The 243,793-nt window shown below is 39.2% G+C and overlaps 2 protein-coding genes across 16 annotated transcripts; one reads left to right on the forward strand and one right to left on the reverse strand.

The window, feature by feature from the left end:
- Positions 1-41,905: 41,905 nt before the first annotated feature.
- PDCD6IP (programmed cell death 6 interacting protein) lies at positions 41,906-74,569 on the reverse strand. Of its 2 annotated transcripts, none has more exons than XM_080385886.1 (18): positions 74,220-74,569; positions 68,072-68,126; positions 66,241-66,310; positions 62,859-62,986; positions 62,146-62,299; positions 58,878-58,978; positions 56,256-56,372; positions 53,673-53,895; positions 52,831-52,954; positions 51,958-52,135; positions 51,485-51,596; positions 50,488-50,657; positions 49,483-49,731; positions 48,002-48,136; positions 47,019-47,113; positions 43,923-44,055; positions 43,339-43,550; positions 41,906-42,566 (listed from the first exon to the last, which is right to left on the reverse strand). In XM_080385886.1, the coding sequence occupies exons 1-18, from the start codon at positions 74,423-74,425 to the stop codon at positions 42,398-42,400; spliced, it is 2,631 nt and encodes an 876-aa protein (XP_080242012.1). In that variant the 5' UTR covers positions 74,426-74,569; the 3' UTR covers positions 41,906-42,397. The 2 variants fall into 2 exon arrangements, with proteins under 2 accessions (XP_080242012.1, XP_080242011.1); XM_080385885.1 differs by having other exon boundaries at positions 56,256-56,387.
- A 23,164-nt stretch (positions 74,570-97,733) lies between these two features.
- Positions 97,734-242,699, forward strand: CLASP2 (cytoplasmic linker associated protein 2). 14 transcript variants are annotated; one of them, XM_080385871.1, is made up of 40 exons: positions 97,734-98,714; positions 109,663-109,741; positions 121,385-121,488; positions 124,988-125,079; positions 125,403-125,478; positions 126,977-127,074; positions 134,673-134,743; positions 153,661-153,807; positions 170,873-170,952; positions 176,325-176,417; positions 177,055-177,200; positions 178,615-178,750; positions 182,522-182,592; positions 184,610-184,669; positions 185,846-185,923; positions 186,501-186,668; positions 189,267-189,322; positions 190,458-190,628; positions 193,838-193,861; positions 196,550-196,567; positions 198,497-198,598; positions 203,761-203,931; positions 204,780-204,887; positions 208,967-209,029; positions 209,703-209,809; positions 212,977-213,218; positions 213,834-213,897; positions 219,071-219,234; positions 220,204-220,282; positions 220,433-220,483; positions 225,246-225,389; positions 229,392-229,535; positions 229,979-230,085; positions 231,473-231,626; positions 232,340-232,568; positions 236,897-237,090; positions 237,905-238,033; positions 239,756-239,962; positions 241,081-241,197; positions 241,945-242,699. In XM_080385871.1, exons 1-40 carry the CDS (start codon positions 98,520-98,522, stop codon positions 242,029-242,031), a joined length of 4,626 nt encoding a protein of 1,541 aa, XP_080241997.1. In that variant the 5' UTR covers positions 97,734-98,519; the 3' UTR covers positions 242,032-242,699. The 14 variants fall into 14 exon arrangements, with proteins under 14 accessions (XP_080241997.1, XP_080241991.1, XP_080242002.1 ...); XM_080385865.1 differs by having other exon boundaries at positions 97,735-98,714; positions 212,974-213,218; XM_080385876.1 differs by lacking the exon at positions 208,967-209,029 and having other exon boundaries at positions 97,735-98,714.
- The last annotated feature ends 1,094 nt before the right edge of the window (positions 242,700-243,793 follow it).

Consider the following 243,793-nt stretch of genomic DNA (forward strand, 5'->3'; position numbering starts at 1 on the left):
AAGCAAAGGAATAATTGACTTACTGAAATCTAAAAAACAACCGCCCCGTTTCTAATGTTGTGAAGGACAAGTGAACAGAAATAGAAGTGTGATTCTTTTTCTTTTATCCCCTCATCCTAGGATCAGATCTAAGAGGCTTCTCACTCTTTGTTATACAGTTTCAGATGAGACAACTGTGTGGCGAAGGCTCCACTCTTTGAACAAGCCTTCGATCCTCACATTTTCCTCACGGCAGGGAATATAGGCTGAGGAACAAGCTTACCATAACACTGCATCCCTCCTGTGTGGCCTCCAGCTAGAATCAGATCTTGGTCCCTTTCTCATCCTTTAGGACTACTGTATTTAGCTTTACTAAGGATGTAATTTCAGAAAGCTTCCCCTACCACCAACTTTCCCCCCTCTTTTAATGACCATCCTCACTTCTTTGGAAGTGTTTAAAGATTGATGATATCCCTGTGAGAAAGCTATAAAAAGGGAAACAATATCATTTCCACAGGCAGGTTATAGACTGAACAAGTCAGGGCTGGATTACAAGTACCCCTGACTTCTTAAATCTGTTTCACAGCCCACACCAAACATCCTGCTGCTCTGAGCTGGCCAACAAAAACATAAATTGAGGAGGGAAAAAAATAAAAATAGGACAACAACAATACAGTGTAATCACCTAACAGAAGAAAACTGTAAATACAGCCATGGAGTGCCTCTCCAACAATGTAGTTTCATGCAGATAAATTCATTTCCTTTGCACAATAGAGATCAATAACAATACTTCGAGATAAATACTGTAAACGATATGCCACTGTGGGAATAAACCAGTAGATTAGAAACAGAAAGGATTATTTATGTAAAAGAGATACATTGTTTATTATTATTTAGTTTGCACAACAAGCTCCTGAAGGCCTCTGAGGAATAATAAACCCTGCATGTGTAAGGACTGCTCATTCCTTATACCGCTGAAATGCAGCCACCCTGTGACTGCTCCATTGCCTCCCCTGGCCATTTCTTTAGGCGTTTTTACAGTATGTGGCTTTTTCCTTAAGGTTATGGCTGCAGTTTCATATTACATGAAGAAGAGTTTTTGTCCTTCACAAAGTAACAAAAAAACCTTGAAAACAAGTGCTTTTAGAAGAAAAAAACCAAACAACCCAAAAGACCCACCACATCACACACTTATGCCAGCTGCAGGAGTGTGAGGACACAGTGACACCAGCAACCTCCTCTTCATCTGTCCCACCAAGGCCCACACAGTTATCCAGTACTGGTTCATAGTCTTAGTACAGGCAGGTACGTCCAGAACAGGCTCATGTAGTATCAAGTATTTCCACAGAACATAAGATATGTTCAAACGTCAGCCACTTCATCAGGGTCCCTAAAGCAGTTTCCCAGCGATGGAAAATCAGGTCTTTTCTTTATTGAAAACCACCCCACACCACCACCAAACAAACAAAACTACACACACAAAATGCCAATGTTTCTTATTAATGGGGAAAAGGATTTTCAGCACTGTAAGGAACAGTTCAATAGGATCCTGTCTTTATTTCAGACTCTGTTGGACATTACAGAAATGCTATTTTGACACAAACCCTCTAGCTTCACGCACTACACAAGACTAGAGATGGCAACACTGGGCCTTTAGAAAGCTTCCACTAAAGTTGCAGAATTCAATGAAAAATAGTGCAGATCTTCCTTTTTGATAGGCACAAGGATTATCTTCCATCTCTAGAAAAAGCTATAAAGTAATAGTCTGTAAGACTACCTTGAATTGATATTTCAAAGGGCTTCTTTTGAAAGAATGATTTATAGATCACAAAGACCAATGGGTCTTTTATCAAAGAAAATGGATTCCTTTTCTGAACCACAAAGGAAAGATTGATGATATCCTAGACCACATCTCCATTTTTGGGAGTTCTGTAGTGCCAAAAGACAACAGTTACAGTTGGTTAGTGCTTTACAAAACCGCAAATAACTCACATACTAATTACAGATGAAGTTCTCATGATGTTTTATGGAAGCTAGTAAGCAAAATTATAGCACAAGGAAATTCATAATGTAATTTATCTTATGCCCTCAGAATATATTAAGGATGACAAGGAGGGTTTTAAATAGTAAGTGTACATGACAAAATAGCACAATGGATACAAATGTGTCAGTGTGTTATTTTATTTTCTTACCAGGACTAATATTAATATGCGCCATGTATGAATGTTTAGATATTTCCAGCTTGATCATATCCTTTCCTTAGCTCAGTAATGTAATTTCTATCAATGCTTTATTTGTAGCACAGCCTGTATGTATGGACAGCCTTTCCAAAATTATTATCCAGTCAAGAGAAAAACATGCAAATTGTATTACCTTCCAGGGGAGGGGAGGTTGGATGGGTTTTGGTTGGTTGTTGGTTTGTTTTGGTTTGGTTTTGGTTTTTTTTGAGGGGGAGGGAGAAGAACAATACCTTTCTGTTTTAAATTGGCTCCATTATTACTGGTTTTTCAAAGCAACGCTTTTCCCACAGAGCCAGCGTCTAATTCGTTACATGCCATTTATTCTGCCTCAACAAAATATGGAATACATGTTTTTACACATATAGAGGAGAAGCAAATGCAAAAGGGTATGGAAGACAGTGGGCAACCCACACTGGCATTTACTATTTTGTTGGCATACGCTGTCCTCAGAAGACACAACAGATCTGTGGAGATCAGAAGCAAATGCCTTCCCAGCTGGGTGGGACTTGCTGAGAGCTGCATCTTTTGGTCCTCCACACAGTCATTAAAATGGATCTAGTTTCATCATTTCATGCCCATCTGCTAAAGCCATACACAGCACCAGAGGTGGGAGATTCCACCATCGGTTGCTTGTAGACATTTCCTTCAACCCTCAATCTCCAAACTTTTTCTTCAGCTTGTGAGCTCATAACTGAGGCTCAGCCATAACCCGTGGTACCAAACAACTGAAGAAGGTTAGACTTAGCAAGCAAGAAGCAATACGATACTATAATAAAATACTGTGATGCTACAACACACATTTTTTTGTTAGCTTAATCAGCTAGACAATGTAATAAAGATGATAAAATTAAGAGTAAATATTTTTCCAAAGTCCCTTAGATTCCCAGAAGATTCAAGGACAATGTTATTTATCAATTGTTTTACCAGTGCCTGTTCCTCTAGTGCTGTGCCATTCTCATTGTGTGAGGGGCAGAGCCACAGGTGGTAAAAATCCTGCTACTCTGTGGTTTCCTTTTTTCTTTTTACTGTTGCTCTTGTTGTTGTTGTCATCTCTATGCTTTGTTCTTTTGGGTTAATGTGGCATGTCTCCAACAGAGCCTTGGAAAATAACTAATTTGATTTGGGTTTAGTGTCATTAAACCTGATTAGCAAGGAGTTCCCACAAAAATCCAACCTCAAAAAAAGAAAAAAAAAAAGACATTTTTTGCCAGGGAACTACAAAGAACTTTACTTCCATTTAACTGTTTGGGCTACATGAGAAAAGTTACTGTCATGTTGTTTTCCCTCTGCACTTTTCTGTGCCTACTATATATCTTAAAATATCAAGATCTGCTGAAAACATCAATCTTCTTCCAAAGCTGATTTCTAATATGAAACCAAATATAGCCTTTATTTGAAGAAAATAAAATAAAAAGCCATAGAGATCATAATGCATTTTGATAGATGTGCTAGCGCTTTGGGTACGAGGCTGGACTTCATGCCTAAATCTATAATGATAAAAAAATTTCCAGCTGGACAGTTGCACAGTATAGTGAACATCCACATAGCCAAACTAATTAACCTCCCAAACTAAGAATGTTGCAGAGGGTATTGCCCAGTAGTTTGAGGATTCCCCGCCAGACCACTTCACCTTGTCTTTTTCCTTGCATTTATTGTTTTTGGGGAAAGGGGGAGATACTGCTTTAAATTTTGTGAGTAGAGGCATCATAAACTTTAGTCCAAGATGTACACCCATATGAATTCTTCCAAACCCTCATTTTCATTTAATAGTTAGTAAAGGACAGTGTCTGTCTGTAGGTTTTTTGGTCTGTCTTCAGCTGCAGATTAAGCCGAGAGCAATATTTGCATCAACTGCTGCTTGAAAACCTCAGTAAGAAGCAGGGAGAAAAAGAGCCTCTCCCCCCTACAGCATCAGGAAAAGGTTCTGGGGTAGCTCAGCTGCTGCACTCCATGGGCAGTAATTCCCTCAAACCTGTCACCTGAGCTTTGCCAAGTCCAACAGCATTCTTGTTTGATATTTTCCAGTAATACCATCCTCAGAGAATGAGCTTACCTACAGCTGACACAAGCAAAACCCAGCTTTCCTTTGCGCTATTATTTTAAGAAGTTTCCAGTCTCTGTAGTGGTGTTAAATTAGAGGCTTGTGTGGCCACAACTCTGGTTTCAAGCTAGTGGGTTTTCTTGATCTACAAATACCAGACTTCCTCCCATACAACTCTCCTACCAGTATCCAGACCTGCTTGCCACAGCATAAATATGTCCCCATCTTCTACACAGGGACAAACCAGCAGCGCCTGTGCAACAGCTGCATGTTGTGCACATGCTGAACCTCATTCAGAGGCTTAATTAAGTGTCCTCTGTACCTGAATGACAATTGGGTCTGCAGCCTAGAAAGCTGCCCTTGAAGTGCTCTAACATGCAAATTTAGAGATGTGGGTGGAAACACGTGCTGTAAAATAATGTTTGAGGAACTCTCCAGCCCTAGGCAGTGAAGGTAAAAAATACTGACAATCTCAATAGCAGAATGAGAAATGTAGGAACTGGACCAAAGTCACCTTCATGGGACAAGTAAGAAGTAAACTCGGTGTTGCTTGTATTAGGAGCAGGTAAAATTCCACTCACACATTTGCCCTCTACATGCAGTATGATCATTACATCTAAATTACATGAAAAATAACAAGCTTACTTCAGAAGATCTCAGGCTTGCCTCTCCTGCATAGGTTTATAGGTACACACAAGTACAACTGATTAAAATACCCAGTTAAAACCCTGTGCTCTTTCCCTCCATTTCAGTTTTGATTAAGCCAGTTATTAGATCTGCATATTACCACTCCGACCAGTTTGGGGTTTGCCCCACCAGAGATCAAAAACTGGGAAACAGGTTACAGCATGGAACCATAGAATAGCCTGAGTTAGAAGGGACCCATGGGCATTGAGTCCAACTCCCAACTCCATGCAAGGCAACCTAGAAGTTAAACCATGTATCTGAGAGCATCGTCCAAATGCTCCTTGAACACCAACAGGCTTGAGGCCATGACCACCTCCCCAGGAAGCCTGTGCCAGTGCTTGACCACCCTCTTAGTGAAGAACTTTCTCGTAACATCCAACCTGAACTTCCCCTGACACAGCTTTAAACCATTTGCTCTCATCCTATCACTGGACACCAGAAAGAAGATATCAGCACCTCCCTCTCTGCCCCCCTCCCAAAGAAGTTGCAGACAGCAAGTGAGGTCACCCCTCAGCCTCCTCTTTCCTAAGCTGAATAGACTTGGTATCATCAGACACTCCTTACAAGTCATGCCCTCTAGCCCTCTCACCATTTTTTTTTTGCCTGTCTTTGGAGACGTTCTAATATATTTATACCTTTCTTATACTGTGAAGCCTAAAACTGTGCACAGTACTTGGGGTGAGGCTGTACCGGTACTGAGTATAGTGGGACAATCACTTATTTCAACCAGTTAGCTGTACTGTGCTTCATGCACTCCAGGACAGGGTTGGTCCTTTGGGCACATTGTTGACTCCTATTGAGTCTGCCATCAACCAAGACCCCCAGATCCCTTTCTGAAGGGGCTCATTCCAGCCTCTTGTCCCCCCGTCTATACATGCATCCAGAATTACTCTGTTCCACGTGCAGAATCCAGCATTTGTCCTTGTTAAATTTCATACAGTTGGTGATTGCCCAGCACTCTCTCAAGATCTCTCTGTAAGGCCTCTCTACCCTCGAGGGAATCAACAGCTCCTCCTAATTTAGTATACTAAGCAAACTTACTTACTGTGCACTCAACTCCTGTGCCCAAGTCACTGATAAAAACATTACAGAGAAATGACCCTAAAACGAAGCCCTGAGGAACACCACCAGTGACTGGCTGCCAGCCAGATGCTACCCCATTTACTAAAACCCCGAGTACAACTCTTCAGCCAATTGTTCACCCATCATAAGGTGTACGTGCCTAGCTGTATGCTGGGCATTTCTGTCCAGAAGGATATTGTAAAAGAAACAGTAAAAGTAACAAATACTTTGCTAAAAATAGGAGAGAAAAAAAAAAAAAAAAAAAAGAAAACACACAAACGACATCCACTGCCTTCCTTCTATCCACTAGGAGGATAACCTTGTCATATAAAAGGATATTAAGTTAGTAAGGCATGACTTTCCCTTCATGAACCCGTGTTGGCTTTGACCGATGATTGCATTGTCTTTCAAGCAGTGTTTTCAATAACTCCCAGAATAATCTTCTCCATAATTTCACCAGGCACCAAAGGAAGACTGACAAGCCTATAATTACCAGGGTATTCTTTCTTGCCCTTCTTGAAAATTGGAATAACCTTTATTACTTTCCAGTCAACTAGGACCTCTCCAGAGTGCGAAGACCATTGGTAAATAACAGAAAGGTCTCACAATAACATTGGTCAACTCTTGCAGTACCCTGGGATGAATCCTGTTGGGTCCGATAGACTTACACGCAATTCACTTACAGCAGCAAACCCTGTACCACTTCAAAATCAGCCAGGAGCTTATCACTCCCCCAGCTGCAGTTCTCCAACTAAGGGCTCTAGGGGTCCCAGGGTCCATCATTGGTGTTAAAAAAAAATGATGAGGCAAAGGTGGCATTAAACGTCTTTGCTTTATTTTCATCCCTATTTGTGAGGTGATCAACCTCATCAAGTAATGGACTTGATGTTTTCTTTAGTGCTCCTTTTGCTGTTAACATACTTTAAAAAGAGTTGGTTGTTATCTACCACAGTACTGGCAAGCTTCAACACCAATTGAGCTTTGGTTGTATATGCTTTCCCCCTGCAGTGGTAAACAGCATCTCTGTAGTCCTCCTGTGTAGCTCATACTTGCTTCCAAAGTCCATGTACTTTCATTTTCTGCCTAAGCTCCAGAATGAGATCCCCATTCAGCCAACCTGGCCTTCTTCCCTGCTTGCTTGATTTCTGACACACTGGAATTGCTTGCACCTGCATTCTTAAGAGATGGCTCTTAAACAACGACCAGCATTTATGGACCCAACTACAAGCACTGTACGGTCCAACCTCTCCTTTACAAACAATGTTATCCCTCTGCCTGACCTGCCTACCACTCCTGAAGAGCCTGTAACTGTCCATCCCAGCACTCCAGTCACAGGACTAGTCTCACCTACACCAAATACTCTGGGACTGAGCCAACACTTCTAACCCCCATCTTGTTTATTCCTCATACTGTGCATATTAGTGAACAAACTTCTCAAACGTGCTCCAGCATACTCAGTACATCATGGAGCAGAGTGAAAGCCCTCACTAACACACCATCCCTCACCCACCTGATTTTAGCCCTTGTCCCCTTGGAACCCAGTTTAATGTTCTTTCACTCTGCCCCACCAACTTTTCCCCCTTTGAGAAAGGTGAATCCCCTCAGTCCCCAGCAGGTCTAGTGTTTCCTCATGGTCAAAACCCCTCAAATTCTGCCAGTAACACCAGCCTCAGAGGCAGATATTGATAAACTGGGTCCACCTGTTTCTTTCTATGTCATTCCCTACCACTAGGAGGATAAAAGAGAGTACCAGCTGTGCTCCTGATCCCTTTACCAATCTCCCCAAGGCCCTGACGTTGCTTCTGATCCCCTTGGACTTCTTATCGCAGCTTCATTGGTACCCCCATGAAAAAGCAATAACATAACAATCCAAGGGACATACCAGGCTGGAAAGTTTCCTGGCAATTTGTTTAACCTGAGCCCCAAGGGGGAAGCAAGCTTCCCTAAAAGGTGGGTCTGGTTGGCAGGCTGGGCCCTCTGTTCCCCTCAAAGGAGCAACCTATGACAATAACCCACCATATTTTTTTTCACAGAGGTGGTCTTGAAGTGGGGCATAGGCTGACCTGATCTCAGTCACATCTCTAGTATAGAAGTATCATCATCCATCTTATGACATCCTTATCCTTCCAATTCCAGAGCCTGTTATCTGTTGTATAAGGGCACCTGGGAAGGCAAGTTAGACAAGGAGGAGCTTCTCCCACTGCCCCAAGCAGACACTTGTATCCATTCACCTCAAGTCACTATGTTCTGCCTGGTGGGGAGTGGGTGCAGGATCCCTCTTGCCATGTATTCTGCATAGTCGAGACAATCTTTCCAGAGAGGGCAGAGTGAAGTTCCAGCAGTTCATCTCCTTCTCAGACTTCCAGATGCTCTTCAGTCTGTCCACTTCCTCCTGAAGCTCAGCCACCAATCTGAGCAGTTCTTCTACCTGGGTGCACCTCCCACAGGCATTCTCGCTACTGCCCTCAGACACCAGCAGAAACCCCTGGCATAACCCACAAGCCGAAGACCTGGAAGGCTACATGTTCCCTTGGGAGCTCTGTCTCAGTAGCTGCATCAATCCCAGTGGGTGCTAGTGCCACAGGAGACACGGAGGACAGCTTTTTGTTGGGCTGTTACCCTTGCTTGAACTCCCTGTAGGTAGATTCTGACCGGTGGCAGAGGCCTGGGGGCAAGCAGTCTGGCTGGTGAAGCTGCAGTCACCCAGCATCTTGGTCTCCTCCAGCAGCTGGTAGCCCTTGCTGCCACCTGGTCCCCCCACAAAGAAGCCCAAGGGCTTTGGGCACCCAGAAACCTCCTCAGACACCCCTTGGGTACCTTACAAGCCTTGCACCCTCTCAGTACGCAGCTGCTGGCATCAGCTTCACAGAGCTGAAAACTCCACCATCAACTAACTCTGAAATTGAACAAGCTACGCAAAGAGTGTTTGTGTGTTTAATAACTACGGAACAGCTACAGGGCCAGGACAGAAGACATTAAATTCACCTAGGAAGATGGATGGAGGGCTATGCGTTAAAGCACCTAATACTTGAGAGCCTCCATCTACTTTCCAGTGAAACCAGCAGAAAGATTGCAAAGGACAAGCTGAATCAGGCACTACTTTGCAGTATTAAGGTGAATATTACAAACTTACAGAGCTTTATCACACAAACTGCATTGATGGAAACATCCTTTACACTTGCCACTTTCCTGTCATCTAATGGTATTAAAAACAAATGAAAAACCCACATATTGAATTAATGATGAACACAGACAAGGGACAGTCTCTTAATTTAGTAGCAATGGAAAGTTTAAAACAACCTTCAAGTGTCATCAGCAAAGGCAATGCAGAAATTCTCCCTTTTTCACGACACAATTCTGTCAATTAGCTGAAAACAGCAATTACCAGTCTTTCTTTATTATTTGTAAAGAATCAAAACTTTCCAAGAATGATAAATGGCTCCTCGGGAAATGCAATGCTCAGTTCTGCTAAATTTGCACTTTTACGCTGGTTTTTGGTTTGTTTCTGACTTTTTTTTTTTTAACTGTTTTTTCACACAGCCTATGAAAAGAAAGGCATAGGGGCTACCGGGGGGAGGAGGAGAGACAGGACACATGTCACAGAAGGAAAATGCCAAGGAATGGTTTAAAGGAGAATACAGACCTTTTCTCATTTAACTGACCAAGGCAAAGACACGTTCCACACCTTCATTAATTAAACAGGAAAGTTAACATTGTTAGCAACATTAGGAACAAAACCTCATTTAAATAATTCTGAAACAGAACAGAAAAAAACCCCGATGCATTCAGAGGATGACCTTTGAGAATTCTGGCTTCATTAACATTTCAAACAGCACAGCACAAAATTAAGACAAGAAATAGACTTGCAATGCTATTTGACTGCAGCAATATATATCATTAACATGCCCATAATTAACAAGATACCAATGTTTGTCCCGTTGTCTCTGCTAATAATGGTATAATATGCAAATGGGATTCCTCCTAACAAAATTGAAGTGGGCATTTAAGTTTATTCCACCTCTTAAGCATACTGAGCCCAAACGAGCCCCATTTTGCTCTTTGAAAGGGACGCCCTCTATGTCTGCCCTCCCAGGTTCAATAAAACAATTGCAGAAGATAGATACAAGCTGCACTTAGACCACAAGACCCAGTCTTCCTTTCCCATCTCACAGCAGCAAGCTCACTGGGGAGCTGCCAGTGACCCTCTCACAGGCGTTACAGAAGGTTCAGATGCCAACATCAGCCCCTCCACACAACGCCGTAGTGTTAGTGGATCCCATTCCTCTGAAGGGGATCATTTTCCCCAAAACACAACAGCAAACCTCTATCCATTCCTAGCTGTTCAAAACGCGAAACTCCCATGCCATTTCTCAGCGCCTGCTGCGTGCCAGCCAGGGACGGCCACACTGAGCACGATCACATGCCTCTGACATTGCCCTGCTCCCATGGGACAGGTAACTGAGCCTGCTGTTTTACGTGATTCGCATTTGGGATTTGGATTGTGGTGAAAATCTATAAATTAATTACTGTTTATGATAAAGTCTTTGTCTTTAATTAGGTATCACAAGCTCAGGGAGCTCAAGGACAACTTTAATGGGCAGGTGGTGTTTGTCCTGAGCCCCCTGAACAAGCAAGATACGAGCAGGAGCATCCAGACAATAAATACCGTGTGCAGCTGTGTCATGAGGGTAACTCCACGCTCAGGCATCTGGCCAGCGTCCCCAGCGCATGTGCACCCTACAAATCATGAGATGGCGCATGTCTGCGCTTAGACTAAACTTAAAAGTTTATGTACACCAGGTGTGTGAACCGTTTTTGTTTTTCACTGGGTATAAAGGCAGGCAAGCTCCAGGACTGGGCCAGAAGCCTCACCTATGAGTGGACACTCCACGTAGGAATTTACCGTCCCCGAGACTCCTGGTGCCAGCTGCAATGGGGCTTCCCAGCAGTAGTGTGGGCCTGGGTGATGTTAAGCTGGTAAATGGTGATGTAAGTTTTTCTTAGTCTTTGTAATACTTTGCAGTAATGATGTGATGCTTCGCTCCTATTGCTCTTCTATCATATTGTGCATAATAACTAGGACTGTTTTCTTTTATCATATTGCATGCTATTTTCCTTTATTATATTGTAATAGAATAAACGGCATTTATTCTTATATTTTATTTGGAATTCATTTTTGCTTGGTATCCAGTCAATCAGCTAAACAGGGTAGAAGTTTGAATAAACCATCTAAAACAAGGCTTAATAGGCAAAGGCAATAGGTCCCCTCTGTCAGGGCAGACCACCACCCTGGACTTGGTGGGCTTGGTTGACTATGAGAGAGCTTCAGCACAACATGCTGAAACCAGGCTGAACTGAGTTGTCACCAGCGATGCCACAGATGGATCAGGGTCAGCATGCCTGAAGGTCAGAGCAAGGTCTGGGAGATGGACAGGTTAACAAGATACTTTTTGAGTTCCCATGAACTTCAGCCTCCTCTTGGATAAACTAGTGATAATATCCACCTTTGTGAAACAGGTTTAGGCCCTTCCTTAGACTGCAATCAATTAACTAACATGTAATTTGCTGCCCAGATAGGGAAGCAAGATGCTCCTAAAGCAAGTGGCTCCCATCACAGCCAGCCTAGCCTGGGTCTGGCCAGCGCTTGTTGCCAAAGCAATGCCGGTTCATTCGTAATGGCACAGTACAACCCTTTATGGGGCCATATGCAAGTTTTTGTCTTTTGAACACTTAAAGAGAAACCATACGTTACAGCATTTCTGCTACTGTTTTCCCAGGAGTATTCTGCAGCCTGTTAGACCTCACTGCTGGGAAATCTTGGCCTGATATTCAGTCTAGACTCAATTTCATTCTGTGTTCCTATGTTAGATCTCCTTAAACAACATCTATCCAAGTATCACCATGCCGTGGCACCTGTAGGCTGCTTGGTCATCAGCTGACAGGTTGCAGGACTTTTAATCTCTTGTATGTCAGATCAGCTTGAAAGTCTGGTTAAGAGTCAGCCCTGCCTTGTGATAGACAGGCAAGGCACAGTAAGAAGTTCTCATCAGGGTCCTGCCTCTTCCTAGGGCAGAACGAAGGGCCAGGTGTGACAAACTCTTAAAGTGTCACTGCCAGTCATACAGTTCTGTGATTAAGTCACATTACGTATTCTCAGTCCATTCCCCTATTATCCCTTTTCTATACAGTCAAAGAGGCTGTAGTAACAGGGAATGCATCTTACTCTCTTGTAAGGGACTAGGGGGATTATCTAACCTCCCTTTGCATTAAGACATCATTTAGATTATGAGTTTGCTTACAAAGTCACAGAAGAATCAAACATTTAGCTGGCTTATTGTTTTGGTCACATAATAAGCATGGACAAAAAAGTCCCATTATCAAGCTGTTACAGTTACTGCTGTGCCACAGATGTCACCAACTTACTAAGGGTTAAGGGAATAATTATTGTGGGGTTGAGAGACTTAGTAAACAGCAGAAGTTCAAGGATAAATCAGATTTGTTGATCCCAACAGAGAACTGCAATTAAGATGTAATATTTCCTTAAGTTTTTTTCCCCTTTCCCTTACTATTAATCAGTATTAAAAAGGCAATTTATACTTTGCAGTTCTCTAGATCAGCCAGTGTATTTTACCAGCAGGCAGGTAAGATTAAACTGTCCATCACAACAAGCTGTCCTTTCCCTGTTCTCATATCATCAAAGCCTATTGAGATTAAAGCCACAGGAAACGAGAGAAGATTCATTTGTTTGCTTTAAGTTCATGGGCTTATGAAGTTAGATTCCTCCACACCTGTAGTCATCTTTAATAGAAAAAGCAAAATACCCAAAGTTCCCTCAATGGTAGTGAAAGGCTTTGAGAAACATAATATGCATTTGCTGAACTCACTTATTGACATCGTAAAATACCTTCTCATGATGCCCTAAACCAGCAGACAGTCAAGAAAGAAACATTTCTAGGGCTGATCTGTTTAGAGAGGAAAACTACTTAACCCATTTGGCAAGATCAAGAGAAAGTGGCTTGGAGCAGCTTTCCTTCCACAGGACTCTTAACCAACCTCTCCCTCACATAGCAGTCAGTAGAGTGGTTTGAAGGTGAGGGACATTTCAAAGTGCTTCACTTCTCCACACATCATCACCCAAAAACCCACATTTTTGACTAAGAGTCAACATATCAATTTACTACACCTTTACTATATCAATTACACATGTCATGTCTGCAAGTTTCGACATTCATTATTGGTGGGCTCCTTCCTAGGTCTGAAAACCAGGAAAAGTTGCTGTTGTTATTTTTGTCCTCCAGTCTAATATTCCTATTCTCCATTTACTTCATTAACACTCTTCAAACTGCGCCTATCATGCCAGCTGTAAATCCACTAGGACCAGAACATCTACTCCTCCTGTGACATTAGCACTCCTTGTCAATCGGTTTAGCTGACTTATTTGGAAAAAAGTCTTTGTGCTTTCCTTGGGGTGGAACAGAGACTATAAAGCCAGGTATGACCACACTAGAATTTAAAAAAGAAATACATCAGTGCATGAGCTAATTGAAGTTGCAAAACTTCCTGGGGCATCCTGACACCATGATACTGGGAACAACCTAAGGGAAAAAGTAAAGGCTAAATGGCTGCATGGGGAAAACCACTGCTAGAAGCTCTCCATGGAGCTCTGTGTCAGAGTCCAGGTATACCCCAGTTTTATTTGTAGTATAAATACAATCCATCTATCTCTTTCTGGAACTGTGCTCAAAAGCAGAGAGGTGACCCTTCCAAGCTCAGAGCAATACAGGGGCAGAAGGCCCTCTAGGATGCCCACAGCTTTTTGTGCTGCCTCCACAGACCAAACTACCTTTGGATGCCCACTGACACAAAGTCCCATTAACACACAATTGAAGGAATTTAGGGGAGCATTTTTCTTAGAAGCCTTTACTAGATACCCTTTATCATTCCCAGTCAAAAACACCTTTCTTCTACTCACTAAAGCCCCCTGCTACTTAAAAAGTAGAACTGCCTCAGGAAAGATGTGTCCCTACAAAGAAATCGCAGAACACAAACTTTGTGTCCATCCCTTTGCTGATGAGTCATGTCCTCAGGGGCGGCAGTCAAATGCAGAGAAATTAAAAGCTTTCACAGCTCAGAGAACAGAGTGAAAAGGCAGAAAAGTGAAAGAGTGAAGGGCTGAAAATTTTTGCTCCTCAAAAGGGTTGATTTTTAAATTCTCTTCTTCACTCACATTAAGTAGCAGCATGAAAACTTGTATATTCAGATGTATGTTTCAGTCAAGAGGAATAGGCTCAATAAATCCAGCAACCAGGAAACTGCTGAGGACAGGTAGGCATAATTCTTTTTCCAGCTCCAATCTACTAATTGATCAAGTATATGACTTCTTGTAGTTCATTTTTCTCCCCCTTAACAGGGATAACACTAGCTACCCATCCTTATGAAACTCTTCAGCAGCTTTAGACTGCGGGAGCTGGGGACAGAGGAAAGCCAAACCTCCCAGTTTCATAAGCAAACTGGAGCTGGGTGATGATCTAAACCCTGTACTGTTGTGGATCTTATTTTTGCAGGATAAGGCCTCTAGAGAGAATCTAAATCCAGATGCTTCTGTTTCAGAAATAGAAAAAAATAATCACATCCTTTTCCTTTGCCCATCTCCCCTCATCAACTCCTCTCCCACCCTTAGGTCTGGCAGTCCACACTGTTTGAGAAGATCTGGTGGGAAAAAGCACATTTTGTAGTAATCATATTCAAGTTGATTGCTGCTGCTGCGCTTAAGCTCAGCATTGACTTAGGTGCCCTGATACGGTCCCACTCCACACAACAAGCATTCGCTACCTTTCATGTGATACCCAGCTCTAGATGTCATTGTGTGTGTAGCAGCAGCTTTCCTTTGAAGCTGTGCCTGCTTAAACCTCAAACAAGAGCACGTCCCATTGATGACTCATTAGTGGCAATGCAGAAGACCAGAGGTACCAAAATGGATTCCTCAGTCCTAGTCACATTTTCTAAAGGGAGCACGTGTACCCTTGTCAAGATGAGACTAGCTTTCAATACTGGTACAGCAAGATGTATTGCTGTACATTTTCATGCAGAAGGTTCTCTTCCCAGAACAGACAGGGACTGAAATTATGGAAGCCAACTTACAAAAACAAACAAAGGAAAAAAACCACCAGAACTATGAAAATGCTTCTTTTCTTGGCAGGATCCATCAAATGATATGTTACTCATTACAGTATATGTAATTGCTTACACCAAGCACAGACAGAAATAAGGAGACAAAGCCAAGACACTCTAGTGTAAGTTTGTGGGGAGCTTTTACACAGCAGGAAGACATGCGTGAGTGTAACAGAGAAGATGATAAACAGTAAACCACCTCTCAATTTCACAGCAATGTCTAATCTAATGAGCAGAGGCAATGCCATAGCAGCAGTCCACATCAAGTCACAACAGCCAGAGCACAGGAACCCAGAAAAGCCCTCAGACCTCAAGGGACTTATGCTAAGGGTGCACAGAAACTTATCTTCCCATCCAACACTTTTCGACATCAATCACCACAGTAGTCAGCCTACCTGTTAAAATACACAGGAGAACAACAAATCAAACCAAACAACAACAACAACAGGAAGATATATTCCTAAAAGAAACCCAGCAGTAAGAAAAATAATTAAATAAAACATCAATCTCCATCCAGCCCTGTTGAGAACCAGTCTCCCTGCATAGATGTTAATGGGCAATAATCAAGAATTTTAATTCCCACAGACTTCAGGTGTTCAACCTTAATCAAATATTTACAGCAACATAAGGAATGAGAAAGAAAAGCAAACCCTACATTATGACAGACTTCCATAGCACTTTCCCGGTCAGATTAACAGCTGGACGACCAGCAAAGAAACCAGCTGGGAGGTAGCCAGGCTTGTTAACCAGCAGCAAAGCTGCAGTAATTTAGCAGGCAAGAGAAATCAGCAAGATTTGAGGCACCTGAGAGACCACAGATATTTTGTAACAAAGAAGGAGAAAAATTCTCATTTCTCAGGTGATGAATGGAAGGAGGAGAATGGTACAAACACCTGCGGACACCAACAGTTCTGTGGTCACCAGTCCTTTGTACCTGTTGTGGGCGCCACAAATTAATCCACAAGGAACCCATATGCAGGAGCAGTGAATCCAGCCTTAGCTCTCTAGCTCTGAAATGAACTGTAAATGACTAATTAAAGGGCAAATAGGATTGACATTACTCACATTTCCCGGTAGCTTCCAACATGAGTGGTCCCTTTGGCTTCAATTAGTTGCTATCCTGATGGGTGCTGACTAAATAGCAGACAAATGCCCAGCCTTGGCAAATTCTGAAATAATTGCTTTACTGAATGGTTTTCCTACCGGATGCCTGGTTGCTTTGCAGCTAGTGACCTCACTTGAGGTGAGCAACCCAGAGCTCTGAAAGCTCTCAACACCACCCTTCTTGACTGAGAAGTATGCTTTTTCCTGGAGGTGAACACTATGAGCTGTACCTGCACGGGTCTTAGCAGGACCCGGAGGAGCAGCTGGCTCGGGTGCAGACTCAACGGAGAGGCTGCAAAGTTCATGGAGTGCCTTTCCTCATCTCCTGACAAGGTGCCTTTTCTAAAAGCCCACACTGATAACCAACAGCAGCATTTGGACTATGACCTGGGGAAGTGCACTGGAGAAATCTTTTTTTTTTTTTATGTTTCAAATTTAACTTTTAAGATATGTAGGATAGATGCCATACTGTCAATTATGCCTCAGTGCAGAGCTTGCTCAGAAGCCTCTGAAATGTTCCGAAAGAGGCATTTTAGAGCTACTCATCTTACATGTGCCTTCTGCTTTGGGCTGTGTGAATGTCAAACACAGTCCAAAACAAAAATACCTGAGATATTTATAAACCCCCAGGAAGGAAAAATCATAAGAATCAGCTGTTATTTTCAATTTCATAGCTTTTTGAGTAACTTCAGTAAAAGGGGAAAGGAATCTTATTTTTTATGGCCTCTTATAGCACGTTAAACACAGACTGGATGCTCTGTAATTACTGCACAGCAATAAAACATTGGTTTGCATTAAACTTTTTCCCCTAATATTTGTATTTGCTCCATAGCAAGACCAGATTAACATGACATTCTAGAAAACAAAGTCTTTCAATTTCAGGAGAAGAAAAAAAAAAACAAAAAAAAAAAACACTAGACTGATTTCTTTTTTGTTTCTCCTTCTCCACCCCCTCCTCAATAAAGCATTTTTTCTGTGACCCCTGTGAGCACAGGCCAACAGAGGGCCATCAGGAGAGCAAGCCTGGGGGCAACAGCATTACAGGAAAGCTTGAATTATTTGATGAGAAGTTTGCGTTTTCATCTGTAACTTCAAACTGTATCAATTGCTCAAACCACTTTTGCCACCTCTGATGACTTTGCTGAGGGAAGTGGACTTCTTCAGTGTCAGAGTGCCCACGAAGGTCCAAGCAACGTCTCTAAGACAGGAGAGGGACAAGCGTGCTCTCACAGAGACCAGGCGGTCACACACAGCTTGCTACCAGCTTTGCTGCTGAGCTTATTTGACAGTTGGGTAAGAGGATTTGTCTCCCCTGTGGTAAGTAGGGAAGCTACACGGGAGCTCAAATTACTGAAGTTTTAAATACCTCATGAGCCTTTTTTCCAGCTTGAGCCTAAGCTAGCTGTCAGACAAACAGTATGTGCCTTTGCTAGCAAGATACAGGGGAAAGAAGGAAAGCACCTAAATGAAATAAAACAGGCTTACCTTACCTTCTCATACCCCTTCCTCAGACCTTCCATCCTTGCAGGCTCACCGTTAAAGGCCAGACTGGCTAGAAACTGGGGACAGCAGCCCTGCTAACAAGCCCCACCTTGAAGCTAGCATTTTTTTTTTCTCTTTTTAATGACTGAGCCAACAGCCAAGTAATCTGCCAGTGAAAATCTACAGGTCACATTAGTGATGGCACCTGGGGTAAGGGAACACAGCTGATCAAAATGTAAAGTATGTGTAGGTACATCTGCAAAAGATCATCAGAAGTTGGGGGGCATGAAGGAGGGGAAAACACAAGTTATTCAAAGCATGAACCAGACACTTCCTAAGCAACCAGTCATGGAAATAAACAGACCCATTTTGACTCTCAGCCATTGATAATCATGGAGAAGAATGAAAGTCTTGTTACTTTTAAAGTCTGTAGTCATTTAATCATGCTGAACCTCATCATTCTTAAAAAACAAAAAAACCCCAAAAACAAACAGGAAAACCCCCACAACAACTAACTGGCCCCTTTCCTCAGTTGATGTCCCCCAAACACCAAAGCCTTCATCTGTACATGCATAGCTCAGTTCAGAGCAGTAAGACCTGAACAGCCTCAGCAATGACAAAGCATCCTCCTTATTCACAGAGGACTTTGGATGACCCAGGAAAGCTCATAAAACTAGACAAACATAGCAAGGATTTTACTAATTAAATGGAGACCATCAAAAGTAATTTAAGTTTTTAAAGAAGTGTTACGGTGTTTATAAAGGGAAGATGATGCTGTTCAAATGGCTCCTGAGAGGACCATACGAACAGTGAGTCTGCAGCATCTAGAGTATGTTTGTCTACCAGATACTTAGTAATATATCTATGTACACTTATTAAAAGTGAAAACATACACAAACCTTGGCAGTCTAGACACCCACCATGGATTTAACACATACTGTTCCTAAGTCTATTTATTCTCTCACATGCCTAAAGCAAGCCCAGAAGGCTTCAAGCAAAACCTTCTAGGGTGCAATACCACTGCCACAGGCAGAGGTAGAAAATAAATGACTTCAGGTGCTTTGGGAACATTAGTGGTGCTGCAGGCAGAGAGGCAGGCAGTGGAAAATAAATACAGCTAAACAGTAGGAAATAGATTACTTTTGCTCCTTCAGGCTTCCTATTGGGGAAGTGGATGGCAAATATGAGGCTTGAAAGGGCTCCCAGAGTTACCAGCGCCCCTAAATGAAGAAATTGTCCCCTTTCCTTTCAAACTCTTCAACTTGCTCTGTTAATGTTGTGAAACAAACAACAAGCTGTGGTGAAACCCTGCGCTGCTGCCATAGCCAGGACCTGAGCTGCCCAAGAACAACCAGCTGCAGGGCCGAGAGAGCTTGATCAACAGGGAAAAGTAAGGCAGCAGGTTTCCTTGAGTTACAAAGCAAATGCAAAGGGGACTGGGGGCTTACAGACCCTTTGTAAGCAGCTGGACTTGCAGGCACTGTCATTCTGTAGGTGGGAGAAAGACAGCACCCGTTCCCACCTCTCCTGCAGGGATCTCTAGACCTTTCTCAGAGAGTGATCCCATTTACCCTGTTAGAGTCATCCACAGAGACGTCCTTGAGAGACCATGTGAACTCAGCTGGTCTCGACTGCTGGCAGCACAACACTTGCTATTTCAGCCCAAGTTTTTCTGGGGGACAGGCAGCTCCCATGCAGGCATTTACTGACAGGTTTGCACCAGCCAGGTAGTCAGAGCAGTGCAAATGCCAGCAACAGCCTCCAATTACCACGTGCTTGGTCAGGTTTCTCCCCCCATCTTAGAATTAGCTCTAGCACAGACCCAGGCACCCAGTGAGCCAGCATGCCCACACATACCTCTTGTGGGACACAGGAGCTGCTGGTGCTGATCACCAAAGGTACCATGAATCATCAGGAGGTTGACTGGAGCAGCATGCCTGTCTCACAAAATAGATAGCAGGTGCATCTAACAAGCAAACTGATTGAATGATGACTGGGCGGAAGCGGGGGCCTCACAGCCTGGTGTTGCTTCATTAAGAGCCAGGAAGACCCCTGTAAATCTGTACCATAAATTTGGACCATAAATCTGTACTGAATCCCCCTTCTGCTCTTGCTCCGCTTTAAACCATAGGGTCCCACTGACCTTCCAGAATTGATAATCCCTGTTAAGGGCCCATCGGCACACTATCTTGACTTAGTCCCACCTCACCATGAGTATAAATCTGGCATTTTAGAATCCTCTGTTTTGAGGATGAGAACTCCAACTACAGGACAGGTTGACAGGCCTGGACCTCTCTCCTCCCCAAGCAGGGATGCCTCTTTGGTAAGACCTGTGCCTCTGACTACACTGGCTATTACCCTGGGACAGTATTGTTAACAAAGCACTGAACATAAGGTCAATTTTTTTGCAGTAAGTACATCTATCAATGGCAATTCCAAACTTGTTATGTCTGTAGCCTTAATAAATCATCTGTTTTCTTTCAACCTTGTGAAACTGTTTCAGTGAAAGTCCTTAAAGTGAGCTCTGACAGGCAAACATTGACTCTGATGACTATATATATTCCATTTAGATCTAAAACTGTTGATCAGGTCTAAGATTCAGGTTGGATCCAGCCACACCTAGACTCCTCTCTGAGAAGGAGTATAGAAAGCAAAGGGATCCCCTTTCTGAAGCATGTGACTCAACAGGAGGGCTTTTCCCCACCAGCCACACATCAGACTTACAATCTGCTTGACTCACAGCAGCAAAAAACAGCTACAACCAGAAGGCAATCTGTGGTGAGCTGAAATGGGGCTCCTGTGGCATGGTCAGGGGTAGGGAAAGACCCCAGGTGAGGCCAGTTGGGCCCACTAAGGGGCTAAGAGGCTGGTGTAGTCCTGGGGAGAGGCATTGCTTCCACCTGGTGCTTCTTGTTTGCTGCCCATGGTCGCCAGCCAGAAGGTTCCCGAACAAAGCAGAATCCATTGCTTTTCAGAGTTGGGCATCAAGAAAAAGACCATCTTCCTGATCTGGCCATGTGAGCCACTGGCCATGGGCTTCCCTTGCAGACATGGCTGCAGGAGGTCCTGCATTTGCCATGAGTGCTGATTGGGAACCACCTTATTTGGCTGGCTGCAGCTGCATCCCTCCAACCTGCTTTATTCAAGGACTGAAATTCACCTCCCCGAAACTGGCCTGGTACTTCTATCTGTTCTGGTGTTTAGAAGCAGCAAATTCTGTTTGCCAAGCCTTTTCTCCTTCTTTTTAATCAAATGTACCTTAATGATATTAACAATGTTTTCCTTTCTTCCATATACACTTTACCAGCTAAGTATTTCCAGCTCAGTGAACGTACCTAAGAACTGTTAAACTGCTCTAAGTCAATGTTAATCTGCCAAATCGCCTCATATCAAAGGCTCTATGAGTCCACTAAGTACCACTAAATGAAGAACAGCTTTTGAGCAGTGCTAGCAGTATGAAAACTCATTAAGAGAAATCTTTGTGTGCCAATAGCCTTCATACCTACCTATCTGAGCATCCAACATCATGCCAGGGCTTAACTGTTCCCAAATATTCAGAGACTTCTGTCTCTTCAGGTTTTTTACGTCAGGTAATTCCATGGGAAATTTAACAACCTTTTAAAAAGAAAGAGAGAAAATACCCAGCCTTCCAGGCCTTAGAAAATATTCATGCATAAACCTCAAAACTCAAAGCAGAGGGTGAGAAGAAAACTGGTTCTTCTCTTTTAAACCTGATGCTAGGACAGCATTTGGAGCTGGCAACACACTCACAAGCCATGAGCAGAGAAACCTCACTGAGTGTTGCAGTGTGTTGTAGTGGTGTTGCAAGCAACCAAATGATAAAAGGAATTACGTGACCCTCCTTTTTTTCCCATGCTCCTAAGGTCTCTGCACAAATAATTGAACCAATGGACACCAGCAGCTTCACCACTAAAATCATAAGCAACTTTAAAAGTTACAAGTTGTATTTGATTTTTAGCCTACTTTATCAAGAGATTTCTGAAATAGCACTGTAAAAAACATAGCAAGGAATTTTAAAAAGCAGCGGTTTGCATTATTAACATGAATGAATTTTAAACCTCCAGATTTACTTTTAACTTCTTTGCTTTTCCATTATTAACTTTCCTGTATGCTGTACTTGGCATAGCCCCGTGTAGAATTATGCTGAAGTAATTTAATATGAAGATGGAAAAGGATAGTTAGGGCAAGCTCACATCCATCTGCAGAAAAAATGGCCTTGCAATCTTTTTGACAACTAGAAATGAAAGAACTTCCCTGCATCTATAGTTATCTGGAGATTTTGGAGCAACTGAGGATCTAGCAAGGTTCAGGACGGGTGTCAGTGTGACCCTAAGTCAGAGGAGTGCAGAGCAGTACAGTCCATCCTCGCAGGAGCAGCCAGACCCACTTTTACTTAGCATAAGGTACGTTACCCTGTGCAGCAGGATGGGCTTCAAAAATGGGTACCTGCAAAGGAAAAATGTTAGATGTGGAAAGCACTGTGTTTGGGGTCACCTGTCCTTGCTCCCAAACTGGCTCTGACTCCAGCTGCCCCCTGTCAGTGGGAGGTGTTGGGCTGGCACCCTCCAAAGCCTGGAGGGTCATGTCACCATAATGGTACAAGCCCTGGGGTGAATCAGCTCAGGCATCATGCTGTCGGTGCCCACCGCTTCCAGTTCGAAAGCTGTCCCCAGCTCTGCAGCAAGGTCAGCTGCTGGAAGGTCGAGGCTTCCCACAAGCAGCATCACAGCACAGCGCAGGCAGGAGGGGAGAGTGAGCGGGTGGACATCCAGCAGGGTGCAAGTGGAGAAGACCACTTGTAACTCAGAAAAATAAGGTTTCATTGCACCACTTCATTGCTGGAAGAAGCTGTATGTGTTTTATTTTGTTATGAAAAAGGGAGTAAATACTCAATTTATTAAAATTTTACTTTTTAAAATGCCTCACATCTAGCAATGGAATGTTTAGCAAGCCAAGAGATAGCTGTATTGAAACAACATGGCTGAGATCAGGCTGAATTACTCTGCAGCAGCCAGAAATTGTTTGTTTTCTGGGTAAGAGAAGGTTAAAAAAAACCTTCATGTGGAAGCAGGAAGACTTTATGGCATTTACAAAATTAGCACAGAGCAGAAATCTATAGTTCAGGATATTTCCAGGACAGACCACAGCAGAACTACAGGGAAAAAGAAAAAGGAAAAAAACAAAAGCATTAAAAATATATATATTTAAGCTACCTGAACAGTTAAAAAGCAAAACACTTAGAAGGTGTAAAACTCTCCACATTGCAATGGTTTAAATAAAAAAAATAAAAACCTCACAACACTTAAAAAGAGATTTTATACTGGGTACTAAGCCAAAATAGAGCAAACATTAATTAGTAGCTATTCAATAAGGATAGTCCAAAAATATTAATTAAAAAGGGCTTTCAATTAACAGAACACAATTTGTAGGGAGATGCCTAGAAAAAAGATTAAGCCTTTGCTTTTGGGTTTATCAAAACAGACATGAGGTCTAGTCTGGAAGCTGTAGTCAGACCATATTGCTCACTCCTGATCTGCTGGAGCTCTTTTGGGGTTGTCCTGGTTTCAGCTGGGATGGACTTAATTTTCTTCTCAGTAGCTGGTACAGTGCTGTGTTTTGGATATGGTATGAGAATAACGGTGAGAATACACTGGTGGTTTAATTGTTGCTAAGTAGTGCTTACCCTAAATCAAGGACTTTTCAGTCTCCCGAGATCTGCCAGCGAGCAGGTGCGCAAGAAGCCGGGAGGGAGCAGAGCCAGGACAGCTGACCCGAACTAGCCAAAGGGATATTCCATATAGGACATCATGCCCAGTATATAAAGCTGGGAGAAGAAGAAGGAAGGGAGGGATGTTCAGAGTTATGGAATTTGTCTTCCCAAGTAACTGTTACATACGATGGAGCCCTGCTTTCCTGGAGGTGGCTGAACACCATGAATTCCTTGTTTTACTTTGTTTGCAGGTGCACAGATTTTGCTCTACCTATTAAACTGCCTTTATCTCAGCCCAAGAGTTTTCTCATTTTTACTCTTCCAATTCTTTTCCCAATCCGACTGGAGGGGAGTAAGGGAGTGGCTGGGTGGTGCTTAGTTGCCAGCTGGGGTTAAACTTAAACCATGACAGGGCTAAAAGGTGATCCAAGCCTTCTTGGAGACCTTCTGAAGATCCCTGTTAGCAGGAATAAGATGCTATTAGGCTGAACCTGCAGCCCCAGGTGAGTCACAGAAGAGAGAGATCAGCATTTTCTAGTCTGAGCACTTGATCTGAGGCAGAAGCGTTATTTGCTTCACAAGTGGCTGACTCCAGTCCGAAATAAACCCTGTTGATCTATAAACCACGTTCCTCACTTCAGTCCTGACATGGCTATGGCATGGTCATATTCGATGCCATGAGACTTTATTCAGAAGCAAGTCTATTTGCAGATGGATGTCATTTGAGAAGCTGCATTCTGCTGTATGCAACACGTTAGCGAAAAATACATTGCAGACCTAAGTTCAGGCACTGTGAACATGTTGTAGCACTAATATGAGGGAAAACAGAGCAGAGAAAGAGCATCTCCTCTCGGGGGAAAAGCGGTCTCACTGATTAATGAGATAAGATGATTAATAAGCTAAAGGAGGGTAGATCAAAGGCTGCAAACTAAAATCAAAGTATTAACACAAGCTGCCCAGGCAGGTGCCAAAAGCACAGGGCATGGTACGCAGACCAGGGCAGGCAGGAAAGAAAGCAGCAAGCTAGCTTGCTTTTGACCTCCTCTCTTTAAGATGGGAGAAAAATAAAACCTGAACATCAGGCTGCCACACAGAGGGGTGCAGGAAGAATCACAAGCTGCAAAGTCCAACCCGAGCATGCTGCATGCAGGTAGCCATAAGGGTCCTGTCTTTGCCATCTCACAGCCAACACAAGCAAGGGCCCTGGCTTCATTAGCAAAAGGTGCTTCATGACCTTTCCTCAGGACAAAGAGCATTTGAGCCTCAGGACACTGGTACACACACGGATGCCCAGTCTTGTGTCTGAGAGCTGATCACCTCCTGGGAGAGACTTCAGAAAGATTCAAGACTTACTGGGGAAGGGCAGAAAGTTTCATTTCAAAGCTGTCAACAGAACTTGACCCAGAGGGCTTAAAGCACAAATATCCTCTAAACAATAATGCTGACATGCACTGGACTGTTAATAACAAATATATACCAGAGATAGAAAACATGTCTGCTCAATGCTTCTGGGGCAAAAGACACTATGAATGTCACCAGATGCAACGATGCAGGTTACAATGAAGTGTGTACCTCAGCAAAGACAAAGTATCGGCGGTATCCTCAAAGGAGAAAAAAACACACATGTGAAACATAAAACTCACATAGGTCTTGGTACTGAAGTTTAACAGTGCTGTTTGAGCCAGACACAGCTGCTCATTGGCCTTGAGTTTTGTATACAATAGGCACAAAAGCTCGAGAATTGTCTTGCCAGGTAAGCACCCCTGCTAAGTAACCCTGATTAATCCATCAAATTATGACAGTGTTCCGAAAGGATGAGCAATGCTGTGAACTTCACGGTTCAAGGCTTCACAGTTGAAAGAAATCATCTCTTGTCAGCTTTCTGCAGGCTCAGTCAACTCCACAGATACCGTATCACAGAAGTTGCAATCCTGTTTCGTTTAAAAAATGCCCTTGTTACAGGCTGGGTCTAGAAAAGTGCCTGGGAAAATCTGTGAATGAGGTATTGCACACTGAATGGTGCCCTCGTGCAAAGTAGTGCCTTTGAGGGATGCACAAGGAAAAAAATTCTAACTTGGAGAAACAGGAGGTGAAGCTGAAAGGTCTTAAACGTGGTCTAAGTCAGAAGTGTATGACACAGGAATCAAAATGCCTGCTGAAGGGAATTAGAAAACAGAGCGACATGGTACGTGGGGTGTGCTTGCAGAGGAAGCACCGAGTGTCGCTGCAGTCTTTCCAGGGTGCTGGATTTCCTCAGCACCACCAGTACAGCTCCAAGCAGCAGAACTGCCACATGCATTGGTAACTTGAGCTGGGACTAGACACCCAGTGTTGAATACCCAGAGCAGATTTAGAAAAAGAAGAAAGCCAACAGGGAAAGGTATGAACAGAGACCAGCTGGGCTATACAAACTACAGAGTTTTGAACACACTGACACAGTCAGAAAAACAGTCTCTGTTGCTTCTCACCTCCCCTGTAGCCTACACACAAATGTTTTTTTTAAGGTCTTACGTATAGCTCGTCATAATGGTGTCAGGCTGTTTGATTCAGCAACACTGTTTACAGCACAGGAAGAGCACTATCAGGAAAACTGGAGGTTCTTTTTCAAAAACATGGTGACTAACAAATTGTTGAAACCTATACTCTGAAAAAAAACTTTCTTTCTTATAGAGGGAACAACATGACCCCATTGTGACAATATGGATGTTTCTCCATTTTGGCCGGACCACAGACACCAAAACAGTTTTCAGTGCAACAGCGTTTATCTGGGTATCTTTTAGTCCACTGAAGCAAAAGCATCCCAGATTTGTCAGACTCACTGAAGTTCAGGCTGAACAACCAACAAACCTTGTAGAAAAAAACCTTTTGCTTCTGGAAAAGCAATGGGGCAAATTCTTGAGTAACGTCTTGGAAGTAAAGCCACAGAAGAAAAGCATGACTTGCATAAAGGCAAACTTGACCTGTCCTTGAAATCTAATTTTCTGCCAAGGAATTATTTAAGGTTTTTCCAAGACACCTTTTAGGAAAGATACTATGGATGCTAGAGGTTTCCGATGCATCAAGATACAATTAGCTGTACCTTTCAGACATCCCTGAAGTGCAACAGGTAAGTATTGGCCCGCCTGAACAGAGCTGTCTGCTAAAGGAGACCCTGTTTTAGGCTCTCCCTCGCAACGGGTGACACCTGCGGCTTATCAAGGTGACACGATGAAGCTTCAAAGCAGATCCTGGATCCCCAGTTTTCCTCCTTTATTGCTAGTCAGTTTACAGAGGCTGATTGCATTTACAGCTTTGATGAGCTCTGTGCGTTTGTGAGAGTTCAAATCAAATACTGCTTCAGCCCACATGGGGACATAAGAAGCCATTCTGGTACTTTGGTGTTCGACACCCACTGCAGCTAGAGGATCACCTTTCCACCTCTCAGCTACATTCTTTCCCAGATCATGCATATTGCATTAGGAACTCGCTCCTGGATCTGCAGTAACTTGTAACTTGCACATAATGAGAGATACCTGCTCTGGTATTGATTGAACGTGCTTAGCCCCTGTCCCCCACAGTGAACCATGCCACAGTGATCATAGGACAAAGTGGTACCAGTCCTACGCCAGCCCACGTGCCCCCTCGAGAGAGCAAAACTGATGCTCCTTTCCCTCCCATCCTATTCTGGTGCCATAACCCATACCCCTCCCTCTAGAGCCTCACCCACCCAGCCCCTGCCTCCTTAGCCACATGCAGACACCTGCCTGCACCAAAACCTCACACATCTGGGCCTTGGGAGCAACATTCCCACCCCAGCTGCTCCCTGGGAAGCACTTGCTCATGCGGAGAGCCTTCTCCTGCAGCCTGACTGCTACAGATGGCTGGGAAGTGCCTCTTCTTGTGCTGTGAAGACCTTCTTAAGAAAGATGAGGTCTAATTGTTGCTCTTGTGCTGCTGAAGTAGTAAAACCCTCAGCAGGGTGACTGGCAAATGAACACTGAACCACCGGACAGGACATCTCCAGCCTCGCAGAGGTCTATTACGTGAGATACCTGAGGCATTGTCTGAAAAGAGGCCCATCAGCTGAGGAGGATCTCTTACTGAATAAAATAAAAAGCTACATTAAAAAAACTATTAAAAATATTACAGAAAAAGGTGATGGAACTGAAGACTACAGAAAAGGAGGTATAACGAGGGGTCCGTGAAAGCTCAGTGGAGCCTGGTTTTCTTACCGCACGTGAGCTTCACTTTTTGACAGTAGAGCCTGTACTGCATCCAAGCACAAAGAAAACGCCCACAATCCCTTTGTATTGCCACTAGGTAATTTGAGCTTGGGTTAGAAGATGTTTTGTGTCAAGAAAAATAAGCGAGAAATAGATTTTTGGCACAGCACACCAATACACTTGCATGTCTTGCCTGAAGACAAAATGTCAAGCAAGACTGACAGGCAACCTCTTAGATTACTTTGGTTTGAAATTTGGTTTCCTGAAAAGGTTCCGTGGTGCTCTGGAAGGGGCAGAATTTACAAGCAACTTCATCGGAAAGTTTCTAACTGACATCTCGCATAACTGTTTACAGCCCACAGACCAAAAGGGTGAGCAGCCAACTCAGCTGGCTATGCTGAGGACATTACTGACTTCTGCATGACTTTGTCCAACAGGAAGTAGGGCTCTGCTTATATTTGGAAGAGGTGAAGGGTTTGCTGTGCTTCTGTGTTTCATGTGGAACAGCCTGAAGCGTATGCGGTGACGCTGCATTTCGTTTACCTTTAAACTCTGAATCTACCTCTGGGGACCACGAAGTTCATGCTGAGAAATAAAAACAGCAGAAGAAGCAAGCTTCTGAAGCCACATCAAAATATTTGAAAAATCTGTTGAGGAGGAAGAGAGCACAGGAGCTCATAGTGCAGCCCTCTTGTCAGGAGTCTTTCAGAGAGGTGGATCTGGCAAATTAATGTTACTGAGATGATCAAATTTGTATCACGCTGGGAAGGGAAAGGGAAATAGCCCAGTAGCAAAAACAGAGATGGGAAAAGATGTTAAGAGTTCTTCACTGCAGCACTTTACCTTCTTATAATGCTTTCCCCACATCTCTATGTACTGGTATCTTTTGATCTGTGTGTCCTCCTTTATGTGAGGTCACAGCAGGCTGTAAGGAGACACACGGTGCAGAGCAAACCAACTAGCTCACATGCAGCCTGGAAGGAGGTGGGGATTCAGATTCCAGGGGCCAACACAGCAAGAGTTAAAGGTGCCTTTGCCTTTATCTTCTTGCATCCTGATGCTGTCCATAGCACAAAAACTTTGAACCAAAAAGCATTTTTATCTGTATTTCAGGACTGTCCGTGCTATTGATTTGCCCAACTTGGAAAGCACCAAATAGGCTGATCAGGTATTCATGCCAGCTATTAAAAGGCACGTTTTCCAAAACAATAAGGCAGAATCTAAAACTGCTGATGCTTCAGAGGAGAGGGAACAGCAACAATCCACTGACACTAAAAGGCCATCTGGAGAGAGGGAGAGGTGCTCCAAACCCACCAACACTCAGCCATCACATGGTACTTATACAATGTATACACTCAGTGACTGCATCAGGCTCAGAAACATCTTTTTTTCTCCATTTTGTATTTTTCTCTTTTTTTCTGTTCTTTTTTTCCCCCCTCTTCCCCCCCCCCCCCCCCATTTATTTATTTTTTTAAATCAAGGACAGTAACAAGCATATATAAAAGTAATTTCCAAGTATGCTACACAGCCTCACTTCACCCACCTAACCTTTGCCAATCTGTCAACCCCACCAGGCTGCACAGGCAGTGGTAAGCAAACCATCTTTCTCCACCCTCCACCAGCAACCTGTTTCCTGGACTTCTGCGCACCAGGGCAGTGTCCTGGGAGAAAAATTGCTTGGGAGCTATAACCAACAAACCACACAACCACCTCTGTCTTGAATCCGAACTCCTGCCTGAGAAGTGAGCCAACACCCTGCTGGCTAAAATATTTAGTACTAGTTAACACAGATGGCAACCCTTATCATGTATTTGGGAAGGATGAAAAAAATCAGAAATTAAGATTCTTGTACAGGAGGATCATTTCACATCTAACCCTGGGAGGTAAGACCTTAGAAATTATGCAGGTGGCTGAAAAAAATCCCATTATCTCCTCATGCAAGCAAGTTGCCCTACTGGTGATGTGACAGGTAACCTGGCAGCAGACCAGCTCGGTTGAGGAGCAAGTTTCAGCTGCTTGCCTGCACATTAATTTTTCCTTCAGCTTTCCACAAAATGGGGCTTTAAAATGGTGTAAAGCTGCTATAACTAAGTGAAGAATAAACTTTGGATTTTTGCTCAATCCCTAACTCTCCAAACTGGCCACAGAAGAAATATTGCGGTTTTAGTCCAAGAGGAGCCATGCTAGCTGCAGTAATCACGGGGCAGCTCCCGCCACCCAAGCCCTATCAGTATCCCCACAAGCCTCATCCCTTTGTTTAAGTCTCTTAAAACAGTGCAATAGAAGAAAGACCGACCTTGTCCAAAATGAGCTTTTTTTTTCTTTTTTTAGGAATAAGTTAGCCACTTCCACTGAGAAATATTGAATTCCTTTGATAGTCAATAACAAAGGCGTTTGAAATCTCATTGCAGCTTCAAGTGTTTCAGCATCTTGAAGGTTAGCTCAGTGCATTCCTCCAAAGGTTTGCTGGTTTAGAATTAACCAGAACATACATCATCTCTTTTACAGGCAGCATCATTTCTGATATCTTCAGAGATAACCTCACAGATCAGGAGGATTATTGTGGCATTAACTGCTCTGATTACATTCCCTACAGTTTAATAACAAGAGCAATGAGACTGTAGGTGTATCAACAAAGGTTTGGATTTGTGAGCAAAGAAAGTTGGGGGTTAGTAGCAGAATGTGAGAAAAGAAAAGGTCACACACTCAAATGTGCCTCTCGGGATACGGCTGACATATTCTTTGGGGCAAGAAAAGTGATTTCTCAATGTAGCATCATGAATTTTCTAGTAAGAAGCAATAGCGAGTTTGTTAGGAAAGCTGTAGATCCATCTTGTCGCATCCAGAATGCTTTGTCTGTGAAATTAACCCATTAGAAATTCTGTAAAAAAAACAACAACAAAGCCACACTTCGTAATATCTGCCTTTAAAAGATATTAGTTACGGTACGTGCATGCTGTATGTTGCTATTTATCTGCCAGTCTACAGTGCTGGTTTTGGCTGGGGCAGATGTAAGTTTCTTTATAGTAGCTAGTATGAGGGCATGTTTTGCATTTGTTCTGGAAACAGTGTTAGTAAAACAGGGACGTTTTAGTTACTGCTGAGCAGTGCTCACACGGAGTCAAGGCCTCTTCTGGCCCTCACACTGCCCCACCTGTAAGTAAGCCTGTCTGGGTTTGGCATGGGGGACAGCCGGGACAGCTGGCCCCAACTGACCAAAAGGGTATTCCATACCGTATGAGGTCACGCTCAGCACAGAAAGCTGGGAGAAGGAGGAGGGAGGGAGATTCAGAGTTATGGTACTTCTCTTTCTAAGTAACCGTTATGCATGATGGAGCCCAGCTTTCCTAGAGGTGGCTGAACACCTCCCTGCCGATGGGAAGTGGCGAGTTAATTCCTTGTTTTGCTTTGCTTGCGTGCACAGCTTTTGCTCTATTTATTAAACTGTCTTTATCTCAACCCCTGAGTCTTCTCACTTTTACTCTTCCAATCCTCTCCCCTATCCCACCTGCAGGGGAGTGAGCGAGCTTTGTTGCTGGCCAGGGTTAAACTGCAACATAACTGCACTAGCTCCTAGATTTCTGTAATCAATAAGAAGAAACTTACTTTCATTTGAAATAAAAAGCTGGAAAATGGGGTTTCAGCAAAATGGTGGCTGTTAACTGCACTGTCATTCCCCCCATCTAATGTTTTTCCCAAGGAAGTATCCTCCCCTCTCCCTGTAAAGTTTGTGGTTGGTATTTCATGGAGGAAAGCAGAGAGGTGACTGAAGAACCTTACAGCTAAAATTACAAGCTACCAATGAGATTAAACATATTTTTCCCAGGCACATTTACTGACGATAATACAGAAGTTTACAATTCTATTGTTCCAGCTCCCAGTGCTTGTTAAAGTGCAGAAGACTATCTGTAGTTGCTTATTTTGTATCTAAGCAACTGTCAGACTCCATATCTACTAATAAGAAAGGGTATAATTATATGCTGCTACTTTAATTAGCAGCAGATGCCTATGTTTATGAAATAAAATGTAAGATTTTCTGAAGTGCAGTGTCTCACTTACGTGCAAATTGCAAGAGCACTTTTATAGGCTCCTAAAGGCTTTGTTTGGCTGTGGCAGCTTGCTTGGGGTAGGGCATGGGGCACACAGAGCCAGTTGCTGGTGTTCATTAGACCATGGGCTCAGATCCCAGCTGTCCTGAGCCCCCTTTGGGAAGAGCTGCAGGGCAAGGATAAAGAGCATCTATTGTGCCTTTTCGACTCTCCCATTGCTGGCATGAAGCAGGTGCTTGCCCTGATTCAAAGACCGAGAACTACCAGCCTGCTTTGGGCTACCTATTTCACTGCCCCAGGGGCTGCATTCTGTGGGATGCGGTCACAGAGCAACCAGCACAGGGGAAGAATCCTTAACATGAATTTCTGATCTTATTGAGGTACTTCAGCAGCACATAGTGATGCAGTGCAGCATTTTTCTTCAGAAGGAATAACAACAGAGGCTACTGCTGAGGGTCCTTCTCTGCCTGTAAGAGGAAGAGAGCACCAACAAAACAAAATCCACAGTCTTTCAGAAACCCACAAAGACACATGCTGACAGAGAATATAGATGAGAATAACCTTGTCCAGGATAGGAAACACTTGATAGATGAGTTTCTAATTTCCATTATTCAGTATTTTTAGCCTTGTTTCCATGGAAACAGCACTAGTGTGATGTTGCCATCCTGCACAGGAGTGAGTGGATGTACACATGTGTATGTACCTCTGTATTCTTCTCCTGGCCTCCACCAACTTTGAACAAATTTGCCAGCAAAGCTGAGGTTCCAATGATAATTAGATGCAGTTATGTGAAAGCATGAGTGATCTTGTAAGTTCTCTGGCCAAAGAAATCTCATTAAACAGTAGAGAATCCATGAGAGGAGAATGAGGCCACCCCTGCAACTGCTGCATCTCCAGAAGGTGCTTCAGTATGAAAGCTCGTACTTTCTTGGACACCAAACACCTTGACACACTGCCTGCCATAAAGCATAGATCTGTGGGAATTGGGTTCTTGGGTTTGGAAATCAAGGCTCCCGTTTAGAAACTGTCAAAATACAAGACACCCTGCCTGAAGGTTTGGGATGCCAACAGAATAACTAACATCTGTCTTTTCTGTTTGTCCATCTTTTGGAATGCCTTGCCCTGCCACCTGCACCCTTCAGAGAAAGAAAATGAAGCAGTCAGCCAAGCTTGGCCCATCTCTTTATTCCTTCAAAACAAGCTACAGTGCTGCCTCTCACAGCCATGTATGTAAGGAAAAGGACCAGTCAGATCATCAAGCTAAATTAGGGAGAAAGGCTAAGCATTCATCACTACATTCCTCATTTTGGGCAGCTATAAAATCCTTTAACATACCTTCATATTCATAGCTTTTATGCCCCTTTGCCACCGTTTGTAATCCAATTACAAGAAGTTACACAAGACTGCACCCTAGTAGGCCGCAGGAGCATGCAAGTGTATAACCCATACTTTTCTCTTCTTTTACTACATTTTCTAAACTCTAATATGCTCTCTGCAAGAACTGCCAGCCATTTCTCTGCTTGCTGCAGTGCAGGCTGTCAGCAGAGACACACACCGGATGCTTTCCCACAGAGCCCAATTTTCTCTCACCCTTAATCTGTGGCTCTCAACCAGAATTCAAGGTCATCCCATTCGCAAATTTCCATTTGTATTTGGTCTACCCTGTCCACAGTGTTAATGCACAATATACAAAGCAAAGTTTCCACAACAGGTATCACTCAGAGCACGTATGGAAGAACTGGTTGAGTAAGACACCTGCTAAGCTGGAGAACTTGCATTTATTCAAAAAGCTTTAGGGGCTAGTTTATGTGTAGGATATTTGTACAAAGCCCTGTCAGCCTCCTCTTGAATATGCTTTAAGAAGTCATCCATGGTTAAGGTTAGCTGCGTAGAACAACAGTGACCTGTATTAACCAATTCTTTAGAAGAAGAAAATTACCATAGGTGTAAATAAAGTGACCTGTATGGCTGTTGAGCAGTATTTCAATTATCCTCTTCACAACAGGGGCTTTGTACCTCCTGTTACACAAGCAGACAGTTTTAATAACCTGTGCGCAGGTAACATTCAGTAACAGGTAGAAATGTATTGCGTGTTCTCCAAATGCCAGCATATCTTCTGTGCCGTGTGATACTAATATTATTGTAGCTGTGCAGGGAACAGATCTCCTCACACGACTCCAAAAGACAGCGAACGCAGCCCAAGGGAATGGTATATATACCAAGGCACAAGAAGTTACTAATTACTACTTGTATTACCCTGAGTTTTCATCTCACCTCCTCACGCTTCCTCTCCATGGTGGATGGGCTGCCACCTGAAACACAGCCACCATGAAGCCACAGTGGGTAAGAAATTAGTCCAGGTAAATTCACCCTGGACACACACTCTACCTCTGCCATAACCAGCCTGTTACAGCATGTATAATATTCAAGGTCCTACTGCCAGCTCCACACGGCGGCAGAAACCAGTAATTCTCCAACAGCGTGGTCACCTTCAGGACACTTTGCTTTTGCTGAACAGTTATCCAAAGTGGTGGCCCTTGTCCAGAGAGGAGGAAGGGCAAGAATTCCATGTCTGCCATAAGCTCCTCTTCAGATACTAGGAGAAATATTTTATGCTAGTACAGTTATTAACTGATAATGTAGGTCATTGCTATTAGTATTTCACACAACCTACTGCCTTTGCGCCCCTTAAATTAAGAATAATGGGCATGGAGTATTATTTCACAGAAAATTGGGATGGAGTGGAGAGACTCCCTTGTTAAGCCCCACTGACAACCCTGCGGTGAAACACCACATGCTTAACATCGCCAAAGGTGGTGGGAGGATGGGAGGGAGGAAATAATCTCTAAATCCAGAAAACTGTCTCCTAGAGACTTACAGGTAGCGTTCTGACTTCGCTAACGTTTTCACAGCAATCTCTTTCTGTAGCACAGCAAAACTTTTTCTTCCATCAGCTTGCATCATCTCATCTTGACCCTTAACAATGCTGTTGAAAATTTTCCACGCAAAGCTGATGATGCCGTCGGGATGCAGGGATTTAACAGCAGTGCAGTGCGCATTGGATGGTTGGGGTTTCTCTTATGTCTTTCCGTATAATGACACCTAGCGCTAGGAGACGGCCAGGCACTCGGTTAGTCCTTGACATTTGGAGATTGGAAGTGCACTGCGAAGTTTTGTTTACTTCAAAGCAAGAAGAAAAAGTGTTTCAACGTGGCCATATGACAACTCTGGAAAACAGCAACACGCCAGACAGTTTTTTTTCCCCTGGATCTACATCTGTTTCTGCACTAGAACACATACTGCTTTCCTACTTATGGAAATTAATACTTGCTGGAAACCACTGACCAATGAAAAATTTACTAATAGAATATGAAACGCTCCTTTGCTAGTGAAACATAACTAGTGGCAGCAAGAGGCTGAATAAAGAAGAAAGCCAGTTTTCTTTCTTAAGTAAGAAACTCCATTTGCTTTCAGATATCCCTGTCTACCTCCAGTTCTCGGGCTCTTGCACCTTGACCTGCTGTCTCTCCTTTTCTTTAGAGGCTGTGGGGTTCACATCACCCCTTTTTGTCTCCAGCACTGGAGACTGGCATGTAAGCACCTACCTTGATTCCTCAGCTCAGCTTGGTCACTCCATGGATGATCCTACTCATTTCTAAGACCTAACCTAACTCCCCATTGCAGGCCAACATTGTCAAATCCACCTGACCTGCTCTGTCTTCCCTCCTCCCTTCTGAAGACCCTCTCTGCCCATCACTAGTCCCCTAGCTCTCATCCAGCTCCCCAAATCACCTTATGGATTAACTCCTTTCCTTACCATTACTTCTTCCCTCACACCCAGGGAGGAGGGAAAGAAGTTAGTCTCCTTCATCTTCAAATGCCTCTTCTGAACTCTCTCTCCTGCCTGTATAGCTAAAACTCCTATTCCCTCTCCCTTTACTACCATCGTTCTTCCTTCTGTTTCAGTTAATTCTTAAGCCCTTTCAACTTGAATTCAGCTTTCCTTGCACCACCCAAAATTTTATGATTTATGACTTCGTGCTGTCCAAGTCCTAGGGCCTTTCTTCCATGCTTTCTCCTCTTACTAAACTCATTTGATAAGCCCCGTTTCCTCAACTGTCTGCTGTCCCTGAGGGTTCCTTCCACTTACTCCTAGCTCTTTCTCCTCTCCGCCCACTTCGACAACTTCCCTCTCTAAGCGTTTTCCATCCCCCGGTACAACATCTGCTGTTGGTGTTGCAGCTGCCCCACAGCGACAGAGCTGTTACTGCAGACACTGTTTTCTCCTGCTGGTAACACGTGCTCCTTTTTTCCACTCCCACTCTCAGAACAGGTCATAACACCACCCATCATCCGCTTCGCTTCAACATCACTTCATTGCAGCTGCTGTTGAAGCCCAACCAGGTAACGTTGCACTGCACCAGGTAAGGAGCCATCTTACCACATCAGCCAAGGCAGATGAGTTTAAGCCACGCTGGATAGATGGAGAAAGAGTCCGTCCAGGTCTGTAAACTAAAGGTAGAAAATACCCCAAAGCCACATAGCTCCTGCAGAGCAATAAAGCAGTTTAGGATGACTACAAAATCTTACCTATCCCTTCACCTTCGCAGCACAGCGCTCCAAGGCCAGTGTGCAGCTGGCCAGAATGGCGGACACGGGCAGCTGTCGTCGTTGTCCCTGTTCTCAGCTGGTCCTACAGCTCAGGCTCCAGGTCACCAACCAGGGAGCGTTCAGGATATCTACGTGGACTTAAAATTGGCAACGCTTAATTAAAAGCAATTTGTCTGTCCTTCCGCCAACGTGAACTCGAAATGTCTTTTTGCATGCAGTCGCACCAGAAAGATCTGTTGGCAACGTGGAGCATCTCTCGGTTCCACGATTTCAGCCTGCCCTCTGCTGCAGGATCCGCACACCGCACCGCGCCGCCGCACGCCCCCGCGCCGCTTACAGCCCGAGAACATCAACAGCGCGGGCCGGCCCCATCTCACGTGAGCGTATAACTCGGAAAAGTTAAGTTTAAACCGGCAAAAATTAAGAGGTCCAACAAGGCGTGACAACGAGGAGACTTAAAAATCCTTAGCAGGAACTATAAAGCGGAGAAACAAGAGCCATGCAGGCTCTTCAGGCAGTTCCCTCTTCAGCTGCAAGGCAGCCCGCCATGACCCCAGCTGCACCCACACGCCACGTACGCACCCACCGGCACAGGCCACGAGCAGGCGGACCGAAGGCGAACGTCAGCACTAAGGTGTGACCACCATCCCAGCCCGAACACAGGGCGCCCCACCACCCCAGGCCAGCGGCCGCCCCAGGCAGGCAGCCTGTGGAAGTCTGTGAGGCCTGGACAACCTAACTCACACTCGGCAAGTGACAGCCCTCCCGCCTCGCTGGGCCCCGGGGGTGCAGCCCTGCGGAGCGACCACCAAAGCCGGAGGGCGGCCCCACTGCCTGTGGGTGGCCGAGGGGCCCGAGCTCGGCCGTGGCACAGAGCTGGTGGCCCCGGGGTCCCCCACAGCCCCGCTGCTCCCCAGCACTCTGAGGGGCTCCCAGCGCCAGCCCGGGCCTGACACACAGAGCATGCGACACTTGCTTGAGGTTAGAGGTCAAAGGTTACTTTTAAGGCAACTTCCCAGAACCAGGCTCATCTGGCCTCTGTCACAGGACAGTGGTGACTTGAGGTCAGAGGTTACTCCAGGTCAATGGTCACTCAAGGTCAGAGGTCATGCATTACTCTAGGTCAACAGTCACTTGAGGTCAGAGGGCATGAGTTGCTCTAGGTAAAAGGTCACAAGTTACTCAAAGTTAAAGGTTCCTTGAGGTCACAGGATCAAGGTTAATCTGTATCGAATGTTACTCAAGGTCAGTGGACAGAAGTTACCTGAGGCGAAAGGTTACTCCAGGTCAAAGGTTGAGGTCAGAGGACAGGGGTTGCTTGAGGTCAGATGTTAATTGAGGTCACAGGACAGAGGATCCTCAAGGTCAAAAGTTAGTTGAGGTCAATGGACAGAGGATCCTCAAGGTCAGGGGATAAAGGTTACTTCAGGCCACAGAACAAGAGGTGTTACAGACGAAAGGTCATTCTAATTCAAAGGTTACTTGAGGTCAAATCTGGTTCCAGCATGACTCTCAGCATACCCACACTGAAGCCAGAACCAAGACTCTAGCACACGAACACGCTGGTGCCACCAGCTGTGGAGGTGCACAACAGGCACCCACCAGTGCAAGGCCAGCTGGGTGTCAGGGCCCGCACGCACACGGCTCCTCCTCACGCCAGCCTCCCCGCAGCGGGGGCACAGCTCACAGGCACAGCCCCCCAGCGCCCGGCCGGCCCTGCCACGCGCCACTCCCGGCTGGCAAACGGGGCCTGGACCCACACCCCCGTGAGCAGGAGGTGTCAACACAAGCGGGCACTGCCACAGAGGGTGGCCGAGTGGGTGTAAGGCAAAAGAGCCAAAGGAACCAGCAGCTGTAATTTGTGCTGAAGACCCAGCGCTGCTTTTGCAATGGCAGTCATCTCTTTCACACTTGATAGTAGAAGTTTTTCTTTACATCCTAGTTAATAAAATTGGTGCCCAGCTTCTTGCAAGGATTTAGAAATATCACTCCATTTCATTAAAAAACAACAAACACGTACCATACAACAACCAAAATAGTTGTTACCATCGGGGACTTATTACACTCAATTAGGGAATTCGATGCAAGACTAAAGTCATCACTCAGGATTAACAGTAGCTGCATGCATGCCAGTGAAGTTACTATAGTTCTAAATCTGAGTCCAAACCAGAAACATCTCAGCATGAGTATAAAGTTTTTGGCTATTTGTCAGAACATCAAAGTATAAGGGAAAGTACTTAGAACAGCTGAAAAAAGAAAAAAAAAAAAGCCTTTTTTTTTTTAAGCTAGCAGTATTTAACTATCATGACAAACAGGATGTCAACTTTCTAAAAAAATAATGAACACTGATCATTTTAAATGTATCTTTCAAAAGTTGTAATCAATCTAAAAAGCTAGCAGGTGGCTAATGCTAGTCAAAAGCGACAACAAAAAGCAGCCCCAAATCCTCCCCATAAATAATACAAAAGAGCACTTTGGAGTGTTGCTCTGCTCTAGTAGTTCATCTTTTCAAAAGCTAGAACTTGCAGAATAGTTTCTTTTAAACTAAACATAATGAAGTCTTCAAAATTGAGGAAGCTTCATCCATCATCTATTTTTATGTTCTGTCAGGATAAACACGTACCACAAAACACGTTCTGAGATGCAAGTCACTTCAGAACCCAACACATTTTAGTAAGAAACGAGTACATCTCTCAGCTAACACAAAGGAAAAACTTGCTTTCTAAAGAATTTTCTTGCCATTTTAAGCTACATGGCAATGGGTGACAGTTTCAGAACATCAAGGTCCAAATACCACCTCAAGGTAATTTGAAATAGCAAAGAGCTACATTCAGTGTAATTCAGACTAGACCCCACAGATCAGCACTGAAAGCACCGAAAATAATCGTACATCCTATTTGGCACAACAGCGAAAGAACCATTGCTAGCTGGCAATACCAAATTAGTGGTCAGGAAAAAAGACACTTTCTCACATGGGCTGAAACCACACTAAAAAAGGAAAAAAATAAAATGAGGAAAGACCTACTACCCCACAATAGTTTGGTAGTTCAGTGATGACTAATTAGTCTGCTTCATCAAGACTTGTTTTTCTCATTAATTGCATTGAAAGCTTTTATGCAAGATAAATGCTTGAATTCAAAGTCTCTGAAAAGGACATGACTGCAAATTTTTCTTTCCACACAGCAATTGCAATAAGCACAGTATTATACAGTCTTTTTTAAAAAAAAAAACAACTGCCTATGGGGGCCATTTATCTGCTGGTAAATGTTCACCACCCTTACAAGCCTCTAATCACTGTGCCCAGCACACTCGTGCTTGCTGCGAGTCATACGAAACCCAGCCTAATGTGAGTTTGTGAAAAAAAAAAAAAAAAAACCAAAAACATTTTGAATCAAAGTTTCTGAAGGCAGAAGGACCTTACAGTTTCCTCCTCCTATAATCAAAGGGAAATACACCAGCTTTAGAAATAAAACACAACTACCAGGATTTGAACACAACTGTTATTACAGAGCAGCAGCTGTATCATAAAGCACCCCCATACGCACAGGCCACCATTTCACACGGCAGCAGATAGGCCGAGTGCCTTCACCACACCACAAACTTACCTGGGGGCCCATAATTCATGTCCATCCTTTCCAAAATAACACTTGTCTGAAACCAAAAGACTCAAGAGAAAAACCAGGAAATCAGGTTTTCTAACTGATTTTTTTTTAATAAACTATAGAAGAACAAGATAACATTTCAACCAAAGTCATAACAGCTGCATGCTTAGAAGCAGACACATACATGTCTCTGGATTTTTCTGTTCTCTTTAAAAACAAGGGGGGGGGGCAGGGAGGGGAGACAAAAAAAAAAATCTTGAAAGCTGAACATAATGCATAGAATTCTATACATAATCAAATAACAGCAGACTAAAGCAAGCAGTAACACAACTGGAAAAAATGTTCTAACAGCGACTCCATAAGAAATTTCAGTTCTAGGAATCTTTATGCCGAACCAAGTTACATTTTTTATACAGCATTAAAGTAAGTTTTATAAATTGAGGCACTAGAAACAAACTTACACTCAAATTATAGCTCAAATGTGTCTAATGTGCAAACTGAAAACAGGCCCTTATCGTACTAGAAATTTAGAACCTAAAAGGTTGTATTAGGCTTGCACTTGCTCACATTGACACAGTGAAAACTACTGGTTTTGCAGTTAGGAGTAAAAGCAGGTTCTGACTGTTGGTTCCAGTCACCTTCCTAGCTTTTTCTCAGTGTCCTCACTTGCTTCATGTATTCTCATCCAGGGAAAAAAATTGGAGAGGTTCCTGTGCCACCCCATTCAGCAATTTTTATATAGAAATGCGAAGCACCTGTCCTTGGGCACAGTTTTATCTACAGTGCTGTATTCCCTTACCTCATCCTGCTCCCCCACATCACCAAGCTTCTACAGGGTTAATACATTTCTTTAGAATTAAGATACTCATGTTCTACGAGGGATGCTTATTTTTACCTTGTGATTCGCATTTTCCATGGGGTCAGGGAGTACTAAAGACAAGTAGTCTTCACAAAATAAACAGAGTGATCACACAGCAAGAACAACTTGAGAAAGGAAGGAGCTCATATGGATACGCATGCTGCTTTCTTTACGAAGAAAAGTATTTCAAGTTCCAGTGAGGTTTCCACCCAGATGCTATAGCTGGCACCCTCTAAACCCCTACATTAAAATATACCTCGATATTTTAATCAGGCACTTAAATAGAAAAACAAAGCAGTAACATTAAACATAGCTATTGTGACAACTTTTCTGTAAGGCCAGAACATTTTGTATGAAGTACTCAGGAAACTTAATGGTCCCACAGAAACAAGTAACTCATGTCGAGGGCTAAAGGAATGGACAGTCTCTGCCTAGACAAGTGTGGGGGTGGCGGGGGGAGGGAAGAAAAAAAAGACTGAAATATGGTTAGCAAATATTTGGTAGAAGCCATTAACTACAAACTTATGTACTTCCTGATCTATTGCAAAATGCAGTGTAAGGTTACTAAACCCTTGAGAAGATGGATCCAAAAATAAACATTCAATGTCCTTTAATTTACAAGATAATATTTCCTCCCCCCAAAAAAAAAATTTCTCCACTGATAACAAGCTCCCTGAGGGAATACATTGTTTTTAAATCAATCTGAAGAGTTCCAGCTATCAATAGTTGCCTTATTTTGAGCTGTAACACAATTCTGATCAACATTTCTTTGGAAAACATGGGTTAAACCAACCAGCCACTGGTCCTGTAAGAGGGACCCTGATCTCCCTTCTTTTAAGTAGTATTCTGGAGATGTAACTATTCTTTTAGAACTGTAATGTATATATTTTAGTCCAATACGCTTCAAAGTTATAGGAAAATTATACCTAAAAGATCTCATCTACCAGCATTTAAATGGTTGAGGTGGAAATTCAATTGTAAGGCTAAACACTTGAGAAGGTATCTTTATGTTATGCAAGTCAAGAGACAAATGAAAGAATCTACAAACACACAAAATATTTTTATGGTAAGGAGAATACCAAGTGTTTAAACCATTCTTAAGTAATTTATTTTTTACTGACGATTTACAAGGCCTTGATTATTAGACAAAATAGCGTATTTTAACTAAACTCAAAAAATACAAACCAATACAGTATAGAAGGAAATGCTATATGGTTCCGTAGAATATATCACACCCAGTGCACGCACTGCTTCATTTTTCCCATCTGAACCTATCTGTTACTTAAAGGATTTTTGCAAAGAATGTTTTGGTCTAGCCAACATGTAGTGTACAGTTTCAGACCACTGAATTAGACTAATTCTGGCATTAGTCTACAGTCTAAATCACTGCAGCAGATCTTTCAAAGTGTTTAGTGTAATCAAAAAACTCATCTAGACATTTCTGAGCAGCTAACAATAAACAGGAGTTATAGACTGCATACAGTTCAGTATGGTACATTAACTGAAGCTAAAAGTTTTAGTATGCTTATTGCCAATTTCTCCCAAATTTTAACAAGCAGAGCTTCTTTGCAGATACATTATTGCTGAGAGTAGTAAGGCTGTTGAGGAAAAGGATATCCAGGTTGTTGAGGTGCCGGATATGGTGCTTGTCCAGGGTTTTGATACATAGGTGCAGGTGCATACGGCAGACTATACTGACCATACATGTATGAATTATAGCCCATTGGCATCGGCATAGGGCAATACCTGTGTGGGGTGGGGGGGAAAAAAAGCATATTTAGCTGCAAAACACTGATGATGTTACTTTGCAAATAACTCATTAATAGATACAAAAAGACATGCAATCACCACAAATGCTTTGCTTTCCTTTTCCTTTTTTTGCAGCAAAAAGTGTGGTAACTTTCAAGCATCAAACATGAAAAAACCTTATAATGCATGGAACAAAAACGCAGACAGAAGGTGAAGTAAAAGCAACATGCTGGAAGTAGAACTAATCTAAATGGATTCTCTTATGTTTAACATCATTGCATGTATTTTAACATTTGCCGAGCCTGCTACTGGAGGAGAGAGCAACTGCCTTCAGCTCCTCGTGATGACTCCAGAAAGATGGAAAAAAGCATCAGAAGAAAGCACACTACTCAACTGGAATTTTCTTCTGATTTTTCATCATCTTTAGCAAGATACCAAGATTTGAGAAGTGAGATATGCCAACACTTTTGAGATAAACAACACCAACTGATTATGCAAGGGCTGGCAAATCACAGTCAAGGAACTGCAGTTCTATCTTCCTTCTTCAAAAAAAAGCCGAAGTACAAAAACTTAAAATGAACCCTCCCACAAATGGTATCCAGCAAATTATTCCAATTAGAATTACATAATTTAAAAACAAAATCATCTTGCTTCAAATACTAAACACATCCTCAATTGCAACAATAACTGATTTTAAAGTGTCACATGCAAACAAGTGCTTTTACCTAACAGGATAACAAACAACTGCTTCAGTACTCCCATAGCTTACCCTGGGAAACCTGGATAAGTTGGGTAAGGAGGCCCCTGTGCCTGTGTAGGTGCAGCACCTGCTGCAGGTGCACTGGCTCCTGGAGTAGGAGTAGGACCAGGAGCAGCAGCAGGAGCTGCAGCTGTTCCAGAGGGTGCTGATGCAGAAGAGGAACTGCTTGCTGCAGAAATCACTGGTGGCGGTGGCCGTGCTGGTGGCTGTGGTTTAGTCCCCTAACAAGAGAAAGTGAATTAAGCTGCAGAGCTTCTTTGTGGAAGTCTTGGAATCAAAAGCTGTGGTTATATGATTAGTTGATTTTTATTTGCATTTCAAACAGATATTCTATATTTAGTCTATATAGATAATAGTGTGAACCATCTAAAAAAGCAGTAAGCTTTCCATTCCAAATCTATAAATTACGAACACCAATAGTACCTAATACACCTCTCCGCGAAGTCTCTAGACTTTGCCCTTTATTTCACTTCAACACATTTCCAAATACACTAATATATTAAGGAACGATATACACAAATTACATATCAGTTTGGAGTTCCAAAGTATGGACCTGCTATTTTCAACCCATCAAATCCATAGCTTATATTTACCACCATGGTTCTGGGTGCTGGAGTAGGAGTTGACGATGCAGCAGGCTTACTTCCTCCAGCTGATGTGGTCTGATACGCAGGCAGAGGAATAGAGGGAGCACTGGGTTCCCTAGCAATGCTTTGCTGTAAATCTCTATAAAAAACAAACAAGCAAACACACAGCTTTAAGAATTTTTGTTACACACTTCAGCAAGCTAAGCTAAAAAGATAAAACAGAGTAAATCTAGTATTTAAAGCACAATCACTGAGCTAGCTCAAACTAAATTTGGAGTCCAAATCACTTCCACAGAAACAATCCTCTAGCCAACCCTCTGATTAACTGCTTACATTTATTGTCTAGTAATGTCTTCATGTTCCAACTCAATACTGTGTACAGATCACTGAATTAGCCAAAAGCTTTGGGATCAGAAATTATAGAATAGTCAGAACATTTAGCAATTCGAAAGCTCTCCTGAGAACCTAAGGAAACCTCAAGGCTATGGAAAAGGATAAAAGTAAATTTCAGTAATTTTCAGTGAACTTTGACATGTAAAGAGATGCTCAATAATAGAAGAAAAGCAATGTTGAATTGCTTGTAGATTGCCCTAAATTAGATAATACTGTTTAAAAAAAAAGTCTGCTAGATAGTCTGCAATATTTATATCACAGTCAACATAAATATCAACAAAAACCCTGGCAAAAAATCTGAATAGCTTAGCCATTCATAAGCTTTCAAGTTCTCTACTCAGTTACCTCTAGCGTTGGAATTGCTCTTGGTAAGGTATTTCGGTATCTTACTTTGATAAGATACAAGGAGGCTTTGGTGTCATGTTGCACTAGAAGCTGCCATTAAATAACAATTTTACAGTCAGCTTGTCATGAAAACTCCAAGGAAGCAGTTCTAAGTTACATATTGAGAGGAATGTAGCGCAGTTCTCAATGCAAAGATTCAGTATTTGAGACTGGGCAGATTTTTCAGAGAGACTTCAGGAAGCATTTAAAATTTCAGACAGTTCTGCATAAAAATGATACGTAAACAGCATGTAACAGTTAGAACTCGATACCTGGCTTTCTAAAACAGAATACAGGAGAGACTGACAGAGGTACACAGTCAACTAACTAACTATAGCAACAAGCTACAGGCTCCTATTACATAGCACACAAAAGGTGAGCTCCAAAGGATCACAAAATTAGCAACCTCTGCAGAAACTTCGCAGAAACAAGACTGAAACAAAAACTCTAAGAAAACTGCACAGTCACCCCTGCAGTAAAAAGGAACGATGGAGAAAAAGATGAAAATACTGCCTTCATGCTCTGTTACATATGCATATGTGTATCTCAACCTATTTCCTGCAGAAAGCAGAGTAACTATTCAACACTGTATTATACTGAAACTAACAAAACCAAAACTTAACATCTTAGGAGATTACTTAAGGCAGGGGTCCTCAAACTATGGCCCAAGGGCTGGATACGGCCCCCCAGGGTCCTCAATCCGGCCCCCCCAGTATTTACAGAACCCCCCCACCCGGGGTTGGGGGGGGAAACCAAGCAGCCGCAGATGACTGCCTGCCACTGCATCCGCGCGCCAGCCCCCTGGTTAAAAAGTTTGAGGACCCCTGACTTAAGGGACGGAAATAAAAATTTTCTTAAAAATCATACTGCAAAGACTCTAAAATCTGACTGCAAAGACTTACAGAGCAGTGGTGCCATTCGGAGTGAAGTATATTTTGACCACGAAGTGACCAAACACTTTAAATGTGAAGCCTTAAACACTGTTACAACTGATCCTCTCCAATGGGCATTTACTGGGGGGGGGGGGGGGGGGGGGGGGGGGGGGGGGGGCAGGGTTTTATCTCTAATTCTAAGTGAGACACCACCTAAACAAATTTATTTTCACTAAGTGAAGATGCAGCCCACAGGCAGTATTTTTATTGTAGCTGGGAGCAGGAGTGAATGGGCAAAACACACATTTTACTTACTCAAACTGTGGGTTGGGCACACAGAAATACATTTTGCCAATATCCCAAATCTGATCATTGCCCCTAACCTTGACAGGGTTTCACGGGAGTGAACAGTTAACACATGAGGCAGTAAAAGCAAGCATGGCAGGTTATATCAACACTAAACCTACAGCTTCAACAGGGAACATCAACATACTGGAGATGTGAGAGAGTCAGGCCTATGCCTTGGTTAGGCAGCCTACAGCTTCCAAATTGCATGAAGTGGAAGAAAGGTAAAAGGGGTTGTATATAGTCACTAAGAATTAATTTACAAGTACAATGCCCAACTGAAAAAGAACAGTTCTACAAAGGATGAAGTTCGAAAAAATTAAGTCTGGGGGAGGGCTGAGCATCCTATTCACAGCATGGTACATACACAGAACAACTGCAGTTTCACCAACTGAAAATTCAGTAACTAGCCCGTTTCATAACAGGCTATGTGCTTTGCTAAAAGGCAAATCTTTTCAGTTATGCTTACTTCTTGAAAGGAGAGCCTAAAAATCAGGGCTGAAGCACACTGTACTAGCCTTATCACATGTGGAGGTCAACAACATCATTAGGCACTTTCCTTCACATGCAGACAAAATCTGCCTCTCCCCTGCAATGCAGGCAGCCCACGTATCTAAACAGTGATAAAATATCAGACCAGATCAGACTACAGAAAAGAGGTGGAACACCAGTGTTTTTCCCACCACCACACAACGCACATGGAAGGCAATCATATGCTCAAGTATTTGTCTCATTTCTCAAACTGAAATGACAGCAGGAGCAAGGTGAAGAAATCATAAGTTACTCAAATAATAAAATAATTATCAAATACATGCCAAAAAGAGAGAGTGAAATCATGGTAAGATGAAACAAATTAATGCTGAAATATACATAGGAACAGCAGACTTCAAAGTAGATGTCTCCATTTATTTCTCCTACCACTTTCCTAGTTTTTCAGGGGAGGGGAAAGTGGGGTTAGCATTAAGGCAAAGAAGAGGTGACAGTCTTTACATACCTATCCTCCCTTTCTCATTTCATCAAGTACCATAATAAACATGTCCCCAAAGATGATTTTCTGATAAATACTTCACCCTTCCCACAATGCTTAAATAAAAAATCAAAATCTTACTTGAGTAGTTCATCTCTTTCAGTCTTGCGAGCAAAAACAATGTCACTGCATTTGTTTTGGAATTTCAGCAGGATTTCTGTCAGCTCATTGTAAAACTAGTTAAGGAAAAAAAAAATACATAATACGTTCAGTCAATACTTTCAGACTCTATGCTAGCATATTTCTATGTATTATTCCAGTTATAGGCATTGTATTACAACAGTGCCCAGAACACGCCATTGCAGTTAAATTTGCTAGTGCTTTTCAAAAATAAGTATTAGTCAGCTGTTGTCAATCCTTGTAATACCATACAATTTTGTGGGGTTTTATTAATATATTTGTATGTGTCTAAATGTAAGACTAGTTTAAGACAGCTAGAACATATTAAAACCAGAACAAAACTAGATTACTTCTGGTGATAACTATCTTCTTTGAAGGGTATTTTTTCCTTTTGATTTTACTGCCTTCAGTCACTTCCACATATTCCATTTGTATAGACATTTCAGAGTTTTATTTTCTTTCTTCCTCTAGTGAGCTATCAATAAACCACCACAAAGCACTTAGTACAGAAGCAGAAAGGCACTTTCCAGAAGCCCAGATCAAACCAAGCAAGGTGAATAAAGCCCTCTTCATGTTTCCTCATGTATGCAAGAGCAGTATATAAAACACAAATTTGATAAGATGATTAAATATCATGGGAGAACAGACCAAAGAATTCCTCTGATAAACTGGCTCATCTGGATACTTCAGCACCAGTCACTCAGCTGTAATTAATAACTTTTCCTATTTTATATCAAGCAATGCTCAGAAAAACTTACTTTTCAGGTAAGAACAAAGAAGCATTTCACAGCTGTCAAAACCTTCAAAACTCAAGCAACCTCACTTCAGCAGTAAAATCCTCAAAAATGCGCCTCTCATCTAGCATGTCTGCAAATTTCATTACGATTTTATTCACATCTCATTGTGTAAATACTGTCATTCCAAACCCTTAAGCATTACCGTACCTTTGTGCCTTCTTTCAAATTGGCTACAAGTTCCACGAAGTTATCATTTGCTACAGCTAAGCTCTTCAAAACTTCTTCCCTTAAGTTGGATTCATTGTTTGATTGTTTCATCTTTGAAAAATCCTGATGTGCATTCTTAAAAGAAGGGAAAAAATAAGCAGTGAAAATAACACAAGCTAGTCCTATATGTTTGGGGTTTTTTTCCTCTTATTGCTTCTACCCCCTTTTCCCAATACCTGCCTTTCCCCACCTTCCATTGACACACTCTACTACCCAACACTTGCCATCTGCCAAGTGCAGTGGCTATTTCAGAACTATACTTACATTAACGCCCTGGCAGTAGGTATCAGCTAATTACCTATTCTGTTGCTGCCTTCAGCTAATTCTCAAGCTCATACTGCAGACTCTCCTCCAGACACTATACTAATTAGGCTCTCTCCTGTACTACTCTCCATTGATATTCGTAAAACCACACTGAAAGTTAGTATTTTTAAGAAGTACTACATCAAATTTGGTTGACATTGTCAAGCTATTAAGAGAACAGGGAAGTGGAAAATTTACAGAAGGATCATCTCATTTCTTTGGGGAAAAAAGAAAACAAGCAATCTTAAAAAAAAAATTAGACTACTCCATTTGCAGAAGCAGCCAAACTTGAACTCCGGGACATTCAAATATCAAAGGAATATCCATCAAGATTTTGAAGTATACTATTGTCAAAAAACAACTGAATACAAAATCCTTGATAAACACTGACAACATGGTCATTTAGAAACAATTTTTTCCCTTTTGGAAAAGCCCCTCATTCTTGCAAGCCAAGATGTAGTCATCAGTTGCTAGTGATCTCATGCACAAATAGGCACAACCATACTCGCGTCACTACTGTCACTTGTCCAAGCACTAAGACTTTTTGCCAGATGTTTCAGGTACCTGTCTTTAGTGTTACTGACAAGGCTGAATTTATAAATAGATTTATAAAATGGGAAATTATCATAAATTTTTACTTTGATGAGCTTTGCACATGCTAGAAGTCAAGCATGTTATTAACAGAAATTAAGATAAACTGAAATGGACTTCAGAGACCCAAAATGTCTTCTAGTAGACTGTAACGATGGGTCTCCTGTTTTACCAGAATACTAAGATAGGATGAGAGGAAAAATCAAAATAAACCCAAAAGCTTTTTAACACACCAGTTCAGCCTCCTTCAAGGGCAAAGCCATCTGCAGAATTGGGCCAAGAAAAGGTCCAAGAGAATTTACACTGGAGCTCTGGGAGGGTCTTCTGACAAGTCACATTTTCTTTCCAGTGAACACAAAAAACACCTCTATTTTTCAGTGATCAGAGGAGTAAAGGTGTATCAACTGGCCTACAACAGATTATCAAGCAAAACAGAGTAGAAAGCAAAGTGACATTTTGAAAGCACTGGAGAAGTAATCATTGCCCCTTAGTTTACGAGGAAGGAAGAAGGCATAAGGGTATTGTACCTGAATGTTTTTCAGAAGTTCTTCCTGCTTTTTTAGAGACTCTTGAACTTTCTGTGTGTAACTTCCATAGATTCTCTCCAGCTCAGCCAAAGAGATGGACTCCTCATTTATAGCACCATCCTGTGCAAGTGCAGTCAGGAATTTGCTTGTCATGTCAAAGTTTACAGATTTCAGGTCATTTTCCAGTTGTTCTCTATCCTTCTTAACTTCATCCAGATTGGCCAGCAAAGTTTTTAAGACATTAACAACCTAGGCAATAAAAATAGTCAGAAGTGAGCATGTTTAGAGGAATTACTGCAAAAGTATACCCTATTACTTTTTTCATCACTCCTCACTGATGCTGGGAACACTACTGTATGAGTATTTATTTATAAATGTGTTTAAAAAGACAAAGCATAACAAAATGCAACAAAACAAAGATCTTCAAGAATTTCTCAAACTATGTTCTCCTCTAAAGATTTCCTTCCGCTAACAACACTGAATTACTACAAAGATTTTTAAATCTACTTTTTTTAAGAAAAACCTGATCAGATACCTTCCAATAGTATATTCTAAAAATAGTCAAAAACACTACCTTCAAATCACTCCTATGAAAAAAATAATTACATGGCTGTAGATAAGCCATGACCTTCTCAGAAAGGAAGTGGAAATATTTAAAATACTGGGCCACGTTCTTTTACATTACCTGATCGCCCCAAGACCTGAGCACTACACCCCAGCACCCTACATAACAAAAATACTCATCAAGGATTACTCCTTTTATAAAGTCAACCAGCCTTGCTGTCCATGGCAATAGATCTTGCTCACACTAAGTGTAATAAAATACACTTAAGTTGCCTTTTTGTTTAAAATACGCTTCTTTTCCAAATGTTAGTTACTACCTGTATCAGTTGTGACAGATACAAGAGCAGCCAGCAATTAGCTTCCACACCAATTCATGTAAGTTCACCTCGTTAAGATGAACAGCACTTCTATTCAAAACAGAAAAATATTTCAATGCTTTACCTCACTTCCTTGTAATGTTTTTGCTGGGTTGGCAGAAGGAATGGCTGCATTGAGTTCTGATTCTGACTTACACAGAAGTGCAATCGTATCCCGGTGAGACTGGTAGCGCTCTTTAACTTGCCCATCTGCTTGCACAGCTTTATTCAAAATATTATGGTAATTGGTTCCCTCTGGTGGTGGGAGGAAAAAAAGCTTGTTTACATTATTTCAAAACTTGTCTTATCCAAGTCTTGCACCAAAGCAGTTTTGATATTTTTCAGCAAGTCTTCACACATTACAAGCCTGCACATTACAAAGTTATTAACACATAAATAAAACTTACTTCTAAGTTACATTTTAAATCGTGCATAAACTAGGAAGCTATGATAATTCTCCAGAGAGGCATACAAAACTATGAATGAACACTGGTTTCAGCTACCCCCCAGATTTAAACCCCTGTAACTTTGCCAAACTAAGGCAGTGGTATCAGTCCCTTGTTAGCTTCAAAACAGTACATATTAAGTGCTCAGAAAACATGCTATAGCGATGACACGGAGCGATTTGACTAATTACTGGGGGAAAAAAACCCGAAACATTAAAGAGAAAAAGAACACCTTGATGGGAAATAACAAAAAAAAAAAAAAAAAAAAAAAACACAAAAACCACACAACAACCACCAACCCCAAGGAAAAATACACTAAATTATTTTAAAAGTTAACTGCAACCAGATTCTTCTGAGGGCAACCATTTTTCATTACATATGCTTCCTGAAAATTTAGGATGCACATGCACTCCAGGGGTGCAAAAGCAGCAACAAACTCTCTGCTATCACATCATCACTCAACTCCAAATAATGGTGCAGACTGCAATAAGGATATTTCAGCATAACATCTCCTATATGAAATTTCTATATATTTAAAGATAATATCAGAGCACTGAAAATTATTTTAAGCTGGACGATGAGAATGGACATTTTTAGAGCATTCACAGAATCAAAACCATGAAACATGACATTTACCTGCCCTTAGAGGCTTATAGAGTTCATTGGATGGTGTTCTCTGCCAGCGTTCTTTGAATTTTGTTCGCAGGTCATTGTCTGTAGTTTCTTCTTCGTCTAATAATCTTAGTGACTACAAAAGTAAAATGATACATACATTAAACCGTCCTAAACATGAAAGTTACAAAATAAACAGCTAGTGTAGAAAATATAATGAATGCTTATACATCCCATTGTTAATTTAATTTGGCAAATAAGAAAACAGGCACAAATCACCCAAATTTCTGTAGAATACTTCCCCTCCTCCAAACAGTTTTAAAAACGAAGTATTGTAAGGAAACATCTACATACATTTGTACGGACTAAACACTTTTTGAAGTGCTGTTGAAGTTATAGATGTTTTGGATAATTGCACACATTTTCTATTGCCATTTTAAAAGTTCAGCGGTGGTGCTTTTTAAGAATGTTTTATTGTCAACAGTTGCTAAGCTTACTTCATCTAAAATTTCTTTGTTCCTTTGTAGCAGTTCAGGCAGATCTTTGATCAGCTGATCAACAGTCTGAATTCCTCCCTGTTCAATCACAGACTTAGACTTGTTCAAAATAGACTGAGGAACAGTATCACCAGACACATCTTCAATAGCAGCAGGAAGATTGAGGGAAGCCAAAACACTGAAAAAGTCAACATGTTAAATAGCAACTTGTTTGTGGTTTTATCTCATAGCTTTATCCTGTAAATAACACTGCTATCCAAACAATCACACTGTCAATTACAATGGAAACAAAACTGAGAACTGTAAACTTATTCCTAGCTTATACCTCTCCAAAAATATGCTTCAATGCTCTTTAAAAGGCTAAAAGAAATCCTAGTCTTCCCGCTCTTACAATTATGGGAAACATTTTCAGAATTAAGTATCTGGTAGATAAAGAACTAACTGCCTTGAGATCCCTGTCTTTCAGCTTGATAAAATTTTGTTTATTACTATTTATTTTAAAGCACAAAATTTTGGAGGAAAAAAACATCATGTATTGAGTCACTGGTACAATCAAGCTGACCATTGGAATGTGAAAATCCTTCTAGATTAACCGTGCTGGAACTTTTTTGGAACAAGTGTCAGACTCCCAAGAAAAAAAAAGAGGGAAGACTGAAGAAAATTAAACACTATTTGTTCTTAATAAGCTTTCAATCTTACCATCCGCAGAAAAGTAGTTCTAAATAACCCTGCTATGGCTGAAGTTTTCCAGCCTACCATACAGTAACAAAAATCCACTGCTGTAATCTGGATGTCTGCAGGATGCAAGGTAACCAGTGTTTATAGGCTGTTCTGTAACTCCCCTCGAGAAATTTAACAAGAAGCCATACTTACCCATTCGCCAGATTTGTGGCTTCTCTCATCTGGGCTATGTGCCTGTTTACTAGATCTGCCTTTCTCTGGTTGTAAATGCTCACAGACTGCTGAACTTGCAATGGAACCATCTTCTCAAACAGGTCTGCAATTAAAGTAGCATAAGTTACTCAAATTGCACTGTGACTTTAAAAAGGAAACAAACATCTTCGCAGCTCTTTTGTACAGAGACTAAACAGTTTAAGCTATGCTCCCTTACTCCGAGATGTCTTAAAAATATACACAATTTAAAGGTTTTTAGATTTCAGTTTTTAAGACTGAAAATGAGTTAGAAATAATTTAAAGGCATTACATTTAAAACAATTGTAGGATTACAAATCAGATTTTCCTTAAGGCTTCATTTCTAGTTTTGCTTCTTTAAAGGAAGAAAATGAGAAAAAGAGGATCATTTTTCACAACTCCCCTGTACAGCCAACAAACTGAAATTTTTCAACTTTATGGATGGGCAGCAACCAGGTTAGTTAAGATTGCACAAACTGATACCTTTCCCTTATATTACTGTTCCTCCTGAAATTAAAAAGGTTGCTTTAATATAGGAAATAGAGTTGCAGAGAAAATCTGAGAAAAATCTGTTAAGAGACGGGCACATGGCAGATAATTATCTTTAACCTGTGGTTTATTCTTCCAGTACTTTTATCATCAAGTAGTAGCACAAAGTGGAAGAGACAAAAGTCACTTTCAAAAACACTGCTGTATGCTTAACAATTCATAAGTAAACACCTACTTTTTCATCGTACAAACTTTGGTGGCCATGGATTTCACAAGTTAACAACTACCCTGTTCGCTCCACACTCTTCGCTTACCAGTGAATTTCTGACTGAGGGGAACTACAACTGGAGTAGACTTCACAAGACTGGCTTTTCCAATAGACTCCAAGTCTTTCAGGTCAGGAACCCGGTCATGGTAAATGAAGTCATTGTCTTTTTTGGCAGCTGTAAGTGCACGGTTGATTTTGTCAACCAGATCTTTAACATTTATATATTCATCATAACGAGATGCCACTGTTTTCACCAAATCTGCCGCATGCTAAAAAAAAATTAGAAAGAAAAAACCATTAAAAAAAAACTTTTCTTTCTCCCTTTCACATATACTTAGGAAAATATATGAGCTTCCCAGTCAGCCAAATAACTACTGCCTACATATAAGATCAATTTATTATTTCCTTAAGAAAATATGCTCCCCTCTTACCTATTAAAAAGGACAAAGGAGACTTTACTCGTTGAAATAGTTCACTGGGGTAAAAAAAAAAAAAACAACACAACAACAAAAAACAGAACAGTCACCAAGTAATATCTCACAATAGCCTTACTATGTCTCCCCAAAAATCCAAAAGAAGTAATCATGAGTTAGAGGCAATAACATTTCAAACACTCATTCACAACAAGATTTTTTTAAAAAAGGCAGTGTGCCATCTTCATGTTGTTCCATGAAACACACAGCTTGCTTTTGCAGGTACTGTAAGTTGTTTCTCAACCTTGCTCACATTCAGAAAGTAAGAGGCCAGAGTCATGCTTTTCACATCTGCCACTAAATCCATCTAACCTTCAGCTCAGAAGTTACAGAAAGTATGCTTTACTCCTACTGCAAATTAAAATAAAATATAAGGTCTGCTCTCTCTGTCGGCTCAGCCTATCTGATTTTCCTACATCCAGTTTACTGCAGGATGGATGCAAGACAAAACATTGTCCTCTGATCACAACTGTTCAATCCTGATCACATTTGTATTGTGGATGCGTAAAAACAAAACAGTAAGCAGCAATGTCAGTTGAGGTTTACATAAACTCGCCACAATTCAGATTCAAACTTCTTGGGATTTTGAAGTGAAACTTGAGCTACTTTAGAAGTGAAGTAAAGTTTGAAGTTTGCTGAGATTTTTTTGCCACTTTCCATTGTGCCATAAATCACACAACAGTGGTTTTGGTTTGATACAATACTACAGTCTAACTAGCACTTGCCAGAAACAGAAAATGAGATAAGAAACAGGGGTGTGCATAGATACTTTATTTTGGAAGAATTTCTGGGGTGGGGAGTGGGGGAAGATTAACAATTTAATCCATCTTTATTCTAGCTTTTAAAAAGAAATAAAAAGAAAGTATTATTTTATAGCAACTTAATTTTTCAAAGCCTCAACAAAAAGGGTACTAAACCTCTAATTTGCACTAGTTATGGAAGCACTATTTTAGTAATTGTAGAGAACACGAATTACGTTTCATCTTACTAAGTGCATTAAACAAGACACAGGATTTTAACTTCTGACTACATGCTGTTCATGAAGCAGTGCTAAAATAAGTAATAGTGGAGTAGAGAAGCTCTTCAGGCTTCACAAAAAAAAAAAAAAAAACACACAACCCAAGCTTTAACTGTTCAGCTTGAAGGGATACTCCCTCTAACACAACATGGAAAAATCATGGACACAAACTGATTTACTATGTAACTTAATGATAATAACTTTGGTATAGCCAGACCTGTCACAGGTGAGCACTAATAAAAAAATAATCAATATCCTATTACAGTAGAGTCCCAGAAAATAAGGTCTGCTAGGCAGATTTGAAACTCAAGAACAGATACACCTTCATCTACCACCTAATAATTCATAATACAACAGCTTGCTATTAAAAGTTCATATAGGCACTTCACTGTCATGCAAGCATACAAAAAAGTTTCAAGCTCCACCCTCCACCAAGTCAATAAATGCATAATGGTAACTTCAGAGACTTAGATGTTGACATTTTGAAACTCTCCTGCATTATCAGTAAACAGATATTGCACACAGATCCTATAAAGTCAGTTGAAGCAGCACTTCATTATTTTTTTTTCTAAGGATGAAGGGATTTGAAGTAGTTCCTTTTTAGCCATTTTCTTTCATACTGTACTAAAAACATGAGAGGACCTTACTCATTACAACATCTGAGTCCCTCTAGAAACCAGATATAGAGACAAAAAAATTATAAAGACTAAAAACACAATTGTTTGTACGTTTTTCAAAAATTATTCAGATTTAAATGAGGATTGCAGGAAAGGAGCTGGGTATAGACCAGGCAGAACTTTAACGTTCTGAGGATTTTGTAATAACTTAACTTAGGAAAATTTATTAAGAATCTGTTTTATTAGCTATACTAAGATATGAAGCCTATGCAAACAAAGATACAGACTTAACATGTCAAGCAGTATCAAATCGTCCAAAAATCATTAAGCACACACCTTTATAAAAGCTAGAGATACCACTCATCGCTGCAACTGCTAATAATTTGATTCACATGATAAACATGCTCTACAATTTTTTAATACATTTCACTCTTAGTTACTTGAATTTTAGAACTCTGAACTAGCTTTTCAAGATTTAAAGTTTTCCCCTTATTTTTCAGAGAAGAAGGAAAATTACCCACCTGTAACCTCCCAATTTCTTCACCAAATTTCTTCTGCTGTTTTGCCAGGATAGATTGATGATATTCTGCATTGGCCTGCATAATGCAGTGCTTTGCAGCCAGAACAGGAAACACCTCCTGGAAATAAAAATACTGACCAGGGGAAAGTCCAACCACATTAACCACCACAGACAACATGGGATGCAGGAAGAAAAAGGAAGAAGAAAAGGAAATTAGAATCACCCAATTAATGGTTTAGATCGGTTAAAACATTAGAAGTAAATGTCTGATACCACATGACTTTGCACTGATTAATCCAGTTTTGGCATTTGGTTTTTTTATCTGTTGCTGCAAAATTCTTAGTGTCCATTATTTTAGATAAACTACAAATTACATTCAAGCCATGAAGTCCCAACATTTACTTCAAAGATTAGAAATGCATGCATGTATTAGAAAGGATAGTTGCAAGAACACACCCAAATACCCCCAAGAAAAAGCCAAGACAAGGGCAGGGGGAAGACGACAGGCCTTTTGGGTGGGATGGGTTTTTTTGTTTTCTCTGTGTTTTCTTAACAAAGTACACTTAGAACAGCAGCAGGCTTATCAAGAAAGTAACTACAATTATGAAAGCAAAGAATAAAGAGGACCAGTAACTACTGAAACAGAAAGCAATTTAAAAGTCATTTTCATGCTTTTATATAAATGAACTTATCTCTGCAGGAGTACCAAGACATGAAGAAGACATTATGCTGCAGCCCACAGTATAGGCATGGTCTTTGATCAAGGATTTGGCCTTACGGTTCTATTTCTTAAATCAAAAACTGGAAAACCAGAGTGGTGTTTTAAAGACCTCAGTATATAAAGACCTGCTTCACATTTGTGCAAACCCACTGCGCCACCCAGAGATGAGGGGGGAGAAAAAAAAAAAACCAAAACCAGTAAAAAAGGGTGTAAATTTGGAAGACAAAGCTGTCTGGGAGGCCTTACAGCTGGACTGACATCCCAAGTCAGCCTCTATTTCACAGTCCTACACATGTAGCTTTTCTCAGACCTGGTGTTAACTCACGGAACCAGCAAACCTCATTATGTTCCTTCAAATAATCAACTGGCAGATTACTTGGCAACTGGAACAGGGAGCAGATCTATGGCTTAGAAAGGTCCACAACAACAAAAGACAGAGCAACGGCTTTGTTATATCTCATTGCCTCTCAGAATCAATCAAACATAATACCTAAGTGAGAAATAGCCCCAATCTGTAAAATGCTACAGAAAGCATGAGAGGAAATACGTGCATACATAGAAGAATCTATCAAGCTGCAGCCAAGCAAGATACCAATTTAACTTTAAAAAAACAATATTGTTTTCAAACACACATATAAAAGGCCACTGACTAGCCTACAAAGTAATTTGTGTTAATTAATTGCTTAAGAATAAAAATGCACACTTTTACTTTAGTTCAGTAGCCCTTACCCATACAGTTTCTACCATTATCATTCTACTCTGCATTAGAAACCTGGGGGGAGGGAGGGCAGCAGGGGGGAATGAACATTACCTGGTTTTTTTTCCCCCCACAGGGAATAAAAGTGCCTTAGTCAAATAATTGCCCAAGTATTTGCTGATGACTGCATATTAAGTTACAGGACCAAACATCAAAAACTTCCATTTATCAATGGTAAAAATATTTTTAGTACTTTTCTAATGTATTTTTAGTAAATCTAGTATATTCCACAGTTTTTTTCTAACAAGACAGACACTGAAAGCTATTAGTGAATGAAAAATAACTGCAAATTAGCAACAAGGGATGCTTCCCATGGATGTTCAGAAAGAAGCACTACAGAAGACAATCTCCAACTTAGCTAGATACAGATTTCAAGAGTCCCACAATATCGAAGTAAATCTTATCCACCTGTTACACTTGTAACACCGTACAACAGGTTCTCTACTGTTTTATGATATGAACATAACTGATACACTTGATACTTCAGAATTATCTCAGTTTAGCCTTGACTGTTCATTTGAGTGTTGTTGGTTTTGGGAAGATGCAGAAGGTGGTTTTTTCATGCTCTTTGAACATATACTGTATAACAAATACATTGAAAACTTGCTTATTTTTGAAGTATCAAGATTGTTTTGGGGCACAGGAAGAGGAGAAGGCAGGCAGAAGGACAGAGGACACACAGGGACTTCCAAACATATTTTTCATTAACAGGTAAGTGAACAGTACCACTGTATTCATGCTGTCAACAAGACAGCATATTTCACATGAAAACATTGAAACTAGAAGCCAATTAAGCCCCATTAGAAAGTTGTTAGTTTGAAAAACAGATGTAGTAAGGCATTAAGTACTAAGAAAGCATCCCTAAATGCTATCACAAACATTTCAAGTTGACTTCAAAAGAAACGCATCGCAAGTGAACACACTTCATGTAGTAAGATTTTACTTATTTAAAAAAGCCACACTATCTTTTGCCTCCTAGATTCTTCGCTGTTTTTCAAATTACAGGTTTAATTCCCTTAAATGTAGCAATAGGTCAGCTTTTCTTGAGGATACATTTTAGGTGTATTTTATCGAGTACATTGTAAACAATAACAGTTATTCACAATAACAGAAGATCGCAAATGGTTTCCATGAGAGTTACTAACCTTGGGCAGAGTATCTTTATATTGACATTGTTTGTAAGCATCACCATAGTAATCTGCAGCTTGATTAGCTAGTTTAGCTATGATACCATCTTTCATTTTATCTGGCAGGAGGGCGAGAGAAAACAAACAACAGTTATGATTATCATCAGTTTCTACAAGCGAACAGGTAAATTACTTCATCTTCAAACAGAAAGAACTGCATTCTAAGGGTATAGCTTTACATTATAGCTCAAAGGAGCAATCCCATTCTTCTCTCCTGACATTCAGCAGCAGTTTCCAGATTCTCTACTTCAGCCATGAAGCTCAAGATTTGGTCAGGTGTACAACAGATCTTCTGGCAGCTGCTGGCATTTATGCAGGATAAAGAGTGATGCTTAATCTCACACCAACGGCAAGCTGCCGACAAAAGCTGCAGTCCCACTCTAACTCTGGCAGCTTGTTCCCAGCCCTTCCCCTGCGCCACACAAGCGTTTGTGCAGCCATAGTCAAAAAATCTAGCTGAAATCTAGTTAGGAAAAAAAACCTTAATTTTCAGCAGGATCTGTTCTCTAAGCCAACTCAAAATATGCTGAAGTGCAAGAGAAGAGAAGGGACTGGTCCTTTCCGCGGCAGTCCATACCAACGTTGGCTTACAGCAAGCATAGAAATGCCATTCCTAGACATAAAAAAACCCCACAGTTCCTCCAAGTGGCATCCACTACTTCATATCAAAGCCTCATGAGCCTAGCAGCAATAGTATTCCCTGCCTCACATGTTTACCCTGCTCCTGAAGCCAAAACTGTTAAAACAGGAACATGCTCATCTATCTCCTTTTATAATAATCTCTGGCCTGCAATAGTAATACAGCCTTTCAAGAGAAGGCAGGCAATCAAACTTTGCACTTTGGCCATCCACTCTAAACAACTGCCCTTACAAACAAATATCCTCCGATTCGGGTGATTTATATGCACTGCCAGAATGATAAACATGAGTGCAGGGTATGCAGAGAAGTCTGCAGAGTATGCTTAATCGCCCAAATTAAATAAAAAGAATTTCCAAGTGGTCTTCTCATTCCAGCATATTCACACACGGTATCTACAACGCTGCAGGCACAAGCTACGATGCAATACATTTACCTTCTATGAGGTAAATGCATTTAAAGTATGCCAGAAAGATCTTTTCACTGTGGAACAGAATCCAGATGACAAATGGAGAGAAAGGAGCTTGTGAGATCCAATAACTTACTCCTTTGCTAGAATGTTTTTGTCCAGTGCACTAAATATTTAATAAACCCCAAACAAGTAAAATCTAACTAGACTGTCCTTGTAGCCCCACCTAGTGTATGGTAGTTGCATCTTCCCTTCACAGAGCTTGAGCTCTAAGCCAAAAAAAAAAAAAAGGGAGGGGGGGCGGGGGCCACGGACGACGAGAACAACCCTGGCATATTAACTAATATTAACTAAATTTCCATTAACAAAGGACACATTAGAGGAGACTCATTTGTCAATGCAGACGGCTCAGGATAAATCTTTCACCATCCAAAAGCATTAGGTTTTAGCCACGTATCTTTAAAATACTGCAACTACAACAGAAGCCTTGAGATGGACTACTGAACATATGGAGATTTAAGGAAACTTAAAACTTTAAGCAAGGCTCAGAAATTGAAGAAATGATGTGTGGTTATGCAGTGGAGTCAGATTTGACTGACCAGTTTGGTTTCTGCCAAACACTTCTGCTTCCTTTCAACTTGTGAATAAACTCAGTGCTATCAGAAATACCATTGTCAGCTGGTAAACTACTAAATGGACTGTCTCACATAAAAGAAAAAAACAAAGTTGCAGGTAAGGTAAATAGCCAATGCAGCAAGAAGCTAAATTTGAGTTGTGAGATCAAACTTTGAAGCATTTCCACTTTCAAAATGGGTTTCTGAAGCTAATCACGTTGTCAAACATTACTTCACAAAATGTCTTTCCAGCCAGGGAAAATCTCTACATCTGGCAAAATCTACAGCCTCTATAGTCAGATGATTATTAACTTTAATGTCCTCCTAACACTGGCAGACTTCTGGTCTTGGGAGTAGTCACAAAAACCTTGAGTTCACTGAGCACACATGGGTTTTGGATCAGCCTTGCTTTGTCTTTTTCATGTTTTGGATAAGAAGAAATCAAAAAGGTGACATAAGACCTCATTTTGTATGACAAATATGTAAGTGCCTGCTCCATCTCTGAAGGACATTTCAAGCATTTGTTACCCAAACGTATTTCAAAGCAATACATACTAAAGTAACTGCTACCAGTAAACATAACTTATCAGTTGGCTGAAGGACAATAGTTTCTCACTGAGATTCTCCTAAAAAGCAGTAGGCTACAAGAATGTTCATGTCTTCCCTGTGAAGGGAAGAAACATCCCAGTTATGATAACCACTATCTTCCTCCACTGTATTCCCAACAACATGGGGAGAGAGAGCAGTTGGTGGGCAATCACGTGTGACCTCTATGTCCTTAGTTCTACTTTTAGGTATCTGTAATTCCTAGATGCACAACTTTTTGTAAATACAGAGAGCAAAACAGAATAGCAAAGACTAAGAGATCTTGCACTAAGGATAGTACTGTTCCACAGGAAAATTCTTTGAAGCATATGCTTTGTAATAGTTGTATTAAAATATGCAGCCTCTGAACCAGTATTTCACAATTAGTCTTTAACAGTTAAGGACAATTTTTTGTTCAACCTGCAGAATTTCACTTTCTGAAATAAACTGAGCATTGTCAGAGTCAGACTCTGTCAAACAGTTCCTCTGTTGAAATTAAGAGCAATCAAAACAAAATTTGTTTCCCCTAAACTCTTAAGAAACCTCCTTTGTCTCCTAGCACAGTCATTTCTTTCTAAACTCTCATTAAATCACTCCCCTGACAGAGTAGAGGAGTAGTGGCAACCCCTCTATGCACCATTTCTAATACTCTCAGTTCATTTAAAGAAGGTTTTTTGTTCTAAACGGGGAAAATTAAAAAATATAAACCAGCAAAATCATTTGTAAAGATGAAAACTAATGGGTTTAGGCATTAAAAGAAAGGAAAGGCAAACTGCATTGTCAGGTGAACCTTAGACAAATCCTTAAGTAGCATCCATAGTCTGTGTTTAACAACCTGCAAAGGGAGGAGGGGGGGAGAATCAGTAAAGGAAAAACAAGAACTTCTGAAAGGCCCTTTGCAAGCTCTTAATAACATAAAATTGTTTTTAAGTTTTTGAGGAAGTTTTAATGAACACAAATATACAAGCAAAAAACATATACCTCTTGTAGCTTTCAAAAAAAACACTTCCTGGGCTTGAGCCAACATAATAAGACTGAGAGTTCCAGCCGTGTCTGGAGAGATGTCCACTGTGGGTTCACGATTCAAGGCTGACAAAACCGTGTCTTTAATGTGTTGGAAAGCACCACTCGCAAACTAAGTAAAACAAAATAGTATATTGCCATTCATGTTTCCAAACATATTTTTTCCTCTTACAAATATAATATGTACAACAATTTACACAAAATATCTTTTTCACTCTGTGGTTTCCCATTTGTTGTATAGCCACTAAAAACAATCCCTGTTCTTGAAGCCACTTACACAGAGACATTTATCAAAACAGGCTGAGTAAATGTATATTGACTACACCTAATGGCATAAGAACATGGAAGCCTTAATGCATTCCACAAAAGAAGATTATTACTGTATACTTTGTTGAAACTAAAATTTATACTAGCTAAAATTATTAAATCTCAAGCTGAAGGTTATTAGTTACCAACACACTTGGGGAAAGGAGTATGGAGAACTGTATGGAATTCCATCCTTCAAAGCTGGTAAATAAGTATTTCACCGATCCACCTTTGTACTTAAGAGGGGAAAATTATGTATATATATTTATGTATGTGCATATATAGCTTTAAAAATGAGACATACTTATTAGCTGTTCTAAGATTAATAAATCTGTATTTTAGGCATAAGCAGGGAGCCTCTGTACCTGATAGTGCTTAGCTGCAGCTTTTAGGCCTTCATCATTATCCAGATTCTGTTCTGCTGCAATCTGGCTTGCCAATGCTCCGCAGTTGAACAAAACACAGGTCTTCTCATATCCCAAGCTTGCCAGAGCTGCAATCAAGACACACAGTTACCCATACTGGTAAGAAAAACTTCAGTAGTCTAGCATCCTAGGTGAGGCCAATACTACTCACATCTGTACTTAAAGATACCAACAGTTTCAAAAAAAAAACAAAAACAAAAAACAAACCGGACTTATAAAATCAAAGTCATCTCCCTTCTGAAGGCTTTACGTAGTCTAATCTAGTACTTCCACAAAATTTTTCAACATGATGAACTACAGAAAGCGGCATAAAAGTGGTATGAAAATCTATACAATACACAAAATAATCTGAAAGTCTTTAACTAGAGTACAGCTTTTTGGCTCCTGAAGATACAGAAATACATTCATTACTGAAGGATAATCTGAAATATGAACTTCCATGCATTAATCACTTTGCAGTAACTGCCCAATTACATGTTCATACCATATCTTGAATGCAAGATGAACGACCTTTCTCTCATTGAGACCAAAGATTTGTACAAGCTCTGTACATTCTATCTTTTGAAATGCAGGGAATTTTTCATCTCTCAAAGCTATTGCTTCAGACTGAAAATGTTGACAAATATCTTGGTTTTATGTGTACTGAAGCAGTTAAGCATTTACTTAAATCTTGTGCTCACGACACAACAGTGTAGCCTGTCCAGACTCAACTCCTGTAGTACTTCACAGTCCCAGAGGATGGAGCCCACACTTCTAGAAACAGTAATACCTGAACAGGAACCATTTTGTATCTATTAATTGCTTTCAAAAGGTTATTGGCTACATGCAAGCACTGGAAAAATCTAACTGCAGACAGTAGTTTCTCATTACTGTTAAAGTGTCTAGACACTCCTTTTGGAGAACACAGAAAACTCAACTAGTGAATTTTTAATTTCACAAACACAAATAAAACTTTTAAGCTATCCTTAAAACATTGACAGTACTAAAGAGGCACGTGTGTTTCATTTCACTAACATCCAGCCTTCTTACACAGCTACACATTTATCTAACATCTCTGAAGCTTCTGTTAACATTCCCTGACCTGCACGAAATTGTCAGACAAGCAGCCATGAATCTGACATGCCATGTTTCCATTTTGTTTCCATAATTTACCTAGATCATCCCTCTTCTGTACTTTACTTGCCAGAATTTTTCTAAAAATATCTTGTACAACTTACACATCGTTCAAAAGACTAAAACACAAGGCAAGAAAATACAGCTTTAAAGTTTCTGAATTACAAAATTATATACAGAATAACTTTATACTGTGGACGGCATCTCAAGTGTGATTTACTACAGTAAGAACAGCTGCTTCGCAATATAGATTTTCCTCAGACTTATCTGTTTATAGCTCTACCTATTAACTTAAGCCAACATATTTCAGATGGCACGCCATGCTGTGTACTGGGTCACTTTTCAAGCAGCCACAGTATGTCAGCTACCCCTGCAACACAGACTTGGGATTTGGGGGAAGATGGGAAGAAAACAGTTTGCCACCACAGTGAGAGCCAGAACTCTTAAGTTATACCACTGCATCTTGGCCCCACTGAAGTCAAAGGAGTTTTACATTGACTTTCCATCTGGAGAGAAGATCACCTCCTCTTAGAAGTCAACAGAAATTTTGCTCTCTCAGTAACTGAAAGCTTTGCTTTACACTGAGAAACCTCACTGCTAATTCTGATCTGAAATACAGACACACACACACAGTTGATGTGGAAAGCAGCGTCTGGATAATCCACAATACAGCACTCTAAGATACACACTAAAGACTGGTTTTGTTAATTTCTTTCACCTAAGATCTACTTTAAAGTTTCAAAATAGAACTTATTCCATTGCTTGTTAACTGAGCATTATGCACATCTCAGTAAGAATTTCTTTGATATTTCACACTGATTGTTGCATAAATCTCTGGCCATCTGACTCACAGTTTACTTAGATGAGTATATAATTAGCGCACAGACAAGTAAGCTTTCTCAAGCTGCTGTAACATCACCTTTACTCAAATTCTCAGGGTAATCATCAACATTATGATTACCAATTCTTTTTCTCACAGTTATTATAAATCTCTGGCAATTTGCAGACTATGTTTAAGTCATAATATTCTGAACTTTACTACGAAACAAGATTCAATCATCATGAAATGCAAGCCCCAAAGACGACAGAACCAACCAAATTCTGAGGAAAAACACAGCATCTTCAGGAAGGTCTCAAATTATCCAGAAGGATGACTTAGAACAGTTAGAAAATAAAACAAGGAAAGGTGTGTACTATCTACTTACACATAAGAATTCAGTGCATTCTTACACACACAGTTCACACAAGCACAACTTTAGCAAATGTATTCAGAACATGGAAAACTACAAGGATTCCCAGTAGTTGCTAAGGAAGAACTATATAAAGGAAACAAACTTTAAAAAAAACTAAGAAGAGAATATGTAACATTTTTTTCAGGCTTTGTCTGGAGCTTCAAAATTGCAATGACCATCTTGCAATGCTAGTCAAGAACACTTAGGTATAAATAGAAGCAGTAAGGAATGATGACACTGAACTGAATAGCTCCTCACTGAGAAGTATTTAGTCTTAGTTTCTCTATTGGCAAGTGTTCCAAATCCATTTAATAATCCTCAATTTGCTGTGCAGAATTGTCCCTATAAGACTAAAACAAAACATAGATTCAAACTCCTTATGTTTGCAGGAAACAAACGCAGGTGGGGTTTTTTTTGTTCTACATGTTCAAATCTGTATGAAAATGTTTTAAAAATAAGTGATAGGAGAATAATTTCAGGGCACAGGCAGATCCTTCTGTTCTCTTGAAGAACATGTGATAGCAGACTAGGTTACTGAAGCCAGCTCCCTTCTTTGTGGAAGGGACCCACTCACTCACAAGCACATCTCATGAGGATCTTACTAATTTAGAACAGGAAGAGCTGTATAACAAAAACCTACTACTGGAACTTAATGTTAACTTGAACAATTTTGATTAATGTCAGTTGGGGTTGCTCCCAGAAAAAGTCAGAGGAGCAGACAGCACACCTATTATCAGACTGCACATCTATTAGTTCCTCCAGAAAACTAATATTAAATCTCAATTTTATAGAAATTGTTTGCATGTTGCCCATTTATTCATTACCCACGTCAAAGTGAGTTATTTGTTACCAATATAGTTGAACTCATTTGAAAGCTATGTTGAGAATACTAGAAAGACTATTAACAACTCAGCTATATAAAAATATACTCAAAATTTTGTATCTTTAATACTTGCACTTTCTGTACATTCACATACCCAATTTGGCAGATCCTCCAAAAAGTGATCCTTTATCAAAAGCATCTTTCCATGTAAATGTTACACAGACCTGAAAGTTGTGAAAAAGAAAGATCTTTATATTTCCAGAATTAAATAGGAAATTTTCAGAAAACATCCCAAATCCACATATTTATCATTTTATTTTCTAATTGCATAACACATTTAATTTCCTTGTAACATCACAAACATTGTGGAAATTTCAGGGAATTGTCAAGAGTTACTTAAAACTTTATTATACCTTTATTCCTTCCTGCTGGTTTGCTCAAAACATTTCAAGCAGACAAGACAGAAGTTCTCAAAATAACGTCTCATCTTCGCTCATATTCTGACTGACAAATAGATTTATTTCCAAACCAAGATACTACCCTTGCAAGAAGTCTAACAGTCTGGTATAGTCACAGTTAAAGGGAACCACTCAACCAGGCAGTTTCCACTGTTCCAAATTACTAGCATATTTGGAACTATTTTGTAATACCAAAATTCACTCATCTTTATAAGTTAATTCTATAGCAGCATTATCAGGAAATACAGTCAGGAAAGAGAATGCAAGTAAAACCAGTGTCATTTTTATTACATTTTCATCATCTATTTCATAGACAATGCAAATGCTTCACAGAATCGGTTCTGAAGTTCCACAATCTGATTCCTTATTCAGCTGGTCAAACTAGCTGAAGGCAACTGGCATCACACCAGAAAAAACAAAATTCTTCATTTTAAAGTGGCTGGGGAGAGAAGAAGTAACTTCAGAAAGAGCACTGTACTGTTTCATAATGTATTTTCCTCTAGCAGGAACGCTAGCACAGGAAGCTCTGGTCAACAGCTGCTCATTGCCACTTCCACTGACTACTACTTCCCTTTCATGAAACAGTTTACAGATTTGCAGAACTTGCTCTTAAAGCTTTCCAGTTTTCCATGTCTCAAGGTCTTCCGATTACCGTATCAAAACATTTACACGATAAAAAACACAGTGCAGTTCTTGGCTCTGGCTACAAGTGAATGCAGCTACATGTAAAACTCAAATCAGTTTGAACTGCATTAAAATTAATCCCTTACTTGTAACCTGTGAGTCTGAAAGACACTTTTTCTTTTAATCATAACACTACCATTCAAATGACTTTGTCATTAATGTAAATTCTGTCCTATTTGTAAACACATCCAAAGAAAACCTGCATCTTTTTCCACCAAAACAGCGGAGCCTAAAATTCTATTCCAGTCTCCACTGAGGAAAATTTCAATAGGCAGGAGTTACAATGAATTTCTCCTTAAAGACAGGATTCTAAAGAAATATGGTAGGGGGAAAAAATTAATTAACACCATATCTAAACAAAAATTACATCATTTGTAGAAGCAAAGGCAGGAATAAAGTGGTCAGCTCTTAAGTGGCATATTCTGTTACCTGTTGTGAATGCAACATCCATTCTACTTCCAAAACCAAAGATCATACTCCACCCATTACTAAAGGTTTTCCCATAGAAATTATGTTTTAAGATGCCTTTAGAACATAGTATGACATAAACTTCTTGGAAAAACGAGAGCTGAGGAGGAATCAGCACAGCACAGCCCTTTCTGACCTAAACTGCAACGACCACTAGCCAAAGTCAAAATAAAGACAATTATGGTAACTAGAGGTGAAGTTTCAGTATAGACTATGTGTGAGCACTGACCAGAAAACAGAGATTAGGAAAACAAGGCTCAAAGAGATTAAATGCCTTGCCCAAGACAAGTACTGTTTAGCAGGTTCGGTACAGGCTTGGAAATCATCTCTCATTGCTGCCATGATTCAGTTTAATAGTTTGGTAAGTTTTCTTACCTGATTTTCAGAGAATGGAAACTTCGGTTCAATTGAACACAGCTGATCATAGTATCTAAAAAAGGGAATTAACAGCCATTAGATAAAAAAAAAATTAATAGTCTTGTTTCTGGCACATGAGGAAAATTGCAAAAATAAGTTGTGAAGCACATTTGTAACTACGGAGGACTTGCAGGACAGACAGAAATTTTGCCTAAAGGGACTTTTTTCAGCAGAGAAACAACAAGTCCAGTAGCATGTACACTGCCACTGATAACATGGAAACCTTGTCTCAGAAGTAGAAGAGTAGCACAGACAAAGCTGACCCATTCCACTTTCTGACAGAGGGTGGATTAGAAAATAATTTCATGCAAAGAAGTCCCTGCATACATGCAGGGAGACAAAGAGTGCATCAGACATGAAGTCATGCTGCAAAAGTAAATTAAGTACAGCATTTAACATAACATTAACAAGCTACACTGCAGTCTCTTGATCTGAACATCATATTCCACTCCCCTACAATTCCTGACTCATCTGTTTAAACTTCAACATATTTAAAATAGATGCCATTCGCCTTGCACAGTACCAACTGGAGAACCTAATCCTTGATCAAATTCTTTAGTTGCAAGCTTAGTTTTCATTAGAGTATATTGTAGTCACAGTGAACTAAAACCAGAAGTTTGTCTGTGCCAATATTTTGTCTACTCACAGTGGAAGATGTTTAGGGAAGAATGCCAGAAAGATAATACAACAAGTATAGCACAGTCCCTTCACACAATCTTTCCAGGCAACAGTGAGCAATTCAAAGTTTTCTTGAGTTGTACCCTACACCTGCAACACTTGTTAAACATGACAGGCTGGATGCAGAACAGAAAATGTTTAAAAAACATTTAAAACGTCTGCCAACTGCTGAGAACACATAACATGTGAAGCCTGTTTCCTACATTCTCCTTGGAGCACTTGCCATATGGGCATACACCCAAAATTATGTCGGTCAAATTCTTTTTTTAAGAATTTATATTTCCAATATACAAAACACCTTGTAATAATGAGTTTCACAGTCTGTGAAACAGGGCTAACATTGTTCCTGTTTCTTTACATTACGTTATTAAATACTCATCACTACTGATGTAGACATGAAGCAGATGTACAAGGCCTACATTCTGCAGGCAATACATATTTTTTTAGAAGTCATACACAACAATTAAAATAGTGTTAGCATATTTTTCAGTGAATTTTATCTGCCAACATATGTAATACTACAGGTTTCTGACTTCAGCTGAGCCACCACTGCAGTTTAAGACACAATATAATAAACCGTATCAAAAACTACAATAATCTGCCACAGTAACCCAGCAGGACTTTCACTAATAGTTGAGTTGAAAGAAATTGTTCCCAAGATTAAAAAAAAAATCTGCAGTTTATCTGTGACAGCAATTTAATCAAGAATAGTTTTTACTTTTAACAACTTAGAAAGTCTGTGAAAGGTATAGTTAAAAAAAAAAAAAAAAAAAAAAAACCAGAACAAAAAAAAACAGCCAACCACAAACAGAAAACAACTTGCACTGAAGATCACTGCAACCGATACATTTACAATTCACTGCCTTCATTGCCTTGGCCTGGTTTCAACATAAGTAACTTGCACGCAGCATCACAAAGAAATGGAGATTTTTCATGCTGCCTCCTCCTGCCTCAATTTAGTTTGTTAACCAAAAGACAACAATAAAGCAGAGCTGTCCTCCTACATTTCATCATCACCTAGTCCTTATCTGCCATGAGGAGTCAAGAAGCAAAGCTTGTTAAACGTCCTTGTGAAGTCAGGTGCGCCTAAGCAGCGTCTGTTTGCAAACAGACTATTCTTTGTATGTCAATAGAACCACAAAGAAAAGGAAAATAAGCCAAGGAGGTATGTTCCTCCCAAATATGCACATTGCTACATTTAACATCAATGAATACCAGCAACACAGGGCTTTTTGTTTGGTTCAGAACTTATGTTACTGTTTTGATTACTATTTCAAGCATACGATGTCATTTCATCTAATTAAAGAACTTGAAATCCTACTCAAGATTTAAGAAGTCTTTAAAACTCTGCAGACCAAAAAAAGAAACCACAACCAAATACATGTAAAATCATTTAGGGTTTTTTTTAGCAGTAGCTAAACATACATAAAAATAATGGTATACATAAACTAAACATTAAAAAAAAGTGGTAAATAAAGGCATTAACCACAAAACAGCATAAAACTAGCAGTACAAAGAAAAGTATCTAAGAAAAGGCCACATCTGATGTGCATGTCAGTTACACACTGAAGGATGCGAGTAAACATAACAGTGTTAGGAAAACAAAGTTTACAGTAATCTAACTACCAAGACACAAACAGAAGTTGCCACACCACACAGATGAGCATTGCATGTTTCAAGTGATGAACTACAGAAAACCACGCAAATACATCAACTGCCTGAGCTCCTACTACAGCAATGAAAGGGAGGGCAGATAGCAGCAGCACAGATCTAATCCCTGAAGTACTGCAATCTTCCACCAAAACCAGCATTACACACTCCTAAACACTAGTAAAAATGAGTTACAGCAGCCAAATGAGTTGGAAATCAAGGTTTAGATTAGAATTTAATTAAAATACATATTGCATTAAGAACCTCAAATCCTGTTCCCCCTTCAAAGAATCAAAGAAAAATCTCCTTCAAAAGAACATAAAAGAGTCCATGATCTGTCTTCACTCTTCTAGGTAAGAACTGGCATCCCGAACTCACAGCTGGAAACCAGAACTGCAACTTTCAGCCCTCAGAAAATTTGACCATTCAAAATAAAAATGAGACATCTCCCCTTTCTTTTCCCCCTTTTCATGTTTTTAAAAGAACTGCAAGAGTTGTTAGCAAAATTAGATCAATTTAACCTGCACCACCATCCCATCCCTCCAGAAAAAGAAAATGAAGCCGAGGCAATCCTCAATATTAAGAGAGGAAGCAAGGCACCCCTTCAAGCTGTAATTATACTCGGGGAGGGGGGTTGGAGAAAAAAAAACCAAAACCACACTAAATCAGATCTGCTATGACAGAATTTAAGGGGAAACACCTGTACCAAGCTCACCTATGTCACCTTCAGAGCACTCAGATTCTCACAAAACAAAGCAAGCTTGGAAGCAGGCTGAAGTCTTTACCAGCTACCCAGTGAAAAGGAGCACAGTGTCTATCAAATACTTCTCCATGAGCATTTGTGTTCATAAGTTGAACAACAGCACACCATGCACTTCACTGGTCAGTGTTTGCTTAGGAAATGGGGCTGCTACTAAGTTCATTTCTTTATTAAAAGGAAAATTCTGCAGTAAACTACTCAGCAAAACAAGGCTTCTAAAGGTTACAAAACCATGGGCAAATCCTAGATTAATTAGCAGAAGATTAAGCCCTCATTTCTTAACAGTTAAATGGTCTTCACTGCTCTACTACGTATTATGGTCTATAAACAGCTACAAAGAAGTAAATGTATGCAAAGGGTATCCACATTGTAATTAAAACCTTACTTCACTAACAAACCAGTTTTAAACTCCAGCAAAAATCTTCCTGTAGTTAACTTTAATGTAAGACTGAATACAACTCTTAAAGAGCAACAGGAAAATACTGGAAGCTGGAGGGGTAAGGGAATTTTCAGAGGAAATGCAAGGCACTCGGATGCTTGTGCTCTTTCTATCATAAGCTCAGCTGGATACTTCAAACTTCTGGGTGTGCAAACAGTCTGACTTTTTAAAGTAACTGCATCTTACCGAATATTAACAGAATATATGTCAGAATATTCTTACAGAATAAGAACAAACTTCTTTTCCAGCAATTGTCATGAATATAAATGGTCATACATGGGGCAAACCACTGATAACTTTAGGGATAAAACATTCAGTTGGATGTCTTCTGTTATTTTCTCTAATTTACAGTTAGTTCAGACATTCATCTTAACTCACTTCCACTGTAAAGGGAACAGATATTCTCAAACGATACAATTAAAAATGCAGGTGTTTTATGAGAGAAGCTCCTGTGCAGCAGGAATATCACTTTGTGTTCACATGTAAGATGTCACCAGTGCAGTGCCCACACTCAACACCTCCCGACTACTTCAACAGCAGTAAGCAACAGCACCCGGGCCCCTGAAGTCACCTGCCGATCACTGATTCAACAGCAAAGAAAACGTATTGCTGCATATGAATTGACTCAAAAGGAAAACTGTTGTTACACAGTTGCAAGTGGTTTCCCTTCATTATTCAGAGAGAAAACCTGAGATGAAGTTGCATACTATGGCTTGAATTAATTTAATGACCTGCCGGCACTGAAAGAGGGAGCTCCCTCTCAGCCCCTTAGCTTTCAGCAACACTACTTTTATCCTCTTTCTAACGGCTCTGATGTTCACCTGACCTTCCACTGAACTCATTCAAGTTGCTCACCTTCAGAAAGCCACATACACCCTTTGCCTTCCAGAAATGGTGCAAGAGAAAGGCCAGAACTGAAGTGAGGGCAGCCTGCTCTTCGCAGTGTAGAGCTGTTAGATAGGGTGAAGTCCTATCACATGGCTGGGCCAAGCAGGGATTCCAGACAGTAACTAATGACAAACTGGATTGGCACCATCAGAAAAGGAAGCTCAATTCCAGCATCCAAGGGAAGATAAAAATATGCCTTTCAGTGTGGCTAGCAGAGTCCTTCTTTCAGCTCATAGAAGCTTCTTACGCACCTGACCTTCAAAAGCATACACAGTCATAAACAGGAATAGACCAGGAAACTACAAAGATACTGTAAAACACCATGAGTACAGTCATAGCTTTTACAGCCTTAACACCCAGCAAAGGGTTGATAAACTCAAAAAACATCACTAATTAATTTTACAAATAAGTCACTTCTTTCCTATTCCTCTTCATTTTTTTAAGTTTATAAGTTAATTCTAGTGAACATCAGATGTATTTCTGTTTGTTCATGACACTACAGAAATGTGTCACGTCTACAAGTACTTCTTATCCTAGAAAGGACCTCTATTTTTATTTTTTCTTTAAAAGAGGGATAAAAGTTCCTACCACTAGGTAAAAAACCCCATATTCTGGTACTGCGAATCTCTGACCCCAGCTTTGCAAATAGCAACGTGTACTCCAATATTAAATCTAGTGAATGAATCACAGTGACCTCAGCGAGTAGATGAGCTACAAAGAAACGGGCTCAAAATAATTCTAATCTAGAGAAAGGGAACAGGATTACCACAGTAAATCAATAACTGCAATCCATGAACGTTCTAGAGACAAGGAAGGCAGAGTGCTTTTGCAGATGTCAGAGCAGTTGCTCCTGAAGCAGGCTTTATGCAGTTTACTGGGCAGAAGGCACAGATCAATCTTTTGCTCACGTAACTTGCAATAATCCTGGCACAAGAGATACACCAGCAAATTTTCTGATAGTAAATGAAGCACGTTCGGTAGAAAGTGAGGATGTAACTTTGGAAATACATTAGTAAGTCGCTAAACACAGAAAAACAAGGAAGAAAAACACTACAATAAAAAAAACTACACACAACACAAAAACAAGCACACACCAAAACAAGAATCCCAGCAAAACCTACAAGAAAGCAGTAAGGTAGTATAAAAATGACATTACAAAACAAAAAACATTACAGACATTACAAAAGTAATGTAAAAAACAGCAAAACGTAACACAAAACACAGGCGCGATCAGTTCTGAGAAGCATAACAGTCGGTCCCTTGTGCCCTAACCCAGCCGGCACCGGCACGCCGCAAACACGGGGAAGCGGCCCGGGTCAGGACCTCCCCCCGCCGCCACCCCAGGACCGCGGAGCCAGGCGGCGCGGCGAGGGCGAAGGCCCCGGGCCGCCTCCAGCCACCCCAGCGCGGGAGGGGGCGCCCGGACAGGCCCGCGGCGGCGAGGCGGGCACGCAGCCCACAGGCCGCCGGAGCCGGCCCGGCAGCCCCGACCTCCCCGCCCCGCCCACGCCCGGACCCGCTCCGCCGCGCCCAGGGCCCAGGGCTGCCGCTGGGGCCGCACAGCGCACCTGGGGCGGGGGGGGGCGCGCCCGTCCCACCGGAAGCGGCGGAGGGGGGTGAGCGCGGCGGGGGGTGAGCGCGGCGCGGCGCGGCGGGGGGGCTGCACCGGCCCGGCGCTCGCCCGCCCCTACCTGAGGAGGGTCTCGAGCGCGCTCTCGTGCTTGTCGAGCGGGCGGCCGAGCGCGCTCTTGCGGAGCTTGCTGAGCTCCTCGGCGGCGCGGCAGTGCTCGGCCTGGGCGTCGCCGCCCGGGTAGCTCTGCTGAATGAACTTGCACAGCGGCTTGGCCAAATCCACCTCCGAGGCCTTTTTCAGCTGCACCGAGATGAAGTTCGTCATGGCGCCGCGCAGGGTACCGGGGGGGAGGGGAGAAGGAGAAGGCGGGCAGCCGCCGCCGTCGACCGCCGCTCGGGCGCTGCCTTTCCGCTCCACACGGCCCCGTCCCGACACCCGCCCGCGCCGCGGCCGTACCCCGTGCTTCCGGGATCGTCACGCGGGATCGTCACGTGCGCCCGCCCCGCGCCGTGTCCCCGCCCCCCGCGCAGGCGCCTGAGGAGACGCGCCCGGGCTCGTCCCGCTGCTCGGGGCCGCTGCTTGGGAGGGCGGCGGGTACCGCCGGCGGGAACTGCGCGGTTTTACCGAGGGGAGCGGGCCTGGCGGCGCGGGTGGGCGCTGGAGGAGCTTGGTGTGGGGCGGGGAGGGCGTCTGGAGCCCGGGGAGGGCGGAGAGCTCGAGTGCTGCCCCTGCGGCAGCGCTGTCTAGTGAGAGACGCGGGCGCGGAGCCCAGCTGTGGTGAAGGACGCTTGGCTGGCCGGTAACGCGGGCCGTGGCGCGCCCGTAGGAGTAGTGGCGACTGGAACGTTGGTGAGATGTCGAACTTGTAGCGCGTTAGAGGGGAGCAAAGAGTCCCATGCGCAACCTGCCCCAAGAACAGCTATTTTAAATGAAGTAAAACGCTTCTCTGTCGCAGATGTCGAAGTGTCGCTCTTGGCAGTATAAGGCACAGGTTGGCCTGTTGCTGTAATTACATATCGGTCACCTGCGTCCCGCTGGCTTTCTGCTGACTCGGCCCTCCGTAGCTCCAATCCGCAAGGCCTGCTTGTCTGGAGACCTGAGAGTGATGTTCACCCCACGTTCTCATTTCCCCCTTTCTTCCGCCACTTGCTGCAGACAACTAAAGCTGTAAGCCTGCTTTTTTCTTCTCACATAAGCCCCGAGGTGATGATACCATGAAAAGAAGTGGTAAAAGTGCTTTTTAAATGATGTGAAAGGGGTTCGTTGTAGCAGGCCATGAGTTTTGCTGTAAAGTGAAGCCGGTGATTCCTTTGTACTGAAAGCCTACTATACTAAACAGAGCTATCTTCATCATCTGGTGAATGTCTGAAGTGGTGGCGTAAGAGGAAGGGGGTAGAGCCTGGGAAATCGGGCTTTACTGCTCCTGTCACCGCTGGGAGGGGCAGCTCCGCCAGGATTAACTGTGCCTATGTACAATCCAGAGATGCTGTGACAACAGCGGCTGGGCTTCCCGGGCACAGGCATAGGGAGTTGTCCTCGTTCTGCTGCTTCCAGTCACCTTTGGTGGGGCCCAAGTGGTTATCCTTCCAGGCCTTGCCATGTTGCTCCTTTTACAAACCTTCGCCATATTCACAAAAAGTTAATATATATGTTAACAGTTCCTTAGTGTGCACCTGTTTCCCTGTGCTGAGTAAACACTCGGCACAATTACTCATAGGTCAATCAAAACCAAGCAGTAATTGACTTAATTTCACATTAAAAAAAAAAAAAAAAAAAAAAAGGAGAGGGGGGGATTTGTATCATACAATGAATACAGAAAGCTGCCCTGCCTTACTCATATGTGAGTATGAGTTCCACTCTGCTTTTTTTTCCTCCAGGTTTTATTGCCCATGTACATTTGTAAGCATTTGGCCTCTAGCTTGAGTCAGCCTTGCACTGACTGCACTCTGTCCCAGGGAAAACCTCACCCTCGCAGGCTTAGATTCTGACCAGTCTTAAGATACAGTCAGCTGGGCAGTTGGCTCCCTTTGTTTCCAACATCAAGACCCTATGGGGTATAGTTAGCCTACACATCATTACAAGATACATGGCTATCTATATATGGAAGATGGAAGCCATCAATACCTCCCAGCATAACAGTCATAAACACGGAAAGGGTGTGAACAGGGAAGGGCAAAAACTGCAGCTATGAGATCATGGTTCCCCTTTAGAGCCATGATGACCTTTAGATGGCTGTTGCTTAACAAATGCAAGGACTGATACTTTGTATTCCTGAACCTTCCACCAGCACAGCACAGAAATTTCACTTTGTCTTAGAACAAGTTACCAGAACTTCAAATTACAGGTGATTTGCTTCTTTCCCACAAACTTCTTAATAAACAGTACTCCTCTGAAGGCTTTGTGCTGATTATTGCAATTACAAGCAGTAATGACTTGTCTCCTTGTTACCTCTGACTAATTAAGTACTATTTCCCAATTTAGTGATGAAGGAGCCACAGAGTCAGTAGTTATCAGTGCAGGGGGCATAATGTGCATCTTCTGACTCAGAGTCTTGTGCTTTACACAACAGGCCATATATACTTCCTTCTTCAACGAATTTGTGATAGTGTCTAAGGGAACCGCTTTAAAACAGTTTTCCCCTAAAATGTTTGAAGTAATGCAGCATAAACAAGTTATAGACATATTTAATCTTTACCAAGGTCATTGATACGTGTAATTTTGCTGTAGACAGATCATTAGATGTCCCCAGTTTTCCTCTTTTTATGAAACAATTATGTATATGTAGAGCACTGCAGTTTTGCAAAAGCATTGCTAAAAGTCAGATTTGCTTACAGTATACAAACTGGCTTTTCTGCATGCTTCATGGGTTTTGTCTACGATTTTAGACAGAAAATCTTTCACTGAGCTCTGATGTTCTCTTTTATGTTTGCTTTCTGTTCGTAAATTCTGTGTACATACATATTTCATTGAAGCAAAATTTTACTCTGCATTTGCTGTATTTTATTCTGTAGATTTTGATCATGCTGCTTCACCCATAGTGTAAGAGTTGTCCTGTAGTAATTCCACTATTTAGCAATCAGATGCTATACTAAAGAAATAAAACATCAGCAAGAAGAAGTGATAAGGCAGCTAGATGTTCATTTAATTAAATCTGATGGTCCTCTTGCCTAAAGTTTCATTTAATCACTCAGATTCAACCTCATTTTGATACTCCTAACATAGTCTTTTGGTGACACAGGGTAAGGACCAAGTCTTTCATCACCATTACCTTTTGACCATGAGTTTCAGGAGTGACTGTCATCAGTTGCCAAAATGAGGGAATGCAGAAAACAAGTTGTATGTCGAAAGAAGCTCTCAGTGTATCTAAATAACCCTCCTAGTCCTACTGGCCATTTAGAAGAAAATGTAAAATTCTTATGATCTATGAATGAAATTTCTCCCTAACAGCCCATAAACCATTTACTCCAAATTTGACACTCCTTTACCTTTGTTTCAAAATTTAGAGGAACTATTAATCCTATTTTCCTCAATTTCATTTGTATTTATTAGGATTTTATATTTTTTGTAGGTGAGGAGGGACCTGAACCAGAAAGTACGTTGATAGCTAACTCCGCTGGGCAGGGGCTGTCCTTATCTTGGTGTTTCTGGGGCCACGTTCACCAGAATGCTCAGCATACCAGCAGACTCATCTTGGCAGGAGCTATGCTCATCTTTGTGCTTGTAGAGCCACATTCACCAGCATGCTCAATGTACCATCCTACCACCGTTCCAATGCTATAAGAAAAACACATCTTCAGTCCAAATTCCAGATGTGATACAGGTCAGGATGAAGAAATGAGAGGCTGGAGAAGGGGCAAAACAGGTCTAAATCAATGCTGTTGGTACACTTAGGGTAGACACTTGTGTACAGTAGTAGAACAGTTGCCTTTCAACCATAAGCTAAATAAGGATAGTGACCGGGCCTTTTTTTTGCTTGAGGAGAGGGTGCTGCAGAATGATCTAGAATAAGGGCATCACATGCATAGCTAGTGGCCGAGAAAAGCACCTTGTAGATTAAATAAATGGCAAGCAGGAGCAGAAGTGGGCATAAGAGTAGAGGTGAAAAAATACAAACTTAAATGAGTTAAGAAAGAGAGAGAGGTTATGCAAAGCCTGGAATTTGTTGACCTAGGTAAATAATTTTGCCTGCTGCATTGTAGATGGATGACAGCAGAGCAAACAGGGAATCCAACCACCAATATTTTCTGTAAAAATGTTACAAGAATATTAGCTATTAGGCCAATTAGACTGTGGCCTAGAATTTCTCTCAAGTCTCAGCAGGCTTCAGAAATATGCTGTATTACTGATCACATGATAGTGCCTGTGCTTCTTACTGAAATACACTGCATAAGCAGGGAGAAACACCTCCTCGCTGTCCCACATTGTGGTTGGTAGTAGTGGGTCTTCATAATAAGCACCAAAAGCATTTGCTAACATGTTTTCATATAGGCTATTAAAAATCTGTAGTAAAACTGTGTCCCACTCAAAAATATTTGTAAGATCTTTTAAATGTTATTATTTTTACTGCTTATACTATTCGTATCACTGTGGTTCTAGAAGATTTACAAAGTGAAACAGTTTATAGAAAACAGCAGCAACTTTAAGTTCCGTAAGAAATACCTGAGAGGCTATTAAAATGCTTCCCAAAACCTGAAGGTGCAAGAGGTATAAATACAAATATGAAAAAAAGGGGGGTTTATAACACATTGAATAAAACTGCTGTCTTTTTAGCTATATTACCATAGTCCTGTATACCATGTATTAGGGTGCAGTCATATACTGCTGCCAGATATACACTCTCTACTTAAAAAGAGGCAATGTTTACACAGGTAATTACCCTGATGAAGAGCAAAGCACAAATGTGCGGTGCTATAGATATACTGATACAAGTCAGGTGACTAGTAGCCCCCAAAATGGCCACTCTACTCTGAATGAGAGTGTTTGTGAGGGTATAGATTTACACCCTCTTTCCCATCTATTGGTTATGGCACAACTATGCATAAGAAGAGGTGGATGTAATGGAGAATATCATTGTCATTTAATCGTGGGCAGGCTGCATAGCTGTTCTCTGAATCCAACCTTGTGTGTAAGTTTCTGGAAAATCCAAAGTCACGCATGAATATTTGACTTAGATTTTGGCGTGAAAACTCTGTAATCAACATGTTTTGGTGCAATGTTTGTGGTGTGCAGTTTGAAAAAAGTTCAGAGCCTTCTTCCAAAAGTTTGTTGAAAGAAGGAAGAGGTTTGGTTTAGCTTTGTTCAGTGTGAACCGTTGATGTTACTTGGTAAATCATTAATTCTACTTTACATATATAAATGAGGGAGTTTTAAATAATTTTTACCCTTAGGAATGGAAAACAAAGTACCTGTCATATTGCATTAAAAGCACATGAAAAATCAAGTGTCTGCTTTTTGTAATAATGGAGTAAATTTTGCCTTACACTGCACTTATTCTTGCTATGAATATTTTCTTGAACTGTCATAGGATTTCAGAAGCCCCAACAGTAGCTGGGTAGTGTTTAATGTTATCACAGCTTTAATTAAAAGTTAAAAGAAGAAAGGATTAATGACCTTGAAACCCAAGTGTTTTGCAAGATATCCTTCCCCTAACTATGCTGGATTTTTACTGCTTCTAATTTTAAAGTAATAAACAAGTGAAACTCAAGTATGTTATTGTTTATTCATTCCAGAAGAGAGAAGTTTTGTATTTTACAAATTGCTCTTACAAGCTTGGTCATTAAGCTACCCCTTAAGATTTGAAAGTCAGAAAGTTTTCACGTAAATCCTGTATTACTAAATAATGCAAATATATAAAAAATGGAAAGTAACAGAATAGATGAAAGATAACTTGGTAACTTTGACTCTCTTAATTATTGCAATATGGGGTATACCTAAAGCAACGGCTTAATTTTTTCACTTTAAAACATTGCTTTCTTTATTTAAAGCATCGTATTTCACATTTTATAAAAAATTTTGTCCAAATATATCATCAAGTCAATCCAAATACCTTTTAAACCAAAGGATAGAGTAGACTTCAAAGAAGCATAAATTAATATTTGTCCTTTGTTGGTATTCTACAATATGCAATTAAATTTTATATTGGTTTTACCTGTATATTAAACGCAGGAAAAATACCCTTTCCTGTTTATTACATTACAATTACAAAGCTTGACTAGAAAACTCCGTGTATAATTTGAAGACTACTAGGTTTATTACAGTGAAGATATGAAAGAAATGAGATCTGGTTAATTGGTGAAGATCACTTTATAAGTCATCATGGACTTAGCATTTATTTCAATAGTGTTTGCTATTTGGAGTGTTTCTTATCCTAAAATACCTTATAAAATATTCAAGTAGAAATCATTTTACATCACTTGAAATAGGTCTGGATGGAAGTAGGGAATTAGGTAGCCAGTCATTATAGAGCATAATGCTTGCTAGGATAGAGACATCACTTCTTGCTACATTGAACAAGCAGAATGGTAAATAAGATCCCAACAGAAATACCTTCACTTGGCAAATTTCACTAAAAAACACTGCTGAAATTCAGCTCTTTCATTCAATGGACTCTTTTTATAGCAAGTGAGAGGTTTACACCATAAGCAATCCTCTCTATTGTCAGTGAACTGTTTTATTTTCAGCATTTCAGGTGGAGAACAGCCTGTAGTAAGTTACGGTTCAAATATCTAGAACTCCTTTACTGCACAAAGCAGCCTTGTTTTTTGAGAAGACAGTAATCAGCTTTGTCCTTTTCTTGTGGGCTGCGTACACGTGCCCCAACAGAGACAAGCTTGTGGCTCGTGTGAGGCGGGAAGCATCTGTGCCTTGGCGGGGGGCATGCGTCTCTACTCGTGTGCCTGCAGCACTGGCTGCCGAAGTGCGCAGCTCAGCTCTTCGCTCCTTGCTCAGTTATTTGCTACCTAGTCGTTCATTCAGATAAGCAACAAGGCACTGTGCTCTGCCTACTCAGTGAAGTGACGTTGAGGGGGTTTGAACCAAGGTGAATCAAATGCCAGGCGTACACTGGAGCATGCTCATATGGGCTGATCCTTCGTATCCCCATCTATGCACACTGCCGTTGTCACTGTGTGGATGGAATATATTATGTAAAAGCGTCGTACAGTCAAGGGAAAAAAAATTGCCACTATGTGCTGGACAGAGCAGAGTCATACTGCTGGAGCAGGATTAGGAGACAACAGCAGGGGCCAAGGCCTAATTTTAGGTCCAAGGGGGATGACAAACATGTAAGGAGGAAAGCAAGGACCTGATTTAATAGCTGTAAATTCAAGGTTTCTCCTTATAATGTGGAAATTGAAAGAATCACTCCCCAGGAGCGCAGTCCAGGAAGAACAGCTGTGGTCCTTCTCTGGGAACCACACACCCCGATGCACAACAGTCTGAGACCTTACCGAAAAATGGAACTATCAAACAAAAGATAGAAGACCATGAGATAAGGGTTGTTCTGTGGTCCATGCAGGGAGGGATTTATGACTTTTCCCTGTTCAAAACATCTCCTTAACACACATACTGACAGGCTTACAAAGAGCCACCTCTAATAACAATGTGGGGGATTCACCTCTGAAAGCAGTGAAGATCCTCATGTTCTGCTGTTAAACTAGTCCATAAGATAAGGTTTTTATCTTACACATTCCAAACATCATGAATCAGAGCAAAGTTTCTCTGTTACATAATGTAACAAACATCAGTACAGGCAGCTCTTTTGCAAAGTTTGGTCCAACCACAAAAATCTGGGAATAAAGAAATGGTGAGAGCATTTGCCGACAATGCTGCTAGAGGATTCCTCCTAGAAATGCTTACTCTGCAATGTTCAAAGGAGAAATGATAGACAAACTTGCACTGGCGCAGTCTGCAAAAAGTAAGATGCAAAAAATGTGGTTTAATCTTCTATTTCATCATTCTCCTGGCTGTATATGAACGTACGTGGTGCAAGCAGGCAAGAAACCCCAGGATTACCAGCATGCTTTTGCACAAAGAAGGGAAGAGGAAGATGATTTGATCAAGAGCATTTTTACAAAACGTGCCTTTTTCTAATTTTTTTTTTTTTTTTAATCAAAGGAGAGAACTGTGGCTCAAGTTTTCCTTCTAATTGTGGTAGGACATCCACAGGACATCACAGAGTCTGACTCAGACATTAAAGGGGAGAGTCTGAGAGACACTGGATGAGCCAGTTTGTGTTATGAGGCTGCACTTTAGTCGGCACCTTTGCGAAAGCTATATAAATTAGGGCAGATTTCAGAGCACTATTTGTCATAAATGATTCATCCTGGCATGAAGTATCTGGACATGGCTTGACTAATGCCAGTACTTAAAATGTTACTGTAAGCAATTTAGTGTGCAAATTATGTTCTTCAAGATCAAGAAATTATCCCTAATACTTCATGAATTCTCAGGTTCCTCTGTCTGGTGTTCCCTCTGAAGGTCCACAAAATTCTTAACTGTCAAATACACAGACTGAAATTTTTGTAATGAGTCACTTTTAGGGGGAAAATAACCATTTTCTTAATGGGTATTTTCTTCTGTGGAATCAGACATTCAGCTGATTTGTATATGCAATGTTTTTTCCATTCACACTGACTGGTATAAAATGTAACGTTGCGTTCCATTCAAAGTAGTGTGCCCAGCAACTTAATACTGTTTCCTCCCCTTTCAGATACTGAGATGCTGACATACACAAATAAGATATTTCAAGGAACACGAGATAGTATATTCCTGCTTTGAATATTATGCTTAAATGAATGCTTAGCTGCTATCCATTCTCCTTCCAGGCATTGACAGGCTTATCAGTGGTCACTTTTGCAGTCAGCTGGCACTGCCTACAAACTGCTTAGCTAGGAGTTTGACAATGACTAGGCGTAACTGACATTAAATTGTCCTTGGAATCACTTTAGGACAGCAAGTGAATTTCACAAAGTAAAAGCAAAGACTAACCGCTTCTTTAGTGGTACAATCCTTCATCCTTCTGTAACTCTGGTAACACCAGATGTGCATGTGTCTGTCTGCTCTCAGGCTTGTGGGTTTCCCTTTCTGTTCCTCTACCTCTGCGTTTGCTTCCAGCATCTGCTTTCTCCAGTCTTCACAGGGCTCAAAGAATGTGCTTCGGATTCGTTAGCTAGATGTGAGTCATCACAGCAGGTCAATTCATTTTCCCATGGCATGTTTTGTTCCACCTCATGACTGTCATTTTTTCCAATTTGATCTTACCAGTATTACCTGCTTGGCATGGCAGTTTATCAGTGACTAATGAGGTACCTATTTTCAGGGATGAAGCAGCTAAAGAATTTTTTCTTTACTATGTAGATGATTCAGTATGACTTTTCATTTAATGTACCTAGTGTTTATATGCTAATTATTTAAATGTTCTGTTTTACTGGCCAGAAATGTATGCAGGGATTCAACGGTAACCATCTCCAGTTGTATAAAACTCAGGTAAGGTCTAAATACGTGCACATCAAAACACATGCCCAAAAAACACTCAGTGAGAGATGGGAAATTTTACTTGTGATGTATTATTTGTTAAGAGCAAAGATAAAAATTAAAGAGGAAAACTTAAGATCTCACTAGAAATTTTTTTCAGAAGTGCTATAGTTGTACCCGGTCATTTGCACTCCTGGGCTGTGACAGCATGCTGACACCGTATCTCATCGCTGACAAACAAAACGTTTGCTCCAACTCATTTCCCCTCCTGTTTTCTCATATGCTCACATGGAATAATAAACCGTGTTTGAGAATGGCATATTAGCCATATTATATGGAGGGAAACGGGAATTAAGAATTGTGACTCTTCGGGAAATGGGAAAGGGAATGCTCTAAAGAACGGAGGACTGTGAGCAATTATTGCGAGCTGAGGTGATGATTCAGAATACTTGTGAAAAAGCATCACGCTCAGGGGGTTCTGATTAAGTTGAGTGCAAAATTTTTAGGGCTTTTACATGTCCAATGAGAAACATAGGGAGTGTGGTTTTATTTGCCATAAACAGTAAATAACTATAGATGCATGCAAGTGTCTTTGCAAAGATTTAGGAACACTTTGTAAACGTTAAGTAAGTTAGACAATAATTGAAGCAATTATATATTAATAGACCTGTCTTAAATATAGCAGAGAAGTAATTTGCCAGAAGAACTCTCATGCCAGGCCCCGGAGAAGAACCAGGGATTTCTGATTTAGTAGAATTCATTAACGTGTAGTGGCCAGTAGTTTGCCCCTGTCTCTCCCCTTCTACTTCTCTTCACATTCCTAAGAACACCTGTACCAGAAGAGGTCTTCCCAAAAAATGAAGACATTACTAGACTGGTAGTATTTGCTAAAGATCTTCCCATGTGTGAGGCAATATGGATGCAGTCTGAGGTGTGGCTGAGATGTTCTTTAGTACTTGTCATGCACAGTGCTGAAAAGACGTACGGGAAACAGCAATTATGGTACAAGTCAGGGCAACTCTTAGGGTAGCTGGAATTTTTCCAGGGACCAAACTGGCCTGTGGCAACTTCAGAACGGAGGTAAATGCAGATTTCGTGCATGTGCTTTCTGCTCCATATTACACCTGAAAGGAACTAAGCTGTCCGACATTGTCTCGATTTCCTAGTCTTGTCAGTATTACTGTGCTGCAGAGGAAGAACGTAACTGCGTGAATTACTGTACAAGCAAATAAAAAAATGCTGTCTGAAGCAACATACAATTGTAAAGAGCTAACAGATGGAGACAGACGGAAATGTACAATGTTACTTATCTAATGCACGGTTCTGAGATTCCTGGTGTAGCCCCAGCAGAGCTACTTCTCAGAGCAGAAGCCTCTAGAAGCACTGCCCCAAGTCAATTAGCTCTTTATTACAGCACAGAGGTAGCTGTCATGCCATACTGCACAACCCACAACGCTGTTACCATCAAGGGACAATATGCACTTTTCCCCTTCTATCTTACAGAACAGAATGAAAAAACTTAAAAACAATCACCATGTAAATCGCATTTCCACCCTTACCCTCAGCACTGCCTAAATAAATAGGGGATACTGATAGAAGAGGTAGGGGGCTCATTTTTTTTAGCCACGAGATAAAGCTAAAAGTAATAATATTCATGCCATGCTTTTGACTTATTTCCTGAGAGGAGTAGTGTTATCTCTTTAATCTGCTACCAGCTGCAAACACCATGCTGACAAAATTCATCTCTCAGTGTCAAAGATTACACTGTACAAAGCTGTTATGTATTAATTTAATATTGGATTTTCTCCTCGCTGCCGGATCAGCTTTCTACTTTATGACTACTGACACATGAAATAAAACACAGTGACCAGAATACATTCGAAATTAAGTCACATTATATTGTATAATGGACTTTTATCAGAGTGGGAGAAAAACAGGGCTTGTAAAACCAATGGCTAGTTAGTGGTTATGGAAAGAAAGTCAATTAGCAATTAATCTGTAATGGTGGTACATTAAACAGGAATAAGTAATGGTAGGTAAACTTAATTAGAGCTGGAAATATTTAAAATATCAGTAAGAGTTTCATACTGAAACCATATGCTGAGTTATGGCTTGATTACTCTCAGAAGGCCCATTGCTGTACAACCCTCCAGGCGAAACACCTGCTGAGATCTATATGCTTATAAAGAGAGATTACAGGCACATTTTAAAGCTGATAAAGACTGTCTGGATTCAAGCAATGATTACATAGCCATTGCCCAGTTCTGTGAGATACAGTTTCCATTACCTTTTGGTGGGGTGTGCCTCTGTGGGAAAACATTGTTTGGATTAAATATTTGTTTACATGGACTACTGGTCACAATTATGGCTCAGGAAAACTTTTTGTGATAATTGTGTTCATGGATTTTCATGTAATGATCAAGTCTTGGCATGGAAGGTACAGAGTATACTTAAAGCAGTGTTCTGGGGTGCAGGTTCTGTGATCTCAGCTGCATCGCCGTATTAGACTGTGCACTGCCTGAGGCCAGAAACCCTGACTGCCCACTGTCAAGTATTTATGTGCGCTCAGAGGCACTGAGAGAGTAACCTAGTTAGGCTAGCAGAGGATCCTGCTCACGTGTCCACCAGCATGTGCAGTGGGGAGGTCTGGGCTGATCCACTGCTGCTAGGACAACCGCAGGGACACACCGCAGCCTGCACCTCCACCACTCACCTTCACCTGTGATGTGCTTCTTCAGATATTCTGCCACACAGGTGGGATATCCAGCTGTCTTGTTTGCTAGGCGGACTTTGCCATCACACCGGCAAAGCACAAGAGAGGACATCACCCCACACCCCAGCTCCAGAAGGCTGGGCACTTGGTGACTGTTGGAGCCAGTCTGCCTTGCATGGACAATGACAAGCAAAAAGCAATTCCTCATTCTAACGGAGCGTGAGTCCAACACTGAAAACGTCCAGTCACTGCTCCCACAGAAGGAGGTGCCAGAAAGGAATTCTGTTGCTGGCCCTTGCCTTCCCTTTGCAGCCTTAGAATTGCGGCAACACTTGGGGTACCTGCTTTCTGAGCCAAAAAAATGGTCCCCTCACTTTGTCACTGAAACAGAGCATGACTCCAACATTGAAAACATCCAGCCACTGCTCTCCCACAGAAGGTGTCAGGAAGGAATTCTATTGCTGGCCCTCACCTTCCCTTTGCTGGTAGCGGACAAACACAGCCACTGCAGCTGTACCTATGTTTTCACGTTTGCTTTCACCTGCAGCTGCAACCTTCCTCCAGCAACACCAGCTGAACACCAGACCCTGGGACCCCAAGCACTGCCTAGCGGGATTCCTTGGAGCTGGCTGTGACAGACTCTGGCTACAACTTACGCTAGTAAGAACAGCAGAAGTATTTTGTATTGAATAACACTGCTTGAATAAAATTCCAGGCCTGGCCAGGAATATGGTCTCATGACATACAAATACCATGCTTCCTGAAATGGTGCCTTGGAGGCAGCTTTTGGTTTGCACAAACCTGCATCTTTAAACCACATAAGGTTGCACAAATATGTACTCAAAAATGCTTTCAAAGCCAAAAGGTCTGATTTCTTTTTCTGACAAACTATAGTGAATCCCTATGTATGGACATCCCAGTAATAGCCTGGAAGCACCCTGCAGTCTGCAATTGAACATGGATAGAGTAACCTCACATGCAGCACAGACATAGCCAGCATATCTGCTTCGTTCTCTAGGCTCAAGTTAGCATTTCTTGAAGCAGCATCGAGATATCGATTACATTGCATCAAAGAAGGAAAATGTTGCTGATCTAATCTGTCCCAGTAAACCCAGAGAGCACAGTCTTCGTGCAACTTCCCGGATCCCAGGGAAAAGATAGTAGTGCTACAAAATGCTGGGAATGGTGCAACCGCTCTAAAAGTCTTCTCGGTTAGCAAAATCTGATTGACTGACGTGTTTGCTTGAAGAAATAAAATGGATGATGAGGAAGCACTTTCCCGTCATCATACGTATTTCAGAAAAATGAGATGGAGAGAATAATACATTCTCATTCTCTGTTGAAGTATGTCCCAATTTTTTTTTTCCAAAAATACATATAACTGGATGCTAGTTTTAAAAATGTCATCATGTCCCAGGATTGCTTTCATAAATTTGAGGAATTGTAGCCATTGCCAAGATGTGCTTCATTCCTATTTTTGGGCATATTTTGGAAGTTCATACTTAAGCAACACTCACTGCACTCCAGGGAAGTTGTGCTTAGGTAAGGACTCACACTAAGCTTCATCATAACAGGATTTTCTGGATTTCTGAATCTCAGCCCAAGTCTACAGCTGAAGTTTTGAAACAAGTCCTTAGACTTATAATGGTCCACAGCAAAACCACAGATATAAATAAAAGTGAACTGTGGGTGGAAAATCAAACTCTATGTTGAAATGTTAGATGTTGTCATTCAGGTCCATCTCAAATTTAAATCTGTAGTTCAGATGGACTGGTTCTACTGCTCTTGCTCCTCCTTTACCAAGTAGCTTAGTGAGAAGTGGGATACAAGTTCTCTTACATTCAGTAGCAGACATTTAAAGCATTCAAGACAAAAGAACACTGCGGTTCTCATACGTATAAAGAAACATGTATTTTTACCTTTCAGAGAATGAGAGAAGGTAAGAAACGGAGGTAAGAAACTAGTTTATTTTAATTGCAACCAACAAATCAGAGACCACAAATACACCATTAAATCCACAGTACGAGGACCCTGGATGCAGTCCCCCAGCAGAGGTCTGCCTGCCTGTGCTGGAGGCCCGCACTGACGTGGCGTGGCTGTGTAACCTTGGATCAGATGTCTGCCAAAAGCTGGAGGGTGAGGAAGAGCCGTGCGAAGCCCTGCTGGAGCCTCCCCGCTTCACGGGGGAGCTGCATTCAAGCTCCAGCTCTTGCCCTGGGCCCCTGCCTGTTTGCGGCTGTGCCCGCGCCCAAGTGATGTACCTCCTGAGTCAGGCACCTGGCTTGACCTGGGACCTGCCCTGTGGCCGCAGCCCTGTCTGGCAGACGCCGGGCACTGCCAGGGGACCGCTCTGCTCACCCTGCTGTGGCGTGGGGCACAGTGGGACCCCTGCCCGGCCTGTCTTGTTGCCAGCCTCGCCTGTGGTTTGCCCACGCTGTGGAGCAGCCCGCTCCTCGCCGCAGGGATCCCTGTGCGAGTCACAGGATCCGATGTGAACCTAGAAGAACATCTGCTGGATATCAGGATCCTTGAATAAAAGTTACATTGTTGAGACCCAAGAATGATGTTTTATTAAACAAAACAAGCTACTCGTCACTAAACTGATATTATTTTAGCTGCGGTTGCACAGTCTTTTCCTTCCAAAAGGGTCAGGTTATAGACTGGCATTTAAACTAGTTTAAAATCAGCCAACACGTGTAACATAAGCAGGTATCTAAACTGAATGAACGAGAAGTCTGGTTATAGATGACGTTTAGCTAGTCACTCACTTCCATACCTTCTGGATTTCCTAGGCATGCCTGGTGTGACATCCATTAGCGTGAATGTAGGGGGAGGTTTAGACATGCAGGTACCATGCTGGGGGCAGGGCTTTGTGGCTGTCCTTGCTTTGAGCACTGACATGCTTCCTCACACACCAGGTGTATGTTCTGGAAAATCCACAGCACAGGATACATTTGCATGCAGAAATACCCGTACACAGAAATTTTTATTTCAATAGGAATTTACTTCTAAATAGGCTGGTCCTTGTCTTTAAATGCTGGCAACAAATACAAGAATGCCTCTGCTGTGAGTCATACACATTAAAAAAAAAAAGGGGGAATTCATGACAGGCATCACAGACACTATGGCTACTCAGTTAAAAGCAGATTAAAGAGAGTCCACTTCTGCTGCCACAAATTTGCATGATACTACTTGGGATTGTAGGAAAAAAGTTATATTGCTGCCTATACTAGGACATATGTTTCTTGATTTGTCTATAGTGAAAGAGCCCCCTAGACCTGCACTGTGGGTAAGAGAGCTGTCTCAGTGGGAAGACGGAGACTCCAAATGGGGAACAAAACCCCTATTCATAATTTCACTCGAAGAAATTTTGTCTGTTCAAAGTGCCTGTGTATCAAATCTGTACATTCAGTTCTGTAACCATTTCCATTCTAGAATACAGAAATGGTGAAATACCTTTATTTTTTTAAAATTATTATTAAAATACTGCTAAATTGGCACCTAAATGTTTTATGAAAGTCCTAACTGCAACTTTATGGATTAGGGTAAATGAATATAAAATTCCTTATATAGATGTGTCAAAAGGCAAACATCAAATAAATTAGTAACTACAGAATTTGTTGGGAAGTAATCTGAAGTTCTACATGGGTTCAGTGAATATCACAGAGCAGTTAGAAGTTGTTCTGGATAATTCTTTGAAACATTTTTTGTTTTTTTAAATTAAATTTGTTCATAGATGTTTATATAACAATTTATAATTTAAGTTTAATTATATTACATTTTAATTACAATAAACTTTCACTCATTTTTATTACTTCAATTAATTATTACTTCCACATGCTTTCTTTCAAAGATTCCATCAGTACACGTCACATCAGTACCTCAACCTCTTCCTGCAAAGGAAAAAAAGCAAAATAGCAAGCCAAGTCCCTGGTACTGGTCAGAGTCACAGGATCTGAACCCAACCTTAGTTTTCAAAAATTGCCTGAATTTGAGTTGCTTGGATTCATGCGGTTTTGTTACTTGCTTCCCAGTTAGCTAACTATATATGACTAAATGTTTATTTTCCTGACAGAGCAAGCTATCTGTTGACCATTAAAACACTATCCATTCAAATACATTTAAACAGTCTGCCTCAGAACCCACTAGATACACATACACAAACCCAAACTTACTGTCTTCCCCCACCATCTACCTTACTTCTCCCACTATTTTACTTGACTGTTGTTTTCACAGCTGTATTTATGGCTATTTTCTCATTTCAGTTTTCATTCTAAAAGGATATAATTCAATCTAGCATGGAAGATCTGCACAGGCCATCACTTTAACCGCAGGAAAATGGGGAGAATTGGTACACCCTCTGTATTCTTAGAAGCAGCCTTCACACTCCCTTGTATTGGCTGGTGCAGAGGTACCAAAAAGCGTGACTCAGCCTCCCTCACAGGAGACACAAAGAGCTATTGCAGTGACTCTACCACGTTGCACAAGAGGTTTGCAGGATTTGTGGCCTCTGCTTTAGTCTCTGATGCTGCAGATGCACATCTTTTCCCAGGCGACGATCGGGAGGTCAAGTCTTGGGGCGGAGGGGCAGGGGGGGGAGAATGTCTGAAGCTCTTTTTCCAGACCCTTGGTACTTCTCCTGCATGGAGTGGGCAACAGATCTGAACTGCAAGGCAATTTTTTAAAAGCACATCCCTGCTCAGCATAGACCTGCAATAGTGGGTATTTGGTCAAAGCTGCTGATGGCTGCAGTAAGTAGTCTGCTTTAAACTGCACGTTCAGCAGCACCAACCCAGGTACAAGAGATTCTAAACTATTCTAGACGACGACAATCGTTTATTCTTTTCGGGGTAAAAAATAAAACCAGCCACGACTTGGGGCTCTTTTTTCCTAGAACAAAGAACACTTACATTTTTTTCATACGCATACTCATTTACAGAAATTCCCCCCAAATAACAACGAGTATTTGCGTCTATACCAAACCAGCAGGTTTCTGTGTGAGAAGGGGTGGGCAGCCAAGCAAAAAATATGATCTGCAACAACTGCTAGCTCGGCTTCTTTCTTTTGCTGCACAAGCGTTATCAGGAATAGATAGGGTAGGTAAAGTTTCAACTACGTGTCTCTGGGCTGGAGTACGTGCGCAGACCTTCCGGGAGAGTTTTCCACGAGAGGGAGCTCTCAAGCAGCCGGACAAGTTTGGTTGGTTGGTTTGGATTTTTTTTCCAAATTGCAAAGGAAAGGCATGTCAAAATTAGGCAACAGCCAAAAACTTCAGTCAGCTTAAACCCCAATTGTATATGCATAAAATTATTTAGGAAAAAAAAGCATTTTAAACGATATGCCTGTAATTCTCCGTATGCATTAAGCTATATATGTATGTAAAGATAACTTTCTCTCTTTTTAGGGAAGAAGCCTGCAGCTCCTTCTTCCCTGAGAAAACCTTTCTGGATCTATATTGGTAATGTAGGAGTTACACAAGTAATAAATGACTGCTGAATCTAGGCCTATGTATAGCAGGGTTTATATTAACAGGGGAAAAAAAAACCCAAACAAAAAAAAAAAGCAAGCCAAACCACAGACCAACAAATCAGCTCATACATGTTTCATGCTTTTCCCCTTCCCTCCTAACTGGTGTGCAGTGAGAAGTGGGTTGCTGTGGGTAAATGTGGGCAGAGTCTGCCACTTCCCCGGTGTTACTAGGATGTGTATCAACACACTGCCTGGTGAGGAAAGTTGTTCCTGTGTAACGAGAAGGATACCATTCCACATGTTTTTTCCACATACTTCAGTGCATTCACTGTCATGCAAGTGTCACGCAGATAATGAAAATGCCATTACTTGTTTTGCAAGAACAGAGATTTTGCCAGCCCAAAGCCAAAATACACTCAGCTACACGTCCCTTGATACTGCTGGGTAGTACACTGTGTGCTCGCTAGTTTCTACTTTTCAGGTCAGATGAATCAAGTATTTTGGATCTTTTTCTAGTTCTTTCCTACTGCTGTTACAAACAGCCTGACAATGCAAAGGTAACTGAATCTATATTGGAATAGTTCTCACAGGTATTGTAACTAAAAAGTTTAATTCACTTCTTAACAATTTAGAAAATCTTGTGTTGATGGACTACTATGTCAAGCTATTTCATCCCAGAATTTTTCCAACATGACACAAAATTATTATGCAGCAACATTATACAAAGGTTTTACACAGAACACTGGCATATCATATTCCACTGCAGAAATTTAAAGATGGAACAGTACAATTGATCATGGTCTAGCAAACTAACCTCCTGCACAAAACAGATGCAATCACTTGCTTGACAAACCACTGTTAAAATACTTCTGCCACTACAAACACCTCTGCTACTGTTCAGAAATGACATAAAGGATACTAAGTCATATAGCAGTGCTTTGAGTAATTACAGAAGACATGATGGACTAACGTGATAAAAGAGAAGTGGCCGCTTACATATTAATTCTGACACTACTTTCCTGATCTGTTATTACTGCTTTTCATTACCCGCAGTTTTTCAAATGTTCTTTCTTCTCTGTATCAGACGTATCAAGAAAAGTAACAAATTAATCCTAAAATATTTATCACAACAAATTATTTAATTGCAGTATCTACATGTTAAAACATATTTGACAATAAAGAACAAATTAATGTCTTGGAGTAATCCAATAATCAGGCATCGGTCTGATCCCTCCTCACTCCCCATTTCTGTAATCAAATTGATTTAGTATGTACAAGAAAAATATCGGACTATTAGTTTCAGCTTCTGTTTTATAAGTAAGCATATGAAATCAATCTGTACTAAAAATGCAGTTTCAAGAACATCCATGGCACAAGCCAATAGGTAGCAGAGTTCACCAAGTAAATTTTTAATATAGTTACATCTAATTTAATCTTTAAGGCCTTGTGAGGAAAATGGGCAATACTTCAATTAGCTTGGTACATGTATTGCAATATCATCAGAAGAACTTTCTTTCATGAATTAATTGATTTATATTCAGAAGATATTTATTACTTCATTACTCTGATATCAATCTGAGTGGGAGGAATTAAAATGATTCTTAAGTTACCAAGAGTGATAAATTCAGTTTGAAAAGTTACACATCACCCTTTTACTATTAATGTAAGAAAAGATGTAAAATAAATACTTATACAACATGGATAACAAAAAAAAAATAATGCCACATTTCTGCTTAAAATAGCACAATACGACAGTACTTTATATCCTGACAGTATTAAGAAAAACCTCGATGTACCGATCTCCATCCTATAAACAAATAAAAGCCTATGGTTATTCAAGAATACATTAAAAGGAGGTGGTGTATGACTGAAGGACACCACATCCAAGGCACAATCTGGACATCTGCTTCAAGGCATCCAGAGTGGAACATGATGCAGAAGTGCCGTCCCGGCTGCTGAGGAATCCGACAGGAATGTAAGGACAACTTTCTCATAGATTTCTTCAGTGTCAACTTAGGCTACATCAAGTGTAATTTATGGGAAATTTCTGAATGACTCATGTTTAAATTTACTGTTTTTATTATTATGGTCTGTGCTTGCTATTTGTGATAGAGACCTTTAAACCAAAGGGTTTTAAAGGGATTTTTATGGTTCTTTCAGTGATGGGATTACATCTTCTGTGTAGGAAGGATTTTTCAGAAGGGGAAGTCCAGTCTGTGGATGCAGCTTTTCTGCTGGAATGACAGACAGGCCTGCTACAGAAGATCGATAAATGGTTGCATGATGTCTTAGCCTGTTAAAGCTACTGCTAGGAAAGGAAAGAGGGCTGAAACAGGGCCTGAAACACAGTAGGCACTTTCTTATCAGCCAGAGGAATGAAGAGCATGGCATTCTCCCTCCCCAGACTGTTTCTCTGCACAATTCTTGCCTTTTTCAAAACAGGACTTTACATGCGGTAATTGTGCAGCACACTTGTATGGGATGGGGGCGTAGAAACAGGTTTGGTGTGCAATTCAGGTTGGAAATGCGCTTCACTGGATTAGTGTCGTTTACCTCAGCTCCTGCTGTAATTGCTGTTGTTACTAGCAAGTCATATTGAGAAGACTGAAGGAAATTTCGATTCCGCATTCAATTATGGGGCTTAATTGTTCTACAAAACATTATGCACTGTACAAATACACAAGAGTAGTGGATTTAGGCTCACATGCTTGCATATCAAAAAGAAGATTGCATTCCAACGGAAGCAATCTCCTTAACTGAGAATAAGAGGCTTTAAGAGATCTTTGGATTGAATGAAAATGCCTTCTTTTTGGAGCCTAGCCCACATCCCTAGGTATAAAGTCCACTAGGACTTTGTGAGAACATCTAATAACAAAACCGTGCCCTTTGTCCAAGCTAAGAGACTGCTTTAGATTCATTGTTAAAGTGCTAGTCCTGCCTTGCTAAACCCCCCCCAGAAATTAGTATCCAGAACTCTATTCAATGCCAAGATTTCAAAGGAAATTGTCTTGATCTTACGAGAATTCCTATTTTCTAGTGTTATATCAATGTCCAGGCAGTATAAAGGCACTAGTTATGGCAGGTAGTAACAGGATGAAATACAGAAGTCTGATTTTCTCCAATTATTTCCTCCTGCATTTTCTAAGAAAACACTTACTACATGGAATCTGGGGGGTGGGGGGGGGGGGGTGGGGGGGGTGCGGAAAGCCACATATCCCAGCATGGCTTTTTGCCCTTTAGCATAGCTTTGTGATGTCGTCTTTGGGTTGACAAAATAGTTTCAACATTTCAAGTGTGTATCTTATTATACTTTACCCTTCTCCTACCTTAAATACTATTCACAGCAATTAGATTACCTAATCAGTATATTTGCTTTCAATCAAAAGAAGTTTAGAAAAGCTATTGCTGTGAGCTTTAGCTCCTCTTTTTGCTTAGGATTTTCTGTCTGAAGAGATTAGCATTAATTTAGACTACAATGAAAGGTGAATATTAAATTACTCGGGTTTTTTTCAGAAATTTTGGTGGACTGAAGCTGTTTAGTTTTTGATACTCCAAGAGTCCAGTACCATCTTCTCAGTACTTTTCTATTTAGCAAATCTTATCAGATAAACAGTTAATTTTAAAACTTTCACAGCAAGAAATTTACTTTTTAAACTTTAAACACCAGTGAATAAGACTCTAGTGCACTACAAAAATATAACAGTGCAGTTTTATTTTTCTGATATTTATTTTTCCATTTCAGCAGTTTCTTGAGTTCCATTTGCAATAAAAGCAATTAGTAATTCCATACCAAGTTTTCACAACCTATCTTCATAAACGGCACTGCACGCACAGGACAAGAACTATCCGAAATTATGGTTCCTTATATATGCACAGGGAAATCCATTGTGAAAACACGAGCAGTTCATAATCTTTTTGTAAAATAGTAATAAGCTCAAAGTACAATACATAACATTTCTGTTTTAAAGGCATCTATAATTTTTTTAACCATCTTCATTATTGTAATGCCTAGGAAACAATCAAGCACGGGATCCTGAATTTGCCACATCACACCAAAATCAACAAAAGGCTGCTTGTGGTCTTGCCTTCGGCTGTGCCTGTGGACAGAGATCTCTTTTTTTTTGCCAGATCGATTCCCTGAACTAGCCCTCTGCAAGGTCACACAAATGTCAGTGCATAGGGCAGAAAGGAAGTCCAGAATTCCTGAAAGTAGAATCTGTGAGAAGCAGGAAAGTAGGACCACTGTAGCACCAATTTAGTTTGGGTTACACTGCTGTGAAACTACAAGTTGCAGGCGTGGTTCCTCACTCAGTTTATACCTGTCTAAATCCCGCAGCCTCACTGGTTGAGGACAGTACCTCACTGTCCTGCAGACTCACCCTTGCCCAGTGTTAGGGCTCATGAGGCTAGACAGCCAGACTGTGCTGTCTTGAAACTAAGCCGAGCTTTCACGACACAATGGCTGTCATTGAAAGAGGTCTCCACCCCTCTAGCTTCTGGCTGTCCATTCTTACTTTCCCTTCTCCAGCTTGGTACTTGCTTAATCCCAGAGTGAGGCGATTTAGGAACCTGAATCAGCAAAAAGCTAATTCTGGGGTGAAAAAAATAAAGAAATTATCTGCTGGAATTGTTTACATAAAGTCAAGTAAACATCAGCTCTGGTGTAAGAAGCAGTGACAGCAGGGGAAGGAAAGGACCACCTGTGTCAACAGCAGCTTGGGGTTCAGCATAAGGTGAATCCTCCCAGTATCAGAGGGACTACAGGACACTGCCATTGGCAGGGGACGTCACACTTGCCATCTCCCCAGCCCCATGCTTTGGCTCTGAGGACCTATGAGCCAGCCCAACTCTCCCATACCAACTCCGCCATTTAGCCCATTAAATCAACCCAAAAAGGTCAGTGGGCGCAAGACCCAGCGCAGGGGACCAGGCTGGGTCCGAGCAGAGCAGCCTGGGTGCGAGGAGGGGAAAGCGGCCTCCTCTCCTTCCCTTTCCCTGCGTGTGAGAACCACAGCGGCACTTTCAGAGGCCCGGGAGGCCACACGGACGCGCTGCCAGGGCAAGGAGCAGCAAGGGAGCAGGGCAGGGCGGCTTCTAACTTCATTCTAACTTCATGGGGATTTGGACCTGCCTAAAGTGTCCCTGAAACACCACCCCAAAGTCACGGCCCCTGCACTGAAGGGCCTGTTTTAAATGTGAGCAGCTCCGGGGTAGCCCGCACGTTAGCGGTGCCGCAGTTTGCCGCGTACCGGGCTGGCTGCCCGGGGTCTCTCCGCCCTGTGGCCAGGCAGGCGGCCCGCGGGCGGCTGCAGGCACCGCTTCACATCGGGGCCGCGCTGGAAAGGCGGCGGCTTCGTTCCCCGCTCCGCAGCGGGGCACCGACTGTCACCGTCCCGCAGCGCCTGCCCCCCTCACCGCTCGGTCGCTGTAAAGAGCGGCAGGCAGGCAGCAGCCACCCGGCGGCCACCCCCACCCCGCGTGTGGCAGGGATGGCACGGCAGGGCCCGGCGCCGCAGCGGCTCCTCGCCCGCTTCCCCTCAGCCCAGCGGCCCGGGCCGCCCGCCTCGGGCTGGGGCGGCCCCCAACTGCAGGGCAGCCACCTCAGTGCCACCGCTGCGAGCCCGCGCTCCCGTCGGGCCGCCGGGGGGGGGGGGGGGGGCCGGCCCGACCCCGGCCCCGACCGGCCGGCCCCGACCGGCCGGCCCCGACCGCAGCTCCAGCCCCAGCTCCCCGCACCCCTCCCTCCGCCTCAGCGCTCTCTCCCCTGCGCGGAGGGCGCATGCGCAAAGCACGGCCCGCACGAGGCCCCACGGCGCGCCCGCGTGAGCGCGCGCCGCCCGCTGGCTCTCCCGCCGCAGCGAGGGGTGGGCCGCCTGGGCGCGCGCTCGGCGCTGGTAGGGGCGGGGGGGGCGGGGCCGGGCGGTCGCGCGCCACGCCCAGTCTCGCTGGCGCCGGTCGGGGCGGCCCGCGGCGCGAGGACGCAACTTCCACGGGACGGAGGCGGCGGCGCCGCGGGGCGGGCGGGCGCGGAGCGTCTCGCCCGGTCCGGCGCGGCAGGGAGAACCGGGCTGCGCCGGGTCGAAGTTTCGCAGCCGCCCCGCGGGCGGGCAGGAGGGGCCGGAGGCCGCGGCGTCGGGAGCATGAGAGTTCCGCCCCGGCCTGGCCGCTGCCGCGTACCCCGGAGGACGGGCCGGTGCTGCGGGCGGTGAGGGGTCGCCCGGGGACTGCTCCTGGGCGCCTGCGGGCCGGAGGGGAGAGTGAGAGGCGGCGGCTGCTGCTCCCGCGGGGACCCCATTAGCCCGCGGCGGTGCCTGCGCGTCCCCCGCGCCCCGCTGTAGCGCTTGTGCTCGCTTTCATTCCCCTTCCCCGGCGGGGGAGGAGGCGCGGCAGCGCGGAGCCTGCCCGGGCTCCCCTAGGGCGGCGCGGAGGCGCCCGGAAAGCCCCGGCCCGAGGAGGCGCCTCCTGCCGCCGCCTGCGAGCGGCCCGGCTCCCCTCCCTGCGCGGGGCTCACCTTGCGGGCGGTGCGCGGAGGAGGCCGGCGGCGGCCCCTGCCCCTGGCGGCGGCCTGCGCGCATGGAGGCGCCGGGCGCGGGGCCGAGGCGGAGGAGGCGAGGAGCGGCTCCATGAGGGCAGCGGCCCTGCCGGGGACCGCCGCCTCGCCGGGCGTCTGCCAGCCTCTGCCGCCCGCCCTGCCCGGGCCGCGCTCCCCGCCCTGAGGCCGCTCGGCTCGGCTCCGAAAAAACTTTTCCGCATCGGCCGAAGATGGAGCTTGCCGGGATGGATTATTTCTGCGACCAGGTGCAGCAGAAGGACGTGGGCCGCAGGCTGCAGGTCGGCCAGGAGCTGCTGGAATACCTGTGCGACCCGGCCAGGTCGCCCGACCTGGAGCAGGACCAGCAGCGCCTTGACAAAGTGATCGACGAGCTAACAGCGTGGGTCAACTCCAGCAATTTCAAGGTAGGGCTGGGCGGCGAGGCTCAGCACAGGGACACCATGATTCATCACGGTTTGCTTTTAAATTAAATGGGAGCAGAAATAAAACTGCATTTATGACAGCTTGTATCCCCCCACCCCCCTGAGGGAAATGCAGAAATTTTGGGAGGATTGGTTAAAACTTTGTTTCTAGTCCTTTGCCCTAAAAGAAGCAGTAATTGGTTTTTTGCTTTTGCTTTTGTGGTTATTTAAACGTTTTTGCACATAACATGGAAAAAACGCCACCAAACCACACAGCTATTTTACATACTCGGATTGTGTTTCTTATTCTGAAACAAGATAGGTGGTGATTTTTTCTTTTTTCTTTTCTTTTTTTTTTTTTTTTTTTTTTGCGCTACCACTCCCATGGTCCCTGCACTTGGGTGTAATGTTTCATGAGATTGCCATTATTTTCTGTAGGCCGTGAAGAGTGCTGTTTCACCGGGTTTGTATTACACTGCCTGCGTCTTATACCATTTAATGCATAATTTGCTTCTTGGGGTTTCCATTGTAAGTTTGAAGTTGTTTATATCGTCTTTAGGTGACTTCCCTGTGCGTGGGAAGTTACATAGTAAATTTACAGCAGCCCAATGATGACTCACGTTTCACTTTTTTTTGCTGACTTTTAGACTGAGCTACACGGAAACCGGTGATTACTCCCGTACCACGTCTCTTGTAGTATTTATATATTTTTCTGACGTTTCTCACCCGATAACGCGATTGACAACGGAGTTTATTACCAAGGACAATCGTATTCGCAGTAGCGATTTTTTTATATATTTTTTTCCCTCCCCCGCCTGGGTGCGTGGCTGTGTCGGGCGCCGCCGCCGGCAGGGGGCGGTGTTGCGCCGCCGCCGCGGGGCCGCTGCCCGCCGGGCCCGCCCGTCTCTCGCCCTCCGGCCTTGTAACGCCGCTGACTTGCACTATGGGCCCTTCAACTTCGTGTAGCGAGGTTATTGTAATTTTTTTTTCTATTTGCTTAGACTCAGGAGGCTGGTAGGAGTAACTTGTAAGGGCAGTATGTTCGTGGAATGCAGGGGTTTCTTAATTTTTCTCCATTCGCTTTACAGTGCTGTGTTACTTAGTGTTTAGCATGTAGCATTTCTAAGTTTGAGGTGTGAAATTAATAAGGCTTAACTCTATTTGTGCGTAAGCTTATTTTTTTTCAGTATATTTGTCATTAAAGGTCTGATTAGCTTGAGGAAGTAACCGTATGTTGTACAAGTGTAATTTATTTGCCTTTAAATTCCTCATCTGAGGGCAGTTGTCAGTGATAATTGATTACTGTGAAACCTGGACAGGTCTTGAAAAATACCCTTTTGTTTAAAGAGGACTTATCTCAACAGGGTAATGTGAAGGCTTCTTTTTGCACTTTTAAATTGCCTAAGTTGGGCACCAATACTGGAAATCAGCTTTTCAAGATGTATTTTTTGTAATGTGAGATATTTCTGCTTGCTGTTGATGCTTACTCCTTGGCTGTTAGGACGAATAAGGAATGTGCAGCACTCCAGATTATGAGCCTCAGTCATGTAAGATGAGGTTAAGATGATAACAAATTCCAAGAATTTTAAAAATAGCTTGCATAACTAAAATCGTTTTGTTGCCTCTTCACTTATGTCCACTTACTTATGGCTCTCTATACATTCAATATTCCGGTTAAAAACGTGTTTAATATACAATATATTAACTGCAATGGACAAGACTTTGGATGCTTTTGCTCATAATAGGTTCTAGTGTTCCTGGCTATGGTGGCAACTACCAGCATCTGCTGCTTCAAAACGAAAATGAAAAGTGTTCTGAAAAGCTTTGGTTTGCATTTTACTGCTGTATTTTACCTTGTGCAAGCATCGGTGGTTACACGTTTAAATGTTAGATCTGAATTTGTTATTCAGCTCAGGGCCTGAGCGATACCATAAAGTAATGAGTACCACAGGTTTATGTCCGGTCTCAAGAAAAACTGAAGTAATCTTTGGTTTTGATTATTTTTAATAAATTGTTGGTTACCTTTCCTCTGCTGAGGAGTGGATTTGTAGAGCACTTAGGCAATTAAGCTTATCACTTCTTTCTTCCTGTATCTTGCTAAAAGTCTTGCAGGTCTTCAAAGTCCCAGAGTCATTAATTCCTCCCTGTTGACATGGCTGTCTAATAGAGCAGTGATAGTGGCTGGCGACCGGCTTATTTATGGGAACTGCTGAGCTATATGAATTGAAGTAGGGAATCCTGGAGGAAGTTTTGAGGGGGAGCATTGTTTCCACTGTAGGTGACTGGTACGGATAATGAGGGAATCACTAATGTAACTTGCCCTGGATGTGCTGTATCTTTTCTCTTATGTGAAAGCTCAGTGCACTCTGCTGACCATACTGAGAGAGAAGATGCGCGATCTGGGAGCTCTAGGCTGGACTCGGTGCTGTGCATGAGAGAACTTGCTGTGAAATGCCACCCTGGAGGGTTTCTGCTTCACCTAACCAGAAGGGAAAGGATCTGGAGGGAACAGGAGGGTTGATTTGACAGACTTGATAACGAGTGGGGGAGAAGAGAATAGGTGTTCAGTAAACAAGTATGGGCTTGCTAGCAGCAAGGTTCAATTAACTTGTCTCAAAAAGATTTTTGGCCATGGAAATAGTGCTTTTGTTTTTCTGAAGTTTGCAGCCGTATGTAGTAGTTTAATAAACAATCTGGCAGTTCTAAACTAAGAAAGCAGATAGGAAAATTTCTGAGTTTATCTAGCTCATTGAAGTGGAAAATGCAATTACCAGCTTGAGTTACTGATAAATCAAAAAAGTGGGATTAAGAATGCACTGACTCATCAGCAAATGGTATAGAGTTCTAGTGAAAGTTGGTTGGAGAATGCGGGGAGGGTGTGTGAGAGAGAGAGATGAGTCATCTTTAAAGGCTGACCTTAACAGTGTAGTTTGGGGACTTCAGTATGTCTGTGCAGTTATTGATAAAGTAGCTTCCAAAGACTATTGAAAACTTCGCAACACCAGGTAGTACCCAGATGATGTGCAAAAAAAACCCCCCAAACCAACAACAAAACAAACAAACAAAAAAAAAAAGGCAGTGAATTCTGGATTTTTTTTTAAAGGAGCAGATCGTTGGATGCAAAGTATTATAAAAGAATTGGGTGATGGTATTATTCTGCTGGTATTTGTTCACAAACTCTGAGATTTGGCAATCTCAGAAAATTGGAACAGTGCTACTGTTTGTGTTCAGACTCTTGGGTGAACTTCAAGCAGTAAATTAATGCCTTATTCTGAGGGTATCACTACTGTTAGATATTTGCCGGCTTTCCTGGGTTAACCGGTCTGTGTATACATGAGTTGTTATTGACACATCTCTTACCTCTCTCTTTTACCCAATGGTCACTTGAACTAATTATAAGATTATCTAACTTTGTACAGTCTGGTGGCTCAAACCATTCTTCAGGTAATCTGGAAATCTGCTTTGAGCTTTTGCTAAAGAGGTGTGGGATGGAGAAATAGTATGTTTCAAGTAGAACTTTGCAAGTCTACTCATGTAGATAACTTGCTAACCTCTGTTAGCATGTTGTGGTTTTTTTTTTAAGCCCATCAAAATTGATAGTTACGGCCATAATTTTTTTTTCTTTGAGTGATAAAGCCACCTTTTGGTTCTTTATGCAAATCACACCTGATTAAGAAGTGTAAACCTGTGACTAAAATTCTGGTAGCTTTTCAGGGTAATTTTACCTGAGAAGAGTAATCAGTAATGTTTGTGACTGAATCATTTTTGAATTTCTTACCAAATGTTACTTAGTTGATATTTTTGCTTGCTTTATTCCTCAACTGCAGTAGGAAAATAATTGCTGGTTTTGTCAGAGCAGCAGATTGTTTGCTGTGCTAAGAAAAAAATGGGATTTCACAGTAACTATTTCTGATAGTGTGGATAATCTGTTTCTTTTAGGCAAATCCTTAGGATTATTTTTTATTCTGTGCTTCCTGTAGAGTGAGATTTTTTTCTTAGCTTTGTTTGTCTCAACGCTAAATACTGAAATATACGAAAATACCAGTAGTATGTTATTGTTGCATTTTAGTACTTCCTTGGTTTGGTGAGTATTTATTTTGGTTCGTTTTGGTTCAACAAAAGGCCAGCAGGAGGAGCTTTCAGCTTCCAGAATAAAAGTATTTGCAAATAGTCAAGACAAATGGTTAGTAATTTTGTCTGAGTCCTTTGCAAAGAGATAGCATTTATAACGTTGACTACATGTGTGTGAGGTGGAAGCTAGAATTAAAAGTTATTTAAACAAGATGCAGATATTGACATTGGGGGGGGGGAAGGCAAGTTCAGGAATAAAAATACCATACGATCACAGAATGGTCAGGGCTGGAAATGTGAAGGCTGACATTTCAGTAAGAATAATTGCATGCGCAAGTGCAGGATGTGGGGCATGTGATAAAGTAGCAGTCTTTAGGAAGAAAATGTGTGGGTTATTTTGGGTCTGAAGTTGAACAAAGGCCAACATATGATACACAAGGCAAATGCTCTAGTGAGTTGTAGAACTGACTTGCAGGACAGAAAAATGGAATAGAAGAGGACCCACCTCAACATTAATTTTTCAGTTACGGTACAGATCCTGTTATTTCCTTAGTCTTTGTTAGGAAATAGTGGTAATTTAAATGTGTGTGTTTGGAGGAAGAATGTTCGATTGTGAGTGAATTTCATTATTCTTTTCTTCAATTGTTTTTCATCTCTGCTATGTGGGAGCTACTTCCCTTATTTCTATGTAATGAGAATGTGGTTTAACCTGTCCATGTATGAATCCAGTTTTAGTTTTCAAGCTCAAGGATTTGATTCTTCTTTGAGTGATAATTACTATTTTTTCATGTATTAATTGAATGTCGGCCAACTAATCAAGCAGATCTCCAGAAGGCAAGGGATGCTTGTAACAAATTTTCAGTTTAATTAAATGCAGATTTATCCAGCTTTTAATTAGGTACGTGGAATATCACACAGTCATATCAGAATATCACACAAAGTCACAAAGTCTCAGGCATCTCCTTCAGAGGTGGAATTGTTAGTTCTCAGTTGTTCTGCAGCTTCAGTTTGTGTAATCCAGCCTAACTGTAGTTAGTCCCTGTTGAAGGAGCTTCAGCTCAGCTGCTTCTGTGGCCAGGCATTCTCACTGTTGTTCTTGAAGCAGTTAACTTTTGTTGATATTGAATGCATCTTGCAGTGTTTCAACAAGTTGATTTGACTGATGCAATAGGAGATTGAAGTGCATCGGGTCAAACATGCCTGCAAGTCAAGAGGGAGAACAGGGCTATCCTTTTAGCCTGCAATTTGATTGATTAGGGTGTGAACAGAGAACCTTTCCAGGCTCTGTGCAGCGTGCAAGAGGAGAGGTGTATCCTTCAGAGTAGAATTTACGTATTTGTGAGCCATACCTGCATTTTTATTGACATTGCTGATTTAAGCAGTTTCTTTCCCTGGCTGCTGAGTTGTATGGTGTGTTGTGCCTTCATTGCACTGATGCGAGTGCTTGTGAGGCTGCCCAGTGAACAGGCTTGGGGACGAGATGTGGCTGAGAAGATGCTTTCTCTTGTTCATTTGTTGGTCTGGTTCCCTAAAGCGGGTTACTATGCAGCTGCATGAGTACTTGTCTCCTCATAGTATAGGAGCTGGTGCAGAGGTAGGAGTAAGTAGCAGAGAATGGGAAATACTCGACATTTAATATAATTAAAATAAGAGAAAGTGGGAAAGGAGGTAAGAGACTTGGGCACAAAAGGAATGATAGTCTTTTGGATGAACTAGGTCCTGAAATGAAGTGTTACTTTGTTTTGCTCCATTAACAAGCTTAGAAAGACTTTAAAGTGCAATTTTCTTTAGGGGAAAAAAGCCTTTTTAAAAGAAATTATTCTGAAGAGAAATATCATGCATCTAATTGTCTTTACATTGAGCTCTGCTTTTAAAGAGTCTCTGTCTTCAAACTTTTTCCATTGCAGCACATTAATTTTAAGCCATGCAATCCCAAAAAGAAAATGGCTTAAAATGTCAGGTGCCTCTGTGTCATATGCTCCTGTTTTACGCTTACTATCCTTGGAACATGTCTATGAAAAATTTATGACAGTAGTCAAGGGAGGCGTGTTTAATGTATGTATGAAGCAAACTGTAGGTATTGTTGTAACATATCAAGCTGGAGGTAATACCCGACATGTTTTAGAACACTGGTCGCTGTTGTCCACAGAACACAGAACAATTTGGAGATTGCGCTTTCAGTCTGAACTCAAATTGGTTTGAAGATCATGAGAGATTTTGAAATAACAAAAGCTTGTAAACATTTTCTGATAACCGTTTTGAGTGTTACACTATGTGGTGTTCAAAATTGGGTAAATGTTTCTTAGTTAAGGGGTGTGTGTGTCTAATGTTACACTTCCCAACTCAGGGAAAAGCCAGTAAAATATATTTTTTTTAATAAGCTTTAAAATTTTTATGATGGCATCATATTAGCTTGTTTTGGCTGCTAGACAAGAGAGGTCAAAGTAACAAGGACCTCCCAGACATGCCTGTTGAGAAGGACCTCTGAAGAAACCAGGCCTTTTCAGTGCTGAATTGCATTCATCAGTCTCTGGATAAGTATGGGTGAGTCATCCAGTAATCTTCTGATAGTGTGGTTACTTGCACTGCGATGCTGAAATGATTTGTAGTTGGCTATCCAAAAGGATTATGACAGGAAGATTATCGTAAGAAGTTTGATAGTGTATACCCCTTTTGGGACAGTTGAGGGTTGCAGCTGATGTGGCGTTTTAATAATATGAAAGATTTGATACTCTCAGGAGAATCTTAGCTTGTAGTCCAAATTATAGTGGCAAAACATTCCTTTGAAGTCACTGAACTTGCATTTTTAGATAGAGGAGGCTCTGCATTTGCTAAAGAACTTGCAACTCAAATTGCTGGGTTTGAAGACTTCTAAGTTAGATTGCCCGCACCCCTCTCTCCCTCCTTGCAATGTGAAGTGGTATGATATACGCTAAAAAAACTAAACAAAACAGTTCTACACATCTTTGGAAGTGTGTCATTTGTAACCTTGAAGATGAAAGAAGCAAGACAATGGAAATAATGCTTTCTTGTCAGCTAAAACGTCTCAAGTGTAGATGATGTGTTGTAGCTTCAGCAGCTGGGACTGTAGTTTTGGCTGCTGTCAGCAGGGGCAGCTGCCCAACTGATGCTGAGTGGGAGGATTGCAGCGATGCGTTTTCTTGTACAAGGGAGGAGTCTGAAGATGGCCTGGCAGGGACTGAAGAACCACCCGGGTTGAAGAAACAGCCCAGGAAATTGGAAGCTTCCTTCTGCCTGTGGATCCCAGGGGCAGTTTTTGGTATCTGTGCAAGCTTTTGGATCAAGGGAGGGAATGGAATATGGGTAGATATCAGCAAAGTTAGCAATATGGAAAGAATTAGAATGGGAAGCACTAAAAACAGGAAAAAAGTGATTGAGCATCCTGTGAAACAGGAGAGAAGTGTATTCAGGGAGATGAGTCAAGAGAACTAGGAATAAGAAACTCGAAGTGAAGCAGAAGAGACTGCACATATGTACATGTTTTTGTTTCATGTTTAGCTACTTGCAAGGTGCTTGAGCTTATTTGAGAACTGAGAAAGTACACCTTTGGCCTTGGCTGTGACAGTACTTAGGGAAGAACATAATAGGATTTTTTTCTTATGTCTTGTTCCAGCATTGCAGTTCTGGAACAATGCTTATTCTTGCAGGGTGTAGTTTTGGCATGCTGTTTCGTGTTTGTCAGTTGATTGTTAGTGATACCACAGCTGTCCCATGGTGACAGGAAGTCCAGTGCCTTTAACTTCATTCTTTTGGAGTTTCAGATAGTGACCTCCATAATTCCCCGCATTAGATTCTTACGACTAGTTCATAGATTGTGATCTACAAAATCTGTTTTTCCATATACAGTTCAGAGATCCTGTGGCCAAATCCAGGGCTGTTTGTATTAAGGTCATTTGGGAACTTGTGTAACTAGAGGTGGTTTCCTGACAGTGTCCTGCCCCTACATGTTCCCCCCACGGGTGGGAAATTACAGAATCAAGTGAGAGTAATAGTAAGCATGCGTGGTTAACCAGGTATGGTTTGAAGAACAGTGTTTGGGTTTTTTTCTTAGCAAAGGCTTGAATGCCTGAAAGTTGCTGACAGAAAAGCAGTGGCAGCACTGAAAGGAGTATGTAGGAGAGCTGGAAAAGGAACAAGCTGCAGAGCAAGGAATAGCCTCAATTACTAATCACTGGCTCAATTCAAAATTGTGTTTTGGTTGGAACATCTTGATTTCACTTAAGAGTCTCGTCCTTTCCCGAACAGATGAAATATTTCTCATTTGGGTTGGCAGTTTTTTTGTGATCTGAGAAGTCAAGGGCAGTCCGGAACATTGGCTTGTTGAAGAGTATCTCAACAATTAACCGTCTCCAGTTCAAATAAGCTAAAATTTCTTTTCTACTGTGAACCTCAAAAGCAGCGTTTAAATGCATCAAACAATAGTGAGCTGATGAATCAATCCCAGCGTACAAAGGCTCTTTCTAGGCAGCAGGCAAATGACTTGATGCAGAGTAAGAAACAGATCCAATGATTTTAATCCCAGAAGAAATACATCCCTCATTGAAGCTGATGGGGAAAGAGCCATGATGCTGGTGAGAGATTTTTCTGTTGATAGGGGAGAGCCTGTGTGGTTACATGGTCCTGCACAGTGTCTGAGAGCTTGGAGCCTTTTTCTTGCATGTCAGTTCTGCCTCAACTTGTGATTTTCTTTTTTTCTTTTATGCTCATGTAACCTCATATCAGTTTATCAGTTGCTAAGGTCTCTTTCCAAAGGGCTGCTTGAATACTGCATGGATGATACCTGCTGGGACATGCTGAAACTCAGAACACTGTGTATCAAAACAGTGAGATGTTAAGACTGATTTACAGAACCAGTAAGGGGTAGTTTATCTGGCATACTCTGTAGGGGTACGCTTAAGAATTTTTAAACGTGGAATGAAAGCAAATTTTTAGCTAGACCGGTTTCCCATTACTTCCAGCCTGAGCTCACATCATACTTTCCCACTCTGCAGATGTTGTGACATTTCACACTGTTACCTTTCCAAAGTTGGAGACCATGGAGGACTTTATATGAGCTAAAGAGTGACTGTCACATTGTGGGTAGAGGATTGCTCCTTTAAGACCATAGTAACCTGTTCCCTTACCTCTTATCTGTAAAGGTCCTTGGTTAGTAGCTGTTAAAGAGATGAGAATCTCATAGTAGTGTGTGTTACTTCTGCGTTTCTTAAAGCCGGGGTTAGCCTCATGCCTTACTCTGACTTAGAAAGGTAACTTTTAAAAGCTTTATTTCACCCTGTGTGATCTGAACTATGTGTTTTCATACATCACAAGACAAAACTACTTGTCAGGATATTTAAATTTATAGTATTTACTGAAGTGGCTTTTGTACATTAATTAGTGAAGTAGAACCCCTACTGCATTCGTTAAGCAAATCTTTGGTAGACAGTTAAGAGCCATCACCACATTGACAACTGCTTGAATGGCTGATAAAGATAAACGTGACTTGCATCACGAGATGATTAAACTTTACCCATTCACCGGGAGGGATACAAAAATGTGGAATATGCAGGCATTATTGCAGCAGGTGCTCTCGATTCAAATAAAATACTCTTACACAATTGAGTGGCTGAGGGAACTGCAGTTCTTTAGCGTGGAAAAAAGGAGGCTCAGAAGAGACCTGATAGCTCTCTACAGCTACCTGAAAGGAGGCTGTAGCAAGGTGGGCGTCCATGTCTCTCACAAGTAACAAGTGATAGGACAAGAGGAAACATCCTCAGGTTGCGCCAGGGGAGGTTTAGACTGGATATTAGGAAAAATTTCTTCCCTGAAAGGGTTGTTGACTGTTAGAACAGGCTGCCCAGGGAGGTGGTTGAGTCACCATCCCTTGGAGGCATTTGAAATACATGTAGATGCGGGCTTCGGGAGGTGGCTTAGTGGTGGGCTTGGCACAGCTGCATTGGACTCGGTGATCTCAAAGGTATTTTCCAACCTAAACAATTCTATGATTCTATGAAACACAAGTGATAAGATTCTTTGTTGGCAATAACAGTAATGGTAGAATGAATAGCCATTTTTGTTGTAGTTAAAGCGCCTGACCCTTAGATGTATGGAGGTTTAAATATTCCATATAGCTACTATTTTTACCAAGGTGAGACTTCAAAACCAAAAACCACCTCACCCCCCTCAAACCACATTTGGTTTTTTTCCCCAGTCTGTATTCCTGTTTATATTTGGAGCTTAGTTAGTTTTGCATTTTAAGTTGTTTACTTCTTCTGAGTCTGGTAATGCTCCCCTACTTTTTTTTATTGTTGTTGTTAAGACATTCTAATCTGTTTCTTTCAACAGCTTAGTAACATGATAGAGGAGGAAAGGCCTAAAGCTTTACTGGTACCTGTTCAAAAGGAATTTTGATTTTCAGTTAGTACTGAGTTAGACCTCTGGAGTAATCTTTTAAAGAACATGAGGGACAGAGCTATCTGCAGTCCTAATATATGATCCAGGAGGGGCGGGGTGGGGTAGAGCATCTTCCAACTCCTTAGTCCTCATCATTATTAATTTTAATTTTGGTAATTTTGTAGTTGAAAATACTAAAACAATGGCTTTCTAATATTTTCTTTCTGTTTTAAGACAAGTACTGAAACATCCAAGTTGTTCTGGTATATGTTAATATACTTGATCCATTCCAAACACATTCTGATAACTTTGTCTTAATGAAAGCTTTCAAGGAATTACCAGCTTTCTAATTGGAACTTTAATTTATGTTTATGTTAAGATACAGTCTTCCAGTATGCTTGCATTTATATGTCTGATTTCTTTAAAATATGTTCTAAAGAATTCTTTAGTAATCTGTTTTGTATGTCTCATCTTTTTGTTTCAACAGGTAGCATTACTGGGACTAGATGTTTTAGGTGCCTTTGTCAACAGACTATCAGGACGCTTTAAATCCTATATAGGAACTGGTAAGTGAAATGTAACTTTTTCTTAAGACCAAAAAATAAAAAACACTTCAACACCCCACCAGCTGAAGTGGAACCAGTTTTCTGAGCTAATAATAAGGTATTGGTAGGTGTTTTATTGCTGGTGTTAAAATTCGAATAATTTTTTACTAACTTGTAAATATTAATGTTTTTAATGCAACCACTGATTTCTAGGTGGTGGTTGGGATTTTATAAAGGTTCCAGAAATATCTTTTCAGCAATTAGTTGTATGCTGTGTAGTTTCTTACCACTCCTGTTATGTACTTGCTTACCATTCCCCACAACAGTTGTCTAAAAATTACATTGGACCAACATTGGACCATAAGTGTTATCTTTATCTTGTGTTAAAGTTTGAAGGTTTTATTTGCAGATCACTTTAGAGCCTTATGTCTGCTGAAGCCTGTGGTCTCAGAGACCTATGTGGTCTACCTTCGGTTAGGTAACTGGACTGTGGCTTTTAGTATCCTGAGCTTTTTAAGGGATGAAAAAATAACTGTCTTGTGTGAAATGTTTCTTTGAATGGAGTTAAGATTAATGGATCTACACATGTGGGTATCAAGTGGTTGTTCTGGGCGGTATGAGCAAACTATGACTCACTTTGCTGCTGCCCTTGAAAGGATAGTAATACTAGGGCATTAACATCGATTGGGTTACATCACTGGTCATTTTTAACAGAAGTTTCTAGCTTAATGTTGTTTTCCAAAGTTTATGTGAAATAACACATATGCTGTTCCCCCATCCACAGCTATTTCACATTGTCAAAATGTTAAGCTTCCTTGTCTTTGTGCATCTACTTCTTTGAGTTAAGAAATCAGAATTTGAAAGATTAGGAATACGAGGTACAGTTTGAGACACTACAAACTAAATTTGTTAGAAGTATATTTCAGGATGCTGTAGAACTACTGCAGTAGAGCGCTACAGAATTTAAAATGTGTTGCAAAGGGGTTTTTTTGGCTGGTTAGTTTTGTGTTGGAACAGTGTAAGGAAACTGGAGGCATGTTGTGTTATGCAGAATACTGAATTCTGAGGAGTCTCCATTTGTAGCTACAAACAGTGCTAGACTTCAGAGTTTTATTCTGTTTTGATGTAGACTTTAGTGGTGTGTAGAACTTAAAATCACAGCAACTTTATTGAAGGTCAGAAAGCTCTTTTCATTTGTTCTGTCCTTTTTTCTTTAAAGTGTGAACTGTTTGAGAATAGTTTGAAAACACTTCCTTTTCTTGGTCCCAGTAGTTGAGAAGTTTGAGATTATGAGCAAATTAAAGATTTAAATTCCAGGACTCGGTAGCATTTATATCCTAAAAAAAAAAAAAAAAAAGAAAAAAATGAGGACTGGCACTGGATGGCCATCAAACCTGTGGAACGTCAATGGACGTCTGAAGCTCTGTATTCCAGAAGTACGTTTTAGAAAAGCTGAGTAGTAGTGCTTTCAAGTGAAGTGGGTCCTCTGAGCATCTGCAGAATCAAGACCTGTGGAGTACATGATGCTGAATATGCAAGTCGCTGTTGTGTGTGATCAGCTTTTTTTATATGATTAACAGACACTGAAATGTTAGTCTCAGTGAAGGCAGAAAACAGTCTTTATTTTAGATGACTTTTCAGAAGAGTGATTTATAGTATGCATTCTTTTCAGTTGGTAACTGTCCCTCGAAGTCTCATAACAAGACGGATAATTTTCAGTTTTGTCAGTGAAGCAATAATACAAAAACTTCATTGTAAATGTCTGGGAGTGTGGACAGTCCAGGTTTTATGAGAGTAATTAAAAGGACATTGGTGAGCAAGAAAACTGCTTCCCTCAACAAAATGTAAAGAACCAGCAATTTCCCAAATTATGTTTAACTCCACAGATTTGGCTTCTAATGTAATCTGAGAATGACTCCAGTAAGTCAGACCAAAGGCTGTCTGACAGTGATCTGTGCAGTGGTAACTCCTTCAGCATGACTCCTTAGTTGTCAGCAGTCTTGCAGTTTAGGGCCAGCTAAGGAAGATGGTATCTTCAGTGTCTCCCCCATCACCTTGTTTTCCTACAGCTTTACCTGGTTAGTTTTTGAACTCACATAGACCTTTGGTTTCTGCAATGTTCTGTAGTAATGCTTAATTATGCAAAGCTTTTGTTTTGGACTGGCTGCCAGATGACTCGATGCTTGTTAGGTCTTCTGTCAGAGGAGAGCCATAATTTTTTATCTTCTTGACTGTGATTCTTCATTTTACAGACCTCTTCTGTGTTCCCCAGGGCTTAGTATTGGAGCCAGTTCTGTTTAATGACTCTATCGATGATGCGGGTGAGGGCATCAAGTGCACCCTCAGTAAGTTTGCATATAACATCGAGTTGCAGGGGACTGTTGATCTGCCAGAGGGCAGGAGGCTCTGCAGAGGGATCTGGACAGGCCGGACTGGTAGGCCCAGGCCAGCTGTACGAGGTTCAACAAGGCTCAGTGCTGGGTCCTGCACTTGGGTCACACCAGCCTCAGGCAGCGCTACAGGCTGGGGGCAGAGCGGTTGGGAAGCTGCCTGGTGGGAAGGGACCTGGGGGTGCTGGTTGACGGCCAGCTGAACATGAGCCAGCAGTGTGCCCAGGTGGCCAAGAAGGCCAACAGCGTCCTGGCTTGTGCCTGAAATAGTGTGGCCAGCAGGATGAGGGCAGTGATTGTCCCCCTGCACAGAGCACTGGTGAGGCCACACCTGGAATCCTGTGTTCAGGTTTGGGCCCCTCACTACAAGAGGGATGTTGAAGTGCTGGAGCGTGTCCAGAGATGGGCAATGAAGCTGGTGAAGGGTCTGGAGCGCAGGTCTTGTTGAGGAGCAGCTGAGGGAGCTGGGGTTGTTTAGCTTGGAGAAATGAAGGCTCAGGGGGGACCTAGTTGCTCTTTACAACTACCTGGAAGGAGCCTGTAGGCAGAGAAGGGTCAGTCTCTTCTCCCAGATAACAAGCAATGGGACAAGAGGAAATGGCCTCAGGTTGCGCTAGGGGAGGTTTAGATTGAATATTAGGAAACATTAGTGCACCAGAAGGGCTGTCAAGCATTGGAACAGGCTGCCCAAGGAGGTGGTGGAATCACCATGCCTGGAGGTATTTGAAATACATGTAGATGTGGTGTTTAGGGACGTGGTTTAGCGGTGGGTTTGGCAGCGCTGGGTTAACGATCTTGGAAGTCTTTTCCAAGCTAAACAATTCCATGACTCTATGAAAATACAGTTAACTTCTCACTTACTGGAGTAAGTTATTGTAGGCACTTGCATTCTCACTGGAGATCAGGATTCCATCATGAATACAGTGAAGGAAGATGTATATATGAAATATCTAATCTGGTTTCTGCCTTTAAAATAAAAGGAATCGTATTTTCTAGGTGAAGTTTCACTCTTACAGCTCTGCTTTGTCAAAAAATACCTTGAACCTTGAATGTATTTTTGTCTAAATAAAGAATATTATATTTTTGTGACCCTGAGATGTTTTTATTCATGATTCAGAACTCAATAAATGATGGAAGTATAACATATTACCCAAGTATAACATGGCAAAACATTCCATACCGCCCCCCCCTTAAATTTCCTTTTCAGTTATGATGGGGATAGACTTCTTTAAGTACAGCAAAAAATAATGTGACTGAATATTCACCCCCAAAAGCATTACAGGCTTTTTTTGTTAAGAAGTAAAAATATTTTTATACCTAGGCTGTAAAGATAGAAATATGCCATAAATTAGATTTGGGCAAAATCAATACTGTAGTTGTAGGACAGATGCTTTTCAATATTCCGAAGAGCTTGTTAGTGATCTTTATATAGAAGTATAATGCCTGATAAGAGACGTAATTCAGTTCCCTAGGCAACAATCTAATGTTGCAGTGACTTTCTTCCAAGGTGTTATCCTTTTATCATTAACCACATTACACGCTCTCTGCAGCTGGCATCAGTGTTCTGGGCACTTGGACTCACAAATTTGGGATCTTTTTTTTAGTACTTCCAGTGAAGATGCTTGAAAACACTTTGCAAGCAATAAATATCTGGGTATGTGTTAGTTCATAAGACTATGTAGCTATATTCTAGAAAAAATAAAGCAGATGGAGTGCTTGAGTGTTACATATTTCAGTATTTAATACTATTGCTTGTTCTGTGATTAAAAGAGATTACATAAGAGGTACATAATTACCCTGTCAGAATATTTTCCCAGGTGATGTTATTAATTATTAAAATACTATATATCAGGAATAAAACAGAATATCAGAATTACGGGCAGATGTGACTGGATGATAGTTTCTGGGAAAAGTATCTACTCGTACTTTGAATTTTGTTTTCCAAGAGGAGTGAATGTTACTTTGCCCTCTTGTTATTGTCAAAGGAGTGGGAAAAGAAAAAGTATACTGAAGGTATATGGAATCTATTTTAGTTTTAATGTGGCGTTATATCATGACACTTTTTCTGCATATATTGAACTGTCCATTAGTGTAGGGTATAATCGTATTGTCATCCACTTTCACATACAATCTCACAAGATGTTGCAAAATACATTTTATTTATCTGCAAATTAAAGGAAAGATACTGGTCACTTTAAAAAGACCAAACAGATCCACATGTTAAATTCAGATATGTACATATATGTGTAAGTCTGAATATAGATTCACATTTTACACGCAACCCTCCATATGTAAGTGTGTGGGTGTATGTATAATAGCAGTTTCAAATTCTTCCTACTGTAAAAAGAAACTAGTAGGCAAAAATAATTTTGGAAGATAATTGTAGTGCTATGTACGAAGATGTGAAAACAATTTGAAGTGTTTAAATTCTTTCCCAGGTGGCTTCTAGAAGTGATAGAAGGACTTTTAAATTAGATTCTTCAGAATAATTTAAATGCTTTTTCAAATTTATTGTTATAATTAAGCATGCAAGTATGTTGCCTGATGTATTTTACATCATTTGTAAGGACTTGGTGTGTGCATTCATTTTTTGAGTGAATTTGCATTAAAAACATATGGTACAAAAATTTGGAAATACTTGAGTAAGACTGCATTTAGATAAGTGACACCCTTAATTTTTGCTTTTTTTCCTGCTTAATGATTAAAATATTTGGATGGAAAAGGTTTAAACATGCAGTTTCATCAAGATGTGACTCTTTAGTAAGTGGCTTTAGTGATGTATGAAGACATGCTTTCCTCAACCCCATGAAAACCAAGAACTCTTTCAGAATGAGCTACCGTGGGTATATGGCATGTAGAAAAATACTGCATTTTCAGGTTTTAGGAACTGACTGATTTTTATTCTTATTTTTCATTTTTACTAATTTCATCTAAATGTTGAGACTAATGGCATGATATACTGTGGCGTCTGCAGATGACAAATGCTTGCAGAACACAGAAATGTAAAACCTGGAATAATTTAGGTTGAAGGAACCTTCAAGATCATCTGGCCCATGTTTGCTTAAAGTACGGCCAATCTCAAATGCTAGATAAAACTTTGGAATTAAATAATTGAAGAAATTGAATTGCTCAGATAAATAGAAAAGCTTGCTTTACGTTATGGGAGAGAGTCTTGTCTCAAAGATACTTCGTTGTATCTAAATGCAGGTTGTGTTTTGTCTGATACTGTCTTTTTCCTTTTATTGCTTATTGACCTCATGAAAAGCTGTGTTGGATATCTGTTGTAGCCAGAATTTTACTGTTTAAGAAAATCCTATTTAAGACTTTTTAGGAAGGGCTTTTAGAAGACACTCCATTATTTGTATTTTTTTTCTCTAGAAGTTTTTAATGGCTTTTATGTTTTCAAATTTAACAAAAAGATTAACTTCCCACATCTCAGAGCATCCTTAAACTTTCTTTGTTTCCCTGTGTAGTTAATGATCATAGCTGATTTAAGCTGTGACTTTTATCTTGGTGACAGGTTCTTTAAAGCTTTCATGTAAAAAAACCCAAACAAACCACCTTTGTGCAGCCTTTTAAAGCTTTTTATGTCCTGTTTGGCTAGTGCTGGAACTTATTAGTAGTGGGAATGAATTTTATCTGGAGTGATCCGTGCCTGAGTGATAGGCTGTGATTTAGAATACCATCTGTATGCTGTCTGTGGACACTTCACTGTATGACACCTAGAAATGCAGTGCCATTAAATAAAAGTAGAGAAATCCTAGCCTTCCTTGGTTTCTGTTTGGGTCTAATTCATACTAGTTGTGTAAAAACCTAGCCTAGAGCTAAAAAAAATCAGATGATGACGTGAACATTTATTCTCTACCTTGCTAGTTTTCTTGCTGATCTAATATACCTCTTGAAATTCTTTGAACTTGAAGGCTCTCTTACGTTCCTGAGACCCTGATAGATTCATGGATGTATTGTAAAAGTGTTTGTGTTTTCCCTTCCACTACTAGTGTTGAAGAGCAGATCTCACTAATCCTGTCAGAGCTTTTCTTAGTTGGCTCCTGGAGAGACCCAAATAAGCACATTAATGTCTGAGATGGCTTTTGATGAAACTTATTGTGGAGTGGGCTTTATCTCGAGGAGGGGAGCAGTGAGGCCTTCTCTGAGACCCTGCTAATGATTCTTTGCTTAGAAGTAGCCCTTAGCCATGTGGGTCTGTCAGACCAGCCCTATTGCTGGCCCCGTAGGAGCCTCTGTGGGGTTCCTTGCTCTCCTGTGCATTTTATCCAGAAGAGCAGAGACTGCCCTAATTGCAGAGGCAGCTGTTTCCCGCCCTGTGTTCTAATGGCAGCTGTTTAATGCTGTTGCCTGAGCTGGCAAGGTTTCTGAGAAAACTAGGAAGATACCGCTGCCTAGGTTTAATCTGTTTCTGTCCTGAAAGCCTTTTCTTTTAATGTCTTAAGACAAGAAGTTGAGTTTTTCAGTAATAACATTTTTGCCAACACTGATGTTGTTTCCTTGGTAAGGGTTCTTATTTGCTTAATGCTTTTTCATAAGACTTTGCAGTAGAGCAGACATGGACTATCTGAAGTTGGTTTTGAGAAATGGGTAGGTGTGAGAGGGTGTACATAACATAGGCACTTAGAAAAAGAAAGTGTAAGTGGTCAAGAGAGAAAGAATAGAGAGGGAGCTGTGTGTGATAATACAAACTGGAAAGCTCCATACTTGTGTTGTAAGAGAAGGAACTCTTGTTAAAGTTTAACAAAAAGAAATTGTTCGTGCTACCTGTGGCATTCTTTGCTGCGGGGCATCGTGCAGTTAAGCTGCTCAGGATTTTTAAAAATACATTGGGTGCCATTCGAGGCGCTGACTTCTGTGATTTGCTTGTTTATCATCTGTCCTGGTAGAGGAAATAAATATTTAATCTTTCAGGGCCGTACTGTTGGACCTTAACACTTACATCTGCTGTTCAGCTAGTGGTGATAAAATCATCATGTGAATTTGTGTAAATGAAAATTTATTTAGGTTTATTGAGCCAAGAGAAGGAAGGTAAACGATGGAAAAGAAACTGATGGGATAATAAACTCTGTTAGGGATTTAATAGCTCAGGTGTAAACAGCCAGCCAGTTTGAGGTATATCTGGTAGAACTAATGTGTGCTATAGAGTATTTTTACTAACATTTCTGAGTTTTCTTTAGTAATCAAAACCTGTAAAATTATGGCATAACAATGTAGAAAACTTAGCAGGAAAAACTTAGGATTGGCTAATAGTGAAAGGAAACTGGCAATATCCTAAAATTGGCATAAAGGCAAACTGAATGGCATATAGTGCAACTTGGCTCTGCAAAGAATACCTAGGAACTGCAAAGGGAATCAGTGTCTCCTAAATTTAGTGCAATGTTTCTCTGCATATCAGCAGAACTAAATAAAAGGAAGTAATCTGTCATAGGTTATTAGGTTTTCCAGAATCCCGTAGAAATAATTAAAGGAACTAGGCAATAGAAGACGTAAGATGGATAAGGTTAATATAAAACAGTAGGAATGTATGAATCTGTACAGAATGTGACAAATTATATACTTCACTGGTTGTTAGGAGGCTACCAGTTTGAATACTGACTTTGTGCATGGTCCTACTTCTCCTTACTCACCTTTCTTTTAACTCCAACATCCATTTGAGATCTAGTTTGCAGACTGATGCCAGAAACAACCCAATGCATATATTTGCACTGCAGCATAAAAAAGGTTGCTAATTTGATAATGCTGATGAGAAAGCATATAAAACTTCAAAGGAAAAGTATCAGCCAGAATGATTGTTCGGTTGTATTTGGAATGAAGTTGGAGAAATAAAAAAGCATTGTCCTTAGTGATGTATTTTCTGGTCATCCATTCTTTGGGATATATTAGTGCTGTAATCTTCTAAAGCAGAAACCTGATTTTGGTAAAGGGTGCCTTTGTATTGCAAGTATGACTTATGCTGTTCCTGGTAGGGATAGAAACCTTCCTAAAGCTGGCCAAGGTAAAAATTTTTTGTAGAATCTTAGTGTGCAAACACTCAGTAGACGATTCCTAAGGTGCAAAAACCTGCACAGGCAGTTCCTGATGGCTCAGTTCCAACATATCTCTTTGCTCATGCTTTTGATTGACATGTGTATCATCTCGGATGCCTGAATTCTGTCCTGAGTTCACCTTGTACACAGACAAATATTGATACAAGGGGTGGTATGGGCTGTGAGGGGGAACGAGGATGTGGTGTAGTGAGCAGGCAAAGCTGCTGCTTTCTAGAGACAGCACTGGCTTATCTTGATGCAGAAAGCCTGTATTGTACTGTCATTTTTGATGCTAAGTTGTAATTGCTTGCTTTGAGCTTAGATGAGGTTTCTTATGATAACTCTTTAAGTTTTTTGTGCTCTGATGTTGGCGGGGAAGACTAGAGAGTAAGGAGACGCCAGGAGGCTTGGAGAAGGTTGATCAGCAAAACAGGATGCTGGGATGGCCCTGAGTGTCCCAAATGTCAGAATTGTTATCTGGAAAGATGTTTCCCACTCATTCATACAAAGGACAGCTAATGCAGTTAAGCTGTTTTTCACTATAGCTCTCCCTAGATGTATCTTTAATATTTGGGGGAAAAGTGACAAAGGCATTAGGAATTCAGATTTAAATACGTTTGGTGAAGATCCCCTCTGGTTGGGCATTCTGAAACTTCATCAATAGGCAACCAACTTCAAATAATTTCTTGTTGGACCTTATTTTGTCAGAAAAGATGACCTACCAAACTGAAAACCAGCTGGAGGCTGCCAACATTCAACAGCCTAATTTCATTTGCCTTATGCAAACAAAATGTGTCATGCCGCCTTATGGGGTCTTAAAGAAACTTGAGATTTAGGGGAAAAACAAGTCAAGGCTGCAGACATCTGGGTCCTTTAACAGCTCCCACAGCAGGTTCTCTCTCTGTCAGAGCTCCACAAGTGACAGAGGCTGGCGGCGTGTTCAGTAGCTGTGTGCGCTGAAGTCTGCAGGTTGCGTCATAGCATAGTTTAACTCGGTGACCTCATCTTTGTTCAGCAGCCTCTAGTAGCTGTTCTCTGTGCTTGCCTTGGTGATACCAGTCGAGTCGAGCCCTGTTATCTGCAGCTCTGTCAACTGACTCAGTGTGCTAATTAGTCACAAAGGAGCCGTGTTCCTGCAGGACTGGCACTCGCTGTGTTTCCCTCCACTGGAACCAGCTTCTCAGTGGCTGTGTTGTTTCCCTCTCTGCAAAGCCGGAGTTGCCTTCAGCTGCCCAGCAGTCAGGTTAATGTAGCAGACCTCACCAGTAACATATGGTATGGGTAAAAGGTCAGTTTAGAAGTGCTGAAAACAGTAATGAAAAGTACTGTTGGCAAGAAAAACGTAATCAGTGAGTGTATGAGTGATGGGATGTTTACGAGAGGTCAGCTGTGTACTCCCAAAAATCACTTCTTGAATTCTGGATGTTTCCTCTGTGTTCATAAAATGGAAGGAAAGCCAAACCAAACAAAAACATCCCTCAAAAAAAAAAAAGAAAAAAACTAACACCCACACCAACAAAGCAACAACAAAAACCCCAACCCAAAACAAAAAAACCACAAATCCTTCTCTTGAAACTGTAAAATGAAAGTAGCTGTAATAATTTATTCAGCAGGGAATGGGAAAAGAAGATGGATGAAAAATGCAAAAATTTGATAGCTAAAGATGCCAGTGGCATATCCAGAGCTGGTAGAACTAAATGTATAATTAGAGCAATTAGAAAGTGTTCAGATGCAGCAGGAGGGGAGGTTGAAACTTCAGCTGTGTATTTGTCCAGCAATAAAGATGGTACAGAAATGGCGGCTGGATTTAATGTAGCAACAGAGGACTGAGGAGATCTCCTGAGTTACTGGTTCTGTTCCCTTACTTCTGCTGGCAGCTCAATTGTTTAGTTATTGCTGTAAAATGATTAAGTACTGTTAAAATTCTTTCAGATCTCCCTTTCAAAAAAAAGGCGATACAGTTACTTGTTCTGTTAGAGTAGGGAAATTAATTTTATAGCAGCCAGCAGCTGAGAGAGGTCAGGCAGCAACTGGAAAATACTCTCAGGTGTTCTGACATGTAACACCAAGTGCAGACAAATGTGATTTTAGCTGTTACTGTATCTTTTTTGTTGTTGTTGGAATATGAGCAAGTCTCAAAGAGACTCAAGGTAAATACTATGTCAGCTTTAGACGTTTGGAATAAGTGGTATGGCAATTGCAGGCTTAGCCCCAGCTTAACTGAAGTGCAGGAACAGAAGGGTGGGCTGGGTGGGTGTGGTGGACTGTGTTGAGTAAGTTCCACCTAGGTTACCTGACTGATACTTGCAGCTGTTAGAAAACCATGGATCAGATCAGAAACAAAAGCAAACACAGAAGGTTGAGCTGTTGGCAGATAAATGTTACTGGTAGCATGTGAGACTGCTTTTTCTAGCTGGTGTTTCATGTGCTTACAGTAACTTCAAAAGCACTGACCCATGCGAGATGACATCTGTGCAGATCCCGTGTCAGTTGTACTTCCTGAGGGAAGGCGGCACACTTGGTGTGCATCACCCCTCATTTTGAAGGGCTTGTACCAAAAGCTCTGGGGGGAAGAACCTCACCGAGCACATGTGTAGGCCCAGATGGAGGACTGGGAACCAGTATGGCAAGGTGCCTTGCATAATGCTGATCTAGGCATTCATTCAGATAATTTTCCTAAATAGCATAACATTAATTTGTGTATCTGATGTAGTTATAAACTTCTCTCTGGGTAAGTGAGAAGAATTAGCAAGTCCCTTCATTTTGAGTGGGTTCTGATTTTTAGCATGTGAAATCGTCAGATATCATGCAATAGTAACTGTTATGATACTGCAGTATCAGTACTTACTGAAGTAAGGCCAAGTTTATAGAAAATACACTGTGTGAATAGGAGGATTTTAAAAAAATATTTGTAATTAAACAGCAAAATCCCGCTGATTTTTAAACTCACCAGGCCTAGCGTTATTTTACAGAAAAAACAGACATTCAGAAGCTACTAGAGTACTTTTTGAAGATAAAATTGAAGTAATTCATACAGTTTTTAAGGCAAGAAGCTTGCTTTCTTTTTAGCCTGTTGAAAGGTACTATTTTCTTCAATTTCAATCCAGTGCATTTGTTGTTAGTCTCGTAACGTACTCAGAAGTGTATCTTAAATCTGTTTCAGAATATATCCTTAAGTATTAGAAAAACTTAATTGGGTGTTTAATCATTTTTCTTTTTCTTCTTCCCCTCTCATGTAGTTCTCCTGCCTTTGATAGATCGTATGGGAGATGCCAAAGACCAAGTTCGAGAGCAAGCACAGAACCTTATATTGAAATTGATGGATGAAGCAGCACCGCCCATGGTATGATTACTTAATATAGATTTAGATGGAGGCCTCCAGTGAGCTTGTGGCTTATGTACAATCTTGACTTTGAATATGTTACAAAGTAATGGTGACTGTTAATGGTGTAAATGTTAAGGATATTCTTAATGGATTGATGCTCATGCATTGTTCAGCTAGAGATAAAAATCTGGCACAGTACAATCTGCAGTTTTTGCATATCATAGGTAAATTCTGAGTAGATGTTTTCATGTCATGTGGCAGGACTTTGTTAATTAAATCATGTTTGAAGCATCCTCCTGGGCTTGAGTTTGCATAATGGGAATAACTAAATTTATTTAACTCTGAATTTATTTTAAAACTAGTTTTGTACTTCAACATGTAGGAATAGTCCTGCAGTTGAGATGGTGCTTTCTAACTTAAATCTGACTTTCTAGATGTATGACAAACATGCTGTGTGAACCTTGGACAAACTTAGGTGGGGACAAGTTGCCCTCTGACTTGTCTTAGGTTGAAGTTTAAGTTAAGCAAATCTTTTTAGAGTTCTGTTATGTGGCTTCCAAGTGCTAAATCTTATATCTCTGCTCTGTGAGTCTGAAAAATGTAGGGTTGTTTAACAGGATTATATTGTTTGATCAATGATGTTATTTGAAACTCTAAGGAACCTGGTTGTCAGTATGAACTTATTATTCGAGTTTTTAATTTCTGAAGAAAATCTGTTTCAGGGTATTAAGTGCAGAAGTTAATAGTGAACGTCCTAGTTTTTGTGAACAAAAAAGAGGTTCTTTTGCATGCTAATTCCTGGCTTTCTTTATTCATAGATACGGGTTTGAATGTTTGTAAGCAGGGAATAAGATTTTGCAGACTCGATCTGCAGTGAGAAAATGGTTTTGTGTTGCTTTGTATGCCTGAGAGGGAAAGCAGGTAGCATGTTAGGCCACTACAGGAACACACTAATCTCCTTTCCGACATGAGGCATTCTGTCACATGATTTGGTCACAGATCTGACTGGGATTTAGGCATCTAAGTCTAGTAGTGTCGTTCACAAAGATGTGCCTTTACCTTTTCGCGACATTAAGTTTTGATTGTGTGCATTGATAAAGAGGCTTTGCAGTTTTTTTTCATGCCTAAGTGCAAGTAGTTAGTGAGTGACTTGTTCCTGTGCCCAGGATGCTCCCAAGTACCTGGCGTGCTGATCTCATGGTACACCTGCCTTTATGGTAACATTTGGATGAATGTGCAGCAAAGCATCTTGGAGACACTTTCATTTCAACAATTGCTGATAAAGAATATGGCGACTGTTGCTTCGTGCTAGATGCTCATCATGAAAGAGTTGTAGATTACTGGTCCATCTTTCAGTTTCTGAGGAGCTGTACACTGAGGTGATGGAAAGAAGCTTCCATCCCGTTTGAAGCTTACTCACAGTGTCAGAAAGAATACAAGGTCCATGGGGTTCAAGGAATAGTGTGTTTAAGAGAAGGTATGGCTTTTCTGGTAACTCTCCTAGGGCAGGAGAAACCTGGCTTCAGTTGTCTGCTCTCAGGATCACTTATGTGTCACTAAAAATCTGGATGAAAAGCATCAATCATCCTCACAACAGGGACCAAAACAGAGAAGTCTTTCCTGTGCCTCCAACACTGAAATACAGAGGTTTAGGCTCCCTTTGCTGCAGAGAAACATGAAGAGTTGGGTGGAATAATTTTTCTGGGATAACTCCTGTAAGTTCCTTTCCAATCAGTTCATTTTGTCTGTTCTAGTATGTTGTTGAATAATAGTTTGTCTTGTTGCCAGGTCCCTTTTCTTTTTTCAGACGTGTTTGGCTTTTTGTTTGGTTGGTGTGGTTTTTTTTTTTGTAAAGGGTTAGATGTAGGTGGTTATGGGTTGGAAAGCTTAAAAATAAGAATATAGGTGGTATAAATGCATGAATGGGACATAAGGAGGTTGACACCAACTGTTGCTAGCAAGTCATGAGAGTTGAAATTTCTAAGCAGCCATTTGAATTTCTTTGTTTAGAAGAATTCAATTCTTTAGAGTAGGGTTAATTTAGTGAAAGACTAAATTTTCTTTTGTGTCTACTTTGTTTCAGTGCTTGACAGTTCCCTCTCTATCTGTATTTTTGTATACTTCACAGTGAGATTTTCCTTTTCCTGTATTTGTCTGGAATAGTAGGTTAATTGGAAGGATGTTTTCTTCTGTAAAATCCTGGGTTTTGTTGTTAAGCTGTGCAGTTTTGGTAAGCCATATCCTGCTTGTCTAAGGTTTGCTTTCTATAAATGTGATGAGGTATAAACCAACCAAACAAGTAACCACAGACAGGTGATCATGATCAAGCAGGTCTCTAACTGGAAAATGTTGTGCCTGTTACCAAGTGTGCTATCGCATTAATACAGAGGATGCATTATTCCAGCTCTTACACTGTCTGGTTTTGTTGATCGATAACTGAGGTGGTGTGTTGTGGGTTTGTTAATTTTTCTTTTTTTGAAAGCCAAATATTATATGCACATTTTTGCAATCCTGATTTTGGGAGATTTGTATGGAATCATGATAGGTTGCAATTGCAGCAGTCGGGGGTAGGCATGAGGGTGGTGTCTGGGCTGCAAAATGTGCTGTTGCCAGTGTGCAGCCATTGCTAGGCAACGCTCCCCGCGGATGCTGGATGCTGGATGCTGGCGGGCTGCGGCTGTAATGGCAGCGCTGCAGCTGGGCGAGTTGCAGTTTGAGTCTGTGCATCTGCTCTGAAACACCACTGAGAATCCCTGCTCTCGTAAGCTTTGTGTTTACGCTTCTTGCACTCTTAAGGTACAGCTAGAGAACAGGAAGGAGATGGAAAGGTAAAAAAAAAAACAGAGGAGGGAAAGGCTGAAGGCAGGCAATGAAAAACGAGTGCGCAAGAAGGTAAATGAGGGTTTAGTGTTTAGCAAGCCAGAGTGTCGTAGTACAGGAAGTGGCACCCGCACAAAAGGAGAAACGAAAGCAGAACAAAAATGGAAGCAAAGGATTTAAAATGAATGGGCAAGAAATAACTAAAAAATGAAGAAATAAATTTAAAGCAAAAGTAGGGGAGAAGCGGGCAACAGGAGTATGGATAAGGATGAGCTAAAATGGGTGAGAGGAAATTTTCTCTGGGAAACAACATGAAGGACAAAGAATATAGCAACTTCAGTTTGAGTCAGTAGTTTGTAATGTTAATGTTTGTTTTGTGTGTGTTAACTGTAAGAATTCTGCATGTTTTTAAGAGATTTTTGCAAACAATAAAAATACTCAACTAGATTTCTGATGGATGTTTTTTAGAAATTGTTTTTGGCATAAGAATAATCTGTGTTTTGTTCCATACTGTGCTTTTTAGTAGTTAATTTCATCTGAAAAGTGCTTTTACTTTTCCAGTGGACCTGTTTTCTGGTTTGTGTTTGGGTTTTTTTTTTTTATTTTTCAACTGTTATGAATGTAATTATGAAGTATGAGTAGAATTACATTGTGTTGTGCTGCTGCTAATCAAAGACAATTATTTCTGTTTTCATAGTACATTTGGGAACGCCTTGTCATTGGTTTTAAACACAAGAATTACCGATCCCGAGAAGGAGTGTGTTTGTGTCTTATTGCTACCTTAAACATGTAAGCTTTTTGTTTCTATGGAGACATAAAGATTCTATCCTTCTGAATGCAATTTTTCTCTGAAATTAATACTTTAGGAAGTCTGATTCAATTAAATTAATAAATGGGGGAAAATCAAGCAATTTGTGAGCTTTCTGAAAGAAAACCTAAAGGTACAGTATTTTTGTCTTATTTAAAAGTAGACAAAGGACTAGTAAGAGAGAGAGGGAGCTTGATTGATGTCAGTTTGTATTTTATCTATGCTAAGCTAAAAGTTCACTTCTGCATAAAGCATTTCCTGTTTTTCTGTAAAAAAAAATAAACATTTAACTTTTTTCTTTTAGTTATGGTGCACAGCCGTTAATCCTCAGCAAGTTGGTACCGCATCTGTGTACAGTGTTCGGTGACTCAAATAGTCAGGTAAGGCTTTCATTACTTGCTAGTACTTCAACAACTATACTTTGACAGAGGAATGAAAGCAAAATAAATGTAGACATTTAAGAAAAGCCGATGGGCTTGTTGGTATACAAAAGATCATTATTTTCTGCCATGAGAAACAATAAACCCATTTTCTTCTGAATTGTTCCCTCCATTAGAAGATGGGAGTTGCAAAGCCAGCCGTGTGGTGATATACTGGCCCCTTTAGTTTTGTCTTCAGAGGCTGAAACTAGTCATTACTGAAAATAGTTGTTTCTTACAGAGCTTGTTGAAAGAAAGGAAAAAAATTCTTATTGACAAGAAATGCCTCCAGAAGGGGCCCCCCTGCATGAGACCTGTACTAGTCTGACAAATTTACTGAAGCTAACATTATCATGTGTAATAATTTCCTAAATGGAATCCAAATGGGATTTGAACACATGCAAGAACTGTAGTTAAAATCAGTTAATTAAGCAAAAACCTCTGCACTGAAAAATCAAGATGTAGTTCCTGATGGTGACATCTGAACTTCAGAGAACCTTAAATCAAGAGATATTACCCATTTCTGTTTGATCTGAAGTTGTGTCTGAGATAAGAGGCTAGGAAAAAAGTAAGGAAGAAGGGTAGCACTGGTAGGAGATTGGCAAATAAACAGGATAGGTCTTTGCTTATTTTCAGGGAGCAGCAAAGTCCTTGTCTCCTCTGTATAGCATAGTAATACTGTTGTACTCTAGAGAAAATATGTTAAGAATTTGTCTTGTTTGTTGAACATTAGTAAAGATGTAGTTCATATCTTGATCAAGCAATTGTGAGTTTAGTTCGAACTGTTACAAAGAACAATACTGAAGTCATTCCAGTAATTCTTTATAGAGAATAATGGCATTTACTAACATGCATTTTTGGCAGTTTTTATTCTGATGACTATGGTTTGAAATTTTTCAAGAGGCACTCCATCTCCTTGCTTCAACTGTTCATTCCCCGTTTCCTGTCTTGTCTTATTCCCTTTCTTGTGCTTATGTGATGCCACTTAATTCCTGTTGAAGGAAGTAAAGAATTTGCCGATCGCTTTGGCCTGCTGTTGGGGGCAGTGAGGTCCTTAGTTTTCCAGTAGGGCCTCGCAGTGTGTATGAACAGATGAAGACAAGATCAAGTGTCGAGACTGAGAGCAAGGACTAACTTCTGGAAGTATTGCCCACTGTGACAGTCCTAAAAAAAGTCCGTTTTTTCCACAAGTATTATTCTTGTGTCAGTCCCAGAAACTCCCTCTATAGCTGTTATTTCTAGGATTTTTTCATTTACCATTTGGAGATGCTCTAACTTGGAACAAATACCATCTTGAAATAACAGTTGTATTTACTTTCCCTTCTATCCTCACGGTTTCAACTGTTTGTAAAATGAGTTGGCATGCAGGTTGATAGAAACTGGACTATTGGTGGGTTGTCAGCAAATGTTGTTTTCATTCCTGCAGCCCTGAAATTAACCATTCAAATGACTTTCACAGGTGAGAGATGCTGCCATACTAGCCATTGTAGAAGTTTATAGACATGTGGGAGAAAAAGTACGAATAGATCTTACGAAGAGAGGAATTCCTCCTGGAAGGTGAGTTAGCTGTTTTAGTTTCGTAATCCTGAGCTGTTTTGTGTTACTGTTCTTTATTGGAACTCTAAACTCACTAAAACATTTGTTTTAAAATTATTACAAGCTTTATTTTATCTTCTAGTTAAGTTTTGCTTCTGTCATGATGTTACTAGTATTCCTGACTTTCTTTTGCTGTTGGGTTTTCTGCTTGGAAGAGGCATACAGGTGTATGGTGAACAGCAGCATTACATACACCAGTTAAAATCCCCTAACTTTAAGAGAAGCTGAGAGTTGGACAGAAGTAGAAAAATGTTTCAAAATTAAGCAAATATATACTGAATGCAGTGGAGAAATAACTAGAAAAATACTTGAATACATATGTCTTGTTCCTTTAGAGTTGCTGTTCTGCCTCAGTGTAGAAGAGTCTCAACCGAAGCGCTTAAATCAATACTTTCGATGTATTGTGCATGTTTGAGAGAGGACACGTGTGTGCATACATGTGTGAGTGTGCAGTGAAAGTATGGCCAATCAACAAGGTGCTGCTTTCTTGAAGATACTTAAAATGGAAAAATTGTCCTCCCTTGCTTCTTGCTAATTACATCAGACCAATCCTTTCCACCCTATGTTCTGCTTATGGGCTACAATGAGGTGAGAGGTGCTTTTCAAAATAACTACTCACCAGTTCTGAAGTTGCATTTCTGCAGTTCAGTGAGGAAGGAGTATTCAGAAGGAGTGTTTATTGGTTTAACTGTTACACATGCCATTGCAGGACACAAAAGTGCAAGGAATTTTTGAAAATGCAGTTTGGTCCTTTCTTTTTCTGAAAAGTGATTCCAGTATTTAAAGGCTCGTCTGTATTGTGTGTAGATTAGTTTATATGAAATAAAAGTAGCCATTGTTTTGTTGTTATCTTTATAAGGATTTCTTTAATTAAGACAGCTGGACAGAGCTTAAAATTGTACTTAGCGGGGAAGACTGTTTATACAATATAATCTTTAAAATATTCTTTATTAGAACATTTTGCGCCTTTTAAAATGTGTTAACCCTTTATCAATGAATGCACCACTTCAAGTCTTCATCTTGCTGCTTGATTTTGCTGAAGCTGAATGTATCTGATATATGGTCTCAGAGAGAATGTAAGAATGGATACCATACCTCATCAGACCTTTCTAAAAAACTCTTAAGTCAAATTTTTTAATGATTATTTGTAGGGTTCAAAATACTATAGGGTAATGGTGCTGAATTTATTGTTTCACGTTCCAGGCAGGGTTCAGCCTGTCTGGATAAAAGTTTACCCTGCCTGTGGGAATGGGAAAGTGTACACATTCTATGGCTGTCATAGTTGTAGATTAATAAGAGATTACATGGTTACCAAGAAATATAAGTCATATTATTTCTACAGTTCCAACAATTGGGTTTCATAGCAGATAACTGAAACATACCAGAGAAGGTTCTTCTTGCAATAAGATAGTCTTGGACATCTTTTGGAACAGAGAGTAAGAGCAAAAAAATACAGATAACAGCAGCCTTTGTACTATGAATGCTGGGTCTGTCCGTAAGTTTAGGTTCTACACTAATCCTGTTCACATTTCCATGTGATACAAACTGAGTAAATCTTGGGATCCAAATAGGATGAAACACCATAGGAACTTTGTCTCCTCAAAGCAATCAACAGCTGCTAATTTAGTTGCAGTAGGTGCCAAATTGTCCTTTTGACTGCCTGCATCAGTTGAATTCAAAATTCCCTCTGATCTGAAAGCAAGCATAGTTGTATCATTTGTATTTACATAAAGAAGCAAGGCTCTACTTGGTTCATGTTAAAGGGGTTGTTGCCACTGAATCTCAACAGTTTTGCACCTGACAGTCAAGGCTAGTGTAAAATACTACATGAGCTGAGTCTCGGTGCTTTGTCCTCTGCAGCAGTTTTCAGGTGTGGACGAAGCGGGCAGCTATGATTTGAGTTGAGAGCAAGGCTGCTAGTCTCAGACCCATTAATTGCTAACAGAAAGCGGAGTTCCTGTAGTCTTTTCTTAATCTTTCACAGAAGTAACAGTGTAGTTAACAAAGCTCAGGAAAGACAGATTAGCTCTGTGGTAGCTCAGACCGTTGTTCCTTCAGAGGCAGACCTAGTTTAAGATATTTCTTCCCCATACTGGTCATTTTTCCCTTAGCTTACATACATTAAAATTTTCATACAGTTACGCAGGAGCTATGATCTGTGAGAAAAAAACCTTTGATATAGTGTATCATACCATTGCTTTGAGGGGAATCTGTGTTCATATTTGTGTGTCTGGGTAGGTTTTAAGGGTTTTAGGTATTACAGATAATCTGTAGTTCAGACACTGCTGCTTTCAGTTGTTGAGTTCAGCCTTGAAGAACTGCACTGCCACTACTTCACTATATGACAGGGCATTAAAAATAGTGTGTAAACATAAATATGGGCAGAAAACCCTATTCAGTATTTGGTGTGTGTGTGATTTAATAGAATGTAGGCTTGTTTAGTTTGCATAACAAGTTACACATTAGAGATCCGTGTGTTGCAGCTTGAATGCACTCTGTTCTAAAGCACTGAAAACAAGAGCTCATGTCTGCTGAAAGGAAGGCAGGAAAGTTAATTAAGCATTGTTTTGAGAAATTGTTCAACTTCCTTAAATATGCAAATGATACATACATGTTGTGTTTATATAAATCCAAATGTAGTTAGTAATTTAATAATAGTAGGCTTAGAAGGTTTTGTAATCTGCACCTGGTAGGTTTGCCTTTGTGGAAAACACTGCATTTTTCTAGAGAAGGTTATTTGGCTTGTTGGAGCCCAGGTACTCAGTAAAAGAAGATGGGATCTTACTTTTGTAGTTCAACTCTTACTCACTGCTGCTGTGTTTTTCTTCAGTGCTTTTTTATTCTTCATAGAGATTAATTTGTGAGATCGCTTATAAATAAAATCAGTGAGTTTCTTTATTTGTTACTTTTTAACTTAAATATCTCAGAATAATAATGTGCTTTTTGCCTGAAGCACATTCCTTTTTCAGAAAAATCAATATCAGGTCAGCGGTTGGGAATTTAGATGTTGCTTTCTCTTTTAAAGTCTCTTCCAAAGGCGTTTGACAGCCTTTGGTATTGGGCCTGTAAATATTGGTGTTAATACATTTGTGAATACTGGAAGCGGATGTTACATTTCTTCTGCTGTGAACCAAGAACAGTGAACAGGTTTTGTTCTATATGGGCCAAATTGAATTTGTTACAGTATGGATTCTGTGTGACTGATCTTCCCTGAATGGAAATAGTGTATGTGGCTCTGGATAGCAGTTGCTTACTTTGAGCGTTAAAAGCTTTTTAAGATCTTTCAGGAAGTCATCTGACAACTTTTTCCACTGTTACTTGAGAAACATAAATGTATAAAACGAATTATCTGTTTAGTACTTATGTCTAGGGCCATAAATTCATATCCTGAAATGTTAAAGCGCTTTACAGTGTGCGTTTCTGAATACTGAATTTTATGTGGTATGCATATTCTACTTAATCTGTCTAGTTCATGTTGTAGATGAGGTCCATCTGTGTGGCCAGTTGTGGACATATGTCTGTGCAAAATACCTTCTTTTTTTTTTTTTTTTTTTTTTTTTTTGGAAGGGGTAAGTAAGGGGAAAAAAGTACAAGGTTTCATATGGGCCATTTCCTGCTTTAGACTCACTTTAGACCTGAAGAACAGGCTAGTTACCACCCTTTCATCTTCTTTATCCTCCTGCTGTTGACAGAGGAGCAGTGCTTTCTTGCTTCTTCATCACAAGGTCCAAACTTTTAGGCATCCCTCTCTGCCTGTCGTGCAAAACTCTATGAAACATGGTCATAAATAATGGCTTTTCAGTCTCGAAGTGCAGTTCATGTTCTTTGCTAACATCTGTGTTTCCATGTGTGTGCATGTTGGCTCAAGCTGTCTGGGAAGGCCATATATTCCCCTTGTTGAACGTAATCACCAGAATATGTTAATCCTTTGATAGAGACCTGTTGCCTGCTGTAGGAGAGGGTTTAGCAGGTTGCCAAAAGCCCCCATTTAAGTGCTTCGATCTCATACTTTCATTCATTCACTGAGGCAGCAAAAGTCACCCAGCCCATGCAGAAGTGGCCCGCTGTCCTGAACATGTGGCTTTCATCAATGGAGATTTTTCCTTCTGTATGTGAAGTTGCAGAAGACCTGTCGGTGCCTTTTTGGAGAAAGAAGATAATACTTCTATTCACTGGTGACATAGTATTTGTATGGATTGATGGATCACCGTACTGATTGATTGTACATGTCATATCCAGGCTTGGGCTTGCAGATAAGGGATAAAGGAGTAGTGCTGCTGCTGCTCTTAGAGAACATTTCTCATTGGTGATGACAACAAAACCAGTCTTCACCCAGCCCTGTAAACTTTCTTGGATTCCTCTTGGCCAGGTTCTCTTTTGCAAGAAGTCGAACTTCTGTAAATGTTCTTAAATTGAGCATAGTTGCAGTAATTTTAGAGACTTTGGCCCATGCTGCCTTGCTGCCTGTGGCTATGTGAAGAAATGTGGAAAGACCGTAGCATAAGGAGCTGAGTAGGAGGAGAGGGAGGAAGAAACTGTTGCGAGAGTCTGCAAGGTTGTAGTTATAATTCCTGTAAGCTGTACTACAGAGAGGGCTAGATCTACAGTAGTGCTTTGACCATATTGTCAGCTGTGTTTTACTGGAATTTTTTAAAAATTATGACAAAATAGCATGTTGTGTGCCTCTGGTCATAAAGACATGCTTTGAAAGCTTTACGAGTGGCAGTACTATGTTCTCCAGCCTGCAACACTGACTATATAGCATGCAGTGCTGATAAACGCATTTTTCAATGTTCATAGTTAGTAGTTTATCAGGTATTTTGCCCAGAGTGGGAGTCAATGTGTGTATTATTATAGTGTATTTATAAGGAAGCATTTTGTTTTTCTCTTACATTTAAAATGCTCAGGAAAGCATTTTTGAAAACTGAGTTCAAAAGAGCATGATTTTTTTATTGTTATTATTTTGAATCCTCTAAAATGTGTGCCAAATACATAACCTAACAGGATATAAAAATTAAGGTGAAATTTTAAAGGAAATCTGTTAATCTCTCTAGTCTTCCTGTTCAGTTTCTCTCAGGATAACAGTTTCAGCCTTTCAGATGTAGTGTGAAGTCCTGCTTGTTAACCAGGCCAACTGTTAATGCAGTGTTTAGTAGAGAATTTGGCAGCGTTGAGGGCAACCTGCAATCACTGTTAAACAATAAAAATACTTCCTATGGTACATGCAAAGTAAATGCATTAACTTCCTTTTACGAAAGCAAGATGGCATTTAATGCATTACGATGTGTATTGATTCGTGTTTGAGCCTCTCGCTTGGTAGGTTTGAAAGCACGTAGCATGTTAATGGGATTCCATGTGACATCAGTAAATGCTAGTACCAAAAAAGCATACAGTAACAACTTGTTTCAAGTGTTAAGTGCAAAAAAACCCCCATTTCAGTATAAATCGCCTTTGGTTTACAAATTGACCTTTTAATTAAAAGACTGAGGCTTAATATTAAAGCAGTGTATGTCTGAGATTTGTGAATTGCTGCCATTTCAGCTGTTTTCACAGAATGGTTGGGGTTTTGAAGGGACCACTGGAAATCATTTAGTCCAGCCCCCTGCTAAAGCATGTTCACCTAGAGCAGGTTGCACAGGATTGCATCCAGGCAGGTTCTGAATATCATTGGAGGAGACTCCACAACCTCCATAAACTCCACAACATGATTTTGCTGTGGCTGCAATGGCTGTAAACAAAATGCTGGTGCAAAAGGAAGAGGATCAAATAGGTTCCAGAGGGAAGACTGACAAGTACGTTAGGGGAAGATCAGGCAAACTACTGCTGAGCTACTTATAGTTCTGAGTTAAGTTGAGATGGTAGGATAACTGCTGGTTTGTGTTAAAGGTTATTGACTTAAATGATTAAGGGTTTTTTTAGTTTTGTTTCTTTAGATGCTTGCAGTAGAGTAGGCCTTTTTGTGGAATTTTCAGCTAAGTCTGGGTAGTTCATGTTTGTGGGCCTGTTAAGCCCAGGAGAAACGTGCTCTGTAGCAGATAGCTTTGAAGTATTTGAAAAGTAAAAAATAACACCTTGAGAGGCCTAAAAAATTGGAAAGTGGGGGCAAAGGCTCAGGCTTTGTATACTATTGTCTGTCTGCTTTTCATGATTTTATCCCGTTCTTCCTTATTAGATAAGAGGTACTAGTGCATGAGAGGGTATGCGGTGTGTCAGAGGAGGTAGGCTGTGCACAGTGAGAGCGCACGGCCTCTACACGGGTCATTGAGTAAAAGTGGTGTGTGCATAAGGCGGTGTTGAAGTTAAATCTTTGTGTGTCCTTGACTTTGCCCCTTTATTTATTGTGAGAATTTTCATACTCAAGCACTGTTCTTACCCATTTTTCTTGGTTTGTCTTAAAATAGTTTGGATTGTGAGTTGTAAATGGAGCCTTTCAGTTTTTGCTCTTCTAGCAAATGTTGAATTGGGTAATACAGGCTTCAGCACTGGTAATGAGCTGAACTGTACCTGTTCGGAGAGTTGCAGACTGTCATGTGATTTGTAGCTCATAGCTCTGCATTTAAGTTCAGGATTCAGTCCTGCTGGTCTTGTAGCTAAGAAATCACATGCATGATACAGGTATTACCATGTTCTGAGTAGTCTGAAAAGGAGAAGAGTCTTTGGAGAAATCATAGAGGATGTTCTGACTTGTTTGCAGCTGAACAATGTATTATGTCAGTGCAAACTTGTTAGTTTGTGGGTCACATTTTTTCTATGGGATACTTCCACTGCTTTTATTTGAGTTTTCTGCAGAAGTGGTAAGAAATGGTTGTTTGTTTTGACAGCTTGCTTGCTTGAATAGCATTTTCTATTTTGTGGGACTAGATTGCAAAGTTAGAGGGTGGGGGATTTGTTTGGGTTTTTCTTTTTTTGTTTTTGTGTGTGTGTGTGTGGTTTTTTGTTTGGGTGTTCTTGGTGGTGGGTTTTTTTGCTGTTTTCATGTAGTTAACCACTTGTGTGTTTTCTGTTGTGAGAGTTTAAATCAGTGGTTTGTGTTGAACCTAACTGAAGGGTGTACCTCAGGTTTAGAATACGTGTTTTGTTTTTTTTTTCCTGTGGAGGTGCCAATAAAAATATTTTCATAAAAAAACTGAGGAAATTTTGAGGAAAACTAGTAATTGTCTCGGAACAAATAAAATAGTAATCCCTATTTTTTTCCCGTATGAACATTCCATAGTTCAAATTGTTGCCTTTTTAGTGTTGTGTGTAGAGTAATATCATAGTCATCTGAACCCAATATATACTATTACTGAACCTGAACTTTAGAATTTTAGTTATTTTTAGACATGCTAATAATGATGCTCAGTTTTGTTCTTCGCTAAGTTGACTTAGTTTTCTGTGCATTTGTGTGAAGATGCTCAACTGAAGAGGAGTTATTTAGGATGCTTCTTGATACTCTTAATCCTTTCTATATGCTGTATTACTGCTTTATATATGATGATCATCTGATTTCTGTTTTTACCAGTAACTTGGGAGGTTTCAGAGATGTAAAAATATTTTCTTGTTGTTGTTGTTCTTTACAGGTTGCAAACAATCTTCGCAAAATTTGATGAAGTAAGAAACTCTGGAAATATGATTTTAAGTAGTGTCAGTGGTGAGTACGAAAGATCTTTTATTTATAATCAGCTTTAGATTAATACTAGATAAATACATATGAGCATTATTTATTTGAGGTGATTGACTAGAAGCCTATGTAACTATTAAGAAAATGAGACAGTGAAACTTATGCTGTGTTACTGGAAGTATTTGCTGGACTGCAGTCAGAATGCAATTGGAAGAGGTGTTGAAACTGCATGGAAACGAGCAGTGAATCTTTAACAAGTTACATGTGTGCTCAGTAGAGGATAGAAGAATGCTGCAAAGTGTTTGTGCATGGGAAAAAAAGATCAGATGAACCTCTATCCTATCTTACAGTATGTTTCTAAAAGAAAATGGTAATTTACTGATGGATGCGTTTGATTTCTTCTCAGTTAAAATGATGAGTAATGATTATGATACCTGGAGTTTCATAGAAATGAGTGACTGCACCATTTGAAGACACTGAAATGTTGAGGTTAAGACTTTACTGAGTTGCAGTTCTTTATTTTTGGTGTATTTCATGAAATGAAAATATTGTGTGGAGAATCCTTGCTGCTTCCTAATGCATTCTTGATGTAATATTTTATAGTATGCAAGAGCAGAGCCATCATTCTTGCTTAAAACTATAATTTAAGAAAAAAAAACTGTTACATAACAGCACGGCAAGAGAAGTGTTGTGGCAGTGGCTTTAATATAGTTTTTTTTGAAAGCTTCATTGTTTTCTGCAAGGAATCAATAGGTCTTTTTTTATAGGGGAGGGTTTTCTGATGTTCATTTCCCTTTCAAAGTAACTATACTGACTAAAGAGGTGGCCCTGCTAGAACTAAAAAGTGTTAACTGTAAGAGTAGAAATATGAGGAATTTGTATGATTTGTTAATGTATTCAGGTGTATATTTTCATTTAAAATATTCTCGCCCTTTTGCTGTTAGTGTGAAAACAGACCAGACTGTAGGTTCAAAGGAATGTGCTTTTACAACCTTTCCTTTGAGGTAGTAAGAGTTTCCATTCTACAGTCTGCTTTGAGATAAAATGTTGCTGTTTCTGAACTCCTAAAATATTTTTTTCAGGATTAATTTTTTTTTAAAAAAAAACAACCCCCCCCCCCCCCCCCAAAAAAAAAAAAAAAAAAACAACCAAACAAAAAACCCCCAACAAAACACCACCACCAAAACCAAGATACTAATTTTTGAGAAAAATGTATCGCATAAATGTTCTGTTAGATTGTAAATTTACTCATTGTGGAAGGGTAAACCATTATCTTTTGCATTTAAACTTAATACTGCTGCATAGGTTTAAGAGGTTCAAATATGCATTTTTGATGTATTTTTTTCTGTTGGTAGTTCTCAGGAGAACAGAGAAAAACCATGTGAAGGAATATAAATGCATTGGAGTAATTTAAATATATATGAAAACATGAATACGACATTGCCAGACTAGTTTAGCACATCTGAGCTTTTTGTATCTATTTTAAGAGAGTTGATTAAGGGTTTTTTTAAGGCCATTTTTATCTCATCTGTAAAGTGCAGGTATTAATACTGCTTTACAACAGTATAAACCAGTTCTGTCTTATAGTGGCAATTTTTAAGCAAAAGTTACTATGATTCTGGTTTGGTACCCTAGAGACAGAATCCCTCTTATATGTAGGTTTCAGTATTTTTGCTTGGACTTAGTTTATCAGTTGTATCTATCTAGGCGATTTTTTAATGTTATTGAAAAGATACTGTTCCACTGCTAGTGCTTTATCTTGGCTTTGTCCTTCATTATTCTCTGAAGGACAATTTATATTTACTGCTTGCACGTGTAGATTAAAGTTACTGTTGAATTACTGTAGCCTTGTTACCAGCTTTTGTTTTAGCTTTATCAAATATCTCTGGATAAAGGCCAGACTGTAATGTCTAAATACATCTGTTAGTGTTGAGGATGTTTGGGTGTTTTTTTTAGTGCTTTGGATATTTTGGGTAGGGTTTGGGAAGGTAGGGAGGGAGAAGGGTTGTGTTTCAAAAGGAAGAGGGGGAGGGGTGAGAAGAGAGGGCAAAGAACTGTTCAACAGGCTTTAATATAATTAGACTGGCGCAGCTCTATAGTGGACTTTTTTACAGCAAAAAGACTGTCTTTTTGCCAGATTGAGTTACTTTCCCAAATACCTTGACTGTACTGATGAGGGTTCTCTTCAGGGTGTAATGGGTAGGGAAGGACTCACTAACACGGCAGTGGAAGATAATGAGCTTCTTCGTAGTCCTCCTGAGTGACACTGCTATGGTGGTAAATATTTGTTGTGTTGACCTAGTTTCTGAGAATCCAGAGGTGTGACTTCAGTATTGTTTGATAAAAGAATCCGATGTCAGTTGTTCGTCTCTTTATTCAGCATGTAATTAGGAGGGGAGGGGGAAATCCCCAAACCCTCAAAACTCACAGCTTTAAATGAACTGAATACAAGAATGTTTTCCATTTAAACAAAAAAAGTATTTAAAAAAAATCAAAACAAATACATATTTGAAAAAAAATTGTGTTAATGTCATAAAACACATGACAGGTTTTAAAAACATCATATTGGTATGCTTAGATATGTGGGAGAAATATAGAGAGGAGAGGAAAAGATACACCTGCAGTCTTGTGCACTGGTAGATTTAATATTGTTATCCCTGTGACTGTGTTGAAGTGTACCTAGTGTGAATGGTCCCTTTAGTCTTGTGTTGCCATCTTACTTTTTTCAGTCTGAGTCCTGGTGAAATTGTAAAGAGGAGGAGGGCAGCAGGTTACTGTTAAGAGACTGATATCTTCTTGAAGGATAGGTGAGGTGAGAAGCATATTGAAACAAGTATGGATGGAGTAATTGGGGCAGGATGTAGTAAGGAGCTTCAAAAAAGTTTTTACTACATAAGATGGGAGTCTAGTGCTTTTGCTTGATAAAGATGATTTACAGGCTTAAATAATACCACGCTGCTAACTTGTCTCTCCATCTGGCCTTTGGTTTCTTTTTTTTTTTTTAAATTATTTTTCCCCCTTCCCCCATCTTCTGTTGCCTTCAGATGTGGATAGTAAAAACATACATCATGTCTTCAGTGTGAATTATGTGAATGAATTAGCTGCTATGAAAACCTTGGGTTTTTTTTACATTCATAATGATGTTGCTTATTAAGAGAATTGTATTGGGATGTTTGCCTGTTTAGCAAAATCTTGCACAGTTATTTTGTCCTTTCGCTTGACTAGAAATGTATGTGTTCCTGCAGACTGGAGAAGTCTCTTTAAAGCACCTCCCCATTTTTCAGCAAATGAATGTTCATTTCTATGGAAACAGAACTGGCAGCCAATCTCAAAGCTGCAAAGGCACTTGTTTCTGCTGCCTGAGGTTTGTAAATACTGTTTTCTCGTAAGAGAATTTAAACAGACTCCTGTATTGGGTAGTAGTGTAAATTTTGAGACAGGGAATTAAGAGAAAAGTAGGGAAAATAATAGTAATATTGAGCTCTCTACTTTGCCTCATTCAGCAGAGTGATTTGAGCCAAAGAGAAATCGCACATCTCTACCCAACCCATTTAATTTTCCCATTTTAATGGTATGCCTCATAGTGTTAGCTTTACAAACATAAATTGTGACAGGTCGGGTGCAGTGATGTTAGTATCAAGGTTGTGGGGGAGCTGTGTTACAGCTCAGCTCAACATTTAGTTACACATTGCTGTATAGGTTCTTAAAAAAAAAGGAGGCAGAGGGGGAATAAAAATCCATTGTACAAGTGTGTGTCTGTATTTCCACATCATGCACTTGTTTTTTATTTCTCTTTTGTTGTTTTCTTTTTGGAAAGATAGTCACTGTGGAGACAACGATGGCGTGCTCTGACAGAGCTCAGCAGTGTGGCACAGGGTGAATGAATGTATATAGTGTGGGAAAGACAGATACTGGTGGTAACAGCCATGACGACTATACAGGGGTTTGAGCTACATGTATTTCGTTTGCAGCTCCGTGCGAATGGTCAGGATGTAGCTCACGGCATTTAAAATTTCAGCCGTTGTTCTCACCGGTTTATAATTTTAAACAGAAAAATTCCCTGGCCAGTGGAGCACAGAGGTCGGTTTAAGCCCACTGGGAAAGCAGGTGATGCTTCTGCTGGTTTTAAGGAACTTGGCGTGGGTTTCTGAGTTACTACCAGGGGAGCCCTGTGCTGGCCTCCTGCAGGCAGCCTCTGTGCCCCTTGTCCTCCTAAACTTTTCCTTGGGCAAGACAAAGTAAATTGGAACTCCTTTTTTTAATTTTTTTTTCTTTTTTAACCGCTTTATTGGATTGCACTCTTCCTACCTTCAGTATGTCGCTTAGAGCGCTGGTTTGGGCAGGAGCTGTGACCAAAAGGGCCAGGTTTGGGTAGGTCTTTGCTCCAGTTCCCTGCCCTGCGATACCTGCACGCTGTAGGCGGCTGTTTCTCTGAAGAATTTTGGGGGTTTGCAGACGCGGTGGTCAGGGAGCGGGCCGGCCCCCGCTCCCCCCGGCTTTATTTCGTTTCCCGGCTGCCCGGGGTCGGCTTGTCTCCGGCGGCACGCCGGCCGCCATGCGGGCAGCAGCGAGGCTCTCGCACCGTGCTGCGCGGGGCACAGCTCCACCTGGCGGCCGGCGCGTCCCCTCACGGCCGGGCCGGGCCGTGCCGGGCGGCTCCGCGCTCCCCCGGGGCCGGGCCGGGCGGGGAGGGGGCCCCGCGGGCACGTGACGGCGGGGCGGAGCGCGGCGGGAGCGCCCGACGGGCCGGGGTCAGGCGCGGCGGCTGGGAGGCGCTTCCCGCGCGAGGCGGGACTGCTATTTTGAAGCGGGGCGGCGGCCGTGGCGGCAGGGAGCCGGTACCCGCCGCGCCCGCCCGCGGCATGATGGCTGTGGGGGACGGTGAGTGCGCGGCGCTGCCCCGGCTGGGGGACGTGGGGGTCTGTGTGTGTGTGTGTGTGTGTGTGTGTGTGTGTAGCCGTGTGGGGGCGCGGGGCTGCCCGGGGAGCGGTGCCGTATCGTGCGGGTCGGTGAGGGCGCTCGGTGGCCCCAGGGGCCCGCCGGGCCGGGGATGCCCGGCGATGAGGGGAAGGCGGGCTGCGCGTCCCTTGCTGCGCCTCCACGAGCGAGGTCTGACTGCATTACGCGCGCTGAGCCTCCTGTGTGGCGGTTGACATCTTACCCCGCTGCAGTTGGCTGCGGCCGGGGGCGGCCCTGGGCGGGCAGCAGCAGCTCCGGCCCCGCTTCACATCTTCAGGCGGGCGCGGATTTCTGCCGTGGGCCCTGACCTTCCTTATTTACAGGGCTGGCAGTTTCCGCTCTGCATTTTCATGTGAGCGTTCTGTGTACCCCCCTTGGCTCGGCGTTACTTGTGTTAGCCGGCTCGGTAAGATAAGACGGAATTTACTACACCGCTCTGTAAACAAGCGAGTATTCATCTGCGCCGTTCTGTGGAGAAATTCACAGTAATTCGGCGTAGCCGCAAAATAAGTGCCTCGTTTCCAGGGCTAGGAATATATATTTAATAAAGACACGGGATATTACCGCGTTTCCTCCTCTGCACAATGTATTGTTACACAAACCAGTGGAAAGTAGGTCAGTAAAGCAGCACCCACTATGTTGTGGTCTTTTGATTAAAAACCGGACATACGTTTTATTTTTATCACCTCTCTTGGTTTTGCATGACAGCCAGGTTCTTTGAACTTAATGACTTGGTGAGTTTCTATCTATGTGTTATTATTTTCAGAGAAACTTGAGAAGTGTTCGTTTGACTTGCAGCAAGTTTAGGAATATAGTAGGAGGGCCGTGCTTTTAGAAATGATTATATAGTTTTAAATAACATCAGGGAAGACGGTCTTAAAAAGATAATATACTTCAGATGAAGGTACATATTTTATCAGAATTTGCAAAAACGTCAGTAGTGAGAGTCCCGAGAGAAGTCCTTTCCATAAGGTGTCCTGAAATGTGTGTTTTTCCTTTAGTACTCTGATAGGTTAGGGACCGAAAAAGATGAGTGGTGTGACCAGAGCAGTGAAATTAAGGCTGGACTGTATAGTTTAAAAATATTAGAGCAGTTCTCTGATGTTTGTGTTTTTGTTTGTGCACTGCAAGATGCAAGGGAAGTCATGGTCTTTGTAGAGCTAAACATACAGTACTCTTTCTTGTAGAGTTTTGTGGGTTTTTTTTTGTTTGTGTTTTTTTTTTTTTTCCTAGGAATGTTTTTCTTTGCCTTTGTTTCCTTCCTATGAAGCAGCTCTGTTTTCCATGGTGTAAACATGGATTGTGGTACCTTGCAGATCAAGGATGCAAGCTGTAGCATGTTAAGAAATAACTGTATTCCCTAGGCAAAGCCATAGGATTTTTGTGGTTCTGTAATGGTCGAGGTTTATGAAGTGAGGGTGGCTGCAGAGCTCTCTTCTGTATAATTTAATTCGCCATTAACAAAGGCACTAAGAACAAAGTACTGTTCAGGCAGTCAGCTGACATTCTGTGTAGGAGCTTTGAGCAATAATGCCAGATACAATTAACAGTGTGTAGGATGATTATGTAGCTGTTGGTCTCTCTTAAAACTACTGCTTACCACATTTACAAGGAATTCAGTCTTCTGACGTGTTATGAAACTGCTAGGGAAAACAAAACCTTAGTTACTACTAAGAAAAGTTTTTGATCTTTCTTTTGAATTTAATGTAGTTTTGCCATGGTCTTTTGGTTTGCAAATATCCATGTGCCTCTTCCTAGTATATGCAGCCTCGAAGAAACAGTGTTTTAAGGTTAGTGATTCTGCAGCCTTTGAGAAATGTCATTGACAAAGTGTCACTTCGTTGTGGCCAGTATGTATGTTTATTATTTGTGAGACTGTGCTGATTTTCTGGAAGGTGTTGTGCAAATACCTCAGATAACAGATTTTTTTAGATTTTATGTTATTTGGTTTGCTCACTCAGTCAGCCTAGATATGTTACTAAATTGCAGAGTGTGTTTGGAAATGCTATATAGAGGTGGTAATTTCAACATCTTGAATGCAAGATGCTGGCTTATTGTAACCTTTTGGAATTTTCTTCCATTTCTTGAGCAGAAGCAGAAATGTAAATAAAATGTGCTGCTTAACAGTTGAATCTTAATCTGGTTTCCCAAGTAAAGATTAAAGGGAAAAGCCAGATTTTCTGCTTGCCCCCACATTAACTGTCTGAAGCTCTCCGATCTTGTGTTGGAAGAATGTCTGGGGCGGGGGGAGGGAATAGTACTGTGCTTGTGGACCAGCAAACAATTGGACTGTTACTTCTACTGTACTGAATGTGTGCCAGCGGGAAAGCATGCACCATCTCACTCGTAAAGGCATTTCACATACTTGTGTGAATGTAGGGTCTGTGTTTGACCCTGCAAGTTGTGTTCTGAGGCTGCTGAGGAAAACCAGTCAGGAACCGTTCCTGGCTCTGGATTTCTTGTTCCTTGGAGCGGATAATGCATTTCTGCCCTTATCCTTTGATAACCAGATTAGAGTGTTTAGGAGGTTGCAAACAGAGTTGCAGTGTGATGCATCATGTTGTGCATTCTGTTCAGGATTTGTAATTCAGTGGCTTCCATCAGTGGCTTGTTTGTTGGTCTGTGTCATCTTATTTCATAGGTAGGGGACTGTCTTGCTCCCAGTTGAACAAGGTAATTAGAATAAGGACAAAATTACCTGCCTAAAACTATGAGGGGCCATGAAGGGAAGATTAGATACAGGTTTTCTTAAGATGTACTACCCATATTGCAGTACAAGACATAAGGTATTTCGAGGGCTATCCAAAAGCATATAATCAGCTTTGTAAGAGGACATATTTGGTGCACACATTTGTTGCACTAGTATATGCTGAGTATGCTGTTTTGAATCACGCAATGAATTAGATAAATCTACTTCTTTATTTATTAGTGGATTTTTATTTAAATGGCATCCAATGTAAAGATGTTTCATGACTTTAAATACTTGTCACATTTCAGATGATAAAGCACATGTGACTGGTTTATGAATAGGAATTATCTTTCTGTCTCACTACATACACATAACAAATTACGGGTTTTGTCTTCTTTTGAAATACTTCATTAATGGATGCATGGTCCTAGAGCACAAGAACAATTATCTTCCATTCCCTGATGTTCTTCTGAGGGAAGGCTGTCTTCCTAAGTCTTTAATCTGATTAGTAGTTTCTGTATGGTGTGGGTGCTGTACAGCTCTAATACTTTACTTTTGACTGAAAAAAAAGATTGGGCATATTAAAGCTACAGCGGCTGTAGTGATGTTTGAGACATGAGCTTGATTTAAAATGTATATATAATTGTAGTGCATGTGCATTTCCAACGTGTGTTTCTTATCTTCCTTTCCTCTGGTAGGTTGGAGGAAGCTTTTTAAACCCGGAGTCCTGTGAATGATGGTAGTAAAACAATTACGACACTGGCCTAGAAATTGAGCAGGATATAACTGTGGTGCTTTGTACCATTCAGAGCTGTTTCCTGAGTGGAAAGAAAAAAAGATAGTAGCTGAAGTTTTTTCTGGGGAACAGAAATGCATCACTTGTTCCCTTTTCTGTTCTTCTTTGGGCCTGGTGTTTGGTTTTTTAACATGCTGACTGTGTCTGGACTGGCTCTTGTGCCTGTAATTGCTCCGCAACCTTCCTCTTCCGTTATTAAGCAGTTAGTGAGGCACATTGGCTTGGGAAATGGCTTTACTCACTTGTGCCTGAGAGAGGAAGGACAGATAGCATGAGTTGGAATTCGATTGCTGTTCAGAACCAAACCAGTGCAAAGCTTCTTTTCACAGTAAGGTCATATGCTACTGCCAGTGATTAACATAGATTCTGAGTAGTGTTTTGTCTATAAAGTGCACGTACCGTTGCTAATAGCAGTAAAAGAACAGAGGGACAGTGAAACAACCGAGTGGGTGAGGGAGGGAATGTGTAAAGAAGCCAAGGGCTATATGAAAACACACAGTTTCTACTCAGGGAGTGGATGAATAGAGCAAGGTTCAACACTGATGTGAATAAAAACAATTCAAGGAAGAAGTATGTGATTCGAGCATTTCTTAAAAACCAAAGCTGCAAATGTATGACAAATAGAGTTATTTTTCTCAAAGCCAACATAGATTCTAGAGTGATAACTGCGGTTTGATTTTTTCAATGTTCTAGAAAAATAACTACAAGTAAGTTTTGTTGTCTTGTTTCTAAATGACATTTTTGATTTGTCAATGAATTTTTGGTGTTCGGTTCTGAGAAACTTGTGTGCGGGGGTGGTGGTGGTGGCTGTTTTCATTAAACATGAAACACCAGTACATTAAAAGATTTCTAGATATGCTTAATCTGGCATTCAAAAGTGTTGGTTGCATTTGGAGTCTGTTTGTTTTCAAGAATAAGTTTACATTTAAAAAAACCAAAACAAAACACCTTTGGTGTTTCAGTTGATACCTGTGTTTATTTTGAAACATCTTTGATTATTCCAGACTATTGATAATATTAGGGGTTTTGGGGTTTTTTTGTTTGTCTTTTAAGAAGGTGTATTTAAAAACAAACATTAGAATTGCCAACAGCCCAAGGAGAAATTTAAGGTCTAGCAAGGATTTTATTTGACAGATGTTGCAAGGCTCTTTCATGTGACTAATTGGATACTTGCCTTGCAGGGTTAATTTTCATCTGTGTTATCTATTAAATAGGAGTAGACTTTCCTTACTGTTACATGTTATTGTTAACAAAGTCTTTCTGTAGTAAATCCTGATGAGCAAGTAAGCTATAATTTGATCATTTCAGGTGTCTGAAATGCCTTCAGAGGTGAAGATTATGCTTTAGTATTCATCTGAATCAGAAATTTGACTCTGTATATTGTACTTATAAAAGTGCCTTACTTTTAAAGAATTGTGTTTGGGTTTTGTACATTCTTTGTAACCAACTATGCCTGTAGATTCTTACAAGAAGTAACTAGTTTAAAACTCAAAGAAGCTTCACAGCTATATAGAGTATAGGGAACAAGATTTTCATGGTTAGTGGTTTAAAATTTTTCTGGTACAGCTTTGCATGTATTTAATTGATGTGAAAGTTCTTCCCTTCCACTGAGAAACTCTTAAAAGCCCCCAAAATAATGGATAGTTGCAACCTGAGAGAAGGTGAGGAGAAGCTCTGGGATGAAGAACAAAGCTCTTAACCTGCAGAATAAACTTACTCTTTTCAAATTAGGGGTTTTTTTTCATCAAATACCAAAGAGCTCCACGGCATTCCATGGTCACCTAAACAATTAACATAAGTAGATTTATATTTGTAAAAATAGTTTTATCACTGTGGATTGTTTTGTGTGTTGACATGATAAAAGTTCAATCAACTTACACAGTACAGCCATTGAACTTCAAGGTCAAAAACTTTTTGATGTAGATTATTTTTGTCTAGAACTGTGGTATTGAGCCGATTTTTGCAAACTCTTCAGAAACAGTTAGGGGAAGCAGCCAGTATGTATTATTCTGGGATTGCATGATGTTTTCACGAAAGAAGAGGAGATCTATATACCAAATACTTGAGAACTCCCAGATCTGGGAAGTCCTTCCTATAAGAAGTCCAGTTTGAGGAGACTCTGTTGTCTTAAAACCATAGGTTTTGTCACCTACAATGAATTTGCAGCATTGAAAATAAAGATAATTTGCTGTAATTTCTTAGCCTCCATTTCTGAATATGTGAGGTAGAGAACAGGTTGATCAGTGAGCTCAAAGACCATTAACAACCCTTTTTATTCTGTGCTGCGGCCTACACGTTTTCATGTTCAGAGATTAATATTATTTCTAATTCCTAAACTACAGGGATTTAAAGTAAATTTAGAAAACCAAATCTCTTCACATCTTACTGGCTGTGTGTTCGTATTATACCTTCTGCTTCTAGAACCTGTGTTTTATTTGTGAATTTGCCTTGCTATTTTACATCTTAAGTCTACAAATTGATTTTAACACACAGAAGTTGGCCACACTAAAAAGTAATGTGTTTGCTACTAGAATTATTTCTCTGATGATAGAAGTAAACTTGTCGCTGTCAGCCTCTGATAGTAAATCACGGTTTAAGCTCACTGTTTATAAACCTTCTTATTGATATTATATGATGTATATCACATGGCACTTTTCTGTGACATACACATGTTAAAGGTGAATGAGCATGGTCCTTAGCATCTGCTTCTCTTGCCTTTGTGTGATGCAATTGGTAATTTGAAAAATCAAATCATGAAATTCTTTAAGTGTTTCTGTGTGAATGAGTTAAGTATTGCAAATGCCACAAATGGTTTCTTCCTCAATGGGCATCAGTTGTTTGGCTTGGCTACGGACATTGATAATGCTAGTGATTTAACGTATAATGTGTTTAAATTGTCAGAAATGGCTATTCTTCAGTTTCTTCTGGAAAGTATGTCTGTGTCCTTTCCATGCTTCCTTCCTTCCCCCTGCCCAAAAGACACATTACTTGTTAACTTTTCAGTGCTGGCCATAGTGTGCGGTGTGGCCTAAAGCAGCAACACAGTACAATTGTTGAAGAAAAATACTTTTCAAAAAAGTTGCGATTTGATCTTGCATCCTATTTTAGCTATTGTTTTGTCATGAAATCTGGAGACCCTGGCTGTCTTCTCTTCCCCCTTTACTGATAAAATTGTGTTTTGGTTACTAATAGGTTATACGCTATTAGATGTTGATTCAGAAGGGTATTGAACATGCCTGAGGAGAGTTGTAAATAAAGTGAAATTGATGATTTCTAAAGTACAGTAATATTGACTGCACCACCAGTTTTCAGTAAGTTGCTCTAAGTAGCATTTGGGAAATGTATAATAAAGGGAAGTCAGATTGCAAGAATATAAAACTGATTAAAGGATTGATTGATTGATTTATTAAAAAACTTCACTGGACTGTGGAAATAATTTTACAGGTGCCAAAAAGGTAAAAAATATAGCAAGATTTGCAGAAACTGTCTTCAACGTTATAAAAAATGAGAAAATAACTTTGGTTCTGGAGCATCTCCTTTAACCTGAAATTGGGATAGAGCTTTGCTTGGGAGCAAAATTAGCTCAGTTTCCTGTCTTACTCTTCTTTATGGCAGCTTGCTTTGGAACCTGTATTTAAATTTTATCTTTCAGTCAGACAATAGTAAAATGAACTGTAAGAGTAGCTTTTCATTGGGATCAGGAAAATAATACTGGAGTATGTTATATTTTTTCTGAAATAAATCTTTTCAGAACATACTCTTTCATGAAACTATTGAGGGAAATGGATAAAATTATTAGTATCATTAGAATAGGCCTGTAAGAAATGTGGATAATTATTGTGGCAAGTACCATTGCCATCCCTAAATATTTCTTTTCTGAAAGTCTCTGTTGGGTCTAGTCTCTTCTTTCCAGTTTTCCCTTCTTCTCTTTTGCTCTATTCATTTAGATGCATGTTTAAAAAAAACACACCCAAAACACAAACCAGAACACACAAAAAAAGCACATCTTGTGTGAGCCTCTTTCACTGTGTTGTAGCTGATTGATGGAGTGTAGGAGAGCTGTACTCTGCTTTGCTTGTTGAAAAGTTAGGGGAGCTTCCTTGGAATTTGAGATGGGATCAACAGCATAAATTTAACTGATGAATATTTGCCTCATTCCTGGCAACTTATAGTGGCCACTGCTCACTATGCTTTCTGCCTTTTTTTAATTACCTGTAGTCCACTGGAACTGCCTGAAAAACTGTCGCGTGAAGGAACCCGTTTGGGTTCACAGTTGCCTTTAGTACATTGAGGTTTTTTTGAACTAAGTTGTGTTATGTTGTATATGGCCGCTTTTGTCATGGGTATTTTTTAAACACCCCCCGCCCCCCATGCGTGCCCCTTCCCCCTGGTTACAGTGGAAAAAGGCATCCCTTTTGGTAAAGAGTTTGAGATTTTGCTCATGAACATCAGAATATGTTGCAGAGAACAGGAGAACAGTTTGCCAGCACGGAATCGTAGGTACAGTTGCCTCTTTCAGGAGTGCAAAGAGAAACAGAAGTAAAGTTAAATCTGTCAGTTAAATCAGGCTTCTTGTTGACTTCTGTCACTACAGTCTGTTGTCTTCTGAAAAACCATGCTCCATCGTTGTGGGAAGCAGGTTTTTGTTTTTGAATAAGAATTTGTGTCCTAATGGTTCCAGATCCCTCTACTTGCTGTGGCACAGGGAGAATGCCCAGAAATTATGCCTTTACAATGGATGTAAGCATCCTAGGTGTGATTCCAATGCTCAGACATAGGCGTTTAGTGCCACTTGAGGTGCCCTTGCAGTATCCACACTAGCCACACGGAGCAAACAAGTGTGACATGAGACCTGCAAGAGATCAGTGCCCTTCTGGAATGTCAGCTGGCGGCCAGACAGGATACCCAGGACTGTCTAAACTGGTTTTAGATGACTGTGCTTAGGCAAATGAATCCTGTCCTTTTGTGTCAGGACAAACAGATTCGGGCTGTATGGAATGCCTGATGTGTAAGCGATAAAGTGCTCACTAAATGATGTGGAGCATTGGCTTGAAGTATGGATTAGGAGGATCAACTAACCTGATGCATCTGTAGTGCTTGCGGCTTCATTTTCATGCTCGACAGAAATTGTTGTAGGCTGTACCAATTCATCTGGAATTGAGCTAATGATCCTGTCCCAGATGTTCCAAGCAATTGATGCAGTCTGTGTTTGTAAATCACTGAAGGGAGACTGGCAGTCCGTGTCTTGGTAGGCGCAGGATGTGGCAATGACTTGGAAGAAGTAAGGAGTTCATCTGCTTGTCGTTGTTTTGCTTGGGTGCGATTTTGCAATCATGTTGTTACAAAGAGTTTGTGATGTGAAAGAGGAACTGTTAGCAGTAGTTCAAAACATTTAGTATCTCTTAGCAGTACTTGAAAGGAAAATGGATATAGGAAGGGCACATTTTTAACAAAAGTCCAAGTTTAGAAGTAGTTTTATTAAAGATACTATGTTCTCTGGTTTGACTATTGTCAATCTTATGTAAACTACTGCAAGTTGGTATTAACAGCCTTAGTAGATAATGTAAGATGTCGATGCTGATAGAGTATTGATATTTGCCTTTATGGCCGGCTTTAGTTCAGTGTTGCTGCAGGGGATTTGTTTTTTTCTCCCTCTGTGGTGCTACTTGGAGATCTGCTTTGAGATCAGTTAACTTCTCATGGGCTGTTTCTGAGTAGCACAAGTAGAATATAGAGCTATTTCTGCAGCTGTGTAGAGGATTGATTCTGTTACTGCCTGTGATTTCCAAGATGTTAGATATTAAATGTCACATGAATTCTATGAATCTTAAGACCAGTTAAGGTAAAGGCTTGAGTTGCAGTAACAATAAATATGTTTCAATTTAATTTTCTTGAAAAATAAAATATTATTCTCTCTAGATATGAAAAGTTTTAGATTCTCCTTTGTCTCTGGATACACCTGTAATCACCCTTACTGTTATATAGCAAAATCACAGTAAATAGGTTGTTTAGAAGTTTTTAGCATTGGGAATACCAGAATGTTCTTTGACTATCAAGTTTGATTGTAAATGCTTATCCTTTGATTTCTCTGAATAAGTTAAAAAACAGATACTACATATTTGTAATCTGGTCCTCAAGAGTAATGCTGCAAGGCACAAAGACAGCACATACAAGTTGCAGTTTGTTTCTTAAGAATTTTAGTATTTAAGCCTTTGCTATGGTTCAGAGTTTTGGTCTGTGTTTCTCATTGGTCAGGTTTGTCTGGATTTAATCTTAAAGACTAACTTTGGTAAACCCCAAGTTTTGAAAGTGTGTGTGGTGAACTCTAGGGTCTGATGTGTCATGCAGGTTAGTTTGGTGGGTTTTTACAAACATTCCTTTGACTACTGTGAAATGTTTTGTAGAAATGCACAGCAGTTCATTGATACCAATTCCCTTGCTACACAGTACCAGTAGAACACTCTTCTGGGGTACAGATCTCTTTCCTATATTTGAAGAGAAACCTTCTAGCGCTTGGAAGTTGAATCTTCTGTTTCTAGCTTTCTGAAGATAAGAAAAGCTATTTATTTTTATTCCCCTGCCCCCACTTCGAAGTTTTTCTCTTCCAGATGAACTTGTACCAGAATGAGAACACTTGCTTCATGTCAGGTTTCTTTGGGAACTTTTGGCAATACTAGATTTCCAAGCTCTTCTCTGTGGGGTGTGTTTACCTCCAAAACTCTTCTTACTCATTGTGATTTAAAATGAAAATACAGAGTACAAGAACAGTCTTGTGAGTTTTAACTGAGGTTGTGTTTTTCATTAATTATGTTTTTTCATTTAAGATGTTCTGTACATTGCTAGCGATTTATACAGCAATTTATTCCTGGGTTTAACAGCTTAGAGCTTTGTTGTAGAATGTTGTTTTGGATAGTGCTTTCTCAGCTCTCAAGTGTATTTACATATGTAAAATCTGATAGGCTGAAAGTGTTTGGCCTTTAAAATCACCTGGAATTAAAATTATCTAGCCATTCTAGGATGAAAAAGCATCTGCACCCTTCAGATTTGTTTTGAAATACCAATTATATTTAGGGTTGTGACTTCTATTGTAGAAATGAATTTTGTTTGCAGATGGGGTGAATCTAACATTACAGTCACAGTTTGATACTGACGGTACAGCCATCAGCAGCACCCTCTGCGTTTTTACTGTTGGATGTTCCAACCTGGTCCATTGGCTAACCAAAGGCACGTAGTAAACAAGTTTGGCTCAGCTGGCTTGAGCAGAACTGCACCTTGATTATACCCTGCGGAGTAACTGTTACACCTTGAGCTGGGGTTCTGTATGTGGAAGTACATGGAAATGCTTTTATGGGAGCTACAAACAAGTGTACCATTGCACATGAATGAGGGCACATGAAAAGCGTGTCATACTGGAAGCAAATGCAATGCTTTTGTTTCATTAACTGCTATAAACACAGACTTCAGGTTTCAGATCTTCACAAATACGATTAAGCATCTTTCTGAGAATGGAGTGTCCCTGGAGATCACTTGGGGTTATGTTGTTGTTAAAGCCTAGGGAAATAAAAGTGTAAAGGCCCAAAAGGGTAAGGGAAACCCCTGGTGTTTTTGTAAAAGACAGTACAAAATTTTCCTCTTGAGTTTTATTTAAAACCAGATAAACCTAAAACTGAAGAAACTCAGCTGCATTATCATTTTAGCCTTAGTAGAATTAAAACAGATCCTTTTCACCCATTAGTTTTATATATTTATGGTACTGTGCTACAATTTTGGAACACTTTTAGTGACTATAATTTTTAATTTATTGTAACATAAATAATGAGAAGTCCAGTTAAGAACATCCATGTATCAGTGGTTGAGTTCTGTGTCTCTCAAAAACACAATGCATTTTAAATTGTTTGGGGTTTTTTTTAAAGCTTGTTTTTATGTGGACTAAGAAACTGTACGAAACTATTTTGTAGCGTAGATTTTTAATCCAGTATTAACAATATTTTAAATGTATGGAAAAAATTCTTTTAAGTAGGCAAAGTAATTTGACAGTATTAACAAGGCCATTGTTTAATATATTGTCCTGTAATTTGCACAGCATGTCAGTAGCTGGGAATGTTTGCATTTGCATTTTTTCTGAAATTCTGTTTTTGCATTTTGCGGTTATGCAGCAGCTTCTGCAATTCTCCATCTTCAGTACTTCTGCATAACAAATAACTTGGTAAAAATAAAATTAATTTATGTGAACCTTTGGTTTCCCAAGTATGCTGTTTGGGGTTGTTCAGGTTTTCCTTGATTAGGAGGTTTTACATAAATGAGCAAATGCTCACTTACTATTTTTAAAATTGTACTGCAAGTAACTTTTTTTTCCAAAGGCTTCTTGTGTAATATTTGCATATCAATGGTGCATTGTAGTGCTGTTGGATAGTAACATGAAAGTCTAGCCTATTTTGTTAATCAAATCTAAAAATGCATCAACAAAACTGTTTTTATTTGCAAAGCATATTTTCACTCTTGATCAGTTTTTATGGTAGCATATTCATAGGTTAGTGTTGATCTGTTAATGCTATTAAAAAAATCTACAAGATACTTCTTCATGCTATTTTAAAATTATCTGTAAAGTTGCAGGTATCCTAGGTATTCAGTATTACTATTTACACTTCTATTGTAGTCTTTGGTTCATTACACTTAATCTGGCATTTGGATTAGTGTTTTTTCCCCGTTGAAAAACCTTAATGTCTGGTTCTATTTAAGATACTAAAGAGTGAAAGCATCAGGAATCAAAATGTATTCTGCCTCAGCCAGTGTGCTGAGCGGGTGTGCTGTTTCCATGGCAACGCACAGGCTTGGGGGGGGGAGCTGATGCCTACCCCCCCATTCTGAGAGTTTACATATCCAGACATGATTATTCTTAGCAAGATTCTCTTAAAAATCAGTTTTTGTAGGAGAGAAGGAAATGATGTTAGTGAAAATAGTCAGTATACATCCAAATGTTTCTTGTGCTGGTTTGCTGCATCTTAAATCACGAAGATTTGTTAGTGCAATGCACAGCTTTTAGCAAATGCTGGAAAAATTTGCTAACTATAGCAACAGTGATCTCGGACATGTCAGGTGCGGGGTGTTCTCTAATATTTGATAGTGCTGCAAATGCTGTTGGACAAAACCTTGCTTTATCCTTTTAGTGAAAGGTGCCTTCCTTTGGGAGGCTGTATTACTAAATATAGTTGACATTTCATGGGAGCAAGTTCTGAATAAGCAAAAGGTAAATAGCTACCATTACAGAGATGATAAAGCTTTGCAATTCATTTTTTTTAGAAATGGCAGGTTTTAGAGCAGATAATATACTAAATTGGTCTTTCATTACTGTTGTGCAGCTGTGTCTCAGCCTCGCCCATTTTATTTATTACAGGAACCACAGGGTGACATGTTTTCCATGCTCAAGCTTATAGATAAATCTGTTTTCCATGAGTGGGTTGAGAAACTTATGTTGTACTGTTGGACTTTGTTGGGTTGGTGGTTTTTTTGGAAGGCTAAATATTTTGTATTGAGACTGTTTTATTCAGTCGCTAGGGATGAATTCCTTTCCAGATTAAAAATACACAAACCTGAAATGACAGGAAAGGGGAATACAAACCCCAGACTATTGTCTGCCCGTCTAATTTTTTTAATGAAGGATTGAAATAGTGGCAAATGCTCTGTGTGGGAATGAATTTATTTGCATGGAGAATTTTCACCTTTTCCTCTGGCGGTGGCTCCCAGAAGATGATGTCACCTTGCAGCTCATTGGTTGTGCGGCACCTAGTGCGGGGAAGGCAGAGAAAGATGCCGGCACAAATCTCAGTGGTGGATCTAGGGTGTTTGCGAGCAGTTTTTGATAGAATCTTTGATTAGTATTGAGAATTTACTGCCTGTGGCCATGTGAGGTGCTGGGTCCGTCCTAGGGTGAGGGGATTGAAGAGCTATCAGAGGAATGAGGCGGCTGATCTGCAAGAGGATCTGTGATTGTAAGTTGAAAAATCTGGGTGGAAGGAAAGAGATAGGGAGTGCTGGTTAGACACATTGTGGGAGGATGTGTAGCAGAAAATGCATGCATGAGTAAAAGAAGAAAAGGGAGAAGCATTTGCCTTTGGTAGACTGGAATGATAAAACATTATATTGAGCATTTCCCTTTTTCCTTTAGGGAAAATATTCAGAAATCAGCAAAAATAATCAGTCTGTGCACAGATATTTTCCTTTTGTGGGAATGAATGTATAGGATTCATTTTTATGCCGGGTTTTATAGTGGTTAATTATGAAAGCAAAATAATACTTTATAGGAACATAAGATGTAGAAAATGCTGTTTATTTGTCATTGTCATTTTATTCCTAGGTCAGAGACAGAGGACAAAGTGATAAATATTTGTTTTTATTTATGCATTTTGTGTATTTCTGTGACATGTGAAGAAAAACAGTTGATTAGGAAATAAATATACATCCATTTTAATAGTTGTACTTTTTATTTAATGTTTCATTTTCTAGACAAAAGCTTTGATGATGAAGAGTCAGTGGATGGAAATAGGCCATCATCAGCTGCTTCAGCCTTCAAGGTTCCGGCACCTAAAAAGCCAGGAAATCCTTCAAACAGTGCAAGAAAGCCAGGATCAGCTGGTGGGCCTAAGGTTGGAGGTAATGTAAAGCTATTAAGATTCTTATCGGTTTTCCCAGAAACCTTGCCAGAGCAGGCACAAAACAGGGAACTTTGGAAGGTGATGTTTAATTCATGACTGCAGTATTTTTGCAGAGCTGAGAACAGTAAGGGACCCCGTTTTACATAATTATTCACATGTAAAGGTGTATGCACATGTCTGGTTTTGTGAATGTACATTTAGCTTGTAAGGGCCTCTCATAAATAAAATTAACATTTGGAGATAGCGGTTGTGGTGGTGAAATGAATATATGGGTGTCTGTGATACAGAGTCCACACCTCACTGCATATGTAAGTACAGTGTGAGCTTCTGTAGTAGGTCTGTGTGGATGAAATTTTTACTGTAGGTCTGCACTGGCTAGAAAGGACTACCCATTAACCATACATCTCAACAGAAGTGTATATTATCATTTCTTAAACTGCCAGAGTATTGTGAAATTGGTTGTGAAAGATAAAAATGGAGGGCCAAAACCCTTGCCAGGGTTTTTTTGCTTGGTAGGCTTCACAGCAGTATAATGATGATGCTTACTAATTCTAGTCTTCAAACATGGAAGTACGCATATTTTATTTTTTTTTTAGGGCGGGGGTAATTAACAAAAGCAAGTGTTTACTGCTAAAGAAGTGACAGCTTTTTTGAGGGTTCATGTATGCATTCAAAAAAATAAGTGGAAATACATCATGTTTCGGGTATGGCTTTTTTATGAATAAGTGATTCTTTCAGTAAGGAATTTTTGTAGGAGTAATTTCTTCATGTTCCTATTGATGTAACATTGCCTTATGCAAACTGCAAAGCAAGGATAAAATTTGGAAATGCAAAAAAAAAATGCACATGCAAAACAAGCTGCCTCAAGTATTTTTGTGTTATAATGATATAGCCAATGTTTTGACAGTTTATTGTTTTTCTAATGTGATCTTCACAATTCCTAATAAATTGAAAGATTTGCATAGGGTGGGATCAACACTGCCGTAGTATAAATCAAAATAGATAGCATACCATCTAAAAGACTTCCTAAAGGAAGTTATCTCTTGAAATTGACTCTTAGTATTTATTATGATTATTATTACACAAATAGGTAATAATAATATTATCTCCCTTAATCTGAAGCATGTCGTTCTTTGCATGCAAGACTAAGATACATAGTACCAGAACTGAATGCTCAGGATTCCAGTTTCTTTCAGTATGTGCTTATTTTAATAATATTTTATTAAAATTATATTTTTAAAATGTAAAATTGTTATTACATGTAGACTTTCACTTTACATGCTCTGCAGTAAAAACATGGAGATGGGAGAGCAGGGGAAGGGAAATAAGAACAGAATAACCACTCAGCTGATTTTTCAGTTTGTCTAAAAATTCAGTAGTGAAGGAAATTAAAAAATCCCAAAATTACTACATTAGTTTTCCTTCTTCTATATTGACAAACTTCAAAAACTTTAAAGGAAAAAATACATGAAATAAGGACAAAACTGAAGCATGCCAAAATCGGAGCACTTCTGTCATTCCTTGTTTTATAGTGTCTCCTTTCAACTCTGGAAAATACTGTTTGTTCGCACGCGCATGTTTCCCCTCCTTTTTTTATTGTAAGAATTTTGAAAATTTAGCATTAAATGTTTGGCTGGGCTTTATAATGTTGATTAAATTGGTCTTTTAATGCTTGTCTATATGTGCATCTGTGGTGTGGTTGTGCAGTCTGATCAGGTGCTTGACCATGGAGAATTTTTGCCTTAATATTTTTTAGGAGAGATGTTATGCCTTGTATTCTTCACCGCATGGATAGAAGGTGGAAATTTGTCTTCCAGTCTTCGATTGTTCTCAGCGACCTCTACTTTTTTCTCTTGCTGTCTTCCAGGGAGAAACTTTCACCTGTCTGTTAATCCCCTTGTGCACAGAATTCTTTCATTACATACAATGATATGCTTTCTAGTTAAATTTTGGTGTGTTTTTCCCTTCAAGTTTTCCTTGAGTTGGACCTTGATCTTTTCTTTTTAGCATTTTCAGTATGTCATCATTGATCAGCAAGGCTATTATTGCTGTTTGCGTTTAGGGGCTAGTATTTGTCTTCATTTTACTCCTGCTGCTCATTATTTGTATCTTTCAATGTTTTTTTCCATCTCCATACTTTTTTTTAAGGTTACCGGTGTTTAAACTAGTTCTGTCTAGTAACAAGCCTCCTAGCAGATAAAAATATTAAATATCTACACTGAGAGCCTTACCCTTCTGTGTAGTATTTACAAATCCTGCATTTCCTAGCCTAATAAAGAACATCAGTGTAGATGCCAAAAGTGTTTCTTAAACAAGTCAGTTAAGTCATGGTCTCTTCCAGAAGTGAGGAGTTTCCCCTGACATTATTCATATGAACAATACTAGGTTTGACAAGAGGTCTGTGTAGTCCACTATCCCATGTGACAGTAGTCAGAAATGGCTGCTAGAGAAGTGTACGTGAACAGGGCAAGTGTCTAGAAGCACACCCATTACAGGACAAAATGCTGTTTTTAGAGAGCTTTGTTCCACAGAGAATCATGGTCTGTGAAGACTCCAGTTAGGCCATCCTGTTACACTTACCTTGAGACTCGTGGGTGTTAATGGCTGCAAAGAAACTTTGGTGCTCTTTCGCATTCATTTTCTGTAGGGTCTCCATTGCAGGTGCCCTGCCTAAAGGACACCTGAGATTTTTCTCCAGCCTGAAAATTGACATCTTTATGGAGCAAAGCTGTGGTTCTGGAAGTTGTCTGCTCTTGCTGAATTATTAAGGCTCTGCCATATTCTGCAGTCCCAAATCCTTCTGCTTGCCAGTGCATTCCAAGCCCATAATCAGTGGGCATGTAATTTCTCACCCTTCCCTCAATAAGCACTGGCTACAGGTATTTCAGGCTCACAACTGCTTACCTTGTGGTTCTGCCATCTGTTGATTCCGCCATCTGTTGGTCCTGCTTGCCTAAGTTTTCTGATACTTTCATACCTTGGAGGAGAAAGTAGCAGCAGCTCCATTAACTGTGTGGCTTTTTCTTTCCTTTTCACAAAAATTTCCAAAGTCATTGTCGGTGACCTGCAGCTGAAGCAGTCCTTTGCTGCAGTTTCTTCCCTTCAGGCTTCTGTGACCAGGCAGAATTGCTAGTGCAGGTAGAAATTGTTGAGCGTAGGCTGAGATTACTGCAAGTTCTGTTCATTTAAGCTGCCTTTTATATTCTAGAGATCCTTTTCCTAGGATATTGCTTTAGAAAGACGTCTTTTCCTGTCAGTTGCAGATGACAATAAAATACATAGAAATTTTTCCTGGTTCTAAAAGAGAGTGGATGCTCTCCTGTCTTGAGGCTAAGAAAAATTAAACATCTTAGCCATGCTGCTTGCTTTCTTTCATGCTGTTATTTGCTGAATTATACCTCTGATGCATGTGTGCTTGGCTTTTCGTTATATACTCCATGGGGATGTTTCTTATTGAAGAAATGGATAATTTCACCACTGACCAGATGCTCTGTTCAAGTGAAAGCACCCACCTATCTAATGCAAAAAGATATTTTTTCACTGCTACACACTTTCCATTTAGTGTAGGAAATGCGCTTCCATGGCACTGGAAATGCAAAGTCATTGTCCAGGAAGGCAGGTGAAACAGGTGTGTACATTAGCAATGGCAACGGCCTACTTAGGCTGGAATTCTCTCTCCTGTGCCGTGAGTGACTGTGCAAGATCTTTTCTTTTCCTGTTGGGAATAGGGATGGAAGAGCTTGTAGAACTTACGCATTTGTGGACAGGTGTGATTAACCCTGTAGAAGATAGCTTGCCAGAAAAGTACCAGAGCAGGCAGCCTCAGTGGTGTACTGCCCTGAGTAAGAAATCCAGCAGGCTGTTTCTCATCTGACATTACAGCTTGGAGGTGTTTCAGACACTGACCTTCTTGCTTTTGATGAATGGGAAGTGATAGGTCTTCAGCTTAATGGAACAGTGCTTTGTTTGGCATATTTTTTATTCCATGGTCAATGCGTTTCCCTGAGTTAGTCTTTTGCCAGGAAATACGTAGCTGATCAGCTTGCTTCTGACAGACTTGCTTTCAGGTCTTCATTTAAGTGGCAGAGCCTCTGGAAATAGCCCTTGGCTCCATGGCCTTCTCACTTGAGAGTGTGTTATGCTCTTCCAGAAATGGATATTTGTGGGCTTCTCCTTGGCAGTATGGCAAGCAGCTTTTTGATTGTAAGAGACCCCATAATTTACTGTAGAAAAAGACTTAAGTTGAGTATGTGAGCCAAACAAGCTGTATCCTTGTCCCTGTGCTGTTCAACATCTCTTCTAGGTCTTTGGCAGGTTCTCTTGCAAATGTGAGATCCCTGTTCCAAGTCTTCTAGGGGATTACTCACTTGTATATTATTCAGAAGCTTTATGTAATCTAGATGTTAATAGGAAGCCTCACTTTACCTCATCAAGACTAGCCTCCTTTCTTTTCCCAAAATGTCAATTTAAGTCACTGTTCCTTAACATGGATTAAATGTAGGAATGGTCGTATTTTGGTAGAACCATGTGACATTTGAAAAAGCTTGTTGATGAAACCCAGTTATGATGAATGTGTATATTAACTTGCTGTAGGTCTGGAACGTTAATTTGTAGTGTTTTATATTGAAATAAGGCAGACTTTCTACTTCGTGCAGTTTGATTTGTATTTTTACATCCGGTTCATTAGCTTTTTAAATCTATAGTGTATGAGCCTATTAGCCTTACTATACATTGCTTAGTGTTTAACACTAATAACATTGTTACACTTTTTGAGACAACGTATGTTGCTTTAGGATGAGTCATCCATTAACAAACTACCACCAAAGTGGATATTATTCATTTAAATGTCAGAATTATTGTAACTGCTGTTTAAAAAGATATTTTGGAGTAAGAATGTTGTTGATGCCAGGTATGAAAAATATGAAATGGATCTCCAAGGACAGCGTTCGTTGATTTTTTTCCTATTAAAAAAAGCATGCATGCAAAAAGCTTCCCCCCATCCAACATAAAAATGGTGATGTTGCCTTCTTTCCTTAAACTGTCCAAAGGATCTGGTCCTCTGTGAAGACTGCAACTGTGCCAAATTGAGGTTTGATGCTGGCATTATTTGAAATAACCCTCAGTTTTAGAATGGTCTTAATTATTAAAGTTAAAAAAAAGCCCCCTAAAGTTTGATGATTGCTGAAAAGACATTAAAAATACCTCCTTTTATTTAGAAATCAAGTAACTGGAAAAACTTGGGTGAACCAGCTGAACACTTTCAGCAAAAGAAGGCTGTCAGAACTATAACACCACCACAAGTTTTTTTTAACTACAGGAACGTATTCTTAACTGTAGGAAGCTATTCTCAACATTAGGCAATTTAAGTTTAGTTTGTGTATCAGTCTACAGTGTGTTCTATCAATATCATAATTCTTTTTTTTTTTTTCTTCTCAATAATAGCAGTACAGCTCCTTAAGAAGTATTAAAATGGTACTGATTTTCTTTTTTTGGCTCTATTACCAGGTGGAAGACATTTTGAAGTGTTTAGAGGCTTTAGTAGGAAACAGTTTAAATGGAAAGTTCTGCATAAAACAGATGTACTGAAAAATAGATACTGCCTTCTGAAATCTTAGCCACGTGGAGTTAACCTCATTGAAACTACATACTGGAATTAAGAAACATTTTTGTTAAGAGGGCTTCAATAAATGTGGGACTGTGAATACAACCTGTTACTCAATGGACTTGGAACAGCGTAAGCTCATGCTTGCTGTATTGATTATCTTCAGACTCTTGAAGACAGTTCTGTGTTTACTTGCACACACACAGAAAGGCTTCATAGTAATCAATGCCTAGGTGTGGTGTTTTAAGTTCTGAGTTCTGCAGAAAGGAAGTACAGGAGTCTTTCTTCTATTATGTGTGTATCGCTCAGCAGGTGATTTCCAAAGTGCTGTATTAGCCATATTTGTCAAATGAGGATTCCCCCCACCCCCCCCCTTCTTGTTCTGTATTAGCCCTTTGTAGGACATAAAACTGCTCTGAGATAATCTTGGTCAGCAAAGTATCCCTTGCGTTCTGTGCTACTTGCTTACCTTTTTGGGTTCGGGGTTGCTGTGAAATTAAAGGATTTTTCTGCAAGATGCCAGCTGAATTTTAGCCTTTTTATCTTTCTGATCAGCCTTGGATATCACTCTGAATGAGAGGATTTGTTATAGAATGCCTGTTTGCTTCCTTGCCCCCACAGTGAATGTCAGTTCACTTCCATCCTGAGAGATCCTTGCCCATGGAATTGCTGGGTTGCAATCCTGCAGTCATGAACAGCTGCTATTTTAACCTAACCCAAAATTCAGGGAAGTAGGGGGACTTCCAACTTTCCAGGTTATCTGAGAGTTGTTGGTTGGTGTTACTTACTGCCTGAATGGCACTTCAGGAGAGGGTTTCCTTGCACATGATCAGTGGTCTGTTCTCCTTGGCCACTATAAATGATTGTCCAATCACTGGTGTTTCCATTCCTCTGAGAGATGCTTTTCTTTTCAGCTAGCCTCAGCAGGTGGGCTGTTAATGAGGAATCTGAATGAAAATAAACATACATAATAAATAATAAATATGTATCTCTACACACACCTATACATACACCTTCAGGGAACATATGTATGATCCATAATTACTGTTCATTAGTCTCCGTTTTCTGTGAGTCACCCAAGGACAGTTGTCAGATAGTTCATACTACTTTAGCTTATTTTGCACTAATTTCTAGAAGCTTCATTTAGATTGTAGGATTTATTATGTTGGCTTAAGCATGGTACGGTATCTGGTGGTTTTGCTCAAAGGGCTTATACTCCAGAAGTCAGCTTAGAAATGGATAAAATAGGAAGAGAGTAACAGTGGAGCAGAAATTGAGGTCTGGAGATAAGAACTTACCACACTGTGTGATCTTTTAACATATCCATCCTGTATTCTAGTCCCAAACGTACTTGCAGTCGTGGTAGTACCAGGCAGTGATGAGAATAAGAAAGACAACTCACCCCATGTTTAGTTTGCTAACCCTGATTCTTTTTGAGCATTAAGAAGGGGAATCAATGTTTATACTTTCATATGGGTTAATCCAGAAGGAAAAGGAGGGAGAAGGGTGGAGAAAGCTGGGCTGAAATCAGCTGACCTTGCCACTTTGAGCCCTTGTGGACTGTGGCTGTGTTACAGACAAATCAAAGACAATCAATGCAAAATATGCATGCACTGCTGCTTTGCAATGTAGCGGGCGTGCTCCCTCTTGATAGGGGGAGAAGTGTCTTAAACCTGTTTCATTTTGTTGGACAATTGCATATACTCTCAAATAAAGAAGCAGAAAACGCAGAAGCATAAGATGCAAATTATTTTTATAATTTGAGTAGAGAATTTTCACCAAAGGTGCAAATATTACTTGAAACATGTCTTTAAAAGTACAAGATAAAAACAGTACAGTAACATCAAATCACTTTCGCTTTGTTTTACACTTTTGAATTTAGGATTAAGAGATAAGAAATGTGTGGACTAAAACATGAAACTGTCATTGCAAACTACACAATTATAGGCAACATTAGTTCTTAGCGTTCTTAATAAAGTCTTGGTTTAAATGGTTTCAGAAAAGAATGCACAGTTGAACAGAAGTGACAACAGTAATGAAAACACAATTTTTCTGAAACTATTACACTACAACTCCAAAAAATTACAGCATCCCAAACCGGTCTTGTTTTGTGACACAAATTATGTATGATACACATGAACTGTTTGTGTTCTGGGATGTTCTCAGTAATTTGCGTCATATAAAATAATTAGTGCAATTTTCCCTATTTAGGTGTAAAACCAGGAACAAATTAAAGTACAATGTAAATATTGGTTGATAGAAACCTATATTAAAAACTGAAAATAAGATTAATGTCGTCATGCTCATAATAGCGTAACTTTAAAACTCACTGTGGTAGTGCATCACTCGCCAGTTGAAACCGGATGAGCCAGGGTCTCACATGTATGTTCTTTTAAGTATTTGTGAAAAATGAGTGCCAGCAGAGGAAAGAAATACATGAGTGCTTTGAAAGATTACTGTGTGAGCATGAATGTGGTACACGAGTCAAATATATGAACTACCAGGTGAATAGAAACCAACATTAATCAGTGGTGAGATACAGACATCCAAATTCTTTTAAGCGTATTCTTGCCACTCATGGAACTGCTTGTTTTTCTCCACACCCAGGGTTTGGTCTTACCTAATATAAGCTATCCAAACCTTGTATTAAGTAAAACACTTAATTTCTTTATTGTATAGTTGTCATATTTTCTGCGTTCTTCACAAATAAGTGTGAATTGAATTGATCTCCGTAGCATGCCTGTGAAAATAAGTCGTAGAATTATTAATCTTTTATACCCCTGAAACTGTGGTGTATAGGAATTGAGGCTAGAGTTGTTGGAAGTGTATATTTGGTATTAGGAATCAGCTTCAAATACTACTGACTAAATTTCTGGGTGAATGTAATGTTCAATATACGATTCCGAAGGAATTCTCATGCTCAAGAGCATCTCCAGATTTTAAAGTATGCGTGCTGGTGCAGTGATCTTCATTCTCTTCAGTCCATGTAAGAATTACAGCGTGCTTCCTCTTTGCGTGAGTCCTGTATTTGCTCCTGACTGATGTGTCACACCTCAGGGACTGAGATGTGCTATCCTAATAGTTGAACACCTTGCACCAGCTTCTTCCTTGTAAGCATAGTTCACTCCTGATTTTTTTTTTTCCTTGTCCCTCCTAATCTTGTTCTTTCCTGGCATGAGTATTGGTATGGAGAGGTCTGCTTAGCATCTCAGTCCGCAGAGACAGCACACTCACTTTCCTGGGTAGAAAGTTCTGTCCATGTGCAACGTCTCTGGCATGTAGGAGGAATGTTTTAATGAAGCAGGCGTGATACAGGTGAGATTTCTGGGGAAGTTTCTCTAACCATATCCACCAAGTTTCTGATGTAGGCATGTAAAGTAAGGAAAAGAAGGTATTATGAAGGCATTTTGCTATTTTGTTCAGTTTGTGCAGCAGTTTCAGATTGAAAGACTTTCTGGGTGCCTCAGGGGCAGTGATTTTTGGTGTTGGAGGAACTGAGGTGGACCGATCAGTTCAGAATGAATGTCAGTCACCAGGGCTGAACATGGCAGAATTCATCTGTCAGTTTCCTTTAAAGTGGGCTTTCTAGCAAAGGCTTTTCTGCTCTGTTAAGTCACTTATAACTTGAATTGTTTTCTAAGCTGGTTTAAAACAACTTGAAAACTTTGTCCATTCAGGTTCTGCCATAAAAAAAAAAAAAAATAAAAGAAGAAACAAGGCTTATTTGGGTTTAGTGTTGTATTTGATAGTAAAATATATTTTATTTCTGAAACTTTATTTCAAAAAACTTCATTGAATTGTGTTGGAATAACTGAATGTGTTTACTGGTACTAAGTGTCTGCCCAGTGTTTTTGTCAAAGGCAGTTCACTTTAAGTCAAAGGCATTTTAGTTTAAGTTAATAAATCATGAACTGCAGTGGTTTAAGAGACTGGTATGTGTTTCTTCTGCTGTTCCTCTCCCCCCTCCTCTCTCTCCTGCATGCAGGTAATTACCATCAGACAGATGTGTTGAGCAACACAAGAAGGTAATCTCCCAGTGCTTTCCTGAGTTTTATTTGTGAGGTTTCTCTGGCAGGCAAGGTGTGCTTGCAGAAGCACTAGGAATATAGACAAGCTTGTAATAACAGAGAGTTTTTTTTAGAATGGGGCATTACTTGTTTTCAGATACAATTGGGTTTTTTCTCGGAAAATGGACACAAGGCGGCTGGAATTGTTGGTGAATGTTTTTGTCTAAACTAAGATCCCTACAGCTTTTCATAGTTTGGTCTTGTAAAGTTTTTTTGGCAGAGCTGTGGCAAATAGCGGTGTGATCAGTTTCTTAACTTGTGTAGCAAAGCTGGTAAGTGATGCTAACAGTTAAACCAAAACAACTAGGCATTAGCTGGCACAATTTATGCAATGAGCAGAACTTGATACAAGTTATTACACTAACATAATTTTATTTAGTCTGGTTACATCCATCCTAGAGGATTTACTGGTGTAACTATGTAAAAATAAGGCAGACTTACATACAAAGAGGCACCTTGTCTGAAGCAGTTTTCACTGGAGCAGGTGCTGCTACTTTGTTGCTCCCAAATGTTTTTCCAACTCAAGCAGGCAACCTGAAGGCTTCTCTACTAAGTGACTATTAGTCACCTGATGAAAAAACACCTTTGTGCTTTATCCAGATACTTGAGTCTGAAGAACAGTTCTTTGCTTGTCTTACAGGAGGTTTTTGTTCAGTTTTTTCAATTAAAATCCAAAGAGCAGTTTTTCAAACATGGAAGTAAGAACGTTTAGAACATTGATAGAATTAAGGTAACACCACCAATGTTTCCTGTATTCTGTTATTATGTCAAGGTGTGTGTATACCATATATCAAATTGCTTTAGATGACCTAGGGATTTAACATGTAAAGGGAATTTTCAGAGATTCTCAAACTTCAACTACTTTTCCGAACATTTGGTTCATATTTTACAGAAGCAGAGTGGTGAAAAGTGCATATGAAAAGATGTTATTCTGGACTGTTTGTTAGCTGTAGCAGTAATCTCATGATAGCTGGAAAGATGATGAGATTCCTTACTGAGCTACTGAGATTCAGTCTATACAGAGGACTTTATCGGAATCATTGTCTTAAAATTCACCTTTGTCATCTCAGAGGTGCTAATTCAGATTGTGAAGCACTGGTAACTTCCTCTCCTGCCCCCCAACAGGTACCATTTTAAAAGTAAGCTGTCAGTTGTATCAAACACTAATGAGGCCTGACCCAAGGATAAATAAGTAGATTTTGCTAAGACTTACCTGAGAGCTACAGAAGATTCAGGAAAAATCCCAGTTTCAGAGACTAACAAACGGTAGAATGTATATTCAAATAAAGAATTAAGTATGACTTGTGCAACATCTGCCCGCTAGGAGTGGGAACAGAATTTGGTTATTGAGCACTTTCTCTGTCCGTTGCAAATACTGTGCTAAAGAACTGTTCAGAAACAATTAGGTTTTGTGTCTTGGGTGCTGATGGGGATTCCAGAAATTGCTTGCTGTAATCTATTAATTTATTTGTAACTTGTGTAGGTGCATTAGCTTTTTTTTTTCTATCAGCACTTCCTTGAGATTATTTCCCACCCCACCCCAGTGTTGGTGAGATAGGTCGTCTGTTCCACTAGGTTGCCTTTGAACTTGTCCTTCCTTGAATTAATTTTCCTTGAGTATTGCCCTCCTCCCTTCAGCCTATACTTAGGCTTTCAGAAGCTGTACTGTTTAAGCTGCCCAGAGTAATTTTCTTCCCTATCTCCACTAACTTGTTTGTATCCCAAGCCATCCATTGGATTGTGCTAGTGTGGTGTTCATATGGCCCTGCTGTGGAGCAGACCAAGGAACTTGCTTGTTGAAACTCTTCTCCTTGGCCAGTTTATTTTATTTGCTGTTTAGCCAGTCCCTGTTGCGATTTTACTACTCAGCTGTGCTTGAATGAGGGAGATTGGGTAGGAGTAAGTGGGAGTTGCTGGTTATATGAAAAGCTGAGTAAGTACTTGAGCTTATCCTGTCCACTTACCATATGCTGAGCTGAAGCAGCTGTCAGTTCCTAATTCATAGCTGCTTGTTTATTATCCTGCAAAACCAAAAGGGTGACAGTACTTTTTTCTTTTTTAATTCCCAAATGATCTGCATCATCTGCTGCAGATTCTGATAGATATGTGAAGCTTTTGAGTTAGTTGAGATGCAGGTGTAGCGCTTTTGTTTCTTTCAGAAGAAAATTGTAATCCCCATCATCTTACTCTAGATGCATTGCTCAGTAAGATACTCTTAACTGTATGCAGTTAGAGATTTGAGGGATAAAAGATGTTTGTATAACAGTACCCCTTTCAAAGTTTACTAACATTTAATTTGTGATGCATGTTGAATCAGAAAATAGTTAGGAATTTTTTAGGGAAGTGTTTTGGGAAAAGTGTTTAAGAAAAAAAAGTGAAACTAAGTTCAAGAGTTTGTCTTACTTATACGTTTCTGTACCGGTTTTGAAATTCCCTTTTTTCACAGGGAAAATTTTGTTCTGAAATTTTTGTCAGAAGACCTATAAAAGTAGAAAAAAACTGAACTGGACTAGTAAAGACATGCTACCAAATACAAATTGAGCAGTTTTTTGTATTTTTAGACCAGTGCTTGTATGCTTTATTAAACAGTTAAACATGCTTTGATTAAACTCTTCTTTTGTTTCTCAACACAAGTACCAGTCCAGTATTTCTCTCAGGACATCTTTCTTCTCCCATATAGTGTTGTCCTGTTGTTTGGTCATCCCATGGTGTACAGCCTTGTAGATACTAGCAGGGAGAGCATCAAGGTGGTAGAGCAAATGAGCATTCCAAAGTCATTGTGATATGATGGAAAGATTTCAAATGTTTCAGTCAGAAGAGGGGAGGAACTCAACCACAGGAATTAATTCCTGGGTGAGCAAACTGATTCTGCAAAAGACTGGGTAATTTCTTCGCTTGCGTACCGTACTCTTTCTGGTGTTGAGCTGTTCACAATGCTGAACTTAAAGCCTTGTAACTGGAAAAAAACTTTCTTCAAAAAAAGACTCCTAGGGCCTCCTCCTAACTACAAACTGTTGGAAAACCTTAAATTTAACTTATGAAGATGTCATCTGTTAATGGTCTGCAGGAAGCAAGGCATTTGTTTCCTTTGTCTCCATGCCCAGACTTACTGAACTTGAGTTTAAAAAAAGAAAACAAAACCACCAAACCAACAATACCCACAAATACACTGTAAGACTCGGAGGTGCTTCAGGTGCTGTAATTTACTTCTGTATCAAGTCTGTGTGTTATGTTCAGGGGATTCTTGCTAGCTTCCTGAAGTGGAACTTGGGCTTGCAGGTCGTTCTGTGAGTCTGCCTAACAAGAGTGCTTGAAGGATAAGAATAAATAAAGGCTATTAATAAAAACTAACACAGATAAAGGTCTTGTGAGGATTGTTCTCCTTCAGATGCTCTTCTCTTCTGAGTCTTAACTGAGGGGGGTGCCCAGCTGGATTCAGTAGGCTGAGTAAATTGCTCATTTAAGAAAAAAATGGTTGATGAGGCTCTGAATTTTAGTTACCTGCTGAGCACTTGAAGATGTTAAATGCAGTGGAGTTCTATCCCCTTAGAATCATTTATAGTGTTCTTGCCATTAGAAATGCAGTACTTGAACTTCTGTGTACTTGGTCAAAGGTTTATTTGTTCTGTGGGTAAGGTTAAGAACATGCACTGTTCAGTGGAAGGCATCACTCAGGAGAGGTACTTATAAGTAGAAGTTTGTCATCACAGCTTGGTATGAGAAGGTAAGCAACAACAACAAAACAGCTTATCAAAATGTGTGCTCTGTCATGTGTCAGTTTTGAGTCTGTAGGCAGTACTGTCTGAAATGAGAATATTGTAGAGCTGTTACTGCTTTTGTGGAGGACAGTCAAGCCTTACAAAAGCAGGAGTTCTTTGGAGAAGTTATTTGATGCCGTGTGTGTGACTGTTACTGTTACGTACCTTGTTAGCGTAGTAAAAGACTTTCTCCTGAATTGAGAAACAGCAGATTGAGTTCTGTCATTTTTTTCATTAGTCTCTAAAGAAACAGTGACTTGTTAAACAGAATTGGTAAGCACACCTACAAAGGGATAGGGAAGGGAAAGGTTGAACAATATTTTCCTCCTCAGCCGGTATAGACTTTTGACTTTTATACAACATAAAAGAGAAGATAGTTACTTCACACTTCATTTTGGTGTGCATATGTCATCATGCAGTTCAGGAGGAGAAACATTAGTGAAATAGAAGTGAATGTGCTATTTATAGAGATAACTTCTTAATTTTTGGGAATATTAATTACAGGGGAAAGTGGTGGTTGTTGTTGAGATTGGGGAAGGTGGGAAATGCTGTGTGCTTGGACCAGGTCAAATAGATTTTAAAATCTATTTAAATAGTAGTCTGTCCATCTTCCTTCTCTCTTTAAAGTAATAAATTGTTATTCCTTAGATAAAGGATTTTCTTCTGTTCTTCAGGATTCATTACTGAATGATGTTAAGGTGCTGGAAAATCTGTTATGTAGTCCATGCTGTTTTCCAGTTTTTAAAACGATACTTTAAGGCAGGCTAAAGATGACAATACCTAATTATTCAGCAAAAGCAACTTCAACCCCCTTTAATCTCTATTTCATAGTGTACATGAGTGTACTGTGAATACTTGAAATCCAAACATTTTTCTATCTCTTTATGTTCTTGGCCTGTGTGCGTCAGTTTTTAATACTGGATTTCTGTAAGTTTATTCCCTTGGCAGAACAGTGTGATATATGGTAATGCAAAGTGCTTTTTTCACTGCCTTAATAGTGGTGTTTGGGTGCTTATGTAACTGAACAATAATACAGGACTTGTATAATTGGTGTGTGTGTGTGTGTTGCCTTTAGTGTCACAGGATCACTGTAGTCTTAATATTTTATCAGGTTGCAAAGAAATGTGTAGTATCAACTTTGTAGGAATTTACTGTGTTGTGACTTGACACAAAGGGTTAGGTTTGACTAAAACTATTAACTACTGTGATAAGAACAAAAAACTTCTATGAACTGTTGTTTATATAATTTTAAACATCTAAAAATAGTTCTTTGACAATACAAAAACTATGTTCTAACCTTTAAAAATTAGGTCTTCTGCTAACCTCTTGGCTACTTCAGATTTTGTTTCCATTCACTTTTCCTGAGCATGTACTGTGTATTGACAGTGATTATTTTCATACTACAAGTTTTTCTTAAATGTCGGAGTATTTTAGGAGGGACAAATGAGGTTATGAATTGAACATCCAGACAGCTGTTTGTGCCACCTAGTTTAGAATGGTACCCCTGTGCCAAATTTTATCTTTGCAAGGTTTCTCTCCCCAAAATTCTGCTCTGACCAGGGCGTTCTTCCTTTTAGGACCTGTACAAGTTTGTGTACCAGGAGAGTGTGTTCTGTGTGTAAAACAGGATATTTCCCTCTTGCTTTTCATAGCTGGTCAGGCATTCATTAACTTTTTGGAAGGACTCGTTTCCTTTACTGTCTGGATGGAGTAGTAGTAGGCAGTGATTTTTTTCTTTCCTTTCTGGCTGCCATTGGCAATTATGACAGATGGTGTTGGAGATACACTTGTAGAAGTGTGTTACATACAGCATCTCTCTACAGTATCCTTGAGCTAAGGCTGACAAAATCGGTTAGATGTTCCTATATTGTACTGCAGGCACCAAATATGTCCAGATATCACTTCAGTGTTTTTATGCTAAGCAGCCACAAAGGTGTGTGAGAGCTGTTGTTCTGCATGGAGGTGTTGAGATCTAATAAATGCACAAGTATGCAAACACAGCAGAAATAATTCCCTGCACTATAAATAGATTTGAGACTGTAAAACCACGAAATGTTTAAGAGTGGAGCCACTAAAGAGTTTGATTTGTCAAGAAGTCTTAGCTTTTTGTAGACCACTCAGCCTTAATTGTTTTTTCCTTACAGTTTTTATTTTTTTTCTGTGGTTAGTAAAAATCTGTGTCTTCTGCCTGATGCCTCCATTTCAGCTGTGCTGTAGAAGTTAGGGAGGACATTCTACCATCTATCCTGTTGGCCTCACTCTGCAAGAGTTGAGGCAAGACCCTTGTTCCTGAGTGCTCATTTGCTGTAGATTTTTTTTCCTTTCAAGAAGGAAGTGTTCTACTGAACTGATTATCTCTGTGTAGTTAACCTGTCTTATCATATTACCTGATTTGATTATTGAAGATGCCTAGAGATTCGGCCAACCTTCACCGTGTACTTGGAGTTCTAGGCTCATAGCACCATCTGGATCTGATGACCTGTTCTTTGATTTGATAGCGATAGAGTTCATCCCTTTAAAAAAAAAGGGGCTTGCTTGATAACCATAATATTTGCAAGAAAGTGAAATCCAGACACTATTTTCGTATTACTTTATTTTTTTAGAGTTGCCTTAGTTTCTACCCAAGATTTTAATGAAATTTGGCAACCATATGCCAGTGAAACCAGCAGGTTAGCTGTTAGCATTTTCCCCCGATCCTTTTGCTTGGGATTTGGGGCATCTTCGCCTGTTAAGTGAGAATAATTCAGTCATTTACCTTGCACAGAAGTAATTGCCCTACTACTTGCATGGCTGTCATGGAAGCTTTTGGAGAGAGAATGTTTTTGTATGATAGTTTATTAGTAATGTGTCTGAGAAGTTCTTGGGAGCTTCTTTCAGGTGATACAGTCCAGGAAGCCCCGCTGTGGAACACCTATAGGGATGAGTGCTCTTGAAAAGGAGGTTGCCAATGAGTGGAGTTCAGATTTTGTTCCAAAATAAATTTTTTACCATGTCCTTGCTTTCCCTGTTGAGGTTCTTGGCGCTTTGAGACTGAGAAATACATCTTACGGTCTTGGCTCCTCATGAGAATACTGGGAGCCACAAAGTAAATAAATCATGTAGGGCTACTGTGCAAGATTTTAACATTTATTTTCTTAGGAAAAAAAGACCCCAAAACTTCCAGGACTGATTAATTGTGGCACATAAGGTGAAAATTCATCCTGAGAAATTTCATGTAATAACAAATAACTCTTGGTTTGGTAAATAATTTGAAACTCCATGCTTTATTTGGGAACATAGGTGTTATAGGATGCAGGTCTCAAAATTCTATGCAAACAGCTACTAGAGTATTGTTATACTAAACATGTTTCCAGTTAAGCACAAAAAGTAGAATTATAAAATGAAACCATTTACTCTGTCAAATTGGAAACCACTCAGAATTGTTCATTTTGGGAAAAAAGTTTTAACTTTTCATGGTGAAATGAGAGTTCAGGGTCTTTCAGTTTTTTCAGAATGTTTCAGAACATTCAGGATTTTCTCAAGTTATATGTTTGGAAATAGGTGTTGTGAAAGATGCTTATGTCACTTTGAAAACCTTGACGTACATCTGATGCTGTTTAACTGTTTAAAATCTGATAGTATTTTGCATTGATTTAGGTTCCTCTAAAGAAGGAGGAGCTGGAGCTGTGGATGAAGATGATTTTATTAAGGCATTTACAGATGTTCCTACTGTACAGGTAAGATGCTGTGTTACACCTGTGTTTTCAGAAATACGCTATTTGCAATACTATGTGTTGGCCTATTTTTAAAATTTAAGTAATTTTACAGTCTTCTAAGCAAGTGTTATTACTCTTCCTTCCTTCTGAATTTACAGTCTTCATGGAAAGCTCTTTACGTTTTCCAGCTAGTTACCAAAACCCCCACCTTTTCTTCACTGTGCTACTAATTATTATCACACTGTGTTTCAGCTAAAATCCATTACTGCTTTTTTTAATCTATTCCAGGAAGCTACTGAATGTAATTGTATGTTTTAATAATAATAATATTTCCATAACGTTCGAAAATTTGGGACTGCAATTTCAGGGGATAATCAAGTAATAATAATACTACAGGCAAATAATTTAAAAAGCAAGAATTGTATTTTCAAATGTGTCTGAATTGTAATGATACGTGTCTAGCATACTTGTCCTTATCTGTAGCAGTACTTCAAAAAACAAAATCTAGTGCCCTCTTTGAATACTAATGAACCTGTTGGATTCTGAATTCTTAGTTGAAAGATCGGATTTTGATTTCTATTCTTTAAGTGTGGGAATTGCACACATTTGGTACCCTAACACAGCTGAGTCATTTAACATGGTTGTTTCTCCCTGGACCTAGTTTGAATAAGTTTTCCTTGAGCAGCTGAGGTATGAAAGACAACCAAAAACTCAGTAAACCATAGTTCCCAAACACCAGGATTTTGTATGACTCCCTTTGCTTGATACATACTTTTGTTCTGTTTTTATTTCCCAAGATGATAATGCAGTTATTTGTTAGATCTCCTTCTGTAGGCAGGAATACTGTCTGCTTTTATGAAGGAACACTCTAGCTCCCTGATCCCTGTCACATCAAGGAAATATCTGTCTTATCCTGTAAGAGCTTTGTGTTTCTTTGCCTTTCCAAACTCTGTTAAAATTCTTTGGAGGGCAAAAACATGGAGCTCTTAATACTCTTTATCCCCCTTATGTTGAACAGAGCCATATTCCACAGCACAGAAAATACGCTGCCTGTAACAAGTTGAGTGCCTTAGTATTTGCACTCCCAAGCAGAGTTCTCTAATCCCTCACGTTGGTTAGTAACATTGCAAGAACAGCAGTGGGGTACCTGTATGTCTTTGAACAGCACATGTGATCTTTTGTCTGACTGCTGGATGACCAAGGAAGGTAGCTCATTCTTAAACTGCAAGAGGTGGAGGAGAAACATACACTTGTCTTCACTAATCTTATCCAAGTTGAGGTGAGGATGCAGGGGAGACGTGTAACTGAGCCCAGAGTAACCTGTTCATTGCATGGGTGAGAATGTAAGAAAGACCTGCTGACCAGGGGGGAAAAAAAAAAATATTGCATTTTTTAAAGTATCCTTAGATCTAATGACTTCCTGCTGTCCAACTTCATGCTTCTGGTTGTGGACAATCTTTGATCCTTCAAAAAAAAGGCAGCTCCCACATTCTGAGACCGTGTTAATTGCTAAGAGAGAAGTTTCTGTACTAGACCCTGTGAAGGAAGAGTGTGTATGACCTGTAATTTGCAAAGTTACTCTAAAAGCAAAGGAAACTTGTTAGAATGGAGAGAGGGAGTTCTTCATACATTATTTGGCCTATTCCTGTGTCTTTCTGTTTGCATTACATTTGTGGATTCCAGTAGTGGCTTCATTGAAAGTAAGGAAGGGAGCTCTATTATGGAAAAACAGATCCAATTCTGAAGCAAGTTCAAGTGCATCTGGATTAATCAAGTAAATAGAGGTTACTGATGTGTGTGTGTGTGTGTAACTCATTTTAAAAGCCTCCAATAGTAGATTTGCCTTTTGAGTAACCAGTTCCAATGACTGCTCATCATGAATTTTTTAGGAATCTCGTATTGTTTACTCATATCTAGTTTGTAATCTCCATTTTGGAAGTGCTCTTCATCTATATAGTTGTTACTTCTATTTGTGTTTGAGCTTTTAAGTTTTCTGTGTTTGATGTTGCACTTATTTTAATGATGTGTGTGTGCGTGTTGCCCTCTAATGGATAACAACAGTCTATGAAGAAGATAGGTGATACTGAGATACTATTTCATGAATCTGTGTGCCAAAAAGAGAAGTTCTGTGGTGAGAGGATTGTGCCTTCATATTTAAGTTTACAACTATAATGTTTTTACAACTGTTTATTTGCTTTTGATTAAATTGAAGAAAATGCTGTGTTCAGCTTTTTAGTAGTAACTCCCATTAATGGCTAAAATTTGTTTCAAAACAGATGTAGGTGTTTTTATAAAAGACTGATGTGGGAACTTAGAAACAAAAAAATGTATTATGTCATTGACAACACAGAATTTCATCTTGGCCTTGTAAAAGCATGATTAATCAAGGCTAGGGAGAAAAGAAATTTTAAAAATATTACTTTTTATTCCTCTGAAACTAACGTGGGTATGGACAGCCTTCACAATTAGGATTTTTTCAGTGGAATTAGTTTTAATTTCACAAGGTAAAATTATGTCACTTAGTAAATTCCTTATTACAGTGCTAATGTGAATAGCAGAAATTGCATAGATCCAATTCTGTTGTGCCAGATAATTAAAGAAAAAAATAAATTATTTGCCTAGGCTTGCAAGTAGGGTGGGAATAAACCCATTGTACATTTCTCTTCTGTGTTTGTCTGTCACCTAGCATGTGTAAATCTCATGGCAGTAACAACAGTACATAGTCTCTGATACACAGGCGGACAACAGAAAAAATGTCATATTTTTCAGGATCTGCTCAATGAGAAAGCTTACAAAAACTATTTGTGCCTTGACCAGAACCTCACATAGGTTTCGACTGTGCGTTGATCAGATCTCAGCTGCCACCAAAAGGCATGATCCTGCTTCCCTTATTGTTGCACTTAACTTCTTTGTGATAAGTTGGCATAGGCTGTTGAGTTGGCAGAGAGATTTTTACCTTTCCTCTTCCAGGGTTAGTTTTTTGTACTTTAAATCCCTGAATTGGGAAGGAGGACAGGGTGAGGTGAGTGATGGTGAAGGAGGAGTCTGAGGAGGTTGAATAGAGTCGTGAACTCTGATGGCATTAGTGTTACTGTAGTATGAAATTACATCTTCAGTTAACCGGTTACTACTTCCTTCCACTTCTGAAAGAAGAATAAGGATTTTCTTTGGTAATGGAAATTTAATTTAATAAAAATGCTTACTGAGGCACACATAATGTTTATTCTTAATAGTATAGTATCTGTAGAATTAGTGTTGGAGTAAATTAGTGTTGTGTAACAAGTATTAAACACTATCAGTATACACAAGTGTATTAAACAGTGATACAAACCTCATGTTCGATTTTTGTGGGCAGTGGAGTAGAAAACATTACACTTGGACCCACTGTTTTCATGTCATTTACTCTTTTTAAGTAAGTTACACATCAGATGTTTATTGACTTCTAATGAAGAAGAAAACATTAATTGTGAGGAACAGTGTTTTGGTTTTTATGGATGCAGTAGTGTCCCTTGTATAGAAGTGCAAAGCTGCTTCCACAGTGTACCCTGGAAAAGCTTACACAGCTGTGTGATAATAAAAATTTCAAATTAAAAAAAAAAAGATTCAGAAATCGTTTTCTGCATGATAGCGAAGCTGGCTTGGGTATACTAATTCCTCTGTTTCTGAAGTGGTTCCTACCCTGTTTATCCTACAAACCAGATATGCAGGTGTTTTAGAACATGGATGTCTTCCACCTCCTCAGTATTCCAGCATGAAATGTAGAGGCCTCCATAACCATGTTCTGTTAAAGCATTGGAATGTCAGTAGTCAAGGTTCCATATCTCCTGTAAGTTGAATTCATTTAATAAGCTTAGGAAATTGGAAAACTAGTTGGATTTGGGGTAACCCTTATAGTAATTTCAAGTTGCACAGGAAAATAAGATATTTTATAGAAAATAGACATTCAGCCTAACTGTAGAGCAGAAGAAAGACATTCCTAAATCTTTTTACAATAAAATAAAAGATGCATGTATACGTGGAGAACAGTGTGTTCAAGTGACCAGTGTCAGAGTTCTTCAGTAATTCATGCAAAGCAGCGTGTCCTAACTACTGGTCCTTGTTTCTTCATGTTCTGTGCTCTTGCACATAGAAAAACTGTGTCTTGGACTTAAATAAGTCAGGCACTACTGTTTAGGTGCTACATAAGTTGTTATGCTGGCCTCCAGCTTTCACTCCAGAAGGGTGTGAGTGTCCTTGAAGTCCTGAGTCGTACCTGCCAGCCCCATGTGAATGTTTTGGATGTGTCTTAGATGGCACCAGATACCTGTGTATGGGCAACTGAGTTTTTCCCAATGTGCTTATGTAAAGAAATTTTGATCCAAAACCCTGGAAATATTTAGCTGAAAATAAGTATTTGTATTGTCAAACTGGTATCATATCTGACTCTGCTCAGACTGAGTTTCTGGTTAAGTAATTTGCTTCATATTCTCTTGAAGTTGTTCTCAGTCTAAGGGAAAAAAAAACAACACTTGAGATTTTGCATATGCAGCGGAAGCAGAAAAGAGCATCCTGTGGCTCATGTGCAGGAGAACAGAAGGGAAGTCAGTTTGTGACATAAATATATTTTCATGATTAGTTTTTTTTTTTATTTTCTTCTTTTGAAATCCACTGGTTTGTGTGTACAGTTATCAAAAAATGCATTAATTCATGTATTACCAAATAGTGACTGATGTGTATTAGATGGGTCAGGCTTCAGTTTTGCTGGAGTTAGTGTAGTGGGAAAAGAACTCTGACTGGAGGCTGCTCCTTACATTACTGACAGCTTGAGTTAATAAGTTATATGCTTGGAGTATTAATACATGTAGAAGCTACTGAAGCTTTTAATTTATTTTTTTTCAGACAGATTTTTATTTTAATGTTGACTAGCAGCCTAGTTAGGCCCTCATAAAGCCATGCACTCTTGCAATGCAAAAGAGTCCCTGTCCCAAAAGAGTTGTTGGGAATCTGTTGGTTTAGTTTTGTTATAAAGTGAGTATGAAAATGAAATTGAATTGCAATAATACTGCAGCAGATTATCTCAAATCTCAGCTTGTCTTGCATTGTATTTTTTAAAAATTGAGTTAATGAAATTCTGGATATGATTAGCTCATTACAAAGGTGAAAGGTGAAATCTTCAGGAAAAATGTTGATTCTTCAGCTTTTCGTTTAATTAATATTCACTACTTCGATATCCTCTAAGATTTGCCTTAAAATGCCCATTTATAGTTCTTACACAGTTTTGTGGAACTTTGAGGACAAGATTTTGATAATTATTATATTTTTTTTGGTCTCCTAAAACTATTTTCCTTCATCAAGTTATCTGGGATATTAACAATATAAATTTTCTGATTTTGTTTTTCCTTTTAATATTTCAGATCTATTCTAGTCGAGAACTTGAAGAAACGTTGAACAAAATCAGGGAAATTCTCTCAGATGACAAACATGATTGGGATCAACGAACTAATGCGGTAAACTTTTTATCTGGTTTCAGGTTTGGGTGGGTGTATTTCATAAAGCACAGGCAGCCAGATATTTTTATATGTTTTTTCTTGAAGTAATTAAATTCTAGGTAACTGAAGAAATTCTCATTTTCATTTTTAAAACTTGAATTTCTGTATTGTAAAAGTTTGAGCAAGTATTTTAAAAAGGCCAAAATGCATTTTTGCTGACATTTAAGTGGAAGCTTTTCTGAAAGCCATCACTTCACGTTTTCAGTTGGCATTTATGCAAAGTGATATATTCTGCCGTTCAGCTGCTAGCATTGGTACCTTTATGTGTGGCTATGATAACTTTCAGTTGCAGGATTAAAATGTGTGTATGTGGCATTTAAATTTTTTATCAGTTTTATGGCATCTTGGTGTTTGGAAACAGGTATATGATTGAACATAATTACACATTTGTATATTTGTAGACTGGGATCTGAGACTTTTTAGCTCTAGAATTTAAATAATAAATTCTTTTTGCAGTTTTATAAATTACTGCCATTTATTTCAAAGTTAGGCTTTGCTGTAAAGTCATGCCTGTGTACATTTTTGCAATGAATATACTTTTTTTTCTGAAATGGATATTGGTGGTGCCCTAAACTAAATGCTTTAAATTTTTTAGCTGAAGAAAGTTCGGTCATTGCTTGTTGCTGGAGCTGCACAGTATGATGGATTTTTCCAGCATTTACGGTTGTTGGATGGTGCTTTCAAGCTGTCAGCCAAGGATCTCAGATCCCAGGTGGTTAGAGAAGCATGCATTACTGTAGCGTAAGTATAGTTTATGTGCATTTGTGTACATTATGCTAGAATTCAGTATGAGTTTGACTTACAGATGCTTTATTGGTGTTGCAGGATTATCTTGTTGGACTGCTGTACACTGTGACTGATAGTGTCAAGTCCACATCTGAAGTTGTAGAAAAAAAGAAACATTTAAATAAATTTGTTCTCTTGGGTGATATAGGTGGACAATAATCCTGTAACAGATCGTATGTGAAGAAAAAGTTACCATCATTACAGAGTACTTAGTGCAAGCTAATACAAACTGCCTTAAGTACTACTGTAATACTGGGGGCTAGTTTTGGCAGTGCTTATGCTTGGGTGACTGCCACAGGACTTTACTGTGACTGCTTGTAATAACAAAGCAAGCTACCCTATAGTGGTCTGAACATTGCACATTTTTTAAGGTACTGTCTTTCATGTCTGATAATTTTAGAAACAGAAATAAGTTCTTCACCCTTATCATTGTGGGGCTCATTAAATTCAAAGACACATGACACACCCACACACAACCCTCATTATTTTTATTTATAGGGCAGTCTTTCCTACTTCTGTGTTTTCCATGGCTTTGTTTTTCTTCTGGGAAATGTAACCATTAATGTAACCACTGATTTTCAGTTGCCATTGTGAACAGATATGTCCCAGAGTTCACCCTTGCTATTCTGGTCTCCTGACTGAACAGACCGTGAGGACCTGTCGTAGCATACAGCTGTCCCTGCAGGGAAACTGAAGCTTTGAGAAAACAAAGCTAACCTTTCCTAACATGAAGTCAGGAGTAGTGTAAATGTCAGTCCTAAAAGCATAGAATTTTTCTTGATCCCTAACATGTTAGATATATTTGTGTCATTTGCTGCTGACTACAAATTCTTTTTCTATAGTCTCTCTGTACGGAAGAAGGATTTTTTTGTCACCACTGGACAGTTAAATTACTCTGTGTTGCATGTATTTGTGTATTTGTTAAAATAGAAACCATAACTTCTCATGAGCAAGGGGGTCAAATTTCATGCTTGGCTAATTATGATAAATTCAGTAGTTTTGCATGCATTCAAAAGGAAAAAAAAAAATCAAATAATTTCCATAAGATTTAGATTTATATACTCTCTAAGTGTTGAAAAGCAGAAATACTACGTTTTATGTAGACATGAGAATTCTAGCCTTTCAAATTACGTTATTTGTTATTCATTACAAAATAACATTATTAGTGTTCAGCCTCTTCAGGTGTCTGCTAAGTAACAAAAATGTTCTACAAATTCTTCAGTTCTAATGAGGCAAGGACTTAGAAATCATGAAATTAAGAAATTCTGTTGTTTGGAAAGATAATCTTTAAAATGTACAGTGAACTTTGTTATAGTAAGACTAAGAAATTAATTTTTGTTAACAAGTTTTATTCCTTCTTCCTGAATAGCCATCTTTCAACTGTTCTGGGAAACAAGTTTGATCATGGCGCTGAAGCTATTGTGCCTACTCTTTTTAATCTGGTTCCCAACAGCGCCAAAGTGATGGCGACTTCGGGGTGCGCAGCCATTAGATTCATTATTCGGGTAGGTGTCTCTCTCTCACTTTGCTTGCTAGGAATATTCAGGTAGTGGCTCTTAGTAGAGATAATAATTCTGAAATACAGGATTTTAAATCAGACTTTAATAGAGAAGTAATTTTTCTCACAGATGGACAAATATTAATCATCATTGAAACCAATTGGCAGCATTACCGTAGTAAAGATGGAGGAATAGGTATGAAAAGCAAATCTTGTTTTCATTATCTGTTTGTAATGTGTTAACTGTAAAAAGGCAAGTGTATTTCAAAGGGTAACTGTCTTTTTAGAAAAGACAGAGCTTAAGCTAGTGTTGTGGTTTAACTCCAGCCAACAACTAAGCACCATGCAGCTGCTCATTCACCCCAGTGGGATGGGAAAGAGAATTGGAGGAGTAAAAATGAGAAGACTCATGGGCTGAGATAATGACAGTTTAATAGGTAGAGCAAAAGCTGTGCACACAAGCAAAACAAAACAAGGAATTAATTCACCACTTCCCATTGGCAGACAGGTGTTCAGCCACCTCCAGGAAAGCCCGGCTTCATCATGTGTAATGTTTACGTGGGAAATAAAACACTTATCATTCTGAATGTTCCTCTCCCCCCCCCCCCCCTTCTTTCTTCTCTGCTTTCTGTGCTGAGCATGATGTCCCATGGTATGGAATATCCATCCCTCTGGCAAGTTCAGGTCAGTTGTCCTGGCTCTGTCCCCTCCCAGTTTCCTAGTTTCTTGTGCCTCTCCAGCCTTTTCACTGGCAGGGCCTGAGAAACTGAGAGATCCTTGACTTACTGTAAACATTACTTAGCAACAACTGAAAACATCAGTATGCTATCAACATTGTTCTCACCCAAACCTGAAACACAGCACTTGCACCAACTGCTAAGAAGAAAATTATCCCAGTTGAAACCAGGACAGACAGTAGTTAAGAAGCTAGTAAGGAATTTTTTTTAAAAAACTCAACCAAACAAAACTATGAATTTTTACAAGAAAACCCCAACATACTAAAAAAAATTGGAACCATGGAGTTAATGTTCAAATGTTGAAGAGGCTGGACTTAAGTGGATCAGTCACAAAGCAGAAGTTCATGAAAGAAAAGCCTAATACAGATTTTAATCCTCAGTTTGAAGAACTTTCAAAGCTGAGTCCTTAAAGCATTTAGAAGAGAGGAATGCTGTATACTTGCTGTTTTTTGTCTGTACCTTTAAGCATCTGCTTCTGACTGGTGTCTGAGGCCAGATACTTAGCTAGATTTTTGGAACTTGTACTACTATTTTTGTTTTTCAGATAAAAAAGTGGGAGGTTGCCTGTACTTTCTACATTAAGAACTGCAGTATTCTTAATGTTAGGCACTTTACTGCTATTCACTGTGATTTCATCCGTGGTTTTAATTTTGTAAGTTGGTGGAAGCCTAAGTGGTTTAATCACTCACACCTTTTATTGCCATTCTCATGTATGTTTTGGAATCTGTACTTACTCTGTCTACCCATACCTCTGAGAATATGTTCAGAGACATCTGCATTACCTTTGCCATCAGTATTTGGACTAAAATTCATTGGCATTTTTTCTCCAGACTCTTTCAGTGTACTGTGACATGGCTAGTGGCACAGAGTTGAGAGTGGAGGAACACACACAGGATGATTAAAGTTGTAATTGAAGAATACCATTTGCAGTAGTATTAGACGAGCTCAGGCATGTAAGAAACAAACCCTGTCTTTTTGTTTATAGTAGCCAAATCAAGCACCAGAAAAGCAACATGAAATAAAAATTCACTGATTACATTAAATTTGCTTTATTAGTACAGTTCAGTTGGAGACAAGCCTATGCATTGGCTGTAGCTGCCCTGATTTTGTTTAAACTTCTGTTCTTAGCTGTAATTTAACATACTAAGATTGGAGGCATAGAAGCAAGCCTACCCATAGTGCTCAAATACCCAAACAATAAATGGTTTATGCAAGGTGTTCTGACAGAAAATTGAGGTTTTGGTGGAAAAAGAAATAAATATCAGAGATAAATGAAGTGCACCCCCACATTCCTTTGGACTTTGGTTTTTTGGACTAAATGAGAGTTGGTCAGGGAGTGTGTAATCAGTTGAATATTTAGAGCCCAAGTCGTTAGATCTTTTGGAGTCAGCGTTTTGCTCAAAAACTCCAACCAGAATCCACTGACAGCCAGTTCACATCCTTTTTGGTGCTTCAGTATCTAATTGCTGTGAGGGTGAGTCTGTGTAAAAAGTGGGAGGCTGTATTGTACCAGTGATCTTGAAGAGCTTCATGTCATCTTTGTTCCGTTACTGGATTTAATCTTTCTTCTCCAGATAGTTCTTATACTGTAGTCTGTTTTCTCTTTCTTGACTCTTAGTAAATCAGGAAAACAATTAAAAAAAAGGTGTGTGTGTGTCATGGTGGCATGGTATGATGATGGCAGAAGCTTTTCCAGAGGGGGATGGGTGGGATTCAGGTTGGGCAATCAAGTTGCAATGCAGGCTGGGAGGAAACATGTATCATTACAGCTTCAAAGGGATAATAAGTGAAATGTGCAGTCTTAAAGCCGAATGAAAGCAAGCCCGAGGCTTTTATTCCTTTGCAAAACATTTTCTACAAATTATGACATCAGTAGCTCCAGAGACTTGGAACATACAGATTTCTCCATCTGTAAAAACATTTTATTCTTTCCCCTGATATTGCTTATTGTTCCCTTTCTGACAGTCATGTGCCACTTTTCAGTTGAAAGCTGTGCAAAACACAAGGAAAACCCCTAAAACCTGTTTAAAAGTGTATCAGTATGAACAAATGCAACTGTTAGGCTCTTCCAGATTTGTTGATTAATTCCCTCCTAATTCTGAAGTTGGCAATACTCTGACAGCTGAAAATTATCTCTCTGCTTTTGTGGTGATCTGTGTGCTTATATCCTGCAACAATAACCTAAGGAGAAAGTATGATACATGAGATACTAAGAATTATTCAGTATTGTACTTTTAAAGCAGTGTTTTATAGCTTACAGTTTCACACTATTGGGGACTGTTTTAGAAGTTATCTTACGTATTTAATCAAGAAAGGAATAAAGAAATGAACTGAAAATGGATTTTTTGAAGCATGTTATTAGAATTAATTTGTTAATACTTTGTATCTACAATTAGTTAAGATAAGCAGAAGTAAGGCTGATTTAATTCTGAATTAAGTATTGCATTTGGATTTTATGTAGTTTACCTTATCCATTTTAAATGTTCAAGAGTAAAAGTTCAAGTTTTCTTTTCCCATGAGAACGTTAGGTGTTTCCATATCGATTATATACATAAGCTTGCTTATATTACATCAAAGCTTTTATTATTTTATTGACATATTTTGCATTAAAAGGAATTTTGTCTTTGTAGCACTAATTGTATTGATCCCTAAAAGAATACCCATAGTTTCAAACTGATTCAGTTTTTTCTCTGTAACTCTGATTAAGACTGCTATGTCTATTGTTTTTTTTTTTCTGTGGCAAAACTAAAATAACATTAGCTTACAACTCCTTTGAGAAGACAGTTACATTTGAGCCTTCATATATGACTTCTGACAGCTAAATACTGCATATCGTCATGTGATTGTTGATGACACTGGAAAAAAAACTACAAACAATTGGCATTGTAGTAGCAGTCTCTTATTTAATAGTATTCTCCATTTAAGTAAGCGTTGTAAATGTTTGCAGTTTATGTTGCTAATTCTGTTTGACTTAATTAGTACAGTACAAATTCAGGAATACTTTTGTCATTAACTGCTTTGTCTTTTTTTCTTTTTTTTAGCATACTCATGTGCCACGACTAATACCTTTAATAACAAGCAACTGTACCTCAAAATCAGTTGCAGTTAGAAGGTGAGTACATTATAAATAGAAAATTATTAAAGCTGTTGGTTTTGTAAATATGGTGCTCATGTTGAAAATAAACAGATTTGAAGACTTATGGCAGTTAACTCTGAATACACAAAACTGTGTTATCCAGTAAACAACAAAAATTAACTTCAGCGAAGTTACATTAGGTGACGTTGAGGAATGGTACTCTCTGCCATATTGGGGGATGTACACTGTATCCTTCAGTAGAATTTATTCTAATTTAAAACGTTCCTAACACTTGTTTGAGAAAAGTACCCTCTGATTTAAGACCAGAAGGGGGGGAGAGGGAACCAACTATAGCTGAATCTTTTGCTTGGTCTGATGAGAACAAACACCACAGGTGTGTTGCGAGGCATTGGGAGAGCATGAAACAGATACAGATGTCCTAGCAAAGAACCAGCCTGAGCCTGTTAGTGACTGTTACTAGGCCTGTCAGGTCTGTCCCTGAGGTTAGTGCTCTTGTCAAAGCACTACAGCATTGTGTGTGCAGTGTGTGCCAGCACCTTGCTCTCCTGATGCCAGGAGGACTTCACATTTTGTGCAGTGCAGTTTCAATGTGTGGAGCTAGGCTGTCTGATACTGTGCCCAAAATAATGAACCTACCATGCTGGGGACTGTGGGATTGTGACAGTGACTGCTACCTCAGATAGGACATGGTGGATCAATCTTTTGTCATATTAAACAACTGAGGTGCACCTTCAGCATGTTGCTTCTTCCAAGAACGTGATACTTTAACACTTGGGTTGGCTTTCTACAAAATTGGTTTCTGACAAGAGTGTCATTGTCTGCACAGAATCTCATGGAAGGACTTGATGATGTTTCTGGACCCACGCTAGTCTTTTAAGTGGCATATCTATGTGTATGCAAGAAATAGCTTGAGTATCTAAACTATTTGCTCGGAGTCAGAGCTGGTTTTGCCACCAAAGCAGGTATTAACTCAGGTTAAACTGACCTGTCATAACTTCTGGTTTGACTGGAAAACAATTCACAGGGCTTTAGTGTCTCCACTTACCACAACTTTGCTGAGGAACATCAGACAGTAGGTGGCTTTGGTCCTGCAGTTGATGATTCAGAGACTGTCAGTGAAGGTGGCCAAAACTGCATTGTTTTCACACTGACTTCATTCCTTTGGAAAGACAAACTAGATTGGTTATAATAGTGCAAAGTGTTTCAGGGTTTCTTGCCATGCCTTGTAAGTGTCCAAAGGATTTGGGTAGAGTAAAAATTAAATCTGCCCCTCTAGATCAGGTCTAAGATGCAACATAAGCAGAAAAAGTGGTTCCAGGCAACAGAGTCCACTACCTTTTTGAAGACTTATCTGCATCTTCCTAATTTGTGTCACTTTGATTTGTTTATCAGGATCTAGCTACAGAAGATGTATTATAAAATACGCCTTTTGCTAATGGCTGTCTACTGAATTGTCAAGAATTCAGAATTAATAATGAATGCAGTTACATGATGTTGTACAATACCAGCAAATCTTTAGGATTGCTTTCTTTACGCAGAGCCTTCTGCTAACAGTCTCCTGTTTTCTTTGATGCTACATACTCAGTAGTGACAGGTGAAAGGGTGGGAATCGGTTTGGGACAGAAGTGCACGGCTATGGGAATATTATGTTGTGACTCAACAGCTGAATTTTTAAAGTATTGATTTTTTTTATATTAAGATTTTATACTTTGTACAATTTTTAAACTAATGAATTTTTTCTGTTGTTTTGGGGCTAACTAATATAGCATGTGTAATAATGAGTTGAGCAACAGATGGTTAATTGAACCACATGTATTTTTTTAAAGTTCAGAGTTAGTTAGCATGCATGTTTACTTATGTTCTATACAGAATATTTTAATTTTGCAATATGGCAACCAGTGTCCTTATTTGACAGATAAATGTACTTTTATTTTAGGTATTTGTTTTCCTCTGGGGAAAGAATAAAGTTACTGTTTATTCTGCAAACACATGAGAGAAATGAATATTAATTATAACTCTTCTGTCTTTTTAGACGCTCCTTTGAGTTCTTAGACTTGCTGTTGCAAGAGTGGCAAACACATTCGTTGGAAAGGTATGGGCCAGTATATTTTTCCCCAAGAATAAACTGCTGATGAGTTTTAAGACAGAAATCTTTTCATTAAAGCATTCAGTTGGATTTTGTTCAGTGTTGGCCAGCCTTTCCAGCATGGACAACCTTTCTAGCACAGCAGGGCATGTGGCTTGTTAGGTGCCAGGGAGAAGGAGAGCTGTGTGTTCCAGCCCTGACTTTGTGTTGGTTTCTTTCTTTACCCTCTGCCTCTTCTTCTGTATCATGAGCAATGCGCACCATACTTGCAGAGTTTCACTTAAGTCATGTGTGCTGTGTGGCAGAGATGCACAGGTAAGCATCTGTCTTTTGTCCTGAAAGGATGATACTCACCATAAAAGAGGGCAAGTGGGATTAGGCTGGAGGGCTGTTTCTAGTATTAAGATCATACTGTAGCTTCTCCAGCAGACAGGAAAATAATACATGCATCGGCTCTGCAGAATGTGTATTCGAAGAATGGAGTAAGAGCAAAGGGATTAAGGGGCCTCCAGAGAAGACTCTGAAGAGCTTCACGGTCATCCAGCTCCACAGTTACCTTTCAACCCCTGAAGGTGCTCCTGAGAAAGGGAGCAATGGGGACATCATGATTTATATCAGAGTGTCTATGTGTATATTTTAAAAAGACAAAAAAATCCCCGATGTCCCCCCTCCCCAGCCAAACCCCAAAACTTCAAACATGTCTTGAATTAAAATCTGTTCATCATCACAATTTTTGGTTGTTCTGCTGGGCGTTTTGCTGTTCTTGCGAGCATCTGTTGAGATTTAAAACTCATAGGCCAAAAGCATTCAGAGGTGAATTTCCAGGAAAGTGGATTTACCAATCTTAACTTTTTCATTTTTCTTACTATTAATATAGTAGGGGAAATGGTTTTTCTATTTGAGGAAAGTAGGTGTCTTAAAAAAGATATTAAAAAAATAACTTTTAAATGTGATATATGTATGTCTGAAAAGCAGATTATAATTCTTTTAGATTGAAGGAGGAAGCTTACATAAAACTTTAACAGAAGGTGCAATTGTCATCAGTATGCTTAAGTGTTTACTTGATATCTTAGAAAGCATATCTCAGCTGTTTTTTACTCAGAGAAATGTTAGTTGAAGTGTAAAACTTTACTACTTTGAATTTGGAGTAGCAAAATAGCATGAAGAATGTCTGTCTTCTAGGCATGCAGCTGTCTTGGTTGAAACGATCAAGAAAGGCATTCATGATGCTGATGCAGAAGCAAGAGTGGAGGCAAGAAAGTGAGTTTTGACTACATTTTGCTCTGAAAAATTGAATGTTTTACATGAGTGATAGAAGGCATATCGGAGGTGGGTGACTTCAACTATGGCTGAAGAAGAGGACGCAGGTTAAAATTTGATGTTTCTGTTCTGAGTTCTGAATTAATGCCTGGTTTCTTTTGCAAAAGACAATCTGAAAGTTGAAACAGTTAATACTGTTGTGCAGCAATTGACGATTCTACTGAAATGGGAGTCATAAAGATTGATACTGCTGCAGTATCATCCCCCTCTCTTAATTAAGTCAATAAAAAACTGCAGTGCTTTGACTGGTGATTAGGCCAGAAGAGAATTTGTCTTGATTCCACACAGAATCGGTATGTGAATGTGAGAATTTCAGAGGATAGACTTAAGTTATTTTGAAAAGATTAATTCAGCCAATGTAACTGGTTTCTTTTATGATTTGGTAAGTATTGTATATGTTGCATATTTTCAGCCTGAGTTCATTGCCTTCCATTCGCTGATTCGTTCTATAATCTTTACTTCCTGACTTTGAAGAAAATATTGAGCAATTACATGTGGTTATTCTCTTATTTTGCAGGGCTTACCTGGGTCTTAGAAATCATTTTCCTAGTGAAGCTGAGACTCTGTACAATTCTCTTGAGCCACCCTATCAAAGAAGCCTCCAGACCTACTTGAAGAATTCTGGCAGTATAGCATCTCTCCCTCAGTCAGACAGGTCATCTTCTAGCTCACAGGAGAGCCTCAAGTAAGGATTGCTTAACTGTTTCTGAGCCTATAAAAAAATAGAAACTGTTTCTCAAAAGCAAATGTGGTGTACATAAAGGCTGCAGTTGTATTTTGTCACTTCTTACTAAATAAAGTCTTTTACTCTGTTTTCCTATATGACAGTATTACCCCGGCAAGGTGAAAAATGAAGACAGTCATTAACTGGATTTTAGCAGGCTGTTCTTATTCATTATTTATTCCTTAAAAACCTCTGTTATGCCAAAATATCTTCAAGGTTCACATATTGGTGTCCAGCATTCTGGTGCAATTAATTAAATCCAGGAAAGAAATAATGGTGTTACTCCTTTTCTTACCTCTTTTCACTGGGAAGTATGAGACACACTGACACTGAGATTCATTCAGGTTGGAGATGCCTTTTTTTTCTCTGCTGTCTTCACAGTATTGAATATCTATTAGCAGTATTTTGCAGCTGTGCTAATTACTAGAGGGTGGGTCTGTGCTGCAGTCTGTGGTGTATTAAGATGTATAGACAATCCTGGGTTGAATAAATTAAAGTTCACTTAGGTACCAGTAGCAAAAGAAATGTACTGGCTTTTTAGTAGAAATGTAAAATAGTAATAGAAGATTTTTTTTCCCCCTTTACATTCTAGACAGCTTCCTCAAAGTGTTCAAACCTGTTAACATTTCAATTCAGATGCTTCATTTCCAAAGCCAGAGAACTTGTCTGCTCACTTTTGACTTGAAAGCAGAGACTGCTTCCAGCATACTGGAAGTTAACTTTTTTTTTGTTCTTTTGACTGCTGTCTTAAATACTAGAAGCTTAGCTTATCTTTCCTATGGTACTTATAACTATAAAAAACATTTTAAAAATAATTGTAATGTAGGCTATTGCTAACATTTCATTTTCCACAAACAAATGTTTATTCAAAGATTAATTACTCGTGTTTAAATTAATCTATATTCCCTGTCTGAAAATCAAAGTGCTGTTAATGAGTTACTAGTAATGAAATGTTAAAAACTAAATTACAGAGACGTTAAAATCTTAAGTTACTCTTAAAGCCTCAAGTGTTACTTCCTATATTGCAAGATATGCAAGTACTACAGTACAGAAAGGGAGGAGTAAAAAAGAGATCATGATATTCCAAACTAATTAATTTTTAATTGTTTTTTCACTTATTTTGCCTGTAGATGCATGTTATTTTCCCTGTGTTACCCAAAACTGTATTTCTGGCTATTAATGTAGATGCTGAATTCTCCCTGTGGAGATTAACCTAAGAAATATGGGTATGATTTTCCTAAAAGTCTGATCCTCCATGATTTTCAATGCTCTGAGCTTAGAGCTCTAACAGATCATTCATTGATCAAAAATGGTATTAAGGAGGATAATGGAATGAGGGAAACATGGTGACTTGTGCCTACCTATATGAAACCGCTTAAATGAAATGTCAGTTGAAATAGATTGTGACAGTTGTCTGGGCCTTCTGTTTGGAGCAGTCTGTAAGGTCAGGATGCACCCAGGAGTCCTGCCTCAGCCTCCTTGACTGACTTGCAGCAAAATACCTCCAGAACACTAGTTTGTAACGTCAGAAAGGCAGGTATCATTCATAATAAGCTGCAAATACATGTTCTCATGTGAGGAGTTAGGTCTAACAGTGCTGGCCTCCATGTTGTCATTGAGCACCTGAGCTAATAACTTAGATAAATGCACACACAGTATGAGGCATCTCTTTTCTCTCTGATTTTTGGTTTGAAATCAGAGGCAGATTATTTTTACTAAAGCTGAGACTCCAGACTCAAGCTGTAATTTGAGCTAACTATTTCAGCAAATACAAACCTTCCCAGTCAGTTAAATACTTAGATGGGTAGATGGGAATAAATGAATAAAATTCCATGCTTTCTTCTACTAGTCTCTTGCTTTTCCCTGGTCCCTCTGACTGCATTTTACCCTTCTGAACCAGGCAGAAGGAAGGGCTCACAGTTAAACTTGAGTAGAGAAAAATATTTCACTTCACCAATTACTCATTTTTGCAGCAAGAGTAAAGGGAAATTGAAAGAAAACGAAGTGGAGAAGACATGGGATTCTTCTCCTTACATAAATTGTGGGAGCCTTTAACATTCAAGCAGAGGAAATACACTCAAGCTGCTGGGAAGTTCCAGCAATTTTCTTCTTAATTTTAACTCAGTTCATGGAAGATGCAGGACTGGAAGAGGCTTATGAGTTGTACCCCTGTTTTCCTTGTTACCGCAGACACCACTTCACATAATTTCTTTCAGAAATGGAGGCCTGCTGGTTTTGTCTGGTGGCTGGTTTAAGATGAGCCCTGTAGTTAAAACCTTGTACTCACCACTTTAAATGTTCCGTGACCATGTCTGGAATACCTGAACTTTGTGTTAGCAATGTGTGCCTGTCAGCAATCAAAGGATTAATGCTTTGTGATGAAGATGCAATTTTATAAAATATAAAAGATGATTGTGTTTTCCTTATCATTCCATATTTAATGTGTTCATCTAAGGTTGAAGGGGAGAAAAGAACAGAACACTTCTTCTCTTTTTTATTGTTCATGTTGGATCTGATACATGAGGCTTACTTATCAGGTTTATTGACTTCTTTTTTCAGTCGGCCTCTATCATCTAAATGGTCTGCAGCCAGCCCAGCAAGCCTTGCAGGCAGAGGTAAGGTGGTTGCAGTGCAGTGCACGGTGATTGTTCTTCATGTTCTTTGAATAAAAAGTTTTAAATGCAGCTTAAAATTTTACTGTCTTGAGCATGTACCCTTAAATAATGATATGTGTCACTACAAATGGCACCTGGAGCCAAGACTGCCTCATACTTGCTTCACATTTTGTCTTGTTTTAGTTGTTGCAAGTATAAGACATAATTTGCAAAGTATTGGTATGATTAATTGATCATCTGTCTTTGGAGTTATGTCATGAGACAGTCTCAAAGAAAATCATTACTCTGTGGTCTGTTCATGATTATTAGGCTTACGGCAATTGGAAATGAAGGACTCTACCTTTCATCTGTTCTGTGTAGCTGTTGCTCTTCATAAAAAAACAAAACCCGCAGATTTGCGATACAAAGAGTTTAATTTTATCTTGAGTGTTCAGAATTGTCTTTGCTCTTTTTTCACTTAATGTGTTTGTAAGTCTTGCAGAGTAAATAATTTGAGCGTTTTACAAATGGCCTGTAATTGAGAGTGTTTATTTTCTGGATACTGAAACTGTTAAGGGGGAGTCAGGTTTTGAAGACATAAACCAATAGTTAAAATTAACTGAAGCAAATAGTTAAGATTCAGTAAATAATAGGAGGTGAATATAAAAATATGTTACAGAAGATTATACCCTAAAGCAATTCAGGGTATGCATTCAGCTTGCCTTTGGCTTTATCTTAGCTGAAATGTGGGAATATTATTTTTCCTCAGTATCACGAGGGATGCCGTGAATTTCCTTATGTTCGTGAAGCATTCAGTGATGTAACAAATCGGATAAATGTTCAAAATTATGTAATTTGTGCTGGCATGGGAACATGTAGTTTGTATTAAATAATGCTATAATTTCATGCTGAATGAAGGCAAATACTACTGTAAAATAAACTTCTTTATCTGAATTTCATGGCAACACCAGGTCTAAGTTTCCTTCTTAACTCAGTAATACTTTTTTTAGTATTAATGTGACTTCTGCTTCTTTACATTATTTTCTGTACTTTCTGCTGGTATGCTGCAGTAGTAGAAAATGTTAAACTTTTAAATACAATTCATTTTTTTCATTATAGACTTAATTTCCTAATACTTTTAATTTTTATTTCCTAGTTTCAGGCAGCAGCAAGGGTGTTCCAAGCCCAGGAACTCTGCAGAGGTCTCGCAGTGACATTGATGTTAATGCTGCCGCAGGTGCAAAGGCCCGCCACGCTGCTGGACAGACAGCTGGAGCTGGGCGCTTATCAGCAGCTGGTCTACCCCCGGGATCTTACGCTTCGCTAGGTAAGGGGAACATCTTTGCAATACTGTGAGATATTTTAAAAGTTTTTTTGATCAAGAAGTTAAGGGGAAATACTGGTCATTTTTAGTAGTATTTAACACTGCAAAAGAGCAGGTGTTCTGAAGTTAGTTACCAACTTCGCTGTTTTGCTTTGCTTGTGCTGGAAGAATGCCAATGCAAAGAATGTATTCACACTGTGCTCTTCAAAAATGTGTTAATCTGGAGTTAACATCAATTATTGGAAAGGGCGACACTTAACAGCAGATAGTGATCATGGCTTTTTTATTTCTAGAAGCAGTAGTGAAATGAGTATTAGGACTCTTGATTTTTCCTTTTTCTCAGCTCTTTAGCTGGTTATTTTACAGCAGTGCTGAAAAGACATCCTGGCAGTAAGTGGTGGCTTCTTCATGTAATGCAGAAGTGTTTTACACAATAATATACAACATTGGCTTCATAGATTTCTTCTTTAAGCATGTTGATGGAACTATGTGGATGTTTATCTAGGTGACAGTCTTCATTGATAGGAGTACTTGCTGTTAGATATAAAGTGCTATAAATGATAAGCGCAGAAGAGTGTTAGATAGTAGTAATATCAAATTGTGGTAGATGTTAGAACTTCCGCTAGATGGGGAGCCCCAAGGAATATGGTCATGTTTTTGTTCTTTTTAAGTTATCCATACTGTAGGGGTAGCAATGAGGGAAGTGAGGTTCAGTGTTCACAAAACTGTCGGTTTTTTCTTCTCAGCTGATGTGCCAGTTAGATCACCAAGGAGACATGTCCTGATGTCGGTATTGCCGAAGGTGATCACAGGAGAGGCAGAGAAACCTTGTGTTTGGGGACATGTTAGGATATACTTAGACTATGGTTTTCTAAGTTTTTGGTTGTGCTTTTTTAAATTAAAATTTTAAGTTTATGACTATTATAAATGAATTGGTTCTTTTATCATCATAGAGAGTATGGGTGGAAGGGACCTTAAAGATCTTCTAGTTCCAATCCCCCTGCCACGGGCTATTTGAAATGGTTCGAACACCATTGATTTCAGGATTAAGTTTGTGAGTGTAGACAACGGTGACAGAAGGAATACTTGCTGTTTGAAATGGTAATTTCAGGTGTGGGCTCGGCTCCCTCTAGTGCCCACAGCGGGGCAATGAGAGAGCCCTCCGGGTAGCGGGGGAACGCCGAAGTTAGGCTGCTCAGTTTGCTCGGCGGAGGAGATGCACTTGATTGCTCGAGGAATTCTCAGTTCCTCCCTCGTTAATGCCTAAAAGCCTGAAATAGGTGTGATGATTTCCAGGGTAAGAGTATTGCCTGGTCTGTTTTGATGTGCCGTAGGACATACTGTGAATCTCAAAGCTGGAATTCAGCTGTTGTGAGAAGTAGAAGTGACACAGAGCAAGCATGGTGGCAGAAGGAAAAGATCAAACAGAACAAAGGGAGAAAGTTCTCTGTTAATTATCTTCTTCATGCTGCTGAAATAAAGGGACTGCTTTGGTCTTTAGAGAAAACTAGCTCTTGATTGGAGGATTGGTTTGCTTTCAGAACGTTTTAAGTGATATGTGATTCATGCTCAGAGTTTTGTAAGCGAGGCTTGAGAAGGACAGAGATTTTCAGGGAAGTAAATAGCAGTGGCTTCATGCAGGAAAGTAACAGAAATAAAGAAATAGCCTATTCTCTGTGATTTATAGATCTGGTGAGTGAGGGTCAGGGAGAGGAATAAATAGGGTAAGCCCAGGTCACAATCTTCTGAACGGTTTGAGTAGCTGGAAGACTGCCTTGCTAGTAGATGCCACAATGGTGGTTTAAAATGGCAAAAAAATGTGATACTAGCAATGTATCGTAAAGTTAGATCCTATTACAGCTGGTATAAGGGCAGTAGTAGTGAAGGAGACCACAGTTTGTGTACAGTCACACAAAAGCAGTACTGCTTGATTGATCTGGCTCATTCTCCTAACAGTTTTTTTTAATAGTGATAAGGTAATTTAAATCACACATACCTGTCCCCTTTTACCTATGTAGAGAGCGTGACTGTTGTGTGTTTGGCTATGGATTAACCATGGAATCCACCTCAGAATTTTGTTTCCTCTTAGTTTTCAAACAGTAACCTTAAAATGAATGGAGTGTGAATCCAAGCAAGTGCAATGTTTCAGAAAATGGGCTCATTTGTGAACTTCTCCCTTCTCTTCATTTTAAGGGAATTGCTTGTACTAGTCCAAATTTGGAAACTCAAAATGACTGAATTGTCAAGATAATGCTGACCATGGTACTAGAATGCCTAGAAAATGTTACTGTGTTTCCATGATGCTTTCCACATATTCTCAGGTGTTGCAGTCAAAAAATATAACATTGTCTCCTGGAGACTGAATTTATTTTCACCCTTACTTACAGAGAAACAACCACCTTTTGCTTAAACAACTGCCAAATTTAGAGCCTCAGAGGACCACAAGTTCATGAGCATAGTAATCTATAGCTGTTTCCACCTGTCTCTTTCCTTTTTTATTATTAATAGAAGAACTCTTGCTTGCTTATTTATGATTTGTTTTACAAAAAGCTTGTTCTAGAAGCAGTAGGACATTCTCTACTTCAGTTATTCTAAATGTTAACTATCTTTGACATCCTTAAGTATTGATGTCCTTTTTAAGAAGACTTGAGTTATAATTATTATGTCTCACACTAAATTGTTACTGTCAGAATATGTATGCACTACCTTCCAGCTGAACTGGTAAATCTTTAATGCTTTTAAACCAGAGTGGAACTTTCTCCCATTTTTCCTCTGTCATTATTGTGATGTGTTTTTCGCTCCTGTCCCTTACCCCAGGTGGGGCTTCATGCTTAGGAGGAAATTTCATAAGAAATATAAATGTCGTGGTTCAATAATTATATTCAATACTGATGCTTCAGTAACTGTTAACACCAAGCATGAAACAGTTCATAAATATTTTACTGAAAGGGTTTTCTCAAATCTGGGTAATAGGGAGAGATTAAGCATCCCTGTGCAAGGTACTTGTACCCTGTTCTGTAATTTTGTACCTTGGACTGAGAGGAGCCAACTTTACTTAAGGTGGCTTATACATGCATGAATTAGATAAAACATGTCTGCTGTATTTAATATTAATGTATTTTCCTTAATTAATGTTTTATGACTCTGCTGTGAACACCTTTATTCTAACACACTAAGTTTTCCATGTTTCTTTGCCTGCTTTTTCAACAAAGAGGATACTTCTGACAAGATGGATGGTAAGAAATTGTTTAGTCTGTCCTCTAATTCTGTTAAATATTTGATAGTGTTTTATGTAAAATTATTGATTTTTAATATATTTGTTCATTAACAAAATACAGTGCTGTTTTCTTTAACCCCTAAGTAATCTTGAAGCCTTAATATGTCTTGTGTTATTTCTGTGTTTGTTGATGGTTTTGATGATTGTTCTGTATCAGTGACAAAAAAAATTATCGAAATGTGGTTGTTACTCCTATTTTTTAAAAAAGTTCTGTAATTCGTCTGTAATTAACAGAGCAGCAATGGGAGAGCAGAAGATGCTTGACCACATAATTAAGGATTTAAAAAAAGACACACAAAAATCTCTTTCAAAAGTACTCTATCAAAATCTAGTCTAGCTACATAATTTCAAGTGCCTGTGAATCCTGTAATACAATGTAATTCTATTAAAGAATAGTTTGTTAAGAAGACTTACCTGTTAAAATAGTTTATCAAGTATTCCAGCTAAGTTTTAGCCCTTACTTTTTTTCTAATTCACTGTATTAAACACATGGAGGGAGTGGTCGTATATCTTTATTCTAACTGCAGTAAGGCTTCTCATAGCAGTTGTCTGTTTCAGGGGTGTGTAAGTAGTGCTTCCCATTTAATAAAATGACAGAGTCCTAGCTCAATGCCTGATAATTCTAGTTATAATTTAATGCTGGGTCTATGTTTGCCTCTTAATAATTTGTCACGTGTTTATTAACAGTACATGTTTCAAAGAATGAGTAGTTTACTGGAATTGAGTGATGTTTATTGTAGAATGAAATGAAAACAGTAAGAAGGTGCATCTCTAAAACCCAGAGTCCTGAATTAAAGCACGGATGATCAATTTCATGAAAGATAATTCTTGGAAGAATTTTTGAGCATTGCAGATGGCAAGCCTACTTTAAAAAATTGAGGGGAGTTTGTGCAAGATAGTAGTGTCTGTCTTGCTTACTTCTATATCACATGTCCTTATGTTGTGCTTAATAGGATTTATTCATAACTGTCTGTGCTGATCATTTGATCTTGAGGTTTTGCACATTGTCACCAGCAATAAAGGTTCTTAGGGCTGTGTGTACAGGCTTTTTCGGTTCTTCAGACCAAAAGTCGCGACTAATGATGTACCACGTACCTGTTTAAAAAATAGTAGAGGAAGTACTATGAAATTACTGAAGTAACAGGTTGGGGTTTTTTTTCCCTAGAGAATATTTGTAGTGATGATGTGTGAGACGGAATGAACACAGCTTAGCTCTCCAGCTGTTCTGATCTAACTGCCACCATGTGGAACTAACAGTTTTTCCTTTTCCACTAATCTTGGCTGCATGTTTTTGCCAATTCTTTCACTAATGCCTTGTAATACTTCAATATCAATCCCTGTAGGCAAGCAAACTCCAGAAAACTGATTTCATGAAAAAAAAGTGAAAAGTATTCTGTTATTTAGCTTTTGGACCTGACACTGAGTCTTTAGCCATCCAAACCAGGTGGTAGCACAGGAGTGGAGAGGAAGGAGAAGCAGAACCCACCCCTTTTAGGAGCAGCTGGCTGTTAGCCTGGTTTAGGTGTTGCATAGAACCTGCCTTCCAGGATCCAGCTCTGGAATAATGGTGGGTTTGGGGAGTTAGTTTAGGGTTTGTGGTTGTTTTTTTTTAACACAGACTGGTAAATTTGATCTTGAAAACTTTGAATTCCTACATACATATTACTTTAACTGTTTTTTGTGAAGAAACATTGAAATTTACACTGAATTAATTTTTTAGAGGGAGTTTTTAAAAATAGTGCCTTGAAGGTAGTGTAATATGAGAAAGCTGTAGCCAGATTTGCTGAGATTAAGTTCAGGCTAGCCAAAGACACTAACAGTTTTAATCGTTGTAGTTCACTTATAAGGCAGAAACAACAGAGTGAAAACGAAAATGGAAATACCTTTAGATTTTATTTTTTGAGGCATTTAACATTTTTATCACTATTAATACATATTTTATTCCATAATCTGATTTGTTCTAAAGGAACTTAGAGGAAGGACTGCTGTTTAGATAGCATCCCATCAATTCCTAGGTGCTGATGTCAGTAAAAAGATTTGTCCAATTCTCATTTTGTCATAATCAAGCCATGTTAAGCTTGGCATACTTGCTGAAGTGAGATCTAGTTTCAGCAAACTCGTATTGCTTCCACTTCCCTGAGAAAAATTTGATCTTGTGCATGTAGATCTTCAGAGTAATTGTGGACTTAATTCAGAGAAATCCTCCTTGGTGGCAGTTCCTTTCAAATTATCACTGTCCAGTGTGGGAAACACTGTCCTTATATATTATCTTAGAGAAAAACACAATAGTATGTTTTCTATTTTCAGAAGAGCTTGCACTAAAATGTTTTTAATGTCTGTTTTTATCTGTACATGTCATTTCATTGACTTATTTGGTAGATTTTTTTTTTCTATTGATTGTCTTGGTGGTTTCGTAACAAGTTGGGAAGGCAGTGCTATATATTGTGTTCTTATGAATCACTAACAGTATAGCATGGATGTTTCTCGATAATTTTTCTTCAGTTCAATAATGGAGTTGCAACACAAAAGCTTTAGCCCTCTTGACTTGTTAAAATCTGTCAAGATTCATAAGATTAATCTCAAAAAGGAATTGGAGACACACAATATGGTTTGGAATATCATGTATTTTATTATTTTTTCTGTTTAGGAACAGCTTCTGAAGATGGTAAGAAAACATTTTGTTAGACTAGCTAATGTTTTCAGCTTCATATTTTCATTGATCCAAATTAAGCTTTAAAAGTAGAATATGGTCTTTCTGGGGCTTTGTGGAGGTTGGTAACTCCAGACAGCTTATGCATCTAATACTTGGTTGTCATGTAGTATTTTTACAATTATTTTGCTTTTATTTTAATTCTCAAGTACTCATCTGCAGTAGAAGTGTCATTGTTTAACATTTCTAGTGTGAAAATGTAGGAGCTTTATAATTTTGCGTTTGTTTTTTAAAGCAAATCTTGTCACTGAATACTTCATCGAATGCGTTCATGCTCTGGGAAGCAGGTGCTGCTATTTCTTATCTTTTTGAGACTTGGGAATTCATATTTCAATATGCTATTAGCATTTAAACCTGTCATTACTGAATGGATGTAGAGACTCCAAGTGAGTTAACAGTTCATTTGTCTCACGCATACCAACTGTGGTTTTACTTTGATAAAATTGAAGCAGGTTCCAAGTGGTAATTTAACATAGTATTCAAATAGTGGCACTCTGTATTCCTAGGTTGTGGGGCCGAATTCTGAATGCATTGCAGTCTCACCGCACTCAGTGGGAAAACATTGCCATTGCACGGGGATAACTAGTAGAGTTTGGACTAGTTAAATCTAACCATTCTTGCTAGTGTGTTGTTTTCTAACAGTTTAGTGAATAACCTCCTTTATCCTGATTCTCTTCTTATAGACTCTCATCTATGGCTATTCCCTCTACTTGGATGAATAGTATTAACTTGGTTGGTCTCCAAATTCTGCTGTGGGAAGCCTAAAGAGGCTAGAACTAAATAAGTCTGTGTACCTAATTCTTCTAGGTCAAATATTGACTCTACATGTCTAGAAAATATTTCAACTGTGCTGTTCTTAGAAGTGGATTAGTTACTGAGCTAGATCCACCCTGTACAAGCTTTTTGGGTTTTGTTCTTGCAACTTATAAGAACTATGGTTAGCATGGTTCTTGGTTTTGTTTTGTTTTTCTGTTGTTTGAGAGGTTGGCTGAGGAAATGTAGTACACAACTATTATTTTCTATTATGAATAATCTTTCAGTTACCTATAATTCGTCCAACTGGGGTCTTCCTTTCTTTTATGATTCCACTGAATGCTCTGGATGTTATGAGGAACATGGCTAATAATGCAGAAAGGTTTAACCAAAGACCCAAGATGGTCTGGCATTCTAGATAGAAGTGAATTTATCTAGTTGTAGATACTCAGTTTAATCTGTCTTTTCCTCAGTTCTTCTGTCGGTTGAGGAGAGTAGAATTTCCTTATATCATGTTGTCACTGAGGAGTACTTAAGTGTGTACTGTAGGCTGTGCAAAATGCTATAAAAGGCTTGGGAAATCCTGTAGAAGTCTTGACTGTGGCCATGAAAACAGTAGAATCTTCAGTAATAGGAAAGCGAGTGTTTATATTTCTAAAAAGGAGTTAGGTTAGAAAGAAACATCAGCACCCTGTTAAAAAAATAGTCGGCATAATTTTTGTAGTTTTATAACAGCAAAAGTAGAGTTACAACCACAAGTAATCATGAGAAGACTGTACCTGATACAGCAACATTAGTTATATGCATTGCCTATTATATTTAATAAACTTCTCTTTAATATAGTCAACCTATTTATGTAGGAGGCAAGAACTAGTTAGACAGCTCAGGGTGTTCATGAGAGAAACTGTTTACTGAAACATGTAAGATCAGAGGAGAAGTATTTTGATTCCTCAACTATTAAGTCCTTCAAGGTGTTCAAATTTCTACTAATTATCCCAAAAAATTTTTCACCAATTGAGTTACGCTATGCTGCTTTTTTATCTACAGAAACTTAAGAATTAGTAAATGGCTACTGATGCTTTGCTTTCCACATTACTGTGAAAAACTGGTTTAATGCCATTTTTTTTATAGGTCGTATACGAACAAAGCTTTCAACACCTTCTGTTGGTATTGGAAATTCTAAAACAGATTCCAGAGGACGGAGTAGAACCAAAGTGGTGTCACAGTCTCAGCGTATGTATTTTCTGTTTGTCAGTTATACCTGATAAAGAGGCCAAATGTTTAAGCATATATTTATTCATTGACCAATGGCTACAGTCAAAGTTAATTTTTAAAAAAGCTACATACTGAGTTGTTGTTCTGTGCCTTAGGTTCATCATCGCCAGACAAAAATGAAGGTATTTTTTTCAGTGTTTTGGGTCAGTGGTATTTGCATGCTTTTCTAATTCATGTTGTTTTTCTCTGGACAAGATACTACATTAGCTCTTAGCTTGCCAATTATATTAGATAACGTAACAGGAAGTTAAATCTACCCTTAAATTCTGTCTTCAATTATAACTTCTCAACATTCTTTTCCCCCCTTTCTGACCTCCCCAACACAAAAGACCAGTAAACTTCTGTGTCAGTTACATATGACACATGGATGAGTAATACAGAAGAATAGGTAGGCTGAATGGTGTCCTCACTGTTACCTGTAAAACCTGATTTCTTATTTTTCAGAAAGTTTTTATTTTTCAGCCGGGCATATGTATTTACATTTTAAGCTAGGCAGTGCTCTAGCTCTTGGATATATGCTCTCTTCCTGTTCACTTAAGTCTTCTTTGGAGTAAAAATACTAGACCCTAACTTTATAATCAGTTACTTAGCTTATTTTGAATCAGAGGGTTAAAACAAGCAATTTACTGTATGTCAGCTAATCCACAGTAATTTTCTGTGTGTGTTTAGAAACCAAAGCAAATGCAAAATTTCCGATCTAGCTGAGCACTCTGTCATTAATCAAAAAGACCTGATTACCTCACATTCTTTGGCACTGGCTGACCTATGGCAATTTGTTCACACATCTGATGTCTCCAACAGACATCATCTGACTAAGCTCTGTAGTGTTTTCAGACTCTCATCTTTGTCTAATTAAGTGAAGTGAAATGATATTAGTCAACGAAAGAAAAACTATCGTAAAATTAAATGAACCAGTCCTATAGTTTGTCAGGTCTAATATTATAAACCAAATAAAATTATAGAGATTTTGAATTTTCTAGTACAACTAGTTTGCTCTCAGTAACCTTATCCACTTTATTTTAATAAAACCCCTTAATTCTGTGTTTAATGGCAAAAACACTTCATAGCAATGACTGCATTTACCATAAACAGAATAACTTCAGAGGTTAAAAAAGCAGGTAGAAGAATTTGTGGGCTTTTTTAAGGCCCTGTTAAAGAGTACTTCTCGTTGTTTTGCATTACTTCCTTTTCCAACAAATACAGTTGTATCAAACCTGAGCCAATGCTCACAGGTTTTGTGAAATAAAACTAAAATATCTGAACAGATAAATATAAAAATAATAAAATCCAGTAAGATAAACTCTCTTTAAGTAATTCTTTTTGCTTTGACGGTGCTTTAATCCCACACATCTGTGTGGGACGAGAGCTAGAATATAGTCAAGTTATTGACTGTGACAAAGGTTGTACAAAACTTGTTTTAAGTTTTCAGTGTTAAGATGACTATACTATACCATAAGCAAAGAATATTGAGATCAGTAATTTAAGAGGGAAGTGAGGTAACAGTTCCATCAAATCACTTTTTCTTGTTATGAAAAGCTGGAAGCAGTATCTGTAACACTTTTCCTAAGTGGTAGGAAAAGTTCTGAAATAAGCTTTTTGAAAATACCTTCATACTTTGAGTAGGCTTGGTAAATTCTTAAAAACTTAAGGCATTTGGTAGACTGCTTTGAGGGAGGGGTTAAATTTAGGTAGCCAGACAAGAATACTGTGATCACCGTCGTAATATTAATTAAAACTGACTGTATATTCCGGGAAACAAACTGAAGCTTTTTCTGTTTCCTTTCACTAATAATGACCATTTATTTCTAAGAGAATTCATTTTTGCTTAGTATTAATGTCTAAAGAGGTAAATTCAATTGATATTGAAATAACTAGATTTGTCTATATCTGATGTCTGAAAAATAAATGCATGAATGAATCTTTACAGCCTTTTATTACTACTTCTGTTCAGAACTGATGGCTTCAGTTAGCTCATTATAACCTGTCAGTGGGGGAGAACAAGAATTCTGAGATGTTTTAAGGAAGATGAATAGGGCAAATACAAATGGACAGGTGAAGGAGAATGGTCAGACACTTGTATGCCAGCTGTCTGGGTGATGTTTATGTGACTGAAAATTTTCACAGTGTTGTAGGAAGCAGGAGGCTTGATCTTTCCATACAGGGGATTGGTTTAGTTCCCCAGCTTATAGTGGAAGAATAGCTTCATATTAGATGTAAGCTTTTAGTTTTTTGAAAACCACTGTAACACAAATGCTTTCGTAAATTTAGGGTTACAACTATTGAGTGCTTTTGTTCAAAGATCATTTTATGAAAGACTTGCAAATTTGAATGCTTTTACAAAAGATACTTTTTTAGGCTTTTAGAAGCCCTTTAGTCTTCCTCTTTGATTTTTTAAATTGTAACATAAAATAAATGCCTATACAGTCTATAGCTCGTTATTTTAGACTTATCTATGGAAAAAAATTGTTCCATTTTTTTCCTCTCCCTTCCTGTTTGGTTGTCAGGTATGCTAAAATTGCATTAAAATCCTCATTCAGAGAAAAAAAAAATCAGGATGGAAACAAATTCTTACTGTTATGTCAGGTTAATTTTAAAGAGGAAAACCTGAAATTCTATGCAAGTCTTTTCAGTTGTGCCATTGTGAGTTGGTTTTGGTTTTTGGTTTTGTTTTTTTTTTTTTGTCATCCACCGCACCTGCAGCTCAGTTCCTTTACTGTCTGTCTCAGAAAAAAAAAGTTTTTGCCTTGTGTGTAATTTTTGTTCAGCTGTTGAACTTCTTGAACCTTTTTGGCAATGTAATATTCTTTTAAAGTAATATGAAGGCTACAGTTTCATGTTTAATTGAAATTTAATTCTTCAGTATTATCCCGTTGTTGATTAGAAAGCTGAAGAATTGTAATTTGCTTGTGCAGCTTTGCTTCATCTGCTTTGTACATAGCATATGAGTTTAATTCTTCAACTGTGGAAGCTACTTAAAAGCACTGCTTTAGCATAACACCCTTGTGGCTTTTTTCCTGTGTGAAATGACTAAAGCTTTCTTATTTCCATTTGCCATCCATTTTTTAATCTGCTCTGCTCCCTCCCTCTTCATGGATTATAAACCCCTACCCTAATCCTGCCTTTACACTTGTTCAGGATCACAGTCTGCTAACCCCATTGGTGGTAAGAGTCTACAGAATTTGTGTATACATCATTGTTTGATCACCTGTTTGACATATCTCATTTAAGGACCCTATTCAGCAGAAATTCTGGCTGGCTTTTTTCCATGTGCTGCATTTACCTAATTGGACATAATCCTTATTTAGAAGGCAGTAGAGATATGGGATGTTTTTCTCACTTCAGAATACTGTTTCAGTACTCTTCCTTTCATTGTTCAGTTTCCATAGATCTACTACTGGTGGCAGTACTGCCAACAGTATGCTAATGCTGTTACTAGCTTAACGTTTTCAGGATATTAAGCTTCATTTGGTTTATTTACACCACGGTGGTACACGTTGCCAGTCAGACTATATAGAAATGTATTAGAATGAAAGATTGCATTTCTTCTGTGTATTCTGAGAAGAGTGTTTTTCAGGGTTATGACCTGTTGAAGAAAATTTTCTGAAAGTCTCTGGCACAGTGAAAACTTTTACAATGTTTTCCATTGTTTTAAAGAGAGATAAAATATTGGAAGCTAGCAAGAAGGCATAGTAATATCAGTTCTGAGTTGAAATGCCCTTGTATGAAGAGAGTGCCAAACCCTTAATTTTTGCGGACCACCGCAATTCTATAATTTGCCTACTTTGTTTTGCTGTAGAAGTTACGCTTGTTTTTTCCAGGCTGTAGTATTTTATTTATTATTTCTGCTGAATAGGTCCATAGTTTGGAAAAGGGATTTTGGTAAATAATCATTTCAAGTTTGAATTCAAACAATGAATCTGAAAGTATATGCATGGTACATTGGTTTAGTTTTCTGCCTTCTACCCAGCATATGTTTTATTTTGTTTGTTATTCTGTTTCTTTTCCCATATGGTCAAGCTTTAATCAGCTTGTATTTTTTTTAAAATGTCTTGTAAGTAACCCATGAAACTCACTTGAGATGTTGCATGTTAAGTCTGTAGATCTGATAGCATAGCTGTGGTCATACAGTTACCTGATGATTTTGTGAAGATTAATGAAAGGGTTTTATGTCTATGTGATTAACCTTTGGTTAAAATTGTTTTGCTTTTTATTTGGTCAGACTTCTTGAATTCTGCAGCTGAAAACAATATATTGACATCAACTGTTGGTATAAATTGGTTATAACTTGAGAATAATGGATTGTTAGGGCTTAGAACTTAAATTTTCTGTAACTGAAATATCAAAATCGGGCATCAGTGACCAGTTTCTGGTAGTCAGTACAATGTGTTGGACATTTACAACACTTCATAATGTACAGTTTTGATTAGTAACAACGTAAGACACTTAAATATGTCTTGATCAGTTTTTTAGCTTGTTTAAAACTAATTGAAGATTTTCTTTGAATTTGTGGGGTAACCTCCACAGAAATGAACCTGAGTATTTTAAGTGTCTTCAGTGACATTTTATATAACTCAAGAGAATAGAGCTTGAAGACCATATGGTTTTAAAAGCAAGGAAGAAGAGTTTAAATGTTAGGAAAATTATGTTACTTTATTACAACATTGGTTGCATTGTAAGAGCTGAGTTAATTGTGAAATCTTAAAGTGTATATTGAAGTTTAAAGTTGCTCCCTTTAGCTTCCTAGCAGTTTTAACCTTTTTTAATAGAAAATGTGATTAGTAGGATGATGTATCTTAAAAATTGAACACACCAATGTTCATGTTAGGGACACTGTTGGACATGTTACGAACTGTTCATGAAGACTAGGAATACTATTTATGTTTTCTTCAGTATACCTAGTGCAAAATAACATGCCAAGTACTCCTTGCAGTGATAATTTTATCTACCTTGTATGTAGTGTTACAAGAACTTGGACCAAGGTATTCTATTTCACATTTTTACCTTGCAAGTTTTTCCAGATCATTTCAGTCTACCACCACTTTTCTACTAACTTATTTTTTTTTCTTTTTAATCGTGGTTGTTTATCTTCTGTTACTTATATTTATTTATTTTGCCTTCAGCTGGCAGTAGATCTGGGTCTCCTGGAAGAGTTTTGACTACAACCACACTTTCCACTATGAACACAGGAGTTCAGAGAGTGTTAGTGAATCCTGCAGCTGCACAAAAACGAAGCAAGATCCCACGAAGTCAGGGATGCAGTAGAGAAGCTAGTCCTTCTAGGTTGTCAGTAGGTAAGAATCATTGATTAGCTCTTGGTTTCTTTATAGCCCTTCTTACATTAAGTGCTGTATATCTACAGCTTGCGTTCAGTTGTAGGGGGATGATAAGCCTGGAATACATCTCAATAAAAATCTCAAATGCACCTGTTTCCTGAGGTTAGTCTTTGATATAAAAAAAGTTTTAAATTTAAACTGAAACTTCCATTTTTTGCTGTCAGAATGCAGTTGTTCTTTTCTCACCTCCCTTTCTTTCTTCTCTCTTTTCTTCACTTCTTATCCCCACCCCCAAAATACCCACGTCCATTGTATGAAAGCATGATACCATTTTGAAAATATTTTCTTCATCACTTTTGTGTATCTTCTGCGTGTGTGTGCGTTCATGTATATACTTCTAGGATAAGAAAATGAATATCATATGCCTGTAAACCTCAAGGTATAACCTGATTACACTTTTATTACAAAGTGTTATTGAAAAGTCTTGATTTTAATGGTATTGCTGCTGTTTTGTTCTGTATTTTGATTTTGACTTTAGCTGTGTTTACTTTATATTTTCGTTCTTTAGAAAGCTGTGGGTTTTTTATTTGCATTAATATATATAACTTGATCAAATAACTTGATCTTGAGCACAAATTCTAAATCAATACTTTTCAGTTTTTTGTCCTTTTCAAGAGGTTTTTCAGCCATTCTGTAAAGAGTTGGTAAATCCCGATTTTTAGCTGTGCAAGGAAATAATTTCGTCAGTCTTAACTTAGAAATGCATCTTTGATCTTACCGCAAAACAGAATTGCATTAAAACTGCAACTTTTCTTATGTCTTCTCCTTTCTGTGCTGCTGTTTGTCTGCACCCTGAATCATACTAGCACGAGGAAGCCGCATTCCTCGGCCTAGTGTGAGTCAGGGATGCAGTCGGGAGGCCAGCCGTGAAAGTAGCAGGGATACAAGCCCTGTCCGCTCTTTTCCACCCCTTGGTAAGTACTCACAGCCCCTTGTTGTGCATGGCTGTCTTTGCCCTTCATTATTTGCAGCTAACGAATCCATGCCTCCTTCATTTAGCTTGTAGCCAGCCACCATTATTTTCCCTTCCTTTGGCTCACTCACCACTTATTTTGATGGAGGATTGACCAATGTGTGAATGGGTTGCACACTTGAAAAATAAGTGCTTTGCTAGTGGTAGTCTTACTTAAATACCAAGTCTGGAAAGATGTGTGATATGCAGTGTCTAGATACTTTCTTTGAAAGGGCAATTCCTCTTTTGGGAAGTTTTTTTAAGTTATGTATTTCTTTATTACAGCACTCATTGCTTGGGTGCAGTTAGATAATATATTTCTCACTGACGAGCTAGACCCAAGAATATAGTGTGGCTGTCATCCTCTGCCTTGCCCTGCACCAAGAGCTGGGGTCTGCTCTTACTCAAAATTGCTCTCTAGTCATTGAATCATTTTGGTATATAAGAAGAAAGTATGCTTCGTTTTATGTCTCATTAGCTGTGTTGTCATCACTGCATTATGTGAAAAAATAATATTTAAATTTTTGCTGTTAATGCAAGTAAATCTGATGGTGCAGAACTGTATTCTGAGGCTGCTTTCCATTTTCTAAAAGTGAATGAGTAGCAAAGTCTGTACAAGCAAATGAACGAAGTACAGTTCTGAACTTTGCTTTTAACCTGTGTAGGAAAAGTGTTAAATAATTGTAGTTGTAGCTGTTGTTACATAGGGAAGAAGAGGAGTTGAAAACTTCTAACATTCACACATGCATAGTTACATTCAGCCCTCATGTCTAGAGCAACTACAAGCAAAAGTTTTATTTTCACTTAGTATTTCAGCTCATTGGCCTGACATGTAAAAGATTTTACAAGATTGTCAAGCTGTTGTCTGTTCCTGAAATGTCTATAAGGCATAGGAATGTTAGCTTATAATTACTTTAATATGTTGTTGGTTTAGGATTAGGGAGGCTTCTCATCTCCATTTATCCTTGTCAAAGTTGGTGGTAAATTTTGATAAACACCTTTTGTACTTACTGGGGTTGGGTGTTTTTGATTGGCGGTACAAAACTGTCTCCGTATGATGATAGCTGAAACTGATCTTTTTCAGTGTTGCCTTTGTTTAAGCTACGTTTCAGTATGTCCCTCTTTTTTTTGTTCAAGTGTAGCGTACAGTTAAGGAGTTGGTAATACTAGCTGTTAAATATAGTCTGAAATCAGTAAATCTCTGGTTTCTGTCTCAAATTGAGGCACCTGACTTACTGCTAATTAGTGTTGGAAGTCTATTGTCATCTGTTAGGGCAGTATGCTTCCTGTCAGCCATGGTTTTTATTAGGAAAGTACAGATTAATTGAATGAAAGCTGTTTCAATAAGTAATGCTAATTTGCCCAGATGCTACTTAATTGGGGAATTAAATTAAAAGTAGACATTATGTAGGATCTGTTAGTAAACTTGTCTCTTTTACTAAAACACAGCTGGCAGTCTGTATTGTAGTATACATATATCTTACCCTCTTTTAAAAACAAGTGTATTTTCCAGATCTTTTTGTGCTCCTTTTGCTACCTTACAGTTTTACTTCAATTGCATGCATGCGAGATCTGATTAGTATTGATTAAATGCTTATTATCTTAAGAAAACTCTATTAAACTAATACCATGAGTCATTGGGATGGATGCTACTTGAGGTTTTATTTTAATTGATGGAGTTTAATTTCTGTATTCAAGTACATATACAATACAATAGGTTTAATAATCTGATAGCACAGAGATCTCAAAGTAACATACATAGGAATCTAGTGTTGTTTAAAAAATAAAAGCAGCTATACCTGGAATAAATTACTAGGATTCCTTCTAGTATGGCTGCTTATTTGAATGATTTTGAATGTCATTCACTGTTTTGTTGGATCAGTTTTGTCTTACAGGATGGTACTAACTTCTATCAAAAATATTAAATTTAATGTTTTCCAAGGGTACAAGTGGAAGATGAAATACGACAAATTCAGTTCTGTGTTCGTAGCTAGAGACAGTTCTACATGGGGTTGGAGTGGGGAGTGTAGTTAGTATTGCATTTCATTCTCAGCACAGAAAATTTTGCTTAGAAATGCTGAGCCCTTTGGGGTATAAGATGACCCAAATGCTACATGATTTCTTCTCTGTATACACTGGTATGAAGTGTTTCTGTAATCTCACATCTTGGTACAACACTGAAAACTGGGAAATAACAGCCACTCTGAGAAGCAAGTGATTTGTAATTCATACGGAATTACCTGTTTTTCTGTTGCATATAGTTAACAATAAATATCGGATTAGTATAATTTCAATATTTTAGCTAAGAAATTTTTATTTTGAATCCATTCAAAATCCTATTTTGATTAATCTTCTAAAAAATCAAACAAAAATAAATACTTGCACAATTTCTGCAATTTGAGGGGTAAAAAGAGTATGCTTGAAAATATGCTTTGGAATTGAGGTATGTGTGATCTAATATAATGCTTCCTTTCGCTCTTTTAACTTATTTATCATATTTAAAATGTATATGGGGGAGGATCATCTTGAATTATATGCCTGAAGTTTGAATTTTTAGTTATACCTTTAATTTTCAGGGCTTGATGATGGAAAACAATAGAAGGGTTTATCCTGTTATTGCTTAAATTTAAAGCTCACTCTATCAGCCTTGATGCCTAAGTTTTTACATCCTCTTTCCTGTCTCCTTTTCCATGCTGAGACATACTTTTTAAAGTAAAGAACCAAGTATTTCACAAAGCATTAGTTACAAAATAAAATTCCCTAGATAAACAACTTTATGCAAGTTTAGTTTGAAAAAAAATTCATTGCTGTACCTTATGTAAGGAGTAGAGAACTTTATGTGGGGAAAAAAACCTTGGTGTTGTTTCCAAGACCTTTACAAGACGTTCCAGGATCCTTTTAGAGTTTGCTCAAGTTAAAAGAGGTGTGCTTCCCCAAATGTGATCGGGTCTGTGTCAGGTTTATTTGATTCAGATCAGACTCTTAAATTGTCTCTGTTAATCAGATTAAAGGATGATTCATGGTTTCTCTTTATACTACTTTATGTATCCAAAAGGTGTAAAATATTTGCTTTTACATTTATTAAATTAGAAGTTGATATCTGGGGTTTATGTCACTGTGGATGGAATTCAAGTTGAAATTGTCAAAATCAGTTTCATTTGCGTGGCTGTAAAATTCTAACTTAAATGAACTGGAGACAGAAGATTAATTGTTTAAAAACACACTGAATTTAAAATAACTTGGTTTAAGGTAGATGACACTAGCAAAAATGAGTCAGAATCTCTAGAAGACCAGTTTTATACAAGTGCCAGGAGAATGGTACCGTGTTTTCTTCCAAGTTCTTAAGGCTCTTTGGTCCCCACTTTCCATAACTTGAAGAATATTAATGAGCTATAGTAAAGCATGTGTATATATATATATATGAAAGGAGTAAAAATGTGAAATATTAATGGCATTAAATATTTTTAGATTTTTAATTAAAATTGAATCTTTTCAATTTCATCTACATAGTGTTGAGTTTTAACTGAGGTTGACTTACCTGTACATAGGCAAGAACTCATTTATACATATTGTCAGCTGCAAACACAGTAAGTTTGTGCAGTAGTCACTTTATGCAGATAATGTTTGGTACATGAACTCTGGCTCTGGACCATGTAGAGTTGAGTTAACTCTACAATGGAAGACCAGTATCAGTAGAACTTTCTAGATATTTCTAAAGGTTCTGTTTGTGTGTGTGCGCACGTGCATGTGTGTCTATGCATTTTTTCTTCTTTGAACTTAAACATACTTGCTTTTAATCTGCTCTTAATCTTTTATATTAAAAAAATTATGCATGAAATGTCCAGTGTACATAAACCTATATAATTCTATAATCATATTCTACATTATCAACTTCTCTGAGCTTTTTCCTTCAGTGTAATACTCATTTTGTCGTGCTAAAGCTGAATCATTTTGATAAATATTCTCTTGTTCATTTAAGCAACTATTGCAGCACTTGATTCCATAGTAATAGATAGGGTTTATATGATCCTGTTATTGCAGCTTCCAGACACCACTCCAGATCCACTGGTGCCCTCTACGCTCCTGATGTTTATGGGGCTACAGGTGAAGGATGAGTACACTTTGCTGTCATCTGTGCAGTCATCCTGGATTTTTTTCCCCACCCACTTGGTTATTCATGTAGTTCAGTTTGAAAAAGCATTATTTACATTAATTTGAGTTTTGTGGTTTTAATAATCCAGATAGATGTGTTTATGTTGTTAGATTTTGTTTCCACCCCCACCCTCCAATGTTAATCCTTTTCTTCCTTAACAACAATCATTTTATTTTTACTTGAAGAACTTTTTTCATTTTCCATTTTCAAGTATTTGTAGAGCATTCTTTATGCATGTAGTTTCCTAATCAGCACTCTCAATAGCCTTTCTACTGTATTTACTTTCTTTTTCAATGAAAACAAAAACCCAAAACGAAGAAGACATGAATTAAAAAAAAAAAGGTTTTTTTCAGTTAAAACTATTGTTTGTGGAGGTTTTCTTCCCTTTGATATTGGAATAACAATGTTTGTATATGACTTTTTTTTTTACTCCCATTTCTTACTTTTCACTGTACCACTAAAGACTTCAGAATGAAAATAACCAGTGTTCTAGCCACTACATAATTTATTAGAAATATGAAGCAATTACTTTTCTTCTGCTTGGGTTTTTTTAGTGAGTGTGGTATTAATGTGTTACTGTTCTGACTGAATTCTTTATATTCGTTTTTCTTCTTGTTGTAACAGGTGCTGGCTTCGGAATTAGTCAGTCGAGTAGATTATCATCATCAGTTAGTGCTATGCGAGTTCTGAACACAGGTTCTGACGTGGAAGAGGCAGTAGCAGATGCTTTGGTAAGAATCTCACTTACCTTGTGTGGGATACAGACTCTTTAAAATGTTTGCTATCTATAGTGAAAAAGAACTTGTCATTCATTATTTTATTGGCTTCTAGGTGGGGAAAAAAAATTGAGCAGGTAGCACTAACTAGCAGTTTCCCACAACAGCCGGACAGACTTTTGGGTAGGCTGAAGGCTTGTCAGCACTGGGAATGGTGACAGCTAAAGCACTCTGCTTATCATAAGCCTGGGTTCCTTTTTAAAGTTGTTCTGTCTGACAGTGTGAGGTTGATGCTGAAGAGATAAACTGATGGCTTGGCAGGTAGCATTTCATAATTCTTTAGGTTTTGTTTTCTTTTGTTCAGAATGTTACACTGAATTTAAAACTGGTTATGCCATTCTCTTTCTTAACCTTTACTGTTCTTTAAAAGAGTGTATTTGCCTCCTCTACCTCTCTGCCCCAGTAAGCCAAACTGAACACATCATGTATTTTGCTGTTCTGACATTTCCATCAGCAAGCTGAAATCTTCAATAAATTTAAAATGCTGATGCTATGAGTCAGGTACATTTTTATCAGGTATTGTATACTTTGCAGTATATATATACACACATACAGGTATATATTGCATGTCATTAAATATTTCATGCTTTAAGGAAATTGTTATTAGTCTGTTCTAAGAAAAGATTATTTGGAACATTAGTAAAAACCTAAAAATTAGACTCTAAAAATGTTAATTATAGACAGATATGACTGGATAGAGAGAAACAACATCTCAAATGAAGAAATCTGAAGAACTCTGTCATGTTCTTAGTCTGGTAATTTATTGATTTCTTGGTTAATACTATCATCTTGGCACATTAGTTCAAAATTTGTGTGCCTTCACTGGCATAAAGATCAGGATATCTCTGAAATCATGCCTGAGAGGTCATGGTGTGATGGAGTCATGTTTTCCCCTTTCTGATATTGCAAACTTGCAAAAAGTTCTCAGCAGTGGTGGGGAATGCTAGTTAGTAAACTGGAAATCAAGTCTGGATTTTGGAATAAGGAGCACTAGAAAAACAGTCTATACAACATGAAAAGTTTCTGGCTATAATTTGAAAAATCGTTGCTATCCACACTGGTGCTACATGAAGAATATCTTAAGTACTTCTAGCAGCTTCATGCCGATTCAGATCCGGCTGGGTGAAGTATATAGTAAGAATATAAATTGAGGAGAAATTCATGATTCTGATGACTGCTCTTGAGGCTTGAATGCGTCCTGCTTTGTGGAAGCAGTAAAGTTTGTTCACAGAAACTGTTTGTATTACTTGGATCCAGAATAACATAATGCTTCTGGAAATGTTAGAGAAAGATTAGTTTGTGTATTTTAGCGATAATCTGTCATTACAAAGAAGGATCAAGAACAGCAACATTTTGTGGTATTTTCATGCCTGGTTGCCTGCCGTGCTCGAAATGTATATGTTGTCCTGTATAGGTGGCTCTATTTAGATGGAAAACTTATGAACAGCCTTTTTGTTTTATCATAGACTGAAGCCCCCACCTCAGAAAAAAGTGTTTAAAAGGCAGAGTCCTGACAGATACAATATAAAAACAAAAATTCCTGTGGATTGTATTACTGTTATTATGGTATGAAAAATACTTGGCCAGTTACAATACTGCTCAAGCCAAAGTGGTATCAATCTTCTGCCTAAGATCTGGTTCCAATATAAGATACAAGAAATGGAACAGTGCGGTGATCTTTACATATTTTTATAGCTTTTACTTTGGCACAGTCCTTGGCATTTCAGACTCTGTTTCTTAAAAAAAATTTTTTTTTTTTTCGTTATGGTGACCCTTTTCAAAAATGCTCATGTCTTTGTGGTTTTTCTTTTCCTTTATTCTCTTAAGCGTGTATGTATGTTTATTCTGTTGACAGTAAGCTTGCTTATTACATGGTGTATTGACTGGTTTGTATTATGATACCTATTAAGTTATTCCACAGACAGAAATGAGAACCCTGTGCAAATGGCAATGGTAATTAAGGGGAATACAATCACTTACACTGCTGGGTTTTTGAGTTGACAATGGAACCCAATTTTTTACTACTAGCTTCAACTCCAAAATTTGAATGGCAGAGTTATTTTGCAGAGGTGTGTGTTTTTCCTTTTAGGATAAATAGAGCTGCTGCATATTTTTTTTTCCCCCTCCAGCCTTTGGCATGTTGTGTGTTGTTTTGTTGGCTTGTTTTTGGTTTTAGGGGATTTGGGATTCTGCATTATGTAATGAGCATTTTTGTTGGACATTGCTGGCGTAATTGTTGCAATGACAACATTCAGATAGCAGTGTGAAGTTAAAGAGATGAAGTTGATTGGAAAATAAAAGTTTAGACGAAGGTTTCATACCTAGATAGCAATTGACTGCATGTGCTAAGTCTTCATGCTCAAATACCCCTGCATAAGACACACAGATTTTGACAGAGAAGTCTTTGTGACCAGCCAGCAGATGATACGTAATACTTCTCTGGAAATAGAAGCTTAGCAGACTACTTCTTGGCAATGCATGAGATGCTAATCAGTTACAGAGAGCTAAGAGCAAAATTTACGTGAAGACTATGTGTTGTCCAGTGGGAGACAGTGTAATAGTCACAATGCTGCTATGCCTTACCTTCCTGTTCTCAATTTCTGTTTCTTTTCAATAATTTACTGCTAACAGCTCTTAGGAGACATACGGACTAAGGTATAGAAACTATTTTCCTTCTTCAATAGTTTTAATGTTTTGCTATTAACATGCTCAATACAAAGTAAGTTAAAATAACAGAATATGTGGGTTTAGACCTGATCCTTATATTCGGTAACATATGTAAAGCTATTAAGTGAAATCGCTAACTTTCAATACAGTCTTTATATCACTCTTAGGCAGTTTTGTGGAGTTACACGAGTAAACCTTAAGTTGAATGTTTCGTCAAATGTATGTCTTCTCTGTGTTTGCTTTGCTTTTATATTTGGAATACTACGCAAGCCATACTACTTATAAAATATTTTATTAACTTGGTTTGACCTGTTGAACACTTGGAACCGTTTATCATTGCAGGGAGTAGGGGTCACACTGATTATTTGAACTGTTGGTCTTTACACTGATTATGGGTATGTATACTGTCTCTTTGAAAATCAGTATTAATGTGGGGGGTTTCTGTACGATAGAAGAAGCCCGTGCGAAGAAGATACGAGTCCTATGGAATGTACTCGGATGATGATGCCAACAGTGATGCATCAAGTGCCTGTTCAGAAAGGTCCTACAGCTCTAGGAATGGAAGCATACCAACATATATGAGACAGACAGAAGATGTGGCTGAAGTCCTAAATCGCTGTGCTAGCTCCAACTGGTCAGAGAGAAAAGAAGGCCTTCTAGGCCTGCAGAATTTATTAAAGAACCAGAGAACTTTAAGGTGAGAAAACATGCTAATAGGAAAACATTTTGTTTCAGAGTTGAAGGAAAGGCGGCTAATGTTCTAAAGAATACAGAAAGCTGGGGAAAGCAGGGGATGTGTCTGAGAGTAAGATGGGTGAAGGAATGCGGAAGCTGTTGTCAGTTGTGGGCACTAGTGTATAGAATCTGTTTAAAAAGCTCAGTTTAAGAAATGGAATGTAAAACCAAGAGAATTCTTGCAATAGAAAAGATTCTTAAAGTGCTTGCATCTAGTGTTGATGGAAGGCCTTTATTATTTGTCTTATTTATTTTTTACTGTTATTTTTGTTGGGTATTTATTCAGAAGACAGAAGTAGCTATAGGTAGCTACTAAGAATACTTTTTTCTTTGCTCTTTTAAAATAGTTGGGAATGGTATAATATATGAATTAGTTTAAAGAGGCATTTCTAGGTTAAAAGTCTCATTTTAGACTGAATCTATTACGCTACATATCCATGTCTCAAACATAATGCTTTACTTCCTTTACTAGATTATTTGATTTGGTACTACATCTGATTTCACTGATTGCTATGCATTTAGTGTTATGGTAGTACTAGCAGGGGAGCTGACTAATGTATTGTTGTCACTTTGACAGTCGTGTTGAGTTGAAAAGGTTGTGTGAAATCTTCACAAGAATGTTTGCTGATCCTCACAGTAAGGTATGTTTAGATTTTTCTTATTTCCAGTAAATGTTTGAAAATGGATACTAATGGAAAGCCAGCTGCAGTAAAATGTCAGTGATATTTGCACATGTAAAATTTTGCAAATTAGGACTGAAATCTGATACTGTTAACTGCTTACACAATTCAGTTTGTCAATCTTGAACAAGATAATTTTTCACATTTTTGCAGGATAATTGAAATAAAGGTTAGTTTCATCTCAATGACATTGAACTCGTTTAAAAGTTTGTGCTCAGAATTTGTAAGAATTTTTAAGAAGTCATGTTTACAGAGGCTACTTCAACATCAGTAATGGTTTTCTCTCAATTAAAAATGAAAGGCTTTGGTGCAGTAGTTTAAATCATAAAGAAAGTGGTCTAAATCATACGTGGTGAATCTGATGAACTGTACCAAACGTGTACTTTTTTTTTCCTGTGGTATTTTGTATTATCATAGCTTATGGTCATCATCCTCGGATTTCATAGATAGGACTGGCAGTTAAGGCTGTTGAATAATTTTTACATCATTGTTAGTAGTCAGTGGGTAAGGTAGAGACTGTGCTTCAGTATAAAAGAAAATGTGATGTTTTATTAACATTTACCTAGGTAAAGACCCAGTATGGACGATACAGCAAGGAGAACAGCCCTTCTGTTTTCTAAGACCATTAAAATCTTTCCAAGTTACTACACTTGATAGTATTTTTAGAATTCTTGTGGGAAGAGGGTTACTAGTACAGCTTTATATATGCAGTAATTTCCCATAGCAAAAGGACTGCAGGTAGGTAAGGAGCTGAATAAAGTTACAGTGGTGTCATGTAAAAAATATGTAACTTAATCTTTTCTTTGCATTATAGTCTTGTTTGGAAGAAACCTTAACCTTTTATGTTGGGTATAACACATCCCACTTGGCATCCATATTTCAGAATTGATAAAAAGATAACCCAGAAAAATTGAGAGCAAAGTAGTTATTTCAGAAGTATCAGCTTTGCCTAGCAGAATTCTGAGAACTGGCTTTGATTATGCAGTATACTTTATATATTTTTAAGTCTTCTTTATTGCTGCAATGGAAAATTAATTCCAGAGTGATGGGAAGTCTTGACAGCTTAACTTGGTGTTTATCTATTCTCATTTTTCCTGCTGGAAAATGTGACTTAGCTGCTATCTATGACGCAGTGTATTTTGGAAGAAACTGGCATTGCACACAGCAACTTGATATTAAAGTTGCTCACATACTGCAGCAATATAGAAGGAAAGACTAAAGCCAAGCAGGTAAAGAGAAACAGAAGGAAACATTCCATAAAAAGAACAGAGGAGAGGAAATAAAACTAAGTGTTGAATAATTAACGAGTTATATATTAAGTAATGACAAAATTGTGACTAGCAGCTTGGTTTAATTTTGCTTGTTCTTGTGTTAATATTGCAGCTATGCATGTGTATCAGAACTACCTGGGAGATGTTTTTGTAGTGAAGGGAGCCAGGGAAAGATAATGAAAGTGTTCCAAAATTAATTTGTACGTGTCAGAAGAGCATTTTATCTTTTCATTAAGCCTTTAGGAATGTTACACTGCATTATTCTAGTTAATTGTTTTGTTTACTGGGCATTCTGACATAAAATAATGTTGTGATTTCAAAAATTTGGTCTGTGTTATATAGCATATGTGGTACACCTGTTCCAGTCACTGAAACCTTGCCTGCTTTTTGGTGTTGCAAAACTGTTACGCTATCAGTATATTATCAGGAGGATCCTTTAAATATTAAAGAGTTAATGAGCTGTGAATTACTTATCATGCACATGTGGCTACATAAATCTCATCTTAGACTCTTTCCGAGTGTCTGTAGGAATTACTCTGTCATCACTTTTTTTTATTTTAAAGGTTTACTTTAACATGATAGCTGGATATAGGACATTGCTTAGAAAAAGAGTAATACCATTTGGAGGAGAAAATGGGAGAATGATTTGAAGGAAATGCCAAGTGCTTACTTGTAAAATACATTCGGTATCCCAATAAAATTACTAAATCTATCATAAAAGTTTTGAATTACCTTTTTTGTTTTATTTTGTTTTATATTCCATACAGGAACTTTGTATTGATGGCCACTAATTTGTGTGTTTTTATCTTTTTCCCTTTTTTGTTGTTTTTTGTTTTGGTTTGGTTTTTGTTTCGTTTTGCATGCTGTCCCCTGTGTTGGAACTCTCTTTAGAGAGTAAGTTGGTTCAATATTTGTTGGAAGCCTAACCTTACTTGCATGAATGTGCAATTAACCCTTTTTCTCTCTATTTTTCTTCCCCAAAGAGTTCATGCAGTGTCAAGCCTTTTGCAATCATAAAATGCTCTTACAATTATGTAAACTGTGTGGTAAAGTTTCGAGATGTGCTTTATCTACTAATTAACTGACATTGTTTGGTTATGCATTCCTGCTTTATATTGTGGTGGTTGGCACATCTGAAATAATTCACTTTAAAGGTAGATCAGTTATAACTATTTCCATACCTGTTTGTTTTTTCCACCGCCAAATTATTAAAACTTCAATGTTAGATGCTCAATTTCAGAATTTTAATTTTCATCATAAAAATGGAAACTGCAAAAATCGCAGTACCCACATACATTGTTCAACATATAGGTGGTTGAATTCATTTTCCATTCCAAATTCATTCTTTACCTTAAATACTCTTACAGCCTTCTTAAATTCTTCATTCTTTGGCCTAAGACAAAATGGTATGATTTGTATTTTTTTAAATGCAAAAAAATTACTCAACTTTTCATTGGAGTTTTGTCTAGACGTTCATGTAGTAAACCTAAATTCAAACAAAGCTTGAAAACAATTTAGTCCTCAATTATGTGTATTTTAAATAGCTAAAACATTGGCACAACATCTTTAGAGTACTTTTGCCATAGTGATTCATAATTCACTTCATAATGATTTCTATTTAAACCACTTTACGTGTTTGAAGTGTCATAAGAAGTCCACATTGCTTCATCAAATAAAAGGTTGTAAACCAGTTTGTTCACCTTGTACATTTTAATGAAAAAAGCATGTGCGTCAGTGTCTGCAAACTTGAAGAAACAGGTACAGTTTTTAAATTCTGCTGAGCTGTGTAATTAAATTTGAAGGGTCTTAAATACAGTTTTAAGATCCCCAGTGTAATCTTTATAGCATCAGATTTTTTTTGTTGTTTGCCTAAGTCAAATATATTTTCCCCCTATTTTAGGGCCATGAAATTCAGAAACTGTCTTATTGCAATACAGAAAGTAGGTTTTTGTTTGGTTTTTCCTGGGTCTTATAATTATGCTCACTAGTTGTGCATCCACAAAGTGGTGTTTTGTTTCACTTTAGCCAAATAGAGATTTCTAATCCGGAGCATAAAAATTTCTTCCTACTGCTGGGAGGGTAATTTGTAAACCTCAGACTTGAACACAAATCTAGACAGATAGAAAAGGAGTTAGATGCCTTTTTTTTTTTTTTAACAATTTTTGATTTAGTTTGCCCCAAAAGGGAAGTTGAAGTAGCTCATCCTGATGGACTTTTATGTTGAGTAGGATTTGTATTGGTTTGTTTCTAACACAGCTTTTCAGTATTTAAGATGTCTGTTAAAACGTTTTCCCTGATCTTTATTAGATCCTGAAAGAATCATAGAATCATAAAATACCAGGTTGGAAGGGACCTTAGGGATCATCTGGTCCAATCTTTCTTGTCAAAAAGAACCTGATTTTTTTTTTATTTCTAATGTGAATTTCAAAGTACTTTTTTTAAAGATACCTGTGTGGATTTTTTCACTTCATGGTATAAAATTGCTTACCCTAGCTTGATTATCAACATGAAAAGAGATCTAATTTCCTCGGCAATGAAGGCATGCTGCAGCATGCACCAACTCTTCCACACTTGATCAGTGCTATGGAAAAGGCCCCACTTCTGTGAGCTGCTTTCTGCAGCTGTGAGAGGTACGATCGCTGTTTGGGATCATCTGCTCTCAAAGACAGCAGCAGAACTTGGCTTGACAACAAGCCAGGTCAGCTGCAGGAGGATGTGGGGTTCTAGCTCCTCCTGTGCGGCAGTTATTTCCAACATCATTACCCATCTCATAAATACTGAAGAGGCAATATGCCTCCAGCCCTCTTGGCATCATAGCAATACTTCTGCTCCTGTACCTAGCTATCTGCTGAAGCTGGAGTGTGTATCAGATGTGAAGGTATCATTTTCAGGCCAAACACCCATTTTTCTTGTTGGAGAAACAGGAAACTCGTGGTCCACACTGTATGGAGCATATACATCCTGATTTCACTGGAAGTATTGAAAAAAAGATAAAACCAGTGAGATACTAAAAAGGCTAATTAAATGAAGTTAACCTATTTCTCATGCCCTGCTTCACACCTCCTGTCCAAAAAGCCCTTTTTCCTGGTCTGAGTGTTGAGGTTACCATAAATACAATAATATGCTTTTTTTCTTTACTGAATGCAGTCTTTTAAACATTTTTTGTATTTACTGTATTCAATGTTATTTGTTGAAAAGAACACAATGGATAATGCGTTTTTGAAAAGATGAAAGTACTTCTGTGTTTTAAACACCTGCCAATCTGAAATGTGTTGTGTTTTTTTTTTTCCCCTTCTCTGAATAATTTTGTGTTTGCCTGCAATAGCAGGAGAATCTTGTTCTGTTCCACAAATATTTTGTGTAAAGGACTTGGCCAGCTTTCACGATTTTGCAGTATTTAGTAATGCAGATATTTACAATGAATATTTTGCTAAAGAATTGAAGCAGCTTTTCTGGTTTCAGAGAGAAAGTGGTTTTGTAGTCTTTGAGGAATGTGGCAAATGAACTTAATGATAAAGCTTGAAAGGGTGAAAAAAATTTGTAGTGAAAAAAATTGAGGTTGCGCCAGCCATCACAGTAAGCATTTCTTTTCTTGATGAAACTGCATGGAATACCTAATTGTCAAACTTCTACAGAAGTCGGCTAACATTTCCAATGTACTCTTGTATCAAAATCCAATGAAAAAGCAAGAGAGTTTTCTTTTTTCCTCCTTTATTTTTTTTCCTGCTTGGCTGCAAAACACTGCCTTTCTCTGCCTCTGATTCCCTTACTGCTTTCTTCTTTGTTTGTAAGTTCAGCATATGTCAGTGTCATTTCCTCTTTTGCCCCATCCTACCCTCTTTCCATCTTCTTCTGCCTTTTAGGTGTTCAGTATGTTTTTGGAGACACTGGTGGACTTCATCCAGGTCCATAAAGAAGATCTGCAGGACTGGCTGTTTGTACTGCTGACACAGCTGTTGAAAAAAATGGGTGCTGATTTGCTTGGGTCTGTACAAGCAAAAGTTCAGAAGGCACTTGATGTCACAAGGTAATGAGTTTTTAAAAAAATAATTTAAAAAAACCAAACCTCATGTTATTTTAAAGTTTTGGGGTTTTTTTATTGTGCTGTGTGATTCTTAGAAAAATGCAGAGCCAATAACAGATAGTGAAACTTCAGTAAACCTTCCTGCTTAAGTATTTTGATAAAAAAAAATTGTTGCAATATTCATCTCTTAGTTAAGTCAGCAGGCTTTTAAGGAGTTACGGCAGTAATGGATTTGTTTTCTGTCTTCCCTCCGCTCTCCCCAGACTTCACTAATAGCTTTATTCCAAAATGATGTTACGTGACTTTGGGGGCCATCAGAGCTGCCCATCCCTGGCCAGTAGTATTTCCAAATGGAAGCTGGATTTTTAAGTAGAGTTGGAGGAGCTCTGGGACGTACTTCTCATCCTCCATTGTCTGAAGTATGGGACAGTGTGAACAGTCTAGGTCTGTGTGGGACCCATTCATGTGGCACATCTGCTGTGAAATCTGGGGAGGGGTATGGTGTATGTTGTAGGGAGAGAGGGAATATGGTCTGCCACACTTCACTTTGCTGCTCCATCAGAGTCCTTGAGGGTCATACCTGTAGTGTGCAATGGGGGAGAGCAGAGGCAGCCCAGAGACAATAGGATTGTTCAGAGAAGTCTGCAGGAGAGTTGTGGTTTAGACCTTTAGGGTTGCATAAATTTAGAATTGGAATTCTGCTATATCATTATAATAATTTTCCTCGTTACTTATATCATTTATTCTAGCTATAATTGCTTCAACGCAGGAATTTCTTGAATTTTGTCCTTTACATTCTAGGTAAATGTTTCTGAAAGTCAGATACACTATCAACAAAACTGGTAGAAATTTTTTCTTTTAAAAGTACTAAAGCTTTTCTTTACTGAAAAAGAGGGAGGGTTTATTTAGTGCCTCTCAACAGGTATTAGAAGAAAATTTCACATAACACGATGTGATTTGTTTGTCTTACAGGGAATCTTTCCCAAATGACCTCCAGTTCAGTATTTTAATGAGATTTACTGTTGACCAGACCCAAACACCTAGCTTGAAGGTAAGACTTTTCAGGCTTACATTGCAAACAAAAATCTTCATTGATAGACATTTGCTTGTCTTAATATTTGAATTTGGATTGTTATTTTTGTTCTGTTTCAAAAAAAACCCACATTTTCAATTAGTGGATTTTGTTTTTGTAAACTTTCAGACAGTCAAGCCAGCACTACAGGACCAGCTTCGCTCTTTTTGGAGCTCAAAGGTTTTTGTCTGAATTATTGCCTTTATTCTTAACCCTATGTCAAACTCTTACAGTGTTTCCAATAATTTTTATTTGAATGCATTTGTATGCTGCTACTAACCTTTGCGAGAAACTTTTAAGCATGCAGATGTTCAATTTTGAACATTACACTAGTATGAAAATGTTTGCTGCAAGAGAGATCTAATAAAACCACAGTACAGTAAAAATAAGCAACAAAGACGTGGCCGCCTAACATCAAGCTGGTTATGCAAACTCACTCTATCAAGTCTTTTCTAATTTTATGTTTGTGATTTCCCAAACGTGTTTTTCTAGTTCTTTTTTTTTCCCCTGTGTTCAGCCTGATAGGTCTTGAATTAATTTCAATTATTTTTATATTAATATAAACTTAAGTTTCTATATTAAAAATCAACTGCTTTTGTGGTATGCTTTTCGGAAATCAGTGTGTAGCTTTATAATTACAGACATTTTTACATAAGAATCTATGGTCCATAGGCTTCCCAGTATAACTGAAAAGTAAAAATGTATTCTGTAGTACATTTACAGTTCCAAAGAGAGTTGATTTTGGGATAAATGCATCAAATCCTAAGAAGATTTACAAGTGATGTGAATGCGGAAATAACAAGCATATGATAACTGGCATTTTCTGCTCTATCCTGCACGAAATATTTTTACATCGTTTGATACTGCACAAGAATATGACTTTTCCCAAGTTATGTTGAACGTAAAGTCACATGAATATGCCTTTTTTGTCTACAATACAGTAAAACTTACATTTTTAAGCTTTTGAGGACAGTTGATACGTTGACCACTGTTGCTTCGTAAGCTTTGTTAAAAAGGGATTGCTGTCATTTATTGAAGACAGCAAATGAGGTAGTAAAAATCAGTTTGTTGTTTAAATAAATCCTTGGAACAAATTGGGCTTGGTTTTGTTTTACTTGGTTTTCCTTCCCAGGGAACTGAATTTGATGGTTGAGATGTTCTTCTTTTTTTTTTTTTTTTTTTTTTTTTATACAGTAGTGTAGCTGGTAAATGCATATCAGTCATGTTTCAAAGTTGAGAGTGTTGATTGGGAGCGAGACTTGGACTCCTGCTAGGCTGAGTCAGGGGCCAAGTTCAAGAACATTCACTGTGTGACCTAGAAGGAATTAAGAAATTTGATACACTTGGGAAGATATTCTGAAAATAATTTCCAGTATTTGAGAGAAATTTCTGAAGTAAAGATGTCTGCCTCCATAGAAGTACACCTGTTAGTTTGAAATAAAATCAAGAATATTTAAAATGAATCTTTGGGACAGTAAAGTATGTAACCGTTGAGGAGAAGGTAAGCTTTCCAAAGAAAGTCTTACCTACCCCCTACTTCCACCTTTTTCGGGTAACTGCGACTGCAGGATCCAGACAGTGAAGTTGTTGAACATAAGTTGCAGAAGTAGCTATTTAATACCCACATTCATGAATATTTTTTCGAAATCCCATCTTCAGTGCACCAAGATGTGTAACAGATTAATTAATAATCCTAGTCCACTACTCCATTTCTGGAAGTCTTCTATCTTGCTTTCTTTTGGTATAATTTTACACGTAGGTGTGGTGAACTGCTGAAGAACAGAGTTTAGTGGTGCCAGAGGCTTATGTCTATTTTGGTCAAATGTATGGATGGGGCATAGGAGTCAAAGTTTCTAGATAGGATATAATCAATTAAGCTTATTTTTGCAGGTGCAGAGCATGTGCTTACCAAAGGATGGGTGTTTTCCTGAAATAGACTTCAAATCATCACTTTCATTTTTCTTGGGTTGAATATCAAGCAGCTCACGCTCAGTGAGAAGTGGACTTAAACATTGTGATCAAAGTTCATGACAACTTTCTGAACTCTTTTTTTTCCTCTGAAAATAGTGATTTGTTGACAAAGGTTTTTGCCACAGTGGATCAGAAGATTTTTTTTTTTTCTAAGTTCTTATTAAAATTTCTGGATTAAGAAAAACAACAACCAACCCATGACACAAATTCACAGAGATTAGAGTGCCCTTCAAAATTAATCTTCAGTGTATATTTTAATAGTTTGGTGAAATAATGGCTTAGGCAGTCACTCTTAAGTATCCGGTAACATAGGGACATACACCTGGGATGTGGCAATCTGAAAGTCACTTCACATGATTGCTTGTATTCAGCCTAAGTTAGTGTCTTGCATCCCAGGAAATGAGTCCATCCCAGAGATGGACTTTTTTCTGGTTTAACTAAAGTAGCTTCTCTGCATTCCTGTCTCCTTTTTTTCTTGTTATGTGAAATGTTTCTTTTGTCTTGATCTGATACAGCAAACAAAACTCTGTAAATTGTGAATTTTTCACAGGACAGGAAAACAATTTACTTTCTGGCACTGACTGTGTAGCATCCTCACAGTATTTTCCTGAATCTCTGGAAGTAGTTGCACATATTCTTGTGCCAAAATTCATTGTTTCATTATCTGTGAAAGCTGTTTATGAAGCACTTCAGTTTCTTTTGTCTTTTTTTTTTTTTTTTGTGAGTTATAGTGCTTGTTGAGGTTTGATCTATTATTTGGCTCACTTATTACAGCAGTGCTGTTATTAAACAAAATGTCTGCTTGTGTTATATGCTTTACAGGAAAAATGTCTTAGTGTTTATAGTCCAGCAAATGTGCAAAAAATTCAGCCTAGAAGAGTACAAAGTCCAGGCAGTATTAAACAACTTCATAGACAGTGGTTTCAAATTAACAGTAAATACTCATTGTAAGAGTTCCTGGAGCTGCTTTCATCACAATCTCTTCAAGACAGGGGATAAACAATTTTTGACTAAGTGGTCTGTTGAAGAGGGTTATGTTAGACATTTTATTTCTAAACCTCAACTCTGTATATAGTTACTGGAATTAGTAACAGAAATACATCATAAGTAGATTTGCTGCTGTCATGGACTTTACTTCAGGGTGGGGGTTTTTATCCATAAAAATACTGTCTCATGGTATTTGAGCATAGAAAGGTACCCCTTCCAGAATTTCTTTTCTCAAAAGCAATTAGTGAAAAATACTGTCTTTCAAAATAGCTGTAAAACTTTGGGTACCTGCCTCACTGTGAAAAGCTGTATTAGTGCAAACTCTCTCCATTCATCATCTTCTGTTCACTGCTCTGATGCCTCCTGAGAGCTTCCATCTTTCCAGAAGTCTGTGATTTACTCCGTGGGAGTAGTTTAAACACTAAATAATACTGCTGTCAGATACAGTACTCCAGAATTTTTTAATTTTTTTCGTTGGGAGAAACTCCTTTGGATGTTCTAAGTGTTACAATTCTTAACAGTAATTTTTTATAAGGTGTGATATTATATATACATAAATTGTGAACAGTGAAACATAATGCTGTTGTAGTGGTTTCACTTGGTAATCTAGAAATTTTAACAATTACTTCATATTTAGAAAACCATGTAGCCTAAGTCTTTTTGCTGGGGAAATGTTGGTGGTTTGTTTTTTTTGTTGGAAAGAATCTAGCAAATAGTGTGGGTTTTACTGCATTTGTTGATACTGATATGCATAAGATGAAAGCCTCCATCTGTTGGTTGTTGTATAACTTTGGAGAAGTCGAGCTTTAACAAGCTGCTGTGAAAATGAAATACTCATTATTAATCTACATGTATCAGCTGTCACTAATATGCGTGTCAGTGTATCTTGAGTTTTTAATAGCTTGCAAGTTTTCATGACCAAGGGGAATTTCTAAATAGCTCTGCTCAGAACAGTTTTACAACAAGCCATGAACAATTAAAAATACACCCAGAACTCCTCTTTCTTTCTGGTTTTGATGGACATAGGTGTCTCCCTCCTGGTAGGTATTTCTGATTCACTGTAATTACTAGCGGAAATAAAAGCAGCTAAGACAAATAGGTGGCCTGAATAAATGTTCGCTACCTCTGTTGATGGGTTGCATGACAAATCTCTGGAGTAGCAGGAGTTGAGGAGAGAAATATGTAGGGGAGATACAGGCATATAGCCCTTTGCCCAAGGCTCTGCAGTGGTGCAATTTTGGAGAAACTAGAGACGGGCTGCAGTCTGGGATGATTAAAACAAATTCTGCATAAGCAGAGGGAGGGAGTGGAGTAGGAGAATGATGCTCAGGTACATGAGGGAGTAAAGCAGCTTTTCCATTCTCCTGGTAAATCTGTGTCTCTTATCTTCTTAATATCTTCAAAGGAAAAGCGTGCATGTGACCCCTTCTGAAGTCTTTTGTGGAAATTCTATTCCATACGTTTTTAATGTTTAATGGGAAGATTCACGTGGCTTATCCCCAAAGATAGTGACTGTTCAACTCTGAAGTTTCATAGAAGAATGCTGAGTGTTAACTACATAGTAGGAATTAATGGGAACTGATAGTGGTTCATCAGATGATGTTAATTTTTATTTTAGTACTCAAAGTTCTTAATTCTGAGTAATTCTTTAAAATCCTAATTATTCTTAAATCATCTGAGCATTTTGGTTTTCTGTTAGTTAAATATAAGCTTCTGCGTATGCAGTGATTTGTGTGTCTTTTAGTCACTACCAGTAAAATCTAAGATTTCTTTTACTATTTGAATTTCTGTGGAATAACTCCCTTCTTGAAATGTTGTATCCATTCATAAATTGATTTGTTGTGTAGAGTTTTGTATCAATGCTGAAAAGATGTTTAGTTTAATTGGGGGAAAAAATATTTTGGAGAATGAACACTTTATAAGCACACTTGTTCTTGTAGCACATCATTTTTATTGTCCGCCTGACTCTTATTTCTCTTTGCAGGTCAAAGTTGCAATCCTTAAATACATAGAGACTCTTGCACAACAGATGGATCCAGGAGATTTTGTAAATTCAAGTGAAACTAGGTTAGCAGTTTCTCGAATCATCACCTGGACCACAGAACCTAAAAGCTCAGATGTTAGGAAGGTATGTTTGTTAATGTGTACTTAGATTATTCCAAGGGTCTTGGCAAACTAAAGAAGCTAATATTTCTTGTCTAAACAAAAAAAATACTATTTTTCTTTATAAATGAACATACTCTTTCATACAGAAAAGATAATTCTGTATCCTTCTTAGCAAACACACCTAATTTTTCTGTATAAAGTATCAGAAGTGAGAAAGTAAAGTTTGGCAAAAATTATAAGTTTAAGAATATTTAAGCAAAAATTTAAAATTAACGTATCTTGAAACTCTCTGTTAGGGTTGTATTTTCATGTATGTTAATATGTTGAGATTATCCTTCATAATAGAAGGAATAACTTTGTTCCAAGCACTATCTGGTATTAGAATCTCGTCAGTGAGCATTTTCTATACAGTTTTAATATTACTTCAGAGACCACGCTGCATGATACTGATAGCACATTTGTAACAGGAGTGGTGAGTTTGGTAGCAAACTTGGTTCAATCTCAGGATTTTCTTGAATACTTTGTGTTTAATAAAAGATAGGTAAATAACTGTTGACCCCTTCAACAAAGGAAGATTTGTGCTTTAGTAAGTTAGCATCAAAGGTTTGTTCTTATAATGTTGCAGTTCCAGTGCAAACTCCCTTTTCCGCATAACTGCTGTGAAGTGAAAATTAGTATTTTGAGCTATGTAGACACACCAGGGATACAGAGTAACCATGAGAAATGTACTAATGCAGTCTTTGGAAGGGTCTCTTAAAGTAGTCCTTACAATTACAGAAAGCAAAAACCTTTGAATTTTGCTTGCAGTTTGATGGAATAGAGTTTTGTTGTTGTTCAAATTGTTGCTGGTCATTCTGTCCTAGCTGCCATTATCAGCATGCTAACACTTTTTGAATGCTAAACAAACATACTTACTTTATGGCTCATAAATGCAAGTATCTTTGACACAGAAAGCTAACGCTTCTGTTTCTTTTTCTCTGTTTATTTCTACGGTTTGAAAAGTTGCAACAATTAATTTGTTTAGATTTCCTTTGCTATTTTCAATTAAGTTTGCGTTTTGGTAGCTTCATTTCTGGAAACATTACCAAAACTTCCTTTCTTTAGGAGGGATGTTTTGTGGAGAGAATTGAGAGAAAATAGTGGGAGCTGTCTCACGAAGTATGTGAGGGATGTTTTGTGGGAGAGAATTGAGAGAAAATAGTGGGAGCTGTCTCACAAAGTATGTAACGTGAAGAGAACAAAAATAAAAATAACTTCCACAGCATCTTGATATCTGGAAAGTTTGTAATATGCGATAAAAAACATAGGAGAGTTAATATTAGAGGTAATGTTTCTGTCTTTTGGCTCTTGCATAAGTTCATGAATACAAGAAGGCAGTAATAGATTATTATATTCTGTGAACTTCCCTTGCCTAGTATCGTGTTCTAGTGACATACATAAGACCATAAAACAGGAGGAGAATTGAAGCAGCACTATCTTGTAAATCAGTACAGTTTTAGTGTTCAAGACACGTGGCAAGCTGACTTATCTGATGGTTCATATCTCTAATAAGCATTTTTATGTCAATAAGTAACTGAATCATGGAAAGAATTGCCAGTGAGTTTAATAATCTAGAACACCTTAATTATATGAACTTTTCTCATTTTATTTTTTCTTTCCATAACACAGCTGTTAGAGGCAACTGACTGCCAAAAGCCTTTAATAACTCTGGAAAATAACATTTCACCGATAAGTAGTCAAAAGAGTTATTCTGATGGTATAAAATTTTTCATTCCCTTAACAGGCTTCACTGCCTGCTATCAGAGCCTTTTCTATTTTATTTATTTAATAAGTTTATAGTGTTTAGTATGATTTCTATGTAATTTATGGTTTGTTGGTGGGGTTTTTTTAATAAAAACATTTCCAGTACTAAGTATTATGAAAAATCCTTTTTATTAGTCTGAAGTTGGGCACTCTTAGTGCAGTTCAGTGATATGGGACTTCTTTCTGGAAGGTAAAATTCTACGTTAGAGAACTGAGATTTCTTCTTAAGATTGGAATTCTTCTGGGAAGATTTATAATGTTCTTAGAGTTCTTCTAAGAACAAAACAAAATATTTCTGATACTTATTGCAGACTTTTAAAGATGTTATCTGTATAACTGGACTTAAATCTCAAGAGAGAGCTTATGCTGAGGAAAAGAAAAACCTGCAAATACTGTAAAATGCTCCTTTTTTTTGGCCTGGAAGAGAGGGAGAAAATAGATAATTGCATAGTTGAAAACCTTTTGTGAGTCAATATCAATTTTGATTCTTTAGGTTGAGCTTCATTTTGGGCAGACTTGATGTTAACAGTTTCTTTCCTGATACGACCTTGAACTGTCTATTGTGTTGTTTCATTGGCAGCTTAAATAGACACAGTGTTACTGAGTGGAGACTTGGGTAACAGGACAGAAAAAGGGAAGTGGTAATTCCCAAGCCTTTGCTCAGTTGCTGGATTTGTTTTGGGTTTGCTTTGTGTCAATTTCTGTTGAAAGAGTGACCATAAGAAGTAACAAGGAAAAGAGAAACATTAAAGGGAGATTGCAGAGGGCATTCAGGGTGTTCACCTGAAGGAAAGGCTGTTGGGGGAGAAAGGAATAAAAGTTAAAGAAAACAGCCGGTCACGAGTGTGCAGAGATAATTTGTGGCAATCTAACATGCTAGTATTTTTTTCATTAAACTTAACACTGAGATGTGTGCTGGTATGTGTGCTCATACCTTGGCTTTCCACTTTTAATTAAAAAATGCTACAGTTCATTGCTCTGGAAGCAAAAGGAGGGAAATAAATGTCTAAAAGAATTCTAAACTACTTGTTTGAAGTATACTGCTGCTTAAGCAAGCTGCCTGTCATTCTGTCTAGCATGGGGCACTGGTTCTCTCCAGTGCATGGCAGACCTTGATGGTGAGCTATATAAACTAGACACAGTTGGTTAATCGTAGAAACAGAGTTTTGTACTATTAAACAACTCTGGAGAGTTTAATCTGTAGCCCGTCATTGCATGTGTGTGTTTAGTTGTTATGTTGACAGGTTTGTTAGACTGTCCAGTGAATATTCATCAAACTGGACAAACATTACTAAGTCATGCAGTCAACATTCCTTTACTAGAGGGAACCCAACCATTGTGTAATTTACTGTGTTGCTTTGCCAGTAAAGAGCTCTGATATTTTTTTTTTTTGCTTCATGAAAAAAAAAAAAAATATTAGTAAAGCACGCTGTAGGATGAGGATGATGTTAAAGATGAGCTATTAAAATTCAGGGTGTGGGAGGTGACATCCAGTAAACTGCAAACTCCAATACTTAACAGTTTTCATCTTTAGAATATGTAGTCAGCTAAATTATTTCTAATGACCTTTGCCTATCTTTAAAAAGACGAAGGAAGCAGAGTGGGACTGGGAATGTTAACTAACTAGTTTGGCTGTAGGATAAATTATAAAGAATATGAAGTGCTCTGATCACAAGTCAGAATCAAGACTGTATCATTCCAAATGAGGTTATCTTTTTGGGTTTGGTTTGGTTTTTTGTTTAATTTCTAAAGCGATAAATACTCTTTTTTTGAGCTAGGGTTTTTGATTATCCATCATCTGTAATTACCACTTGCAGAACTCAGGATCAGGCTTGTTTCTGCCTGATGTGTTCCATTCCTGTCTTTAAATTTGTTCAACTTGCCAAACCCTTTAAAAGCTCTTTTGCAAATTCCTTCAGTACTTTTTGTAGTAAGTAGGGATGTGGGTTTGCAGAGGTTGAGGAGCACAATTCTGAAAGACTGCTTGTTAAAAGGATTGTGTAAAGTGTAAGCTTGTTGTTGTGTGCCTGGATTTATCACCATCTGAACTTCCAGCTTTCCAGCAAATACAAATTGATTTTGTTCACATTTATTAAGATCTTTATTCAAGCCTGATCAAGACTTAAGTCATGTTTTATGATTACCACTCATTATAGCATCTCTTGGTGATAAAATTACTTTAGAAAGTCCAGTGTCTTAAATCTGTATTTTCTTGTTCTAGGCTGCACAGTCAGTGCTGATTTCCCTTTTTGAACTCAACACTCCAGAGTTTACAATGCTGTTGGGTGCTTTACCAAAAACATTTCAGGATGGAGCCACAAAGCTTCTCCATAATCATCTCCGGAATACAGGCAACAGTGGTCAGGTATTTACACCTCTCTTATTATTCTTTTTGAAGTTCTGGTGTTTCAAACATAAGTCCATTTCAGTAGACTTATTTGTGAGAGCCAGAAGGTTGGTAGAGGAACGGAGACAACCCAAATCCTATGTAGAAGTCTGTCTTAGTAGCAGGTATCACACCTTATGGAATGCCTTTTCTTTTTCCTCCAGGCAATGATACCTTCTAAGTCTATATTGCTTCCAGGTGACTTAATAAGTTTGAATGTGCTTTTTTTAAGAGTAGTTTATCTTTTACTGTACTAATTTCAAAGGTATACTTGATTGAAGTTACTAGTAATTGATTAGCCAGTCCAAGAAATTAAATAGAAGCTCTTAAAATGTTTCTGGGCACTAGAAAATAAATACAATAATAAGTTAGAAGGGAAGCTGAAGTCCTACTGCAGTATCTTCTCACCTTTTTTCCTCCAGGGATCAATGGGAAGTCCTTTAACAAGACCGACTCCACGCTCCCCAGCAAGTTGGTCAAGTCCTCTCACTTCCCCAACCAATACATCACAGAATACTTTGTCACCAAGGTAATGTCTGCTGGTGTTGCTACTTTTATGCATCCTAAGGCTTCGTTACATGTTACCCCAAATTGTAATCCCAACAGTAAAAGCACAGAGTGAATTTTGCACAAGGTGACAGTTCCTGAAAAGCAATCCCCCTCCTTCTACAGAATGACAATACAGTGAACCGCTCAGCCTCCCTGAAGGGTCTGACAGGTACCAGGGCTGGCCCTAGGTGGGGAAGGGCTGTGCACCTTAGAGGGCAAATGGATTAGCAAGAGAAGGAATGGAAGTGTTAATCTTTAGCATATGTTAGAATAGATCAGCTGGGTGTTGGTGGTTTGACCCCATCCAGAAACTAAGCACCATGCAGCCACTTGCTCGCTCCCCCCCACAGCGGGATAGGGGAGAGAATCAGACAAGTAAAAGTGAAAAAACTCATGGGTTGAGATAAAGACAGTTTTAATAGGTAAAGCAAAAGCTGCAACACACAAGCAAAGCCGAACAAGGAATTCATTCACTGCTTCCATCAGCAGGCAGGTGTTCGGCCATCTCCAGGAAAACAGGGCTCCATCATGTGTAACAGTTACTTGGGAAAACACTCCCAGCATCTGCCCCTTCATTCTTTCTCAGCTTTCTGTGCTGAGCGTGACCTCATATGGTATGGAATACCCCTTTGGTCAATTGGGGCCAGCTGCCCTGGCTGTGCCCCCTCCCAGCTTCTTGTGCACCCCCAGCCCACTGGCTGGTGGGGCGATGCGAGGAGCAGAACCAGCCTTGGTGCTGTGTAAGCACTTCTCAGCAATAACAAAAACATCCCTGTGTTATCAACACTGTTTCTAGCACAAATCCAAAACATAGCCTCATACTAGCTACTGTGAAGAAAATTAACTCTGCCCCAGCCAAAACCAGCACACTAAGTCATCAAACCAGACAATATTGGGGAGACAAAAAAAGTAGTAGTTCATAAATGTTCTGATCTTTAATTTTGTGGTACCAATGTTGCCAGCAAAATGGACTTTGCTTTTAGCAATCGACTTACTCTGAAAACCGTTGACTTTTATCAGTCCTCCTTACTTTGGAACTTCTTTCAGAATGAAAGGATGGTGTAAAAATCCTAGTTGTTTCACGTTCATAAAACAGAACAGAAGTTTGTTTCTTCAGGCAACTGTTGCTACATAATGTAGCCCTTCTCTTAGCTAGCCACTGCCATTGCTTTCTCTGTCAGTGCAGAACACTTAGAAGATGTACCGTAATACAGTTTTGTTACATGGAGAGCCAGCTTTCCTCCTTCATGTATTTCAAGAAAAATAATAGTTTTATTAAGTCTTGGTAGTTCCATGCTAATGTTATTTAAGAATAAGGGGTTACAAAATAAATCCATCTGAATTCCTGTGTCCTCTGTGGCCCACAGTGCATTTGACTATGACACTGAAAATATGAATTCTGAAGATATATACAGCTCTCTTCGTGGAGTCACTGAAGCCATTCAGAATTTCAGTTTTCGTACCCAGGAGGATATGAATGAGCCTTTAAAACGAGATTCAAAAAAAGATGATGGTGATTCAGTGAGTATTTAAACTTGGTGCATCTTGGTATCAGCAAACCAAGCCGGTGACTGATTTGTTACAGATGATAAAGCATCTTTTTCAGTAGGTTTGTCTGTTAGGACTTCTGAAATGGGACGTTTTTCCTAAATTACTGCAGAGCTTTAGAAAAATACGTTCCTATTCTTGAACCACATTTAGGAAATGTAAATGCTAATTCTAAATAGCACTAGCTGTTTGTTTAAAATGTTAGCGATTTAAAAATTTCATTACCTTGCAAAACAGTTGGAGTTCAGTATTTAAGAGGTCTGCACCTTAATACATGTTTTTCTAAAGATTTTATTTTATTCCATACAACCCATGTTCTGGGTTTTTCAGTGCTACATGTAGTCTTTTAAACTTCTGTTTCTATGAAACTCCAGCTTTCAGATCTGTTGAACTTGCCAAATATGTACATTCTTAAACATCTTTTTCATTACTTAGCATCAGAATCCTGAGATAAAATACTGACAGCTGTTTCTAGTTCATGAATATTTTTTGGACTATGTACACCTTACAACTTTTGTTTTTTGAAGAAAGCAAAGTTTAGGGAACTGTTTTAAGACTTCTTATTTGAAGGCTAGTTTGAAATTGTTGGAATTTGTAAGTTTTTGCTACATAAATGAATTACTAATGTAGTTAATTGAAATGTGTAAGTGTGTATTTCATATTCTTGTATGATACTTGTTCTGCAGATTTGCAGTGCTTCTGGAATAGTAGACCTACGAGCAGGAAGTGGTGTCAGTGATACAGGCCGAACAGCTCTTGATAACAAAACTTCATTACTCAACACAATGCCTCCCCACTCTTCACCACGTTCACGAGATTATAACCCATACAATTATTCTGATGGTATCAGTCCATTTAATAAATCTGCTTTGAAAGAAGCCATGTTTGATGATGATGCAGAGCAATTTCCTGATGGTAAGCTTCAGATTGTGGTCTGTGCTAGAAGAAAAATGGTGAGATTTTCCATCTTTTAGTTCCATTTCCAAATTTATTATTAACAATATATGTATCACCAGTGCCACTTCTTTGACAGGTTTTTATGAATACTGTATTTCAAATTAGTGTGTTTTTGTTAGTAAGCCTTTTGAGTGACACTGTTGGATTACCTGGTATTTGTAGAGATTAAGGGTAGAAATGAGACAAATACTGAACTATATTGTATACTTCTGGTAGCATATGCTGTAGCAGTACTGTCAATGTAAATTTACTTACCAGATTGCTTTATGATTGAAATGTAAAGGGGTGGAGAGATTTACAGCAATAAAGTAAAACTGGATCAGATCAGTTTGGGAATTAGGTGAAAGAATAAAAATTTTGTTAGTAATATATTTGTATTTGAAACATGACATTGGCCTTTTCTATTGACTAAACAGTCTTTTTAAAAAAAAAATAACACCAGCTTTTACTAGGAATGTGGTTCATTTAGCTCATGTAAATCTGGGAACTTGGGATGTTGTTTTGTAGGCTTTTAGAGCTTCTCTTAAATATTTCTCAGTAGATCTTCGGGTAATTTCTTGTATCTAAACCTTGGGAAGGTTCCACAGTATCACTGCTATCATTATTTTGAATATTAGGTAGTTTTCATATCTGGTATTCATTGTTGTTGGTAATTCATATTCAGTTATAGATTTAAATCGGTTTTTAAGTAAACTAATTTCTTAGTGAGGGACATAGGAATTTTCCCTCCTCTGACTGTTTTGTTTCTGTCATCCAGCAAAGATATGTTATAGAAACTGTTGAAGAACAAAGCTATTTCCTGACATGGTGTTCTATTCAGCTACATTCTACAAACTGGCTTTAAGTTTACATTAAAACCAAATCCAAGTCAGTGTTTAGTGAAATGGCATATGGCCAATTACTGTCATCTGGAAAAGACTGAGGGGAGAGCAAGTTTTTACAAATCATGTCATGTAAATATGAGTGACTAAATACCTTTGCATCCCCATACAGAGCCAGTTTATGATCAAGATTCTCTATTACATGGTGTGAGCTACTTCATACCTTCCGACAGCAGATTTCTGGATATTGCAGTAAATCAAATGCAGTCTGTGCTGTTGCCAGCATGTTCTGGGTTTGTAAAAAACCTCATGACTGGCTGGAGTGAAGCATCCCCATCCAGTATTAGGTTTTCGTGGCTGGTAATGCATTATTTAGTTCTGCTCTTTAATGGATCTTAACAAAGTATTTGCATTCATTCCTGTGTTGACCATTAGTATTTAGTTATACCATGTGAATTCTGTCATTTGTGTGTTACTTCTAGAATTCCATTTAAGATAACTTCAAAAAAGTCTGCATGAAAAAAGCTACAGTTGGCAAAATAATTTGTTCCCACAGTTCCTCAATTAGGAGTTGCATGCTATTCCCATAAACCTGAAGCGCTCATTGGATGTAAGATTTTAATTTTCAGAAACTCCACAGAATTGCTACCTCTTCATGACAAAGCCTTATTTTTACTGGACTCCCAGCTATCCTCTCATGTTACTGGGAGAAGGATGCAGAAATACAGGGCTGGATGGGGAAACCTTAGCTGCTGTTACAGTCCTGTCAACAGCACTGAGGCATGACCATGTGTTCTGCAGATGGTTTGTGTAACAGTTGAAAATTCACAGAGGAGGAGATGGCACATTGCACCCCACGTGGCCTGTTTTTTTACAGTGAACAGATTTTCAGAGTAACAGCCTAAATTTTCCAACCACTAGCACACTTCCCCCCTGCCCCCCCCCCCCCCCCAAGAGAGGTGGTCTTTATCCGAAGCATAGGGAGACCTGGCTTTCTGAGTCATTTCCAGACTCCTTAAAAGCAGCACAGTCTCTGGTTGAAAAACAGTGTTCCTCTCCAGGGAATCTTGCTTATTTCCATGGTTTGTTTTCCAGACATCTTCCTGTTTACCAGCTGCTTTGTATATGGGGCTTAAGATTTTTGCTTTTATGTCTTACCATCTTTTTTTCTTTCATTCTTCTGATTTATCATAACTTTCAGTTTTTATCCTGTTCTCCAGAATGCTTGCCAGTGCTCTTAAATTGATGTCATCTGCAGATTTTACGTGGTCTCCATATTCATTTGATAGTGTTAACAAAAGCATCAAACAGAAATCAGGCTCTACACAGTCCTGAGCAGGGACATCATTCATACCCTCGTAGATTAATTAGAAAGCCATTTAGTATCCAGTCACCCTGTAAGTGATTCATCAAGTTCTGCACCACTTGGTTGAGTTTTTTGGCCGCCGTGTTTGCATAGCTTCTGTATTAAGATGCTGTGGGTGACAGTAGGAAAATCTTTACTAAATTCATGATGTACCTACACGTTCCCTTTTAACCCCTACACTGTTTATCCTGTTAAAAGTATGTTATTTGATTGGTTTGAGAAGAGCTGTTCTTCATCAAGTATTTTATCTCTCTAATGCATATTTTTAATTCATTCAAATGAAGGAGTTGCATTTGCTTCTCCTCATTTGTGGTTTGTTATCTTTCTGAAAAAGACATTTTGAGAGTACACATTGAATATGACTTCTTTCGTGCTTATTCATTATCTGGAGAATGTTTGGAAATGAAACAGTGGGTGCTAAGTCATACAGAGGAGTGGAAAATACAGACTGTGAAGGCACATCCCTTTTGGTTATCTTCATGTTTTTCAGGAATTCCAGCTATATCCTCCACTAATGGAGCTTCTTTCTTCCCCTTATTCCTGCACGGACATGGCTGCTACCTTCTCCTCTCTTTACCCCTTCCTTCCATATGTTCAAGTTGCCACTTCTTTCATTCTGATACTTCCATAGTGAAAATAACTTCATTAAAAAAGATGCATGGGTAGTTTTACTACTTAGGTGTCAATGTGCATTCCCCAAAACAGGATGTACTATAGCTGTAATCCTCACAGTTTGGTCATGATCTTGCTTCTGTAAAAGTGACTGTTCATTCTGCTCATCTGTATTGATTAATAACTTGCCTAATGCAATTTCAGTCTGTCCTTTAGTCAAACATTAATGATCCATTTAGACAGTCTGAAAAGCATTAATATAGAAGCAATAGAAGTGCTTGCAGAAGAAAGTTGCTGCTTTCAGGTGCTTGTGCTCCTGATTATTCATGCAAAACAATGTAAATAAGAATGTTGGGTTCAAAAATAGTGTGATTTTTCAGGTAAGTGATGTGTGATTTTAAGTACTTGATATGTGGTATTCAGCTTTTACTTGTTTCTGTGTACAAGCGTTTTGTACAGTGTTTATAAGTTACAGTATTGAATACAGTAATGTTAAGATGTTCAAGGGCTATGGTTTCTCAGTATATGACCTAATAAATTCATTATGGAGAATGTATTTTGTATGTTAATAAACAGAATAATTTTAGGAAAGATGCAATGCAGGAACAATTGCATTTTATGCCAATATTTTCTACTTTTTCCAGAAGAAAAAAATATATCTGTCTTTCTGTTAATTTATCCAAAAATCTCAGTGCAAAGATGGAAGCCATGTGCTTTTGTTTCTTAAAAGGCTAAATGGGCCTTGATGATGGAATCAAGGAAACAACTTGATATTTAGTTTTCATTAAGACCACTTCTAAGTTTCTTGACTGTTTTCAGATTTCTCCATTTGCAGCCCAGTTTTTACAAACATGGGTCATGTTACTAATGCATTTTTCCATCATCATGAAATCCTCTCTAATCAAAACTAAAATCCAGAGCCATCTCATAATGACTGCTGTTGGGAGTCTCTGTGGGACTAACAGCCTTGATGTGCTTCTATTTCAGCTATTTTGTACCAAGCAGCATTCTTGTGCGTTTTTTTTCCCCCTGTTTGTGTTAAAAGCCTAGCTATTGCTGTGGAAGCGTGGCTTACAAAAGTCTAAGCGGTTCTGTAATACTAATGGAGGAAAGACAAATTTATCATCTTGGATGGAAGAGTTGTATGGGAAAGGTGGCATTTTGTGTATACATCAGATTTAAAAGAATACAGAGTTCTTACTGCTTTGGGGTTTGCAAGCATAAAAACTCTTGCAATAAACTAGCTTATGGGGTTTTTTTGCAGTATCGTTCTAGCGTTTTTTTGGTGGTCGTAAGCTTGTTCAGCAGTGTTGGCTGCCCTGAAAATGTAGTAGCCAGATTGCAATTTTTGCAGACAAAGTTGGGGAAAAACAAGCATGTTAGAAAGCCAGCTAGCTATCCTAGAAAATACCTTCCAGCTGTACAACAGGCACTAATACTTACTTGCAATGATCTGAGAACTGTGTGTCTGTATTCCTTTTTGACAGAGCCTCCCATGGACCATTCTGACCTGGTTGCAGAGTTACTGAAAGAGTTATCAAACCATAACGAGAGAGTTGAGGAAAGAAAGGCTGCCCTGTACGAGCTCATGAAGTTAACTCAGGAAGAGTCTTTTGGTGTTTGGGATGAGCACTTCAAAACAATACTGCTTTTGCTGCTTGAAACACTTGGAGATAAAGAGGTAAATTCAGATTAATCTAGTTAAGAATGTTAATAAAGCACATGGTTTACTTGGAGTATCTTTGAAATTTGTATGGGTTGTAGGAAAGGCACAAATTCCAGTTAGTCTTGAAAAACTAAAAAGCTCTGGAAATGTAGAAATTTCATGAAGTCTGAGTGTCCTAACAGTGAAAAAGGGCATCAGTAATACTTGCCTTCTCAAGTATTATTTGTTGATTCCCACGCATTAGATTAATTGAAATGTTTTTCACTGGAATCCGAAGTTTATCTGTTAATAGCCCCTGGTAGAATCTATAATATCAAAATATTATCATGTCTGGTAAAGCATTTAAAAATACATTTCTAAAATACCATAATGCTCACTGTGAAGAGACTGAGTTCTGTTAATTCTTCTCTACAAGGGTCATGGTTTTGAAATCACTGAGGATCAAAAAGACACTAATATTTATGAATTTAAAAAATTGTAAAAAATTTTTCAAAAAAGTGTGTGCATGATGTGATGCTGAAGATTTTGTCAGCACTTGTGAAGAGTAAAATTATTTGCAACTTAACTTCTGGGTAGCACAGATAATTCAGGTGGTGTATCATAAACATGTTGTTAACTTAATTGAGTTATCTGCAAAAAGAAATCAAGAGGAGTGATAAACTTGAGATTTTCTAGCTTTATTTGTTAACACTATGTTTATATTGTATATATGTGTAGTGCATAATATGGTATTTTTCTTTTATCAAAGACTTCCAGCTGCTGAACAAATGTTAAAACATATGTCTGTTTAAAGATATGTAACTCATTTATTTTAATATTATATCTTCAGCATGCAATTAGAGCTTTGGCACTGAAAGTTCTAAGAGAAATTCTAAGAAACCAGCCAGCAAGGTTTAAGAATTATGCAGAGCTCACAATCATGAAGACGTTAGAAGCACATAAGGATCCTCATAAGGAGGTTAGTAATCAGTTATTCCATTTGTTTGAGATTATGACAAATTGTTACATGTCCAAAAAATGTTGGAGAAACTAGTCAGATCTTATCGAGGAAGTAATCTATTTAATAGTCAAGCATGTAGCTGTTATTAGTTAACACTGGTATGAAAAAAAAACAAAAAACCCACCACCAAAACCAAAACAACTGCAGTTCTGTGAGCTCTGAAATGCTTAATCAGCCCTAACAACAGTTGCCTTATGTGCCATCCAGGAGGACACAGTAACATAGGATATGTTACTATAGCTCTTCAAGGAATAGCTGAATGGAGTTTTTTCCTTGTATCCTATCTTAAGCCAAATATAGGTGTCCTGGAGCTCCTCAACAAGCTTTTGGATTTAGTTAGGGTTCATGGTTGACAGATGGGACTGAGCATGGCAGGGAATTGTCAACCCTTTCTATTTTTAGCTACCTCTGCACCATCCGAGAGCATGGCTTTGAATGTTGTTAGGGGAAAACACACAGGAACATCTCAAAGGGAGGAGGTGGCTGTTGCTGAGAACAGTGAGGGCATTCAGAAGTAGAAGGGTAACTGTAATCTCTACTCAGAAGTATTTGTAATACGTACATACGCAATAAAGGATAATGCATGTATATATAAGAAACACAAATACAGTAACCACCCCAATGTTAAATAGTTCACATCAGCGTCACTGATGCTATGGAAGGAGTCCAGGTTTATTATTAAATGAGTACATCCTTCTCCCTGCCCTCCCCAGCAAGGGCACTTACTCTATATGGAACTTACTGTGGAGTTCCAGGTTTTGAAGTTTGACTGCAGTTCCTCATGGGAGGAACTTTTGTCACTCATCTGATACTTACTTCTCTTTTCCCTGCACCCTCTTTATGTGTTTCATATACTGTATTTATTACAGTGTCTTGTCCCTGTGTTTCCTTCTCTGTTACAGTGTTTTTTCTTTCCCTTGGTTTCGTGTATGTGAGTGTAAAGGGGACAAGGATGGAGAGAAGCAGTTATGGGAGGTTTTTGTACACCGTTGAAGTACAAGCCACTGATTTTGTACAGCGGTTTGTCTTATTAGATGGCAGACACCACAGCTGTGCTGCTATGGTCACATGTGGATTTTCTCTGTTGTGTCCTAAGCCTCTGTAGCTATTGACTTCCTACATAATTACTCTTGTTCTGCTGCTTCTGCATATTCTTCAGGCTTAAAGTACTGTCTTGACATAGTGCCTTTCAAACTTAGAGGCTAGTGAAAAACTGCTAGGCTGACTTCTAGAAGTAGCAATCTAGGCATGTGTTTAAAATGTTTTTGAGATGAATGTGAAAGTGTATTTTGTCAGTTATCACTAACCTAACAAGCACTAACAAACAACACAAGAAATTACAGATTCACAAAGGTGGTGATACTTCAATATGTAGTTGGAGGGTTTTGCAGAACAGAGAAACTCCAGATCTAATTCAGCAAGCAGGTTTGAAAAACTGATATGCCTGTTGCTGAGGTCATAATTAGCCACAAAATTTTGGGAAGAGTCTTTGTTTTGGGACAGTATGTACAGCGATTGGAATCTTGTAAACAGATTTTCAAAGGGCTTTTCATTCACATATTTCTACAATATTTTAGAGCTCTTTCTTGGTAGGAAATTTTTATGTTCAAGATCATTACTGCCAGGTAACAGCCTCCTGTAAATCATTCTTCCGTGTCTTTTACTTACTCTTTTTAATAGGTGGTGAGATCTGCTGAAGAAGCTGCCTCCATGCTGGCGACTTCCATTAGCCCAGATCAGTGCATCAAAGTTCTCTGTCCAATTATCCAAACTGCAGATTACCCCATTAATCTGGCTGCAATCAAAATGCAGACAAAAGTCATAGAAAGAGTATCTAAAGAAACCCTTACTCAGCTTTTACCAGAGATTGTGCCAGGTCTAATACAGGTAAGGAGAGAAGAAAGAAAAGGGGTGGGGGAAGGAACAAATAATAAAAAAAAAAAGACACTGTATATGTAAGACTTGCAAAAGCATTTTAAAAATAATATCACTTGGCTCTCATGAAGGATTTTATTTCTCTGATAGCTGATGGCTTCTTTGACCCAGAATAACTCAGACAGTGGGGACAAACTCTTGAGTGGCAGGTAGCTAAATTAAAACCAATTAGGACTCAAAGGAAATCTCAGCAGGATATAAAGTACTGGTTATAGTTAAGCTTGGTACGTACTTCTAGTTATAGTTTTTTGTTGTTTGTATTTTTTTCCAAGCTGTAGTCATTTTGTACCTGTTGTATATAATTATAGGGTTTTATCACTTGGGGTTTAAGGGAGGCGAGAGGAAAGAAGCATTTGATTGGAGAAAGTTAAGTAAAACAGGAAAGATATCATGATATCTCTTCCTTTGTCTTTAAAAATGTATGTACACCTTATCAAGAGCCAAGATACATTACTTTGCACATGATGGATAAAGGCTTCAGTTTCACAGCTGGATTCTGCAGATTTTCTGTTTCTAATGAGTGTGATTCATTTGTACATCTGCAGGAAGGCAGAGGCATAGCAGGGGCCCTCTGAGAATCGGGTGTGAGTGAAACAGCCAGGAATGGGGTACTAGCAGAGTGGCAAAACAAAATCAGTAAGGAATGAGATCAGAATTAACAAAAGATTCTTGACATGTTAAGAGAATGCTTCTTTCAGAGTAAGGAAGATTTAAATTGAGTGGTCTTCTGCTTTAAGTAAATATCTGTATAATATACAACAATTTCTCTTACGTACAGCCCTATTGCACGACAGCAGCTCTGTTTTCAGTGTAACTTATGAACAGGATTGTGTGAGTTTTAGTTTCAGTCTGGAAAATGATTATCAATGGTGATTAATAAGCAGCCTGCTTTTTAAGTGCATGCTGTGTATTTGCGTGTTTGTTTTTTTGTTGGAATGCTTCATTGGGCTACACTAGCATTAATTTACTGTAGACTTCAATGTATTTATTATAGTAAATAAGTAAATAGCTTTCTGAGGCTTTTAATCATTAACTGATAAGGTATTAATGTTAATTTTATTGCTTTCTAGGGTTATGATAATTCAGAGAGCAGTGTTCGTAAGGCATGTGTTTTCTGCCTTGTAGCCATTCATGCAGTAATTGGTGATGAACTAAAACCACATCTCAGTCAACTCACTGGCAGCAAAGTAAGTAAAAGATACCATTTAAAGAGATTTTGTTCCGTAATTGCATGTATGCATTTGCATTCTGGTTGGAATTGCCAGGAAGTTTCATAAAAGTATATACTTGAATTAGAATGTTGGGGTTACTGCTGAAACCCGATGAGGATTAGTATAACTAATTCATCATTCATCATAAAATGTTCAAAACTGATATTCCATAGATCTTTATGCAAGTGTATGAACTATACCATTAAGAAAAATACTAAATTACATTTCTTACTGCTGTTCGATGGATTTAGTCACTGGTTGTATCCCCAGTAGTAGTTAGTGATTATGGCTATACTCCACATAGCTTTTCCTATCAGTATTTCTTGTCTCATTTTCATGCAAGTTCGAATTGCTAAGTACTACACCAACAACTCTTAACTAGAGGTTTAAAACCTCAACATTAACTCAAAAGGAAAAAAACCACCAACCTGACCTTATTTAGACCAGCATTGTAATTTGAGGAGAATATTCCATCCATTTTTATCTAGCTAGCTTAGATAATTCTCTTCTTTACATTCTTAAAGAAACTTGAGCAGTTTCTTGTGACAAATTTTGTTGTGCTTGATACTTTCATTGGCAAGTATGTTACCTTTGAATCAACTGTGTAAAATACAATTTTGCTTTTGGGAAAAAGAAAATAGTTTAATGTCTCCTTTGTTGTACTTTTTCCTGTGGTCTGTAGTTTGCAAATACTGAAAGTGAATTTCTGGCTTAAATTTGCAGATGAAATTATTGAACCTTTACATCAAACGTGCACAAACAGGCTCGGGACCAGGGGATACAACAGCAGATATGTCTGGACAAAGCTAATGAAGCTGACAAGAGTTAACCAGGTTTCCTAAAGCAAGGGCAAGGCCCTCTTCAGTGAAAGGAAAATTCTTAACATACAACTTTTGGAACTTTTTTCCTTGGGTTTTTTTTTTTCCCTTTCTTTTGTTGTTTTTTGGTTTTGGTTTTTTTTTTTTCTTTAACCAACGGCTGTCCTCAGCCTGCATGTGACTGTTGCAATAGAATTATTCCAAATCCAAGGAAAAACAGTATTAACATCAGTTGATCAAAGCAGAAATAAAATCTAAAAATAATCTAATCCATCAGTTATCCTGTTCAAAATCCTCTGTGTCTTCCCATTAACTTTTGCCAGTGTTATTGTATTAAAAAAAAGATTTTTTTAATGCTAATTAAAAAGGTATGCTTTAAGCTTCAGAAGTTAAAATATAAATTCTGTTGCTTTTACTCAGCTGCAGATAACATTACTTTTTTGTTGCTGTTTTGTTTGAGTATCATGTCCTTCGCTAGAAACCAGAAGTGATGTGAAACAAGAAGTGATGTAAAACAAGGCTGAACTAGTCTGAACTGCAGTGAGACTCGTTCACTGTGTTGGTGGTTCCTCATCTTTCTTACAGCTTGTTTGGGATATTCTGGAGATTGAGAAATATGCCTATAAAAAAAGCTGGATTGATCCAGTTCTGTAAAAGTGATATTGTTCATTGGTTGTATGTTTGTTGCATAAATAAGAATTTAGTGTGCGCAGCAGAGGACTGGTACAACCAGTACTTCTTAATGTGGAAGACAGCCCTTCCAGGGTAGCATTGCCGACCTGGTGATAGTGTGGCAGTCTGCTTTCTGGCAGCAGAGTTAATGGTCACTTGATGGACGTGAACCATCCTTGTCACCTTTCGTTCTTCAAGCAGGATGCTTCAGAATGGAGTGCTCTGCCCAAGCATGCTCAGTATGTATTTATCTTTATCACTAGAATGTTTCCTCTCAACCTAATTGCTGGAACAAGTAGTCTTGTATTGTAACTCACATGGGATTTTGACAGCAGTGCAGAAAACTATTTATTCGTTACCTTCCTAAAAGCACCAAGATTTTCTGCATTGAATTTAAATGGGGGGGAGGGGGAATAGTCACAAATGCTATTGATCTTGCCACCTTTTAATTTAAAAAAAATATATATATTTTGGATGAGTTGGGAAAGCTGCACCAAATTATTTGCATGGTTTTCTTGAATAGCATCCTCAAGACCCATCTGGATTAAGGTGTGGAAATGTTTCCAGGGTTTGTTTTTCCATTTTTGAAAAAGAGTTAGTTTATTGTGAATAATGGTTCTTTGTATTTATGAACTTGATAATGGAAAGAGAACAAAGATCAAGTAAATGTGTCCCTAAATGTTGTCTTTTTCTTTTTTTTTTTCTTTTTTTTCTTTTTTTATGTCTTGGATATAAGTAGCAAGCTAATTTAACTGAGAACTGGGATGAAACAGTGCCCTTCCCAGGAATGGTGAAACTTTTTTTCCTGACTTTTTTGTTTTCCCCTCCCCTTTGACTGTGATGTTGTCTAGTTGTAGGAAGTGTATCCTGATAAGAGAGAAAATAGCGGTGCCAAGGATGATGATCTATGCTAGGCTAAAATTCTCTCTACCTCTTCAGGGTGACTAATTTTTGACTGAGCTGCTGCATATAGCACCCGGTGGAAGAACTATCTACAGAAAATCTTTTTTTTTTTTTTTATCTCTCTTCCAAATTATCACTTAATGTGTATTCAAAACTCTTCTTCAACATTGCAGCCAAAT

This window comes from Falco punctatus, assembly GCF_963210335.1.
Source record: "Falco punctatus genome assembly, chromosome: 4".
In the NCBI taxonomy this organism is placed as follows: domain Eukaryota; kingdom Metazoa; phylum Chordata; class Aves; order Falconiformes; family Falconidae; genus Falco; species Falco punctatus.

Bases quoted from the DNA above. Each gene is read 5' to 3' on its own strand.
- CLASP2 (XM_080385865.1), top strand. From the start codon at position 98,520: ATGGAGCTTGCCGGGATGGATTATTTCTGCGACCAGGTGCAGCAGAAG. The intron at 177,201-178,614 runs GTAAGTATAGTT...CTTCCTGAATAG, and splicing joins GAAGCATGCATTACTGTAGC to CCATCTTTCAACTGTTCTGG. The intron at 190,629-193,837 runs GTAAGGGGAACA...TTTTCAACAAAG, and splicing joins GGGATCTTACGCTTCGCTAG to AGGATACTTCTGACAAGATG.
- PDCD6IP (XM_080385885.1), bottom strand. From the start codon at position 74,425: ATGACGAACTTCATCTCGGTGCAGCTGAAAAAGGCCTCGGAGGTGGAT. The intron at 62,300-62,858 runs GTACAGAGGCTC...TGTTTTACTTAG, and splicing joins CTGCAGCTAAGCACTATCAG to TTTGCGAGTGGTGCTTTCCA. The intron at 49,732-50,487 runs GTAAAGCATTGA...TTTATTGCCTAG, and splicing joins AAACATTACAAGGAAGTGAG to GTTGTTAATGTCTTAAAAAC.